Source organism: Xenopus laevis, chromosome 2L (assembly GCF_017654675.1).
Source record: "Xenopus laevis strain J_2021 chromosome 2L, Xenopus_laevis_v10.1, whole genome shotgun sequence".
NCBI classification, from domain to species: Eukaryota; Metazoa; Chordata; class Amphibia; order Anura; family Pipidae; genus Xenopus; species Xenopus laevis.
The window spans coordinates 189,889,509-190,148,640 of NC_054373.1; the positions used below are offsets into that span (position 1 = coordinate 189,889,509).

A 259,132-nucleotide genomic window follows, 5' to 3' on the forward strand; every position below is an offset into this window, starting at 1 on the left:
AAACCTGCGCTCCCTGGCCTTACGGTCATACCACACCTTCTGCCTTTGCTGAGCTGCAGAGAGGTGGTTATGTGCCAGGCTGATCATTTGTTCCAGACGCTGGCGGAATTTTAACACATAGGGGATGACGGGGACCTCTTGGGATTGTGGGGCCCCCTCCCAATATTCACAGAGTAAATCTAAGGGGCCACGGACCCTCCGACCATACAGCAGTTCAAAGGGAGAGAATCCTGTAGATTCATGGGGAACTTCTCGATAGGCAAACAGCAAATGGGGTAAATAACGCTCCCAGTCCTTCTCACCCGATTCCACAAAGGTCCGTAGCATGGACTTTAGTGTCCCATTAAATCTCTCACAAAGACCATTTGTCTGTGGGTGGTATGGGGATGAGTGGATAGGCCTGACCCCACAACGCTGCCACAGGCATTGAAGCAATTGGGATGTAAACTGGGGCCCTTGGTCTGACAAGATTTCACTAGGGAAGCCCACCCGGCTGAAAATCTGGATTAGGGCGTCAGCCACTGTAGGAGCATCAATTTTACGCAGGGCTACCGCTTCTGGGTATCGGGTGGCATAATCAACTACAGTGAGAATATACTGTTTCCCAGAACGGCTTGGCCGGCTGAGGGGCCCAATAAGATCAACTGCCACCCGTTGGAAGGGCTCACTAATGATGGGCAAGGGACAAAGGGGAAACCTGGGTTTGTCATTTGCCCTGCCAGTCCTCTGACAGCTGTCACATGTGCGGCAGTACCGTGTCACTTCCTGAGAGACACCAGGCCAGTAGAAATTTTGGGTTAAACGGTGTCGGGTGCGGGTAACGCCCTGGTGTCCTGCTAGGGGAATCTCATGTGCCATATGAAGAAGCTGGGCGCGGTAACTCTGAGGCACTATAAGTTGGCGGTAACACTTCCATGGCTGGTCAGGGTCCCCCTTCACAATCCTATAGAGTAACCCATGCGCCCACACAATCTGTTCCCCCCGCTCATTAGGGGGTTTTCCTGCCTCACTTCGCATACGCTCTAAAGTAGGGTCAGTGTGTTGATCTTCCCTAAAGGTAGTGGGGTGGAGTAAGTCAAGGGAAGGGGGTCTGTCACAGTCAGCCGCAGGTTCTCTTACCTTTTGTGCTGCATCTGTAGCTTCAAGCCTGGTTCCATTCATATCTCGGGAGAGGCTGCATTGAATATGGCCCACATCATTGCCAAGGAGGATCTTAGCAGGCAGTTGTCGCAATATCCCCACTTGGTGGGTGAATGGTCCATCTCCTAGATCCAAGGTGACTTGTGCTATTGGTATGTCTTGTTTGTGCCCACCAGCCAGAACAATGCGGGCAGCTTTACCAGGAACCACTGCATCTGCAGGGACAATATGGGGCTCCACTAGGGTAATACAAGATCCTGAATCCAGGAATCCTTCTACCTGTCTCCCATTGACCAGGACAGGAAGTACATGCTTTCTTGGCTGGCCATTGTTTCCCCAGCCCATCCCCATGACAATGTATTCCTCTGATACTACCTCTCTTGGGCTGGATGTGGCAACCGCTGTGTCAGTGGTATGCTGTCGCACGGTCTGGATAACCTGCTGGCGGATATTGGGTTCTGGTGAAGAGATAGCAGCAATCGGTCGGGGAGCAGGGAGCTTTCCTGTGGGCCCTGATGGGGTAGGGCGGAGATTCAAAGGGCATGCTGAAAATAAATGGGTCAGAGATCCACAACGAAAACAGGTCCGGGGTGGGGCTGCACGAATAGGTGCTGAGGGGGTACGGTTAGATATAGGGTTGGACCGTGGAGGCTGTGGACGGTCTAGGCCACGGGAGTTAACCAGTGCCCCTGTAGCAAGGTTAAGGGGGCGGGCCTGAATACGGTTTTCCACATACTCATCAGCTAGCTGGGTAGCCTCCTGTAGGGTACGTGGCTTACGGTCACTTACCCACTCCCTCACCTCACTGGGACACCTCTCAAGGAACTGTTCTTTAAGAATGAGCTGGCACAAGTCTTCCAGTGTGAAGGTCTGGTTACCACGTATCCAATAGCGGAATGCCCTTTGCAGCTTACTGCCAAAGTCCTGATAGGTGTCCTGAGTAGTTTTAAGCAGGTTGCGGAAAGTCCTCCGGTAGGAGTCAGGCGTAATGGAGTAGCTGGCTAGAAGAATGCGCTGTACTTCCCCATAATCTGCCCGTTGGGGATATGATATTTCCTGGTAAACTTCATTAGCTTTACCAGTGAGCTTACCAGCCAGCACGAGAACCCACTCATCCTGAGGGACCCGGTGGTCCTCACACAAGGCCTCAAAAGAGCGCAGGAAGCTGTCTATGCTCCGCTTAGACTCATCAAAGGCAGGGAAGGCAGCATGAGTCAGTTTCACAACTGGTTGTCGTGCAATGGTTGGGCCTGCTGTGGGCCCAGAACTCAAGTTCCTAGGCTGATTTCCCTGTATAGTTAGGCGCAATACCTCTAGCCGTTCTGCTGGGGTCAGCCCTGGACCAATAGCAGCAAGGTGTTTTTGAAACAAGGTAACGGTGTTGTCTTCAGGTTCCCCAGCTGCATCTTGGTGCAAATTATAGTTTTCTTCTCCCTCCTCAGGGGTTTCTGGGTCACCCTGGGCATCACCTTCCTGGGTAGGTAGAGCATGGGGTGTGAGAAGTTCTATGAGTTCCTGTCTCCGCTTTCCCACTGTGTCAATACCCCATGTGTGGCAGAGCCTTTGCAGCGTTGGTAGCCTGAGCTCAGTAATCTCCTGAGCTGTAAGGTTTGCAAAGTTCCCTGATGTGCTAGTTTCCATTATCCGCACCGCTTGCCACCAGAAATGTCACGTAACCTGTGACGTATGACCAACTAGCACACACAGGGAAATACCACACCTTTAAGAGGGGTTTACACAGGGGTTTATTTCCGATATACAACAAACAGTAGATCAGGAACACGGCATTAGCATGTGAACTCCCCCAAGTCCCAAAACACTCCTGGTCCGAAATAAAGAGCCTCCCTTGGAGCAATCCACTCCAAGATGCACACGCCCTCCAGGCCAATCCAAATCCAAAGTCAGGGAGTTCCTTTGGGCAATTTCAAAGGGGTAAGGAGCAAAGTGCCTTTGGGTGAATCCACAGAATAACCATACCTCAAGGGGATCCAGGTATAAACAGTCCTCTGGGAGGTAGGGAGATCCAAACTGTTGGAGGGAGTCTTCTTGCCTCAGCTAGGATAAACTCCAAGGAACCGCAGAGGAGGGTGACCTGCCGCAGCCAGGTTACACCCCAGATGAACAACAACCCCTCTCCCCCCTTCCCCCTGGTATTTATACCCTGCATCTGGTGACCCTGCCCTTTTCCCCACCCCCTAGGGTTGATTGGCTGGGAGGCCGGCCCTGCTTCTGGTTAACCCCACCCAAGCAGGTCTGATTGGCAGGGGCCCTGCAACATCATGAGGGGAGGGGGAAATACCTTGGAGGGGGTTGTCCAGCTCTTCTGGAGGGCAATCCTGGGAGCTCCTTTGTTTCAAGCTTTTTGGCGGGAAAGTAGAACAAAGAACCACCATCTTGGATTGTATGTGTACTAGTCAGTAAACTATGGGTAAAATGGCGCCAGTAGAAGGGGGTTTTGGTCACAGTCTGTCATTTCAGGTACTGCAAAATCAACACATTTACATTGTTTTGGGGGGGGGCAAAGGTAGAAAAAAGTGCGTTCACCCCATAAAACCATATATTTTTGGAAAGTACACATTCCTGCGAATCCAAATTGGGTATGCATGTCTTTGTACTCCAAAGTACCAAGTCGCAAGCCTTTCCTAAATTTGGCGATAAAAGCAACTGTTTTTACATTTCTGAAAATCGCCTAAAAATATTGCAATTGCCCGCATTTATCTCACCCAATTTCTTACAGACAATTGTAAAACACCATAAATATTGATGCCAAGGGTCTACTGAACAGTTTGATGCCCAATATGCATAGATATACCAAGGCAGCTGGCATGTGCGGACCCCAAATAAAAATAGTGAATATGAGTTTTCTCCGCTGCCGATTCGCCTTCTGTGAACATAGACCCTTGACTTCATATTATGTGCCTCAAGACCCTCCTAACAGCAATGACCCCCCAAAACCATATATTTCTGGAAAGTACACATTCTGATGAATCCAACAAAGATAAAGACGTCTTTCTACACCAAACTACCAAACTGCAAAGCTTTTCTAAACATATAGGTTTTTACAACATTTCTGAAAATCGCCTAAAAATGTTGCAGTTTGCTGCATTTATCAAACACAATGTTTTACGTACAAAGAAAAATCTCTCTAAATATGGACGTCAGAGGTCTAATAAATAGTTTGATGCCCAATATGCAAAGATTTACCAAAGTATGTGTTGTGTATGGACCCCAAATGAAAAACATGCCTATGAATTTTCACGCTGGCCAACTAAGCTGCAGAAAAGAGAACCCTAACTGTACGTTATGTGCCGTAAGACCCCCAAACTGTAAAAAGACCCCCAGAAACCCATATATTTTTGGAAAGCACATATTTTGGCGGATCAAACTAAGTAAAATCTATCTTTCTATACCAAAGCACCAAACAGCAAAACTATACTAAAGATACATAAGGAACAATAACGCAGGGATAAAATTGCAATAAAACCACAAAAATAGCGTAAATCAATGAAATAACAAAATAATTGTTCTGACAGCGTAATTAGTGGCCGAAATCGATTATCCAATAGTCACGCTGCCAAAATAACACGTTTTTAGGCAAAAAAAAACAAAAGATAACAGTATAATGAATTCGTAAAAAAAACAAAAAACACCTGTTTGTGTATACATATTTGTGCACTAATAAAAGTTATCTGAGTGTGCAAATACATGTAAATAAGTGTAAATAAGTGTAAATAACTGTACAAAAGGGACCAAGTGTGCTAAAATTAAAAAAAAAATTAAAAAAAAATTCCAATCTTTACTAAAATGTATAAATGTACTGTAAGTATGTGTAGGTGCAGGTAAGTGTGTAAAAAAAACGTGCACTTACCGTTTTTGGAGCAGGAGAATCGCTGTCTTCTTTGGAGGAGTCCTGGCAGCGTGTCTGCAGAGTTGCTGCGCAGCAGGAAGTGCGTGGGAGGCTCTGCAGGCAGGAAGAAGGTGAGTGTAGTAGCAGACGCTCCATGCGATGCGTCTGCTACTTTGAAGTCGGATCTGCGACAATCGAGTCGCAGATCCGACTTGACAGCCCCCCAGCCTCGTTGCCTAGGGGGCTGTCTTCTCTCCCCACTCTCTGCGGAGGCGGCAAGCAGAGAGAGAGCTCAACTGCCAAAGAACGTACAATGTACGTTCTTGGCAGCCTGAGCATTTGCCTGCCAGCACGTACGCCGTACGTGCTTGGCAGGCAAAGGGTTAAGACAGTATCAGCAGATAAAATCCTTCTTGTCATTGTTTGGACTATGAACTAGATTTCTTTTTAAAGGGTGTTGTCAGTTGGATGCACCATTAAGTACTTCAGTGTGAGTGGGCCCTGGTGTTTGGAACAACTGTCCATGATTTATTTGATCATCAGGACTTTTGTCTTCAGAATATTCAGGGGAAGTACTACTTTTAATCATTTTAAAGCATCCTGAACCATTAGCCCAATAAGAATTTTTATTACTGTTGTTTACTGGGGGCTGCACCGTCTGTGGAACCAAAAGTTGTGAGATTGTGTAACCCTGTGCCACTCTAAGGTTGCCAATAGGCATATTTAAAATGGCATTTAATTGCTCCTGAGTATCCATATTAAGAACTTGATCTAGGTTTGCTGAGCAAGGAGCAGAGAATAGGTGTAATGTCTCAGCTGAAGTATATGTGAGAAATATCACTTTCTATTGGTTGGCATAAGCCTGCTAGATCTAATGGCGTGTATTGTGTATAGTAAAATATCTGCCCTTACAGATATACTTTATCTGTCACAGCAGACTTTCAAGTTGTGAGAGGAGAGAAAACTATCGCATTCTGGCCAGCGAAACGCAGTCTTTTTCTTCTCCACTGTGACACTTAACAAAGGCTTTGAAACTTACAATGTTTTGGGCACTCAACTAGTATATCTAGGAGGATTATTAGATATGGAAAGTAGTTTTGTTTCAGATCACAAGTAAAACATAATACACTTAAAAAGAATTATCAATCTGACCCATAAAGATAAAAAATAGAAGTAAAGTTAGTTTGAGACAAAAACTATAACAGAGAACATTTAAAGAGATAACACTAATATTCCTGTTATAAAGACAATTGGAGTGTATTAACCTTATTCACGAGAAACCCATTCACAAACAGAAATACACAAGAGAACTAAATAACAAAGAAGACAATGTTAGGATAAGATAAGAATAGTGACATGATAGTCAAAGACAAAATGACAATATTAGTATAATAGTGACAGACACATAGAACAAATATTATATTACAAGTGGTACCTATTAAAACATATAAACATTAAAGAGAACCAAAAACAATATAGCAAATGTATTCATATTACACACACATCAAATTCATATTTCCGTCAAGTCAAGTCCTTTTCTTTGTAACATACACACAAGTATTACATTCCATATATGCTCTAACAGACCTGTAGAAAGACACCTATATAACAATGTAAGGAAGCAAAAAAGCTGAGCAGCGAGTTATTAACATTTGTTTTGTTTATAAAAACAAACAGTGGAGACAAACAGACATATAAACTCCTCGAGTCGCCTGCAGGTAAAAATGATGTTATACTTTCCTCTGTAATTTAGAAGGGTTGGGATTTTAAAATTGGGAATAATTAATATCAGATAATAGACACCCAAAATGAAACTGTGAAGAAAACTTATTAGAAGTTGCAGAAGGTGGACACCTAGATGTTTCTAGGGCTCTCGTTTGTCATCTGCCAATTCAAATGGACAGGAAAGTGATGGACACTTCACACACTACAAGAATTCCCTCTGGAAGATCCTAGATTTCCATTCCCTAGCCTCTGGAGTTGCCTCCTAAAAATGAAACGTAGGGAAAATCCTAAAACACAAACAGACTGAGCCGTGAATTCCCTCATGGACACTTTCATACAGATTATAGTTATTCTAAATCTTATTCACGCACTAGGCTGATGCTGGTTGGTCTCAACCTCATTCATCCAGCTCAAGACACAGGGATTCTTTTTCATTCATCAAGCAACATGCATATGTAGTTTCTATGACAGATTAGTCTAATGCTTCATAATAAGGAACAACATACATGACAAAAATAGTAAGGAAAAAGCATATTCCTATCATGAGTGGCATTTGAACTAATTGACACAACACAATGAGCAAAATAGAACAGGTTGAAAAACATTGATACCCACTCATGGAGTCTGCCGCAGCGGGAGTTACTTGGTACCTCAGCGATAGACCGCTTGCACTACCATCAGTGTATCCTCTTGATAACTGGCACTTGAAGAAATACGACTGGAAAATTTCAGACGTCCAGCGTCCAGAAAATAATCACGTCGGGAGAGTCACCAAATATGTTGATAATTTTATTGCTATGACCTCGTTATATGGAAGGCAAAACATCGAGATAAGGCTATTTCAAATAAAATGAGGTTTATTGAGTTTAACAAAGAATTTTTAATGGTTTTGCCTTGGGAAAATGATCATGTTACACCGAAGTGTCCCACAAGCATTTTGCCAAAGAAAATCCACTTTTCACAAGCTTTTATAGATTAAAATGGGAGTACTACACAATGTAGTACACATACATACTGTCGGATTTATGCTCCTATAGTCCTCCAGGGATATAAGATTCTCAGCCACGATGAGTAAGTCCCTCTTGGATTTAAATAAATACTTACTCAAATCGAGCCTGGCCCCGAAGTTCCCCCTGGGCCTGACTTGAACCAAACAGATTCTCTCAGGAAATTAACCAGACAGATTTATTTGAGGTATACATTAATACAGAGTATTACAATACAGAGTATTAAATAATAGCTCACACATCCTGAAAGCTCGTGAGGATGTTGGGGGACAATAAGCAATACAACAGATGATTATTTAACCATTTCTTCTTCCATGGGGCTGATCCCTTGACATCCAATCATCGTCCTTGGTTTAACATAACTGTGTCACTATTTCCATCTAGGGACAGACTCACAGTCTCAGTACAAAAGCCAAATAAGGTGTAACTACTGTGTCAGCAGAGTGTCCGGAATGGTATCTATGCTGTAGTTTCTGAGACGATGTGTCTTTCTTGTCTTTGCACTATCAATACTTGTGACATGAGACAACAGATGGATTCCTTGTTCTGTGCAAACATTCTACATTCTAATAACAGAATGGCCTTTAACCTTGAGCTTCTTCTACAACACAGCAATTCTGTATTTAGTGTTGTGTTCTATAATCCTTGTTCTTTGATAATAACCACTTATGGCTTAAATGTTAAACTCTGATATCTACACATACGTTATCTAACTTGAACCCTCCCAAAATGTTGGAAGAGGACTGATGTTCTTATCTACAGATATTGCACTGAAAATAGTTTCCCGCTTACAACTGTCTCTCAGCAGTTCTTTATCAGTTAAAATCAGACACAGGGAGGAATCAGCAAGTGAAGAAAACACTTGTGTACAAAGGGGCCTCATCTATTATCTGCTGACACTCTGAATTCTGTCAGTAACTTACAAAGTGGACTCTCATCACTGGGTGTCATTAATAAGAGAAATAATAAATGGGGGAACATCACCCCTCCCTTCACCTTTCCTGCCTTGGGCATTTGGTTATTGTAGCGTCAGAATGATAGGGGCATTTGTTATTAGACTTTATTATTCTTACACTCTGACACATAACCATTTGTCCATCATTGGAATAGGCTGTTCTCATAAAAATGTGCTCATATAAAAATATATTATGAATATTCAGCGCTATTTAAAGGAGAAGTAAAATGATTTTAAATGATAGTGCTCTAGCAGGATTCCCCTAAGCTAAATACAGTATTAAGCATCTGATCCTCATGTCCCTTTATGAAAGGGCTGCCATATTTGTGTAAAAAGAGTCCGATAGCTTTAAAACCAGTTTGAAAAGGGACAGTGAGGTTGGCAGAACAGTCAGGTTTAGGAACTCCAAGTAACAATTACAGATAAAAACCAACATGACCTATAGAGAACTTATAATGTACATTAACCTTTGGAAGAATATTTTTTTTGGTGTCAATTTCACTTTAAGCACAAAACAGACAAAAGTTTTATCATCTTGAAACAGAGACTTTGACCTCCCAAAATAAATAATATGCATATATTAATAAAACAGGGCACATTATTGACACACACCTCTTCCACTAATGGGTTGGGCTTCTGAAAAAATTCTCTCTTAAAAGGAACTTGCAAAATTTGAAGGTGTCACAAACAGATTGAGTTCTGTAGCTTTCCTCCAAGTACCATTGAGACATCACAAACTCCTCACCGTGAGGAAGAAGAAAGATCCACTGAAGGTTACGGACACAGGTAATTGGGAAATGTTCTTTTCTGAAGACTGTGGGAAAGATAAAGGCGCTGGACATTTATTTACAGGTATATAAATCAATTTCCTTCCAATCTCCCACAGTCAAACCAAGTCATCCACAGTCACACATTTCTCTGGCTCCAGTGAGGGAAATTTTTGGAAATGTCTACTTATAAGTTAGAAGTGGAGACTGGCAAAGATCTCTTAGCTACAACCATGGACTACATCTCAATAGTCCTAATTGGTTCTCAGGGAGAAAGCCAGAAGCAAAAACTGGACAATTGGGGGAAAGATTTCCTTCCTGGTGCCGTGAGTATTTTATTGATGAATTACAGTTGATAACAATAAGAACAGCCCCAAGTAGAACAGATTATATGTGAGTACTGTCTCCTGAAATATTCATATCATTCATTGGATTTATTAGCTCATGGCAAAATATAACTAGAACTTACTGGGCCTTGAACCAAACATTCTAGGGGTACCTTACACCCCTAATTTTAGTGAAGATGTTGGTGCCTCAGTTATGAGTGAAAACTGCAATCTGTTGTTACCTGCCTTATGGTAACCATCATTGTCTCATTTTAACCATCAGCAATAACCTGTAGACTCAAGTAATTTCTCTGTGACAGGTGACCATTGCATCAATGTCTCTCCAGTAGGCGGAGTTTTTTTAATGCCAGAGATTGGCCAATAACAGGGGCTACTGAAATGTGGAGAAAATTTCCTATGTGCCACAATCTATCAGTAATATCAAGGTTACAGATATATAGAAACATTGGGGTAACAGTCACCCTGCTATAGTTCCAGGGGTACCCAGGGTACAAATAAGCACTCACCCCAAATCTCCCCCTAACTGACCATCAGACTGGGCCCCCTTAGCTCATAACAAGGTTACAGATATATAGAAACATTGGGGTATCACACTGCTATAGTTCCAGGGGTTCCCAGGATACAAATAAGCACTCATCCAAATCTCCCCCTAACTCACCTTCAGACTGGGCCCCCTTAGCTCATAACAAGGTAACAGATAAATAGAAACATTGGGGTGTCACCCTGCTTTAGTTCCAGGGGTACCCAGGGTACAAATAAGCACTCACCCCAAATCTCCCCCTAACTGACCTTCAGACTGGGCCCCCTTAGCTCATAACAAGGTTACAGATATATAGAAACATTGGGGTGTCATCCTGCTATAGTTCCAGGGGTACCCAGGGTACAAATAAACACTCACCCCAAATCTCCCCCTAACTGACCTTCAGACTGGGCCCCCTTAGCTCATAACAAGGTTACAGATATATAGAAACATTGGGGTGTCATCCTGCTATAGTTCCAGGGGTACCCAGGGTACAAATAAACACTCACCCCAAATCTCCCCCTAACTGACCTTCAGACTGGGCCCCCTTAGCTCATAACAAGGTTACAGATATATAGAAACATTGGGGTAACAGTCACTCTGCTATAGTTCCAGGGGTACCCAGGGTACAAATAAACACTCACCCCAAATCTCCCCCTAACTGACCTTCAGACTGGGCCCCCTTAGCTCATAACAAGGTTACAGATATATAGAAACATTGGGGTAACATAGTTCCAGGGGTACCCAGGTCATTAAATGCACAAGGCTATTCTGCGGGAAAGTTGTACAATTAATACTGTGCAGGGAAATTGCCAATTGTATTGAATACACAGAAAGTGTTGGATTCAGGTTCCAATGACACTTCATATTATAAAAAAAAATGTCCAACTCTTGATTTGGGAGGTTTGTGTTCATGTTACAGAAGGATCATTATGAAGTTAAATCTAAGGAAGATCTTGGGGAGATCCTGGTGGTGCGACTCTACAAAGAATCATTTGGCATTTTCCCGGAGAGCGCCTGGTTCTGCAACTCCATTAAAGTGACCTGCCCAAGTGAAGAAATATATGAATTTCCATTTCATTTGTGGATCTCAGGATATGGAACCTTTGAAATTCCACAGGGAAAGGGTAAGTTCCTTGGACCTTAAAAGGAGCAAGTAAAAAACCCCCATCAATTTACTTGATTTTCAGAAGAGCAACATTTATTTGCAGACAAAATTATATGGGGAACACAATCCTTCCTTGGGTACACAGTAGATTGAGTTTTAGGGGTTCAGGTACTACTGTTGGGGGTTTGTTCCATCTATAACATTGCACAGAAGCCTGAATATAAATGTTGGTCGTCTGTGTCACATCAAGTAAAATTGTGTCCAGTGAGTTCCTTGAATTGGTGCAACTGTTGGAGTAACATACACACTAGAGGGTATAAAAAATGACCTAACAACCAACTGGCACACGTTCCGACCCATGGGTACAGGTACAAACCCACTGTCACAGACTCACAGGGATAGACCAATGGGAGTAAGTACAAGCCAATTGGCACTAGTACAAACCAATGGGCATAAGTTCAGAACAATGGCAGGTGGAGTGGAGTTTAGACTGAAAAGTGGCATAGGGAGGTTGGCAGTCAATAGGAGGCGACATTGGGATGGAACCAATCACGTTGCTAGCTGGCTATGGTGATCCCGTATACTTACTGATTGGATAAAACATCCTAAATATGAATGCATGGGGTCTTCAGAAATGGCTTATGCCCAAAATATGTGGCATGCAGAGACCCCCAAAATGAAAGTATTGTGTATAAAGTGTCATCTTTGTCAATTCAACTCAACACAAGTGGTAAAAGCCATAATAACCACAAACATATTTGGAAAGTACACATCCTTCTCCTCCAAATAACCCCACTACAAAGATTTGATGACGATTTTCAAAAAACGTCTAAAATTTATCTCAAAGTTTGTGTTTTATCACCTTATCTCCCACATATCCCTATGGACAGAGATAGAACATCTTAAATACAAACACTACTTTTTAACGGTTTAATACTATGTAGGCTGTAGAGACAATAAAATTAGTGAACCCTATTTTTTATGGGCAAAAGTAAGTAACACAGAGCAAAGAAGGATAAAATAAAAACAAAAAAAACAAAACAAGCCCACAGCTTTTGCAACAATGAAGGGAGACAATGGGGATCATTTATAAACATTTGGCACATTTGCACCTGGACAGTAACCCAGTTGCAGGCGGAACACTAAAAGCAATTATCTGGTTGCCGTGGGTTACTGGCCAAGTGCAAATTTGTCCAATGTTTATAAATAACCCCCAGTGATTCTTGTGCCAAATGACACTTTATTAACAGAGAGCAGGTGTCAGGGGGCCTATCGGCTCCCAGAGGGAGGAGTCAGGACCAAGGAGGAAGCTTTGGGGTAAAAGTCCAAGTTCGAGGTACAGGCAGGGGTTCAGGAATGAAGCAAAGTTGAAATCCAGGCAGAAGTCAAAAGGCAGGCAGAAAGTATCAATGTCAAAGTCCAGGAATCAGTTAATCAGCAATAATAAAACACCCAGGCAGGAACACTAGAAAACGGAACATATATTCAGGCATTGAACTGGCGTCCTGGGCGCCCGTTTATTTTGAATTTGGCGCCAGTCAGTGTGATATCATCATGCCGGCATCACTGCGCTACCCATGTGGTAGCTATGGGTGCCGCCATCTTGGATTCCGCGCCGAAGAGGAAAGACGATCCGTCAGGAGCTGGAGGAGTTCCTGACAGCAGGAAAGACTTCTAAGTATTCCAGGGTCAGTGGCACAACATAGACCACATTTTTTTTGGGTTATACCCACCCACCACAGGTCTCCTACTGTTTAAGGCTGCCTCAAGGTGTTGCACACAGACTTACCTGGTTCCCTTCACTTATGTTGAGTACCACCTGGGGAACTATTCACACTTAACTTCTTGGTGGAGCCCATGGCTGCTCTTTCTATATACCATGTCTCTTCTAAGAGGGAACTATTACAGGATCTGCTACTCACTGAACCTCATACACGGGGCCCTTTCTTCCCATTATACAGCCTTGTGAAAGGAACACCTCACTCTACTCTTGGGTCTCTGCCAGGACATATGTTACAACTCAAGGCATTTCTTAAACCAACAGGGAAATTAATCCCATTACAACTCCTACATACGTGTTCTTTTCTATGTTACAGGTACAATACTAACAGAGAGTGTCAGTCCCACCATAAAGAAGCAGAGAGAATCAGAACTGAACACAAAGAGACAGACACATGAGTAAGAGATTGTGAAAGAGACTCACAAACAAAACAATTATTTTTAAAAATCAGTTTTCTAGAATGATTATTTTTTCATTTAGGTGGAAAGCATATGCTAAAGGGGCCCCTCACTGTATCAGTGCCGATGCTGTTACTGATCTTTCCCCAAACGATCGATTCTCCCACGAGAAAACAATCAGCTTTGGCTTCAATTTCATTTCGAGGTATGTGTGTAACTTATCTACTAATTTATCTACTAATTTATCTACTAATTTATCTACTAATAAGATAGATCTCCTGTATCCTGAGGGACAGAGGGGTATCAGTTGTATCTCCTGTATAGACTCCAGCAGTGAGTGGGACAGAGGGGTGTCGGTTGTATCTCCTGTATAGACCCCAGCAGTGAGTAGGACAGAGGGGTATCAGTTGTATCTCCTGTATAGACTCCAGCAGTGAGTAGGACAGAGGGGTATCAGTTGTATCTCCTGTATAGACTCCAGCAGTGAGTAGGAAAGAGGGGTATCAGTTGTATCTCCTGTATAGACTCCAGCAGTGAGTAGGACAGAGTAGTATCAGTTGTATCTCCTGTATAGACTCCAGCAGTGAGTAGGACAGAGGGGTATCAGTTGTATCTCCTGTATAGACTCCAGCAGTGAGTAGGACAGAGGGGTATCAGTTGTATCTCCTGTATAGACTCCAGCAGTGAGTAGGACAGAGGGGTATCAGTTGTATCTACTGTATAGACTCCAGCAGTGAGTAGGACAGAGGGGTATCAGTTGTATCTCCTGTATAGACTCCAGCAGTGAGTAGGACAGAGGGGTATCAGTTGTATCTCCTGTATAGACTCCAGCAGTGAGTAGGACAGAGGGGTATCAGTTGTATCTCCTGTATAGACTCCAGCAGTGAGTAGGAAAGAGGGGTATCAGTTGTATCTCCTGTATAGACTCCAGCAGTGAGTAGGACAGAGTAGTATCAGTTGTATCTCCTGTATAGACTCCAGCAGTGAGTAGGACAGAGGGGTATCAGTTGTATCTCCTGTATAGACTCCAGCAGTGAGTAGGACAGAGGGGTATCAGTTGTATCTCCTGTATAGACTCCAGCAGTGAGTAGGAAAGAGGGGTATCAGTTGTATCTCCTGTATAGACTCCAGCAGTGAGTAGGACAGAGTAGTATCAGTTGTATCTCCTGTATAGACTCCAGCAGTGAGCAGGACAGAGTAGTATCAGTTGTATCTCCTGTATCGACTCCAGCAGTGAGTAGGACAGAGTAGTATCAGTTGTATCTCCTGTATAGACTCCAGCAGTGAGTAGGACAGAGGGGTATCAGTTGTATCTCCTGTATAGACTCCAGCAGTGAGTAGGAAAGAGTAGTATCAGTTGTATCTCCTGTATAGACTCCAGCAGTGAGCAGGACAGAGGGGTATCAGTTGTATCTCCTGTATAATTCAGAACATGCAGTAACTTACTTGGGCTTCTCATTATAAATATAAATGTCCTTACCCTCTGTTTCTCTCTCAGTTCACTCGGACCTGTGTTGAAAGGTTTCCTACTGAACTGCAACTCCTGGAAAGATCTCAATGACATCAAGAAAGTCTTTTCTATTCAATGGACAAAAATTTCAGGTTTGCTGCTCATTGTTTTGGAATCAGTGAATAAACAGAATCATGAATCCCCCCCTCTATATATCAGCCCCTGTAGCAGGAATTATCCCCAGTCCAGCAAGATTATCCCCCCAGTCCCACATCTGTCCCTCTTTATCAGTCTGTGAAGCAGGAATTTTATTTGGTTCTTGTGGAGTTTTTATCAGTTGGAAGAACTGTGCTGAATGCAAATATAAGCAAGTCAATGGGGGTCATTTATAAAGTTCGCGCAGCGCATATTTTTCGCAAATGGTTGTATTGCGCATGTTTTTTGCTGAGCGCTAATATATTGCACTGCTCTGCCCGTCTTTCCGGTTTTTGCAAATTCGCAGTGTGAATAAATTTTCGCAAATGGCGCGCAAATGAGACAGGAGTTTGCGCGAGCGCACCCAATGTGCGAGGTTGTTGTGCGCGAAAATAGCGTTAAATTCGCAGTTTGCAAAACTGTTTTGCGAATATTTTATCCGCCACCAAAGTTGTGGCGTAATTGAGTCGCAGAGTGTGCGCATAAAGATTCGCAATTTGCGAATTGTGACATATTTATAAAGCCCCTTTAGACATTCGCATTGTGAATAAAAAATTTGCAATTCTGTATGCACCCTCTTATTCAGCTTTATAAATATAACCATGCGCAGGGCAAATATATTCACTTTGCGAACCAATCTGCCCTGCGCGAAGTTTATAAATGACCCCCAATGTGTTTATAGTTGCTGGGGTCTGTGACCCTGGAATTTCATTTGAAGGCTGGAAAAAACTAGAATAGGCCAGGTAATACTTTTAGAATAGGTCCATCTATAACATAATATAGATTCCCCACAGTGCCTATACTATACATTTATTTTAGTGCAGCACAATCAGTACATTTTATTTCATTACTTTAATATACTGTCATTTTTTGGTGTTACTGTTCCTTTATTTCATCACATTTCCACTTTTTACCACTTCACTCCACCCCTCCATCACTTATTCTATCACTAGTGCAAAATAATTTGCCACTTGCTGATGTACTAATGTCCGAACCTGCATGAGGCCAGATCTTGGGGTAATTAGGCAGAACAGGTACCTGTCTAGTGCCCCCCTAACCATTGTTCCCTAGCACTTGCCTCTTTTGCATACCCCCGGTCCAAAATTAAGTATCTGTTGGTAAATCAGCAGATCCCTTTCTGAAAGGATGTATTCTAGGCTGAAGAATATTGCTGATTTCTCTCTAGATCTGGTGTCTGAGCAGTGGAATGAGGACACTTTCTTTGGGTACCAGTATCTAAATGGGTTAAACCCATTGATGATCCAGAAATGTCTCAGGATTCCTGATAATTTCCCTGTTGATGATGTGACAGTGTCTGCAACTCTAGGGAAATCCACAACCCTCCAGAAGGAACTACAGGTAGGTGCCTCCTACTTACCTTCACTGATCTGATCTGCCTGTCTATGATTATCTGCCCCAACAAGAAATACTAAGGGTCCATTTACTATTGCTAGCTGCAGCCCTAAGTGTGAGCAACTTGCATGGATTCCTACTCGCTCTCCTCTCAACTTGCTCCCTACACTGATCTCCTGGTTGCTTGAACATTGGGGTGCAGTGCCCTCTGGAACAATGGTGATCTGTTCTTACCCCCAGCATCAAAAGAAGAGCAAGTACGGGGCTCCACTTGCACATTGCACCAGCGTATCTTTGATGTTGCACCAGTTGCATTGCATGTGTTTGAGGGCCTTGTTAATGCATGCCTAAATTGCACTAGAGTTGCCTCTGCAGTATCTGCTGAAATTTTTTTGCCTACTATGAGTGCTCTAACCCTATCCCCTAACTTGAGTAGACTCACCCAGACTTGCACTTTGACCCTTTAAGGCTGCACCCACTGGCCATATTCCTGGTGACTCCTCACAGACTGACAGGGTCACTGTTAAGGGACATTTTGTCTTGTGGGGCTTAAAATGTTAACTGGTTGGCTAAAAAATGAAGTACAATCACCATTATACATTTGTAATGCAGTGTAATCCATTTATAAATATAGTCTTCCTGCCCCACACTCTTTATATATATGGGCTAAAGGGATAAATGGGAAAAGTGCTGCTCTCAAGCTGATTTAAATTGGTCTTGTTTGTGCTGATGACATGAAACCAGAGCACAGGGATTATTTCCTAAGCTTTGGGCCAGGTGCAAAGTGCAGAAATAGTCTCAAAAGTGTTATAGTTTTCTCTAAAGTAATAAGTCAAATCAACTGGACTTGTGTATTTTCTTTTTCCTTGAAGACGTTTTGCTGTTTATCGAACAGGTGTCCTTAATTGCATCCGAGAAAGCCAGTCTGATGACTAGTGAAATGTCTTCAAGGAAAAAGAATATACAGCAAGTCCAGATGATTTGACTTATTCCTATAGATATACCATGACCTGGATGAATGAGAACCTTCACAGACATGACATAGTTGTGCACATTTGCATCATTGCAGCCGCCTTGAGTCGCAGACATTTAGCAATAAAGGCAGTTTAAGAAGATCACATGGGATGGTGGTATCTTAATGTTCTCTTTATTTATCAACAGAATGGAAACATCTTCCTGGCAGATTACAAGATCCTTGAGGGAATCCCTACAAATGTTATTAATGGAGAAAGGCAATATATCGCTGCCCCAATGTGTCTGCTCTGGAAATCCCCAAATGATGACATTCTTCCCATTGCAATTCAGGTAAATGCCCACCGCAATATAATGTTTAGCCATAAAATGAAGTGAATATAAAATGACATTTGTTTTATGCCAAGAATGCTCACCCGGCTCTCACTTCCCACCATCAGGTGAAGTAAATGAAAAGTAAATAAAACACATGTGAGACACAAGACATAGTCATGCACTTAATCTGGGAAGCCTCCACTCAGTGACCCCGGGATGCCCACCTGAGCTGGCACATAGGAGTTCACAGGCAGTTGTGCCGCACTAACACTCTCCACAGTGGCATTGGTTACATCCAGGGCATCTTGCAGCTTGGCACTGGCTTGGGGTCTCTCTGTGCAGTTGTAGCTCTAGGCCTTATCTTGTTGCATGAGCTCAGCAGGGACAGAACCCTCCCAGTTCACCTGGACACTTACTTTAGTTGGGAGTAAGTAGGGGATGCTTTATAAGCTGTGGTATCCCTCCCTCCCACCAAAGACACCCTAGGTCCTCCTTCACTTCCAAGAACCCCCATCATCCTTCAAGTGCAACTCTGCCCAGGTATTGGCATAAAGAACATAAAAAAACAACCACCTCCCAGCACATGAGGAACAGAAACAGGGACCTATTGGCATATTGTGCAATAAAAAACCTCAGCTAACAGCATACAGTAAAACTAACCAACTTTATACATATGCTGCAAATAAAACAGACTCCTATCTGAGCAAAATAACAATTGTCTGTTCTACAGAAATACCCACCCATTTCATTCCTTGGTACAACCAGAGCGAGGCGGCTTGTGGGGTGACTGAGGCAGTATCTATATTGAGTTGTTCTGTTTATTACAGCTAAATCAAATCCCAGGGGAGGAGAACCCAATCTTCTTGCCCACTGACCTCGAGTGGGACTGGACTTTGGCCAAGATCTGGGTGCGCAGCTCAGAGTTTCAGGTCCATGAGGTTGTCTCTCATTTACTCTACACTCACCTCTTCGCTGAGATCTTTAACGTCGCTACCACCCGGCACCTCCCAATGGGCCACCCTGTGTATAAGGTAAGAGAAAAGGAGTCTGTAACTAATACAGTCACAAAAAACTCAACTTGGGACTTAAAAGCATCTGTGTCTTCAGTGGGTAGAAGTAGGGGGCACTGTCTATAACAAGTTTGAGCCATAAAAATAGAAATATGCATTTGATAGCTGTTAATGCAGTTGTTGTTAAATTTGCAATTGTCACCTCCAACTTGTCTATAAATAGTTCTTGGTCCGCCTAAATCCCAACTCCCACCACAGTGATCCTCTTGGATCTACTTCCTGGCCTGCCCCATGATGACCTCATCCACCCCCATGACATCACTGCACTGCCTGCTTGGCATCACCCCTGCTTCCTCTCTATTACAAAGGTGCCAACCCGAGATATATTGCATAATGATTTAGAATAGTTAAATTAGGTGACATTATAATGAATTTATTTTATTCACATAAACGTTGCAAAATGTTGGCCATCAACAAATGTGACATTTTCCCAGTTTCACAGAAATGTATCTCTAGATGAATGGAGGCATGGGCTTATCTAAGGGTTTGGGATTATAAATGGAGTTTTTTAGAACATTGGTAGGCGTGCCAAGCAGATTATAAGTAGGTACAGAACTTGGATACAGGGTTCATAGAGGGACAGTGTTTCTGCTTGGGTAGGATTTAAAAATGAGGCTGTTGAAGGGCAACTTTTGGGGGTAGTTGAAGAGTGGGTTAGTGTTTGTCTGGACCAATGAACTGCAGAACAGGCCTAGTAGACAAGGTTATTGGTTTTTGGGCATTTGTTGGTTGAGGGTTGTTTAGATTGGCTGGGTGAGCAGTAGGGTCTAGATCTCAGGGTAGGTTGGAAATGTGAATTTGGAGGCTGTGGTGATTGATGTTTAGAGCTTGCATACAAATAGATAAAGGGAAGAAGAATGGAAGAGGGGGCAATGAGTCATGAAAAGAGAAATTGAGATCACAATGGGATGTGAATGGAATTTAAGAGCAGCCTGGACACAATCTACAGAGATTTTCTGTTTTCTGGCCCACTTGTACCATGATGGTGCCCTGCTTGGAGAGAGGGAGGCAAGTACTGTCCCCTAAAGCAGAAACTCCCAGATATTTAATAAAGGCCTGTGGCTATAAATGGGAGAGGGGGTCTTTCAATTAAATTGATTTTAAAGCTGAGCAACTTTGTATTTGTATTTGAAAGAAATAATTCTTTAGCAAAAGAACATTATCATAAGGGTTCTGAGTGTAAGACACAGGGACCCCTGCCTAAAATCATCCCCTGAGGGCAACAAACTATAATTGCTCTATTCATAAAGACACCAATGATCTCATCTCTATAATGTTTTCTCCTTTTCAGCTCATTCGCCCACATCTCCGTTACACCCTGGAGATCAATACTTTTGCCCGAAAGAATCTTATTGGCCCAAAAGGCCTCTTTGATCAGGTGAGTGGATCCCCCCCACCCATCCAGCTTCTAACCTAGGAAGCACCAGACACAGTTGCACTTTACACTAGATTTTCTATCTATCCAGCAAAAGGGACAGAGCACATCTGAAACCCAGACACAAGTACCTTTTAAATAACCAGGAAAGAGGCTTCTCCTTCCATTAGGTCTCTTGCAGTTGTATCCACTAAATGACTCTCAATGTCTTCAGAAATAAAGTAATAACAAGCCAATACAATGCAGCCAGGTCAGTGAAATGCACAATTTGCCCCTAACTGTCCCTGTGTGAATGTGCCCCAGGCTGTGGTGATTGGGAATGATGGAGTCGCTGTGCTACTTGCAAGAGCCATGGAGAGTCTGACCTACAGCGCCCTCTGTCTCCCGGATGATATTCAGGCAAGAGGAGTTGAGTCCGTTCCCAATTATTTCTACTTCTATGACGGGATGAGGATCTGGGAAGCCATGGAAAGGTACAACATCACTTTATTTGCTTTTGATATGATGAGATTAATGAAGTAATACTGAATATACAGGCTAATATCCAACAGCAGCCAATTAGAAGCTTATTTTATTCACATTAGACCAATACAAGTAATAGTTATGTTTGGAAACAAGCTGTTAGTTGGTTACTATAGGCTTCGGGCAGTACCTGCTGCAGGGTTGCTTGGAGTTGATGGACTGGAGTAAACTTGTAAGGACGGAACGCCCCCCACCCATTAAATTTATTTATGTTGTTTGAAAGGATGAGTGTGGGGCAATTTTGGAATAATAGTAATGGACAGAACCAGAAACTGATACCAGTAGGAAGTATCCACTTCACATTGGGGGTTCCAGGAGAAAAGAGATATTGTGGAGTGGAAGTCTGTATATAACCTGCCTACTCCAAGATGCAATGGGACCAGTCCCTGGATCAACTTGTACTATGAGCTATCTCCCATATCCCTATATTCCCTCACTTATACTATGAGCTATCTCCCATATCCCTGTATTCCCTCACTTGTACTATGAGCTATCTCCCATATCCCTGTATTCCCTCACTTGTACTATGAGCTATCTCCCATATCCCTGTATTCCCTCACTTATACTATGAGCTATCTCCCATATCCCTGTATTCCCTCACTTGTACTATGAGCTATCTCCCATATCCCTGTATTCCCTCACTTGTACTATGAGTTATCTCCCATATCCCTGTATTCCCTCACTTGCCCATGCCCAGTGTCCATGGGGCTGGAAATGGATGAGTCTCAAGAACACGTTGTCATAGATTGTCCAGTTTCGAGCCCATTAAGAGAGAAATTGCAAGACATATGAACTTAAATCTAATAAATAATAAGTCTTTAATGTAATAAAAGTCGGTAACGAAAAAATATTTGCAATGTGAAAAGTTATGCCTCTGTGCGAACAAATTTGCCTTTTGTGCGAATTTAATATACTGTAGCTTTTGCGAACCCGGAAACTGTTTAGCGACCACTTCCGACAGTGGAAGAAGGTTTGCGAATTTTATAGTTAATTCCAGTGCCCAGTGAATGTAATAAAACTTCTTACTGAAAAAGTTTTTCTGTTTGCTCCAAAAAACTTACGACACCTTCAAGCACTTCTTAAAAGTGGGCAATGTGCAATTAAAATTTGCAATGTAAAGTTTAAGTTTAAGGAAGAGTATTACATTGCGAAATTATTTGTGCTAATTGTTTTGCTCTTTGCAACTTTTATTACATTCCCCCATTAGATGTTGCTGAATTTTCATAACTATAGACCTGGAGGAAGAAACAAAGCCACTTTGTACATTATTATAGCGATTCTACGTTCTCACCTGTGGCACACGAGATGTAGAATGACTACAAGTCAGATGGAAATGTCTGTAGAGTCAGTGACAGAGACAATCTGTAGAGATGTCACTTTTATTAAGTCAAAGGAATTTAAAATTTCAGAAACACATAAAAGAATGTGGGAAGGTTTTTGCCATTCTTGTTGAAATTGAATATGAAAAATGTAATATCTGACTGATTGTAACTATTTTTCTTGTTTGATTCATTGTACAGTAAATCTGAATATTTTAAATAAAATTCCATCTTCCTTTTCTATTGCCTCTGTCCCTGGGAAACAAAGTATAGCCACTGATATTTACTGCCCAGTCATGTGACTCATTCAGCCATGTTTCAGCCAATCACATCATATTTTCCCTCCAGCACCAGCAGCTCCAGTTCTCCCATTTTACCAGTCAGACTCGTTGCATTTACAAACATACATTTAATACTGGTCCCATATTGAACATATGACATGTGCTCCTCCCTATCCTTAACCCCCAACCAAATCTTCTCCCCCATTTTCCCTTTCTTTGCCCACTATCTCATCTAACCTGTCTTCCACTGAATCTTTTACTGATCCCTCCCCCCCACACCTAGTTTAAAATCTCCTCCAACCCTCTAGCCATCTTCTCTCCCAAAACAGCTGCCCCATCATCATTGAGGTGCCCCCGTCCCTGGCAAAGAGCCTGTAGCCGACTGAGAAATCAGCCCAGTTCTCCAAAAACCCAAAACCCTCCTCCCTACACCAATCTCTCAGCCCCACATTAATCTCCCTACACTCCCGCTGTCTCCTTAGTGTTGCTCCTGGCTCAGGGAATATCTCGGAGAAAATTACTTTGGGATTCCTCCCCTCAACTTTACATCTAGTTTTTTTTAAAATCATTCTTGAGGACTTCACCACCTCCTCTAACTTTGTCATTGGTACCTATGTGTACCCCAACTCCCAGGTCTTCCCCAGCCCCGCTCAATAATCTGTCCACTCGTTCCACCACATGCAGAACCCTAGCACCAGGCAAGCAGCAGACTGTTCGGAATGTAGGGTCCTTACAGCACATTACCCTATCCAATTGAATTCTATTAATTGAATCCCCTATAACTAAAACCTGCCTTTCCTTCCTTGCACTCCCCCACCACCCGTATTAGAGACACTGCCCCCCAGGGTGCACTAATAGTCAACCTGCTCCATACACACCAGTTCAGAGCTTGCCTCCCCAGTATCTTCATCCAAAATGGTGAATCTGTTGTTTTGGACAAGCTGTGCATAAAAATTGTGGATGACAAGTCTTCGTGTGTGCCACTACCCTCACAGTGCTGGTATAAATATTTATTTCTAACTGTTAACTGCTATAAGCAAAATGTGGGAGAACTGATATGGTGCCACCCTGCCTCCCAGTACCACCCTGAGAAATGACTAATTGTATCACTATTGTTCCTCCCCAGCTTTGCATCTGACATTGTTCATTACTATTACCCGAGTGATGAAACCGTCTCTAGAGATCCAGAGCTCCAGGCTTGGGTGGCAGAGATATTCCAGAAAGGTTTCCTGTCCAATAAAAACTCAGGTATGGCCCAACATTTGGAAAGAACATGAAAGACTTGTGGCAAATAGTCAGCACAACATTCAGTCCAATTCCAAATTCCCCCAATGGCCACTTTCTACTGGCGTGTGGAACTGAATTCAAACTGGAACAGCCCCACCAAATCTCTTGACATCAAATGTGCCAATATTGTGTAGTTATACGGCATTACAGCAACATTTCAGGCTTTACTTGGCCCTTTATCAACCAGAACTGACAATCACCCAACATTTATACCCTCACATGCCACCTAGTGGGTATTCTTTGAAAAATGTTGCGCAAAATAGTGTATCCAACTTTACAACGTAATGATACGTGATACAATATTCATTGAAAATCTCCAAATATGTGTGATCCATAAAGTGCAGGCAAACTCCATATTGTTTCAAAACATCTGTAAAAGATAAAATGATAAAACTACGTACCAGCTAAAAAGGAGGACTCATCTAAAATAGGTCTAAGATTATATTCCTTATTTAGCTATAAGGATGAAATATTTCCAGCTTCTTAATTCAGAAGGTTTCCTAATATAACAAATCTTTTAGCCAATTACCTCCTCATCATTTTGGTTAATTGATCATTGAGACCATTGAGATAATTGAAACCAAAGGACGAGTAGATAATCAGAGTAAGTGAATTTTGTTGCGGCAGGTTCTGTGCCCAAAGCAACGACAACAGTAAAAATCCAAAAGGCAGTAGATACTGATCCTTAAATCCATTTAGTTATCCAAGACCTTCAGTTTAAAATCTGAACTTATTTCAACCCTAAGGCTCATTACCAATGACCAGGACTAACTCTAGGTTCTACTGAGCCAACATTGTAAGATGTCACCAAAAGAGCAGATCTTCACCTGATTGGGCCTCCAATACTCTAGTCTAAGACTACCAGAATATTTAATTCTTACTGGAAATCCTATTCTTTGCCACTTATCATTCATTCCCTTTATATTCAAGACACAAGAATTCTTCTTTGCAGTCTCTGCTTCTGAGCTTTTGTATTTATTTTTATAGCACCACAAACACATTCACAAGCCCCTCCAGTTGTCACACTTTACACCCTGTCTGACCATAAGTTGCCCGGGCACATAGCCCAAGGAGCCGTGATGTCCACATGAATAGAGAACCGCCTGTGTTTAGCAATGTTGTATGTACGAGGCTCAGACTGGGGGAGGTACACAATCCTTGCCTCGCCAGTGCTACACTCTTTACATTTCCACCAAATATTTAATGAGATCAGATTTAAGGCACAGAGAGCAGCAAGACCCCCGACACAAGTGTTCATTGAAATTGCACTAATTAAACTAATTAACCGTAAATGTTTATTTTATTACTTATTCTCTTTGCTCCCCCAGGAATCCCATCATCCTTTGCAACCCGGGTGGAGTTGACCAAATACCTGACCATGGTGATGTTCACATGTTCTGCTAAACATGCGGCTGTTAATGGTGGCCAGGTGAGTGGCACCTACAGGCTCTGGGGATCTGCGAGAGAGAGAGAGAGATAGAGAGAGAGAGAGAGAGAGAGAGAGAGAGAGAGAGAGAGAGAGAGAGAGAGAGAGAGAGAGAGAGAGAGAGAGAGAAGAGAGAGAGAGAGAGAGAGAGAAGAGAGAGAGAGAGAGAGAGAGAGAGAGAGAGAGAGAGAGAGAGAGAGAGAGAGAGAGAGAGAGAGAGAGAGAGAGAGAGAGAGAGAGAGAGAGAGAGAGAGAGAGAGAGAGAGAGAGAGAGAGAGAGAGAGAGAGAGAGAGAGAGAAAAGAGAGGGAGTGGTTGGCTGGTTGCTGCTATAAAATCGAATTATTGTTCCAGACACACTGTTTTGTTTATCTGCTGCAAATCCCAGTAGGGGGAAGACCTACTTTGGGACTTAAACCCTTTGTTTAGTTACATCAAATTTCCTCAATCTGATTTATACACCCGAGTCTCGTTATTAGCATATGACCTATAGTGATATAGCATGGCCTGGGGTGTGACCCTTCCTTCTCTTGTTGCACAGTTTGACTTCTACGCCTGGATGCCCAATGCTCCATCCACCATGAGGAAACCTCCCCCTACTGCTAAGGGCACCACCACCTACCAGAGTATCCTGGAGACTTTACCAGCTATAAACACAACTGCTACAGCCATGGTCACTGTCAACCTCCTCAGTAAGGAGCCACTCGATCAGGTGAGTATTTGGGTTTATCTTTATTGTGTGAGGGAAATGGGAAGCTGGAGTGAGAGGCAAAGGTAGAGCTAAGAACAGACAATTGACTGGACATGTCCTTGCAGAAATATTACAGAGATGATAAGACTTCAGCCTGAATCTAACGCATGAGAACAATCAGAAATCTCGTACTCTTTTTCTCTATATCATCACTGAAAATAGAATATAAACTGACCTTCTGAAAGTATCCCCATAAAATCCATAACAATACTAAAGTCCATAGTTTTCTTGGACTGATAACAAAGTATGGTTATTTTATACCTGATCTTTTCAGAACACCTGGAGCAGGTTACATAAACAGAAGCTCCTTGGTCTCAAGATGTCCTAAAGTCTAACCTGACTCTGTAATGGTTTATTTGGATCTGCTGAACTCTACTGTACATTAGTTTATATTCCTTACACTGAAGTACACTGAACAAAAGGTTATGGTAAATTAGGCTTGAGAATATTATAGTGTTCATTTATAGTTAAACAATCCCAGTTTTAACTGTAGAAGGGGTTAAAATAGCAATGCATTTTGTTTTCTTCTTTTTTATACTTTTAGTTATCTGCAGTGTAGGAATGTGAGGAGGATAGCATACCTGGAGGAGGCAACTCTGCCCAACTGAGGAATTTGCTAAATATTCAGCTGGTGATTTTCCTGATATCTTTCTGTAGAGAAACACCAGCTCAGTTTTAGGGTAGAAAATCTCCATTTAGATGAAGTTTCGGAATGTTTCTTCACATCACTCTGTTCATGGTGTGGTTTTGATCCCTTCAATTCTGCTCATACCCAGTCACCAACATTCCCTGGAGCTGCTGTAACCATACGTTTAAACAGCAAATAGTCAGCACAACATTCAGTCCAATTCCAAATTCCCCCAATGGCCACTTTCTACTGGCGTGTGGAACTGAATTCAAACTGGAACAGCCCCACCAAATCTCTTGACATTAAATGTGCCAATATTGTGTAGTTATACGGCATTACAGCAACATTTCAAGCTTTACTTGGCCTTTTATCAAGCAGAACTGACAATCACCCGACATTTATACCCTCACATGCCACCTAGTGGGTATTCTTTGAAAAATGTTGCACAAAACAGTGTTACCAACTTTACAATGTAACGATATGTGATACAATATTCACTGAAAATCTCCAAATATAAGTGATCCATAAAGTGCAGGCAAAGTGCAGATTATTTCAAAACATCTGTAAAAAGATAAAATGATAAAACTGTGTAAAAGCTAAAAAGTAGGACTCATCTAAAAATAGGTCTAAGATTATATTCCTTATTTAGCTCTAATGGATTAAATGTTTCCAGCTTCCTAATCCAGAAGGTTTCCTAATATAACAAATCTTTTAGCCAATTACCTCCTCATCATTTTGGTTAATTGATAATTGAGACCATTGAGATAATTGAAAGCAAATGACGAGTAGATAATCAGAGTAAGTGAATTTTGTTGCGGCAGGTTCTGTGCCCAAAGCAACGACAACAGTAAAAATCCAAAAGGCAGTAGATACTGATCCTCAAATCCATTTAGTTATCCAAGACCTTCAGTTTAAAATCTGAACTTATTTCAACCCTAAGGCTCATTACCAATGACCAGGACTAACTCTAGGTTCTACTGAGCCAACATTGTAAGATGTCACCAAAAGAGCAGATCTTCACCTGATTGGGCCTCCAATACTCTGGGTAAAACCAGAATAATATGATTATTTGGCCAAGGCAGACCTGCCAGGAGAGGACTCCATCAACGTGCCAATAATACATGGGCTAATACACTGCACCAATCATTCTCTCTATGTAGCCTGTCTCTCTACAACTCTACTACTCTCATTACTGTAATATGGAACATGCCCACCAATGAAACCTCTCTTTATTTATTCCAGAGACCTCTAGGACAATACAAAAACAAGAGCTTTGTTGAAGACGTGCCAAAGAAATACATTGAGCAATTCAAAGAGAAGTTATCTGAAATTTCCCAGCAAATCAAACAAAGGAACAAGACCAAAAAACTAACGTACCATTACCTGGATCCCGAGGCAGTCGAGTGCAGTGTCTCCATTTAGATGAGACCCCTCCAGAGGAGACCAGTCGCTTTTTGCACTTGTTGCATTTTCTTTCCTGGTTTTATAATGTTTTCTAAATAAACATGAGATAAGTGGGGTTATGTATTCTTTGTGTATTTCTTGTTTGATACACACACTCCAGTTGGGGCTTATCGGCAACTTTCAGTGTTAGCCATGGACAGAGTGGGCCCCATGTTTTATTAAGGGACATGGTGAGTTGGGCATTCTGGCCACCACTATTTCCCACGATATTGAATTTGCCCTTATGTTCTAGGCCTATCTGTGCTCCTTGTTTCACTCTCTAACTATAAACCCTTCTGACCCACACCTCCAATTACAAGTAATTACTAAGTGCAAACCTTAATGCAAAATGTGCATCCCTGTCTGTGACAGTCATGTGATATCATATATAGTGAATAAAGTACCCCCTCTTGTAAAATATAAGGATATTATAAGTTACCGAGGAGTTTCATGACCATATAAAAGTACGAGGCCGAAGGCCGAGTGTTTTTATAAAGGTCATGGAACTCCAAGGTAACTTCTAATATCCTCATATTTTACAACTGGGGGTACTTTATTTATTATAATACACAAGTTTCAGAGAGTCATGTGACAGAAATGACATCAGAACTCACAGTTTATAACTGATGACATCAGAACTCACCGTTTATAAGGATGTAATTTACAAGATATTCATGGCTTTTGTGTATTATATAGTGAATAAAGTACCCCCTCTTGTAAAATATAAGGATATTATAAGTTACCGAGGAGTTTCATGACCATATAAAAGTACGAGGCCGAAGGCTGAGTGTTTTTATACAGGTCATGGAACTCCGAGGTAACTTCTAATATCCTCATATTTTACAACTGGGGGTACTTTATTTATTATAATACACAAGTTTCAGTGAGTCATGTGACAGAAATTACATCACTACTCACCGTTTATAACTGATGACATCACTACTCACCGTTTATAAGGATATAATTTACAAGATATTCACGGCTTTTGTGTATTATAAAGAAATATTCTCCAACCCCAGCCACCTAAATAATAATAGTTATTGCCTATCAGGGTTACGTATGACCCAACCTGACCTTGTCATTGTAGAACCACAGGACAATAGCAAGAGATTTGGGTTTAAGCCTCCCTGTCGCTTAGATTAGGAGTTTCCAAGTTCCTTTTTATACCAAGATGAGTGTTTCAACAAAAGGCAATAGTAATTAGAACATTATATTCAATTCATTCTAAACCCAATTCTCAGGTCTCAGATCTAATTCAACATTACATAGTAACTTTGGTTGAAAAAAAAAGCATGTCCATTCAGTTCAACCTTTTAAAGGAGAACTAAAGCCAAACTAAAGAAATGTTGTATGTGATGTTTTATGCTTCCGTACCAGCCCAAGTCATCCACAGCCCTTTAGCAGTAAAGATCTGTGTCTCCAAAGATGCCCCAGTAGCTCCCCATCTTCTTTTCTGCTGATTCACTGATTCACATGCTCTGTGCTGCTGTCACTTACTGAGCTTAGGGAGCCACTCACAATATACAGTACACATAGAATAGAAATGTCACAATATAAGGCTGATTAGTAATTAATACACATAATTACTACATGGCAGCACAGAAACCAGTGCAATTAGCATCAGAATTGAATAATCAGCAAACCTGTAGCATCAGCTTATATAACAGCCAGGGAAGCTCATTTTATGCTGGATAATTAATGACAGATTCCTAATATAAATAATTAAATGTATTGAGTATATCAAAATTGCCTCTGCTGGGCCCATTCTGAGGTTGGATGGAAGGTTGTCCATCCTGGTATTTGACACAACTGAGTTGCTTCTTAGTATTTCAAGATATTGGGGCTGCTAGACCTCCTTGTCTTTTACTAGCCATCATAACAATCCTAGAGATCCAGTGATTGCACCAAATAAATTGGATAAATAGATGTTTGAAGGTCTTGAAGGACAGTTTTGAGGACAGAATCTCAAATAGGAATAGCATTGGCAACATTTAGTACATTGTACATTATATTCAGTAAATACCAGGGGTTTTGATTGTTCTCTATTCTCTGAGATTTATAATCCCCTGGAATTGCCAGAGGAGTTTGATAGTTACCACATGCTCTAGTGAGAGTAGTTGTAAGGAATCTTAATTGACTTCTGTTTGTGGCATAGATGATAGTACAGATATGGGATCCATTATCCAGAAACCCATTATCCAGGAAGCTCCAAATTACAAAAAGGCCATCTCCCATACACTCCATTTATTCAAATAATCCAATTTTTTTTACATTTTTCTCTGTAATAATAAAACAGTAGCTTGTACATGAGATATAATTGAGCCTTATTGGAAGCAAAACCAGCCTATTGGCTTTATTTAATGTTTATATGATTTTCTAGTAGATGTTAGGTACTGTATGAAGATCCAAATTATGGAAAGATCCATTATTTGGAAAACCTCACGTCCTCAGCATTGTGGATAACAGGTCCCATACGTGTAACATTTTTTTGTGGAATTCTTGATAGAGATCAATCTACAATCAAAAGGAGACCTTTAGGGTTAGAGGTTACATTAGTGGTCTCTATGGGAATGGATAAAAGTTATGAGTCCGTCTCTGTGTAATAAGATCACGCACTGTCCATATTGTTCTTGTTCGATGTTTTCTGCTGTTTTATAAAAATAATAATAATAAAACTAAATGAGACTGTCTCTTTTGAAGGTTTACAACTTGATAGAGTTTTGGATATAAATGTGTTGGAGTGTTTGGTTCTGAGAGGCTTTTAATGAAACTCTTGCCATAGACCTATATCTGGCTTAAGCCTATGTACTTCCCTCATGACCATTGATCTTTTATAAAACTATTTAAACCATTAACAATTAAAGCTAACATTTTACCATAATAGTACATGCTACGTCCTTGCACACAGGTTAGACTAGTATAACAGCACCCAAACTCCAACCAGCACCCACAAACTCACACAAACCTGCTGCCACCCCTCTCAAACTTCACACTGACCTGGAGAGAAATCAGGTACTCTAGTAGTGAAAGGATTAAAGGGGACCTGTCACCCTAAGAAATAATTCCAAATTCTTTTCTATCATGTTAGTTGACCAAAATAAACTTTTCTTACAGTATATTATTATTTACATTTTGTTTCCTTTAGCCTTGAAATTACACAATCACAGCACACAGGCAGGAGCCATTTTGTGGACACTGTTCTTAAAGGGATACTGTCATCGGAAAACATGTTTTTTTCAAAACCCATCAGTTAATAGTGCTACTCCAGCAGAATTCTGCACTGAAATCTGTTTCTCAAAAGAGCAAACAGATTTTTTGATATTCAATTTTGAAATCTGACATGGGGCTAGACATTTTGTCAATTTCCCAGCTGCCCCTGGTCATGTGACTTGTGCCTGCACTTTAGGAGAGAAATGCTTTCTGGCAGGCTGCTGTTTTTCCTTCTCAATGTAACTAAAGGAGTCTCGGTGGGAAATGGGTTTTTACTCTTGAGTGTTGTTCTTAGATCTACCAGGCAGCTGTTATCTTGTGTTAGGGAGCTGCTATCTGGTTACCTTCCCATTGTTCTGTTGTTTGGCTGCTGGGGGGGGAAAAGGGAGGGGGGGATATCACTCCAACTTGCAGTACAGCAGTAAAGAGTGATTGAAGTTTATTAGAGCACAAGTCACATGACTTGGGGCAGCTGGGAAATTGACAATATGTCTAGCCCCATGTCAGATTTCAAAATTGAATATCAAAAAATCTGTTTGCTCTTTTGAGAAATGGATTTCAGTGAAGAATTCTGCTGGAGCAGCACTTTTATCTGATTCATTTTGAAAAAAATTTTTTTTCCCATGACAGTATCCCTTTAAGACAAATTGTGTATCACCCCAAAATCTAGTGTTTGCACCAGAATAGGGGGCCTAATATCCATGCACAGTGCCCTACACAATTATATAATGTGAGGAGGGAAGGGGGAAAGTGAGGAGAGCAGTGATATGTAGGAAAGTGCAAAGTGAATGTGAAAGTGAAAGTAATTGACTGCCCCACCTCTATGGCTCAGGCATAGAGGCATGGAAAATAATATTTGATTGACAGCTCAGATATTTAAAGGGATACTGTCATGGGAAAAAAAAAATTCAAAATGAATCCGTTAATAGTGCTGCTCCAGCAGAATTCTGCACTGAAATCCATTTCTCAAAAGAGCAAACAGATTTTTTTTATATTCAATTTTGAAATCTGACATAGGGCTAGACATATTGTCAGTTTCCCCAGCTGCCCCAAGTCATGTGACTTGTGCTCTGATAAACTTCAATCACTCTTTACTGCTGTACTGCAAGTTGGAGTGATATCACCCCCTCCCTTTTCCCTCCCAGCAGCCAAACAAAAGAACAATGGGAAGATATCCAGATAGCAGCTCCCTAACACAAGATAACAGCTGCCTGGTAGATCTAAGAACAACATTCAATAATAAAAATCCAGGTCCCACTGAGACACATTCAGTTACATTGAGAAGGGAAAACAGCAGCATTTCTCTCCTAAAGTGCAGGCACAAGTCACATGACTGGGGGCAGCTGGGAAATTGACAACATGTCTAGCCCCATGTCAGATTTCAAAATTGAATATAAAAAAAATCTGTTTGCTCTTTTGAGAAATGGATTTCAGTGCAGAATTCTGCTGGAGTAGGCCAAAGTAGCAAAGGTGAATTGAAGTAAGGCAGGAGCATCAGCCAAGTTTCTTCAAGGTGATGGTTTTCACAGTCTCCCAGGTGGGTGAGAGTGTTTCAGATTGGTAAGACTAATTGCATAGATGTACAGTAGGCTGGGCTGGAGCCCAAGATCATTAATGTATTGATCATTTTCTTTTATCACCACAATTATAAAAGGGAAACCTCCCCCATATGGAATGTTATGGTCACTTTACACTTGGGTTACTGGTCTTGGCCCCCTCTCTGTATTTAGTGTTACAGAGGATAAGCCATTGAAGATCTGGATTTTATTCCCTTGATGTTCTACTTAACTGGCATCACAAGTCTTAACAATGATGCTCTTTTTGTTTTCCAGTCCAGGTCTGACTTATCTCCACCGTCTTGAGTAGGCCAAAAAATACTGAGTCTTATGTAGTTATAATGACATTGTCCCCACTGGGTCTTTAGGCCTTTTTTTGCCCATGGCTCTGTCCCCTCACTGCTTCAAAGTCACCTGATGGGATATGGAGAGCTAGAGGAGGGTTTAATTGGGTGAATTATCCTCTAGGAACCGGAGCTCCTACAGGTTGTTCCCTGCACACTCCATTGTGTCTATGCACCCCCCTTTCTGAATATTTAGATGGAATCTCCTTTATCAGAATGGATGCCCTTGTGTCTGCTAGAAGGACCTGCTGGTAATTAAAGAATCACAGAGATTATTATATAGTCCCCTTATATATTTATATATAGTGATCATATTTCCCTTATATATTTAAATATAGTGATCATATCCCCTTATATATTTATATATAGTGATCATATCCCCCTTATATATTTATATTAAGTGATCATATCCCGCTTATATATTTATATATAGTGATCATATCCCCTTATATATTTATATATAGTGATCATATCCCCCTTATATATTTATATATAGTGATCATATCCCCTTATATATTTATATATAGCGATCATATCCCCCTTATATATTTATATATAGCGATCATATCCCCCTTAAATGTCTCTTCTCGAGTGTAACCAATCCCATAACTGATCCCTTCCATTCCCTTTATCAGCTTAGTCGCTCTTCTCTGTACTTTCTCTATTTCATGTCCCTTATATATGTATATATAGTGATCATATCCCATTATATATTTATATATAGTGATCATATCCCCCTTATATATTTATATATAGTGATCATATCCCCTTATATATTTATATATAGTGATCATATTCCCTTATATATTTATATATAGTGATCATATCCCCTTATATATTTATATATAGTGATCATATCCCCCTTAAATGTCTCTTCTCCAGTGTAACCAATCCCAACTTGTCTTTCCCCATATCTGATCCCTTCCATTCCCTTTATCAGCTTAAGGTGCCCATACATGGAGAGATCCGCTCGTTTGGCGATGTCGCCAAACGAGCGGATCTCCCTCCGATATGCCCACCTTGAGGTGGGCAATGTCGGCTGATTCGATCGTGGGCCCTAGGGCCCAACGATCGGATCCTAACGATGCCCAAACGGGCAGTTGGATCGTGGGACCGCATCAACGAATAAATGCGGCCGCGATTCAACGGGATTTTCTGTCCCATCCGATCAAGATCTGGCTGACTTTCGGCCAGATCTCGATCGGTGAAGCCCGTCGTGGGGCCCCATACACGGTCCAATAAGCTGCCGACACGGTCTGTCGGCAGCTTTTATCGGCCCGTGTATGGCCACCTTTAGTCGCTCTTCGCTGTACTTTCTCTATTTCATGTCCCTTATATATGTATATATAGTGATCATATCCCCTTATATATTTATATATAGTGATCATATCCCCCTTATATATTTATATATAGTGATCGTATCCCCTTATATATTTATATATAGTGATCATATCCCCCTTATATATTTATATATAGTGATCATATCCCCTTATATATTTATGTATAGTGATCATATCCCCCTTATTTATTTATATATAGTGATCATGTCCCCCTTATATATTTATATATAGGGATCATATCCCCCTTATATATTTATATATAGTGATCATATCCCCTTATATATTTATATATAGTGATCATATCCCCTTATATATTTATATATAGTGATCATATCTCCCTTATATATTTAAATATAGTGATCATATCCCCTTATATATTTATATATAGTGATCATATCCCCTTATATATTCATATATAGTGATCATATCCTCCATATATATTTATATATAGTGATCACATCCCCTTATATATTTATATATAGTGATCATATTCTCTTATATATTTATATATAGGGATCATAGTTCCCTTATATATTTACATATAGTGATCATATCCCCCTTATATATTTATATATAGGAATCATATCCCCCTTATATATTTATATATAGGGATCATATCCCCCTTATATATTTATATATAGTGATCATATCCCCTTATATATTTATATATAGTGATCATATCCCCTTATATATTTATATATAGTGATCATATCTCCCTTATATATTTAAATATAGTGATCATATCCCCTTATATATTTATATATAGTGATCATATCCCCCTTATATATTTATATATAGTGATCATATCCCCTTATATATTTATATATAGTGATCATATCCCCTTATACATTTATATATAGTGATCATATCCCCTTATACATTTATATATAGTGATCATATCCCCTTATATTTTATATATAGTGATCATATCCCCCTTATATATTTATAAAGAGTGATCATATCCCCTTATATATTTATATATAGTGATCATATCCCCCTTATTTATTTATATATAGTGATCATATCCTCCATATATATTTATATATAGTGATCACATCCCCTTATATATTTATATATAGTGATCATATTCCCTTATATATTTATATATAGGGATCATAGCTCCATTATATATTTATATATAGTGATCATATCCCCCTTATATATTTATATATAGGGATCATATCCCCCTTATATATTTATATATAGTGGTCATATCCCCCTTATTTATTTATATATAGTGATCATATCCCCTTATAAATGTATATATAGTGATCACATCCCCTTATATATTTATATATAGGGATTATAGCTCCCTTATATATTAATATATAGTGATCATATCCCCCTTATATATTTATATATAGGGATCATATCCCCCTTATATATTTATATATAGGGATCATATCCCCCTTATATATTTATATATAGTGATCATATCCCCCTTATATATTTATATATTGTTGTCTTATCCCCCTTATTTATTTATATATACAGATGAAGCCACTTTGATTTGTGAGTTAAATGCGTCATGACTCAGGGTTAATTGAATAAACTGTGCTATCTAAAGTCATCTTAACTCATTTAATGCATTTAACCTTTTCATTAGCATACCAAAGCACCATTGTTCACAATGGTGAATGCTTTAATTAGATGGGATGTTGTGATGCAGTTTTCTGTGTTAAATGAGATAAATGGGATATCTGTGTTTAGTTATTCTGTGTCAAACAGACAAACCAAAGTGGCTGCATCTGTACAGTAGTGATCATATACCCCTTATATATTTATATATAGTGATCATATCCCCTTGTATATTTATATATAATGATCATATCCCCTTGAATATTTATATATAGTGATTATTTCCCCCTTATATATTTATATATAGTGATCATATCCCCTTATACATTTATATATAGTGATCATATCCCCTTATATATTTATATATAGTGATCATATCCCCCTTATATATTTATAAAGAGTGATCATATCCCCTTGTATATTTATATATAATGATCATATCCCCTTGTATATTTATATATAGTGATTATTTCCCCCTTATATATTTATATATAGTGATCATATCCCCTTATATATTTATATATAGTGATCATATCCCCTTATACATTTATATATAGTGATCATATCCCCTTATATATTTATATATAGTGATCATATCCCCCTTATATATTTATAAAGAGTGATCATATCCCCTTATATATTTATATATAGTGATCATATCCCCCTTATTTATTTATATATAGTGATCATATCCCCTTATATATTTATATATATAGTGATCATATCCCCTTATATATTTATATATAGTGATCATATCCTCCGTATATATTTATATATAGTGATCACATCCCTTATATATTTATATATAGTGATCATATTCCCTTATATATTTATATATAGGGATCATAGCTCCCTTATATATTTATATATAGTGATCATATCCCCCTTATATATTTATGTATAGGGATCATATCCCCTTATAAATTTATATATAGTGATCATATCCCCCTTATTTATTTATATATAGTGATCATATCCCCTTATATATTTATATATAGTGATCATATCCTCCATATATATATTATATATAGTGATCATATCCCCTTATATATTTATATATAGTGATCATATTCCCTTATATATTTATATATAGTGATCATATCCCCTTATATATTTATATATAGTGATCATATCCCCCTTAAATGTCTCTTCTCCAGTGTAACCAATCCCAACTTGTCTTTCCCCATATCTGATCCCTTCCATTCCCTTTATCAGCTTAAGGTGCCCATACATGGAGAGATCCGCTCGTTTGGCGATGTCGCCAAACGAGCGGATCTCCCTCCGATATGCCCACCTTGAGGTGGGCAATGTCGGCTGATTCGATCGTGGGCCCTAGGGCCCAACGATCGGATCCTAACGATGCCCAAACGGGCAGTTGGATCGTGGGACCGCATCAACGAATAAATGCGGCCGCGATTCAACGGGATTTTCTGTCCCATCCGATCAAGATCTGGCTGACTTTCGGCCAGATCTCGATCGGTGAAGCCCGTCGTGGGGCCCCATACACGGTCCAATAAGCTGCCGACACGGTCTGTCGGCAGCTTTTATCGGCCCGTGTATGGCCACCTTTAGTCGCTCTTTGCTGTACTTTCTCTATTTCATGTCCCTTATATATGTATATATAGTGATCATATCCCCTTATATATTATATATAGTGATCATATCCCCCTTATATATTTATATATAGTGATCGTATCCCCTTATATATTTATATATAGTGATCATATCCCCCTTATATATTTATATATAGTGATCATATCCCCTTATATATTTATATATAGTGATCATATCCCCCTTATATATTTATATATAGTGATCATATCCCCCTTATTTATTTATATATAGTGATCATGTCCCCCTTATATATTTATATATAGGGATCATATCCCCCTTATATATTTATATATAGTGATCATATCCCCTTATATATTTATATATAGTGATCATATCCCCTTATATATTCATATATAGTGATCATATCCTCCATATATATTTATATATAGTGATCACATCCCCTTATATATTTATATATAGTGATCATATTCTCTTATATATTTATATATAGGGATCATAGTTCCCTTATATATTTACATATAGTGATCATATCCCCCTTATATATTTATATATAGGAATCATATCCCCCTTATATATTTATATATAGGGATCATATCCCCCTTATATATTTATATATAGTGATCATATCCCCTTATATATTTATATATAGTGATCATATCCCTTATATATTTATATATAGTGTTCATATCCCCCTTATATATTCATATAGTGATCATATCCCCTTATATATTTAAGAACTTTGGGGGAGTCGGCACTCTCGTCACTAGGTTCAACTTGCCTGGGTGCAGTGTCCAAAATTTTTGAAATAATTATTCAGTAAAGAAGGTCCGCACTCTCAGGACTTAAAAAAATTCAATAATGTTTTATTAACAAAGATTTTGTTAATAAAACATTATTTAATTTTTTTTAAGTCCTGAGAGTTCGGACCTTCTTTACTGAACCCTTATATATTTATATATAGTGATCATATCCCCTCTATTTATACATAGTTATCATATCTCCCCTTAAGCGCCTCTTCTCCAGGGTGAACATCCCCAATTTGGCCAGTCTTTCCTCATAGCTAAGATTTTCCCTTTACCAGCTTAGTTGCCCTTCTCTGTCCCCTCTCTAATACAATAATGTCCTGTTTGAGTGATGGAGACCAAAACTGTAGGGCATATTCTAGATGGGGTCTTACCAGTGCTCTATACAGTGGGACCCCCTCCTCCCGTAACTCTATGCCCCATTTAATACACATATATATGGATTTAACTACCATGGATTCTATTGATTTTGGCAAGAGTGAAAAATTATATTTTCTGCCAGTAAAAGTCAGTTTGTTGGAAAAACTTACAGTTGTGAAACGAACAAGGAACATTTAAAGCTTTGTACAAATTTACATTCTATAAACATAAAACTCAAAGTTCCATGGAAAAATATGACAAACAGTTTGCGTGTATATGAGCCCCAAGGTGAGAGGAGCAGAGACGCCTCCAGCAAGAGCAGTAAATACCCCCCACCCCTCTGAATTAGAAAGTGCTCAGCTCTCTTGTAACAATGAGACATTCCAAACTGAGTCTAAAGATCTCAGAATAAAGTCACGGCAGAGACACTTCAGTAAGAGTTTTCCCAACATGGAAGAGACAGAGCGACATCTCAGTCAGTTAAAGTCACATTACAATAGATTTGCACAAAGACTTTTGTTTGCCAACTACACAAACTGCCAATAATTTAATCATGTGAATAAGTGAGACGACAGTTCTGTGTTGCTGTAAAATATAAATATCAGACTTATCATGAGACCAACTGCAGGCGTCTCCTCACCCTTGTCACATGGTCTGTATACTTGATTGTCACTTCTGTAGAAATAACCTGGTTTGGGGGGGGGGGTGAGCGTGTTCCATGAATTTCTCCTGTATATAAGGCTAATGCCTATTCCTGGGTGACACTTTGAGGGAGCAGCATTTATTGTACTATTTAAATCTCCTCAATCCATTGAATCCAAGGGATGTTTGTGTATAAAATCCAAGTGGTAACCAGAAATGTGAACAGTGCCGGGACCATGGACTCTATCTCAGTCATCCTCATTGGATCTCATGGAGAAAGTGCCAAACACAAACTGGATAATTGGGGACTAGATTTCCAAGACGGGGATGTGAGTATCTTCCTATAGGGAGGGGTGGAAAGTGATGATGATGGGGTTCATATCCTTAGATCATATTGTTTAAGTAATTATATAAGGATGCACTAAAGGTGGTCATACACTGTTCATGAGCAGATCCATTTGTTTGCAGAGGTTGCCAAACGAGTGGATCTCTTCCCTATATGCCCACCTTGAGGGGTGATCTGGTTGTGGGCCCAATGCTCGGGTCACAAGGCCAATAATGTAGGCAGTAGGATCAATGACCCCATCAATGAACCGATCCAGTCCTCTATCCAAAAATAATTTCTGGGTGATTTTATGGCCAGATATCGATGGAAGCCTGTCAGAGGCCCCATAGACTGGCCTCTCAGACGAAGCTTTTCTCAGCCTGTGTTTGTTAAATATTATCAAGTAGAACCGGAACCCAAAACTGCCCGAGGGCTGGAAAACTCCAGTAGGTTCATGGGTACTTGGATAGAGCTGAATCTGGTGAAGGCAGATCTCAATGTCTCTGTATTGTGTACACTTAGGGGAGACTATTTATCATTTATCATGCTATCAAGTAGAGAAAAACATCACCAGTGTTGTTGCCCATAGCAACTATTCAGATATTTGCTTTTGTTTTCTAACTTGTAGGTAAAAATCTAATTGCTGGCTATGGGCAGCATCACTGGTCATGTTTTCCTCCACTTGATCCTCCTCTAGTATCAGAGTCTGGAGACCTCTAGTATCAGAGCCTGTGACTTCTAGTATCAGAGTCTGGAGACCTCTAGTATCAGAGCCTGTGACTTCTAGTATCAGAGTCTGGAGACCTCTAGTATCAGAGCCTTTGACTTCTAGTATCAGAGTCTGGAGACTTCTAGTATCAGAGCCTGTGACTTCTAGTATCAGAGTCTGGAGACCTCTAGTATCAGAGCCTGTGACTTCTAGTATCAGAGTCTGGAGACCTCTAGTCTATCTCTATCAGACATGGTAAAAGTTATGGTAAATGGGGAAGTGGCACTCACTTCCCCATTTACCATAACTTTTACCATGTCTGATACCAGGACTCCAGCCTCTGATACTAAAGGTCTCCAGACTCTGATACTTTGCATCAGTTAGATGAAACTAAATAATGTGAATTTTCTAATAAATGAGACTGTGATTGGTTTACTTGTGTCCCCACATCATTGTAAGCTGATCCAAGGACCACAGGGTTTCCCTGTCTATAATTTCTCTGCTGTTGGTGGTTACATGGAGGCTGTATTTGACCATGAACAGAACAATGGGGCAGGTCAGTAACTGAGTCAATATGGCACAATCATACAGGACACCGCACATTCGCCCATCACTAATCACTGGGTCTGTTTTATTTCATTATTACAGCATCAGGAATAAATGTGTAGGTAAAATATAAGCTTCAATTGTGTTTATTCCCAGATGGATGAGTACACAGTGAGTAGTGAGGAAGACCTGGGAGAGATCCTGCTGGTCCGGATCATTAAGGAACAGTACTTGTTCTTCCCAACAGATACCTGGTTCTGTAGCTACATCTCCGTGACCTGCCCCAAAGGAGAACTCTATCACTTCCCATACTATAAATGGATTAAAGGCTTTGTGACTGTGGATATTCCCCAGGGGAAGGGTAAGAACTGGGAGATCCAAACATGTTCCATGAACTGACTGAATGTCACTAAATAAAGGAACATATTACAGTTTGGGGGGAGCAGTAAGGAATGTATTTAGGGTATGTACCCCAAGCTTTTGTTGATGATTTTGTCATATATTGGGGTTCTGTACAATCCTCCACTCACCAACATCATCAATCTAATTCTGCACTGCAGCTTGGTACCCAGAGTGGGGCTCATTTACTAATTTACAAGATAAATGGCACTTACCCTGGGAACCAGATCTTTGCTTTATTTTGTAAATTCTAGTATCTGATTAAGTTCATTGTTCATTGGTTGCTATTGGTAACTGCTCTGATGCAATTTAGAACCATATTTTGAGATATAAGCCCTGGTTTTCATCCCTGTTGATACAGACCAACAGGGAATCACTGAGCTGTTCTATAATGACCCCCCCCCCAGTCATGTAATATCTAAACTGAACCCACAACCTTCACATGGGCCTGGGGGCAGCACTGCAAGACTAATATACCCAATATATCCAGCCAATCAGATATAAGCACCATTGCCCATGGTGGAGTAACACCTGGAATTCGAGATTCTTACCTCCTTAATGTGGCAGGTAAACATCAAGTTATTACTTTACACAAACTGTACACGTATGCAATGTCCCTTATAATACAAATCCAGTCATCAAATAAACATAGAGTTATAGGGTCAAGTTATGGCTATGTTTACAGTATTCCTGTACGCCAACTAAAGAGTGGAAGATGTTCGAGGATAAATAAATTGAAGGCAAAGACCCTAAGCAACCATGTGGATGGAGTGCTAGTTATGTGTTAATGTTTTGGCAAAAATAAAACCATGGGTACCATGTCTCCCAATATACCTTGCTACGGTTATGAATAAGATAAGTGATCTCTTCCATTTGTCTCACTTCCTCGACTTTCAGTAGCCATTCTCTAATTGTAGGGGCTTCGATGGATTTCCATTTTTGGGGTATTAATGCTTTGGCCGATTGCATGAGGTGCAAGGTAAGTGGATCTTTTATCAGATTTTTATTATCGTGGTGTATATTAAATAAAATGGATTCTGGCCTATCTAACGAAAATCTAGATTGCGTTACAATACTGACAGTCGCTAATACCTCTGTCCAGAATGATTGTAAAACTGGGCATGTCATCCACACATGGGTATGATTCCCTTCAGCCAAATCACACCTCCAACAGAGTCCCGAACTATTAGGATATATTTTTTTCAGTTTCATAGGCGTATAGTGCCAACGAGTAACCAACTTATAAATCGCTTCTCTTGTTTTGACCGCCTTATTTGTCTTGTGTATTACTTTAAGAATGTCGTTCCACATCATATCCGAAAATACAAAATTTAATTCCTTAGTCCACTCCAAACGTTGACGATTTGGGCCTGTGCCTATTGCATCAATCAACAATCTATATGTTTTGGAGAGTGGTTTGGTAATCTCGATTGCTGAGGATGCCAACGATTCCCAGCACGTTCCGGGTCTATTCCAATCTTTAGGTGAGATTGAATGAATAAATACATGTAATTGATTATAATTCCAAACATCCCTGGGGTGGCACCCCCATCTCTTTTGAATTTCAGCCAATGTTGTTATTTTTCCATTTTTTATTAAATCGCATATTTTAGTCGCCTTCGAACCCCAATGTACCGATCTTTGAAAAGCCCTTTTTCCATACTTGGTGGGAATTGGGGATTGAACATCAAGGGCTGTAATATAAAGGGAGTCATAGTTAAGTTGTAAGTGGATTTATTTTTATGCCATTCTCTCAATGTAGCACCTATTAAAGGATGCTGTAGAGCCTCTTTCGGGATATATTGCAAATCAGACCATAGGTTATTGATTAGTGGATATCCCGTTGTCAGGTGTTCTAAAATCCGCCAATCTTTGTTCTTTATTCCCTCTCTCCAATCTAGTATCCTAGTCAAATGGGTAGCAATGTAGTAGAGGTATGAGTCGGGCAGGCCGAGACCTCCCTTTTCTTTAGATGAAATAAGGAGATTATGTTTTAGTCTGGGGTTTTTTCCATTCCAAATGAATCTTGATATCATAGATTTGACGGATTTAAAGAATGCCTGAGGGATTGTAATGGGAAGCACTTGAATAAGATATAAAAGTTTGGGCATAAAGGTCATCTTAATGGCTTGCAGTCTACCTGACCAAGATAATTTAAGTTTCTCCCAATTAAACAATAAGAAGTCAGAAGTGGTAAGAGATTATCTTGGTATAGATGATCCATATCTGCCCTTAAATGTATCCCTAAGTACTTGATAGAGGGCTCTGCCCATTTGAATGGGAAGTTCATTTTTAATTCCTGAACTTTAGAAAGAGGTAAATTTACATTTAAGATCTCAGATTTTGTGTAATTGACCTTAAAATTAGAGTATACTCCAAATTCTCTCATTAGAGCTATTACCTTAGGGAGAGAAAGAACAGGCTTTGTTATGCATAATAGCAGGTCATCTGCGAACGCAATAAATTTGTATTTGTAAAAAATATTTGCTATTATTCCAGAGATATCAGTGTCTTTTTTAATGTGAGATAATAGAATTTCCATAACCCTAATAAAAAGTATTGGTGACAAGGGGCATCCTTGTCTTGTTCCATTGCAAATTGTAACCTTGGGAAGTACCGTTGACTCTTATACTAGCGGTTGGGTTCTGATATAATTCCATAATTTTCTTTACCATTGCAGGACCAAAACCAAAAGTAATCAATGTTTTCTCAAGAAAGACCCAGGATACCCTATCAAATGCCTTTTCAGCATCTGTGGTAAGCAAAATAGTTGGCAGACCTCTTTTTCAGGTATGGTGCATCAGGGATATGATCTAAAAAATATTGTCTTTTCCTTCCCTTTTAGGAGTGAATCTGGCCTGGTCTGTATGAATAAGTTCGGGTGAGTATCTTTTTATTCTGTTACTTATAAGTTTGGCGTATATTTTCATATCAACATTGATCAAAGAAATTGGTCTGTAACTCGGGCATAATTGCGGGTCTTTATTCGGTTTAGGGATTATTGTTATATGGGCTTCTTGTGCTTGAGGGTGAAAGTTCTTAATATCTGATATACCATTGAAATAATTGTACAATTGTGGGGTTATTTCTTCTTTAAATGTTTTGTAAAATGAAGCAATATAGCCATCGGGGGCCGGGCTTTTCCCTGTAGGTAAGGAGTCTATGCATTCCTTGATTTCATCTTGGTCAAATGGGGTGTCCAAGTAATCTCTATCGTCCTGTGAAAGTTTATGTACTGTACACCTGCCTCGTTCAGGAATTGTTCCATTTTGTTTACAATCTCAATTTTTGGAGGTGATGCGTTCAATTTGTATAATGATTGATAATAGTTCTGAAATGCTGCAGCTATTCTCTTAGTATCATAATGTGTGTTATTGTCTTTGTCCTTGATTGACATAATCTGTGTTTGAGGTTGAATCTTTTTAATGGTCCTCGCAAAGTATTTATTACATTTACCTCCAAATTCGTAATACTTTTGTTTGGTTCTTATATAACTCTTCTGTACTCTGTGGTTTAACATGGATCTAAGTTGTAACCTTTTGCTTTCTAAGACAATCAGTGTTTTATGAGCAATAGACTCTTTATGAGATTGTTCCAAAATTGCTATATCTTTCAATAGGTCTAATATGTCTTTTTCTTTTTCTTTCTTTAGGTGACTTCCCATAGCCATTAATTTGCCACGCAGCACACATTTAATGGTTTCCCACAATGTAACTGGAGAAATATCTGGTGTAGCGTTGGTCTGAATTATTGCTTCTATCCAAGACTTTATCTGTTCTTTCCTCTTTTCAGTATGTAATAAAAATTCGTTAAGTCGCCATGTGAATTCTGACCTTAGTGTTTTAGGGATGGAAAATGTAACAGTTACCGGAGAATGGTCTGACAGTAAGAGATTACCTATGTCAGCTTTTGTAAACAGTCTTAACCAATGGTGAGATACAAAAATGTAATCAATTCTCGAATAAACTAAGTGGACCTTAGAGAAGTGTGTGTGGTCTTTTTTGGGCGGGTTCAGTGTTCTCCAAACGTCAATCAATTGCATGTCAGACAAAATCCTTTTTAAGTCTTTCAAACCTTTATACAATATATTTGTTTTCTTAGAGGAAGAGTCTATGAGTGGGTTCAATGTTACATTCTAAGATGACTAGACCCTCCTTGAAGTTTTCCAAGACTTTTAAAAAATGCTTTAAATATGGTATTTGTCCCGAATTGGGTACATAAACGTTAGCAATAGTGAATATTTGATCTACCAGTTTCCCTTTAACTATGACATATCGTCCCTCTTTGTCTGTAATTGTCTCTATCTGTTTAAATGGTAGATCCTTATGTATTAAAGTCATTACTCCCAGGGTTTTTTTATCGGGATTATTACTCTTATAGGGTAATGGTGTAGTATCATCTTGGGTGCATGGTTGTCTTTAAAATGAGTCTATAACTATCTTAGCATTTTGTTTTCTACACTGGTGAAAAACCTGAGATCTTTTAACCGGTTCATTAATACCATTCACATTCAATGAAAATATGATTCCTTCCATGTTAGGTTCGTTAGCCATGATCACTAATCTGAAGATGATGCCAATTAGCATAGAACAGCTTATACTCGGTGTAAACCTACCAGAGGAGAGTAGAAAACCTGGGGGTAAAGTAGGGGGGTAGTAATTTCCTCCCATCATGGAGGGTATGAAAGGAGGTGTTGGGGGTAAGGTTATGCCGCATTAGACTTATCAGGGTAGAGTCCCTGAGCTGTGGTGGAAGGGCTGCGGTTCGGGTGTAAGTAACCAACATGTCGGGGGTGAGTGGTTGAGAGGAGCTGTCAGGGGCCTTGGTATTACTCATGTAAATGCCATCAAACTGCCCCCAGGCCAGCCAACTACAGGTATGTAGTAGTAATGGGGATGTACAATAACAGTTAAATATATATAATAGCAGTAAGAACACGTCAAAGCAACAGAATATCACAAAATGTGCTATAGCAGTTGCCAATAGGAAACAAACAAATAACTTGTTTTTTTGTTTTTTTTTACATATAGAATATCTTCACAAAATGACATTGTCAACTTATCTTAACTTGTAAGTTACGCAGTCTTCTCCTCATATCAGGATCCGAACGAGATGATAATACCTGTGACTCAGATAACAGTTCCAGGAAAAGTGAATAAAGTTTTGTCTTTATATGAAATATAATACTTCTATGGTATACAAGATCACATCACTAAACGATCCAGCAAACAGTATCGTCCTTGTAACGTTGATAGAAGAGGTGATAACAGTTCAGCGAAGATCACATTCTGTCCCTAGGTGTCCTGGGTTTCATGGGCGTTCTCTTTGAGTTGGGGGTATGCGTCCATTCCCCTTGTAGGTCAAAGGACAGCTCGGGAATTGTGTTTCTGTCAGGCAACCATCCTGGTAATTCCATTGTTGGCAAGTGTAATTTTGCCAAGAAGTGGTCAGTGTCCATAGGTCCTCTGATTATTGCAGTTGTCCCATCTTTGGTGGCATTTAGGGAGAAAGGATATCCCCACCTATACTGGATGCTGTGTTCACGTAGCTTGTCAGTGATTGGTCTCAGCAGTTTTCTCTTAAGGAGAGTAGTTCTGGACAAATCTTGAAAGAGTTTGATAGTATTGTCTGCATAGGACAATTGGTTAACTTCTCTAGCCTCGATCAAAATCTCCTCTTTTAGGGAAAAATCATGCAAGCAGCATAGTATGTCCGTTGGAGCGTTTAAAGGGGCCGCTTTAGGTTTAAGAACTCTATGAGCTCGGTCGATTTTGATGACAGTGTCAGGGTCTCTTTTCAGGACGGAGTTAAAAATATGGAGTAGTGTTTCCTTTATCTCTTCGTTTTGGACAGATTCAGGGACACCTCTCACTCTTATATTATTGCGTCTACTCCTGTTTTCCTGATCCTCCAACTGCCGTTGGAGATCCTGAATTATTGCATCTTGCTGATTCACATGTTCTATATGGTTTTCTGTCTATCAATACTCTTGGAAGCATTAGTTTCCAGGCAGTCAGTGCATGCAGCAATAGATAACATGTCTTTTTTAATATCATGTATTTCCTCTCTGATTGCCATGGTAACTTCCTGCAACATTTCTTTAATGTCTGATTTTGAGGGTAATTTAGCGATAAAAGATTGGATATCTACCTCCTCCTCCAGATCGCTTTCTGCCTCAGACATCTCTCTATTAGAATCTGCTTCTTCTTCACACGCAGCTCGTGCGGCCGCCATTTTGGATTCCATGCGGCTTGACTTTTTCTGAAGAAACAGCGGCGCTATGTCTCTGTTGGACTGCTGTGGCTTTTTCCCCGGAGTTTTCTCTTTGTCCGGTTTTGTTTTCTGGTGTTTCCCCATCGTTAGCATTGACGGTTAAGGCTGGCCTGGGAAAGTTCTCACGGAGCCTCAGAGCTATGCTGCCATCACTCTCCGTGTCAGACCACGCCCCCTCCAATATACTTTAATTAAAAAACATGTACCGTTTTTATGCTGTGGATAGGAATTGTCAGACGGTCCCTAACTGCTCTGCAGGGAAACAATCATACTTATGAACATCAGGGGGAGCCCCCGCCTTACTTCCCAGCCATGCAGAACTCAAGCAGCTTTGTTTATGACGATCCCTAAGCAGCCCAGATCACACTGAGCATGTGCACAGTCTTAGTCTTGCAAAGATGTATAACAAAGTTACAAGGTGGTGACCCCCTGTGGCCAACTTTGACAGCATAAATTATTTGTTTGATTAGGCTTGTGGTGCAGTAAGTTCATGTTTATATTTAGTATACAAAATACAGCATTTCTAGCCTTATTCTATTTTACACTTTACATTCCCTTTAATATATGATAAATCGATTAACTGCTGTCTTATTCCCTAATAAGACATAACAGTTGTAATAAAAGACCTTGATCTTAACTAGGGATGCACTGAATCCAGGATTCAGTAAGGGATTTGGCCAGGATTCAGCCAAACCAAATCCGAATCCTAATTTGCATATACAAATTAGGATTTGGTTAGGTTTGGTATTCGGCTGAATCTTTCAAGAAGGATTCGAGGGTTTGGCTGAATCCCAAAATAGTTGATTTCCTAATATTAACATAGAGATTAGAGTTAGAGAAAGATTGGAATCAGGTAGGTTTTGGTCCACCCTATATTTCAACCATTTCCACCAGTTCACCAGAACAGATGTGGTTTCCAACTTTCCCTCCCAGTTTTGCTTGGAGTAATCACCATGATCAAATTCAATGCCAGGAATTTTAATTTTGGGCTGGGCCACTGGGAATACATCCAGGAGACTGAAAGCAATGTCTCCCTTCACTATCCAGAAAGTTTCACAATCATTTGCAGTTAATCAAGGACCCGGAGACCTTTGACTATTTCCTCAGCATACATGCTGCAGTCTCTACCTAGTCCCCAATAGACATGACTACTCTTACATTTTCTGCATAAGTGGAGACCTCCAGGGCCCTCCCAGGAGACAGAGGAGCCCCCTCTTATGCATTGCCCTCTATCCACATAATGAGAGGATCAATGGCAAATACATAAAGCAGAGGGCTCAAAGGACAGTCCTGTCTGACCCCAGAAGGAACCCAAAAACTCTTCCTGGACCAACCAATCACAAGTGGGAAACTCTAGGCCTCTCTGTACAAAACCTTCAACCGATTGACAAAGTAACTCAGAAGACCGTACCGGTCAAGGAGAAACCAGAGATGCTAGTGATTTATTTAAAGCTTTTGACTGATTCAAGTCAGCAGATCCTGCACCGCTCTAGGACCTCCCGGATGTCAAGGACAGTGGAAAAGGTGATGTGGCCTATCACAGTGCAGTGCCAAAATTTTTCTGTCAGACCAGAACATACAAGGGGGGGTCTTCATTTTAGGGCCCCTATATGCCACGTGCTTGGGTACACCTATACATATTGGGCATCAAACTGTTCAGAGGACCCTAGGCTTTCATATTTGGGGTGATTTCTCTTGATACCTAAAAGTATGTGGGTAATACGATGCTGCAGGGTAGATATTTTGAGGTGATTTTTGGAAATGTCACCAAAATCACCAAATTTAGGAATGATTTGCGGCTTGGTACTTTGGTGTAGAAAGACATGCATACCCAATTTGGATTCGTTGGAATGTGTACTTTCCGAAAATATATGGTTTTCTGGGGTGAACTTACTGTTTTCTACTTTTGCCCCCCCCCCCAAAACGATATAAATGTGTTGATTTTGCAGTACCTGAAATGACAGACAATATGGGGGTCTTCCTTTTGGGGCCCCTGTATGCCACGTGCTTGGGTACACCTATACATATTGGGCATCAAACTGTTCAGAGGACCCTAGGCTTTCATATTTGGGGTGATTTCTCTTGATACCTAAAAGTATGTGGGTAATACGATGCTGCAGGGTAGATATTTTGAGGTGATTTTTGGAAATGTCACCAAAATCACCAGATTTAGGAATGATTTGCGGCTTGGTACTTTGGGTACACCTATACATATTGGGCATCAAACTGTTCAGAGGACCCTAGGCTTTCATATTTGGGGTGATTTCTCTTGATACCTAAAAGTATGTGGGTAATACGATGCTGCAGGTAGATATTTTGAGGTGATTTTTGGAAATGTCACATAAATCACCAAATTTAGGAATGGTTTGCGGCTTGGTACTTTGGCGTAGAAAGACATGCATACCCAATTTGGATTCAGGGGAATGTGTACTTTCCAAAAATATATGGTTTTCTGGGGTGAACGTACTTTTTCTATCTTTGCCGCCCCCCAAAACGATGTAAATGTGTTGATTTTGCAGTACCTGAAATGACAGACCATATGGGGGTCTTCCTTTTGGGGCCCCTATATGCCACGTGCTTGGGTAAACCTATATATATTGGGCATCAAACTGTTCAGAGGACCCTCAGCTTTCATATTTGGGGTGATTTCTCTTGATACCTAAAAGTATGTGGGAAATACGATGCTGCAGGGTAGACATTTTTAAGTGATTTTTGGAAATGTCACCAAAATCACCAGATTTAGGAATGATTTGCGGCTTGGTACTTTGGATTACAAAGACATGCATACCCAATTTGGATTCAGGGGAATGTCTACTTTCCAAAAATATATGGTTTTCTAGGCTTTCATATTTGGGGTGATTTCTCTTGATACCTAAAAGTATGTGGGAAATACGATGCTGCAGGGTAGACATTTTTAAGTGATTTTTGGAAATGTCACCAAAATCACCAGATTTAGGAATGGTTTGCGGCATGGTATTTTGGCGTAGAAAGACATGCATACCCAATTTGGATTCAGGGGAATGTGGACTTTCCAAAAATATATGGTTTTCTGGGGTGAACGTACTTTTTCTATCTTTGCCGCCCCCCAAAACGATGTAAATGTGTTGATTTTGCAGTACCGGAAATGACAGACCATATGGGGGTCTTCCTTTTGGGGCCCCTATATGCCACGTGCTTGGGTAAACCTATATATATTGGGCATCAAACTGTTCAGAGGACACTAGGCTTTCATATTTGGGGTGATTTCTCTTGATACTTAAAAGTATGTGGGAAATACGATGCTGCAGGGTAGACATTTTTAAGTGATTTTTGGAAATGTCACCAAAATCACCAGATTTAGGAATGATTTGCGGCTTGGTACTTTGGAGTACAAAGACATGCATACCCAATTTAGATTCGTGGCAATGTGTACTTTCTGAAAATATATGGTTTTCTGGGGTGAACTTACTTTTTTCTACATTTGCCCCCCTCAAAACGATGTAATTGTGTTGATTTTGCAGTACCGGAAATGACAGACCATAGGGGGGTCTTCCTTTTTTGGGCCCCTATATGCCACTTGCTTGGGTACACCTATATATATTGGGCATCAAACTGTTCAGAGGACCCTAGGCTTTCATATTTGGGGTGATTTCTCTTGATACCTAAAAGTATGTGGGAAATACGATGCTGCAGGGTAGACATTTTTAAGTGATTTTTGGAAATGTCACCAAAATCACCAAATTTAGGAATGATTTGCGGCTTGGTACTTTGGAGTACAAAGACATGCATACCCAATTTAGATTCGTGGCAATGTGTACTTTCCGAAAATATATGGTTTTCTGGGGTGAACTTACTTTTTTCTAAATTTGCCCCCCTCAAAACGATGTAAATGTGTTGATTTTGAAGTATCTGAAATGACAGACCATATGGGGGTGTCTTCCTTTTCAGGCCCCTATATGCCACCTGCTTGGGTACACCTATACATATTGGGCATCAAACTGTTCAGAGGACCCTAGGCTTTCATATTTGGGGTGATTTCTCTTGATACCTAAAAGTATGTGGGTAATACGATGCTGCAGGGTAGAAATTTTTAGGTGATTTTTGGAAATGTCGCCAAAATCACCAAATTTAGGAATGGTTTGCGGCTTGGTACTTTGGTGTAGAAAGACATGCATACCCAATTTGGATTCAGGGGAATGTTTACTTTCCAAAAATATATGGTTTTCTGGGGTGAACGTACTTTTTTCTACCTTTGCCGCCCCCCAAAACTATGTAAATGTGTTGATTTTGCAGTATCTGAAATGACAGAATAAACGGGGGGTCTTCCTTTTGGGGCCCCCTATGCCACGTGCTTGGGTACATCTATTCATATTGGGCATCAAACTGTTCAGTGGACCCAGGATTTTATATTTGGGGTGTTTTACATTGATACCTAATGATGTGTGGGAGATATGTTGCTGTAGAGTGGAAGCTTTGAGGTCATTTTTCAAAAAATTCACCAATTTCTATAAAACATTATAACTTTAGGAAACAATTGCAACTTGGTAGTTTGGAGTACAAAGATATTTCTACCCATTTTTGATTCACCAGAATCTGTTCTTTCTAATAATGGGTAGTTTTCTAGGGTAAACCTACTGTTAGCGGAATGTTTGGCCTTGAAATCAAAAGTATGCCGTTTGGGGAGCGTTGCTTTGGAAATTTGGTTGTGTACTGTTTGTAGATTTTGAGCTATACAAGTGAGAAATCTCCATAAAACTATATATATTTGGTATTGTCGCGTTCAGGAGACATAGCCCTTTCTAAATCGGCTGTGTTCTCGTACATAAAATGAATGATATTTCTGATATATGTGATTGTTCTTCGTGAAACATGATTTTTTTCATTTTATTTGACACTTAGAATCCAATATAGAAACCTCTCCTATTGCAAAAGCACCGCAAAATGTGGGTGCCTTGATAAACCAAGGGTGTCATTGCATCTAAATGTGATACTTGTACTTTCTTATATACTGTTCTGCCTTTTCTGTATATGAACTATATGCTGGTGCCACTGTTGATGCAATTACACTGGAATTATTGCAGAAAATTCTGCATTGTGGGTAAAAATGGCAATTTGTATCTATAAGTTAATTTTGCACACAAACTGTTTGTTCAATATGACATCATAGTGTTCTGTTTAGTTATTGATATAATGACAGTTTGCTCCATTAAGGCTTATAGATCTTATTCTCATCTACTTTTTATTTTTCTATCTTTTTCTATCTTTGTTATTGTACTATTTTTGTAAAATCTGTTAAAAAAAAAAAGGCTTTTAGATCATTAAAATAGCAACAATATGTTGATAATTTTATTGCTATGACCTCGTTATATGGAAGGCAAAACATTGAGATAAGGCTATTTCAAATAAAATGAGGTTTATTGAGTTTAACAAAGAATTTTTAATGCTTTCACAAGCTTCTATAGATTAAAATGGGAGTACTACACATACATACATTATATAACTTGAACTCTCCCAAAATGTTGGAAGAGGACTGAATGTTCTTAGCTACAGATATTGCACTGAAAATAGTTTCCCGCTTACAACTGTCCCTCAGCAGTTCTTTATCTGTTAAAATCAGACACAGGGAGGAATCAGTAAATGAAGAAAACACTTGTGTACAAAGGGGCCTCATCTCGTATCTGCTGACACTCTGAATTCTGTCAGTAACTTACAAAGTGGCCTCTCATCACTGGGTGTCATTAATAAGAGAAATAATAAATGGGGGAACATCACCCCTCCCTTCACCTTTCCTGCCTTGGGCATGTGGTTATTGTAGCGTCAGAATGATAGGGGCATTTGTTATTAGACTTTATTATTGTTCTATTTGGAATAGAATGGATTGGAATATAGTGAATAATCTCAACAGCTACTGATGGAGTTTTGCTCAGATCACCAACCTGGAAACAAAGAGACAATGTGACAATATCTGGTGTTCTGCTAATACTGACTTATCTAACGTACTAGCTAAAGAACTCTAATGAAACTACTGTATGAACTGTCAGTAATGAGAAGTGGTTGTACATTTATGATATGAGTGAAGGACGTTTGTTTTCTTGTGGTTAATTCAAATTTAAAAAGTCCACAACAGCTGATAGGATTGTTACAGAGAATTGACAGGAGAGTTGGGAGTAAATCCAACCAAATGCTGCCAGTGATTGTGTTGTTGGAAGTGGGATGGTACAAAGACACAACTCCACTTAATATCAGTGTCTGCAAAATTTGTAACAGAATTGAAAATGTAATTGTGTAAACTGTCAACTACAACCTGTACTGTTTCCTTCTTATAACAAAACAATTCTTTAATTAATCATAAGTAGGAAAAAACATTTAATAACATTTTTATATATTTAGGCCTAATGAGAATGACATAGACCCATTTTAGTAGCATCATTTATTTCTACAAATTTGGTAGTGAAATTACTATTTATCAGATGAAATTAACTATAAATCCATTAAGTCACTTCTGCATTTTCTTACACTTGCAGACGTGTGATACAAGATACACAAGTGCAATAATACTGGAGGTTTTTTCTATAGCAGCGGCACAAGCACATCAGCTGCATTTTTATAAACTGAAACTTATTTAATTAGAAAAAATACAAACAACAATAATACTCCCCTCTTGTACTGCAAATGCAGTCCAATAATAATATATGAAATATTACCTTCATGTTGGTGAAAAGATCCAGATTGAGGAGATACAGAAAAAATACAGATGCATATGAAACGATAAAGTTTAAAAAAAAAATACTAGCTGTAGGTAAAAGATACTGAGTCAGTGAAAAAAGTTAAGCACTTGAAGTAATTAAGCATTGAACTGGTGTTTACGCTTAAGGCATACTCTGGACACATGCCCTGGTTTAAGACAGTACCAGCAGATAAAATCCTTCTTGTCATTGTTTGGACTATGAACTAGATTTCTTTTTAAAGGGTGTTGTCAGTTGGATGCACCATTAAGTACTTCAGTGTGAGTGGGCCCTGGTGTTTGAAACAACTGTCCATGATTTATTTGATCATCAGGACTTTTGTCTTCAGAATATTCAGGGGAAGTACTACTTTTAATCATTTTAAAGCATCCTGAACCATTAGCCCAATAAGAATTTTTATTACTGGGGTTTACTGGGGGCTGCACCGTCTGTGGAAGCAAAAGTTGTGAGATTGTGTAACCCTGTGTCACTCTTAGTGTAAGAAAATTACCTGAGTCGCGGCGGCGTGGACGGCCGCCACGCCGCCGCGCTCCTTCTCCGTCGGCTTCCGGGTCCTAGTGCGCGCGCGGTGCGCATGCCCATTATTTAAAGGCGCAGGCGCGCTGGCGTAATGACGTCAGCGCGCAATGGCGCGAATTTCAAACGGTATTTAAGCCCATTCATTGGTACTGCTGGTTGCCCGTGATAGGATTTATCCTGTGGTTTTTCCTGAAGCCTTGTGCTGTTTGTTCGTGTTTATTCTGCTAGTTATCCGGTTTTTGACCTCTGCCTGTTTCCTGACGACGCTCCCATCTGAATCCTGACCTGTGCCTGTTACCCGACTACTCTATTGCCTGAACCCCTTCTGCTTGATACCCAGTTTTGACCCTTGCCTGCCTGACGATCCTTGCTATCTGCCTGCCTCGACCCAGCCTGTCTGACTATCCTCTCTGCCTCATCCTTGCCTGTAACCGTGATCCTCGGCCCAAAAGACTCTAGATACTTGCCGTGCCCCATTGCCTGCCAGAACTCTAGCCTTGCCCACTCATAAGTCCAGGTGGCACCCCAGTAGGCGGAGGGCCTTCCCGAAGCCCAAAAGTGGTCACACATACTGGTGAAGAGAGCTCTGACCACGGTGCTTGGCTCTAGTTCTGGTATTGGGTGCCGGCCGTGACACTAAGGTTGCCAATAGGCATATTTAAAATGGCATTTAATTGCTCCTGAGTATTAAGAACTTGATCTAGGTTTGCTGAGCAAGGAGCAGAGAATAGGTGTAATGTCTCAGCTGAAGTATATGTGAGAAATATCACTTTCTATTGCTTGGCATAAGCCTGCTAGATCTAATGGCATGTATTGTGTATAGGAAAATAGCTGCCCTTACACTTATCCTTTATCTGTCACAGCAGACTTTCAAGTTGTGAGAGGAGAGAAAACTATCGCCTTCTGGCCAGCGAAACGCAGTCTTTTTCTTCTCCACTGTGACACTTAACAAAGGCTTTGAAACTTACAATGTTTTGGGCACTCAACTAGCATATCTAGGAGGATTATTAGATATGGAAAGTAGTTTTGTTTCAGATCACAAGTAAAACATAATACACTTAAAAAGAATTATCAATCTGACCCATAAAGATAAAAAATAGAAGTAAAGTTAGTTTGAGACAAAAACTATAACAGAGAACATTTAAAGAGATAACACTAATATTCCTGTTATAAAGACAACTGGAGTGTATTAACCTTATTCACGAGAAACCCATTCACAAACAGAAATACACAAGAGAACTAAATAACAAAGAAGACAATGTTAGGATAAGATAAGAATAGTGACATGATAGTCAAAGACAAAATGACAATATTAGTATAATAGTGACAGACACATAGAACAAATATTATATTACAAGTGGTACCTATTAAAACATATAAACATTAAAGAGAACCAAAAACAATATAGCAAATGTATTCATTACACACACATCAAATTCATATTTCCGTCAAGTCAAGTCCTTTTCTTTGTAACATACACACAAGTATTACATTCAATATATGCTCTAACAGACCTGTAGAAAGACACCTATATAACAATGTAAGGAAGCAAAAAAGCTGAGCAGCGAGTTATTAACATTTGTTTTGTTTATAAAAACAAACAGTGGAGACAAACAGACATATAAACTCCTCGAGTCGCCTGCAGGTAAAAATGATGTTATACTTGCATGTTGGGATTTTAAAATTGGGAATAATTAATATCAGATAATAGACACCGAAAATGAAACTGTGAAGAAAACGTATTTGAAGTTGCAGATGGTGGACACCTAGATGTTTCTAGGGCTTTCGTTTGTCATCTGCCAATTCAAATGGACAGGAAAGTGATGGACACTTCACACACTACAAGAATTCCCTCTGGAAGATCCTAGATTTCCATTCCCTATTCTGTGGAGTCGCCTCCTAAACAGGGAACGTAGGGAAAATGCTAAAACACAAACAGACTGAGCCGTGAATTCCCTCATGGACACTTTCATACAGATTATAGTTATTCTAAATCTTATTCACACACTAGGCTGATGCCGGTTGGTCTCAACCTCATTCATCCAGCTCAAGACACAGGGATTCTTTTTCATTCATCAAGCAACATGCATGTGTAGTTTCTATGACAGATTAGTCTAATGCTTCATAATAAGGAACAACATACATGACAAAAATAGTAAGGAAAAAGCATATTCCTATCATGAGTGGCATTTGAACTAATTGACACAACACAATGAGTAAAATAGAACAGGTTGAAAAACATTGATACCCACTCATGGAGTCTGCCGCTGCGGGAGTTACTTGGTACCTCAGCGATAGACCACTTTTACTACCATCAGTTTATCCTCTTGATAACTGGCACTTGAAGAAATACGACTGGAACATTTCAGGCGTCCAGCGTCCAGAAAATTATCACGTCGGGAGAGTCACCAAATATGTTGATAATTTTATTGCTATGACCTCGTTATATGGAAGGCAAAACATCGAGATAAGGCTATTTCAAATAAAATGCGGTTTATTGAGTTTAACAAAGAATTTTTAATGGTTTTGCCTTGGGAAAATGATCATGTTACACCGAAGTGTCCCACAAGCATTTTGCCAAAGACACTCCACTTTTCACAAGCTTTTATAGATTAAAATGGGAGTAATACACATACATACTGTCGGATTTATGCTCCTATAGTCCTCCAGGGATATAAGATTCTCAGCCACGATGAGTAAGTCCCTCTTGGATTTAAATAAATACTTACTCAAATAGAGCCTGGCCCCAAAGTTCCCCCTGGGCCTGACTTGAACCAAACAGATTCTCTCAGGAAATTAACCAGACAGATTTATTTGAGGTATACATTAATACAGAGTATTACAATACAGAGTATTAAATAATAGCTCACATGTCCTGAAAGCTCGTGAGGACGTTGGGGGACAATAAGCAATACAACAGATGACTATTTAACCATTTCTTCTTCCATGGGGCTGATCCCTTGACATCCAATCATCGTCCTTGGTTTAACATAACTGTGTCACTATTTCCATCTAGGGACAGACTCACAGTCTCAGTACAATGGCCAAATAAGGTGCAACTACTGTGTCAGCAGAGTGTCCGGAATGGTATCTATGCTGTCGTTTCTGAGACGATGTGTCTTTCTTGTCTTTGCACTATCAATACTTGTGACATGAGACAACAGATGGATTCCTTGTTCTGTGCAAACATTCTACATTCTAATAACAGAATGGCCTTTAACCTTGAGCTTCTTCTACAACACAGCAATTCTGTATTTAGTGTTGTGTTCTATAATCTTTGTTCTTTGATAATAACCACTTATGGCTTAAATGTTAAACTCTGATATCTACACATACATTATATAACTTGAACCCTCCCAAAATGTTGGAAGAGAACTGAATGTTCTTATCTACAGATATTGCACTGAAAATAGTTTCCCGCTTACAACTGTCCCTCAGCAGTTCTTTATCAGTTAAAATCAGACACAGGGAGGAATCAGCAAATGAAGAAAACACTTGTGTACAAAGGGGCCTCATCTATTATCTGCTGACACTCTGAATTCTGTCAGTAACTTACCAAGTGGCCTCTCATCACTGGGTGTCATTAATAAGAGAAATAATAAATGGGGGAACATCACCCCTCCCTTCACCTTTCCTGCCTTGGGCATGTGGTTATTGTAGCGTCAGAATGATAGGGGCATTTGTTATTAGACTTTATTATTCTTACACTCTGACACATAACCATTTGTCCATCATTGGAATAGGCTGTTCTCATATAAATGTGCTCATATAAAAATATATTATCAATATTCAGCGCTATTTAAAGGAGAAGTAAAATGATTTTAAAATGATAGTGCTCTAGCAGGATTCCCCTAAGCTAAATACAGTATTAAGCATCTGATCCTCATGTCCCTTTATGAAAGGGCTGCCATATTTGTGTAAAAAGAGTCCGATAGCTTTAAAACCAGTTTGAAAAGGGACAGTGAGGTTGGCAGAACAGTCAGGTTTAGGAACTCCAAGTAACAATTACAGATAAAAACCAACATGACCTATAGAGAACTTATAATGTACATTAACCTTTTGAAGAATATTTTTTTAGGTGTCAATTTCACTTTAAGCACAAAACAGACAAAAGTTTTATCATCTTGAAACAGAGACTTTGACCTCCCAAAATAAACAATATGCATATATTAATAAAACAGGGCACATTATTGACACACACCTCTTCCACTAATGGGTTGGGCTTCTGAAAAAATTCTCTCTTAAAAGGAACTTGCAAAATTTGAAGGTGTCACAAACAGATTGAGTTCTGTGGCTTTCCTCCAAGTACCATTGAGACATCACAAACTCCTCTCCGTGAGGAAGAAGAAAGATCCACTGAAGGTTAAGGACACAGGTAATTGGGAAATGTTCTTTTCTGAAGACTGTGGGAAAGATTAAGAGATAAAGGCGCTGGACATTTATTTACAGGTATATAAATCAATTTCCTTCCAATCTCCCACAGTCAAACCAAGTCATCCACAGTCACACATTTCTCTGGCTCCAGTGGGGGAAATTTTTGGAAATGTCTACTTATAAGTTAGAAGTGGAGACCGGCAAAGAACTCTTAGCTGCAACCAGGGACTCCATCTCAATAGTCCTAATTGGTTCTCAGGGAGAAAGCCAGAAGCAAAAACTGGACCATTTGGGGAAAGATTTCCTTCCTGGTGCCGTGAGTATTTTATTGATGAATTACAGTTGATAACAATAAGAACAGCCCCAAGTAGAACAGATTATATGTGAGTACTGTCTCCTGAAATATTCATACCATTCATTGGATTTATTAGCTCATGGCAAAATATAACTAGAACTTACTGGGCCTTGAACCAAACATTCTAGGGGTACCTTACACCCCTAATTTTAGTGAAGATGTTGGTGCCTCAGTTATGAGTGAAAACTGCATCTGTTGTTACCTGCCTTATGGTAACCATCATAGTCTCATTTTAAACATCAGCAATAACCTGTAGACTCAAGTAATTTCTCTGTGACAGGTGACCATTGCATCAATGTCTCTCCAGTATGCGGAGTTTTTTTAATGCCAGAGATTGGCCAATAACAGGGGCTACTGAAATGTGGAGAAAATTTCCTATGTGCCACAATCTATCAGTAATATCAAGGTTACAGATATATAGAAACAATGGGGTAACAGTCACCCTGCTATAGTTCCAGGGGTACCCAGGATACAAATAAGCACTCACCCCAAATCTCCCCCTAACTCACCTTCAGACTGGGCCCCCTTAGCTCATAACAAGGTAACAGATAAATAGAAACATTGGGGTGTCACCCTGCTTTAGTTCCAGGGGTACCCAGGGTACAAATAAGCACTCACCCCAAATCTCCCCCTAACTGACCTTCAGACTGGGCCCCCTTAGCTCATAACAAGGTTACAGATATATAGAAACATTGGGGTGTCACCCTGCTATAGTTCCAGGGGTACCCAGGGTACAAATAAACACTCACCCCAAATCTCCCCCTAACTGACCTTCAGAATGGGCCCCCTTAGCTCATAACAAGGTTACAGATATATAGAAACATTGGGGTAACAGTCACCCTGCTATAGTTCCAGGGGTACCCAGGGTACAAATAAACACTCACCCCAAATCTTCCCCTAACTGACCTTCAGACTGGGCCCCCTTAGCTCATAACAATGTTACAGATATATAGAAACATTGGGGTAACAGTCACCCTGCTATAGTTCCAGGGGTACCCAGGGTACAAATAAACACTCACCCCAAATCTCCCCCTAACTGACCTTCAGACTGGGCCCCCTTAGCTCATAACAATGTTACAGATATATAGAAACATTGGGGTAACATAGTTCCAGGGGTACCCAGGTCATTACATGCACAAGGCTATTCTGCGGGAAAGTTGCACAATTAATACGGTGCAGGGAAATTGCCAATTGTATTGAATACACAGAAAGTGTTTGATTCAGGTTCCAATGACACTTCATATTATAAAAAAAAATGTCCAACTCTTGATTTGGGAGGTTTGTGTTCATGTTACAGAAGGATCATTATAAAGTTAAATCTAAGGAAGATCTTGGGGAGATCCTGGTGGTGCGACTCTACAAAGAATCATTTCGCAGTTTCCCGGAGAGCGCCTGGTTCTGCAACTCCATTAAAGTGACCTGCCCAAGTGAAGAAATATATGAATTTCCATTTCATTTGTGGATCTCAGGATATGGAACCTTTGAAATTCCACAGGGAAAGGGTAAGTTCCACCTTGGACCTTAAAAGGAGCAAGTCACCAACCCCCATCAATTTACTTGATTTTCAGAAGAGCAACATTTATTTGCAGACAAAATTATATGGGGAACACAATCCTTCCTTGGGTACACAGAAGATTGAGTTTTAGGGGTTCAGGTACTACTGTTGGGGGTTTGTTCCATCTATAACATTGCACAGAAGCCTGAATATAAATGTTGGTTGTCTGTGTCACATCAAGTAAAATTGTGTTCAGTGAGTTCCTTGAATTGGTGCAACTGTTGGAGTAACATATACACTAGAGGGTATAAAAAACAACATAACAACCAACTGGCACACGTTCTGACCCATGGGTACAGGTACAAACCCACTGTCACAGACTCACAGGGATAGACCAATGGGAGTAAGTACAAGCCAATTGGCACTAGTACAAACCAATGGGCATAAGTTCAGAACAATGACAGGTGGAGTGGAGTTTAGACTGAAAAGTGGCATAGGGAGGTTGGCAGTCAATAGGAGGCGACATTGGGATGGAACCAATCACGTTGCTAGCTGGCTATGGTGATCCCGTATACTTACTGATTGGTCAGGGTCATCTGGGGTTTGTGGAGTTTTGTTTATGAACATTGTGAAAGTCGGAATAAAACTGACAGTTTACAGTCTCCCACATCCCCTGAGGTGATAAAACATCCAACATTTGAATGCCAGGGATCTTTTGAACAGTTTGATACCAAACATGCATAGGGTAAATAGCGTAAAATAGTCCAAAATGAAAATAGTGCTGGCTGCTTCAAAATCAAGGCATTTGTCTGCATTGTGTGGGAAAAGCCACAAAAAGTAAGTTGACCCCAGAAAATGATGCATATTTTGGAAAATGTTTATAGTTTATATTTTCTTATAATCACTTCAGATGTCCCCTCATTAACTACTAAGATAAAACATCCTAAATATGAATGCATGGGGTCTTCAGAAATGGCTTATGCCCAAAATATGTGGCATGCAGAGACCCCCAAAATGAAAGTATTGTGTATAAAGTGTCATCTTTGTCAATTCAACTCAACACAAGTGGTAAAAGCCATAATAACCACATACATATTTGGAAAGTACACATCCTTCTCCTCCAAATAACCCCACTACAAAGATTTGATGACGATTTTCAAAAAACGTCTAAAATTTATCTCAAAGTTTGTGTTTTATCACCTTATCTCCCACATATCCCTATGGACAGAGACAGAACATCTTAAATACAAGCACTACTTTTTAACGGTTTAATACTATGTAGGCTGTAGAGACAATAAAATTAGTGAACCCTATTTTTTATGGGCAAAAGTAAGTAACACAGAGCAAAGAAGGATAAAATAAAAACAAAAAAAACAAAACAAGCCCACAGCTTTTGCACCAATGATGGGAGACAATGGGGATCATTTATAAACATTTGGCAAATTTGCACCTGGACAGTAACCCAGTTGCAGGCGGAACACTAAAAGCAATTATCTGGTTGCCGTGGGTTACTGCCCAAGTGCAAATTTGTCCAATGTTTATAAATAACCCCCAGTGATTCTTGTGCCAAATGACACTTTATTAACAGAGAGCAGGTGTCAGGGGGCCTATCGGCTCCCAGAGGGAGGAGTCAGGACCAAGGAGGAAGCTTTGGGGTAAAAGTCCAAGTTCGAGGTACAGGCAGGGGTTCAGGAATGAAGCAAAGTTGAAATCCAGGCAGAAGTCAAAAGGCAGGCAGAAAGTATCAATGTCAAAGTCCAGGAATCAGTTAATCAGCAATAATATAACACCCAGGCAGGAACACTAGAAAACGGAACATATATTCAGGCATTGAACTGGCGTCCTGGGCGCCCGTTTATTTTGAATTTGGCGCCAGTCGGTGTGATATCATCATGCCGGCATCACTGCGCTACCCATGTGGTAGCTATGGGTGCCGCCATCTTGGATTCCGCGCTGAAGAGGAAAGACGATCCGTCAGGAGCTGGAGGAGTTCCTGACAGCAGGAAAGACTTCTAAGTATTCCAGGGTCAGTGGCACAACATAGACCACATTTTTTTTGGGTTATACCCACCCACCACAGGTCTCCTACTGTTTAAGGCTGCCTCAAGGTGTTACACACAGACTTACCTGGTTCCCTTCACTTATGGTGAGTACCACCTGGGGAACTATTCACACTTAACTTCTTGGTGGAGCCCATGGCTGCTCTTTCTATATACCATGTCTCTTCTAACAGGGAACTATTACAGGATCTGCTACTCACTGAACCTCATACACGGGGCCCTTTCTTCCCATTATACAGCCTTGTGAAAGGAACACCTCACTCTACTCTTGGGTCTCTGCCAGGACATATGTTACAACTCAAGGCATTTCTTAAACCAACAGGGAAATTAATCCCATTACAACTCCTACATACGTGTTCTTTTCTATGTTACAGGTACAATACTAACAGAGAGTGTCAGTCCCGCCATAAAGAAGCAGAGAGAATCAGAACTGAACACAAAGAGACAGACACATGAGTAAGAGATTGTGAAAGAGACTCACAAACAAAACAATTATTTTTAAAAATCGGTTTTCTAGAATGATTATTTTTTCATTTAGGTGGAAAACATATGCTAAAGGGGCCCCTCACTGTATCAGTGCCGATGCTGTTACTGATCTTTCCCCAAACGATCGATTCTCCCACAAGAAAACAATCAGCTTTGGCTTCAATTTCTTGTCGAGGTATGTGTGTAACTTATCTACTAATTTATCTACTAATTTATCTACTAATTTATCTACTAATAAGATAGATCTCCTGTATCCTGAGGGACAGAGGGGTATCAGTTGTATCTCCTGTATAGACTCCAGCAGTGAGTAGGACAGAAGGGTATCAGTTGTATCTCCTGTATAGACTCCAGCAGTGAGTAGGACAGAGGGGTATCAGTTGTATCTCCTGTATAGACTCCAGCAGTGAGTAGGACAGAGGGGTATCAGTTGTATCTCCTGCATAGACTCCAGCAGTGAGCAGGACAGAGGGGTATCAGTTGTATCTCCTGTATAATTCAGAACATGCAGTAACTTACTTGGGCTTCTCAGTATAAATATAAATGTCCTTACCCTCTGTTTCTCTCTCAGTTCACTCAGACCTGTGTTGAAAGGTTTCCTACAGAACTCCAACTCCTGGAAAGATCTAAATGACATCAAGAAAGTCTTTTCTATTCAATGGACAAAAATTTCAGGTTTGCTGCTCATTGTTTTGGAATCAGTGAATAAACAGAATCATGAATCCTCCCCTCTATATATCAGCCCCTGTAGCAGGAATTATCCCCAGTCCAGCAAGATTACCCCCCAGTCCCACATCTGTCCCTCTTTATCAGTCTGTGAAGCAGGAATTTTATTTGGTTCTTGTTGAGTTTTTATCAGTTGGAAGAACTGTGCTGAATGCAAATATAAGCAAGTCAATGTGTTTATAGTTGCTGGGGTCTGTGACCCTGGAATTTCATTTGAAGGCTGGAAAAAACTAGAATAGGCCAGGTAATACTTTTAGAATAGGTCCATCTATAACATAATATAGATTCCCCACAGTGCCTATACTATACATTTATTTTAGTGCAGCACAATCAGTACATTTTATTTCATTACTTTAATATACTGTCATTTTTTGGTGTTACTGTTCCTTTATTTCATCACATTTCCACTTTTTACCACCTCACTCCACCCCTCCATCGCTTATTCTTTCACTAGTGCAAAATAATTTGCCACTTGCTGATGTACTAATGTCCGAACCTGCATGAGGCCAGATCTTGGGGTAATTAGGCAGAACAGGTACCTGTCTAGTGCCCCCCTAACCATTGTTCCCTAGCACTTGCCTCTTTTGCATACCCTCGGTCCCAAATTAAATATCTGTTGGTAAATCAGCAGATCCCTTTCTGAAAGGATGTATTCTAGGCTGAAGAATATTGCTGATTTCTCTCTAGATCTGGTGTCTGAGCAGTGGAATGAGGACACTTTCTTTGGGTACCAGTATCTAAATGGGTTAAACCCATTGATGATCCAGAAATGTCTCAGGATTCCTGATAATTTCCCTGTTGATGATGTGACAGTGTCTGCAACTCTAGGGAAATCCACAACCCTCCAGAAGGAACTACAGGTAGGTGCCTCCTACTTACCTTCACTGATCTGATCTGCCTGTCTATGATTATCTGCCCCAACAAGAAATACTAAGGGTCCATTTACTATTGCTAGCTGCAGCCCTAAGTGTGAGCAACTTGCATGGATTCCTACTCGCTCTCCTCTCAACTTGCTCCCTACACTGATCTCCTGGTTGCTTGAACATTGGGGTGCAGTGCCGTCTGGTACAATGGTGATCTGTTCTTACCCCCAGCATCAAAAGAAGAGCAAGTACAGGGCTCCACTTGCACATTGCACCAGCGTATCTTTGATGTTGCACCAGTTGCATTGCATGTGTTTGAGGGCCTTGTAAATGGAAGCCCAAATCCCACTAGAGTTGCCTCTGCAGTAGCTGCTGAACATTTTTTTACCTACTATGAGTGCTCTAACCCTATCCCCTAACTTGAGTAGACTCACCCAGACTTGCACTTTGACCCTTTAAGGCTGCACCCACTGGCCATATTCCTGGTGACTCCTCACAGACTGACAGGGTCACTGTTAAAGGACATTTTGTCTTGTGGGGCTTAAAATACCAACTCATTGACCAAAAAATGAAGTACAATCACCATTATACATTTGTAATGCAGTGTAATCCATTTATAAATATAGTCTTCCTGCCCCACACTCTTTATATATATGGGCTAAAGGGATAAATGGGAAAAGTGCTGCTCTCAAGCTGATTTAAAATGGTCTTGTTTGTGCTGATGACATGAAACCAGAGCACAGGGATTATTTCTCAAGCTTTGGGCCAGGTGCAAAGTGCAAAAATAGTCCCAAAAGTGTTACAGTTTTCTCTACAGTAATAAGTCAAATCAACTGGACTTGTGTATTTTCTTTTTCCTTGAAGACGTTTTGCTGTTTATCGAACAGGTTTCCTTAATTGCATCCGAGAAAGCCAGTCTGATGACTAGTGAAATGTCTTCAAGGAAAAAGAATATACAGCAAGTCCAGATGATTTGACTTATTCCTATAGATATACCATGACCTGGATGAATGAGAACCTTCACAGACATGACATCGTTTGGCACATTTGCATCATTCCCTGCAGTCTGCACTTCTGGAATGGACTGCAAAGACCTGTGGCTCTTTCTAAATACAATTCAGCAGAATTCATAGGGGGTTGTGGGTGGGAAGTGGACCATTTGCCACAAGGCTCTACAATTTGCACTAAAGAGTCCATTGCAGCCGCCTTGAGTCGCAGACATTTAGCAATAAAGGCAGTTTAAGAAGATCACATGGGATGGTGGTATCTTAATGTTCTCTTTATTTATCAACAGAATGGAAACATCTTCCTGGCAGATTACAAGATCCTTGAGGGAATCCCTACAAATGTTATTGATGGAGAAAGGCAATATATCGCTGCCCCAATGTGTCTGCTCTGGAAATCCCCAAATGATGACATTCTTCCCATTGCAATTCAGGTAAATGCCCACCGCAATATAATGTTTAGCCATAAAATGAAGTGAATATAAAATGACATTTGTATTATGCCAAGAATGCTCATCCAGCTCTCACTTCCCACCATCAGGTGAAGTAAATGAAAAGTAAATAAAACACATGTGAGACACAAGACATAGTCATGCACTTAATCTGGGAAGCCTCCACTCAGTGACCCCGGGATGCCCACCTGAGCTGGCACATAGGAGTTCACAGGCAGTTGTGCCGCACTAACACTCTCCACAGTGGCATTGGTTACATCCAGGGCATCTTGCAGCTTGGCACTGGCTTGGGGTCTCTCTGTGCAGTTGTAGCTCTAGGCCTTATCTTGTTGCATGAGCTCAGCAGGGACAGAACCCTCCCAGTTCACCTGGACACTTACTTTAGTTGGGAGTAAGTAGGGGATGCTTTATAAGCTGTGGTATCCCTCCCTCCCACCAAAGACACCCTAGGTCCTCCTTCACTTCCAAGAACCCCCATCATCCTTCAAGTGCAACTCTGCCCAGGTATTGGCATAAAGAACATAAATGAAGAACCACCTGGCAGCACATGAGGAACAGAAACAGGGACCTATTGGCATATGGTGCAATAAAAAACCTCAGCTAACAGCATACAGTAAAACTAACCAACTTTATACATATGCTGCAAATAAAACAGACTCCTATCTGAGCAAAATAACAATTGTCTGTTCTACAGAAATACCCACCCATTTCATTCCTTGGTACAACCAGAGCGAGGCGGCTTGTGGGGTGACTGAGACAGTATCTATATTGAGTTGTTCTGTTTATTACAGCTAAATCAAACCCCAGGGGAGGAGAACCCAATCTTCTTGCCCACAGACTCCAAGTGGGACTGGACTTTGGCCAAGATCTGGGTGCGCAGCTCAGAGTTTCAGGTCCATGAGGTTGTCTCTCATTTACTCTACACTCACCTCTTCGCTGAGATCTTTAACGTCGCTACCACCCGGCACCTCCCAATGGGCCACCCTGTGTATAAGGTAAGAGAAAAGGAGTCTGTAACTAATACAGTCACAAAAAACTCAACTTGGGACTTGAAAGCATCTGTGTCTTCAGTGGGTAGAAGTAGGGGGCACTGTCTATAACAAGTTTGAGCCATAAAAATAGAAATATGCATTTGATAGCTGTGATAGCGTTGTCTCCTCAGCAGTTATTTTACCAAACTAAATACTAAGGACAGAGCTGGTATTACAAAGTTACTGTTAATACAGTTGTTGTTAAATTTGCAATTGTCACCTCCAACTTGTCTATAAATATTTCTTGGTCCGCCTAAATCCCAACTCCTACCACAGTGATCCTCTTGGATCTACTTCCTGGCCTGCCCCATGATGATCTCATCCACCCTCATGACATCACTGCACTGCCTGATTGGCATCACCCCTGCTTCCTCTCTATTACAAAGGTGCCAACCCGAGATATATTGCATAATGATTTAGAATAGTTAAATTAGGTGACATTATAATGAATTTATTTTATTCACATAAACGTTGCAAAATGTTGGCCATCAACAAATGTGACATTTTCCCAGTTTCACAGAAATGTATCTCTAGATGAATGGAGGCATGGTCTTATCTAAGGGTTTGGGATTATAAATGGAGTTTTTTTAGAAAATTGGTAGGCGTGCCAAGCAGATTATAAGTAGGTACAGAACTTGGATACAGGGTTCATAGAGGGACAGTGTTTCTGCTTGGGTAGGATTTAAAAATGAGGCTGTTGAAGGGCAACTTTTGGGGGTAGTTGAAGAGTGGGTTAGTGTTTGTCTGGACCAATGAACTGCAGAACAGGCCTAGTAGACAAGGTTATTGGTTTTTGGGCATTTGTTGGTTGAGGGTTGTTTAGATTGGCTGGGTGAGCAGTAGGGGGTAGATCTCAGGGTAGGTTGGAAATGTGAATTTAGAGGCTGTGGTGATTGATGTTTAGAGCTTGCATACAAATAGATAAAGGGAAGAAGAATGGAAGAGGGGGCAATGAGTCATGAAAACAGAAATTGAGATCACAATGGGATGTGAATGGAATTTAAGAGCAGCCTAGAGGCAACCTACAGAGATTTTCTGTTTTCTGACCCACTTGTACCATGATGGTGCCCTGCTTGGAGAGAGGGAGGCAAGTACTGTCCCCTAAAGCAGAAACTCCCAGATATTCAATAAAGGCCTGTGGCTATAAATGGGAGAGGGGGTCTTTCAATTAAATTGATTTTAAAGCTGAGCAACTTTGTATTTGTATTTGAAAGAAATAATTCTTTAGCAAAAGAACATTATCATAAGGGTTCTGAGTGTGAGACACAGGGACCCCTGCCTAAAATCATCCCCTGAGGGCAACAAACTATAATTGCTCTATTCATAAAGACACCAATGATCTCATCTCTATAATGTTTTCTCCTTTTCAGCTCATTCGCCCACATCTCCGTTACACCCTGGAGATCAATACTCTTGCCCGACAGACTCTTATTGGCCCAAAAGGCCTCTTTGATCAGGTGAGTGGATTCCCCCCACCCATCCAGCTTCTAACCTAGGAAGCACCAGACACAGTTGCACTTTACACTAGATTTTCTATCTATCCAGCAAAAGGGACAGAGCACATCTGAAACCCAGACACAAGTACCTTTTAAATAACCAGGAAAGAGGGGGCTTCTCCTTCCATTAGGTCTCTTGCAGTTGTATCCACTAAATGACCCTCAATGTCTTCAGAAATAAAGTAATAACAAGCCAATACAATGCAGCCAGATCAGTGAAATGCACAATTTGCCCCTAACTGTTCCTGTGTGAATGTGCCCCAGGCTGTGGTGATTGGGAATGATGGAGTCGCTGTGCTACTTGCAAAAGCCACGGAGAGTCTGACCTACAGCGCCCTCTGTCTCCCGGATGATATTCAGGCAAGAGGAGTTGAGTCCATTCCCAATTATTTCTACAGAGAAGACGGGATGAGGATCTGGGAAGCCATGGAAAGGTACAACATCACTTTATTTGCTTTGATATGATGAGATTAATGAAGTAATACTGAATATACAGGCTAATATCCAACAGCAGCCAATTAGAAGCTTATTTTATTCACATTAGACCAATACAAGTAATAGTTATGTTTGGAAACAAGCTGTTAGTTGGTTACTATAGGCTTCGGGCAGTACCTGCTGCAGGGTTGCTTGGAGTTGATGGACTGGAGTAAACTTGTAAGGACAGAACGCCCCCCACCCATTAAATTTATTTATGTTGTTTGAAAGGATGAGTGTGGGGCAATTTTGGAATAATAGCAATGGACAGAACCAGAAACTGATACCAGTAGGAAGTATCCACTTCACATTGGGGGTTCCAGGAGAAAAGAGATATTGTGGAGTGGAAGTCTGTATATAACCTGCCTACTCCAAGATGCAATGGGACCAGTCCCTGGATCAACTTGTACTATGAGCTATCTCCCATATCCCTGTATTCCCTCACTTGTACTATGAGTTATCTCCCATATCCCTGTATTCCCTCACTTGCCCATGCCCAGTGTCCATGGGGCTGGAAATGGATGAGTCTCAAGAACACGTTGTCATAGATTGTCCAGTTTCGAGCCCATTAAGAGAGAAATTGCAAGACATATGAACTTAAATCTAATAAATAATAAGTCTTTAATGTAATAAAAGTCGGTAACGAAAAAATATTTGCAATGCGAAAAGTTATGCCTCTGTGCGAACAAATTTGCCTTTTGTGCGAATTTAATATACTGTAGCTTTTGCGAACCCGGAAACTGTTTAGCGACCACTTCCGACAGTGGAAGAAGGTTTGCGAATTTTATAGTTAATTCCAGTGCCCAGTGAATGTAATAAAACTTCTTACTGAAAAAGTTGTTCTGTTCAAGCACTTCTTAAAAGTGGGCAATGTGCAATTAAAATTTGCAATGTAATAACAGTTTAAGAAAGAGTATTACATTGTGAAATTAGCCTTTTATTCTTATTTGTGGTAATTGTTTTGCTCTTTGCAACTTTTATTACATTCCCCATTAGATGTTGCTGAATTTTCATAACTATAGACCTGGAGGAAGAAATACATTATTATAGCGATTCTACGTTCTCACCTGTGGCACACGAGATGTAGAATGACTACAAGTCAGATGAAAATGTCTGTAGAGTCAGTGACAGAGACAATCTGTAGAGATGTTACTTTTATTAAGTCAAAGGAATTTGAAATTTCAGAAACACATAAAAGAATGTGGGAAGGTTTTTGCCATTCTTGTTGAAATTGAATATGAAAAATGTAATATCTGACTGATTGTAACTATTTTTCTTGTTTGATTCATTGTAAATCTGAATATTTTAAATAAAATTCCATCTTCCTTTTCTATTGCCTCTGCCCCTGGGAAACAAAGTATAGCCACTGATATTTACTGCCCAGTCATGTGACTCATTCAGCCATGTTTCAGCCAATCACATCATATTTTCCCACCAGCACCAGCAGCTCCAGTTCTCCCATTTTACCAGTCAGACTCGTTACATTTACAAACATACATTTAATACTGGTCCCATATTGTACATGTGACATGTGCTCCTCCCTATCCTTAACCCCCAGCCAAATCTTCTCCCCCATTTTCCCTTTCTTTGCCCACTATCTCATCTAACCTGTCTTCCACTGAATCTTTTACTGATCCCTCCCCCCCACACCTAGTTTAAAATCTCCTCCAACCCTCTAGCCATCTTCTCTCCCAAAACAGCTGCCCCATCATCATTGAGGTGCCCCCGTCCCTGGCAAAGAGCCTGTAGCCGACTGAGAAATCAGCCCAGTTCTCCAAAAACCCAAAACCCTCCTCCCTACACCAATCTCTCAGCCCCACATTAATCTCCCTACACTCCCGCTGTCTCCTTAGTGTTGCTCCTGGCTCAGGGAATATCTCGGAGAAAATTACTTTGGGATTCCTCCCCTCAACTTTACACCTAGTTTTTTTTAAAATCATTCTTGAGGACTTCACCACCTCCTCTAACTTTGTCATTGGTACCTATGTGTACCCCAACTCCCAGGTCTTCCCCAGCCCCGCTCAATAATCTGTCCACTCATTCCACCACATGCAGAACCCTAGCACCAGGCAAGCAGCAGACTGTTCGGAATGTAGGGTCCTTACAGCACATTACCCTATCCAATTGAATTCTATTAATTGAATCCCCTATAACTAAAACCTGCCTTTCCTTCCTTGCACTCCCCCCCCCCTGTATTAGAGACACTGCCCCCCGGGGTGCACTAATAGTCAACCTGCTCCATACACACCAGTTCAGAGCTTGCCTCCCCAGTATCTTCATCCAAAATGGTGAATCTGTTGTTTTGGACAAGCTGTGCATAAAAATTGTGGATGACAAGTCTTCGTGTGTGCCACTACCCTCACAGTGCTGGTATAAATATTTATTTCTAACTGTTAACTGCTATAAGCAAAATGTGGGAGAACTGATATGGTGCCACCCTGCCTCCCAGTACCACCCTGAGAAATGACTAATTGTATCACTATTGTTCCTCCCCAGATTTGCATCTGACATTGTTCATTACTATTACCCGAGTGATGAAACCGTCTCTAGAGATCCAGAGCTCCAGGCTTGGGTGGCAGAGATATTCCAGAAAGGTTTCCTGTCCAATAAAAACTCAGGTATGGCCCAACATTTGGAAAGAACATGAAAGACTTGTGGCAAATAGTCAGCACAACATTCAGTCCAATTCCAAATTCCCCCAATGGACACTTTCTACTGGCGTGTGGAACTGAATTCAAACTGGAACAGCCCCACCAAATCACTTGACATTAAATGTGCCAATATTGTGTAGTTATACGGCATTACAGCAACATTTCAGGCTTTACTTGGCCCTTTATCAACCAGAACTGACAATCACCCAACATTTATACCCTCACATGCCACCTAGTGGGTATTCTTTGAAAAATGTTGCGCAAAATAGTGTATCCAACTTTACAATGTAACAATAAGTGATACAATATTCATTGAAAATCTCCAAATATAAGTGATCCATAAAGTGCAGGCAAACTCCATATTGTTTCAAAACATCTGTAAAAGATAAAATGATAAAACTACGTACCAGCTAAAAAGGAGGACTCATCTAAAATAGGTCTAAGATTATATTCCTTATTTAGCTATAAGGATGAAATATTTCCAGCTTCTTAATTCAGAAGGTTTCCTAATATAACAAATCTTTTAGCCAATTACCTCCTCATCATTTTGGTTAATTGATAATTGAGACCATTGAGATAATTGAAACCAAAGGACGAGTAGATAATCAGAGTAAGTGAATTTTGTTGCGGCAGGTTCTGTGCCCAAAGCAACAACAGCAGTAAAAATCCAAAAGGCAGTAGATACTGATCCTTAAATCCATTTAGTTATCCAAGACCTTCAGTTTAAAATCTGAACTTATTTCAACCCTAAGGCTCATTACCAATGACCAGGACTAACTCTAGGTTCTACTGAGCCAACATTGTAAGATGTCACCAAAAGAGCAGATCTTCACCTGATTGGGCCTCCAATACTCTAGTCTAAAACTACCAGAATATTTAATTCTTACTGGAAATCCTATTCTTTGCCACTTATCATTCATTCCCTTTATATTCAAGACACAAGAATTCTTCTTTGCAGTCTCTGCTTCTGAGCTTTTGTATTTATTTTTATAGCACCACAAACACATTCACAAGCCCCTCCAGTTGTCACACTTTACACCCTGTCTGACCATAAGTTGCCCGGGCACATAGCCCAAGGAGCCGTGATGTCCACATGAATAGAGAACCGCCTGTGTTTAGCAATGTTGTATGTACGAGGCTCAGACTGGGGGAGGTACACAATCCTTGCCTCGCCAGTGCTACACTCTTTACATTTCCACCAAATACTTAATGAGACCAGATTTAAGGCACAGAGAGCAGCAAGACCCCCGACATAAGTGTTCATTGAAATTGCACTAATTAAACTAATTAACCGTAAATGTTTATTTTATTACTTATTCTCTTTGCTCCCCCAGGAATCCCATCATCCTTTGCAACCCGGGTGGAGTTGACCAAATACCTGACCATGGTGATGTTCACATGTTCTGCTAAACATGCGGCTGTTAATAGTGGCCAGGTGAGTGGCACCTACAGGCTCTGGGGATCTGCGAGAGAAAGAGATAGAGAGAGAGAGAGAGAGAGAGAGAGAGAGAGAGAGAGAGAGAGAGAGAGAGAGAGAGAGAGAGAAAGAGAGAGAGAGAGAGAGAGAGAGAGAGAGAGAGAGAGAGAGAGAGAGAGAGAGAGAGAGAGAGAGAGAAAAGAGAGGGAGTGGTTGGCTGGTTGCTGCTATAAAATCTAATTATTGTTCCAGACACACTGTTTTGTTTATCTGCTGCAAATCCCAGTAGGGGGAAGACCTACTTTGGGACTTAAACCCTTTGTTTAGTTACATCAGATTTCCTCAATCTGATTTATACACCCGAGTCTCGTTATTAGCATGTGACCTATAGTGATCTAGCATGGCCTGGGGTGTGACCCTTCCTTCCTTCTCTTGTTGCACAGTTTGACTTCTACGCCTGGATGCCCAATGCTCCATCCACCATGAGGAAACCTCCCCCTACTGCTAAGGGCACCACCACCTACCAGAGTATCCTGGAGACTTTACCAGCTATAAACACAACTGCTAAGGCCATGGTCACTGTCAACCTCCTCAGTAAGGAGCCATTTGATCGGGTGAGTATTTGGGTTTATCTTTATTGTGTGAGGGAAATGGGAAGCTGGAGTGAGAGGCAAAGGCAGAGCTAAGAACAGCCAATTGACTGGACATGTCCTTGCAGAAATATTACAGAGATGATAAGACTTCAGCCTGAATCTAACGCATGAGAACAATCAGAAATCTCGTACTCTTTTTCTCTATATCATCACTGAAAATAGAATATAAGCTGACCTTCTGAAAGTATCCCCATAAAATCCATAACAATACTAAAGTCCATAGTTTTCTTGGACTGATAACAAAGTATGGTTATTTTATACCTGATCTTTTCAGAACACCTGGAGCAGGTTACATAAACAGAAGCTCCTTGGTCTCAAGATGTCCTAAAGTCTAACCTGACTCTGTAATGGTTTATTTTGATCTGCTGAACTCTACTGTACATTAGTTTATATTCCTTACACTGAAGTACACTGAACAAAAGGTTATGGTAAATTAGGGTTGAGAAAATTGTAGCGTTCGTTTATAGTTAAACAATCCCAGTTTTAACTGTAGAAGGGGTTAAAATAGCAATGCATTTTTTTTATACTTTTAGTTATCTGCAGTGTAGGAATGTTAGGAGGATAGCAGACCTGGAGGAGGCAACTCTGCCCAACTGAGGAATTTGCTAAATATTCAGCTGGTGATTTTCCTGATATCTTTCTGTAGAGAAACACCAGCTCAGTTTCAGGGTAGAAAATCTCCATTTAGATGAAGTTTCGGAATGTTCTTCACATCACTCTGTTCGCGGTGTGGCTGACAGCAAATAGTCAGCACAACATTCAGTCCAATTCCAAATTCCCCCAATGGCCACTTTCTACTGGCGTGTGGAACTGAATTCAAACTGGAACAGCCCCACCAAATCACTTGACATTAAATGTGCCAATATTGTGTAGTTATATGGCATTACAGCAACATTTCAGGCTTTACTTGGCCCTTTATCAACCAGAACTGACAATCACCCAACATTTATACCCTCACATGCCACCTAGTGGGTATTCTTTGAAAAATGTTGCACAAAACAGTGTATCCAACTTTACAATGTAACAATATGTGAAACAATATTCATTGAAAATCTCCAAATATGTGTGATCCATAAAGTGCAGTCAAAGTGCAGATTATTTCAAAATATCTGTAAAAGATAAAATGATAAAACTGTGTAAAAGCTAACAAGTAGGACTCATCTAAAAATAGGTCTAAGATTATATTCCTTATTTAGCTCTAATGGATTAAATGTTTCCAGCTTCTTAATTCAGAAGGTTTCCTAATATAACAAGTCTTTTAGCCAATTACCTCCTCATCATTTGGGCTGATTGATCATTGAGACCATTGAGATAATTGAAACCATTGAGATAATTGAAACCAAAGGACGAGTAGATAATCAGAGTAAGTGAATTTTGTTGCAGCAGGTTCTGTGCCCAAAGCAACAACAACAGTAAAAATCCAAAAGGCAGTAGATACTGATCCTCAAATCCATTTAGTTATCCAAGACCTTCAGTTTAAAATCTGAACTTATTTCAACCCTAAGGCTCATTACCAATGACCAGGACTAACTCTAGGTTCTACTGAGCCAACATTGTAAGATGTCACCAAAAGAGCAGATCTTCACCTGATTGGGCCTCCAATACTCTGGGTAAAACCAGGATAATATGATTATTTGGCCAAGGCAGACCTGCCAGGAGAGGACTCCATCAACGTGCCAATAATACATGGGCTAATAAGCTACACCAATCATTCTCTCTATGTAGCCTGTCTCTCTACAACTCTACTACTCTCATTACTGTAATATGGAACATGCTCACCAATGAAACCTCTCTTTCCAGAGACCTCTAGGACGATACAAAAACAAGAGCTTTGTTGAAGGAGTGCCAAAGAAATACATTGAGCAATTCAAAGAGAAGTTATCTGAAATTTCCCAGCAAATCAAACAAAGGAACAAGACCAAAAAACTAACTTACCATTACCTGGATCCCAAGGCAGTCGAGTGCAGTGTCTCCATTTAGATGAGACCCCTCCAGAGGAGACCAGTCGCTTTTTGCACTTGTTGCATTTTCTTTCCTGGTTTTATAATGTTTTCTGAGAAGATAGGATGAAACTCCAGATAATAGCTTAAAAATTGAACATTTTATTAATCCATATTAAAAACACGCTGCATGGTAGCTTGATACATTTCAGGCACAGCTGCCCTTAATCATAAGCACAAAGAGGTAACGGTAAGAACATCAATTTAAATAGTCAAATCCCACAGTGACCTCCTATGGCAGAGTTTGGTATTAAGTTACAACATAGATGTTAAAGGGATCCTGTCATCGGAAAACATGTTTTTTTCAAAACACATCAGTTAATAGTGCTACTCCAGCAGAATTCTGCACTGAAATCCATTTCTCAAAAGAGCAAACAGATTTTTTTATATTCAATTTTGAAATCTGACATGGGGCTAGACATTTTGTCAATTTCCCAGCTGCCCCTGGTCATGTGACTTGTGCCTGCACTTTAAGAGAGAAATGCCTTCTGGCAGGCTGCTGTTTTTCCTTCTCAATGTAACTGAATGTGTCTCAGTTGGACATGGGTTTTTACTATTGAGTGTTGTTCTTAGATCTACCAGGCAGCTGTTATCTTGTGTTAGGGAGCTGCTATCTGATTACCTTCCCATTGTTCTTTTGTTTTGCTGCTGGGGGGAAAAGGGAGGGGGTGATATCACTCCAACTTGCAGTACAGCAGTAAAGAGTGATTGAAGTTTATCAGAGCACAAGTCACATGACTTGGGGCAGCTGGGAAATTGACAATATGTCTAGCCCCATGTCAGATTTCAAAATTGAATATAAAAAAATCTGTTTGCTCTTTTGAGAAATGGATTTCAGTGCAGAATTCTGCTGGAGCAGCACTATTAACTGATTCATTTTGAAAAAAATGTTTTTTCCCATGACAGTATCCCTTTAAATGTATCAACCTGCTAAGAGGAAAATGCAACCAGACACAATTAAATACAATGTCAGTATTAGCTCATATTGACAATAAAATAGTGGGACATGTTAAATTACAGATCATTAAAAATGAAATACCAAAAAATGTATTCATTTGAAATGTGAGGTGTCAAATCTGGTGTTTAAAGTCAAGAAACAAAGATACCGGCACACAAGGCTTGCTTGCAGGGAAACCCTTGCTTTAATTCAAAAGTAAGCAAGGGTTTCCCTGCAAGCAAGCAAGCCTTGTGTGCCGGTATCATTGTTTCTTGACTCAATTTGGAGGTTGCCGTACCCTCTATTACTGAGCACCAGGCGTTATCTTCAGGAGGTTGCCATGGGTGTGCGCCTGCTCTATCTTGTTCCAGTAAATTTGGTGTTTAAACCATGTGGGTTGCGTGTATGCAAAGTCAATATCCAAAATGCCTCACGGGTATTCAAAAGGTGCAATGGAATATGTACTCATTCAATAATTTTAACCCCTAAATCTAGGGTACCTCATTTACCACAAGTTTTAAAATGCTTGCCAATTGGAGATTTTTCAACACCTTTATCAATGGCGTTTGAATGCTCCCGTATCCTATCTTTTAAGGGTTGTGCATCCAAAATATTGTTTTAAACAAGACCTGCACTCTAGTCAGTATATTACCTGATTACTGCAACAGTTATTGTACGTATGGTTCTTAAACACTTTGCCAGTGACATTAGACTTCAATTCAGAACTTATAGAAATAAACTTACATGTTTTGCAGGAATATTTGCCACATTTATAAGTGAATTATAAGTGCCGTGGACAACCAGACAGCTGGAGAAGAAATATGACTCGAAACCATGCTGGGCGATCATTTATTCCCCAAACCTTCTAGAAATTAATTTTAATTGACTCTAAGTCAGTATATTCTTCATTAAGGGATCATTATGCAGTACAGGGAGATGTTTACAGATATTTCTACAGATTTCATTGAATTCTATATGCTGTACTGAAATAAATTGGAGTTTTATTAGTGTCCCCAGTGTCTCTTTTGGTTGCACCGTCATTGTTTTTATCCTTAGATTTGGTCTTTAAAAGTAAACTATTTCTATCATGTGCACATGCTTTAAAATCTGCAGATTCGACTATATCTACAGAATATCCTCTATTAATGCGCTTCTGCTTTAGAGTAATAGATTGCTCATCAAAATATTCCAATGTGGAGCAATTACGTCTATATCGAAGAAACCGGCTAAAAGGGACACTGGTCTTTGTGTGACGAGGGTGATAACTGTCTGCCCTCAAAATGGTGTTGCCAGCTGAAGGTTTGGTATAAAGTTTGGTCTCTATTTTAACCATATGTTGTCTGCCTATGAGCATGGCATCAACAAATTCAATACAGTCAGGATTATGACTCAAAGTAAAAGTCAGGTTGAAGGCATTGGTATTAATGTATTGCAAAAATGTTTCTAGATTAGCCAATGACCCCACCAGATGAATATAAGACCATCAATGTAGCGACTGTACCATAAGATATGGTCACTACAAGGATTATCATCTCCAAAGACGAGGATTCGTTCCCACCAACTCATATACAGGTTGTGTAGGAAGGTGAAAAGGCAACACCCATTGCTGCTTCAGGTCTTTGGAGATAATATGATCCATCAAAATAAAAATGTTTTCTAAATAAACATTGTTTTTTGTTTATTTTTTGTTTGACACAAACTCCAATTGGTGTTATCGGCACCACCAGTGTTAGCCATGGACCGAGTGGGCCCCATATTTTATTAAGGGACATGGTGACAAGTGAGTTGGGCATTCTGGCCACCAATATTTCCCACAATATTGAATTGTCCCTTATGTTCTAGGCCTATTTGTGCTCCTTGTTTCACTCTCTAACTATAAACCCTTCTGACCCACACTGGTCCCTTAATTGTCTCCACTAGAGATGGAGACGTTTCTCAAAAGTGAGTCTGTGGAATTGCTTAGTGGCACTGGACCAACCCCAGCCACCTAAATAATAATAGTTATTGCCTATCAGGGTTACATATGACCCAACCTGACCTTGTCATTGTAGAACCACAGGACAATAGCGAGAGATTTGGGTTTAAGCCTCCCTGCTGTTTAGAGTGGGGGTTTCTGTGATCCCTTTTCTACAAAGACAAGTCTTTCAACAAAAGGCAATAGTAATTAGAACATTATACACAATTAATTCTAAACCCAATTCTCAGGTCTCAGATCTGATTCAACATTACATAGTAACTTTGGTTGAAAAAAGAAACAGTTACATAGTTACATAGTTACATAGTTACATAGTTAAGTCCATCAAGTCCAACCCCTCCAAATGAAAACCCAGCCCCATACACACACCCCTCCCTACTGTCACATAAATGATATATACCCATATCTATACTAACTATAGAGTTTAGTATCACAATAGCCTTTGTATTATGTCTGTCCAAGAAATCATCCAAGTCCCTCTTATAGTCATTAACTGAATCATCACCCGGCAGTGCATTCCCCAACCTCACTGTCCTCACTGTGATGAACCCCCTACTCTGTTCCTTTAAATGAAACTTCTTTTCCTCTAGTCTGAAGGGGAGGCCTCTGGTACGTGATTCTCTTTATGGGTAAAAAGGTCCCCTGCTATTTGTCTATAATGTCCTCTAATGTACTTGTAAAGTCTAATCATGTCCCCTCACAAGCGCCTTTTTTCCCCCAGAGAAAACAACCCCAACCTTGTCAGTCTCCCCTCATAATTTAACTCTTCCCTCCCTCTAACCAGTTTAGTTGCACTTAGTCTCTGCACTCTCTCCAGCTCATTTATATCCCTCTTAAGGACTGGAGTCCAAAACTGCCCCCATACTCCAGATGAGGCCTCACCAGGGACCTATAAAGAGACACAATTATGTTTCATCCCTTGAGTTAATGCCCTTTTTTATACAAGAACTTTATTTGCTTTAGTAGCCACAGAATGACACTGCCCAGAATTAGACAACTTGTTATCTACAAAGACCCCAAGATCCTTCTCATTTAAGGAAACTCCCAACACACTGCCATTTAGTGTAGAACTTGCATTTATATTATTTTTGCCAAAGTGCATAACCTGCATTTATCAACATTGAACCTCATTTTCCAGTTTGCTGCCCAGTTTTCCAGTTTAGACAAATCACTTTGCAAAGTGGCAGCATCCTGCATGGAACCTATAGTTCTGCACAATTTAGTCTCATCTGCACAAATAGAAACAGTACTTTCAATGGCCACCTCCAGGTCATTAATAAACAAGTTGAAAAGCAAGGGACCTAGTACAGAGCCCTGCGGTACTCCACTAACAACACTGGTCCAATTAGAAAATGTTCCATTTACCACCACTCTTTGTAGTCTATCTTTTAGCCAGTTCTCTATCCAGGTACAAATACTATGTTCCAGGCCAACATTCCTTCATTTAACCAGTAACCTTCTGTGTGACACTGTATCAAATGCTTTAGCAAAGTCTTAGTAAATCACATCCACTGCCATCCCAGAATCAAGGTCCCTGCTCACCTTCTCATAAAAAGAAATTAAGTTAGTCTGGCAAGATCTATTACACATAAAACCATGCTGGCACACACTCATAGTATTATGATTTTCTATGAAGTCCAGTCCCTTAATACCCCTTCCAGAAGTTTTCTGGTACCTACCTCACTTCCTGAACGTTATTTCATCAGCTGGTACCTACCTCAGCAACACCTCCTCCAGGAAATAGGGATGAAAATAGGCCAATCACATTTTGACTTTCCCTTTTTTAACTCGGGAAATCGGACACTCTCTGGTCACTGAAGTGCCAAGAAAATTATCACAATAGAGAATCATCTCCACTTCTCAACTTTAAAGCAGGCCCAAGTCTTAACTGACCATAGCTTCCTGGAGACCTACCTGAAATAAAGGCTGACACCTTTATTGTGTGCACATCACTCACTGACTAGTATGGCAGCTCAATGTAACTCATTGCTGTTGTCTACAATACCCTGAGAAACTGATAGATACTAGATATACCATGATCTGGATGAATGAAAATCTTCATAGTCAGGTAGGTACTACAGTCAGTTTTATATTATTTTATATTATTTCCCCTCTAATGTGTAAGGTCAGTGCTAGTGGAGATACGTCTGACATTATGAGTCAGAGCCTCCAATATGGGGAAGCCATTTCCATATGCTGATAACCACAGTCAGCATTGGCATTGTAGCATGATTAAAATCTTGATGTTCTACCTGTTGTAAAGACAAGAAAAAAATGTGTCTCTATCCACAGGTAAAAGCTCCAAATGTGAAATAAATAACCGAAGCTCATCCGGCATAGAACTTGACCTGGTGTGTGGCCCCAGGTTCGTCTCTTAAGGGTTCAGCGTTCTCAGCAATATGATATTTGAACAATACAAGTTTAGTTTGCACTCACCAATGAAAGAAGGTGGCCCGGGTGCAGCGCCTTGAACCCGTAGCTTGGGGTGAGATGCAAGCTAACGCGTTTTCTATCTAGAGATACACATTAGGAGTCTTTAAACGTAAGGAGTAAAGAACGAAATTTTATTCAACTTGGTATGTCACAGGAGTGTGTACTCATTCTACTTTTTCCTACCTGTTGTAGCCCAAGGTGCAGTTACTACAATGGCAAAGAGGAGGTGGGGAATGTTGGCTTTTTGGCTTGGAGGATATAGACTTGTAGCACAGGTTCAGGTATGAACAACGTCCTGAGACAGAAACAATACATTTCAATAATATGGTTCAAAATGATTCCTTTCAATTTGTCATTTACACTTACCTATAGAATTCTACATATAATTCTTACAGATTTGTTTATAACAGGTATTTTAGAAAACAGTTAATAACCTGCCACTGCCAATCACCCTAAACAAATCCATAAGGGACAGTTCCCTGGGAATCTCTTCCACAGAAAGTGAATTCAAGGCCCAGGAATCTGAACTTTATGGCAGAATTAAATGCTGTACATTTACATAAGACAAATCAATACCTGCCTTGTCTGCCAGTCTAGGGACAATCTCTTGTATTCCAAACACAAGTACAGAACCCGGATAAGAAAAGCTGAGATGAGATTTGTATCAATATATAGTCCCCAAAATAAACAAGTAAGTGTGATCATTACATTCGGGTATATTATGATCGGAGCTGACAACTGGTCAGTTGATCAATGAAGGACTGAGGTTTTCCTACAGGAGAAGTAAAGAATTAAAGACATGTTGGTCTCAAGCCATTGTAAAGCTGGAAATAAGTCCAAATATTATAAAAATCCCAGTACCTTTCAATGTGGCAACTGTAAATAGTGTCAGGGGGTTTACTGAGGTTAAAGGGATACTGTCATGGGGAAAAACCGTTTTTTTCAAAATGAATCAGTTAATAGTGCTGCTCCAGCAGAATTCTGCACTGAAATCCATTTCTCAAAAGAGCAAACAGATTTTTTTATATTCAATTTTGAAATCTGACATGGGGCTAGACATTTTGTCAATTTCCCAGCTGCCCCCAGTCATGTGACTTGTGCTCTGATAAACTTCAGTCACTCTTTACTGCTGTACTGCAAGTTGGAGTGATATCCCCCCCTCCCCCAGCAGCCAAACAACAGAACAATGGGAAGGTAACCAGATAACAGCTCCCTAATACAAGATAACAGCTGCCTGGTAGATCTAAGAACAACACTCAATAGTAAAATCCAGGTCCCACTGAGACACATTCAGTTACATTGAGAAGGAAAAACAGCAGCCTGCCAGAAGGCATTTCTCTCTTAAAGTGCAGGCACAAGTCACATGACCAGGGGCAGCTGGGAAATTGACAAAATGTCTAGCCCCATGTCAGATTTCAAAATTGAATATAAAAAAATCTGTTTGCTCTTTTGAGAAATGGATTTCAGTGCAGAATTCTGCTGGAGCAGCACTATTAACTGGTTCATTTTGAAAAAAAAATTTTCCCATGACAGTATCCCTTTAAATGTTTACCAGCTCTTATTTGAGAGGGTCTGTGTAGAAGGCTCTAATGAGCTATTTATAAAAAATGGGTCCTGCTCAATTGTGATTGGTTTTAAAAATGGGTGGGTACATGTATATATATATATATATATTATATATATATATATATATATATATATATATATATATATATATATATATGTGTAGTGCTATAATAAACAGACTTTATGGAAGTCTGTTTTAGCTACTTTCTGTGTGGGTTAATACCACCCATAAGACTCTTTTCTCAGGGATGGAGGCAGGGTGTAGTGCAACTGTAATTGTGTGCAATGCACAAGAGATTGGGCACCAGTAGTTTTATTTTGCTTAAACCATAAACTGAGTTTATTAACCAAAACCAGAGTTCACAATGGAGTATGGAACACAGAGTAACACATAGATCAACCAATATATAGTGGATAATGTACCCCCTACTGTAATTTATAAAGATATTATGTTACCGAGGAGTTATGTGACCATATAAAAGCACGAGGCCGCAGGCCGAGTGCTTTTATACAGGTCACATAACTCCGAGGTGACTATTAATATCTTTATAAATTTTAAGTGGGGGGTACATTATCTATTATAATCTACAGTTTCTGGGTTCGGTTTTACTTTTAACTTTTTTTGAAGTGTCTCTACAAGTTGATTTTTATCTTTAACTGCAGCTCTTTTAGGTACCTGTATTTTATTCTTGCTTTCTAAATGGCACACGTCTCCTGCAGCTGCCTCCCTGGTCTCGCTCTTTTCCTCACAGGATTCCTCTACATTTTCACTCCCCCTCCCGTCCACTATCTAAAGAATCGCTCCCCCTCTGTGTCACATCATTTTCTTTTACCGGTCATGCAGGGAAGGAGGGGGAGCGAGTGGACGGGAGGCAGAGCGAGACTTTGATAGTGTAAGGGAGGCAGAGCGAGATTTAGGCAGTGTAAGGGAGGCGGAGCAAGACTTCAGACACTGGACGGGAGGGGGAGTGAAAATGGAGCCGAATCCTGTGAGGAAAGCGACACCAGGGAGGCAGCTGCAGGAGACTTGTGACAGGAGTGAGAGATGCGATGAAGGAAAGAGAAGCCCTTCATCGCATAAAACGGGTAAATCCGTTGTGGGAAGTGAGGAAATGTGGAGCCCGAAAGCTATAGCGGTGGGAAGCAAGGCAGCAGCTGCGAGTGCTGTCTCTTTAAGCTTATAATCGGCGCGTTCTGACGAAAGAACGCGCCGTTTATAAGGATATAATTTACAGTCTGGTCCCATAGGGAAATGACCAGACTGTAGATTATAACAAGATATACTCACTGTACCAAACATAGAATGACTCTCTGCAAAGTGGAGAATACACATAGAGAGTTAGGCAGCTTGTCAGAAGGTGTTTCTGCAATATTCAGGATTACCTTAGGTGGAACTCCAAAGACTATGTACTCCCCTGAGTCTAACACTTAGGCCCTACTATGGGGTCAGTAATACCCGAGATCTTAATCCCTCTAATATCCTCGTCGGAGCTTTGAGCTGCTCAACTACATACCCTATCTATCACTCCTAGAGGGATCTATTAAACGGTATAACTATCACTTCACTATACTATAGGCTGAGTTCCACCACCCCTAACCTCTGCAACATAACAGAGGAAAGGTTCAGCAGCAATGGACACTGACCTCATGGTTTGCAAGCCTTTTATATTATGCCACAGTGCCATCTAGCATCCACTGTGAGAACTGCAGGAATAACATAAGCACAAAGCCCCCATAAGGACCCACTTAGGCGTCCATATCACTAAGGATGTGCCTGTCAATAAAGGGTAAGGGTGTCTAAATTTTCACATCCCTACATATGTATGGAGATGTGTTCTATTTAGGATTGCTTAAGACTGAGTGCTAGGTAAGCATGAAACGTGTTAGGCTCCATGTGGGGTTTTTTTTGTAATTTTATTATGATGTAATAACACTTTTTTAAAAAAGCATGGATATAGAGACATTTTTTGAATTTGTAGCTTTACCTCTGTTTGGTCACTAGAGGTCTCTATCATGCTATAGTATCTACTATATATTTACTGAGTTCTGTGATCTAGCCTTTTTTTGTGAATCAAGTAAGAGTTCAGCCTGATTTACAGTTGTGAGGGGGAGATTTTGGGTTAACGTATTTTCGAGGCAGTTCAGAAACAAAACAGAGGGTGTCAGGGTGCACAAGTTCAAGGGGAATCCATCATCTGAACCTATTTGTTCAGTATCAACTTTTCTGGAGACCCTCCAGAAATGTTGATATTGAACAAATAGGTCTCCACCTCTCTTAGCCAACCCCCTGATACCAATCACAGCTCATACTGTGGGCCAATGGGGTTCCATTTGGTTTGTGTGTAGGATCCAGATGGTAAACAGGGGGACGGGGGGGGGGGGTAACTGTGTATTGGGAGGACTATTAAACATTAGAGGTCAGTTATCTGGAGAGTTGGGTAAATACAGACAGGCTACAGTTACACAGAAGGGAATATATGTCTGTACCACTTGTACCACATTTATATTGGAATAAAAGAGAGAACAATTAAAATGTTGATTTATTATACTGTAGATTACTCTAAATTATAGAGTATTTGGGTTAATATCATTTGCAGCCATAAAAGACAAGTGGAGCAGTTTAAAGCAAGGCCTAAGGTATAATATCTGCATGGAGGGGAAGTATTAGCTCTTGGGGTTTGTGTCTAAAATCCAGAGAGAACTTGATTGTGTTCCTCATCTTGTTCATCCATTCCAATGAATTATCCAGCAGGTCCCAAGTGGAACGATAGGGTCGAGTTCAAGTGATCCTCAGAGTTTCTAGTCTGACCATTAAACATGGTTTCCTTTAATATTCATTCATTTACCCTCTACTATGACATCTGCAATATATTTTATATTATAGTGTGGCCAGAACTGCAGATCTGAGATTTTTGTGAGCTGGGATTGCACCATAGCGGGGTATACCCTGAACATTGTTGTTGTGGTCTGGGGTAGAATTGGAGTGTTGTTTGTCAGGCCTGCCCTGTTGCTTTCATTAGAGAGGAGGCTTTAATTGTATACTTGGTACCACCAGGGGCGATCCTGGCCCCTCCACCGCCTGAGGCAGCAGCAGTTACTGCTGCCCCCCCTCCCCCGGGAATTCGCTCTTAAATTACCAGGAGCACCATTTTTGCTGCCCCTGGGACCTAGTGGGGCGCTGCCACCTGAGGCGAAAGACTCAACTCACCTTATTGGCGAAGCACCCCTGGGTACCACTATACAGCAGGTACGGATCAGCATAGGGATCCTAACAATTGTGCCTCTGCAGACTTGTGTATCTTCAGATTGGTTGAATGTTACGTTCCACAAATGTTGAAAGGTTAATATGGATCAAAACTGCCAAATATTTAAATGTTTCCACCCACTGAAGGCCATGTTTTAGTTGTGGGTGGGTTAGGTGGCACGGCATGAATAGGTAGGACTGATTTGGCCCAGCTGATCTTCAGAACAGTGTAGTTTGTATGAGTGCTAATAATATTCAGTTTGGATTGGGTAAGTAGAAAAGAATATCATGCCTGTTTTCAACCCCCCCCCATATTCTGTAAAAATGTTAAGCTACAGGCCACTGGTTTTATACCAATCACAAACAGCAGGGGGGACAGGGACATCCCTGTCTAGTTCCACTGCTGATTGGGAGGGACTCTAATAGGTTTGTGTTATTACGAATCCTGGCTGCTGGAAGGTGATATAGTGCCTGCACCAAGTCAATATATGTTGAATGTAGTCCTACACTATTCATTGTGGCCTATAGGTATTCCCACTCCACTGAATCAGAAACCTTTTCTTTATCTAAGGAGGCAACCAACCTGCTACCCAGATGTATTATAGAAATGTAAGTAAATGGTTTCCTATTGTTAATGTTTGTGGTCTGTTTGTTCAGGAAAAATTTATTGTACACAGGTGCCATCACTTTCGCTAAAATGTTGGTATCCACATTGATAAGTGAGATCAGCCTACATGAGGAGTATTTGAGAGGGTGTCTAGTATAATTAAGTCAAAGGCAACTCAACATTTAGGGGGGAATTCACAAAAGTATTGGCAATGAAAAATTGTCTTTTAAATGTTGTAGAAAGTATCTGTAAACAGACGACAAATTCACAGAGCATTTTCCCAGCAATTTTCCAACGTGTATGACAGTTCAGAGTCATTAAAAGTAGGCGTGGCTTATTCTGCACCACTTTTCCCGACATTTTTATGAATTGCACTTTTTGTGAATTCCCCACTTAGAGTTTTTCTAGAAATGTGTAATTATTGGAAAAGATGAAGCCACTCGGATGAGGGGTAAAATGTTTTCATGGAAAACTGAAGATGTCCAGTTGCCTTTGACTGAATTCTATTAGATACTGTATATCATGACCTGGATCCATGAGAATCTTCATGTTTATAAATCTTGTCAGATTTGATGATCAGTTTTACATGGGTCTCTCTCAATGAATCAGATCAATGTCTCACTTTTAGCCCATTATATGGTATTGCCCTCTGATATCAGATGTGCTTTCTTGTAAGCTGAGACTTCTTTGCTGAAAAAGCAGGGGGTTTGGGCTGTTACCCCCACAGCTGTGGACCCTGTGATGCAGCACAATACGGCCCCACCACTGAGGTCCTTTTCTGTGGACCTCACAAAGCCCCCAGCATACCATCTTCTTTGCCTGGTCAGAGTGGGTCAAAGACTGGGTGAAGTTTAGAACATGCTGGATGCAGGGCACCTGAGAGAAACTGTCTGGATCTGTGGCCCAAGGCCTCACCCAGAAATTCTTTTCATATTTTGCACATGGCTGTGCGTTTTGTTGGAGCCAAGCTGCTCACTAAATACACTGCCTCTAACTGTTCCTAGAGCGACTATTACACCAACTGCATCAGACATTCGTTTTCTACATCTATATATATTCATTAAAATACATGTAGAGACCCTGAGGTTTGAGTGTTCTGCTGCTGAGCTTGCACATTATTTTCAGGCTGAGAGAAGCAGATCTGGCCCAGCTCCACAACATGGAGTCACACGCAGCAGAATGGAGCGAAAATACCTGCTGGAGCATATTTGGGCCGACCCAAAAGCACACGAGACACAGCATGGAGTGGGTCTACTTCTCTGAATGGGGAAGGATGTTGGGGTGAATGGGGGAGGATGTTGGGGTGAATGTGGGAATTTGGGGTGAATGTGGGAGGATGTTGGGGTGAATGGGGGAGGATGTTGGGGTGAAAGGGGGAATTTAGGGTAAATGGGGGAATTTGGGGTGAATGGGGGAATTTGGGGTGAATTGGGGAGGATATTGGGGTGAATGGGGGAATTTGGGGTGAATGGGGGAGGAGGTTGGGGTGAATAGGGGAGGATGTTGGGTGAATGAGGGAATTTGGGGTGAATAGGGGAAGATGTTGGGGTGAATGGGGGAGAAAGTTGGGGTGAATGGGATAATTTGGGGTGAATGGGGGAGGATGTTGGGGTGAATGGGGAAATTTGGGGTGAATGGGGGAAGATGTTGGGGTGAATGTGGGAGGAAGTTGGGGTGAATTGGAGAATTTGGGGTGAATGGGGGAGGATGTTGGGGTGAATGGGGGAGGATTTTGTGGTGAATGGGGGAGGATGTTGGGGTGAATGGAGGAATTTGGGGTGAATGTGGGAGGATGTCAGGGTGAATGGGAGAATTTTGGGTGAATGGGGTAGGATGTTGGGGTGAATGTGGGAGGAAGTTTGTGTGAATGGGGGAGGATGTTGGGATGAAAGGGGGGGTCAATGGGAGAGGATGTTTGGGTGAATGGGGAGGATGTGGGGTGAATGGGGGAGGATTTTGTGGTGAATGGGGAGGATGTTGGGGTGAATGGGGGAGGATTTTGGTGTGAATGGGGAGGATGTTGTGGTGAATGGGGGAATTTGGGGTGAATGGGGGAGGATGTTGGGGTGAATGGGGAGGATGTGGGGTCAATGAGGGAGGATTTTGGGGTGAAAGGGGAGGATGTTGGGTGAATGGGGGAGGATTTTGGGGTGAATGGGGGAGGATATTGGGGTGAATGGGGGAATTTGGGGTGAATGGGGGAAGATGTTGGGGTGAATGGGGGAGGATGTTGGGGTGAATGGGGGAGGATTTTGGGGTGAATCTGGGAGGATGTTGGGGTGAATGGGGGAATTTGGGGTGAATGGGGGAAGATGCTGGGGTGAATTGAGAAATTTGGGTGAATGGGTCAAGATGTTGGGGTGAATGTGGGAGGAAGTTGGGGGTGAATGGGGGAGGATGTTGGGGTGAATGGGGGAGGATGTTGGGGTGAGTGGGGGAGGATTTTGGGTTGAATGGGGGAGGATTTTGGGGTGAATGGGAGAGTAGGTTGGGTTGAATGAGGGAATTTAGGGTGAAGAGGGGAAGATGTTGGGGTGAATTTGGGAGGAAGTTGGGGTGAATATGAGAATTTGGGGTGAATGGGGGAGGATGTTTGGGTGAATGGGGAGGATGTTGGGGTGAATGGGGGAAGATGTTGGGGTGAATGGGGGAGGATCTTGGGGTGAATGGGGGAATTTGGGGTGAATGGGGGAAGATGTTGGGGTGAATGGGAGAATTCTGGGTGAATGGGGTAGGATGTTGGGGTGAATGGTGGAATTTGGGGTGAATGGGGGAGGATGATGGGGTGAATTGGGGAAGTTGGGGTGAATGGGGATTCGGGGTGAATGGGGAGGATGTTGGGGTGAAGGGGGGAATTATGGGTGAATGGTGGAGGATGTTGGGGTGAATGGAGGAATTTGGGGTGAATGTGGGAGGATGTCAGGGTGAATGGGAGAATTTTGGGTGAATGGGGTAGGATGTTGGGGTGAATGTGGGAGGAAGTTTGTGTGAATGGGGGAGGATGTTGGGATGAAGGGGGGGTCAATGGGAGAGGATGTTTGGGTGAATGGGGAGGATGTGGGGTGAATGGGGGAGGATTTTGTGGTGAATGGGGAGGATGTTGGGGTGAATGGGGGAGGATTTTGGTGTGAATGGGGAGGATGTTGTGGTGAATGGGGGAATTTGGGGTGAATGGGGGAGGATGTTGGGGTGAATGGGGAGGATGTGGGGTCAATGAGGGAGGATTTTGGGGTGAAAGGGGAGGATGTTGGGTGAATGGGGGAGGATTTTGGGGTGAATGGGGGAGGATATTGGGGTGAATGGGGGAATTTGGGGTGAATGGGGGAAGATGTTGGGGTGAATGGGGGAGGAAGTTGGGGTGAATGGGAAAATTTGGGGTGAATGGGTCAGGATGTTGGGGTGAATGGGGGAGGATTTTTGGGTGAATGGGGGAGGATGTTGGGGTGAATGGGGGAATTTGGGGTGAATGGGGGAGGATGTTGGGGTGAATGGTGGAATTTGGGGTGAATGGGGGAGGATGTTGGGGTGAATGGGGAGGATGTGGGGTGAATGGGGGAAGATTTTGGGGTGAATGGGGGAGGATGTTGGGGTGAAAGGGGGAATTATGGGTGAATGGTGGAGGATGTTGGGGTGAATGGGGGAATTTGGGGTGAATGTGGGAGGATGTCGGGGTAAATGGGAGAATTTTGGGTGAATGGGGTAGGATGTTGGGGTGAATGGGGGAATTTGGGGTGAATGGGGGAGGATGTTTGGGTGAATGGGGAGGATGTGGGGTGAATGGGGGAGAATTTTGGGTGAATGGGGAGGATGTTGGGGTGAATGGGGGAGGATTTTGGGGTGAATGGGGGAGGATGTTGGGGTGAATGGGGGAATTTGGGGTGAATGGGGGAGGATGTTGGGGTGAATGGGGGAATTTGGGGTGAATGGGGGAAGATGTTGCGGTGAATGGGGGAGGAAGTTGAGGTGAATGGGAAAATTTGGGTTGAATGGGGGAAGATGTTGTGGTGGATAGGGGAAATTGGCGTAAATGCAGGGTGAATGGGGGAATTTGGGGTGAATGCGGTGGGATATTGGGGTGAATGGGGTAGGATTTTGGGGTGAATGGGGAAATCTGGGGTGAATGGGGGAGGATGTTGGGGTGAATGGGGGAATTTGAGGTGAATGGGGGAATTTGAGGTGAATGGGGGAGGATGATGGGGTGAATTGGGGAAGTTGGGGTGAATGGGGATTCGGGGTGAATGGGGAGGATGTTGGGGTGAAGGGGGGAATTATGGGTGAATGGTGGAGGATGTTGGGGTGAATGGTGGAGGATTTTGGGGTGAATGGGGGAGGATGTTGGGGTGAATGGGGGAATTTGTCGTGAATGGGGGAGGATGTTGGGGTGAATGGGGGAATTTGGGGAGAATGGGGAAGATGTTGGGGTGAATGGGGGAGGAAGTTGGGGTGAATATGAGAATTTGGGGTGAATGGGGGAGGATGTTTGGGTGAATGGGGAGGATGTTGGGGTGAATGGGGGAATTTGGGGTGAATGTGGGAGGATGTCGGGGTGAATGGGAGAATTTTGGGTGAATGGGGGAGGATGTTGGGGTGAAAGGGGGAATTATGGGTGAATGGTGGAGGATGTTGGGGTGAATGGGGGAATTTGGGGTGAATGTGGGAGGATGTCGGGGTGAATGGGAGAATTTTGGGTGAATGGGGTAGGATGTTGGGGTGAATGGGGGAATTTGGGGTGAATGGGGGAGGATGTTTGGGTGAATGGGGAGGGTGTGGGGTGAATGGGGGAGGATTTTGGGGTGAATGGGGAGGATGTTGGGGTGAATGGGGGAGGATTTTGGGGTGAATGGGGGAGGAAGTTGGGGTGAATGGGAAAATTTGGGGTGAATGGGGGAAGATGTTGTGGTGGATAGGGGAAATTGGCGTAAATGCGGGGTGAATGGGGCAATTTGGGGTGAATGCGGCGGGATGTTGGGGTGAATGGGGTAGGATTTTGGGGTGAATGGGGGAATTTGGGGTGAATGGGGGAGGATGTTGGGGTGAATGGGGGAATTTGAGGTGAATGGGGGAGGATGATGGGGTGAATTGGGGAAGTTGGGGTGAATGGGGATCGTGGTGAATGGGGAGGATGTTGGGGTGAAGGGGGGAATTATGGGTGAATGGTGGAGGATGTTGGGCTGAATGGTGGAGGATTTTGGGGTGAATGGGGGAGGATGTTGGGGTGAATGGGGGAATTTGTCGTGAATGGGGGAGGATGTTGGGGTGAATGGGGGAATTTGGGGTGAATGGGGGAAGATGTTGGGGTGAATGGGGGAGGAAGTTGGGGTGAATGGGAAAATTTGGGGTGAATGGGGGAAGATGTTGTGGTGGATAGGGGAAATTGGCGTAAATGCGGGGTGAATGGGGCAATTTGGGGTGAATGCGGTGGGATGTTGGGGTGAATGGGGTAGGATTTTGGGGTGAATGGGGGAATTTGGGGTGAATGGGGGAGGATGTTGGGGTGAATGGGGGAATTTGAGGTGAATGGGGGAGGATGATGGGGTGAATTGGGGAAGTTGGGGTGAATGGGGATCGTGGTGAATGGGGAGGATGTTGGGGTGAAGGGGGGAATTATGGGTGAATGGTGGAGGATGTTGGGCTGAATGGGGGAATTTGGGGTGAATGTGGAAGGATGTCGGGGTGAATGGGATAATTGTGGGTGAATGGGGTAGGATGTTGGGGTGAATGGGGGAGGATGTTGGGGTGAATGGGGGAGGTTGTTGGAGTGAATGGGGGGATTTGGGGTTAATGGGGGAGGATGTTGGGGTGAATGGGGAAATTTGGGGTGAATGTGGGAAGATGTTGGGGTGAATGTGGGAGGAAGTTGGGGTGAATGGGGGAGGATGTTGGGGTGAATGGGGGAATTTGGGGTGAATGGGGGAAGATGCTGGGGTGAATTGGGAAATTTGGGTGAATGGGTCAAGATGTTGGGGTGAATGTGGGAGGAAGTTGGGGTGAATGGAAGAATTTGGGGTGAATGGGGGAGGATGTTGGGGTGAATGGGGGAGGATGTTGTGGTGAATGGGGGAGGATTTTGGGGTGAATCTGGGAGGATGTTGGGGTAAATGGGGGAATTTGGGGTGAATGGGGAATTTGGGGTGAATGGGGGAGGAGGTTGGGGTGAATGGGGAATTTGGGGTTAATGGGGGAGGATGTAGGGGTGCATTGGGGAAGTTAGGGTGAATGTGGGATGCGAGGTGAACAGGGAGGATGTCTGGGTAAATGGGGAAATTTGTGGTGAATGGGGGAATTTGAAGTGAATGGGGAAAGGTTGGGGTTAATGGGGGAGGATGCTGGGGTGAATGGGAGAATTTGGGGTGAATGGGGGAAGATGTTGGGGTGAATGGGGGAGGAAGTTGGGATGAATGGGAGAATTTGGGGTGAATGGGGGATGGATGTTGTGGTGAATGAGTGAATTTGGGGGTGGATGGTTGAGGGGATTGGGGTGAAGGGGGGAGGATGTTGGGGTGAAAGCGGGAGGATATAGGGGTGAATGGGAGAATTTAGTGGGAATGTGGAAGGATGTTGGGGTGAATGGTGAATTTGGGGTGAATGGGGGAGGATGTTGTGGTGAATGGGGGATTTGAGGTTAATGGAGAATTTGGGGTGAATAAGGGTGGATGTAGGGGTGTAATGGGGATTTTGGGGTGAATGGGGGCATTTGGGGTGAATGGGGAAATTTGCGTTTACTGGGGGAAGTTGTTGGGGTGAATGGGGGAGGATGTTGGGGTGAATGAGGGAATTTGGGGTGAATGGGGGAGGATGTTGGGGTGAATGGGGGAGTATTTTGGGGTGAAAGGAGGAGGAGGTTGGGTTGAATGAGGGAATTTAGGGTGAATAGGGGAAGATGTTGGGGTGAATTTGGGAGGAAGTTGGGGTGAATATGAGAATTTGGGGTGAATGGGGGAGGATGTTGGGGGAGGATGTTGGGGGAGGATGTTGGGGTGAGTTGGGGTGGATTTTGGGGTGAATGGGGGAATTTGGGGTGAATGGGGGAGGATGTTGGGGTGAATGGGGAGGATTTGGGGTGAATGGGGAGGATGTTGGGGTGAATGGGGAGGATGTTGGGGTGAATGGGGAGGATGTGGGGTGAATGGGGGAGGATTTGGGGGTGAATGGGGAGGATGTTGGGGTGAATGGGGGAGGATTTGGGGGTGAATGGAGAAGGATGTTGGGGTGAATGGGGGAAGATGTTGGGGTGAATGGGGGAGGAAGTTGGGGTGAATGGGAAAATTTGGGGTGAATGGGGGAGGATGTTGTGGTGGATAGGGGAAATTGGCGTGAATGCGGGGATGTGGGGTGAATGGGGGAATTTGGGGTGAATGGGGGAGGATGTTGGGGTGAATTTGGGAGGATGTTGAAGTGAATGCGGGAGGATGTTGGAATTTGGGGTGAATGGGGTAAGATGTTCAGGTGAATGGGGAAATTTGTGGTGAATGGGGGAGGATGGTGGGGTGATTGGGGGACTTTGGGGTGAATGGGGGAGGATGTTGGGGTTTATGGGGGGAGTTGGGTGAATGGGGACATTTTGGGTGAATGGGGGTGTGGGGTGAATGGGGGAATTTCGGGTGAATGGCGGAGGAGGATGGGGTGAATGGGGAAGGATGTTGGGGTGAATGGGGGAGGATGTTGGGGTGAGTGGGAGAATTTGGGGTGAATATCGAAGGATATTTGGGTGAGTGGTAAATTTGGGGTGAATGGGGGAGGATGTTGGGTTGAATGGGGGAGGATCTTGGGGTGAATGGTTGAGGATGTTGGGTTGAATTGGGAAATTTGGGGTGAATGTAGGGTGAATGGAGAAGGATGTTGGGGTGAATTTGGGAAGATGTTGGGGTGAATGAGGGAGGATGTTGGAGTGAATGGGGGAATTTGGGGTGAATTGGGTACGATGTTAGGGTGAATGGGAGAATTTGGGGTGAATGGGGAGGATGTTCAGGTGAATGGAGAAATTTGGGGTGAATGGGGGGTGTGGGGTGAATGGGGGAGGATGTTGGGGTGAATTTGGGAGGATGTTGGGGTGAATGGGGGAGGATTTTGGAGTGAATGGGGGAATTTGGGGTAAATGGGGTAAGATGTTGGGGTGAATGGGAGAATTTGGTGTGAATGGGGGAGGGTGTTCAGGTGAATGGGGAAATTTGGGGTAAATGGGGGAAGATGTTGGGGTGAATGGGGGAGTTAGTTGGGTTGAATGGGAGAATGTGGGGTGAATGGGGGGGAGGATGTTGGTGTGAATGTGGGTAGGATGTTGGGGTGAATGGTGGAATTTGGGGTGAATATGGGAAGATGTTGGGGTGAATGTGGGAGGAATTTGGGGTTAATGGGACAATTTGGGGTGAATGGGGGAGGATGTTGGGGTGAATGGGGGAGAATGCTGGGGTGAATGGGGGAGGATTTTGGGGTGAATGGGGGAGGATGTTGGGGTGAATGGGGGAATTTGGGGTGAATGGGGAAAGATGCGGGGGTGAATTGGGAAATTTGGGTGAATGGGTCAAGATGTTGGGGTGAATGTGGGAGGAAGTTGGGGTGAATGGAAGAATTTGGGGTGAATGGGGGAGGATGTTGGGGTGAATGGGGGAGGATTTTGGGGTGAATGGGGGAGGATTTTGGGGTGAATCTGGGAGGATGTTGGGGTGAATGGGGGAATTTGGGTTGAATGGGGGAAGATGCTGGGGTGAATTGAGAAATTTGGGTGAATGGGTCAAGATGTTGGGGTGAATGTGGGAGGAAGTTGCGGGTGAATGGGGGAATTTGGGGTGAATGGAGGAAGATGTTGGGGTGAATGGGGGAATTTGGGGTGAATGGGGGAATTTGGGTGAATGGGGGAGGATGTTGGGGTGAATGGGGGAATTTCGGTGAATGTAGGAATTTGTGGTGAATGGGGGAGGAGGTTGGGGTGAATGAGGGAAGAGGTTCGGGTGAATGAGGGAATTTGGGGTGAATAGGGGAAGATGCTGGGGTGAATGGTGAAATTTGGGGTGAATGGGGGAAGATGCTGGGCTGAATGTGGGAAGATGTTGGGGTGAATGTGGGAGGAAGTTGGGGTAAATGGAAGAATTTGGGGTGAATGGGGGAGGATGTTGGGGTGAATAGGGGAGGATGTTGGGGTGAACTGGGGAGGATTTGCAACGTTTTCAAGGTTTTCAAAGTTTGATTTTTCAAAGTTTTCAAAGTTTCATTTTTCATTTTTCAGTTTCATTTTTCCACAGTGCCGCTGGAAAGTCAAGAAGCTGAAAAGTGCTGCTGTTCATCGCCTACGGCCATACCACCCTGAAAGTGCCTGATCTTGTCTGATCTCAGAAGCCATACAGGGTCAGGCCTGGTTAGTACCTGGATGGGAGACCGCCTGGGAATACCATGTGTCATAGGCTTTGCCAATTTTTCAAAGTTTTCAACTTTATTTTGCCACAGCATCGCCGACAAGTCATGGAGCCAAAAGGTGCTGCTGTTCATCGCCTATGGCCACACCACCCTGAAAGTGCCTGTTCTCGTCTGATATCTGAAGCGATACAGGGTCGGGCCTCGGTAGTACCTGGATGGGAGAACGCCTGAGAAGTTTTCAAAGCTTCTTGTTTTCAACTTTTTCAAAGTTTGATTTTTCAAAGTTTTCAACGTTTTCAAAGTTTGAGTTTTCAAAGTTTTCAAAGTTTGATTTTTCAAAGTTTTCAAAGTTTAATTTTTCAAAGTTTTCAAATTTTAACTTTTTTCAAAGTTTTCAATGTTTTCAAAGTTTGATTTTTCAAAGTTTTCAAAGTTTAATTTTTTCAACGTTTTCAATGTTTTCAAGGTTTGATTTTTCAAAGTTTTCAAAGTTTAATTTTTCAGTTTTCAGTTTCATTTTTCCACAGTGCCGCTGACAAGTCAAGAAGCCTAAAAGTGCTGCTGTTCATCACCTACGGCCACACCACCCTGAAAGTGCCTGATCTCCCAAGCGATACAGGGTCGCGCCTTGTTAGTACCTGGATGGGAGACCACCTGAGAATACCAGGTGTCGTAGGCTTTGCCAAGTTTTCAATTTATTTTTGCCACAGCATCGCCGACAAGTCATGGAGTCAAAAGGTGCTGCTATGGCCACACCACCCTGAAAGCGCCTGCTCTTGTCTGATATCTGAAGCGATACAGGGTCAGTTCTGGGTAGTACTTCAATGGGACAGCCTGAGAAGTTTTCAAAGCTTCATTTTTTCAAGGTTTGATTTTTCAAAGTTTTCAAAGTTTTCAAAGTTTAAGTTTTCAAAGTTTGAGTTTTCAAAGTTTTCAAAGTTTCATTTTTCAAAGTTTTCAAATTTTAATTTTTTCAAAGTTTTCAACGTTTTCAAAATTTGATTATTAAAAGTTTTCAAAGTTGAATTTTTCAAAGTTTTCAAAGTTTAATTTTTTCAAAGTTTTCAACGTTTTCAAAGTTTATTTTTCAAAGTTTTCAAAATTTCATTTTTTCAAAGTTTTCAACGTTTTCAAGGTTTGATTTTTCAAAGTTTTCAAAGTTTCATTTTTCCACAGTGCCGCTGACAAGTCAAGAAGCCGAAAAGTGCTGCTGTTCATCGCCTATGGCCACACCACCCTGAAAGCGCCTGGTCTCTTCAGATAGCTGAAGTGGTACAGGGTCGGGCCTGGGTAGTACCTGGATGGGAGACAGTCTGAGAAGTTTTCAAAGCTTCATGTTTTCAACTTTTTCAAGGTTTGATTTTTCAAAGTTTTCAAAGTTTTCAAAGTTTTCAAAGTTTGAGTTTTCAAAGTTTTCAAAGTTTAATTTTTCAAAGTTTTCAAATTTTAATGTTTTCAAAGTTTTCAAAGTTTTCAAAATTTGATTTTTAAAAGTTTTCAAAGTTTGATTTTTCAAAGTTTTTCAAAGTTTAATTTTTTCAACGTTTTCAAAGTTTTCAAAGTTTGATTTTTCAAAGTTTTCAAAGTTTCATTTTTTCAACGTTTTCAACGTTTTCAAGGTTTGATTTTTCAAAGTTTTCAAAGTTTCCTTTTTCATTTTTCAGTTTCATTTTTCCACAGTGCCGCTGACAAGTCAAGAAGCCGAAAAGTGCTGCTGTTCATCGCCTACGGCCACAACCCCCTGAAAGTGTCTGATCTCAGAAGTGATACAGGGTTGGGCCTGGTTAGTACCTGGATGGGAGACCGCCTGGGAATACCAGGTGTCATAGGCTTTGCAAAGTTTTCAACTTTATTTTGCCACAGCATCGCCGAAAAGTCATGTAGCCAAAATGGTGCTGCTGTTCATCGCCTATGGCCACACCACCCTGAAAGCGCCTGCTCTCATCTGATATCTGAAGCAATACAGGGTTGGACCTGGGTAGTACCTGGATGTGAGACAGCCTGAGAAGTTTTCAAAGCTTCATTTTTTCAACCTTTTCAAGGTTTGATTTTTCGAAGTTTTCAACATTTTCAAAGTTTGAGTTTTCAAAGTTTTCAAAGTTTAATTTTTCAAAGTTTTCAACGTTTAATTTTTTCAACGTTTTCAACGTTTTCAAAGTTTGATTTTTCAAAGTTTTCAAAGTTTCATTTTTCATTTTTCAGTTTCATTTTTCCACAGTGCCGCTGACAAGTCAAGAAGCCGAAAAGTGCTGCTGTTCATCGCCTACGGCCACACCACCCTGAAAGTGTCTGATCTCAAAAGTGATACAGGGTCGGGCCTAGTTAGTACCTGCATGGGAGACCGCCTGGGAATACCAGGTGTCGTAGGCTTTGCCAATTTTTCAAAGTTTTCAACTTTATTTTGCCACAGCATCGCCGACAAGTCATGGAGCCAAAAGGTGCTGTTGTTCATCGCCTATGGCCACACTACCCTGAAAGCGCCTGCTCTCGTCTGATATCTGAAGCGATACAGGGTCCTGCCTGGGTAGTACCTGGATATGAGACAGTCTGAGAAGTTTCGGTTTTCAAATTTTAATTTTTTCAAAGTTTTCAAAATTTGATTTTTAAAAGTTTTCAAAGTTTAATTTTTTCAAGGGTTTCAACGTTTTCAAAGTTTGATTTTTCAAAGTTTTCAAAGTTTCATTTTTTCAACGTTTTCAACGTTTTCAAGGTTTGATTTTTCAAAGTTTTCAAAGTTTCATTTTTCAGTTTCATTTCTCCACAGTGCCGCTGACAAGTCAAGAAGCCGAAAAGTGCTGCTGTTCGTCGCTTATGGCCACACCACCCTGAAAGCGCCTGCTCTCGTCAGATAGCTGAAGCGGTACAGGGTCGGGCCTGCGTAGTACCTGGATGGGAGACAGCCTGAGAAGTTTTCAAAGCTTCATTTTTTCAAGGTTTGATTTTTCAAAGTTTTCAAAGTTTGAGTTTTCAAAGTTTTCAAAGTTTGAGTTTTCAAAGTTTTCAAAGTTTGAGTTTTCAAAGTTTTCAAAGTTTAAGTTTTCAAAATTTTCAAAGTTTCATTTTTCAAAGTTTTCAAATTTTAATTTTTTCAAAGTTTTCAACGTTTTCAAAATTTGATTTTTAAACGTTTTCAAAGTTTAATTTTTCAAAGTTTTCAACGTTTAATTTTTTCAACGTTTTCAACGTTTTCAAAGTTTGATTTTTCAAAGTTTTCAAAGTTTCATTTTTCATTTTTCAGTTTCATTTTTCCACAGTGCCGCTGACAAGTCAAGAAGCCGAAAAGTGCTGCTGTTCATCGCCTATGGCCACACCACCCTGAAAGTGCCTGATCTCCGAAGCGATACAGGGTCGCGCCTTGTTAGTACCTGGATGGGAGACCACCTGAGAATACCAGGTGTCGTAGGCTTTGCCAATTTTTCAAAGTTTTCAATTTATTTTTGCCACATCATCGCCGACAAGTCATGGAGCCAAAAGGTGCTGCTGTTCATCGCCTACGGCCACACCACCCTGAAAGTGCCTGATCTCGTCTGATCTCAGAAGTGATACAGGGTCGGGCCTGGTTAGTACCTGGATGGTAGACCGCCTGGGAATACCAGGTGTCGTAGGCTTTGCCAATTTTTCAAAGTTTTCAACTTTATTTTGCCACAGCATCACCGACAAGTCATGGAGCCAAAAGGTGCTGTTGTTCATCGCCTATGGCCACACCACCCTAAAAGCGCTTGCTCTAGTCTGATATCTGAAGCGATACAGGGTCAGGCCTGGGTAGTACTTGAATGGGAGACAGCCTGAGAAGTTTTCAAAGCTTCGTTTTTTCAACTTTTTCAACGTTTGATGTTTCAAAGTTTTCAAATTTAAATTTTTCAAAGTTTTCAAATTTTAATGTTTTTCAAAGTTTTCAACGTTTTCAAAATTAGATTTTTCAAAGTTTTTAAAGTTTCAGTTTTTCAGTTTTCAAAGTTAAATTTTTCCACAGTGCCGCTGACAAGTGATACAGGGTCGGGCTTGGGTAGTACCTGGATGGGAGACAGCCTGAAAAGTTTTCAAAGCTTCATGTTTTCAACGTTTTCAAAGTTTGAGTTTTCAAAGTTTTCAAAGTTTGAGTTTTTAAAGTTTTCAAAGTTTAATTTTTCAAAGCTTTCAAAATTTGATTTTTAAAAGTTATCAAAGTTTAATTTTTTAAAGTTTTCAAAGTTTAATTTTTTCAACGTTTTCAACGTTTTCAACGTTTTCAACGTTTTCAAATTTTTATGTTTTTCAAAGTTTTCAACGTTTTCAAGGTTTGATTTTTCAAAGTTTTCAAAGTTTAATTTTTCAGTTTTCAGTTTCATTTTTCCACAGTGCCGCTGACAATTCAAGAAGCCGAAAAGTGCTGCTGTTCATCGCCTACGGCCACACCCCCCTGAAAGTGCCTGATCTTGTCTGATCTCAGAAGCGATACAGGGTCGGGCCTGGTTAGTAGGCTTTGCCAATTTTTCAAAGTTTTCAACTTTATTTGGCCACAGCATCGCCGACAAGTCATGGAGCCAAAAGGTGCTGCTGTTCATTGCCTATGGCCACAACACTCTGAAAGCACCTGCTCTCGTCTGATATCTGAAGCGATACAAGGGTCGGGCCTGGGTAGTACCTGGATGGGAGACAGCCTGAGAAGTTTTCGAAGCTTCATTTTTTCAAGGTTTGATTTTTCAAAGTTTTCAACGTTTTCAAAGTTTGAGTTTTCAAAGTTTAATTTTTCAAAGTTTTCAAATTTTAATTTTTCAAAGTTTTCTCAAGTTTAATTTTTTCAAAGTATTCAACGTTTGATTTTTCAAAGTTTTCAAAGTTTAATTTTTTCAACGTTTTCAACATTTTCAAGGTTTGATTTTTCAAAGTTTTCAAAGTTTAATTTTTCAGTTTTCAGTTTCATTTTTCCACAGTGCCGCTGACAAGTCAAGAAGCCGAAAAGTGCTGCTGTTCATTTCCTACTGCCACACCACCCTGAAAGTGCCTGATCTCGTCTGATCTCAGAAGCGATACAGGGTCGGGCCTGGTTAGTACCTGGATGGGAGACTGCCTGGGAATACAAGGTGTCGTAGGCTTTGCCAATTTTTCAAAGTTTTCAATTTTTTTTTTGCCACATCATCGCCGACAAGTTATGGAGCCAAAAGGTGCTGCTGTTCATCGCCTACGGCCACACCACCCTGAAAGTGCCTGATCTCAGAAGCAATACAGGGTCGGGCCTGGTTAGTACCTGGATGGGAGACCGCCTGGGAATACAAGGTGTTGTAGGCTTTGCCAATTTTTCAAAGTTTTCAATTTATTTTTGCCACAGCATCGCCGACAAGTCATGGAGCCAAAAGGTGCTGCTGTTCATCGCCTATGGCCACACTACCCTGAAAGCGCCTGCTCTTGTCTGATATCTGAAGCAATACAGGGTCAGGCCTGGGTAGTACTTGAATGGGACACAGCCTGAGAAGTTTTCAAAGCTTCCTTTTTTCAACTTTTTCAAGGTTTGATTTTTCAAAGTTTTCAACGTTTTCAAAGTTTAAGTTTTCAAAGTTTGAGTTTTCAAAGTTTTCAAAGTTTCATTTTTCAGTTTTCAGTTTCATTTTTCCACAGTGCCGCTGACAAGTCAAGAAGCTGAAAAGTGCTGCTGTTCATCGCCTACGGCCACACCACCCTGAAAGCGGTAGAGGGTCGGGCCTGGGTAGTACATGGATGGGAGACAGCCTGAGAAGTTTTCAAAGTTTCATGTTTTCAACTTTTTCAAGGTTTTCAAAGTTTTCAAAGTTTGAGTTTTCAAAGTTTTCAAAGTTTAATTTTTCAAAGTTTTCAAATTTAAATTTTTTCAAAGTTTTCAGTTTTCAAAATTTGATTTTTAAAAGTTTTCAAAGTTTAATTTTTCAAAGTTTTCAAAGTTTAATTTTTTCAAAGTCTTTAACGTTTTCAAAGTTTGATTTTTCAAAGTTTGATTTTTTCAACGTTTTCAAGGTCTTCAAGATTTGATTTTTCAAAGTTTTCAAAGTTTCATTTTCCAGTTTTCAGTTTTCAGTATAATTTTTCCACAGTGCCACTGACAAGTCAAGAAGCCGAAAAGTGCTGCTGTTCATCGCTTACGGCCACACCACCCTGAAAATATCTGATCTCAGAAGTGATACAGGGTCGGGCCTGGTTAGTACCTGGATGGTAGACCGCCTGGGAATACCAGGTGTCGTAGGCTTTGCCAATTTTTCAAAGTTTTCAACTTTATTTTGCCACAGCATCGCCGACAAGTCATGGAGCCAAAAGGTGCTGCTGTTCATCGCCTATGGCCACACCACCCTGAAAGTGCCTGATCTCAGGTGTCGTAGGCTTTGCCAATTTTTCAAAGTTTTCAACTTTATTTTGCCACAGCATCGCCGACAAGTCATGGAGCCAAAAGGTGCTGTTGTTCATCGCCTATGGCCACACCACCCTAAAAGCGCTTGCTCTAGTCTGATATCTGAAGTGATACAGGGTCAGGCCTGGGTAGTACTTGAATGGGAGACAGCCTGAGAAGTTTTCAAAGCTTCGTTTTTTCAACTTTTTCAACGTTTGATGTTTCAAAGTTTTCAAATTTAAATTTTTCAAAGTTTTCAAATTTAAATTTTTCAAAGTTTTCAAATTTTAATGTTTTTCAAAGTTTTCAACGTTTTCAAAATTAGATTTTTCAAAGTTTTTAAAGTTTCAGTTTTTCAGTTTTCAAAGTTAAATTTTTCCACAGTGCCGCTGACAAGTGATACAGGGTCGTGCTTGGGTAGTACCTGGATGGGAGACAGCCTGAAAAGTTTTCAAAGCTTCATGTTTTCAACGTTTTCAAAGTTTGAGATTTCAAAGTTTTCAAAGTTTGAGTTTTTAAAGTTTTCAAAGTTTAATTTTTCAAAGCTTTCAAAATTTGATTTTTAAAAGTTATCAAAGTTTAATTTTTTAAAGTTTTCAAAGTTTAATTTTTTCAACGTTTTCAACGTTTTCAAATTTTTATGTTTTTCAACGTTTTCAACGTTTTCAAGGTTTGATTTTTCAAAGTTTTCAAAGTTTAATTTTTCAGTTTTCAGTTTCATTTTTCCACAGTGCCGCTGACAATTCAAGAAGCCGAAAAGTGCTGCTGTTCATCGCCTACGGCCACACCCCCCTGAAAGTGCCTGATCTTGTCTGATCTCAGAAGCGATACAGGGTCGGGCCTGGTTAGTAGGCTTTGCCAATTTTTCAAAGTTTTCAACTTTATTTGGCCACAGCATCGCCGACAAGTCATGGAGCCAAAAGGTGCTGCTGTTCATTGCCTATGGCCACAACACTCTGAAAGCACCTGCTCTCGTCTGATATCTGAAGCGATACAGGGTCGGACCTGGGTAGTACCTGGATGGGAGACAGCCTGAGAAGTTTTCGAAGCTTCATTTTTTCAAGGTTTGATTTTTCAAAGTTTTCAACGTTTTCAAAGTTTGAGTTTTCAAAGTTTTCAACGTTTTCAAAGTTTGAGTTTTCAAAGTTTAATTTTTCAAAGTTTTCAAATTTTAATTTTTCAAAGAGTTTTCTCAAGTTTAATTTTTTCAAAGTATTCAACGTTTTCAAAGTTTGATTTTTCAAAGTTTTCAAAGTTTAATTTTTTCAACGTTTTCAACATATTCAAGGTTTGATTTTTCAAAGTTTTCAAAGTTTAATTTTTCAGTTTTCAGTTTCATTTTTCCACAGTGCCGCTGACAAGTCAAGAAGCCGAAAAGTGCTGCTGTTCATTTCCTACGGCCACACCACCCTGAAAGTGCCTGATCTCGTCTGATCTCAGAAGCGATACAGGGTCGGGCCTGGTTAGTACCTGGATGGGAGACTGCCTGGGAATACAAGGTGTCGTAGGCTTTGCCAATTTTTCAAAGTTTTCAATTTATTTTTGCCACATCATCGCCGACAAGTCATGGAGCCAAAAGGTGCTGCTGTTCATCGCCTACGGCCACACCACCCTGAAAGTGCCTGATCTCAGAAGCAATACATGGTCGGGCCTGGTTAGTACCTGGATGGGAGACCGCCTGGGAATACAAGGTGTCGTAGGCTTTGCCAATTTTTCAAAGTTTTCAATTTATTTTTGCCACAGCATCGCCGACAAGTCATGGAGCCAAAAGATGCTGCTGTTCATCGCCTATGGCCACACTACCCTGAAAGCGCCTGCTCTTGTCTGATATCTGAAGCAATACAGGGTCAGGCCTGGGTAGTACTTGAATGGGACACAGCCTGAGAAGTTTTCAAAGCTTCCTTTTTTCAACTTTTTCAAGGTTTGATTTTTCAAAGTTTTCAACGTTTTCAAAGTTTAAGTTTTCAAAGTTTGAGTTTTCAAAGTTTTCAAAGTTTCATTTTTCAGTTTTCAGTTTCATTTTTCCACAGTGCCGCTGACAAGTCAAGAAGCTGAAAAGTGCTGCTGTTCATCGCCTACGGCCACACCACCCTGAAAGCGGTAGAGGGTCGGGCCTGGGTAGTACATGGATGGGAGACAGCCTGAGAAGTTTTCAAAGTTTCATGTTTTCAACTTTTTCAAGGTTTTCAAAGTTTTCAAAGTTTTCAAAGTTTGAGTTTTCAAAGTTTTCAAAGTTTAATTTTTCAAAGTTTTCAAATTTAAATTTTTTCAAAGTTTTCAAAGTTTTCAAAGTTTAATTTTTCAAAGTTTTCAAAGTTTAATTTTTTCAAAGTCTTTAACGTTTTCAAAGTTTGATTTTTCAAAGTTTCATTTTTTCAACGTTTTCAAGGTCTTCAAGATTTGATTTTTTCAAAGTTTTCAAAGTTTCATTTTTCAGTTTTCAGTTTTCAGTTTAATTTTTCCACAGTGCCACTGACAAGTCAAGAAGCCGAAAAGTGCTGCTGTTCATCGCTTACGGCCACACCACCCTTAAAATATCTGATCTCAGAAGTGATACAGGGTCGGGCCTGGTTAGTACCTGGATGGTAGACCGCCTGGGAATACCAGGTGTCGTAGGCTTTGCCAATTTTTCAAAGTTTTCAACTTTATTTTGCCACAGCATCGCCGACAAGTCATGGAGCCAAAAGGTGCTGTTGTTCGTCGCCTATGGCCACACCACCCTAAAAGCGCTTGCTCTAGTCTGATATCTGAAGCGATACAGGGTCAGGCCTGGGTAGTACTTGAATGGGAGACAGCCTGAGAAGTTTTCAAAGCTTCGTTTTTTCAACTTTTTCAACGTTTGATGTTTCAAAGTTTTCAAATTTAAATTTTTCAAAGTTTTCAAATTTTAATGTTTTTCAAAGTTTTCAACGTTTTCAAAATTAGATTTTTCAAAGTTTTTAAAGTTTCAGTTTTTCAGTTTTCAAAGTTAAATTTTTCCACAGTGCCGCTGACAAGTGATACAGGGTCGGGCTTGGGTAGTACCTGGATGGGAGACAGCCTGAAAAGTTTTCAAAGCTTCATGTTTTCAACGTTTTCAAAGTTTGAGTTTTCAAAGTTTTCAAAGTTTGAGTTTTTAAAGTTTTCAAAGTTTAATTTTTCAAAGCTTTCAAAATTTGATTTTTAAAAGTTATCAAAGTTTAATTTTTTAAAGTTTTCAAAGTTTAATTTTTTCAACGTTTTCAACGTTTTCAAATTTTTATGTTTTTCAAAGTTTTCAACGTTTTCAAGGTTTGATTTTTCAAAGTTTTCAAAGTTTAATTTTTCAGTTTTCAGTTTCATTTTTCCACAGTGCCGCTGACAATTCAAGAAGCCGAAAAGTGCTGCTGTTCATCGCCTACGGCCACACCCCCCCTGAAAGTGCCTGATCTTGTCTGATCTCAGAAGCGATACAGGGTCGGGCCTGGTTAGTAGGATTTGCCAATTTTTCAAAGTTTTCAACTTTATTTGGCCACCGCATCGCCGACAAGTCATGGAGCCAAAAGGTGCTGCTGTTCATTGCCTATGGCCACAACACTCTGAAAGCACCTGCTCTTGTCTGATGTCTGAAGCGATACAAGGGTCGGGCCTGGGTAGTACCTGGATGGGAGACAGCCTGAGAAGTTTTCGAAGCATCATTTTTTCAAGGTTTGATTTTTCAAAGTTTTCAACGTTTTCAAAGTTTGAGTTTTCAAAGTTTAATTTTTCAAAGTTTTCAAATTTTAATTTTTCAAAGTTTTCAAAGTTTAATTTTTCAGTTTTCAGTTTCATTTTTCCACAGTGCCGTTGACAAGTCAAGAAGCCGAAAAGTGCTGCTGTTCATTTCCTACGGCCACACCACCCTGAAAGTGCCTGATCTCGTCTGATCTCAGAAGCGATACAGGGTCGGGCCTGGTTAGTACCTGGATGGGAGACTGCCTGGGAATACAAGGTGTCGTAGGCTTTGCCAATTTTTCAATTTATTTTTGCCACATCATCGCCGACAAGTCATGGAGCCAAAAGGTGCTGCTGTTCATCGCCTACGGCCACACCACCCTGAAAGTGTCTGATCTCAGAAGCAATACAGGGTCGGGCCTGGTTAGTACCTGGATGGGAGACCGCCTGGGAATACAAGGTGTCGTAGGCTTTGCCAATTTTTCAAAGTTTTCAATTTATTTTTGCCACAGCATCGCCGACAAGTCATGGAGCCAAAAGGTGCTGCTGTTCATCGCCTATGGCCACACTACCCTGAAAGCGCCTGCTCTTGTCTGATATCTGAAGCAATACAGGGTCAGGCCTGGGTAGTACTTGAATGGGACACAGCCTGAGAAGTTTTCAAAGTTTCCTTTTTTCAACTTTTTCAAGGTTTGATTTTTCAAAGTTTTCAACGTTTTCAAAGTTTAAGTTTTCAAAGTTTGAGTTTTCAAAGTTTTCAAAGTTTAATTTTTCAAAGTTTTCAAAGTTTCATTTTTCAGTTTTCAGTTTCATTTTTCCACAGTGCCGCTGACAAGTCAAGAAGCTGAAAAGTGCTGCTGTTCATCGCCTACGGCCACACCACCCTGAAAGCGGTAGAGGGTCGGGCCTGGGTAGTACATGGATGGGAGACAGCCTGAGAAGTTTTCAAAGTTTCATGTTTTCAACTTTTTCAAGGTTTTCAAAGTTTTCAAAGTTTTCAAAGTTTTCAAAGTTTTCAAAGTTTTCAAAGTTTGAGTTTTCAAAGTTTTCAAAGTTTAATTTTTTCAAAGTCTTTAACGATTTCAAAGTTTGATTTTTCAAAGTTTAATTTTTTCAATGTTTTCAAGGTCTTCAAGATTTGATTTTTCAAAGTTTTCAAAGTTTCATTTTTCAGTTTTCAGTTTTCAGTTTAATTTTTCCACAGTGCCACTGACAAGTCAAGAAGCCGAAAAGTGCTGCTGTTCATCGCTTACGGCCACACCACCCTGAAAATATCTGATATCAGAAGTGATACAGGGTCGGGCCTGGTTAGTACCTGGATGGTAGACCGCCTGGGAATACCAGGTGTTGTAGGCTTTGCCAATTTTTCAAAGTTTTCAACTTTATTTTGCCACAGCATCGCCGACAAGTCATGGAGCCAAAAGGTGCTGTTGTTCATCGCCTATGGCCACACCACCCTAAAAGCGCTTGCTCTAGTCTGATATCTGAAGCGATACAGGGTCAGGTCTGGGTAGTACTTGAATGGGAGACAGCTTGAGAAGTTTTCAAAGCTTAGTTTTTTCAACTTTTTCAACGTTTGATGTTTCAAAGTTTTCAAATTTTAATTTTTCAAAGTTTTCAAATTTTAATGTTTTTCAAAGTTTTCAACGTTTTCAAAATTAGATTTTTCAAAGTTGTAAAAGTTTCAGTTTTTCAGTTTTCAAAGTTAAATTTTTCCACAGTGCCGCTGACAAGTGATACAGGGTCGGGCTTGGGTAGTACCTGGATGGGAGACAGCCTGAAAAGTTTTCAAAGCTTCATGTTTTCAACGTTTTCAAAGTTTGAGTTTTCAAAGTTTTCAAAGTTTGAGTTTTTAAAGTTTTCAAAGTTTAATTTTTCAAAGCTTTCAAAATTTGATTTTTAAAAGTTATCAAAGTTTAATTTTTTAAAGTTTTCAAAGTTTAATTTTTTCAACGTTTTCAACGTTTTCAAATTTTTATGTTTTTCAACGTTTTCAAGGTTTGATTTTTCAAAGTTTTCAAAGTTTAATTTTTCAGTTTTCAGTTTCATTTTTCCACAGTGCCGCTGACAATTCAAGAAGCCGAAAAGTGCTGCTGTTCATCGCCTACGGCCACACCCCCCTGAAAGTGCCTGATCTTGTCTGATCTCAGAAGCGATACAGGGTCGGGCCTGGTTAGTAGGCTTTGCCAATTTTTCAAAGTTTTCAACTTTATTTGGCCACAGCATCGCCGACAAGTCATGGAGCCAAAAGGTGCTGCTGTTCATTGCCTATGGCCACAACACTCTGAAAGCACCTGCTCTCGTCTGATATCTGAAGCGATACAGGGTCGGGCCTCGGTAGTACCTGGATGGGAGACAGCCTGAGAAGTTTTCGAAGCTTCATTTTTTCAAGGTTTGATTTTTCAAAGTTTTCAACGTTTTCAAAGTTTGAGTTTTCAAAGTTTAATTTTTCAAAGTTTTCAAATTTTAATTTTTCAAAGAGTTTTCTCAAGTTTAATTTTTTTCAAAGTATTCAACGTTTTCAAAGTTTGATTTTTCAAAGTTTTCAAAGTTTAATTTTTTCAACGTTTTCAACATTTTCAAGGTTTGATTTTTCAAAGTTTTCAAAGTTTAATTTTTCAGTTTTCAGTTCATTTTTCCACAGTGCCGCTGACAAGTCAAGAAGCCGAAAAGTGCTGCTGTTCATTTCCTACGGCCACACCACCCTGAAAGTGCCTGATCTCGTCTGATCTCAGAAGCGATACAGGGACGGGCCTGGTTAGTACCTGGATGGGAGACTGCCTGGGAATACAAGGTGTCGTAGGCTTTGCCAATTTTTCAAAGTTTTCAATTTATTTTTGCCACATCATCGCCGACAAGTCATGGAGCCAAAAGGTGCTGCTTATCATCGCTTACGGCCACACCACCCTGAAAGTGCCTGATCTCGTCTGATCTCAGAAGCAATACAGGGTCGGGCCTGGTTAGTACCTGGATGGGAGACTGCCTGGGAATACAAGGTGTCGTAGGCTTTGCCAATTTTTCAAAGTTTTCAATTTATTTTTGCCACAGCATCGCCGACAAGTCATGGAGCCAAAAGGTGCTGCTGTTCATCGCCTACGGCCACACCACCCTGAAAGTGCCTGATCTCGTCTGATCTCAGAAGCAATACAGGGTTGGGCCTGGTTAGTACCTGGATGGGAGACCGCCTGGGAATACAAGGTGTCATAGGCTTTGCCAATTTTTCAACGTTTTCAATTTATTTTTGCCACAGCATCGCCGACAAGTCATGGAGCCAAAAGGTGCTGCTGTTCATCGCCTATGGCCACACTACCCTGAAAGCGCCTGCTCTTGTCTGATATCTGAAGCAATACAGGGTCAGGCCTGGGTAGTACTTGAATGGGACACAGCCTGAGAAGTTTTCAAAGCTTCCTTTTTTCAACTTTTTCAAGGTTTGATTTTTTAAAGTTTTCAACGTTTTCAAAGTTTAAGTTTTCAAAGTTTGAGTTTTCAAAGTTTTCAAAGTTTCATTTTTCAGTTTTCAGTTTCATTTTTCCACAGTGCCGCTGACAAGTCAAGAAGCTGAAAAGTGCTGCTGTTCATCGCCTATGGCCACACCACCCTGAAAGCGGTAGAGGGTCGGGCCTGGGTAGTACATGGATGGGAGACAGCCTGAGAAGTTTTCAAAGTTTCATGTATTCAACTTTTTCAAGGTTTTCAAAGTTTTCAAAGTTTGAGTTTTCAAAGTTTTCAAAGTTTAATTTTTCAAAGTTTTCAAATTTAAATTTTTTCAAAGTTTTCAAAGTTTTCAAAATTTGATTTTTAAAAGTTTTCAAAGTTTAATTTTTTCAAAGTCTTTAACGTTTTCAAAGTTTGATTTTTCAAAGTTTCATTTTTTCAACGTTTTCAAGGTCTTCAAGATTTGATTTTTCAAAGTTTTCAAAGTTTCATTTTTCAGTTTTCAGTTTTCAGTTTAATTTTTCCACAGTGCCACTGACAAGTCAAGAAGCCAAAACGTGCTGCTGTTCATCGCTTACGGCCACACCACCCTGAAAATATCTGATCTCAGAAGTGATACAGGGTCGGGCCTGGTTAGTACCTGGATGGTAGACCGCCTGGGAATACCAGGTGTTGTAGGTTTTTCAAAGTTTTCAACTTTATTTTGCCACAGCATCGCCGACAAGTCATGGAGCCAAAAGGTGCTGTTGTTCATCGTCTATGGCCACACCACCCTAAAAGCGCTTGCTCTAGTCTGATATCTGAAGCGATACAGGGTCAGGCCTGGGTAGTACTTGAATGGGAGACAGCCTGAGAAGTTTTCAAAGCTTTGTTTTTTCAACGTTTGATGTTTCAAAGTTTTCAAATTTTAATTTTTCAAAGTTTTCAAATTTTAATGTTTTTCAAAGTTTTCAACGTTTTCAAAATTAGATTTTTCAAAGTTTTTAAAGTTTCAGTTTTTCAGTTTTCAAAGTTAAATTTTTCCACAGTGCCGCTGACAAGTGATACAGGGTCGGGCTTGGGTAGTACCTGGATGGGAGACAGCCTGAAAAGTTTTCAAAGCTTCCTTTTTTCAACTTTTTCAAGGTTTGATTTTTCAAAGTTTTCAACGTTTTCAAAGTTTAAGTTTTCAAAGTTTGAGTTTTCAAAGTTTTCAAAGTTTAATTTTTCAAAGTTTTCAAAGTTTCATTTTTCAGTTTTCAGTTTCATTTTTCCACAGTGCCGCTGACAAGTCAAGAAGCTGAAAAGTGCTGCTGTTCATCGCCTACGGCCACACCACCCTGAAAGCGGTAGAGGGTCGGGCCTGGGTAGTACATGGATGGGAGACAGCCTGAGAAGTTTTCAAAGTTTCATGTTTTCAACTTTTTCAAGGTTTTCAAAGTTTTCAAAGTTTTCAAAGTTTTCAAAGTTTTCAAAGTTTTCAAAGTTTTCAAAGTTTTCAAAGTTTTCAAAGTTTGAGTTTTCAAAGTTTTCAAAGTTTAATTTTTCAGTTTTCAAATTTAAATTTTTTCAAAGTTTTCAAAGTTTTCAAAATTTGATTTTTAAAAGTTTTCAAAGTTTAATTTTTCAAAGTTTTCAAAGTTTAATTTTTTCAAAGTCTTTAACGTTTTCAAAGTTTGATTTTTCAAAGTTTAATTTTTTCAACATTTTCAAGGTCTTCAAGATTTGATTTTTCAAAGTTTTCAAAGTTTCATTTTTCAGTTTTCAGTTTAATTTTTCCACAGTGCCACTGACAAGTCAAGAAGCCGAAAAGTGCTGCTGTTCATCGCTTACGGCCACACCACCCTGAAAATATCTGATCTCAGAAGTGATACAGGGTCGGGCCTGGTTAGTACCTGGATGGTAGACCGCCTGGGAATACAAGGTGTCGTAGGCTTTGCCAATTTTTCAAAGTTTTCAATTTATTTTTGCCACAGCATCGCCGACAAGTCATGGAGCCAAAAGGTGCTGCTGTTCATCGCCTACGGCCACACCACCCTGAAAGTGCCTGATCTCGTCTGATCTCAGAAGCAATACAGGGTTGGGCCTGGTTAGTACCTGGATGGGAGACCGCCTGGGAATACAAGGTGTCATAGGCTTTGCTAATTTTTCAACGTTTTCAATTTATTTTTGCCACAGCATCGCCGACAAGTCATGGAGCCAAAAGGTGCTGCTGTTCATCGCCTATGGCCACACTACCCTGAAAGCGCCTGCTCTTGTCTGATATCTGAAGCAATACAGGGTCAGGCCTGGGTAGTACTTGAATGGGACACAGCCTGAGAAGTTTTCAAAGCTTCCTTTTTTCAACTTTTTCAAGGTTTGATTTTTTAAAGTTTTCAACGTTTTCAAAGTTTAAGTTTTCAAAGTTTGAGTTTTCAAAGTTTTCAAAGTTTCATTTTTCAGTTTTCAGTTTCATTTTTCCACAGTGCCGCTGACAAGTCAAGAAGCTGAAAAGTGCTGCTGTTCATCGCCTATGGCCACACCACCCTGAAAGCGGTAGAGGGTCGGGCCTGGGTAGTACATGGATGGGAGACAGCCTGAGAAGTTTTCAAAGTTTCATGTTTTCAACTTTTCAAGGTTTTCAAAGTTTTCAAAGTTTGAGTTTTCAAAGTTTTCAAAGTTTCATTTTTCAGTTTTCAGTTTCATTTTTCCACAGTGCCACTGACAAGTCAAGAAGCCGAAAAGTGCTGCTGTTCATCGCTTACGGCCACACCACCCTGAAAATATCTGATCTCAGAAGTGATACAGGGTCGGGCCTGGTTAGTACCTGGATGGTAGACCGCCTGGGAATACCAGGTGTCGTAGGCTTTGCCAATTTTTCAAAGTTTTCAACTTTATTTTGCCACAGCATCGCCGACAAGTCATGGAGCCAAAAGGTGCTGTTGTTCGTCGCCTATGGCCACACCACCCTAAAAGCGCTTGCTCTAGTCTGATATCTGAAGCGATACAGGGTCAGGCCTGGGTAGTACTTGAATGGGAGACAGCCTGAGAAGTTTTCAAAGCTTCGTTTTTTTCAACTTTTTCAACGTTTGATGTTTCAAAGTTTTCAAATTTAAATTTTTCAAAGTTTTCAAATTTTAATGTTTTTCAAAGTTTTCAACGTTTTCAAAATTAGATTTTTCAAAGTTTTTAAAGTTTCAGTTTTTCAGTTTTCAAAGTTAAATTTTTCCACAGTGCCGCTGACAAGTGATACAGGGTCGGGCTTGGGTAGTACCTGGATGGGAGACAGCCTGAAAAGTTTTCAAAGCTTCATGTTTTCAACGTTTTCAAAGTTTGAGTTTTCAAAGTTTTCAAAGTTTGAGTTTTTAAAGTTTTCAAAGTTTAATTTTTCAAAGCTTTCAAAATTTGATTTTTAAAAGTTATCAAAGTTTAATTTTTTAAAGTTTTCAAAGTTTAATTTTTTCAACGTTTTCAACGTTTTCAAATTTTTATGTTTTTCAAAGTTTTCAACGTTTTCAAGGTTTGATTTTTCAAAGTTTTCAAAGTTTAATTTTTCAGTTTTCAGTTTCATTTTTCCACAGTGCCGCTGACAATTCAAGAAGCCGAAAAGTGCTGCTGTTCATCGCCTACGGCCACACCCCCCCTGAAAGTGCCTGATCTTGTCTGATCTCAGAAGCGATACAGGGTCGGGCCTGGTTAGTAGGATTTGCCAATTTTTCAAAGTTTTCAACTTTATTTGGCCACCGCATCGCCGACAAGTCATGGAGCCAAAAGGTGCTGCTGTTCATTGCCTATGGCCACAACACTCTGAAAGCACCTGCTCTTGTCTGATGTCTGAAGCGATACAAGGGTCGGGCCTGGGTAGTACCTGGATGGGAGACAGCCTGAGAAGTTTTCGAAGCATCATTTTTTCAAGGTTTGATTTTTCAAAGTTTTCAACGTTTTCAAAGTTTGAGTTTTCAAAGTTTAATTTTTCAAAGTTTTCAAATTTTAATTTTTCAAAGTTTTCAAAGTTTAATTTTTCAGTTTTCAGTTTCATTTTTCCACAGTGCCGTTGACAAGTCAAGAAGCCGAAAAGTGCTGCTGTTCATTTCCTACGGCCACACCACCCTGAAAGTGCCTGATCTCGTCTGATCTCAGAAGCGATACAGGGTCGGGCCTGGTTAGTACCTGGATGGGAGACTGCCTGGGAATACAAGGTGTCGTAGGCTTTGCCAATTTTTCAATTTATTTTTGCCACATCATCGCCGACAAGTCATGGAGCCAAAAGGTGCTGCTGTTCATCGCCTACGGCCACACCACCCTGAAAGTGTCTGATCTCAAAAGCAATACAGGGTCGGGCCTGGTTAGTACCTGGATGGGAGACCGCCTGGGAATACAAGGTGTCGTAGGCTTTGCCAATTTTTCAAAGTTTTCAATTTATTTTTGCCACAGCATCGCCGACAAGTCATGGAGCCAAAAGGTGCTGCTGTTCATCGCCTATGGCCACACTACCCTGAAAGCGCCTGCTCTTGTCTGATATCTGAAGCAATACAGGGTCAGGCCTGGGTAGTACTTGAATGGGACACAGCCTGAGAAGTTTTCAAAGTTTCCTTTTTTCAACTTTTTCAAGGTTTGATTTTTCAAAGTTTTCAACGTTTTCAAAGTTTAAGTTTTCAAAGTTTGAGTTTTCAAAGTTTTCAAAGTTTAATTTTTCAAAGTTTTCAAAGTTTCATTTTTCAGTTTTCAGTTTCATTTTTCCACAGTGCCGCTGACAAGTCAAGAAGCTGAAAAGTGCTGCTGTTCATCGCCTACGGCCACACCACCCTGAAAGCGGTAGAGGGTCGGGCCTGGGTAGTACATGGATGGGAGACAGCCTGAGAAGTTTTCAAAGTTTCATGTTTTCAACTTTTTCAAGGTTTTCAAAGTTTTCAAAGTTTTCAAAGTTTTCAAAGTTTTCAAAGTTTTCAAAGTTTGAGTTTTCAAAGTTTTCAAAGTTTAATTTTTTCAAAGTCTTTAACGATTTCAAAGTTTGATTTTTCAAAGTTTAATTTTTTCAATGTTTTCAAGGTCTTCAAGATTTGATTTTTCAAAGTTTTCAAAGTTTCATTTTTCAGTTTTCAGTTTTCAGTTTAATTTTTCCACAGTGCCACTGACAAGTCAAGAAGCCGAAAAGTGCTGCTGTTCATCGCTTACAGCCACACCACCCTGAAAATATCTGATATCAGAAGTGATACAGGGTCGGGCCTGGTTAGTACCTGGATGGTAGACCGCCTGGGAATACCAGGTGTTGTAGGCTTTGCCAATTTTTCAAAGTTTTCAACTTTATTTTGCCACAGCATCGCCGACAAGTCATGGAGCCAAAAGGTGCTGTTGTTCATCGCCTATGGCCACACCACCCTAAAAGCGCTTGCTCTAGTCTGATATCTGAAGCGATACAGGGTCAGGTCTGGGTAGTACTTGAATGGGAGACAGCTTGAGAAGTTTTCAAAGCTTAGTTTTTTCAACTTTTTCAACGTTTGATGTTTCAAAGTTTTCAAATTTTAATTTTTCAAAGTTTTCAAATTTTAATGTTTTTCAAAGTTTTCAACGTTTTCAAAATTAGATTTTTCAAAGTTGTAAAAGTTTCAGTTTTTCAGTTTTCAAAGTTAAATTTTTCCACAGTGCCGCTGACAAGTGATACAGGGTCGGGCTTGGGTAGTACCTGGATGGGAGACAGCCTGAAAAGTTTTCAAAGCTTCATGTTTTCAACGTTTTCAAAGTTTGAGTTTTCAAAGTTTTCAAAGTTTGAGTTTTTAAAGTTTTCAAAGTTTAATTTTTCAAAGCTTTCAAAATTTGATTTTTAAAAGTTATCAAAGTTTAATTTTTTAAAGTTTTCAAAGTTTAATTTTTTCAACGTTTTCAACGTTTTCAAATTTTTATGTTTTTCAACGTTTTCAAGGTTTGATTTTTCAAAGTTTTCAAAGTTTAATTTTTCAGTTTTCAGTTTCATTTTTCCACAGTGCCGCTGACAATTCAAGAAGCCGAAAAGTGCTGCTGTTCATCGCCTACGGCCACACCCCCCTGAAAGTGCCTGATCTTGTCTGATCTCAGAAGCGATACAGGGTCGGGCCTGGTTAGTAGGCTTTGCCAATTTTTCAAAGTTTTCAACTTTATTTGGCCACAGCATCGCCGACAAGTCATGGAGCCAAAAGGTGCTGCTGTTCATTGCCTATGGCCACAACACTCTGAAAGCACCTGCTCTCGTCTGATATCTGAAGCGATACAGGGTCGGGCCTCGGTAGTACCTGGATGGGAGACAGCCTGAGAAGTTTTCGAAGCTTCATTTTTTCAAGGTTTGATTTTTCAAAGTTTTCAACGTTTTCAAAGTTTGAGTTTTCAAAGTTTAATTTTTCAAAGTTTTCAAATTTTAATTTTTCAAAGAGTTTTCTCAAGTTTAATTTTTTTCAAAGTATTCAACGTTTTCAAAGTTTGATTTTTCAAAGTTTTCAAAGTTTAATTTTTTCAACGTTTTCAACATTTTCAAGGTTTGATTTTTCAAAGTTTTCAAAGTTTAATTTTTCAGTTTTCAGTTCATTTTTCCACAGTGCCGCTGACAAGTCAAGAAGCCGAAAAGTGCTGCTGTTCATTTCCTACGGCCACACCACCCTGAAAGTGCCTGATCTCGTCTGATCTCAGAAGCGATACAGGGACGGGCCTGGTTAGTACCTGGATGGGAGACTGCCTGGGAATACAAGGTGTCGTAGGCTTTGCCAATTTTTCAAAGTTTTCAATTTATTTTTGCCACATCATCGCCGACAAGTCATGGAGCCAAAAGGTGCTGCTTATCATCGCTTACGGCCACACCACCCTGAAAGTGCCTGATCTCGTCTGATCTCAGAAGCAATACAGGGTCGGGCCTGGTTAGTACCTGGATGGGAGACTGCCTGGGAATACAAGGTGTCGTAGGCTTTGCCAATTTTTCAAAGTTTTCAATTTATTTTTGCCACAGCATCGCCGACAAGTCATGGAGCCAAAAGGTGCTGCTGTTCATTGCCTACGGCCACACCACCCTGAAAGTGCCTGATCTCGTCTGATCTCAGAAGCAATACAGGGTTGGGCCTGGTTAGTACCTGGATGGGAGACCGCCTGGGAATACAAGGTGTCATAGGCTTTGCCAATTTTTCAACGTTTTCAATTTATTTTTGCCACAGCATCGCCGACAAGTCATGGAGCCAAAAGGTGCTGCTGTTCATCGCCTATGGCCACACTACCCTGAAAGCGCCTGCTCTTGTCTGATCTCAGAAGCAATACAGGGTCGGGCCTGGTTAGTACCTGGATGGGAGACTGCCTGGGAATACAAGGTGTCGTAGGCTTTGCCAATTTTTCAAAGTTTTCAATTTATTTTTGCCACAGCATCGCCGACAAGTCATGGAGCCAAAAGGTGCTGCTGTTCATCGCCTACGGCCACACCACCCTGAAAGTGCCTGATCTCGTCTGATCTCAGAAGCAATACAGGGTTGGGCCTGGTTAGTACCTGGATGGGAGACCGCCTGGGAATACAAGGTGTCATAGGCTTTGCCAATTTTTCAACGTTTTCAATTTATTTTTGCCACAGCATCGCCGACAAGTCATGGAGCCAAAAGGTGCTGCTGTTCATCGCCTATGGCCACACTACCCTGAAAGCGCCTGCTCTTGTCTGATATCTGAAGCAATACAGGGTCAGGCCTGGGTAGTACTTGAATGGGACACAGCCTGAGAAGTTTTCAAAGCTTCCTTTTTTCAACTTTTTCAAGGTTTGATTTTTTAAAGTTTTCAACGTTTTCAAAGTTTAAGTTTTCAAAGTTTGAGTTTTCAAAGTTTTCAAAGTTTCATTTTTCAGTTTTCAGTTTCATTTTTCCACAGTGCCGCTGACAAGTCAAGAAGCTGAAAAGTGCTGCTGTTCATCGCCTATGGCCACACCACCCTGAAAGCGGTAGAGGGTCGGGCCTGGGTAGTACATGGATGGGAGACAGCCTGAGAAGTTTTCAAAGTTTCATGTATTCAACTTTTTCAAGGTTTTCAAAGTTTTCAAAGTTTGAGTTTTCAAAGTTTTCAAAGTTTAATTTTTCAAAGTTTTCAAATTTAAATTTTTTCAAAGTTTTCAAAGTTTTCAAAATTTGATTTTTAAAAGTTTTCAAAGTTTAATTTTTTCAAAGTCTTTAACGTTTTCAAAGTTTGATTTTTCAAAGTTTCATTTTTTCAACGTTTTCAAGGTCTTCAAGATTTGATTTTTCAAAGTTTTCAAAGTTTCATTTTTCAGTTTTCAGTTTTCAGTTTAATTTTTCCACAGTGCCACTGACAAGTCAAGAAGCCGAAACGTGCTGCTGTTCATCGCTTACGGCCACACCACCCTGAAAATATCTGATCTCAGAAGTGATACAGGGTCGGGCCTGGTTAGTACCTGGATGGTAGACCGCCTGGGAATACCAGGTGTTGTAGGCTTTGCCAATTTTTCAAAGTTTTCAACTTTATTTTGCCACAGCATCGCCGACAAGTCATGGAGCCAAAAGGTGCTGTTGTTCATCGTCTATGGCCACACCACCCTAAAAGCGCTTGCTCTAGTCTGATATCTGAAGCGATACAGGGTCAGGCCTGGGTAGTACTTGAATGGGAGACAGCCTGAGAAGTTTTCAAAGCTTTGTTTTTTCAACGTTTGATGTTTCAAAGTTTTCAAATTTTAATTTTTCAAAGTTTTCAAATTTTAATGTTTTTCAAAGTTTTCAACGTTTTCAAAATTAGATTTTTCAAAGTTTTTAAAGTTTCAGTTTTTCAGTTTTCAAAGTTAAATTTTTCCACAGTGCCGCTGACAAGTGATACAGGGTCGGGCTTGGGTAGTACCTGGATGGGAGACAGCCTGAAAAGTTTTCAAAGCTTCCTTTTTTCAACTTTTTCAAGGTTTGATTTTTCAAAGTTTTCAACGTTTTCAAAGTTTAAGTTTTCAAAGTTTGAGTTTTCAAAGTTTTCAAAGTTTAATTTTTCAAAGTTTTCAAAGTTTCATTTTTCAGTTTTCAGTTTCATTTTTCCACAGTGCCGCTGACAAGTCAAGAAGCTGAAAAGTGCTGCTGTTCATCGCCTACGGCCACACCACCCTGAAAGCGGTAGAGGGTCGGGCCTGGGTAGTACATGGATGGGAGACAGCCTGAGAAGTTTTCAAAGTTTCATGTTTTCAACTTTTTCAAGGTTTTCAAAGTTTTCAAAGTTTTCAAAGTTTTCAAAGTTTTCAAAGTTTTCAAAGTTTGAGTTTTCAAAGTTTTCAAAGTTTAATTTTTCAGTTTTCAAATTTAAATTTTTTCAAAGTTTTCAAAGTTTTCAAAATTTGATTTTTAAAAGTTTTCAAAGTTTAATTTTTCAAAGTTTTCAAAGTTTAATTTTTTCAAAGTCTTTAACGTTTTCAAAGTTTGATTTTTCAAAGTTTAATTTTTTCAACATTTTCAAGGTCTTCAAGATTTGATTTTTCAAAGTTTTCAAAGTTTCATTTTTCAGTTTTCAGTTTTCAGTTTAATTTTTCCACAGTGCCACTGACAAGTCAAGAAGCCGAAAAGTGCTGCTGTTCATCGCTTACGGCCACACCACCCTGAAAATATCTGATCTCAGAAGTGATACAGGGTCGGGCCTGGTTAGTACCTGGATGGTAGACCGCCTGGGAATACAAGGTGTCGTAGGCTTTGCCAATTTTTCAAAGTTTTCAATTTATTTTTGCCACAGCATCGCCGACAAGTCATGGAGCCAAAAGGTGCTGCTGTTCATCGCCTACGGCCACACCACCCTGAAAGTGCCTGATCTCGTCTGATCTCAGAAGCAATACAGGGTTGGGCCTGGTTAGTACCTGGATGGGAGACCGCCTGGGAATACAAGGTGTCATAGGCTTTGCCAATTTTTCAACGTTTTCAATTTATTTTTGCCACAGCATCGCCGACAAGTCATGGAGCCAAAAGGTGCTGCTGTTCATCGCCTATGGCCACACTACCCTGAAAGCGCCTGCTCTTGTCTGATATCTGAAGCAATACAGGGTCAGGCCTGGGTAGTACTTGAATGGGACACAGCCTGAGAAGTTTTCAAAGCTTCCTTTTTTCAACTTTTTCAAGGTTTGATTTTTTAAAGTTTTCAACGTTTTCAAAGTTTAAGTTTTCAAAGTTTGAGTTTTCAAAGTTTTCAAAGTTTCATTTTTCAGTTTTCAGTTTCATTTTTCCACAGTGCCGCTGACAAGTCAAGAAGCTGAAAAGTGCTGCTGTTCATCGCCTATGGCCACACCACCCTGAAAGCGGTAGAGGGTCGGGCCTGGGTAGTACATGGATGGGAGACAGCCTGAGAAGTTTTCAAAGTTTCATGTTTTCAACTTTTTCAAGGTTTTCAAAGTTTTCAAAGTTTGAGTTTTCAAAGTTTTCAAAGTTTCATTTTTCAGTTTTCAGTTTCATTTTTCCACAGTGCCACTGACAAGTCAAGAAGCCGAAAAGTGCTGCTGTTCATCGCTTACGGCCACACCACCCTGAAAATATCTGATCTCAGAAGTGATACAGGGTCGGGCCTGGTTAGTACCTGGATGGTAGACCGCCTGGGAATACCAGGTGTCGTAGGCTTTGCCAATTTTTCAAAGTTTTCAACTTTATTTTGCCACAGCATCGCCGACAAGTCATGGAGCCAAAAGGTGCTGTTGTTCATCGCCTATGGCCACACTACCCTAAAAGCGCTTGCTCTAGTCTGATATCTGAAGCGATACAGGGTCAGGCCTGGGTAGTACTTGAATGGGAGACAGCCTGAGAAGTTTTCAAAGCTTTGTTTTTTCAACGTTTGATGTTTCAAAGTTTTCAAATTTTAATTTTTCAAAGTTTTCAAATTTTAATGTTTTTCAAAGTTTTCAACGTTTTCAAAATTAGATTTTTCAAAGTTTTTAAAGTTTCAGTTTTTCAGTTTTCAAAGTTAAATTTTTCCACAGTGCTGCTGACAAGTGATACAGGGTCGGGCTTGGGTAGTACCTGGATGGGAGACAGCCTGAAAAGTTTTCAAAGCTTCATGTTTTCAACGTTTTCAAAGTTTTCAAAGTTTGAGTTTTTAAAGTTTTCAAAGTTTAATTTTTCAAAGCTTTCAAAATTTGATTTTTAAAAGTTATCAAAGTTTAATTTTTTAAAGTTTTCAAAGTTTAATTTTTTCAATGTTTTCAACGTTTTCAATGTTTTCAAATTTTTATGTTTTTCAAAGTTTTCAAGGTTTGATTTTTCAAAGTTTTCAAAGTTTTCAGTTTCATTTTTCCACAGTACCGCTGACAATTCAAGAAGCCGAAAAGTGCTGCTGTTCATCGCCTACGGCCACACCCCCTGAAAGTGCCTGATCTTGTCTGATCTCAGAAGCGATACAGGGTCGGGCCTGGTTAGTAGGCTTTGCCAATTTTTCAAAGTTTTCAACTTTATTTGGCCACAGCATCGCCGACAAGTCATGGAGCCAAAAGGTGCTGCTGTTCATTGCCTATGGCCACAACACTCTGAAAGCACCTGCTCTCGTCTGATATCTGAAGCGATACAGGGTCGGGCCTGGGTAGTACCTGGATGGGAGACAGCCTGAAAAGTTTTCGAAGCTTCATTTTTTCAAGGTTTGATTTTTCAAAGTTTTCAACGTTTTCAAAGTTTGAGTTTTCAAAGTTTAATTTTTCAAAGTTTTCAAATTTTAATTTTTCAAAGAGTTTTCTCAAGTTTAATTTTTTCAAAGTATTCAACGTTTTCAAAGTTTGATTTTTCAAAGTTTTCAAAGTTTAATTTTTTCAACGTTTTCAACATTTTCAAGGTTTGATTTTTCAAAGTTTTCAAAGTTTAATTTTTCAGTTTTCAGTTTCATTTTTCCACAGTGCCGCTGACAAGTCAAGAAGCCGAAAAGTGCTGCTGTTCAGTTCCTACGGCCACACCACCCTGAAAGTGCCTGATCTCGTCTGATCTCAGAAGCGATACAGGGTCGGGCCTGGTTAGTACCTGGATGGGAGACTGCCTGTGAATACAAGGTGTCGTAGGCTTTGCCAATTTTTCAAAGTTTTCAATTTATTTTTGCCACATCATCGCCGACAAGTCATGGAGCCAAAAGGTGCTGCTGTTCATCGCCTACGGCCACACCACCCTGAAAGTGCCTGATCTCGTCTGATCTCAGAAGCAATACAGGGCCGGGCCTGGTTAGTACCTGGATGGGAGACCGCCTGGGAATACAAGGTGTCATAGGCTTTGCCAATTTTTCAAAGTTTTCAATTTATTTTTGCCACAGCATCGCCGACAAGTCATGGAGCCAAAAGGTGCTGCTGTTCATCGCCTATGGCCACACTACCCTGAAAGCGCCTGCTCTTGTCTGATATCTGAAGCAATACAGGGTCAGGCCTGGGTAGTACTTGAATGGGACACAGCCTGAGAAGTTTTCAAAGCTTCCTTTTTTCAACTTTTTCAAGGTTTGATTATTCAAAGTTTTCAACGTTTTCAAAGTTTAAGTTTTCAAAGTTTGAGTTTTCAAAGTTTTCAAAGTTTAATTTTTCAAAGTTTTCAAAGTTTCATTTTTCAGTTTTCAGTTTCATTTTTCCACAGTGCCCTGACAAGTCAAGAAGCTGAAAAGTGCTGCTGTTCATCGCCTACGGCCACACCACCCTGAAAGCGGTAGAGGGTCGGGCCTGGGTAGTACATGGATGGGAGACAGCCTGAGAAGTTTTCAAAGTTTCATGTTTTCAACTTTTTCAAGGTTTTCAAAGTTTTCAGTTTTCAAAGTTTTCAAAGTTTTCAAAGTTTAATTTTTCAAAGTTTTCAAATTTAAATTTTTTCAGTTTTCAAAGTTTTCAAAATTTGATTTTTAAAAGTTTTCAAAGTTTTCAAAGTTTTCAAAGTTTTCAAAGTTTAATTTTTCAAAGTTTTCAAAGTTTAATTTTTTCAAAGTCTTTAACGTTTTCAAAGTTTGATTTTTCAAAGTTTAATTTTTTCAACGTTTTCAAGGTCTTCAAGATTTGATTTTTCAAAGTTTTCAAAGTTTCATTTTTCAGTTTTCAGTTTAATTTTTCCACAGTGCCACTGACAAGTCAAGAAGCCGAAAAGTGCTGCTGTTCATCGCTTACGGCCACACCACCCTGAAAATATCTGATCTCAGAAGTGATACAGGGTCGGGCCTGGTTAGTACCTGGATGGTAGACCGCCTGGGAATACCAGGTGTCGTAGGCTTTGCCAATTTTTCAAAGTTTTCAACTTTATTTTGCCACAGCATCGCCGACAAGTCATGGAGCCAAAAGGTGCTGTTGTTCATCGCCTATGGCCACACCACCCTAAAAGTGCTTGCTCTAGTCTGATATCTGAAGCGATACAGGGTCAGGCCTGGGTAGTACTTGAATGGGAGACAGCCTGAGAAGTTTTCAAAGCTTTGTTTTTTCAACGTTTGATGTTTCAAAGTTTTCAAATTTTAATTTTTCAAAGTTTTCAAATTTTAATGTTTTTCAAAGTTTTCAACGTTTTCAAAATTAGATTTTTCAAAGTTTTTAAAGTTTCAGTTTTTCAGTTTTCAAAGTTAAATTTTTCCACAGTGCCGCTTACAAGTGATACAGGGTCGGGCTTGGGTAGTACCTGGATGGGAGACAGCCTGAAAAGTTTTCAAAGCTTCATGTTTTCAACGTTTTCAAAGTTTGAGTTTTCAAAGTTTTCAAAGTTTGAGTTTTTAAAGTTTTCAAAGTTTAATTTTTCAAAGCTTTCAAAATTTGATTTTTAAAGGTTATCAAAGTTTAATTTTTTAAAGTTTTCAAAGTTTAATTTTTTCAACGTTTTCAACGTTTTCAATGTTTTCAAATTTTTATGTTTTTCAACGTTTTCAAGGTTTGATTTTTCAAAGTTTTCAAAGTTTAATTTTTCAGTTTTCAGTTTCATTTTTCCACAGTGCCGCTGACAATTCAAGAAGCCGAAAAGTGCTGCTGTTCATCGCCTACGGCCACACCCCCCTGAAAGTGCCTGATCTTGTCTGATCTCAGAAGCGATACAGGGTCGGGCCTGGTTAGTAGGCTTTGCCAATTTTTCAAAGTTTTCAACTTTATTTGGCCACAGCATCGCCGACAAGTCATGGAGCCAAAAGGTGCTGCTGTTCATTGCCTATGGCCACAACACTCTGAAAGCACCTGCTCTCGTCTGATATCTGAAGCGAAACAGGGTCGGGCCTGGGTAGTACCTGGATGGGAGACAGCCTGAAAAGTTTTCGAAGCTAAATTTTTTCAAGGTTTGATTTTTCAAAGTTTTCAACGTTTTCAAAGTTTGAGTTTTCAAAGTTTTCAAAGTTTAATTTTTCAAAGTTTTCAAAGTTTAATTTTTCAGTTTTCAGTTTCATTTTTCCACAGTGCCGCTGACAATTCAAGAAGCCGAAAAGTGCTGCTGTTCATCGCCTACGGCCACACCCCCCTGAAAGTGCCTGATCTTGTCTGATCTCAGAAGCGATACAGGGTCGGGCCTGGTTAGTAGGCTTTGCCAATTTTTCAAAGTTTTCAACTTTATTTGGCCACAGCATCGCCGACAAGTCATGGAGCCAAAAGGTGCTGCTGTTCATTGCCTATGGCCATAACACTCTGAAAGCACCTGCTCTCGTCTGATATCTGAAGCGATACAGGGTCGGGCCTGGGTAGTACCTGGATGGGAGACAGCCTGAAAAGTTTTCGAAGCTAAATTTTTTCAAGGTTTGATTTTTCAAAGTTTTCAACGTTTTCAAAGTTTGAGTTTTCAAAGTTTAATTTTTCAAAGTTTTCAAATTTTAATTTTTCAAAGAGTTTTCTCAAGTTTAATTTTTTCAAAGTATTCAACGTTTTCAAAGTTTGATTTTTCAAAGTTTTCAAAGTTTAATTTTTTCAACGTTTTCAACATTTTCAAGGTTTGATTTTTCAAAGTTTTCAAAGTTTAATTTTTCAGTTTTCAGTTTCATTTTTCCACAGTGCCGCTGACAAGTCAAGAAGCCGAAAAGTGCTGCTGTTCTTTTCCTACGGCCACACCACCCTGAAAGTGCCTGATCTCGTCTGATCTCAGAAGCGATACAGGGTCGGGCCTGGTTAGTACCTGGATGGGAGACTGCCTGGGAATACAAGGTGTCGTAGGCTTTGCCAATTTTTCAAAGTTTTCAATTTATTTTTGCCACATCATCGCCGACAAGTCATGGAGCCAAAAGGTGCTGCTGTTCATCGCCTACGGCCACACCACCCTGAAAGTGCCTGATCTCGTCTGATCTCAGAAGCAATACAGGGTCGGGCCTGGTTAGTACCTGGATGGGAGACCGCCTGGGAATACAAGTTGTCATAGGCTTTGCCAATTTTTCAACGTTTTCAATTTATTTTTGCCACAGCATCGCCGACAAGTCATGGAGCCAAAAGGTGCTGCTGTTCATCGCCTATGGCCACACTACCCTGAAAGCGCCTGCTCTTGTCTGATATCTGAAGCAATACAGGGTCAGGCCTGGGTAGTACTTGAATGGGACACAGCCTGAGAAGTTTTCAAAGCTTCCTTTTTTCAACTTTTTCAAGGTTTGATTATTCAAAGTTTTCAACGTTTTCAAAGTTTAAGTTTTCAAAGTTTGAGTTTTCAAAGTTTTCAAAGTTTAATTTTTCAAAGTTTTCAAAGTTTCATTTTTCAGTTTTCAGTTTCATTTTTCCACAGTGCCGCTGACAAGTCAAGAAGCTGAAAAGTGCTGCTGTTCATCGCCTACGGCCACACCACCCTGAAAGCGGTAGAGGGTCGGGCCTGGGTAGTACATGGATGGGAGACAGCCTGAGAAGTTTTCGAAGCTTCATTTTTTCAAGGTTTGATTTTTCAAAGTTTTCAACGTTTTCAAAGTTTGAGTTTTCAAAGTTTAATTTTTCAAAGTTTTCAAATTTTAATTTTTCAAAGAGTTTTCTCAAGTTTAATTTTTTCAAAGTATTCAACGTTTTCAAAGTTTGATTTTTCAAAGTTTTCAAAGTTTAATTTTTTCAACGTTTTCAACATTTTCAAGGTTTGATTTTTCAAAGTTTTCAAAGTTTAATTTTTCAGTTTTCAGTTTCATTTTTCCACAGTGCCGCTGACAAGTCAAGAAGCCGAAAAGTGCTGCTGTTCATTTCCTACGGCCACACCACCCTGAAAGTGTCTGATCTCAGAAGCGATACAGGGTCGGGCCTGGTTAGTACCTGGATGGGAGACTGCCTGGGAATACAAGGTGTCGTAGGCTTTGCCAATTTTTCAAAGTTTTCAATTTATTTTTGCCACATCATCGCCGACAAGTCATGGAGCCAAAAGGTGCTGCTGTTCATCGCCTACGGCCACACCACCCTGAAAGTGCCTGATCTCGTCTGATCGCAGAAGCAATACAGGGTTGGGCCTGGTTAGTACCTGGATGGGAGACCGCCTGGGAATACAAGGTGTCATAGGCTTTGCCAATTTTTCAAAGTTTTCAATTTATTTTTGCCACAGCATCGCCGACAAGTCATGGAGCCAAAAGGTGCTGCTGTTCATCGCCTATGGCCACACTACCCTGAAAGCGCCTGCTCCTGTCTGATATCTGAAGCAATACAGGGTCAGGCCTGGGTAGTACTTGAATGGGACACAGCCTGAGAAGTTTTCAAAGCTTCCTTTTTTCAACTTTTTCAAGGTTTGATTATTCAAAGTTTTCAACGTTTTCAAAGTTTAAGTTTTCAAAGTTTGAGTTTTCAAAGTTTTCAAAGTTTAATTTTTCAAAGTTTTCAAAGTTTCATTTTTCAGTTTTCAGTTTCATTTTTCCACAGTGCCGCTGACAAGTCAAGAAGCTGAAAAGTGCTGCTGTTCATCGCCTACGGCCACACCACCCTGAAAGCGGTAGAGGGTCGGGCCTGGGTAGTACATGGATGGGAGACAGCCTGAGAAGTTTTCAAAGTTTCATGTTTTCAACTTTTTCAAGGTTTTCAAAGTTTTCAAAGTTTTCAAAGTTTTCAAAGTTTGAGTTTTCAAAGTTTTCAAAGTTTAATTTTTCAAAGTTTTCAAAGTTTCATTTTTCAGTTTTCAGTTTCATTTTTCCACAGTGCCGCTGACAAGTCAAGAAGCTGAAAAGTGCTGCTGTTCATCGCCTACGGCCACACCACCCTGAAAGCGGTAGAGGGTCGGGCCTGGGTAGTACATGGGTGGGAGACAGCCTGAGAAGTTTTCAAAGTTTCATGTTTTCAACTTTTTCAAGGTTTTCAAAGTTTTCAAAGTTTTCAAAGTTTTCAAAGTTTTCAAAGTTTGAGTTTTCAAAGTTTTCAAAGTTTAATTTTTCAAAGTTTTCAAATTTAAATTTTTTTCAAAGTTTTCAAAGTTTTCAAAATTTGATTTTTAAAAGTTTTCAAAGTTTAATTTTTCAAAGTTTTCAAAGTTTAATTTTTTCAAAGTCTTTAACGTTTTCAAAGTTTGATTTTTCAAAGTTTCATTTTTTCAACGTTTTCAAGGTCTTCAAGATTTGATTTTTCAAAGTTTTCAAAGTTTCATTTTTCAGTTTTCAGTTTAATTTTTCCACAGTGCCACTGACAAGTCAAGAAGCCGAAACGTGCTGCTGTTCATCGCTTACGGCCACACCACCCTGAAAATATCTGATTTCAGAAGTGATACAGGGTCGGGCCTGGTTAGTACCTGGATGGTAGACCGCCTGGGAATACCAGGTGTCGTAGGCTTTGCCAATTTTTCAAAGTTTTCAACTTTATTTTGCCACAGCATCGCCGACAAGTCATGGAGCCAAAAGGTGCTGTTGTTCATCGCCTATGGCCACACCACCCTAAAAGCGCTTGCTCTAGTCTGATATCTGAAGCGATACAGGGTCAGGCCTGGGTAGTACTTGAATGGGAGACAGCCTGAGAAGTTTTCAAAGCTTCGTTTTTTCAACTTTTTCAACGTTTGATGTTTCAAAGTTTTCAAATTTTAATTTTTCAAAGTTTTCAAATTTTAATGTTTTTCAAAGTTTTCAACGTTTTCAAAATTAGATGTTTCAAAGTTTTTAAAGTTTCAGTTTTTCAGTTTTCAAAGTTAAATTTTTCCACAGTGCCGCTGACAAGTGATACAGGGTCGGGCTTGGGTAGTACCTGGATGGGAGACAGCCTGAAAAGTTTTCAAAGCTTCCTTTTTTCAACTTTTTCAAGGTTTGATTTTTCAAAGTTTTCAACGTTTTCAACGTTTTCAAAGTTTAAGTTTTCAACGTTTGAGTTTTCAAAGTTTTCAAAGTTTAATTTTTCAAAGTTTTCAAAGTTTCATTTTTCAGTTTTCAGTTTCATTTTTCCACAGTGCCGCTGACAAGTCAAGAAGCTGAAAAGTGCTGCTGTTCATCGCCTACGGCCACACCACCCTGAAAGCGGTAGAGGGTCGGGCCTGGGTAGTACATGGATGGGAGACAGCCTGAGAAGTTTTCAAAGTTTCATGTTTTCAACTTTTTCAAGGTTTTCAAAGTTTTCAAAGTTTTCAAAGTTTGAGTTTTCAAAGTTTTCAAAGTTTAATTTTTCAGTTTTCAAATTTAAATTTTTTCAAAGTTTTCAAAGTTTTCAAAATTTGATTTTTAAAAGTTTTCAAAGTTTAATTTTTCAAAGTTTTCAAAGTTTAATTTTTTCAAAGTCTTTAACGTTTTCAAAGTTTGATTTTTCAAAGTTTAATTTTTTCAACGTTTTCAAGGTCTTCAAGATTTGATTTTTCAAAGTTTTCAAAGTTTCATTTTTCAGTTTTCAGTTTTCAGTTTAATTTTTCCACAGTGCCACTGACAAGTCAAGAAGCCGAAAACTGCTGCTGTTCATCGCTTACGGCCACACCACCCTGAAAATATCTGATCTCAGAAGTGATACAGGGTCAGGCCTGGTTAGTACCTGGATGGTAGACCCCCTGGGAATACCAGGTGTCGTAGGCTTTGCCAATTTTTCAAAGTTTTCAACTTTATTTTGCCACAGCATCGCCGACAAGTCATTGAGCCAAAAGGTGCTGTTGTTCATCGCCTATGGCCACACCACCCTAAAAGCGCTTGCTCTAGTCTGATATCTGAAGTGATACAGGGTCAGGCCTGGGTAGTACTTGAATGGGAGACAGCCTGAGAAGTTTTCAAAGCTTTGTTTTTTCAACGTTTGATGTTTCAAAGTTTTCAAATTTTAATTTTTCAAAGTTTTCAAATTTTAATGTTTTTCAAAGTTTTCAACGTTTTCAAAATTAGATTTTTCAAAGTTTTTAAAGTTTCAGTTTTTCAGTTTTCAAAGTTAAATTTTTCCACAGTGCTGCTGACAAGTGATACAGGGTCGGGCTTGGGTAGTACCTGGATGGGAGACAGCCTGAAAAGTTTTCAAAGCTTCATGTTTTCAACGTTTTCAAAGTTTTCAAAGTTTGAGTTTTTAAAGTTTTCAAAGTTTAATTTTTCAAAGCTTTCAAAATTTGATTTTTAAAAGTTATCAAAGTTTAATTTTTTAAAGTTTTCAAAGTTTAATTTTTTCAACGTTTTCAACGTTTTCAATGTTTTCAAATTTTTATGTTTTTCAAAGTTTTCAACGTTTTCAAGGTTTGATTTTTCAAAGTTTTCAAAGTTTTCAGTTTCATTTTCCACAGTACCGCTGACAATTCAAGAAGCCGAAAAGTGCTGCTGTTCATCGCCTACGGCCACACCCCCTGAAAGTGCCTGATCTTGTCTGATCTCAGAAGCGATACAGGGTCGGGCCTGGTTAGTAGGCTTTGCCAATTTTTCAAAGTTTTCAACTTTATTTGGCCACAGCATCGCCGACAAGTCATGGAGCCAAAAGGTGCTGCTGCTCATTGCCTATGGCCACAACACTCTGAAAGCACCTGCTCTCGTCTGATATCTGAAGCGATACAGGGTCGGGCCTGGGTAGTACCTGGATGGGAGACAGCCTGAAAAGTTTTCGAAGCTTCATTTTTTCAAGGTTTGATTTTTCAAAGTTTTCAACGTTTTCAAAGTTTGAGTTTTCAAAGTTTAATTTTTCAAAGTTTTCAAATTTTAATTTTTCAAAGAGTTTTCTCAAGTTTAATTTTTTCAAAGTATTCAACGTTTTCAAAGTTTGATTTTTCAAAGTTTTCAAAGTTTAATTTTTTCAACGTTTTCAACATTTTCAAGGTTTGATTTTTCAAAGTTTTCAAAGTTTAATTTTTCAGTTTTCAGTTTCATTTTTCCACAGTGCCGCTGACAAGTCAAGAAGCCGAAAAGTGCTGCTGTTCATTTCTTACGGCCACACCACCCTGAAAGTGCCTGATCTCGTCTGATCTCAGAAGCGATACAGGGTCGGGCCTGGTTAGTACCTGGATGGGAGACTGCCTGGGAATACAAGGTGTCGTAGGCTTTGCCAATTTTTCAAAGTTTTCAATTTATTTTTGCCACATCATCGCCGACAAGTCATGGAGCCAAAAGGTGCTGCTGTTCATCGCCTACGGCCACACCACCCTGAAAGTGCCTGATCTCGTCTGATCTCAGAAGCAATACAGGGTCGGGCCTGGTTAGTACCTGGATGGGAGACCGCCTGGGAATACAAGGTGTCATAGGCTTTGCCAATTTTTCAAAGTTTTCAATTTATTTTTGCCACAGCATCGCCGACAAGTCATGGAGCCAAAAGGTGCTGCTGTTCATCACCTATGGCCACACTACCCTGAAAGCGCCTGCTCTTGTCTGATATCTGAAGCAATACAGGGTCAGGCCTGGGTAGTACTTGAATGGGACACAGCCTGAGAAGTTTTCAAAGCTTCCTTTTTTCAACTTTTTCAAGGTTTGATTATTCAAAGTTTTCAACGTTTTCAAAGTTTAAGTTTTCAAAGTTTGAGTTTTCAAAGTTTTCAAAGTTTAATTTTTCAAAGTTTTCAAAGTTTCATTTTTCAGTTTTCAGTTTCATTTTTCCACAGTGCCGCTGACAAGTCAAGAAGCTGAAAAGTGCTGCTGTTCATCGCTTACGGCCACACCACCCTGAAAGCGGTAGAGGGTCGGGCCTGGGTAGTACATGGATGGGAGACAGCCTGAGAAGTTTTCGAAGCTTCATTTTTTCAAGGTTTGATTTTTCAAAGTTTTCAACGTTTTCAAAGTTTGAGTTTTCAAAGTTTAATTTTTCAAAGTTTTCAAATTTTAATTTTTCAAAGAGTTTTCTCAAGTTTAATTTTTTCAAAGTATTCAACGTTTTCAAAGTTTGATTTTTCAAAGTTTTCAAAGTTTAATTTTTTCAACGTTTTCAAAATTTTCAAGGTTTGATTTTTTCAAAGTTTTCAAAGTTTAATTTTTCAGTTTTCAGTTTCATTTTTCCACAGTGCCGCTGACAAGTCAAGAAGCCGAAAAGTGCTGCTGTTCATTTCCTACGGCCACACCACCCTGAAAGTGCCTGATCTCGTCTGATCTCAGAAGCGATACAGGGTCGGGCCTGGTTAGTACCTGGATGGGAGACTGCCTGGGAATACAAGGTGTCGTAGGCTTTGCCAATTTTTCAAAGTTTTCAATTTATTTTTGCCACATCATCGCCGACAAGTCATGGAGCCAAAAGGTGCTGCTGTTCATCGCCTACGGCCACACCACCCTGAAAGTGCCTGATCTCGTCTGATCTCAGAAGCAATACAGGGTCGGGCCTGGTTAGTACCTGGATGGGAGACCGCCTGGGAATACAAGGTGTCATAGGCTTTGCCAATTTTTCAAAGTTTTCAATTTATTTTTGCCACAGCATCGCCGACAAGTCATGGAGCCAAAAGGTGCTGCTGTTCATCGCCTATGGCCACACTACCCTGAAAGCGCCTGCTCTTGTCTGATATCTGAAGCAATACAGGGTCAGGCCTGGGTAGTACTTGAATGGGACACAGCCTGAGAAGTTTTCAAAGCTTCCTTTTTTCAACTTTTTCAAGGTTTGATTATTCAAAGTTTTCAACGTTTTCAAAGTTTAAGTTTTCAAAGTTTGAGTTTTCAAAGTTTTCAAAGTTTAATTTTTCAAAGTTTTCAAAGTTTCATTTTTCAGTTTTCAGTTTCATTTTTCCACAGTGCCGCTGACAAGTCAAGAAGCTGAAAGTGCTGCTGTTCATCGCCTATGGCCACACCACCCTGAAAGCGGTAGAGGGTCTGGCCTGGGTAGTACATGGATGGGAGACAGCCTGAGAAGTTTTCAAAGTTTCATGTTTTCAACTTTTTCAAGGTTTTCAAAGTTTTCAAAGTTTAATTTTTCAAAGTTTTCAAATTTAAATTTTTTCAAAGTTTTCAAAGTTTTCAAAATTTGATTTTTAAAAGTTTTCAAAGTTTAATTTTTCAAAGTTTTCAAAGTTTAATTTTTTCAAAGTCTTTAACGTTTTCAAAGTTTGATTTTTCAAAGTTTCATTTTTTCAACGTTTTCAAGGTCTTCAAGATTTGATTTTTCAAAGTTTTCAAAGTTTCATTTTTCAGTTTTCAGTTTTCAGTTTAATTTTTCCACAGTGCCACTGACAAGTCAAGAAGCCGAAACGTGCTGCTGTTCATCGCTTACGGCCACACCACCCTGAAAATATCTGATCTCAGAAGTGATACAGGGTCGGGCCTGGTTAGTACCTGGATGGTAGACCGCCTGGGAATACCAGGTGTTGTAGGCTTTGCCAATTTTTCAAAGTTTTCAACTTTATTTTGCCACAGCATCGCCGACAAGTCATGGAGCCAAAAGGTGCTGTTGTTCATCGCCTATGGCCACACCACCCTAAAAGCGCTTGCTCTAGTCTGATATCTGAAGCGATACAGGGTCAGGCCTGGGTAGTACTTGAATGGGAGACAGCCTGAGAAGTTTTCAAAGCTTTGTTTTTTCAACTTTTTCAACGTTTGATGTTTCAAAGTTTTCAAATTTTAATTTTTCAAAGTTTTCAAATTTTAATGTTTTTCAAAGTTTTCAACGTTTTCAAAATTAGATGTTTCAAAGTTTTTAAAGTTTCAGTTTTTCAGTTTTCAAAGTTAAATTTTTCCACAGTGCCGCTGACAAGTGATACAGGGTCGGGCTTGGGTAGTACCTGGATGGGAGACAGCCTGAAAAGTTTTCAAAGCTTCCTTTTTTCAACTTTTTCAAGGTTTGATTTTTCAAAGTTTTCAACGTTTTCAACGTTTTCAAAGTTTAAGTTTTCAACGTTTGAGTTTTCAAAGTTTTCAAAGTTTAATTTTTCAAAGTTTTCAAAGTTTCATTTTTCAGTTTTCAGTTTCATTTTTCCACAGTGCCGCTGACAAGTCAAGAAGCTGAAAAGTGCTGCTGTTCATCGCCTACGGCCACACCACCCTGAAAGCGGTAGAGGGTCGGGCCTGGGTAGTACATGGATGGGAGACAGCCTGAGAAGTTTTCAAAGTTTCATGTTTTCAACTTTTTCAAGGTTTTCAAAGTTTTCAAAGTTTTCAAAGTTTTCAAAGTTTTCAAAGTTTGAGTTTTCAAAGTTTTCAAAGTTTAATTTTTCAGTTTTCAAATTTAAATTTTTTCAAAGTTTTCAAAGTTTTCAAAATTTGATTTTTAAAAGTTTTCAAAGTTTAATTTTTCAAAGTTTTCAAAGTTTAATTTTTTCAAAGTCTTTAACGTTTTCAAAGTTTGATTTTTCAAAGTTTAATTTTTTCAACGTTTTCAAGGTCTTCAAGATTTGATTTTTCAAAGTTTTTAAAGTTTCATTTTTCAGTTTTCAGTTTTCAGTTTAATTTTTCCACAGTGCCACTGACAAGTCAAGAAGCCGAAAACTGCTGCTGTTCATCGCTTACGGCCACACCACCCTGAAAATATCTGATCTCAGAAGTGATACAGGGTCAGGCCTGGTTAGTACCTGGATGGTAGACCGCCTGGGAATACCAGGTGTCGTAGGCTTTGCCAATTTTTCAAAGTTTTCAACTTTATTTTGCCACAGCATCGCCGACAAGTCATTGAGCCAAAAGGTGCTGTTGTTCATCGCCTATGGCCACACCACCCTAAAAGCGCTTGCTCTAGTCTGATATCTGAAGTGATTCAGGGTCAGGCCTGGGTAGTACTTGAATGGGAGACAGCCTGAGAAGTTTTCAAAGCTTTGTTTTTTCAACGTTTGATGTTTCAAAGTTTTCAAATTTTAATTTTTCAAAGTTTTCAACGTTTTCAAAATTAGATTTTTCAAAGTTTTTAAAGTTTCAGTTTTTCAGTTTTCAAAGTTAAATTTTTCCACAGTGCTGCTGACAAGTGATACAGGGTCGGGCTTGGGTAGTACCTGGATGGGAGACAGCCTGAAAAGTTTTCAAAGCTTCATGTTTTCAACGTTTTCAAAGTTTTCAAAGTTTGAGTTTTTAAAGTTTTCAAAGTTTAATTTTTCAAAGCTTTCAAAATTTGATTTTTAAAAGTTATCAAAGTTTAATTTTTTAAAGTTTTCAAAGTTTAATTTTTTCAACGTTTTCAACGTTTTCAATGTTTTCAAATTTTTATGTTTTTCAAAGTTTTCAACGTTTTCAAGGTTTGATTTTTCAAAGTTTTCAAAGTTTTCAGTTTCATTTTTCCACAGTACCGCTGACAATTCAAGAAGCCGAAAAGTGCTGCTGTTCATCGCCTACGGCCACACCCCCTGAAAGTGCCTGATCTTGTCTGATCTCAGAAGCGATACAGGGTCGGGCCTGGTTAGTAGGCTTTGCCAATTTTTCAAAGTTTTCAACTTTATTTGGCCACAGCATCGCCGACAAGTCATGGAGCCAAAAGGTGCTGCTGCTCATTGCCTATGGCCACAACACTCTGAAAGCACCTGCTCTCGTCTGATATCTGAAGCGATACAGGGTCGGGCCTGGGTAGTACCTGGATGGGAGACAGCCTGAAAAGTTTTCGAAGCTTCATTTTTTCAAGGTTTGATTTTTCAAAGTTTTCAACGTTTTCAAAGTTTGAGTTTTCAAAGTTTAATTTTTCAAAGTTTTCAAATTTTAATTTTTCAAAGAGTTTTCTCAAGTTTAATTTTTCAAAGTATTCAACGTTTTCAAAGTTTGATTTTTCAAAGTTTTCAAAGTTTAATTTTTTCAACGTTTTCAACATTTTCAAGGTTTGATTTTTCAAAGTTTTCAAAGTTTAATTTTTCAGTTTTCAGTTTCATTTTTCCACAGTGCCGCTGACAAGTCAAGAAGCCGAAAAGTGCTGCTGTTCATTTCTTACGGCCACACCACCCTGAAAGTGCCTGATCTCGTCTGATCTCAGAAGCGATACAGGGTCGGGCCTGGTTAGTACCTGGATGGGAGACTGCCTGGGAATACAAGGTGTCGTAGGCTTTGCCAATTTTTCAAAGTTTTCAATTTATTTTTGCCACATCATCGCCGACAAGTCATGGAGCCAAAAGGTGCTGCTGTTCATCGCCTACGGCCACACCACCCTGAAAGTGCCTGATCTCGTCTGATCTCAGAAGCAATACAGGGTCGGGCCTGGTTAGTACCTGGATGGGAGACCGCCTGGGAATACAAGGTGTCATAGGCTTTGCCAATTTTTCAAAGTTTTCAATTTATTTTTGCCACAGCATCGCCGACAAGTCATGGAGCCAAAAGGTGCTGCTGTTCATCACCTATGGCCACACTACCCTGAAAGCGCCTGCTCTTGTCTGATATCTGAAGCAATACAGGGTCAGGCCTGGGTAGTACTTGAATGGGACACAGCCTGAGAAGTTTTCAAAGCTTCCTTTTTTCAACTTTTTCAAGGTTTGATTATTCAAAGTTTTCAACGTTTTCAAAGTTTAAGTTTTCAAAGTTTGAGTTTTCAAAGTTTTCAAAGTTTAATTTTTCAAAGTTTTCAAAGTTTCATTTTTCAGTTTTCAGTTTCATTTTTCCACAGTGCCGCTGACAAGTCAAGAAGCTGAAAAGTGCTGCTGTTCATCGCTTACGGCCACACCACCCTGAAAGCGGTAGAGGGTCGGGCCTGGGTAGTACATGGATGGGAGACAGCCTGAGAAGTTTTCGAAGCTTCATTTTTTCAAGGTTTGATTTTTCAAAGTTTTCAACGTTTTCAAAGTTTGAGTTTTCAAAGTTTAATTTTTCAAAGTTTTCAAATTTTAATTTTTCAAAGAGTTTTCTCAAGTTTAATTTTTTCAAAGTATTCAACGTTTTCAAAGTTTGATTTTTCAAAGTTTTCAAAGTTTAATTTTTTCAACGTTTTCAAAATTTTCAAGGTTTGATTTTTCAAAGTTTTCAAAGTTTAATTTTTCAGTTTTCAGTTTCATTTTTCCACAGTGCCGCTGACAAGTCAAGAAGCCGAAAAGTGCTGCTGTTCATTTCCTACGGCCACACCACCCTGAAAGTGCCTGATCTCGTCTGATCTCAGAAGCGATACAGGGTCGGGCCTGGTTAGTACCTGGATGGGAGACTGCCTGGGAATACAAGGTGTCGTAGGCTTTGCCAATTTTTCAAAGTTTTCAATTTATTTTTGCCACATCATCGCCGACAAGTCATGGAGCCAAAAGGTGCTGCTGTTCATCGCCTACGGCCACACCACCCTGAAAGTGCCTGATCTCGTCTGATCTCAGAAGCAATACAGGGTCGGGCCTGGTTAGTACCTGGATGGGAGACCGCCTGGGAATACAAGGTGTCATAGGCTTTGCCAATTTTTCAAAGTTTTCAATTTATTTTTGCCACAGCATCGCCGACAAGTCATGGAGCCAAAAGGTGCTGCTGTTCATCGCCTATGGCCACACTACCCTGAAAGCGCCTGCTCTTGTCTGATATCTGAAGCAATACAGGGTCAGGCCTGGGTAGTACTTGAATGGGACACAGCCTGAGAAGTTTTCAAAGCTTCCTTTTTTCAAGGTTTGATTATTCAAAGTTTTCAACGTTTTCAAAGTTTAAGTTTTCAAAGTTTGAGTTTTCAAAGTTTTCAAAGTTTAATTTTTCAAAGTTTTCAAAGTTTCATTTTTCAGTTTTCAGTTTCATTTTTCCACAGTGCCGCTGACAAGTCAAGAAGCTGAAAAGTGCTGCTGTTCATCGCCTACGGCCACACCACCCTGAAAGCGGTAGAGGGTCGGGCCTGGGTAGTACATGGATGGGAGACAGCCTGGGAAGTTTTCAAAGTTTCATGTTTTCAACTTTTTCAAGGTTTTCAAAGTTTTCAAAGTTTTCAAAGTTTTCAAAGTTTGAGTTTTCAAAGTTTTCAAAGTTTAATTTTTCAAAGTTTTCAAATTTAAATTTTTTCAGTTTTCAAAGTTTTCAAAATTTGATTTTTAAAAGTTTTCAAAGTTTTCAAAGTTTTCAAAGTTTTCAAACTTTTCAAAGTTTTCAAAGTTTTCAAAGTTTGAGTTTTCAAAGTTTTCAAAGTTTAATTTTTCAGTTTTCAAATTTAAATTTTTTCAAAGTTTTCAAAGTTTTCAAAATTTGATTTTTAAAAGTTTTCAAAGTTTAATTTTTCAAAGTTTTCAAAGTTTAATTTTTTCAAAGTCTTTAACGTTTTCAAAGTTTGATTTTTCAAAGTTTAATTTTTTCAACGTTTTCAAGGTCTTCAAGATTTGATTTTTCAAAGTTTTCAAAGTTTCATTTTTCAGTTTTCAGTTTTCAGTTTAATTTTTCCACAGTGCCACTGACAAGTCCAGAAGCCGAAAAGTGCTGCTGTTCATCGCTTACGGCCACACCACCCTGAAAATATCTGATCTCAGAAGTGATACAGGGTCGGGCCTGGTTAGTACCTGGATGGTAGACCGCCTGGGAATACCAGGTGTCGTAGTCTTTGCCAATTTTTCAAAGTTTTCAACTTTATTTTGCCACAGCATCGCCGACAAGTCATGGAGCCAAAAGGTGCTGTTGTTCATCGCCTATGGCCACACCACCCTAAAAGCGCTTGCTCTAGTCTGATATCTGAAGTGATACAGGGTCAGGCCTGGGTAGTACTTGAATGGGAGACAGCCTGAGAAGTTTTCAAAGCTTTGTTTTTTCAACGTTTGATGTTTCAAAGTTTTCAAATTTTAATTTTTCAAAGTTTTCAAATTTTAATGTTTTTCAAAGTTTTCAACGTTTTCAAAATTAGATTTTTCAAAGTTTTTAAAGTTTCAGTTTTTCAGTTTTCAAAGTTAAATTTTTCCACAGTGCTGCTGACAAGTGATACAGGGTCGGGCTTGGGTAGTACCTGGATGGGAGACAGCCTGAAAAGTTTTCAAAGCTTCATGTTTTCAACGTTTTCAAAGTTTTCAAAGTTTGAGTTTTTAAAGTTTTCAAAGTTTAATTTTTCAAAGCTTTCAAAATTTGATTTTTAAAAGTTATCAAAGTTTAATTTTTTAAAGTTTTCAAAGTTTAATTTTTTCAACGTTTTCAACGTTTTCAATGTTTTCAAATTTTTATGTTTTTCAAAGTTTTCAACGTTTTCAAGGTTTGATTTTTCAAAGTTTTCAGTTTCATTTTTCCACAGTGCCGCTGACAATTCAAGAAGCCGAAAAGTGCTTCTGTTCATCGCCTACGGCCACACCCCCTGAAAGTGCCTGATCTTGTCTGATCTCAGAAGCGATACAGGGTCGGGCCTGGTTAGTAGGCTTTGCCAATTTTTCAAAGTTTTCAACTTTATTTGGCCACAGCATCGCCGACAAGTCATGGAGCCAAAAGGTGCTGTTGTTCATTGCCTATGGCCACAACACTCTGAAAGCACCTGCTCTCGTCTGATATCTGAAGCAATACAGGGTCGGGCCTGGGTAGTACCTGGATGGGAGACAGCCTGAAAAGTTTTCGAAGCTTCATTTTTTCAAGGTTTGATTTTTCAAAGTTTTCAACGTTTTCAAAGTTTGAGTTTTCAAAGTTTAATTTTTCAAAGTTTTCAAATTTTAATTTTTCAAAGAGTTTTCTCAAGTTTAATTTTTTCAAAGTATTCAACGTTTTCAAAGTTTGATTTTTCAAAGTTTTCAAAGTTTAATTTTTTCAACGTTTTCAACATTTTCAAGGTTTGATTTTTCAAAGTTTTCAAAGTTTAATTTTTCAGTTTTCAGTTTCATTTTTCCACAGTGCCGCTGACAAGTCAAGAAGCCGAAAAGTGCTGCTGTTCATTTCCTACGGCCACACCACCCTGAAAGTGCCTGATCTCGTCTGATCTCAGAAGCGATACAGGGTCGGGTCTGGTTAGTACCTGGATGGGAGACTGCCTGGGAATACAAGGTGTCGTAGGCTTTTCAAAGTTTTCAATTTATTTTTGCCACATCATCGCCGACAAGTCATGGAGCCAAAAGGTGCTGCTGTTCATCGCCTACGGCCACACCACCCTGAAAGTGCCTGATCTCGTCTGATCTCAGAAGCAATACAGGGTCGGGCCTGGTTAGTACCTGGATGGGAGACCGCCTGGGAATACAAGGTGTCGTAGGCTTTGCCAATTTTTCAAAGTTTTCAATTTATTTTTGCCACAGCATCGCCGACAAGTCATGGAGCCAAAAGGTGCTGCTGTTCATCGCCTATGGCCACACTACCCTGAAAGCGCCTGCTCTTGTCTGATATCTGAAGCAATACAGGGTCAGGCCTGGGTAGTACTTGAATGGGACACAGCCTGAGAAGTTTTCAAAGCTTCCTTTTTTCAACTTTTTCAAGGTTTGATTTTTCAAAGTTTTCAACGTTTTCAAAGTTTAAGTTTTCAAAGTTTGAGTTTTCAAAGTTTTCAAAGTTTAATTTTTCAAAGTTTTCAAAGTTTCATTTTTCAGTTTTCAGTTTCATTTTTCCACAGTGCCGCTGACAAGTCAAGAAGCTGAAAAGTGCTGCTGTTCATCGCCTACGGCCACACCACCCTGAAAGCGGTAGAGGGTCGGGCCTGGGTAGTACATGGATGGGAGACAGCCTGAGAAGTTTTCAAAGTTTCATGTTTTCAACTTTTTCAAGGTTTTCAAAGTTTTCAAAGTTTTCAAAGTTTTCAAAGTTTTCAAAGTTTGAGTTTTCAAAGTTTTCAAAGTTTAATTTTTCAAAGTTTTCAAATTTAAATTTTTTTCAAAGTTTTCAAAGTTTTCAAAATTTGATTTTTAAAAGTTTTCAAAGTTTAATTTTTCAAAGTTTTCAAAGTTTAATTTTTTCAAAGTCTTTAACTTTTTCAAAGTTTCATTTTTCAAAGTTTCATTTTTTCAACGTTTTCAAGGTCTTCAAGATTTGATTTTTCAAAGTTTTCAAAGTTTCATTTTTCAGTTTTCAGTTTTCAGTTTAATTTTTCCACAGTGCCACTGACAAGTCAAGAAGCCGAAAAGTGCTGCTGTTCATCGCTTACGGCCACACCACCACCAATATCTGATCTCAGAAGTGATACAGGGTCGGGCCTGGTTAGTACCTGGATGGTAGACCGCCTGGGAATACCAGGTGTCGTAGGCTTTTCAAAGTTTTCAACTTTATTTTGCCACAGCATCGCCGACAAGTCATGGAGCCAAAAGGTGCTGTTGTTCATCGCCTATGGCCACACCACCCTAAAAGCGCTTGCTCTAGTCTGATATCTGAAGCGATACAGGGTCAGGCCTGGGTAGTACTTGAATGGGAGACAGCCTGAGAAGTTTTCAAAGCTTCATTTTTTCAACTTTTTCAACGTTTGATGTTTCAAAGTTTTCAAATTTTAATTTTTCAAAGTTTTCAAATTTTAATGTTTTTCAAAGTTTTCAACGTTTTCAAAATTAGATTTTTCAAAGTTTTTAAAGTTTCAGTTTTTCAGTTTTCAAAGTTAAATTTTTCCACAGTGCCGCTGACAAGTGATACAGGGTCGGGCTTGGGTAGTACCTGGATGGGAGACAGCCTGAAAAGTTTTCAAAGCTTCATGTTTTCAACGTTTTCAAAGTTTGAGTTTTTAAAGTTTTCAAAGTTTGAGTTTTTAAAGTTTTCAAAGTTTAATTTTTCAAAGCTTTCAAAATTTGATTTTTAAAAGTTTTCAAAGTTAAATTTTTTCAACGTTTTCAACGTTTTCAAAGTTTTCAAATTTTTATGTTTTTCAAAGTTTTCAACGTTTTCAAGGTTTGATTTTTCAAAGTTTTCAAAGTTTAATTTTTCAGTTTTCAGTTTCATTTTTCCACAGTGCCGCTGACAATTCAAGAAGCCGAAAAGTGCTGCTGTTCATCGCCTACGGCCACACCCCCCTGAAAGTGCCTGATCTTGTCTGATCTCAGAAGCGATACAGGGTCGGGCCTGGTTAGTAGGCTTTGCCAATTTTTCAAAGTTTTCAACTTTATTTGGCCACAGCATCGCCGACAAGTCATGGAGCCAAAAGGTGCTGCTGTTCATTGCCTATGGCCACAACACTCTGAAAGCACCTGCTCTCGTCTGATATCTGAAGCGATACAGGGTTGGGCCTGGGTAGTACCTGGATGGGAGACAGCCTGAGAAGTTTTCGAAGCTTCATTTTTTCAAGGTTTGATTTTTCAAAGTTTTCAACGTTTTCAAAGTTTGAGTTTTCAAAGTTTAATTTTTCAAAGTTTTCAAATTTTAATTTTTCAAAGTTTTCTCAAGTTTAATTTTTTCAAAGTATTCAACGTTTTCAAAGTTTGATTTTTTCAACGTTTTCAACATTTTCAAGGTTTGATTTTTCAAAGTTTTCAAAGTTTAATTTTTCAGTTTTCAGTTTCATTTTTCCACAGTGCCGCTGACAAGTCAAGAAGCCGAAAAGTGCTGCTGTTCATTTCCTACGGCCACACCACCCTGAAAGTGCCTGATCTCGTCTGATCTCAGAAGCGATACAGGGTCGGGCCTGGTTAGTACCTGGATGGGAGACTGCCTGGGAATACAAGGTGTCGTAGGCTTTTCAAAGTTTTCAATTTATTTTTGCCACATCATCGCCGACAAGTCATGGAGCCAAAAGGTGCAGCTGTTCATCGCATACGGCCACACCACCCTGAAAGTGCCTGATCTCGTCTGATCTCAGAAGCAATACAGGGTCGGGCCTGGTTAGTACCTGGATGGTAGACCGCCTGGGAATACCAGGTGTCGTAGGCTTTGCCAATTTTTCAAAGTTTTCAACTTTATTTTGCCACAGCATCGCCGACAAGTCATGGAGCCAAAAGGTGCTGTTGTTCATCGCCTATGGCCACACCACCCTAAAAGCGCTTGCTCTAGTCTGATATCTGAAGCGATACAGGGTCAGGCCTGGGTAGTACTTGAATGGGAGACAGCCTGAGAAGTTTTCAAAGCTTCGTTTTTTCAACTTTTTCAACGTTTGATGTTTCAAAGTTTTCAAATTTTAATTTTTCAAAGTTTTCAAATTTTAATGTTTTTCAAAGTTTTCAACGTTTTCAAAATTAGATTTTTCAAAGTTTTTAAAGTTTCAGTTTTTCAGTTTTCAAAGTTAAATTTTTCCACAGTGCCGCTGACAAGTGATACAGGGTCGGGCTTGGGTAGTACCTGGATGGGAGACAGCCTGAAAAGTTTTCAAAGCTTCATGTTTTCAACGTTTTCAAAGTTTGAGTTTTCAAAGTTTTCAAAGTTTGAGTTTTTAAAGTTTTCAAAGTTTAATTTTTCAAAGCTTTCAAAATTTGATTTTTAAAAGTTATCAAAGTTTAATTTTTTAAAGTTTTCAAAGTTTAATTTTTTCAACGTTTTCAACGTTTTCAATGTTTTCAAATTTTTATGTTTTTCAACGTTTTCAACGTTTTCAAGGTTTGATTTTTCAAAGTTTTCAAAGTTTTCAGTTTCATTTTTCCACAGTACCGCTGACAATTCAAGAAGCCGAAAAGTGCTGCTGTTCATCGCCTACGGCCACACCCCCTGAAAGTGCCTGATCTTGTCTGATCTCAGAAGCGATACAGGGTCGGGCCTGGTTAGTAGGCTTTGCCAATTTTTCAAAGTTTTCAACTTTATTTGGCCACAGCATCGCCGACAAGTCATGGAGCCAAAAGGTGCTGCTGCTCATTGCCTATGGCCACAACACTCTGAAAGCACCTGCTCTCGTCTGATATCTGAAGCGATACAGGGTCGGGCCTGGGTAGTACCTGGATGGGAGACAGCCTGAAAAGTTTTCGAAGCTTCATTTTTTCAAGGTTTGATTTTTCAAAGTTTTCAACGTTTTCAAAGTTTGAGTTTTCAAAGTTTAATTTTTCAAAGTTTTCAAATTTTAATTTTTCAAAGAGTTTTCTCAAGTTTAATTTTTTCAAAGTATTCAACGTTTTCAAAGTTTGATTTTTCAAAGTTTTCAAAGTTTAATTTTTTCAACGTTTTCAACATTTTCAAGGTTTGATTTTTCAAAGTTTTCAAAGTTTAATTTTTCAGTTTTCAGTTTCATTTTTCCACAGTGCCGCTGACAAGTCAAGAAGCCGAAAAGTGCTGCTGTTCATTTCCTACGGCCACACCACCCTGAAAGTGCCTGATCTCGTCTGATCTCAGAAGCGATACAGGGTCGGGCCTGGTTAGTACCTGGATGGGAGACTGCCTGGGAATACAAGGTGTCGTAGGCTTTGCCAATTTTTCAAAGTTTTCAATTTATTTTTGCCACATCATCGCCGACAAGTCATGGAGCCAAAAGGTGCTGCTGTTCATCGCCTACGGCCACACCACCCTGAAAGTGCCTGATCTCGTCTGATCTCAGAAGCAATACAGGGCCGGGCCTGGTTAGTACCTGGATGGGAGACCGCCTGGGAATACAAGGTGTCATAGGCTTTGCCAATTTTTCAAAGTTTTCAATTTATTTTTGCCACAGCATCGCCGACAAGTCATGGAGCCAAAAGGTGCTGCTGTTCATCGCCTATGGCCACACTACCCTGAAAGCGCCTGCTCTTGTCTGATATCTGAAGCAATACAGGGTCAGGCCTGGGTAGTACTTGAATGGGACACAGCCTGAGAAGTTTTCAAAGCTTCCTTTTTTCAACTTTTTCAAGGTTTGATTATTCAAAGTTTTCAACGTTTTCAAAGTTTAAGTTTTCAAAGTTTGAGTTTTCAAAGTTTTCAAAGTTTAATTTTTCAAAGTTTTCAAAGTTTCATTTTTCAGTTTTCAGTTTCATTTTTCCACAGTGCCGCTGACAAGTCAAGAAGCTGAAAAGTGCTGCTGTTCATCGCCTACGGCCACACCACCCTGAAAGCGGTAGAGGGTCGGGCCTGGGTAGTACATGGATGGGAGACAGCCTGAGAAGTTTTCAAAGTTTCCTTTTTTCAACTTTTTCAAGGTTTGATTTTTCAAAGTTTTCAAAGTTTTCAAAGTTTTCAAAGTTTTCAAAGTTTGAGTTTTCAAAGTTTTCAAAGTTTAATTTTTCAAAGTTTTCAAATTTAAATTTTTTCAGTTTTCAAAGTTTTCAAAATTTGATTTTTAAAAGTTTTCAAAGTTTTCAAAGTTTAATTTTTCAGTTTTCAAATTTAAATTTTTTCAAAGTTTTCAAAGTTTTCAAAATTTGATTTTTAAAAGTTTTCAAAGTTTAATTTTTCAAAGTTTTCAAAGTTTAATTTTTTCAAAGTCTTTAACGTTTTCAAAGTTTGATTTTTCAAAGTTTAATTTTTTTCAACGTTTTCAAGGTCTTCAAGATTTGATTTTTCAAAGTTTTCAAAGTTTCATTTTTCAGTTTTCAGTTTAATTTTTCCACAGTGCCACTGACAAGTCAAGAAGCCGAAAAGTGCTGCTGTTCATCGCTTACGGCCACACCACCCTGAAAATATCTGATCTCAGAAGTGATACAGGGTCGGGCCTGGTTAGTACCTGGATGGTAGACCGCCTGGGAATACCAGGTGTCGTAGGCTTTGCCAATTTTTCAAAGTTTTCAACTTTATTTTGCCACAGCATCGCCGACAAGTCATGGAGCCAAAAGGTGCTGTTGTTCATCGCCTATGGCCACACCACCCTAAAAGCGCTTGCTCTAGTCTGATATCTGAAGTGATACAGGGTCAGGCCTGGGTAGTACTTGAATGGGAGACAGCCTGAGAAGTTTTCAAAGCTTTGTTTTTTCAACGTTTGATGTTTCAAAGTTTTCAAATTTTAATTTTTCAAAGTTTTCAAATTTTAATGTTTTTCAAAGTTTTCAACGTTTTCAAAATTAGATTTTTCAAAGTTTTTAAAGTTTCAGTTTTTCAGTTTTCAAAGTTAAATTTTTCCACAGTGCTGCTGACAAGTGATACAGGGTCGGGCTTGGGTAGTACCTGGATGGGAGACAGCCTGAAAAGTTTTCAAAGCTTCATGTTTTCAACGTTTTCAAAGTTTTCAAAGTTTGAGTTTTTAAAGTTTTCAAAGTTTAATTTTTCAAAGCTTTCAAAATTTGATTTTTAAAAGTTATCAAAGTTTAATTTTTTAAAGTTTTCAAAGTTTAATTTTTTCAACGTTTTCAACGTTTTCAATGTTTTCAAATTTTTATGTTTTCAAAGTTTTCAACGTTTTCAAGGTTTGATTTTTCAAAGTTTTCAAAGTTTTCAGTTTCATTTTTCCACAGTGCCGCTGACAATTCAAGAAGCCGAAAAGTGCTGCTGTTCATCGCCTACGGCCACACCCCCTGAAAGTGCCTGATCTTGTCTGATCTCAGAAGCGATACAGGGTCGGGCCTGGTTAGTAGGCTTTCCCAATTTTTCAAAGTTTTCAACTTTATTTGGCCACAGCATCGCCGACAAGTCATGGAGCCAAAAGGTGCTGCTGTTCATTGCCTATGGCCACAACACTCTGAAAGCACCTGCTCTCGTCTGATATCTGAAGCGATACAGGGTCGGGCCTGGGTAGTACCTGGATGGGAGACAGCCTGAAAAGTTTTCGAAGCTTCATTTTTTCAAGGTTTGATTTTTCAAAGTTTTCAACGTTTTCAAAGTTTGAGTTTTCAAAGTTTAATTTTTCAAAGTTTTCAAATTTTAATTTTTCAAAGAGTTTTCTCAAGTTTAATTTTTTCAAAGTATTCAACGTTTTCAAAGTTTGATTTTTCAAAGTTTTCAAAGTTTAATTTTTTCAACGTTTTCAACATTTTCAAGGTTTGATTTTTCAAAGTTTTCAAAGTTTAATTTTTCAGTTTTCAGTTTCATTTTTCCACAGTGCCGCTGACAAGTCAAGAAGCCGAAAAGTGCTGCTGTTCATTTCCTACGGCCACACCACCCTGAAAGTGCCTGATCTCGTCTGATCTCAGAAGCGATACAGGGTCGGGCCTGGTTAGTACCTGGATGGGAGACTGCCTGGGAATACAAGGTGTCGTAGGCTTTGCCAATTTTTCAAAGTTTTCAATTTATTTTTGCCACATCATCGCCGACAAGTCATGGAGCCAAAAGGTGCTGCTGTTCATCGCCTACGGCCACACCACCCTGAAAGTGCCTGATCTCGTCTGATCTCAGAAGCAATACAGGGTCGGGCCTGGTTAGTACCTGGATGGGAGACCGCCTGGGAATACAAGGTGTCATAGGCTTTGCCAATTTTTCAAAGTTTTCAATTTATTTTTGCCACAGCATCGCCGACAAGTCATGGAGCCAAAAGGTGCTGCTGTTCATCACCTATGGCCACACTACCCTGAAAGCGCCTGCTCTTGTCTGATATCTGAAGCAATACAGGGTCAGGCCTGGGTAGTACTTGAATGGGACACAGCCTGAGAAGTTTTCAAAGCTTCCTTTTTTCAACTTTTTCAAGGTTTGATTATTCAAAGTTTTCAACGTTTTCAAAGTTTAAGTTTTCAAAGTTTGAGTTTTCAAAGTTTTCAAAGTTTAATTTTTCAAAGTTTTCAAAGTTTCATTTTTCAGTTTTCAGTTTCATTTTTCCACAGTGCCGCTGACAAGTCAAGAAGCTGAAAAGTGCTGCTGTTCATCGCTTACGGCCACACCACCCTGAAAGCGGTAGAGGGTCGGGCCTGGGTAGTACATGGATGGGAGACAGCCTGAGAAGTTTTCGAAGCTTCATTTTTTCAAGGTTTGATTTTTCAAAGTTTTCAACGTTTTCAAAGTTTGAGTTTTCAAAGTTTAATTTTTCAAAGTTTTCAAATTTTAATTTTTCAAAGAGTTTTCTCAAGTTTAATTTTTTCAAAGTATTCAACGTTTTCAAAGTTTGATTTTTCAAAGTTTTCAAAGTTTAATTTTTTCAACGTTTTCAAAATTTTCAAGGTTTGATTTTTCAAAGTTTTCAAAGTTTAATTTTTCAGTTTTCAGTTTCATTTTTCCACAGTGCCGCTGACAAGTCAAGAAGCCGAAAAGTGCTGCTGTTCATTTCCTACGGCCACACCACCCTGAAAGTGCCTGATCTCGTCTGATCTCAGAAGCGATACAGGGTCGGGCCTGGTTAGTACCTGGATGGGAGACTGCCTGGGAATACAAGGTGTCGTAGGCTTTGCCAATTTTTCAAAGTTTTCAATTTATTTTTGCCACATCATCACCGACAAGTCATGGAGCCAAAAGGTGCTGCTGTTCATCGCCTACGGCCACACCACCCTGAAAGTGCCTGATCTCGTCTGATCTCAGAAGCAATACAGGGTCGGGCCTGGTTAGTACCTGGATGGGAGACCGCCTGGGAATACAAGGTGTCATAGGCTTTGCCAATTTTTCAAAGTTTTCAATTTATTTTTGCCACAGCATCGCCGACAAGTCATGGAGCCAAAAGGTGCTGCTGTTCATCGCCTATGGCCACACTACCCTGAAAGCGCCTGCTCTTGTCTGATATCTGAAGCAATACAGGGTCAGGCCTGGGTAGTACTTGAATGGGACACAGCCTGAGAAGTTTTCAAAGCTTCCTTTTTTCAACTTTTTCAAGGTTTGATTATTCAAAGTTTTCAACGTTTTCAAAGTTTAAGTTTTCAAAGTTTGAGTTTTCAAAGTTTTCAAAGTTTAATTTTTCAAAGTTTTCAAAGTTTCATTTTTCAGTTTTCAGTTTCATTTTTCCACAGTGCCGCTGACAAGTCAAGAAGCTGAAAAGTGCTGCTGTTCATCGCCTACGGCCACACCACCCTGAAAGCGGTAGAGGGTCGGGCCTGGGTAGTACATGGATGGGAGACAGCCTGGGAAGTTTTCAAAGTTTCATGTTTTCAACTTTTTCAAGGTTTTCAAAGTTTTCAAAGTTTTCAAAGTTTTCAAAGTTTGAGTTTTCAAAGTTTTCAAAGTTTAATTTTTCAAAGTTTTCAAATTTAAATTTTTTCAGTTTTCAAAGTTTTCAAAATTTGATTTTTAAAAGTTTTCAAAGTTTTCAAAGTTTTCAAAGTTTTCAAACTTTTCAAAGTTTTCAAAGTTTTCAAAGTTTGAGTTTTCAAAGTTTTCAAAGTTTAATTTTTCAGTTTTCAAATTTAAATTTTTTCAAAGTTTTCAAAGTTTTCAAAATTTGATTTTTAAAAGTTTTCAAAGTTTAATTTTTCAAAGTTTTCAAAGTTTAATTTTTTCAAAGTCTTTAACGTTTTCAAAGTTTGATTTTTCAAAGTTTAATTTTTTCAACGTTTTCAAGGTCTTCAAGATTTGATTTTTCAAAGTTTTCAAAGTTTCATTTTTCAGTTTTCAGTTTTCAGTTTAATTTTTCCACAGTGCCACTGACAAGTCCAGAAGCCGAAAAGTGCTGCTGTTCATCGCTTACGGCCACACCACCCTGAAAATATCTGATCTCAGAAGTGATACAGGGTCGGGCCTGGTTAGTACCTGGATGGTAGACCGCCTGGGAATACCAGGTGTCGTAGTCTTTGCCAATTTTTCAAAGTTTTCAACTTTATTTTGCCACAGCATCGCCGACAAGTCATGGAGCCAAAAGGTGCTGTTGTTCATCGCCTATGGCCACACCACCCTAAAAGCGCTTGCTCTAGTCTGATATCTGAAGTGATACAGGGTCAGGCCTGGGTAGTACTTGAATGGGAGACAGCCTGAGAAGTTTTCAAAGCTTTGTTTTTTCAACGTTTGATGTTTCAAAGTTTTCAAATTTTAATTTTTCAAAGTTTTCAAATTTTAATGTTTTTCAAAGTTTTCAACGTTTTCAAAATTAGATTTTTCAAAGTTTTTAAAGTTTCAGTTTTTCAGTTTTCAAAGTTAAATTTTTCCACAGTGCTGCTGACAAGTGATACAGGGTCGGGCTTGGGTAGTACCTGGATGGGAGACAGCCTGAAAAGTTTTCAAAGCTTCATGTTTTCAACGTTTTCAAAGTTTTCAAAGTTTGAGTTTTTAAAGTTTTCAAAGTTTAATTTTTCAAAGCTTTCAAAATTTGATTTTTAAAAGTTATCAAAGTTTAATTTTTTAAAGTTTTCAAAGTTTAATTTTTTCAACGTTTTCAACGTTTTCAATGTTTTCAAATTTTTATGTTTTTCAAAGTTTTCAACGTTTTCAAGGTTTGATTTTTCAAAGTTTTCAGTTTCATTTTTCCACAGTGCCGCTGACAATTCAAGAAGCCGAAAAGTGCTTCTGTTCATCGCCTACGGCCACACCCCCTGAAAGTGCCTGATCTTGTCTGATCTCAGAAGCGATACAGGGTCGGGCCTGGTTAGTAGGCTTTGCCAATTTTTCAAAGTTTTCAACTTTATTTGGCCACAGCATCGCCGACAAGTCATGGAGCCAAAAGGTGCTGTTGTTCATTGCCTATGGCCACAACACTCTGAAAGCACCTGCTCTCGTCTGATATCTGAAGCGATACAGGGTCGGGCCTGGGTAGTACCTGGATGGGAGACAGCCTGAAAAGTTTTCGAAGCTTCATTTTTTCAAGGTTTGATTTTTCAAAGTTTTCAACGTTTTCAAAGTTTGAGTTTTCAAAGTTTAATTTTTCAAAGTTTTCAAATTTTAATTTTTCAAAGAGTTTTCTCAAGTTTAATTTTTTCAAAGTATTCAACGTTTTCAAAGTTTGATTTTTCAAAGTTTTCAAAGTTTAATTTTTTCAACGTTTTCAACATTTTCAAGGTTTGATTTTTCAAAGTTTTCAAAGTTTAATTTTTCAGTTTTCAGTTTCATTTTTCCACAGTGCCGCTGACAAGTCAAGAAGCCGAAAAGTGCTGCTGTTCATTTCCTACGGCCACACCACCCTGAAAGTGCCTGATCTCGTCTGATCTCAGAAGCGATACAGGGTCGGGTCTGGTTAGTACCTGGATGGGAGACTGCCTGGGAATACAAGGTGTCGTAGGCTTTTCAAAGTTTTCAATTTATTTTTGCCACATCATCGCCGACAAGTCATGGAGCCAAAAGGTGCTGCTGTTCATCGCCTACGGCCACACCACCCTGAAAGTGCCTGATCTCGTCTGATCTCAGAAGCAATACAGGGTCGGGCCTGGTTAGTACCTGGATGGGAGACCGCCTGGGAATACAAGGTGTCGTAGGCTTTGCCAATTTTTCAAAGTTTTCAATTTATTTTTGCCACAGCATCGCCGACAAGTCATGGAGCCAAAAGGTGCTGCTGTTCATCGCCTATGGCCACACTACCCTGAAAGCGCCTGCTCTTGTCTGATATCTGAAGCAATACAGGGTCAGGCCTGGGTAGTACTTGAATGGGACACAGCCTGAGAAGTTTTCAAAGCTTCCTTTTTTCAACTTTTTCAAGGTTTGATTTTTCAAAGTTTTCAACGTTTTCAAAGTTTAAGTTTTCAAAGTTTGAGTTTTCAAAGTTTTCAAAGTTTAATTTTTCAAAGTTTTCAAAGTTTCATTTTTCAGTTTTCAGTTTCATTTTTCCACAGTGCCGCTGACAAGTCAAGAAGCTGAAAAGTGCTGCTGTTCATCGCCTACGGCCACACCACCCTGAAAGCGGTAGAGGGTCGGGCCTGGGTAGTACATGGATGGGAGACAGCCTGAGAAGTTTTCAAAGTTTCATGTTTTCAACTTTTTCAAGGTTTTCAAAGTTTTCAAAGTTTTCAAAGTTTTCAAAGTTTTCAAAGTTTGAGTTTTCAAAGTTTTCAAAGTTTAATTTTTCAAAGTTTTCAAATTTAAATTTTTTTCAAAGTTTTCAAAGTTTTCAAAATTTGATTTTTAAAAGTTTTCAAAGTTTAATTTTTCAAAGTTTTCAAAGTTTAATTTTTTCAAAGTCTTTAACGTTTTCAAAGTTTGATTTTTCAAAGTTTCATTTTTTCAACGTTTTCAAGGTCTTCAAGATTTGATTTTTCAAAGTTTTCAAAGTTTCATTTTTCAGTTTTCAGTTTTCAGTTTAATTTTTCCACAGTGCCACTGACAAGTCAAGAAGCCGAAAAGTGCTGCTGTTCATCGCTTACGGCCACACCACCCTGAAAATATCTGATCTCAGAAGTGATACAGGGTCGGGCCTGGTTAGTACCTGGATGGTAGACCGCCTGGGAATACCAGGTGTCGTAGGCTTTTCAAAGTTTTCAACTTTATTTTGCCACAGCATCGCCGACAAGTCATGGAGCCAAAAGGTGCTGTTGTTCATCGCCTATGGCCACACCACCCTAAAAGCGCTTGCTCTAGTCTGATATCTGAAGCGATACAGGGTCAGGCCTGGGTAGTACTTGAATGGGAGACAGCCTGAGAAGTTTTCAAAGCTTCATTTTTTCAACTTTTTCAACGTTTGATGTTTCAAAGTTTTCAAATTTTAATTTTTCAAAGTTTTCAAATTTTAATGTTTTTCAAAGTTTTCAACGTTTTCAAAATTAGATTTTTCAAAGTTTTTAAAGTTTCAGTTTTTCAGTTTTCAAAGTTAAATTTTTCCACAGTGCCGCTGACAAGTGATACAGGGTCGGGCTTGGGTAGTACCTGGATGGGAGACAGCCTGAAAAGTTTTCAAAGCTTCATGTTTTCAACGTTTTCAAAGTTTGAGTTTTTAAAGTTTTCAAAGTTTGAGTTTTTAAAGTTTTCAAAGTTTAATTTTTCAAAGCTTTCAAAATTTGATTTTTAAAAGTTTTCAAAGTTAAATTTTTTCAACGTTTTCAACGTTTTCAAAGTTTTCAAATTTTTATGTTTTTCAAAGTTTTCAACGTTTTCAAGGTTTGATTTTTCAAAGTTTTCAAAGTTTAATTTTTCAGTTTTCAGTTTCATTTTTCCACAGTGCCGCTGACAATTCAAGAAGCCGAAAAGTGCTGCTGTTCATCGCCTACGGCCACACCCCCTGAAAGTGCCTGATCTTGTCTGATCTCAGAAGCGATACAGGGTCGGGCCTGGTTAGTAGGCTTTGCCAATTTTTCAAAGTTTTCAACTTTATTTGGCCACAGCATCGCCGACAAGTCATGGAGCCAAAAGGTGCTGCTGTTCATTGCCTATGGCCACAACACTCTGAAAGCACCTGCTCTCGTCTGATATCTGAAGCGATACAGGGTTGGGCCTGGGTAGTACCTGGATGGGAGACAGCCTGAGAAGTTTTCGAAGCTTCATTTTTTCAAGGTTTGATTTTTCAAAGTTTTCAACGTTTTCAAAGTTTGAGTTTTCAAAGTTTAATTTTTCAAAGTTTTCAAATTTTAATTTTTCAAAGTTTTCTCAAGTTTAATTTTTTCAAAGTATTCAACGTTTTCAAAGTTTGATTTTTTCAACGTTTTCAACATTTTCAAGGTTTGATTTTTCAAAGTTTTCAAAGTTTAATTTTTCAGTTTTCAGTTTCATTTTTCCACAGTGCCGCTGACAAGTCAAGAAGCCGAAAAGTGCTGCTGTTCATTTCCTACGGCCATACCACCCTGAAAGTGCCTGATCTCGTCTGATCTCAGAAGCGATACAGGGTCGGGCCTGGTTAGTACCTGGATGGGAGACTGCCTGGGAATACAAGGTGTCGTAGGCTTTTCAAAGTTTTCAATTTATTTTTGCCACATCATCGCCGACAAGTCATGGAGCCAAAATGTGCAGCTGTTCATCGCATACGGCCACACCACCCTGAAAGTGCCTGATCTCGTCTGATCTCAGAAGCAATACAGGGTCGGGCCTGGTTAGTACCTGGATGGGAGACCGCCTGGGAATACAAGGTGTCGTAGGCTTTGTCAAAGTTTTCAATTTATTTTTGCCACAGCATCGCCGACAAGTCATGGAGCCAAAAGGTGCTGCTGTTCATCGCCTATGGCCACACTACCCTGAAAGCGCCTGCTCTTGTCTGATATCTGAAGCAATACAGGGTCAGGCCTGGGTAGTACTTGAATGGGACACATCCTGAGAAGTTTTCAAAGCTTCCTTTTTTCAACTTTTTCAAGGTTTGATTTTTCAAAGTTTTCAACGTTTTCAAAGTTTAAGTTTTCAAAGTTTGAGTTTTCAAAGTTTTCAAAGTTTAATTTTTCAAAGTTTTCAAAGTTTCATTTTTCAGTTTTCAGTTTCATTTTTCCACAGTGCCGCTGACAAGTCAAGAATCTGAAAAGTGCTGCTGTTCATCGCCTACGGCCACACCACCCTGAAAGCGGTAGAGGGTCGGGCCTGGTTAGTACATGGATGGGAGACAGCCTGAGAAGTTTTCAAAGTTTCATGTTTTCAACTTTTTCAAGGTTTTCAAAGTTTTCAAAGTTTTCAAAGTTTTCAAAGTTTTCAAAGTTTGAGTTTTCAAAGTTTTCAAAGTTTAATTTTTCAAAGTTTTCAAATTTAAATTTTTTCAAAGTTTTCAAAGTTTTCAAAATTTGATTTTTAAAAGTTTTCAAAGTTTAATTTTTCAAAGTTTTCAAAGTTTAATTTTTTCAAAGTCTTTAACGTTTTCAAAGTTTGATTTTTCAAAGTTTGATTTTTTCAACGTTTTCAAGGTCTTCAAGATTTGATTTTTCAAAGTTTTCAAAGTTTCATTTTTCAGTTTTCAGTTTTCAGTTTAATTTTTCCACAGTGCCACTGACAAGTCAAGAAGCCGAAAAGTGCTGCTGTTCATCGCTTACGGCCACACCACCCTGAAAATATCTGATCTCAGAAGTGATACAGGGTCGGGCCTGGTTAGTACCTGGATGGTAGACCGCCTGGGAATACCAGGTGTCGTAGGCTTTGCCAATTTTTCAAAGTTTTCAACTTTATTTTGCCACAGCATCGCCGACAAGTCATGGAGCCAAAAGGTGCTGTTGTTCATCGCCTATGGCCACACCACCCTAAAAGCGCTTGCTCTAGTCTGATATCTGAAGCGATACAGGGTCAGGCCTGGGTAGTACTTGAATGGGAGACAGCCTGAGAAGTTTTCAAAGCTTCGTTTTTTCAACTTTTTCAACGTTTGATGTTTCAAAGTTTTCAAATTTTAATTTTTCAAAGTTTTCAAATTTTAATGTTTTTCAAAGTTTTCAACGTTTTCAAAATTAGATTTTTCAAAGTTTTTAAAGTTTCAGTTTTTCAGTTTTCAAAGTTAAATTTTTCCACAGTGCTGCTGACAAGTGATACAGGGTCGGGCTTGGGTAGTACCTGGATGGGAGACAGCCTGAAAAGTTTTGAAAGCTTCATGTTTTCAACGTTTTCAAAGTTTGAGTTTTCAAAGTTTTCAAAGTTTGAGTTTTTAAAGTTTTCAAAGTTTAATTTTTCAAAGCTTTCAAAATTTGATTTTTAAAAGTTATCAAAGTTTAATTTTTTAAAGTTTTCAAAGTTTAATTTTTTCAACGTTTTCAACGTTTTCAAAGTTTTCAAATTTTTATGTTTTTCAAAGTTTTCAACGTTTCAAGGTTTGATTTTCAAAGTTTTCAAAGTTTAATTTTTCAGTTTTCAGTTTCATTTTTCCACAGTGCCGCTGACAATTCAAGAAGCCGAAAAGTGCTGCTGTTCATCGCCTACGGCCATACCCCCCTGAAAGTGCCTGATCTTGTCTGATCTCAGAAGCGATACAGGGTCGGGCCTGGTTAGTAGGCTTTGCCAATTTTTCAAAGTTTTCAACTTTATTTGGCCACAGCATCGCCGACAAGTCATGGAGCCAAAAGGTGCTGCTGTTCATTGCCTATGGCCACAACACTCTGAAAGCACCTGCTCTCGTCTGATATCTGAAGCGATACAGGGTCGGGCCTGGGTAGTACCTGGATGGGAGACAGCCTGAGAAGTTTTCGAAGCTTCATTTTTTCAAGGTTTGATTTTTCAAAGTTTTCAACGTTTTCAAAGTTTGAGTTTTCAAAGTTTAATTTTTCAAAGTTTTCAAATTTTAATTTTTCAAAGTTTTCTCAAGTTTAATTTTTTCAAAGTATTCAACGTTTTCAAAGTTTGATTTTTTCAACGTTTTCAACATTTTCAAGGTTTGATTTTTCAAAGTTTAATTTTTCAGTTTTCAGTTTCATTTTTCCACAGTGCCGCTGACAAGTCAAGAAGCCGAAAAGTGCTGCTGTTCATTTCCTACGGCCACACCACCCTGAAAGTGCCTGATCTTGTCTGATCTCAGAAGCGATACAGGGTCGGGCCTGGTTAGTACCTGGATGGGAGACTGCCTGGGAATACAAGGTGTCGTAGGCTTTTCAAAGTTTTCAATTTATTTTTGCCACATCATCGCCGACAAGTCATGGAGCCAAAAGGTGCAGCTGTTCATCGCATACGGCCACACCACCCTGAAAGTGCCTGATCTCGTCTGATCTCAGAAGCAATACAGGGTCGGGCCTGGTTAGTACCTGGATGGGAGACCGCCTGGGAATACAAGGTGTCGTAGGCTTTGTCAAAGTTTTCAATTTATTTTTGCCACAGCATCGCCGACAAGTCATGGAGCCAAAAGGTGCTGCTGTTCATCGCCTATGGCCACACTACCCTGAAAGCGCCTGCTCTTGTCTGATATCTGAAGCAATACAGGGTCAGGCCTGGGTAGTACTTGAATGGGACACATCCTGAGAAGTTTTCAAAGCTTCCTTTTTTCAACTTTTTCAAGGTTTGATTTTTCAAAGTTTTCAACGTTTTCAAAGTTTAAGTTTTCAAAGTTTGAGTTTTCAAAGTTTTCAAAGTTTAATTTTTCAAAGTTTTCAAAGTTTCATTTTTCAGTTTTCAGTTTCATTTTTCCACAGTGCCGCTGACAAGTCAAGAAGCTGAAAAGTGCTGCTGTTCATCGCCTACGGCCACACCACCCTGAAAGCGGTAGAGGGTCGGACCTGGTTAGTACATGGATGGGAGACAGCCTGAGAAGTTTTCAACGTTTTCAAAGTTTTCAAAGTTTGAGTTTTCAAAGTTTTCAAAGTTTAATTTTTCAAAGTTTTCAAATTTAAATTTTTTCAAAGTTTTCAAAGTTTTCAAAATTTGATTTTTAAAAGTTTTCAAAGTTTCATGTTTTTCAACGTTTTCAACGTTTTCAAGGTTTGATTTTTCAAAGTTTTCAAAGTTTCACTTTTCAGTTTTCAGTTTCATTTTTCCACAGTGCCGCTGACAAGTCAAGAAGCCGAAAAGTGCGGCTGTTTATCGCCTGCGGCCACACCGCCCTGAAAGTGTCTGCTCTCGTCTGATCTCAGAAGTGATACAGGGTTGGGCCTGGATGGGAGACCGCCTGGGAATGCCAGGTGTCGTAGGCTTTGCCAATTTTTCAAAGTTTTCAACTTTATTTTGCCACAGCATCGCCGACAAGTCATGTAGCCAAAATGGTGCTGCTGTTCATCGCCTATGGCCACACCACCCTGAAAGCGCCTGCTCTCATGTGATATCTGAAGCGATACAGGTTTGGACCTGGGTAGTACCTGGATGGGAGACAGCCTGAGAAGTTTTCAAAGCTTCATTTTTTCAACTTTTTCAAGGTTTGATTTTTCAAAGTTTTCAACGTTTTCAAAGTTTTCAAAGTTTTCAAAATTTGATTTTTAAAAGTTTTCCAAGTTTCATGTTTTTCAACGTTTTCAACGTTTTCAAGGTTTGATTTTTCAAAGTTTTCAAAGTTTCATTTTTCAGTTTTCAGTTTCATTTTTCCACAGTGCCGCTGACAAGTCAAGAAGCCGAAAAGTGCGGCTGTTCATCGCCTGCGGCCACACCGCCCTGAAAGTGTCTGCTCTCGTCTGATCTCAGAAGCAATACAGGGTCGGGCCTGGTTAGTACCTGGATGGGAGACCGCCTGGGAATACAAGGTGTCGTAGGCTTTGCCAATTTTTCAAAGTTTTCAATTTATTTTTGCCACAGCATCGCCGACAAGTCATGGAGCCAAATTGGTGCTGCTGTTCATCGCCTATGGCCACACCACCCTGAAAGCGCCTGCTCTCATCTGATATCTGAAGCGATACAGGTTTGGACCTGGGTAGTACCTGGATGGGAGACAGCCTGAGAAGTTTTCAAAGCTTCGTTTTTTCAACTTTTTCAAGGTTTGATTTTTCAAAGTTTTCAACGTTTTCAAAGTTTTCAAAGTTTGTTTTCAAAGTTTTCAAAGTTTTCAAAGTTTAATTTTTCAAAGTTTTCAAATTTTAATTTTTTCAAAGTTTTCAACGTTTCCAAAGTTTGATTTTTCAAATTTTTCAAAGTTTAATTTTTTCAACGTTTTCAATGTTTTCAAGGTTTGATTTTTCAAAGTTTTCAAAGTTTAATTTTTCAGTTTCCAGTTTCATTTTTCCACAGGGCCGCTGACAAGTCAAGAAGCTGAAAAGTGTTGCTGTTCATCACCTACGGCCACACCACCCTGAATGTGCCTGATCTGCGAAGCGATACAGGGTCGGGTCTTGTTAGTACCTGGATGGGAGACCGCCTGGGAATACCAGGTGTCGTAGGCTTTTCAAAGTTTTCAATTTATTTTTGCCACAGCATCGCCGACAAGTCATGGAGCCAAAAGGTGCTGCTGTTCATCGCCTATGGCCACACCACCCTGAAAGCGCCTGCTCTTGTCTGATATCTGAAGCGATACAGCGTCAGGCCTGGGTAGTACCTGAATGGGAGACAGCCTGAGAAGTTTTCAAAGCTTAATTTTTTCAACTTTTTCAAGGTTTGATCTTTCAAAGTTTTCAACGTTTTCAAAGTTTAAGTTTTCAAAGTTTGAGTTTTCAAAGTTTGAGTTTTCAAAGTTTTCAAAGTTTAATTTTTCAAAGTTTTCAAATTTAAATTTTTTCAAAGTTTTCAAAGTTTTCAAAATTTGATTTTTAAAAGTTTTCAAAGTTTCATGTTTTTCAACGTTTTCAACGTTTTCAAGGTTTGATTTTTCAAAGTTTTCAAAGTTTCACTTTTCAGTTTTCAGTTTCATTTTTCCACAGTGCCGCTGACAAGTCAAGAAGCCGAAAAGTGCGGCTGTTTATCGCCTGCGGCCACACCGCCCTGAAAGTGTCTGCTTTCGTCTGATCTCAGAAGTGATACAGGGTTGGGCCTGGATGGGAGACCGCCTGGGAATGCCAGGTGTCGTAGGCTTTGCCAATTTTTCAAAGTTTTCAACTTTATTTTGCCACAGCATCGCCGACAAGTCATGTAGCCAAAATGGTGCTGCTGTTCATCGCCTATGGCCACACCACCCTGAAAGCGCCTGCTCTCATGTGATATCTGAAGCGATACAGGTTTGGACCTGGGTAGTACCTGGATGGGAGACAGCCTGAGAAGTTTTCAAAGCTTCATTTTTTCAACTTTTTCAAGGTTTGATTTTTCAAAGTTTTCAACGTTTTCAAAGTTTTCAAAGTTTTCAAAATTTGATTTTTAAAAGTTTTCAAAGTTTCATGTTTTTCAACGTTTTCAACGTTTTCAAGGTTTGATTTTTCAAAGTTTTCAAAGTTTCATTTTTCAGTTTTCAGTTTCATTTTTCCACAGTGCCGCTGACAAGTCAAGAAGCCGAAAAGTGCGGCTGTTCATCGCCTGCGGCCACACCGCCCTGAAAGTGTCTGCTCTCGTCTGATCTCAGAAGCAATACAGGGTCGGGCCTGGTTAGTACCTGGATGGGAGACCGCCTGGGAATACAAGGTGTCGTAGGCTTTGCCAATTTTTCAAAGTTTTCAATTTATTTTTGCCACAGCATCGCCGACAAGTCATGGAGCCAAATTGGTGCTGCTGTTCATCGCCTATGGCCACACCACCCTGAAAGTGCCTGCTCTCATCTGATATCTGAAGCGATACAGGTTTGGACCTGGGTAGTACCTGGATGGGAGACAGCCTGAGAAGTTTTCAAAGCTTCGTTTTTTCAACTTTTTCAAGGTTTGATTTTTCAAAGTTTTCAACGTTTTCAAAGTTTTCAAAGTTTGTTTTCAAAGTTTTCAAAGTTTTCAAAGTTTAATTTTTCAAAGTTTTCAAATTTTAATTTTTTCAAAGTTTTCAACGTTTCCAAAGTTTGATTTTTCAAATTTTTCAAAGTTTAATTTTTTCAACGTTTTCAATGTTTTCAAGGTTTGATTTTTCAAAGTTTTCAAAGTTTAATTTTTCAGTTTCCAGTTTCATTTTTCCACAGTGCCGCTGACAAGTCAAGAAGCTGAAAAGCGTTGCTGTTCATCACCTACGGCCACACCACCCTGAAAGTGCCTGATCTGCGAAGCGATACAGGGTCGGGTCTTGTTAGTACCTGGATGGGAGACCGCCTGGGAATACCAGGTGTCGTAGGCTTTTCAAAGTTTTCAATTTATTTTTGCCACAGCATCGCCGACAAGTCATGGAGCCAAAAGGTGCTGCTGTTCATCGCCTATGGCCACACCACCCTGAAAGCGCCTGCTCTTGTCTGATATCTGAAGCGATACAGCGTCAGGCCTGGGTAGTACCTGAATGGGAGACAGCCTGAGAAGTTTTCAAAGCTTAATTTTTTCAACTTTTTCAAGGTTTGATCTTTCAAAGTTTTCAACGTTTTCAAAGTTTAAGTTTTCAAAGTTTGAGTTTTCAAAGTTTGAGTTTTCAAAGTTTTCAAAGTTTAATTTTTCAAAGTTTTCAAATTTAAATTTTTTCAGTTTTCAACGTTTTCAAAATTTGATTTTTAAAAGTTTTCAAAGTTTAATTTTTCAAAGTTTTAAAAGTTTAATTTTTTCAAAGTTTTCAAAGTTTTCAAAGCTTGATTTTTCAAAGTTTTCAAAGTTTCATTTTTTCAACGTTTTCAAAGTTTTCAAGGTTTGATTTTTCAAAGTTTTCAAAGTTTCATTTTTCAGTTTTCAGTTTCATTTTTCCACAGTGCCGATGACAAGTCAAGAAGCCGAAAAGTGCTGCTGTTCATTGCCTATGACCACACCACCCTGAAAGTGCCTGATCTCGTCGGGCCTGGTTAGTACCTGGATGGGAGATTGCCTGGGAATACCAGGTGTCGTAGGCTTTTCAAAGTTTTCAACTTTATTTTGCCACAGCATCGCCGACAAGTCATGGAGCCAAAAGGTGCTGCTGTTCATTGCCTATGACCACACCACCCTGAAAGCGCCTGCTCTCGTCTGATATCTGAAGCTATACAGTGTGGCGCCTGGTTAGTACCTGGATGGGAGACAGCCTGAGAAGTTTTCAAAGCTTCAGTTTTTTCAACGTTTTCAAAGTTTGAGTTTTCAAAGTTTTCAAAGTTTGAGTTTTCAAAATTTTCAAAGTTTAATTTTTCAAAGTTTTCAAATTTAAATTTTTTCAAAGTTTTCAAAGTTTTCAAAATTTGATTTTTAAAAGTTTTCGAAGTTTAATTTTTCAAAGTTTTCAAAGTTTAATTTTTTCAAAGTTTTCAACGTTTTCAAAGTTTGATTTTTCAAAGTTTTCAAAGTTTCATTTTTTCAACGTTTTCAACGTTTTCAAGGTTTGATTTTTCAAAGTTTTCAAAGTTTCATTTTTCAGTTTCATTTTTCCACAGTGCCGCTGACAAGTCAAGAAACCGAAAAGTGCAGCTGTTTATCGCTTACGGCCACACCACCCTGAAAGTGCCTGATCTCGTCTGATCTCAGAAGCAATACAGGGTCGGGCCTGGTTAGTACCTGGATGGGAGAACGCCTGGGAATACCAGGTGTCGTAGGCTTTGCCAATTTTTCAAAGTTTTCAACTTTATTTTGCCACAGCATCGCCGACAAGTCATGGAGCCAAAAGGTGCTGCTGTTCATTGCCTATGGCCACACTACCCTGAAAGCGCCTGCTCTCGTCTGATATCTGAAGCGATACAGGGTCGGGCCTGGGTAGTACCTGGATATGAGACAGCCTGAGAAGTTTTCAATGCTTCATTTTTTCAACGTTTTCAACTTTTTCAAGGTTTGATTTTTCAAAGTTTTCAAAGTTTTCAAAGTTTTCAAAGTTTTCAAGTTTTTCAACGTTTTCAAATTTTAATTTTTTCAAAGTTTTCAACGTTTTCAAAATTTGATTTTTCAAAGTTTTCAAAGTTAAATTTTTCAAAGTTTCCAAAGTTTAATTTTTTCAAAGTTTTCAACGTTTTCAAAGTTTGATTTTTCAAAGTTTTCAAAGTTTCATTTTTTCAAGGTTTTCAAGGTTTGATTTTTCAAAGTTTTCAAAGTTTAATTTTTCAGTTTTCAGTTTAATTTTTCCACAGTGCCGCTGACAAGTCAAGAACCCGAAAAGTGCTGCTGTTCATCGCCTATGGCCACACCACCCTGAAAGCGCCTGCTCTCGTCAGATATCTGAAGCGATACAGGGTCGGGCCTGGGTAGTACCTGGATGGGAGACAGCCTGAAAAGTTTTCAACATTTTCAAGGTTTTCAAGGTTTGATTTTTCAAAGTTTTCAAAGTTTAATCTTTCAGTTTTCAGTTTCATTTTTCCCCAGTGCCGCTGACAAGTCAAGAAGCCGAAAAGTGCTGCTGTTCATCGCCTATGGCCACACCCCCCTGAAAGTGCCTGATCTCGTCTGATCTCAGAAGCGATACAGGGTCGTGGGAGGATGTTGGGGTGAATGGGGGAATTTTGGGTGAATGGGGGAGGAAGTTGGGGTGAATGGGGAAATTTGGGGTGAATGGGGGAAGATGTTGGGGTGAATGTGGGAGGAAGTTGGAGTGAATGGGAGAATTTGGGTTGAACGGTGGAGGATGTTGGGGTGAAAGGGGGAGTTTGGGGTGAATGGGGGAGGATGTAGGGGTGAATGGGGGAGGCGGTTGGGGTGAATGGGGGAGGAGGTTGGGGTGAATGAGGGAATTTGGGGGTGAATAGGGGAAGATGTTGGGGTGAATTTTGGAGGAAGTTGGGGTGAATGGGGGAGGATGTTGTGGTAAATGGGGGAGGAAGTTGGGGTGAATGGGGGAGGATTTTGGGGTGAATGGGGGAGGATGTTGGGGTGTATGGGGAATTTGGGGTGAATGGGGAAGGATGTTGGGGTGAATGGGTGAGGATTTTGTGATGAATGGGGGAATTTGAGGTGAATGGGGAATTTGGGTTAAATGGGGGTGGATGTAGGGGTGAATTGGGGAAGTTTGGGTGAACGGGGGATGCGGGGTGAATGGGGAGGATGTTGGGGTGAATGGGGGAATTTCGGGTGAATGGGGGAATTTCGGGTGAATTTGGGAGGAGGTTGGGGTGAATGGGGGAATTTGAGGTGAATGGGGAATTTGGAGTGAATGGGGGAGGATGTAGGGGTGAATTGGGGAAGTTAGGGTGCATGGGGGATGCAGGGTGAACGGGGAGGATGTTTGGGTAAATGGGGAAATTTGGGGTGAATGGGGGAATTTGGGTTGATTGGGGGAGGAGGTTGGGGTTAATGGGGGAGTATGTTGGGGTTAATGGGGGAATTTGGGGTGAATAGGGGAAAATGTTGGGGTGAATGGGGGAGGATGTTGGGGTGAATGGGGAAGGATGTTGGGGTGAATGGGGGAATTTGGGGTGAATGCGGGGATGTGGGGTGAATGGGGGAATTTGGGGTGAACGAGGGAATTTGGGGTGAAACGGGAGGATATTTGGGTGAAAGGGGGATGATGTTGGGGTGAATTGTGGAATTTGGGGTGAATAGGGGAGGATGTTGTGGTGAATGGGGGAATTTTGGGTGAATGGGGAAGGATGTTGTGTTGAATGGGGGAATTTGGGGTGAATGGGGAAAGATGTTGGGTTAATGGAGGAATTTGGGGTGAATGGGGAAGGATGTTGGTGTGAATGGGGGAATTTGGGGTGTATGGGGAAGGATGTTGGGGTGAATGGGGGAATTTGGGGTGATTGCGGGGATGTGGGGTGAATGGGGGAATTTGGGGTGAACGACGGAATTTGGGGTGAAAGGGGAGGATGTTTGGGTAAAAGGGGGAGGATGTTGGGGTGAATGGGGGAAGTTGGGGTGAATTAGGGAGGATGTTGAGGTGAATTGGGGAATTTTGAGTGAAAGGGGAAGGATGTTGTGTTGAATGGGGGAATTTCGGGTGAATGGGAAAATATGGGGTGAATGGGGGGAGGATGTTGGGGGAATGGGGGAATTTGGGGTGAAAGGGGAGGATGTTTGGGTGAAAGGAGAAGGATGTTGGGGTGAATGGGGGAATTTGGGGTGAATGGGGGAGGATGTTGTGGTGAATGTGGGGTGAATTGGGAGGATGTTGGTGTGAATGGGAAGATGTGTGGTGAATGGGAGGGATGTTTGGGGTGAACGTTTGGATGAGGGGGTGAATGGGGGGGATGTTGGGTGAATGTGTAGGATGTTGTGGTGAATGGGGAATGTGGGGTGAATTGGGAGGATGTTGGGTTGAATGGTGGAATTTGGGGTGATTGGTGGGATGAGGGGGTGAATGGTTGAATTTGGGGTGAATGGGGGAGGAAGTTGGGTGAATGGGGAATGTGGGGTGAATCTGGAGGATGTTGGTGTGAATGGTGGGATGTGGGGTGAATAGTGGGATGAGGGGGTGAATGGTTGAATTTGGGTTGAATGGGGGAGGAAATTGGGTAGAATGGAAAATGTGGGATGAATTGGGTGGATGTGGGTGTGAATGGGGGTTTGTGTACGGTGAATGGGTTCTGTGGTTGTGCTTGGGGAAACAAAATGTTGTTGTACGGGGCCCCAAGATTTCTGATGGCCCTGACTCTTTCTGTTTTTTCTGTTTCCTCTTCTTTCCAACCTTCTTATTCTGCTTGGGTTTTACTCTCTGTTAGGGTAAGGCCAGATGAGGAGATTCGGGGAGATTTTGTCGCCTGGCTACAGCGTAAAAACGCATCGCCGCGTGTGCATTAGTGCAGGCGATTTTGCGCTGTAGCCTATGGGGTAAAGATGCTGAGGCAGTTCGGGGAGATAGTCGCGCAAAAGACGTGGCAATAAGTCGCCAGGCGACAAAATCTCCCCGAATCTCCTCGTCTGGCCTTACCCTTAAATGTGCTCTGTGTTATCCATGAGTAACCTAAGATACAGCCTGTACATGGAGAGACTGGGGCTAAAGAATGTTATGTGGCCAGTGACAGTCTGACTATTGAATATGATACCATCATTAAAGGGTTAAATGAACTGTTTAGAGAGTAAACATTGTACTCTGGATAAGGCCATTGATCTGCTCATTAGGGACCTGAAACTTCTGAAAGGACAGAGAAGGACTGACACTATCAGGGAACTGACCCACCTGAATAAGAACTTGGAGGAGACTGAGGCTCATATTAAATCTCTCCTGACTGTGTTGGAGCCATGGAAAGAACTGTATGAGAACAAAAAGCCCATGAGGTAGAAGAACAGTGTGTTGGTTTTTCAAATCAATATCATTTGGTGTATAATGTTCAATTATTAATTATTAATAGTGATGGGCGAATCTCTCCCGTTTCGCTAAAAAATTTGCGAATTTCCCGCAAAATTTGAGAAATGGCGAAAAATTTGTGAAAAATCGTGGATACGGAAAGTTCACAAACAATTTATGAAATTCGGCTGTTTTCACTAAAAATTCGTGAAATTCAGACGTTTTCACAAAACATTCGTGAAATTCGGATGTTTTCATGCAAAATCGAACAATTCGAAGCTTTTCACACAAAAAATGGTGAAAATCGGAAATTGCCGCGGGCGAATTTTCACCAGGAAATTTTCGCGAGAGATGTGTGAATTTATTCGCCGCCGCGAAACACGGGAATTTGCTGCAAATTTGTACCTGGCGAATTTATTCGGCCATCACTAATTATTAATTATTAATAGACTACAGCCGCTGTGAGATGATATGAGAGTTATGTGAAGTAGCAAGAAGCCAATGAGAGTGTTGGGGCCCTTTATGTGTAGTGAGCAGCCCCCCCAGCTACGGACTTTGTTAAAGTGATTATTGTTTGTTTAAACAACCAGACAGAGAGCTAAGAATTCCCCATTTGTATAAAACAAGAAGAACCTGCTACAGAAAACAAAGAGATTCTCATGTACAACAGCAACAACATTAAGGTGGAATTCCCTGAGCGAAGTGTCTGTGAGAAATGAAGATATGGAAGGTCCCAAGTCAAAATATAAGGAGAAAACTGCCTCTGTCTCATTACACAAAGGTGATTAAAGGAACAGTTCAGTGTAAAAATAAAAACTGGGTAAATAAATAGGCTGTGCAAAATAAAACATATTTATAATATAGTTAGTTAGCCAAATATGTAATGTATAAAGGCTGGAGTGATTGGATGTGTAACATGTCAGTTTCAGGTCTCTTGGTTTACACTGACTGGTTACCCTGGTTACCAGGCAGTAACCAATCAGAGGCCACATGGGTCATATCTGTTTCTTTTGAATCTGAGCTGAATGCTGAGGATCAATTACAAACTCACTGAACAGTTATGTCCCATGTGGCCCCCCTTATAGTCACTGACTAACTCAGAGTTAGAGAGCTGAAAAGCAGGAAGTAGTGTTCTGGCTATTATGTTACACATCCACTCACTCCAGCCTTTATACATTACATTTTTGCCTAACTGACTATATTAGAAACATTTTTTATTTTGCACAGCCTATTTATTCACCCAGTTTTTATTTTCACACTGAACTGTTCCTTTAAATAGTTGTAAGTGAAGCAGATAAAGGGTTCGGCTGGCTGTGTAACAAATAGTGAAGCTGAGAGGCAATTGTTGGATACAAATCCTGACCAGAGATGATGTAGAGATCCAACAAGAGAATAAACAGGGTCCTTGGTAGAAGAAGGAATAAAACGTGTATAATAATAATAAAAATATTACGGCCAAAGAGTTTCTCATTTTAGAGACTTTAATATTCCACCACTTACTAAAGGTTCATAAAGGAGGTAATTCCCCCGTCGTTAGACTTATACGTGCGGGAATGGGGGAATAGCGAATGGAAACTGACCTTATTGACAACTACAACCTCTTGTGATATATATATATATATATATATATATATATACGAGATTTAGATTTTATATTGATTTTCTATTGGCAGCAATACTATTTTCCATGTATTGGTTGGAGGAGATCCGTGTTTATTTCGGTATATTACATTTGATGGCAGGTTTAATGGTGACTCTTTATATCGTCAGGGTCAGAAGTGCAGTTTATACAAACGGACGATCAATTGTCAAATTGTGATTTCAAGTTACAGTTTAAGTGTCATTTTAATCAGCAAACAATCGACTGCCCAGACAACAAGCACATCACATAAGAGAGAATATTCTGCCAATTGACTTTTGGGACAGATTCAGCACAAGATTTCTGAGGCACCACAAAGGGGCAATTCGTAAGGGAAAGAGAATATTCATTGACGCAGCGACGTTTATTTGACAAGTTGGGATCTATGTGATTAGGTAAATGGGTTACACTAACTGAGCCCCTAGACCAGTGATCCCCAACCAGTAGCTCGTGAGCAACATGTTACTCTCCAACCCTTTGGATGTTGCTCCCAGTGGCCTCAAAGCAGGGGCTTATTTTTAAATTCCAGGCTTGGAGACAAGTTTTGGTTAAAATGAAAAAACACCGGTGCTAATCACACGCGGCGGTTCATTTGGGCGACTTCGGAAAATGAAGCGCCACGTGTTATTAGCGCCGGCGTTTTTTCATTTTAGCCTGCGCAGAGTGAGGGAAGGCGTTTGGGTCGATTAGTCACTGCAACGACGCCAAGCGACCAAATCTCCCCAAAACGCCCAGTGTGGCCTTACTCTTAGTTCCAGGCTTCCTCGAAGCATTATGTAAATATAGAGAGCGTTTGTTGAGAGAATTATACCTCAGATTAGATACAGGTAAATTGAGATAATCAGAGGAAAAAGTAGAAAATAAAGTCAACACAGCCATTTACTGATACATTTGTGCCGCACAAACTTTATAAATGACCCACATTCTCATCAAGTATATTCCTTACAAAACCTAAGAAAACCGATTAACCGTAAACATTTTTTTCTAGAGGCGGAGGGTCACACGGTATTCCGTGTGGAGTTGTAACGGAAAGGAATTTACTAACTCAGTTACTGGTCACATTTATGTATTGGACATTAGAAACGATTTCTTTCACTGATAATCCTTTCATTGAATGCTACTCACAGGGACGAATCTGTGTTTGTTCCATTATCTGGGTTATGTGTAGTACACTTTATGTTGTAGTACACTTTATGTTGTAGTACACTTTATGTTGTAGCACACTTTATGTTGTAGTACACTTTATGTTGTAGCACACTTTATGTTGTAGTACACTTTATGTTGTAGTACACTTTATGTTGTAGCACACTTTATGTTGTAGTACACTTTATGTTGTAGTACACTTTATGTTGAAGCACACTTTATGTTGTAGTACACTTTATGTTGTAGTACACTTTATGTTGTAGTACACTTTATGTTGTAGTACACTTTATGTTGTAGCACACTTTATGTTGTAGTACACTTTATGTTGTAGCACACTTTATGTTGTAGTACACTTTATGTTGTAGTACACTTTATGTTGAAGCACACTTTATGTTGTAGTACACTTTATGTTGTAGTACACTTTATGTTGTAGCACACTTTATGTTGTAGTACACTTTATGTTGTAGTACACTTTATGTTGTAGCACACTTTATGTTGTAGCACACTTTATGTTGTAGTACACTATATGTTGTAGTACACTTTATGTTGTAGCACACTTTATGTTGTAGCACACTTTATGTTGTAGCACACTTTATGTTGTAGTACACTTTATGTTGTAGCACACTTTATGTTGTAGTACACTTTATGTTGTAGTACACTTTATGTTGTAGTACACTTTATGTTGTAGCACACTTTATGTTGTAGCACACTTTATGTTTTAGTACACTTTATGTTGTAGTACACTTTATGTTGTAGCACACTTTATGTTGTAGCACACTTTATGTTTTATTACACTTTATGTTGTAGTACACTTTATGTTGTAGCACACTTTATGTTGTAGTACACTTTATGTTGTAGTACACTTTATGTTGTAGCACACTTTATGTTGTAGTACACTTTATGTTGTAGTACACTTTATGTTGTAGCACACTTTATGTTGTAGCACACTTTATGTTGTAGCACACTTTATGTTTTAGCACACTTTATGTTGTAGTACACTTTATGTTGTAGTACACTTTATGTTGTAGCACACTTTATGTTGTAGTACACTTTATGTTGTAGTACACTTTATGTTGTAGCACACTTTATGTTGTAGCACACTTTATGTTTTAGTACACTTTATGTTGTAGTACACTTTATGTTGTAGCACACTTTATGTTGTAGTACACTTTATGTTGTAGCACACTTTATGTTGTAGCACACTTTATGTTGTAGCACACTTTATGTTGTAGCACACTTTATGTTGTAGCACACTTTATGTTTTACAATTTCTGTAAAAGTTGTGGACAAAACAGGCTCAAAACCACAGAATCTTTGCTGCAAGGTTTATTAAACAAAACATGTTTCGAGCATTGTGGCTCTTTGTCAAGTGTTCACAGGTGCACATCGTACAAAAACTTTAAATACATTAAACTCCTCCCCTCCACCGTCATTGGTAGATAAATTAACTTCACCCAATAGTTAAAAAGTGTATTTACTAGAAACTAACCTGCCAAATAACCTGATATATTTTCTGCTAGATTGCCTTACTATGGTTCTGAAAAAGAACTATTTTAGGTTTAAGGGGGAGTACTATTGGCAGACCCAGGGGACATCGATGGGTGCGGCGGTTGCTCCAGCGTTCGCCAATTTATTTGTACACCATCTCGAAAATAAATTCTTTTTGCAGCATAGATATAAAAAACACATTGTAACATACCAAAGATATGTGGATGATATCCTGGTAGTTTGGGAAGGAGACATAGAAAAATTCCTCACCATGGTGGAAGAAGCAAATCAAAGCCACCCCACAATTAAGTTTACTAAAGAGGTGGCAGTAAAATCCCTTAATTTCTTAGATGTCCAATTAACATTAAAGAACGATAAAATCTGCACAGATCTGTATAGGAAAAGCACAGACCGTAATAATCTCTTGAATGCATCAAGTTTCCACAATCCTAAATGCATTAATGCCATACCAAAAGGCCAATTTATGCGAGCCAGGAGAATTGCTTCAGAGGAAGGTGGGTATCAGACTGCCGCAGTAGAATTGATTGAACGTTTCACAGAGAAAGGGTATAAGAGAGAAAGATTGACCTCTGTTGCAAAAGAGGTGGAAAAAATACCTAGAGAAACATTATGAACTGAGAACCAAATTAAAAAGGAAAATAGTAGAATCCCTTTGGTGAGCCTTTACGGTAGACATAGCAAGAAAGTGGAGAAAATCGTTAAGAAATTTTGGCCTATTTTACAGAATGACAAAACCCTAAGTAAAACCACCACAGATATACCACTATTCTGTTATAAACGAGGCCATACAGTCAGAGATATACTATGCCCTGCAGAACCAAAAATAAGCAGAATGCGGAAACTGTTTAAAGGTAAACCCATTAAAGGCACCTTTCCTTGTCTAAGCTGTGTATGTTGCCCATCCATTATAAAAGGGGATAAAGTACAACACCCGACAAAGGGAAGTAACATCCAGCTACACAGTTATGCAACGTGTGAATCGGAACATGTGGTCTACATGTTAAAATGCCCGTGTGGCATAGTATACGTGGGACAAACAAGTCGCAAGGTTAAAGAGAGGATAAAGGAGCATAAAGGAGACATCCGTAACTTTAAAAATGGTATGGCAAATGACACCCCTGTTTCACGTCACTTTAACATAAATAAACATCATGTGTCCCAGCTAAAATGGTTGGTGTTAGAGGTGGTAGAGCCACCTCAAAGAGGAGGTGATGTTAAAAAAGTATTATTACAGAGGGAAGCAGTTTGGATAAAGAAACTGAACAGTTTAGCCCCAGCAGGTATGAATGACCAATGGAGTGTGGCAAGTTTTCTGTAAGTTTTTAGCTCAAATGTGTATACTATGTTGCTATCCCTGTGTACTAATATAACTTTGTATCCCTTCTAGAGATATGCGGCTGCCCTTAGATACAGAGTAGAATAGAAACAAGAATCGACAGTTACAACACTACAGAGTGGTAAGAGAAACTGGGCAGTGTCGCTATAGAGGCAGGTAAATTTAATTGAAAACAAATATTAAATATTATGTATTGTTGCTCAGATTACAGTATACAAAATGAATGATCACATATGTGAATACTTGAAGCAATTTTGGACTCTTTCTTGTAGGCTGTATTGCAGTACAAGGGGGTAAAGTGTAACAATCTGGATTTTAATTGGACACTTTAATATGGACTTTTAATAATGGACACTGGGCACAGATGGAGGGAACACCAATTTGACACAAAAAGGATTGGATCGATGGAGGTTAGGCGGAGAAAAAATCCCCCGATGCAGTAACCTCTGATGACCTTGTCTTTTAACCATTTTTTAACTATTGGGTGAAGTTAATTTATCTACCAATGACGGTGGAGGGGAGGAGTTTAATGTATTTAAAGTTTTTGTACGATGTGCACCTGTGAACACTTGACAAAGAACCACAATGCTCGAAACATGTTGTGTTTAATAAACCTTGCAGCAAAGATTCTGCGGTTTTGAGCCTGTTTTGTCCACAACTTTTACAGAAATTGCAGATATTTGGCTTCTAAGTGGGACAGAATCTGTGGCACAGGCAGGTAATGGTGTAATTGGTATCAACCCACTTTATTTCACTTTATGTTGTAGTACACTTTATGTTGTAGTACACTTTATGTTGTAGCACACTTTATGTTGTAGTACACTTTATGTTGTAGCACACTTTATGTTGTAGCACACTTTATGTTGTAGCACACTTTATGTTGTAGTACACTTTATGTTGTAGTACACTTTATGTTGTAGTACACTTTATGTTGTAGTACACTTTATGTTGTAGCACACTTTATGTTGTAGTACACTTTACTTCTCCTTTTTTTACCTCAAAAGTCTCTCCGGACCCAACACTAGGAGAAGGCAGAAGAGGCACCTGCCTAGAGCGCTACACTGAAGGGGTGCCATGCCTGTTGTAACTACTTCTGCCTTCCCCTAGTCCTGGTTTCCGTGTTCCCTGGTTTGGTAAACTCTGCTCTTTACTGCACATCCCCCAATCTGTATGTGAGGCACACAAGGTGCTGGCTGGGTTGCCTAAGATGCCCAATCAGCTTGGCCCGGCCCCGGCTAGTGGTGCTGAGATCCAGAGTGCAGCCACAGGTGTATGAGCAGAACCCTGGCATAAAAACAGATTATAAGTGGCACACAGGGCAGCAATTTATTCCTTGGGCAGTTGGAAGCTCCAAGCAGGTGGCACAAAATCACCCCTAGATTTCAGTAATGGCAATAATCACCTACTGTAACTGAGATTTCTAGCATTTTGTCTCCTTCCCAACATGCGATATATATATATATATGTCAGACAGACAAAACACTTAAAATTGCCATTGCCCTAGTACAGAATCCATTTTATTTGCAACTATTTGTAGGTAGTCTTAAAGGGGCTGTTCACCTTTAAATGAACTGTTAGTAGGATGTAGAGAGGGATAGTCTGAGTCAATTTGCAATTGGTTTTCATTTCTTATTATTTATGGTTTTTGTGCTACATAGCATGCAATTTCGGCAGTCTGGTTACTAGGGTCCAAGTTACCCTAGCAACCATGCACTGATATGAATAAGAGACTGGAATATGAATAGGAGAGGCCTGAATAGAAAGATGAGGAATAAAAAGTAACAATAACAATATATTTGTAGCCTTACAGAGCATTTGTTTTTTTAGATGGAAAAAGTCAGAAGGCAAAGAATTCTAAAAATACATAAGGAAGATCAAATAAAAAGTTGTTTTGAATTGGCCATTCTACCATTACAGCATCAAACACAACTCACCGCGTGTCATCAAACAAAATCGATTGTCATGGTCTGGATGTCATTGTCTTTGTGGACTTTGCCAAAACGACAACCTCCCCACTGCGGCTTACGCACAAGCTCCATCTGCGCGGTTAAAGGACAAGGAAAGGTAAAAAACATAAAATCCCATTTTTACTTTCTTTAATGAAAAAGAAACCTATCTCCAATATAATTGAATTAAAAAAGGTGTACCGTTTTTATAAGAAACCTGACTGTATGCAGTGAAATTCTCCCTTCATTTACTGCTGTGGATAGGAATTGTCAGACGGTCCCTAACTACTCTGCAGGGAAACAATCATACTTATGTACAGCAGGGGGAGCCCCCGCCTTACTTCCCAGCCATGCAGAACTCAAGCAGCTTTGTTTATGACGATCCCTAAGCCGCCCAGACCACACTGAGCATGTGCACAGTCTTGGTCTTGCAAAGATGTATAACAAAGTTACAAGATGGTGACCCCCTGTGGCCAACTTTGAAAGCATAAATCATTTGTTTGATTAGACTTGTGGTGCAGTAAGTTCATGTTTATGTTTAGTATACAAAATACAGCATTTCTAGCCTTATTCTATTTTACACTTTCCTTGTCCTTTAATCCAGTATTAAAGCAATGGCTACGACACTTACTCATTAACAAGTCAGCAACTAGGGAAATACTTTGACAGATGAAACCGCTCCACTGTGTGAGAAACTGTAAAACACACGTTTTTGTAAATATATGTAACACATTAAGGGGCCGATTCACTAAGGGTCGAATATCGAGGGTTAATTAACCCTCGATATTCGACTAGGAATTAAAATCCTTCGACTTCGAATATCGAAGTCAAAGGATTTAGCGCAGATAGTTCGATCGAACGATCGAAGGATAATTCCTTCGAATCGAATGATTCAAAGGATTTAAATCCAATGATCGAAGGAATATCCTTCGATCAAAAAAAGTTAGAAAAGCCTATGCGGACCTTCCCCATAGGCTAACATTGAGTTCGGTAGCTTTTAGATGGCGAACTAGGGGGTCGAAGTTTTTTTAAAGAGACAGTACTATCGAATGGTCGAATAGTCGTACGATTTTTACTTTGAATCCTTCGATTCGAAGTCGTGGTCGAAGTAGCCCCAAAAAAAACTTCGAAATTCGAAGTTTTTTAACTTCGAATCCTTCACTCGAAGTTAGTGAATCGGCCCCTTACTGAATTGATTGATTGAACTGGAGATGAAATTATTCAAGTCAATCCCATAACTGCACTCATAGGGGCAGATTCACTAAAGGGTAAAGTAAGAGTCACTAGTGAAAATTCGCTAGAAATCCAATTGGCAGCGACATCCCCCTTCACTAACAGGCGCAGATGACAATTCGCTAGTGGAAGAGACCATCACTAGCGTTCATTCGCGCTCTATCGCCAGGCGACTTTTCACTATGGCGAATGGTTGTTGCTCCACAAATTCCCCAAATTGTGGATTTTACTGAACGTTACGTCTTTTGTCAGAGTTTCCTTCACCTCCTCAGACCAGGCCAAGTGCTGAAAGGAATCGACATCTTCCTCAGTCTTATGTCAGTGACATCATATCCTGTAATGGAATTAAGGAAACAGTCGGCACAATCACTTGACTCCTTTCTTTGTCGTAGTGCAGGTTCTCCCAGTGGCACTGCCTCCCACAATAGCTTCCCACATCCTCACCCCAAAATAATTGGACATGGACTTAACTGCTCTTGTCTGAATATCACCTGGGAGACCGGGGGCGCTCTAGGTCCGACTCTGACACTTCTGAGAAAAGGGAATTATAAAGTGAACGAGATTATTTCAACATTATTCCTGGAGATTCTCAGTCTGAAGGATGGAAGGTAAAGTCAGTCTTTATATTCTAAGAGCCAACAATATGGGAAGAGTGAAGTTGTAGAACTTTGTATTAGAGAGAGAAGTAAAATCAATAAAAGAGTGTAGCGCTATAGTAAATTGAGTGCACCTTACTCTACTACGGGCTTCACTCCTAGTACATATGCTCCGGATGAGACCTTAAATCTTAGGGAGTGAGCCTTCGCATCGAGGTGGAAGCAGGGTGTAGTGCAACTGTAACAGTAATCAAGGTGCAAAGAATTGGGCGCCAGTGGTTCTTATAACTTAACCAAATAACAGATTTATTGAGCACAATATACAATCCTCAGTGGAGTGTACATAAATCAGAACATTGCAGGTTCATACAATACATTGAATAGGCAGTACTCACAACACCTTTGGTCAGTATGATTCTCCTCAGAGATAGGAACAATACATGCAGCTTTGAGGAGGTACACCCAACTTTCAGCCTTTTCTCTAAGTGGAACCTGAGGGGAATCTATCTACCCTAGGTCTGTACACTTAGTCCCTACTTCTGGGCAATGAGTACCCTGGGATCTTAATCCCACTACAATCCTCGTAGGAGCCTCAGACTGCTCAGCTAAATAAACTGACTGACTATCACTCCTAGAGTGATCTATAAGTGTGAGTAACCTATTCTTATTAGACCTGACCTGTCTAGGTTCCACTCGAGCTCTGCCTCCTGCACAGGCTAGAGCCAGCACAAGATGGACACTGAAATCTGCCTTCAGAGCCTTTTATACTCTAGCCCAGCCCTCTGCTGGTCACTATGGGCAACAGCAAGAGTCAACAGTACCCCTCCCAACTGTATTTTAGGACCCATTTAGGTGTCCATAAACATGGAGGGACTGCCTGCACAAAATACTAGGGGTGGCTATTCTACACATCCCTACATTCTCCCCCTGGTGAATTCCTTACGTCCCGGCAAGGAACATATTCAATCACAAGGCAAGAATACATTACAACAATACCACATGTATTGCATTTACTGTACGGTTAACATTTCCATAGTAGCCTCTCCATAGGCCTACTGGGAACCATGGTTAACCTGAAAAGAAAGCAGTTTAGGCACATCTTGCTAGAAACCATTTTGAGAAATATATCTCTATCATAGGACAGTGGACTAAGTCTTCTCACTACTGGAGACTTAGTACATTCATATCAAACACTTTACCAAAAAGTGACATTTAGCCATTACCTTATAACCTCTTCGGGGTCACTCTCCTGAGTGTACCCAGGTAACAATGGCATACCTGAAAGAGAACAACAGCATAGAAAAACATTGGACTGTCACTGAACTGTGCCTTTATTAGTGTCACATTTCATATCATTATAGCAACACCACTCTTGAGTACTATCCAGGTACCCTGGGTCAATAACTCCCTGAAAAGAAAGGCACAAGTTAGATATACTGTTTTTCCTCAAATACTTTAGCATTCCAGTCCATAAAAGAACCTGAACCCATAGTCCTTTTGTATATGCACTTAGGAGGGTAAAGGGGAAATGGAATGAACCTACAAACGTGTAGGTGTTAACTAAAACAGTCCTTGGACCTAACTCCAAGAGGAGCAAAAGAAGAAAAATCCTTCCCTTGAGAAAGTCAAGTCACTTTAAAGGGACAGGTGTGGACAGTTCAATCAAACTGCAAATCACTCCCAGTGGAGTATTATCAGTGGAAAACAAACCACCACCCACCAGTAGACTCAAATCATGTGAAGAAACCTGGCCTTGGTGTCTTCATAGGGAATGTAATATTTGGGATGGGGTTTGTCCACCCATTGGCCATCTCCTTCATAGACCTCCAAGGAGAAATATTTGGTGGGGTTGTATTTCCCACAACTCTTCACGGCATTTTTCAAAATGGTACGGCCGTACCACCACTCTCTCTCAATAGAACGCAGGTACTCCCAATCCTGCTTGCGCCGCACTTCATTTGGGTTGGTGAGACAACTGTGGTGCATTTTCTCTTTCCTCAGGATCTCGTCGATGAGCCAATCCTCATAGGAAGCAGCCACTTTCTCATACACCCACATAGGAGCATAAGGCATAAAATAGCCCTATTTTCGGTAAACTCGAAAGTTTATCACTCGTTGCACTCGGGAAACAGAACTAAAAACATTGGGGTCGGCTTGCCCAGGCAGAACCCAGAAATCTTTCTCTTCCTCTGGGCCTATCCTGGGAGGTGCAATGAAGCTGCGAGACATAAACTCTTTGGGAGCAGGTTGATCATCCAACTCTGGCCCTTCCTCATCATATTCCTCCCATCCTGGAGCAGTCGCCATGGTGGGATCCACTTTAGGTTTAGGGATATTCGCCACCCAGTCTTTTTCACCGGCCAACGATATCTTTCCCCACTCAACGTGATAAAGTTCAGATACATGGGTGCTTTCCCCTGGCTCACTAGGGGTTACATGCACCATCACTTTGGGGTTGTAAGACTGTACTGGTTCACTAACCACTGATCTTTGACACTTGCACCGAATTTGTGCAGCATTCTCTGACACTGACTTCCAGTCATCATCCTCATCTTGGAGGGAAGTCAGCTCTTTCTCCACTTGACTCTCAGACAGTGGAGGATCTCTGAATGTTGGGGTCACTGGCAACACGGACCCAATTCGCCCAAATGAGAACTTTCGCCAATCAATAGCTTGAGTTAGGACGGGAGCACAGGTCGGTGTGTTAAGAGCAGTGTACGTGGTAAGGGTTACATCCACCCAAGGTCCCGAATTCCTCAACCGCAACTCACTGGTTGAAAGGCTCTCTTTGAGCCCTATCATGGAGATATCTTCCCGGTCATCCTCTGGGCTTTTCTCCTCTGGGACTCTATCCACATCAACTGCAACAGGCACTTCAGGCGGCAGGGTTTCCACCTCGGGAACTACAGCATTAGCTTCAAGTCTGAAGTCTGCAGTAGGCTCTGACACATTTTCGCCATTTGCGTCTCCCCCTGGTGCAATCGGCACCGTCGCCACTGAAGGCATGGGCATTGGCGACGCCATAACTTCACCCACACTCTCGGACTCTTCTGGGACAGGGGCAACGCCCGTATCATCTGTCCAGCCGGACGGGGTCATCTCACTAACCACAGCTGCGGTCTCTAGGGCCTCACCTTCAATCGAAGCCACTTTGGAGGGGAATGCACATTCCTCGTTACAGCAGGCCTCACTATGGGGAATAGGTACATGGGATTCCGGTGCGGGAGCCGCAGCCACTGACACCCCCGGGGCCTCCTCTATCTCTTCATAAATTAGTATAGAGTTGCCGCTCACCTCATCCTTGGTCATCCCCACCAATGGAGGCAGGTCTGCCCAAACAAAAGGTCCCATCCATAGTTGAGAGCCGCATTGCACGCAGGCTCCACCGGGATCCTCTAGGGCGTTTGGTGCTTCCAGGTCACATAGGCCGCATACTGGAACCATTCCCCGGGCACTGGGTGAGAAAGTCCATTGATACACATACTGCCGCTCATGCTCCGCAAGAGTAGGAGCGCACGGCACTGGCTTTTCTTCAAGCACTCGAACCTCTGGTTCAGCAACAGGCTCCGCCATCTGCTTTTTCGCATCCGCTAACTTCAGCAGGGTTGAAGCAAGATACAAAATGGCTGCGGTACTGTCTTCTACACTGGGACGCCACGCCATGACCCTAGAGGCACCTCCTCTGTTGGGTCTGACACGCCTCCTTTGTCTCTTTCGCGCGCTCCCCAACTTAACCCTCACTGAGCAGGGTATTGAGGGGGACTGTGACGCAGTACAAATTTCCACAGCAGTAACTTCTTCGGAAGCTCCCCCTGGTGGATCACTCTCAGCAGGGGCACATTCGGGCATCACATTAACACAGGCCACTTCTATGGCAGGAGAGTTGTCCAAATTCACTGCACACAACTCCGTCGTTAATAAAGTAATATTTGAATCCACTTCCAAAATTGGGGACACATTAACACTGGGCCCAGACTCTTCCTGGGACAAGGCCATCACTCGCATCTTCCTTGTCACTGAGAGCGAGGGAAATTGCAATTATTGGAGGGCTTTCTTCTAGCAAAAGCACTACTGGGCCCTCTGGCTCACACGGCCGCTCAGTAGCAAAGGCCTCCTCAGTTGAACAGTCCCCTCTATCAGTAGATTCAATTAGTCCCATACACTCCCTTGATTCTACCGGCCCTCCGGCTCAGGCGGTAGTACGTCAGTGGGGACCCCAGACTCCTCCGGGTAATCTACTCTGTCAATGGACCCAGTAACCCTTACACTCTCTTCATCTTCAGAAGGCGGGTTACAAAGTGCAGCAGCACGGGCCCCACTAAGGATGTGTGGTGCAAAATAGTCCTGATAAACACACGGGCAACCTTCTGCAGGGGCGCCTATAGGATACACTCTGGAGGGCCAAGTTTCCTGGTAAGGCTCATCAGGGACCCAGTATAAGAACCTGACCTTTCCTTTTTCCATGGAAGGCCCTTTAGTAACATATTCAAGCCCATCGAATAACGGGTTATCCATAAGAGCGTGATGCACACTATCTGGAGGGCAACACTCGGGTATGCCGTCAACTACAACAGCCTGACACGTCTCCACTTTCTCTAAAAGAGCCCACAGATACACAGCAGAAGGGGTTATCACCGTTTTCTCATTTTTGTGGGACTGTGCTGGCAGGCTTGCATAAACACAGGGACAACCATCCGGCAATCCATGAGGGAAAATCATAGAGGGCCCCTCACCATCATTAGGGAGCTCATTTTCTACTTGCCACAATAGCCGCACAGTGTCCTGAATCTCTGAAGGAGCACGGCCTATGAATCGGTACCCCACAAATCTTGGGAACATACTTAAAGGCCATGCAGCTAAGTAAACAGGAGTGAGTGGGTGAACTCCATCTATCACCACCGCTCGCCGAGGGTTTACACCTTCCTCAATAGCCCAGGCATACACTGCGTCAGAAGTTATCAAGCCTGGGATAACTGAGGGGAAATGACCCTCCATTTCTTTGGGCAGTATAGTAGGCATTTTCACTATGGCTCAATACTATACTGTGACTGCGCCAGAATATTTAAGCGGGAGAGAAGAACCACAGAAGTCTCCCGCCTCTTTCCTGGCCTTTTTCCTATTGAGTCCGCACCTGCAGCACCTGTCACACTAGGCTGCAGTGCGGTGTTACAGTTTAACCCTTCTCGGGCCCCACGTGCTGGGCGCCAAAATGTAGTGCTATAGTAAATTGAGTGCACCTAACTCTACTATGGGCTTCACTCCTAGTACATATGCTCCGGATGAGACCTTAAATCTTAGGCAGTGAGCCTTCGCATCGAGGTGGAAGCAGGGTGTAGTGCAACTGTAACTGTAATCAAGGTGCAAAGAATTGGGCGCCAGTGGTTCTTATAACTTAACCAAATAACAGATTTATTGAGCACAATATACAATCCTCAGTGGAGTGTACATAAATCAGAACATTGCAGGTTCATACAGTACATTGAATAGGCAGTACTCACAACACCTTTGGTCAGTATGATTCTCCTCAGAGATAGGAACAATACATGCAGCTTTGAGGAGGTACACCCAACTTTCAGCCTTTTCCTTAAGTGGAACCTGAGGGGAATCTATCTACCCTAGGTCTGTACACTTAGTCCCTACTTCTGGGCAATGAGTACCCTGGGATCTTAATCCCACTACAATCCTCGTAGGAGCCTCAGACTGCTCAGCTACATAAACTGACTGACTATCACTCCTAGAGTGATCTATAAGTGTGAGTAACCTATTCTTACTAGACCTGACCTGTCTAGGTTCCACTCAAGCTCTGCCTCCTGCACAGGCTAGAGCCAGCACAAGATGGACACTGAAATCTGCCTTCAGAGCCTTTTATACCCTAGCCCAGCCCTCTGCTGGTCACTATGGGCAACAGCAAGAGTCAACAGTACCCCTCCCAACTGTATTTTAGGACCCATTTAGGTGTCCATAAACATGGAGGGACTGCCTGCACAAAAATACTAGGGGTGGCTATTCTACACATCCCTACAAGAGGAATAAATCAATAATAAATATATAACATAAAAGAGAATATTGCCGTTAGTAGTATATATTGTAATAACAGTAATATTTGCTGGTTAATAACCAGTATCAGAGGCAGAACTGTAGGGGGTACAGGGTTGCAACTACACCAGGTCCAATCCCCATGGGGCTCTACAGTGGGGGCTGCTGGGTGCCATAAACAGTTACTGGTGAGGAGAATGTGGTACAAACTGGGGGGTCCTGGTACAAAGTTTACACTGGTCACATATGAATTGTATTTTGTATTTTGGTCCCAGTAACAAAGAAAACTCTGCTCAACAGTTTTGGTTATAACCCACTTCTGAGTCGTGGCCTTTGCAGGGGGCACTTGTTTGTGGGGCAATAGATTGAACAATTTCTATAAAGAAAACTGGAAAACTCCCCTGCCAAATACCATGAGACACAGGGTGACCCAGTTAAGGAGGAGCAGGTTTAGTTCTATTTGAGAAATGTTCATCTGCTGAAATACCTGTAGAACCTGTCGGATCTCATTATTTGCTTATAATTCACTTCATGGCCAATTGTCAGTGGGGTCTGAGCTGCTCAAGTCACGTGAATAGAATATTTGCATAAGGACAAAACATATGAGTGGATCATATAACATTATTGCCAAACTGACAGTTAGATGAGAGTCAGCAGTTGAGCCATGAGGGGAGGCCCATAAGGAGTCAGTTACTGTAGGGCAGGGAGCCCAGTGTATAAAATGGGTCCAACCCACTAAGCTTTTTGCACCCTGTCCTGTAACTAAAACAATTGCTTTGTGTGTCCCATGAATACAGAGTCACCTGCACTTGCCTGTTGTGTATTCATGAACGGCTGCTAAATACAAGTTAGGGGCCCAATGGGTGCAGGCCACAGTGGAGCTCTGTGTTTATATAGTAACATAGTGTACAGGGCTGGATTTGGATTGCGGGTGACCCTAGGTTGTCCGTGGCCTGACCACACGGTCCTACTGCCCGCCACTTGCACCACCCGCGCAGTGCTCCTCAGCAAGCGGCCGGGCAACATGCCACCCTTAATAGTTTGCCACCCTAGTTCTGGGCCTGTGTGGCCTCACCACAAATCCGGGCCTGATAGTGTAACATGATTTACAGGCCAATGGGTAAATAAAAAGCTAATATACATTTGACTCTAATACTTAAGTGAAAGAAATGAAAATGTGGTGTAGTGCAACTACAACTCCCACAGGCTACTGTGCACAGACTGAATAAAGAAGAGGGCACTAGGAGGTTCTTGCAAATCAAACAGAAGAGAATATTTTATTTGTCAGAGACAAAGGATCCACAGGTACATACAGAGCATAAGGACAGTGCAGAATATATTTACAGGCTAGGACAGTATATCAGAGCCAACTGTTTATGAATCCCCTGAGGATGTAGTGTAGTCAGTGCAGCACCTCCAGGCAGAAATATCTCACACGTGGTCTGGATCTCACCCAGTGGAGGGGTCGGGGAGGAGAAGCTAAAGCCTCACACAATATCCACTGTGTCCCTTCACTGTAGGCAAATCTTATAGCCTGGGAAGCTCCTCCCTGTTCCACCTCCTTGATGGAGCACACAGTTGGACACTAGAGGTTCAGGTCTCTCTAGGGCAAATTGGCTTTACTGGGCCTTGTTGTACCCAGGCTCCCTGGAAACATCCGGATGGGTCAGACACCAGGAGCCAAAGAGGAAGACCCACCCCTTTCCAAGCACTATATTAAAGTATGACAGGAAGTGGTTACAACACCTCTTGGCCAATAATACAGCTATGCAAATTATAACTAGATACATGGGTATCTGCCCAGCAACTAGGGAGATCAGGAAATGTAGGGATTTAAAGTCATAGGGTCACATTAACCCTAAGGGCCCCTACAATAGTAACATAGTAAATTAATGTAGGGCCCTATAGGGTTAATAGGCCTGTAGCAGAATAATCTTTAGCATTATTCGCTGAGAGGTGTAATGACACTCCCCTGCTACACTCCTATATAGTGAGTGTAAGGAGTGGCCTCTTCCTCTTTGGCCTGTGGATGGTGATCCAGCTGGGTGAGCTCAGGGGAGCCTGGGTACAGCTAGGCCCAGAAAGGCCCATGTGCTTTGGAGAAGAAGTCAGGGACCAGGAAACCCCATGAATGAGGAATAGATATACTAGGGCAGACTTGTCATAGTCTCTCTAGGAGAGAAAGACAGAGAGGTGAGAGAGAAAGAGCAGCTGAAGCTCCAACAAGGATTTGCAGTAAGGGAGTAGCTTCTAAAGAGCTTCTTGCAGAAGACAATCGCAAAGTCCTTGAACACTACGGGCAAAGACTGAAAATCCGCTGCAGCAAGGGACACCCAATGAATGTACTTAGAAGGTAAACAGTTCTTCTGGCAGTAAGGTTCTCCAATGAATGAGATATCTGGTTGGCAGACCAGTCAATAGAAGGATTATGCAGATGGAGCCAGGGTAGACCCAACACTACAGGAGCTGCGGGACAGTCTATTAAAAGAAAAGACAGTTCTCCTGATATAGGGAATATACCATCAGTGGAAGTTCTCCTGTTGTCTCAGAGATTATCTCTGAAGTTAGTGGTCGATCATCAATCGCCAATCGCCAAAACCCTCAGGGGATTAAATAGAAGAAATAGGGGAATTCTCAGGAACTTGGCAAAAGCGTCATCCATGAAATTTCTTGCAGCCCTGGAATCAAGAAAAGTGGATACATCAATAGTCTTATCAGGTAGGCAAATCTGTAAAGGCAACAGAAATCTATGAGTCCTTTTGGGATGCAGGCTCGATCCACCCAGGTAAAATTCCCCAGTTCTACCTGAGCTAGGAGATCCTCCCAACTTCAGGGGACAATGATTGGCAAAATGGGCTTTTCCGCCATAATGTAGACATGGTCCAGCCAAACGTCTCGAGAATTTTTTTTCTTTAGAGAGACGCATCTGACCAATCTGCATAGGCTCCTCCAAGGGAGTGACAGGAGAAGAAGTGACAGGATTGGGAAGGAGGGGTCTCTGAAAGCGTTGTGCCAGGCCAGGAAGGAATCTTTTGCTTTGCTCTTTATTGAACTGCTGCTTCTTGAGACGGGTGTCTACTTTGATGGCGAGAGCAATAAGGTCTTCCAAAAGTTCAGGATGATCCCTAGAGACTAAGTCATCTTTGAGTCTAGTTGACAAGCCTTGATAGAACACCGCTCCCTAAGCCTTGTTGTTCCAGTTAGTTTCCATCAAAGTTCTGAAATCAATGGAACTGTGCTTCCCTTGCCAGATCTGTAGAATCTGTAGATCTGTAGAAGCCAGGACAAGGCTCTGAAGAATTTATTGAGAAAAACCCCAGGCCAGGGCAATTTTTTGCTAACAGGATCACTACCCCAAGGTATCAGGTATCAGACTTGATAAACGTTGCCCTTTCCTGTATGTACATGGGCTAAATAAAACACCAAACACTTTTTCACAAATTGCAGTGATCTACTGGATCTTTTCCTATGCCCCAGGGTATCATGTAAGTGAATATAATCATGGGAGGGGGGGCACATTTGGCTCCTTTAACTTGGTTGGTTCATGGGATGGGAAGTCTGATAAGTTCAATGACAAATCTAATCATTCATCCAATCAATTTGAACACAATAATGTCAGGCCAATCTGTAAATGTACATTCATACCCCACCAACTAGTTCAGGACATTATCTGATTGTTCTGTAATTGGTAGTTTCAGAGTAAAAAAATCCGCCAGTGTTGGCCGCCTTAAAGGATAAAAATAAAAACTAGGTAAATAGACAGGCTGCGAAAATAAAAAAAGTAGCCAGAACACTACTTCCTGCTTTTCAGCTCTCTAACCAGTGTCGGACTGGCCCGGCGGGACACCGGGAAAATACCTAGTGGGCCCCGACCCTAGTTGGCCCCTGCCGGGCCAGACCACCTCTCCCAAACAGTTTTTTTTTTTTAAAAAAAAAAAAAATAATTTTTCTTGGCCCCCCAGTCTGCCCCTGTGTCTAACTCTGAGTTAGTCAGTGACTATAAGGGGGCCCACATGGGACAAAACGGGTCAGTGAGTTTGTAATTGATCCTCAGCATTCAGCTCAGATTCAAAAGCAACAGTTATGTCCCATGTGACTAGGGTTTCCACCTTTCCTCCTGACTAACTCCAGGTGGGGAGGCGGGACTGTGATGTTGTGGGGGCAGGAAGTGATGTAAAAGGGTGGGATGTGATGTCATAGGTGGAGCTACGATGTGGTTATTGGCAATTAATCGATCATTGCTTCAATCGCAGGGAATCCTGTCCAGTTTTCATAATTTGGAAAACCAGGCAGGCATTTTTGACCTGGACAGCCCAGTTTTTCAAAGGTAGACAGGTACAACCATACACTTCTGCCTCTGCTACATCACCGTTCCACCTCCCGGCCTGGAGTAAGGGTGTCTATACACTATTAGATGTGCTCGTTTGACGTGGCCACCGATCTTAACCCAATATGCCCACTAATGTCAGGGTGATATCGGGTTAATCTGAACATTCTGCCCTAATGCTGAACGATCGGATTACAACAAAGTGAATGGGCGATGACGGGTCGTAGGGCCACATCTACTAGCTGATATAATCCTCAATTGAAGTGCAAAGCAAACCTGCCCGATCAACATCTGCCTGATCTTTCCCCAGTGTTTCTAAACCAGTGTGGATGTGGTTGGGTAGCATGTCCCCCCTAAAATCCTGCCACCTTAGGCCCGGGCCTTGGTATCACTCAATGTTTAACTCAATGTTTCATTTTAAAAAAAGAGTTTTTATTTTTTGCTGTGGAATGGGCGTTTGGCATAGATGCTGTGACTTTTGATAATGGCACAACATATAATCATGTGGCGGCCATATTAGAGTGCAACATCTGGCCAAGATGGTTCATTCATGTGTAATACTGTGTTGTACATCTAAAATATAGACTTCTGTCATTCTGAATTATAAATAAAACCAGCTGCCGTCTTTCTCCCCACAACTCCAGCTCTGGTGTCTGTGATTTATCACTTTTATTTATGTATTATTTGCTACATTCAGGTATTTAGTATTTATCTTCTTTCAGTAATACAAATACACACCTGACACTCCCACGACCTCTGATGTATAAATGAATTGCACAAACTCACAGAGCTTATGTACATGGGAAAATGTAGCAGAAATTCACATATAAATACAGTTATGGGATCTGTTATATGGAAACCTGTTATATAGAAAGCTCAGAATTATGACTCCATTAAAATGAAATAATGCAAATATTTAAAAAAAAAAATCCTTTTTCTGTGTAATAATAAAACAGCAGCTTGTACTTGATCCCAACTAAAATATAATTAATCCTTATTGGAAGCAGAACCAGCATATTGGGTTTATTTCATGTTTATATGATTTTCTAGTAGACTCTCTTGTATGAAGATCCAAATTACAGAAAGATCCTTTATCCGGAATACCCCAGGGCCCAAGCATTCTGGATAACAGGTCCTATACCTGAATGTGAAATATTTCTCAGATTGTTTGTAGTTTTTTCTTTTAAGAAACAAAAAGAATTTCGTTCGTGTTTTCCACACACAAAAAAGATAAAGAACTTTCCCCCAAAACGTCACAATTACAAATGTTATTAGAGAAGATTATTTCAAAGATTTTGTACAACAACAAATAAGAATCATCACAACACCAAAGCTGAAACAGGCAGTATGTCTTGGGAGGGACAGCGGGGGGCTCTTCTGTAATGACTGCGGGTTTCCTGGGATTCCCACCCATAAAGTCTCCCATCACTTCTGCCGTAACTTCCACTTCTGTGAGTTTGAGCAGAATCCTGTTGATTTTGGTTATTATCAGTTGCTTTTCCATGTTTTCTTTTCATGTCAAGACGTGTTGCTTTCTTGTTTTGTTCTAATTAAAGACAAAAGTAAATTTTGATAAAAAATTGTAAAATAATATAAATGTGTGACCATGAACATTCCTGTTAGACTTCATTCTACCCCCACCAGTTATTATAGTCAATTAACTTTTCTTTATATGTCAATAACACTTAGTTGGTGTCTCTTCCTCAGATTTAGGTCTGACCAGTGCTTTTTCAGTTGATCGCAGCAACCCAAATTTACTGTTGAGACCTTCAACAACCTTCCTTAAATGTCATCTTTTGTGCTATTAGCCTGATGGGATATCTCTGTTCTACACAGTCATCACTATGTCCCTCCTTCTCTTTTGCTCCATAACCACAAGATTCAGACTGGCGCCAGAAACCATCAATGTGACGTCAAGTTGACTCACAAACAAACATTTCTCCCTATCACCAAAACAACCAGAATGTACATTGTCTAGTGGTTTTCACTTATTTGGCTTTAAAAAAAACCCAAACATTATAAAATGTATAAAACTGGACTTTTATATGTTCAGATTTAATGACCTTTTAACATATACTTTGTGTATCCCTACCATGTTGTATCTCTATTTTCGTTTACTGTACTGCTTATATATATATATATATATATATATATATATATATATATATATATATATATATATATATATATATATATAAAACTGAGATCTTCAAATGACCTTCCAGTTGGCAGAAACCTCAACGGTGCAAATAAACTTTGTTCTGCTGAGACTGATTTTCTCATCACTGGATCTTGTTTTTGACAAGTAGACCCAATAACCGAAACAAGATTCATACACATCATTAGATCATTCTTAAGATCATCAGGATCATGGGTTTGTAAGGTCCGTATGAGACAAAGTTTCTCTCTTTAAACGTCTTTGTTTCCTCCAACAAGAACATTTCTCTTCTTCTTCTTTTTTTTCGGAAGTGCTGTTGCCAATGCTGTTCCAAGTGCTGCTCTGTATTTGCCATTCATATATACTGGACCCAAAAACCAGAAATAAAATCTATTTTTCAAAATAGAAAACAAAGAGACTTTGTGCACACGATCAGTTGGAGAACATTCATTTGTATGAACATGTAGGGTTCATACATATTGGCTCAACATCAGCTGCTCCCATATGTATGTCCCTTCACTGGCTCCCAATTTCTTCTAGAATCAAATTCAAATTACTAACACTCACATTCAAGGCCCTTAATAATGAAACCCCTCCCCTTTAATCTCTGATCTCCAAATACTCTCCTTCATGCAACCTTCTCTCTGCTTCTGATCTTCTTCTCGCTTCTCCTCTCATCACTTCTGCCCATTCTCACCTACAATACTTCTCTCGGGCTTCTGCTTTTCTCTGGAACTCTCTGCCACAAGCTGTCAGACTTTCTCCTTCTTTCCAAACTTTCAAGTGCTCCTTAAAGACCCACCTGTATAAAGAAGCTTATTGAATGTACCTTAATTAATCAATCATTGTTGTATCACAAATCACAAATTGTTTCTAAAATCCTAATGTCTCAATTGTACCCCAACATTTAGTTTTTAAACTAATTTGTAGGGCCCTCTAATCCTATTGTACTCTGTAACCCTTGTTTGTTATCCATTATGTATTCCCTGTTGTTATAACTAAGGTAAAGCACTGCGTATCTTGTCGGCGCTATATAAATACATGATGATGATGATGATGATGTAGGGGGTTATTTACTAAAATGCCAGCTTATATCATTTTTATTAAAATAAACTGGACCTAAATCCCATCCACAAGTTTAACTCAATTATCAATTTTGACACCCAAATCGTTAAAATTTTTTCAAGTTGTTGTCCAACTAGGGTCTGCCTCCTCTATAGTTACGCAGCTGTATCGTATGAAACTCAGCACACAGCACGACATCTTCCAATTGTAAAAGGGACATCTGCCATTAACTTCTGCCATTTGAATTTTTAGCAGCTTTGGGGTATAATAAATCTCTAAAATTTTGAGGTTTTATTTTTCCATGAAAAATTCAAATGTTCTCCATAAAAACCTTGACCAGATAAAAATGGGCCCCTTCATATCCGTTTAAACAAGATTGAAAGTTTTGCTTACGCTGCTACAATTTACAGGACATAACATTCGTACTATATATGTATGTCAAATAATGTCCAGAATGTTGTCCAACTTGTTATTTCTCTGACTTTAATTCAACAATTTGAATCTGAATGTTAGTTTTAGATTATTGCTTTTAAAGGTAACACTTTGTGAACTGTACAGGGCATTTTGCTTTTAGCCCATTTTGGAGTGCAGAGAATATACTGTAATGTGTTTATGGCACCAAAAGTTGGGGGTAATTAAATATGTTGTTTGAGTTTTAGCTTGAATATATGCCCCCCCCAAAGCCATGCTAATTACTGTATATAACACCACATAATACCATAACAAACCTTCAGATAAGATATAACTTGTGCACCACAGATGTCAGACTTACTGGCATATAATTGCCAGGCTGAGACTATTTTTCTTAAATACTGGAATTAATCAACTTTCTTCCAATCCATGTTCTGAAGCATCGGGTGATATTGCAGTGATTTCAATTACATTATTCCTCCCACTAAAGAGAAGGTTTGAAATGAATAATCAAACTCAGCTGATGTGTCATAGAAATATATTAATATTATTATTAGTGATGAGCAAATCGGCAAAAAAGCTAACTTTTTTTTTACACTCAACAATTTTTTAAGCGAGTGAAAATTTTTCTTGCTCCAAATACATTAAAATCAATGGGCGTTTTTCCTTATGTCGACTTTTTTTGTTGCGGCAAATCCATGGCTGGCGAAAAAATTCACTCATCACTAATTTTTAGACATAATAGACCATATTTCCCAGATTTTCTAAAATGTGGGATTTATGCCCATTATTATGTAAGTTATTCTTTCAGATTTTTTGATATCTTCTGTTTCCATCCAACATTCCATGAGAAGGGTGGGTGACTCAACTGGCTTTCCCTTTGAGGGAGTTATTGATTTTGCAGTTGTAGGGAGCAGATCATAGAGATCTTGGATGAAGTGTTTTACTAGTGGCAGAACTACTAAGGAAGCAGACTCAGTAGTAAGTGTGGTAGGGGATTGCCGGTCAACTGCAATTATGTGCAGATCGGCCGAGAAAAACTTTTAGAAGGGAGGGCTGGGTCCCCAAAGTTAGACCCCTGTGTTTTAGGTTTTTGAAAAAGTTTCCCAGGTTCTCAGTTGACCTTCTGTCTTTTTGCTTGAAAGTTCAAGGTGGCACAGATTTGATCTGATCCACAAAGTCTTCTCATTCTACAGCACGAGATTGTGTGGAGTCCTATAAAATCTGTTCCCAGCGGATGTAATGAGATCAGACACAGTCAGAGTTGTTTTCCTGTATTTCTGTCCTACAGTCAATGGATTTCACAGAGAAGAAAAAGTCTCTAACAACAAAGACAGATATTAAGTTGTTGGATGAAATTTCTCAGAAAGGTAAAAAAAATCAATGTGTTTGATTTTTGGACAGTTTAACATCACCAAGATGGTGTTGACACATAGGGATTATTTACTCAAATTCAAGTTTATCTCAGTTTTTTATTAAAACAAAGTTGACCTAACTCCCATCCCTGAATTGAAAAAATGATGCAACAAAATCAAGTGTCAATTTGAACCGTATGATTGTTGCTGTGAAAACCTGACTTGTTGACCACAAAAAATGACTTTATTGAATCGCAATTTCAAGAAACAACTTCAGGGACATCTGCCCTTTGACTTCTATATGACATCGACCGGTTTGAGATGGAGTTTTTTCAGATTCAGATTATTAACAGCTTTGGGGGTATAATAAAGCTCTAAGTTTTTTAGGGTTTTTTCCTCTACAAATTTGAGTTTTACCCCTTTAAAAACTTGACCAGATAAATTTGAATTTTAATAAATGGGCCCCATAAGTTCTGGCATTTCCATTTTGAGCAAATGAAGAGTGTATATCAACTTTATAATTGTCATTATGATATTTCCATGTAATTAGAAATCCATTTAATTAAAGCTGCTTTTTTTGCTCTAATACTCACCAACACCCCCATTTCTTCTCCCCCCGCCCTTTATTTCAGCCTGGACACATTTCAGAATTGCTGCTCTTCAGTGTTGGGCTGGGGAGGAAACAAAACCTGCCCAATCAGAGCCATCAATGAATGGCTCTGATTGGGCAGAGCAACTCCATTGTTTGAATCCTGCAGAGGATCAAATTCTTCGATAAAGTAAATGTGTATCAGCCTTTTTATTAAGTGTTGTTTTACTATTTAACAACCTCAGTCAGCACATTACCCCCAATGCAAGATCTGAGTCGTAGACACAATGGGACAAGCAGAAATCTATAGAAATCATTGCCGCTAATCTTTATTAAACTTCAATACCATTTGTAAAGTACGAATTCTCTCATCACAATTGAAACCCTGAGCTTCCCATGATGCACTGCAATATTTAATGGAAAAGAGGTACCAGGGGTTTAGATAGTGACCGTTAGGCTCTGGAAGAGGAAAGACTTAATAGATATCTGGGACATGTGACTGACTGTGAGAAATGAGCCAATTAATTCTTAGGCACCAGAACGAGGCTTGGTGGGGTTTAACAAGGGCTCGAGCTTGGGAATGAATCAGTAATTCCTTTTTTTTAAAAAAAGAGGCATTGGAAAATAGATAATTATCATATAAAACAGTTAGATCACTGCAGAAAACAGGTGTTGAGCATAATATCCCCAGAAATGCTAAAAAGATCACTGCAGAAAATGGGGCACAAAACCACAGACATGGAAGTGCTTCTCATTTACTATGGGTATCTGGGAGTTTCTCTCCTCTGGTGGAGGGGGCAGTATTAGGGTTATGTAACTCCCAAATGGTTGCTCTTTTCATTGGCCACCACTGGGATCACATGACTGAAGCTGGGAATGATTGGAGCTACAACATGAAACTGGTTCCTCCTCCTGTATAAACTAGAGGGAAGTATTTTCTCACCACAAAACAACCCAAAAGCAACGAGGATATAAACTCAAAAATGCATACAAAGAAAGACAAGACAAGAAATCCTCTGTGTTTTCACTTTCATTCTTCTGTGGCTTTTCTGAGGACGTTCTATCTCTCCTGCCTCCTTGGTTTTACCTGTACAAGCCATGGAATATTTTACCAAATTCTTCAGTTTATGGACTCAGGCCGGTGTACAGTTCACTTTCATGACTTTACTATTCATAGTGATAGAGGAGTTGGTCGAGAAGCAGTTCAAGTGCCCAGAGGGGAAGACATTACAAATTCTTATCTCACTCCCTATTTTTGTGTCCGTTCCAGCTGTTCTCTTTACTCTTTATTGTCCTTGGTTTTCTGGAGAGAGATGTAACACCCCCAACAAGAAGAAAATTTTTCTTTATAAATGTTTTCTACCTTCAATTATGTGGATTGTTATTGTTTTGATTGATGGAAGATATTTCGATTGTATGTTCCATTCATATACCTATCCAGTACCTACAAAATCTGTAGCTACAGAGCCAACATGGAATTCTGCATTATCTCAGGTAAGTAACACTAGGACCCTTCAGAGGCCACTGCAACAAAACTGCATGATTGTGGAACCTCAACACTCACCTTGTTGTACAATAACTATCTTATACACAACCATCGTTCCATGTCCCATTCAAACGTATGTGCAACTTCAGTATTGTATAATAGGAAAGGATACGGCTAAAGGCAGAATAACTGCAATGTGCATTTATTGAGACAACATGTTTCGGGTATAATGTGTAGGGATAGAAAAAGCCAGTGATGAGGATACCAACAAGCTAGAGCCATTGCACAGGTGAGAGAGTACAGATGCCCACAGGGGTCATTTCTGCCTATAAGTTAAACAATAGCAAAATGCAGGTATCAGTCGGCACCATATTAAGCTAAAAGTAACATGACACAGTCAGTTTATCTGGCTGATCTCTTTTATGTTCTGTCATATGAATCCCAAAACCCTGTTGTAAGCAGGCCCCGACTGGCAATCTGTCTGGGCATTCTCCCGACGGGCCGCTCTATATTTATTTTAAGTTTAAATGGGCCGCTCCTCACCTGGAGCGCAGCACTGATTGCCTCAGGAGCTCTTTGAATGCATCCAATGGGCTCTAGGACTGCTCCTCCGTCCTATCTCCCACGTGGCTCTGCCCCTCCCACTCCTCTCACGCTGCTGCTGCCGCCGCGCTGTGTGGTCCCTGCAGCCCATCATGGAGTAGTGTGTGGTGTAAGTAAGGCCCCGCAATGGGAGGGTCATACTGAGGGCTGTCCCCCTTTCATTCTCATTATATTTGGGATTGTTTAGTCTTCTTGGGCTGGTCTTATAATACCCCATAATAAAATGATTTATGCTTAATTAAGATCTATTTCTGTCTTGTTATTACAGAAAAAATGAGGTATTTTTATGCAAAGGTTTATGCAAAAAACGAAGGAAGGACAGATCTTTAGGAATGGCAACTATTATTGTTTGTGCCCTGGTGAACATTGCTTGTACCTGCTTATATGTGATTCAGTGTTCTGCTCATTAATATAAAGAAAATAACACCCTCCTAATCCTTACTAATTCCTTTCTATACATCTTCAACTGTGATGCTTGGGGTGGGGACTGAATGGATGAACCTGAGGGACAGGTGTATTTCTCCTGCAAATGTTATATGAAGGGAGTGTGACTGTGGGATAGCAGGTATAGTAGGGAGAGATGGTGTCTATAGTAACAGTGGATAATAGTCTCTGGGAAGGGAGTGTGACTGTGGGATAGCAGGTATAGTAGGGAGAGATGTGTCTATAGTAACAGTGGATAATAGTCTCTGGGAAGGGAGTGTGACTGTGGGATAGCAGGTATAGTAGGGAGAGATGGTGTCTATAGTAACAGTGGATAATAGTCTCTGGGAAGGAAGTGTGACTGTAGGATAGCAGGTATAGTAGGGAGAGATGGTGCCTATAGTAACAGTGGATAATAGTCTCTGGGAAGGGAGTGTGACTGTGGGATAGCAGGTATAGTAGGGAGAGATGGTGCCTATAGTAACAGTGGGATAATAGTCTCTGGGAAGGAAGTGTGACTGTAGGATAGCAGGTATAGTAGGGAGAGATGTGTCTATAGTAACAGTGGATAATAGTCTCTGGGAAGGGAGTGTGACTGTGGGATAGCAGGTATAGTAGGGAGAGATGTGTCTATAGTAACAGTGGGATAATAGTCTCTGGGAAGGGAGTGTGACTGTGGGATAGCAGGTATAGTAGGGAGAGATGTGTCTATAGTAACAGTGGATAATAGTCTCTGGGAAGGTAGTGTGACTATGGGATAGCAGGTATAGTAGGGAGAGATGGTGTCTATAGTAACAGTGGATAATAGTCTCTGGGAAGGGAGTGTGACTGTGGGATAGCAGGTATAGTAGGGAGAGATGGTGTCTATAGTAACAGTGGGATAATAGTCTCTGGGAAGGGAGTGTGACTGTGGGATAGCAGGTATAGTAGGGAGAGATGTGTCTATAGTAACAGTGGATAATAGTCTCTGGGAAGGAAGTGTGACCGTGGGATAGCAGGTATAGTAGGGAGAGATGGTGCCTATAGTAACAGTGGGATAATAGTCTCTGGGAAGGGAGTGTGACTGTGGGATAGCAGGTATAGTAGGGAGAGATGTGTCTATAGTAACAGTGGATAATAGTCTCTGGGAAGGGAGTGTGACTGTGGGATAGCAGGTATAGTAGGGAGAGATGGTGCCTATAGTAACAGTGGATAATAGTCTCTGGGAAGGGAGTGTGACTGTGGGATAGCTGGTATAGTAGGGAGAGATGGTACCTATAGTAACAGTGGGATAATCATCTCTGGGAAGGGAGTGTGACTGTGGGATAGCAGGTATAGTAGGGAGAGATGGTGCCTATAGTAACAGTGGATAATAGTCTCTGGGAAGGGAGTGTGACTGTGGGATAGCAGGTATAGTAGGGAGAGATGTGTCTATAGTAACAGTGGGATAATAGTCTCTGGGAAGGGAGTGTGACTGTGGGATAGCAGGTATAGTAGGGAGAGATGGTGCCTATAGTAACAGTGGATAATAGTCTCTGGGAAGGGAGTGTGACTGTGGGATAGCAGGTATAGTAGGGAGAGATGGTGCCTATAGTAACAGTGGATAATAGTCTCTGGGAAGGGAGTGTGACTGTGGGATAGCAGGTATAGTAGGGAGAGATGTGTCTATAGTAACAGTGGATAATAGTCTCTGGGAAGGGAGTGTGACTGTGGGATAGCAGGTATAGTAGGGAGAGATGGTGTCTATAGTAACAGTGGATAATAGTCTCTGGGAAGGGAGTGTGACTGTGGGATAGCAGGTATAGTAGGGAGAGATGGTGTCTATAGTAACAGTGGATAATAGTCTCTGGGAAGGGAGTGTGACTGTGGGATAGCAGGTATAGTAGGGAGAGATGGTGCCTATAGTAACAGTGGATAATAGTCTCTGGGAAGGGAGTGTGACTGTGGGATAGCAGGTATAGTAGGGAGAGATGGTGTCTATAGTAACAGTGGGATAATAGTCTCTGGGAAGGGAGTGTGACTGTGGGATAGCAGGTATAGTAGGGAGAGATGGTGCCTATAGTAACCCTATACCCTACTGTAAATGATAAGGATATTAGAAGTCACTGAGGGGTTGTTCTGTGACCATATAAAGGCACAAGGCTGCAGGCTGAGTTATACAGGGAACTCTGAGTATCACTCATGTATTATAAGGGATAATGTACCCCCTACTGTAAATGATAAGGATATTAGAAGTCACTGAGGGGTTGTTCTGTGACCATATAAAGACACAATGCTGCAGGCTGAGTTATACAGGGAACTCTGAGTATCACTCATGTATTATAAGGGATAATGTACCCCCTACTGTAAATGATAAGGATATTAGAAGTCACTGAGGGGTTGTTCTGTGACCATATAAAGGCACAAGGCTGCAGGCTGAGTTATACAGGGAACTCTGAGTATCACTCATGTATTATAAGGGATAATGTACCCCCTACTGTAAATGATAAGGATATCAGAAGTCACTGAGGGGTTGTTCTGTGACCATATAAAGGCACAAGGCTGCAGGCTGAGTTATACAGGGAACTCTGAGTATCACTCATGTATTATAAGGGATAATGTACCCCCTACTGTAAATGATAAGGATATTAGAAGTCACTGAGGGGTTGTTCTGTGACCATATAAAGGCACAAGGCTGCAGGCTGAGTTATACAGGGAACTCTGAGTATCACTCATGTATTATAAGGGATAATGTACCCCCTACTGTAAATGATAAGGATATTAGAAGTCACTGAGGGGTTGTTCTGTGACCATATAAAGACACAAGGCTGCAGAATCTTTAACATATTTTACATGAATTACACTTAAGAAATAAAGGCAGCTCTATATGCACAAAATTTTTTGCAGTTTTACCCCTATATATAAGTGGATGAGTACAAGATCATCACACGCTTACATGTGGGCTGCTTTGATTTTTTTTGCCTGGGCTGCTTTTTACCCCCAGTCCGGCCCTGGTTGTAAATTTCATGTAACATGAAAATATGTATGGGAGCAATGAGCATATACATATATTAGTTTGCCTGGGTGCACAATAAATATAATATCTCCATCCATCCAAAGAAGATCAGCCTTCTCAGGGCTTAAAAATATGAAAAAGTTTTTATTGAAAATAACACAGCATAGGACTAACTGTCATTTGAGTAGTTCAGCAACAGACTTGGCTCAGATACTAATCAAGTGATACCACTACAGCTGTTGTTTTGTCCGCCAGTTAGTAGTTATAATGTACATTAATAGATTCAGCACTTTGAGAAAGGCCCTGGACTGGGCCGAAACGTTAGACCTATGCTGTGTTATTTTCAATAAAACCTTTTTCATATTTTTAAGCCCTGAGAGTGCTGATCTTCTTTGGATTGATGTGTATATATATATATATAAAATACACAAAAGCCATGAATATCCTGTAAATTATATCCTTATAAACGGTGAGTTCTGATGTCATTTCTGTCACATGCCTCATTGAAATTTGTGTATTATAATAAATAAAGTACCCCCAGTTGTAAGGAGATCCATGACCTGTATATGGCCTTCGGTCTCGTACTTTTATATGGTCATGAAACTCCTCGGTAACTTAAAATATCCTTATATTTTACAAGAGGGGGTACTTTATTCACTATATATATATATATATATATATATATATATATATATATATATATATATATATATATATATATATGTGTGTGTGTGTGTGAAGGGAGATATATTTCCCCTAGGTTCATGTCTTACTCCCATATGTACAGCAGATGTGAGTGGGTTAATTCCCCTAGAAAGTCTCACCTGGGGAATAATTAGGAGGCTAGATCAGCTAGAGAGGGTTGGGGCTCAGAGTGAGAGATTGAGACACACACTGAGGAGAGCTGGGAGCTGAGTGTGGCCATTGGAAGCGGCTGTTTATGTTTCCCCAAAGGGAAAGGACTTTACAAAGGTTCTGTGACTCTGGGGTGTTGGACTGTTTGTGTTGGAAATCCCAGTAGGGGATCGATAGTAGAGGGGGAAACTACTCTGTATATTAGTTAGAGCCCAAGGGGCAAATTCACTAATGCCGAAGCGCCTAACGCTAGCGTGAATTACTTCGCCGATTCATTAACGGACGTTGGCATAACTTCGCTAGTGTTACTTCGCACCCTTACGCCTGGCGAATTTGCGCAACGGACGTAACTACGCAAATTCACTAATGTGCGGATTTTTCTGAACGCTACCTTTTACGCTAGACTACCTTCGCCACCTCAGACCAGGCGAAGCGCAATAGAGTAGATAGGGATTGCTTCAAAAAAAGTTCACATTTTTTCTAAGTCCCTAAAAACGCTGGCGTGTTTTCTACATTATGGGTGATAGGCTGAAAAAGATGGAAACATTTTTTGGGGCTCCCCTCTTCCCCCCTACATTTCCTAACTCATGGCAACTTAACTATACAGTGGGCACATGTGTAGGGCAAAATAAACATTTTATTTGCTGTTTTGAAGGTTTCCCAGGCTTGTGTAGTGCTGATACGTATTCCTCCATTGTAACTTCAATTTGGCGCCGTATGCAAATTAACCATCGCTAGCGTAACTTCGCTTTGCTTGGCAAATTAACGCTAGCGCAACTTTGCAACCTTATGCTACCCCTGAGCACAACTACGATCCTTAGTGAATGTCCCACCAAGTGTGGCAAGGATTTTGTTTTGTTTTATTTTGCTCACAAAATCTTTATTTCCTGGTCCTTCACATGGCAGTGGGCACTAACGGGTTAACCCCCTCGTCATGTGAAGGACAGGAAATGACCTCATCAATAAAGACTCCCCTGCCCCTGATACGTCCTCTTAATTTTTTCCTTTCCTCGTCGTATGGCTCACCCACGGAGCCGCTGGATCCTGGGCTCTATCCACTGAAGCTGCGGGACCATGCGTAATGCCTTTGTGGGTCCTTGCAGAGCCCCCCTCCAGGGCCATGGCCTTTCGTTGCCGGCTGGCGCCATAAGCCGCTATGGGTCGCATGCGCAGTAAGACGCCAGGTCATTTGGAGCACAGTCCAAGGCGGATGTGCAGATTACGTCACCTCCATGGGAAATTAAAAAAAACTGGCGGGTCCCCCCACAAAAGGAACCTGTTACTGCGGACAAAACAACAGGGAACAGCAGCAATAGCCTCCAGTCTGGGACTAAGCCACTGCAGTAACTACATCCCTAGGGAAATCATGCGGTGAGTGAAGTTTTTTCTATCTTACCAGCCTGAGGATAATTTTTACTTTATTCCCTAAACAGCAATGAGCTCTGGGATGCGATCACACTCAAGTTCAAGGGGGTGAGAGGACAGCGAAAATGAGCCCAAAGAAAGTTTTTTTTAATATATGCTTCTCTAGGAAAGAGTGTCTCTCCTGCAATAAACCAGCACTGTTAAACAAAAATTTGTGCCAAGAATGTTTGGATCAAGTAGCAGGTCCATCTATCTCACAAGAGGTCTCATCTTTCATGGAATGGATGAAATCAACAGTAGATCAAACAATGCAAGACATGGTGAATAAATTTACTGAGAACATTTTGTCAAAAGTTTCCACACACGCATTGGAACGAAGATCGATGGCTACAACAAGTCAGAATGTGTCCTTGTCGGATTCTCCTATCTCAAGTGATTCCGATTTTTCCCAAAATGAACCACCAGAAGACAGGGAAGCTCTTTTCTTCAACTTTGACCTTGTAGAACCCCCTAATCATAGCCATGAGGGAAACATTAAAGCTGGATACATCAACACAGATGGCTGAAGACAAAGATTTAATGTTTCATACAGCCTCAAAAAAATCCGTTGTATTCCCAGTTCACAAAGTGATAGATGAAATGATAAAGGAAGAATGGAACGCTCCAGACAAAAAAATTTACCTTTACAAAAGGATAAAGAAAATGTACCCATTCAAAGAAGAAGAAGTGAAAGACTGGAACACAGCCACAAAAGTCGATGCAGCAATATCAAGGGTTGCTAGGAAATCTCTCCCAGTAGATGGAGGCGTATCGCTACATGACGCAATGGAAAGAAGACAGGATTACTTGGTTGCAGGTGCGTCCTGTAAGCCTTCCATTGCTATTACATCTCTGGCTAGAGCCAACAATATTTGGATTCGAGAGATAGAAGAAGCCTTAAAATATAAAAGCAACAGAGAAGAAATCTTAAAAATGCTGGATAAAGTCAAAGCAGTAAACGACTTTGTTCCCGAGGCCTTTTTAGATAGAGTTATGCTGGCAGCAAGGGGTATGAGCCTGGCAGTTGCAGCTAGAAGGTCCTTGTGGTTAAGATATTGGATGGCAGACACACCATCAAAACAGAACCTTTGCTCTCTCCCCTTTGAAGGAAAACTTTTGTTCGGACAAAAGCTAGACAGCATCATTTCAAAAGCCTAGGCAGGGAAATCCTCTTTGTTACCACAGAATAGAAGAGGACAGGGAGACAAAAGACAATCATCACGGCCATCAAGTTGGGCATTCAAACAAGCAAGAACATACAGAGCAGGAAAAATTACTGGAAAGGGAAAAGTCAGTTTTTTCAGCGTAAAGAAAGAAAAAAGGAAAAAACAAAACTAATGAAGGTTTGCGAGCTCTACATGGCCAGGTTGGCGGAAGACTCCTCAACTTTCATACTGTCTGGGCTCACACAATTTCAGGCGAATGGGTAATGCAGATCATTTCGAATGGTTACTGCCTAGAGTTCATAAATATCCCTCCTTCAAAATTCAAAAATTCAAGATAAACAAAAGATCAAGAGGCAAAAATAGCCCTGAAATCGAGCATTCTCCTATTACTGGAAGAAAAGGTAATTGTTCCAGTTCCAAGACAAGAAAAGGGACAAGGCATTTATTCACCAATTTTCCTTAGGAAAAAACATCAGGAGACTTCAGAATCATACTGAATTTAAAAGAATTAAACAAATTCCTACAAGTAAAGAAATTCCGCATGTAGACGACTTCTTCAATATCTCAGATGTTAAAACCAAGAGATTGGATGGTAAGGAGAGACCTAAAGGATGCTTACTTACACATTCCAGTGTTTCCAGCTCATCAGAGATTCCTCAGGTTCTGTATACTGGGAAAACATAACCAATAAGCAGCACTCCCATTCGGACTAGCCACCGCGCCAAGGAATTTTACAAAAATTATTGCTCCACTATTGGCACACATCAGAACATTGGGAATAGAGATTTTTGCCTACTTGGACGACATCATGATCAAGGCTTCATGCCCTCAGATTCTAAGGGGCACATTTACTTAGCTCGAGTGAATGAATAGAAGGAAAAATACTTTGAATATCGAAAGTTTTTTTTGGCTACTTCGACCTTCGACTACGACTTCGAATCGAACGATTCAAACTAAAAATCGTTTGATTATTCGACCATTCAACCATTCGATAGTCGAAGTACTGTCTCTTAAAAAAAAACTTCGACCCCCTACTTTGCCAACTAAAACCTACCGAACATCAATGTTAGCCTATGGGGAAGGTCCCTATAGGCTTTCTAACAAATTTCTGATTTAAGGAAAATCGTTCGATCAATGGATTAAAATCCTTCGAATTGTTAGAACGATTGTTAGAACGATTATTCCTTCGATCGGTTGATCGAACGAATTGCGCTAAATCCTTCGACTTCGATATTCGAAGTCGAAGTATTTAACTTCGACAGTTGAATATCCAGGGTTAATTAACCCTCGATATTCGACCCTAAGGAAATGTGCCCCTAAGTCATCACACAAAAATCGTAACAAAGATCCTTCACGATCATGGATGGATCCTGGAACTGGGAAATCTTGCCTAAACCCAACTCAAAAATTAAGATATCTAAGCTTTTATCTAGATTTTATGTAGAGCTTCAAGATTTTTCTTCCTGCAGAGAAAGCAGATGAAATTCATCATCTAGTAACCAAAAAAAAAAAAAGTAAAGTGGGCTCTATACCATATAAGACCCCTATACCATATAAGACCATCTGTTCGTATGATCCTGCTCACAATATATGTATAGAGAGAGATTAAGGGGCACATGTGGTGCAATACACAAATACTCGTGTCAGTGTTGCAAGGAGAATGGCCGGTATGTGGAAAGAGTAGGGCAAACAGGTAACAGCACTACCACATCATCTTCATCTATTTTCCAAAACAGACAGTAAGACCCAGGTAGATAAGAAAGATATGGGAATCCTGGGCTGCAGTTGCTGACTGGAAAAAATCAACAATAAATCAGGAATAGGTAAAAGATTTTCAGTCAAAGATGGCAGCACCAGTGTAGACCCCCTGTCTCAGTGTTAAACAGCTTTCAGCAGGTGCAGAGGGGCACCCCTATGGATGTCTATGTATTTATGTCCATTATATAATGGTGCACCTTGGCCTAATGCAAACTGTCATTTTTTTCAACTTCACAGCAATGGCTCACAGTCTCATTTCACATTCCATGACATGAAGCGTCACTCAGTGGGTTCATGTTCATGTTCTTGGGGGGTTGAGGCTGATGCAACAGAAGAAACAAACAGACTTATTGTGAATAGTTAATCTGCACAGTTGGGACAAACATGACATTAGACTCCAGGACTGTATAATATAAAATATTTCCATTAACTTCAGATACAGGGTCCCTTTTCATTGGTTAGGAATGGCCTGGTTAGAAATGTTACTTTCTGGATGGAATAGATGGTGTAAAGGCCTCAGTAGAAGGAGAAATGTAAGGTGATAGGGTTTGCTCCTTCTAGGAGTGACAGATAGGATTAAGCAAGAAGTCTCAGTCGGAGAAGAAGATCAGTAAGGCAGGACTAGCTAATATGAGGGTTGATCTTCTTCTACAGGATTAGGCAGGAGGTCTCAGTAGGAGGATTAGGCAGGAGGTCTCGGTAGTAGAAGAAGATCAGTAAGGTAGGACTAGCTAATGTGAGGGCTAGCTCCTGTAATAACTCACTCTAGGAGTGACATATAGGATTATGCAGGAGGTCTCAGTAGGAAAAGAAGATCAGTATGGTAGGTCTAGCTAATGTGAGTGTTGTCTCCTGAAATAACTCACTCTAAGACTGACAGATAGGACAAGGCAGGAGGTCTCAGTTGTAGAAGAAGATCAGTAAGGTAGGACTAGTTAATGTGAGGGCTAGCTCCAGAAATAACTCACTCTAGGAGTGACAGATAGGATTAGACAGGAGGTCTAGCTAATATGAGGTCTGATCCTCTTCTACAGGATTAGGCAGGAGGTCTCAGTAGTAGAAGAAGATCAGTAAGGTAGGACTATCTAATGTGAGGGCTGGCTCCTGGCTCCTGTAATAACTCACTCTAGGAGTGACAGGATAAAGCAGATTATATATAACAAATTGGTGATTTATGATACATTAAAATCTGATTGATCGAGATACATTGAATAAACTTCATTAAACAGCTGGGTCTTTAGGGAGTGTTTGGATATAAGGGGAAAGTCTTATGGCGCGAGGCACAGTATTTTGAGATCTGAAATATAGAGACTTTTATAAATCTCTGCTCTGCACTGTAGAATTTTCCTGTGCACATTTCTGTTGTGGCCGCCATCTTTACAGAGACCACGTCATCAACATGAAGAAGTCTGATGCACTCACAGTGGGGTTCATATATATATGAGTGATCCTGCTGGCAATAGAGAAGGACACACACAGATCATATTGTCTGACAATGCACCAATTTGGAAAACTATGCATTTTGCGGTGAGATAAATGAATGAGTCTGGCAGCAGCGTTTAGAACAGAGTTGAGTTGGGAAAGATGATGTGTTGGAATGTCCACAAGGAGTTGCAGTAGTTCATGTGGGGAATAATAAGAGAGTCTTTCAGTTGTATCTGAGCTGCAAAAATGTTGTTCAGTTGAACTACTACTTTTGAGGTACTAAGTTAAGAATGTGCCAGGGTTGGGGGTTTAGCTGGTCGAAAGCTACGGGTGTTGGAAGGAACAAGGGAGTCGAGAGCTGTAGAAAGATCATCGATATAGAGTGAAGATGTCATATTGAGACAGGAGAGGTTGTTAATATGAGAGGTGGGTTGTGCTGCTACTGCTGGTAATTACTGTGAGTCAACGGTGTTGAGGTGTGTGTACGTGTGGGTGGAGAGAGATTGTTGTCAGTCAGATAGGGAGTGTGGAGAGTTAGTAAGGTTGGATGGGTGGCACTAATGGAAGAATATAAATCAAGAGCATGATCCTCTATGTGAGTAGGAGAGTCGGTCCATTGAGAGAGGCCAAATGAAGTTATAAGAGAGAGGAGTTTAGAGGTGGCAGGAGAAGCAGAGTTGTCAATGGGAATATTGAAGTCTCCTAAAATGAGAGCAGGTGTCTTGCTGGAGAGAAAGTATGGAAGCCAAGCAGCAAAGTGATCCAAGACAGTAGAGTAGGGACTAGGCAGACGACCTAGTGACATGTTTAGAGATTGCAGGGCCAGCGTCAGGGGGGCACAGAGCAGACAGTCGTTCTGGGAGCAGCAGAATTTACGTTTAACGGAGAGCTTGGCTGTGCTGCACATTCTGGATTAGCTGGACTCCCCTTAAGAGTGTGGATGACGCAGAAGATCCAAAGTGGAAGACCTGAAGCAGAAGACCTGAAACCGAAGACCCGAAGCCAAAGACCTGAAGCTACGAATGGAGCTGAATAACCGAAGCCGTGAAAAGATGTCAAAGAAAACCGAAGATGCTGCCATCGCTGAGGACAAGGAAGAAGAACCTAAGGTAAGTTCCACTGAACTCCAATGGTTATTTGTATTAAACCCCTGGTCACCAAGGTTTTATTTTTTACATTTTTTTGGGGGGCCCTGGCACCTTAATTTGTAAGGGGCACCCCTGGCCACCAATGTTTTTTTAACTTGTAAGGTGGTGTCTTGGTGACCTATGTTTTTTAACTTACAAGGTGGGGGCCCTTGCAACCAATTTTATTTTTACCTTGTGGGGGGGAGGCTGAGAGATTTGGATATAAAAGATCATGGAGGGAACATGAGAAAGGCAGAGAGGGTGAGGGATTTATGTGAATGCTACTTCTGTTCAACTCTGTCAACTATGTTGTATGTAGGGGTAATGGCTTTAAATCCCTACATTTCCTGATCTATCTGATGTATCTAGTTATAATTTACATACCACTGTTATTGGCCAAGAGGTCTTGTAACCACTTCCTGTTACACGTTGGTATAGTGAGTGAGAAGGGGTGGAGCTTCCTCTTTGGCTTCTGGTTGCTGATCCAACTGGATGTTTCCAGGGAGTCTGGGTACAACAAGGCCCAGTAAAGCCAGTTTGCTCTAGAGGGAACTGAACTTGTAGTGTGGAAGTCGGGGAGCAGGGACCCCATGAATGAGGCCAGAGAGTGTCAGGAATATAATGTTATAGAGTCTCTAGGAGAGTGAGACAGTGAGTGTCAGGAATATAATGTTATAGAGTCTCTAGGAGAGTGAGACAGTGAATGTCAGGAATATAATGTTATAGAGTCTCTAGGGGAATGAGACAGTGAGTGTCAGGAATGTTATGTTATAAAGTCTCTAGGAGAGTGAGACAGTGAGTGTCAGGAATATAATGTTATAAAGTGTCTAGGAGAGTGAGACAGTGAGTGTCGGGAATATAATGTTATAGAGTCTGTAGGAGAGTGAGACAGTGAGTGTCGGGAATATAATGTTATAGAGTCTCTAGGAGAGTGAGACAGTGAGTGTCAGGAATATAATGTGATAGAGTCTCTAGGAGAGTGAGACAGTGAGTGTCAGGAATATAATGTTATAGAGTCTCTAGGGGAATGAGACAGTGAGTGTCAGGAATATAATGTTATAAAGTCTCTAGGAGAGTGAGACAGTGAGTGTCAGGAATATAATGTTATAGAGTCTCTAGGAGAGTGAGACAGTGAGTGTCGGGAATATAATGTTATAGAGTCTCTAGGAGAGTGAGACAGAGTGTCAGGAATATAATGTGATAGAGTCTCTAGGAGAGTGAGACAGTGAGTGTCAGGAATATAATGTTATAGAGTCTCTAGGAGAGTGAGACAGAGTGTCAGGAATATAATGTGATAGAGTCTCTAGGAGAGTGAGACAGTGAGTGTCAGGAATATAATGTTATAGAGTCTCTAGGAGAGTGAGACAGTGAGTGTCAGGAATATAATGTTATAGAGTCTCTAGGAGAGTGAGACAGAGTGTCAGGAATATAATGTGATAGAGTCTCTAGGAGAGTGAGACAGTGAGTGTCAGGAATATAATGTTATAGAGTATCTAGGAGAGTGAGACAGTGAGTGTCAGGAATATAATGTTACAGAGTCTGTAGGAGAGTGAGACAGTGAGTGTCAGGAATATAAAGTTATAGAGTCTCTAGGAGAGTGAGACAGTGAGTGTCGGGAAAATAATGTTATAGAGTCTCTAGGAGAGCGAGACAGTGATTGTCAGGAATATAATTTTATAGAGTCTCTAGGAGAGACAGTGAGTGTCAGGAATATAATGTTATAAAGTCTCTAGGAGAGTGAGACAGTGAGTGTCAGGAATATAAAGTTATAGAGTCTCTAGGAGAGTGAGACAGTGAGTGTCAGGAATATAATGTGATAGAGTCTCTAGGAGAGTGAGACAGTGAGTGTCAGGAATAAAATGTGATAGAGTCTCTAGGAGAGTGAGACAGTGAGTGTCAGGAATATAAAGTTATAAAGTCTCTAGGAGAGTGAGACAGTGAGTGTCAGGAATATAATGTTATAAAGTCTCTAGGAGAGTGAGACAGTGAGTGTCAGGAATATAATGTGATAGAGTCTCTAGGAGAGTGAGACAGTGAGTGTCAGGAATATAAATTTATAGAGTCTCTAGGAGAGTGAGACAGTGAGTGTCGGGAAAATAAGGTTATAGAGTCTCTAGGAGAGCGAGACAGTGAGTGTCAGGAATATAATTTTATAGAGTCTCTAGGAGAGACAGTGAGTGTCAGGAATATAATGTTATAAAGTCTCTAGGAGAGTGAGACCATGAGTGTCAGGAATATAATGTGATAGAGTCTCTAGGAGAGTGAGACAGTGAGTGTCGGGAATATAATGTTATAGAGTCTCTAGGAGAGTGAGACAGTGAGTGTCAGGAATATAATGTTATAGAGTCTCTAGGAGAGTGAGACAGTGAGTGTCAGGAATATAATGTTATAGAATCTCTAGGAGAGTGAGACAGTGAGTGTCAGGAATATAATGTGATAGAGTCTCTAGGAGAGGGAGACAGTGAGTGTTGGGAATATAATGTTATAGAGTCTCTAGGAGAGTGAGACAGTGAGTGTCGGGAATATAAAGTTATAGAGTCTCTAGGAGAGTGAGACAGTGAGTGACAGGAATATAATGTTATAGAGTCTCTAGGAGAGTGAGACAGTGAGTGTCAGGAATATAATGTGATAGAGTCTCTAGGAGAGTGAGACAGCGAGTGTCGAGAATATAATGTTATAGAGTCTCTAGGAGAGTGAGACAGTGAGTGTCAGGAATATAATGTTATAGAGTCTCTAGGAGAGTGAGACAGTGAGTGTCTGGAATATAATGTTATAGAGTCTCTAGGAGAGTGAGACAGAGTGTCAGGAATATAATGTGATAGAGTCTCTAGGAGAGTGAGACAGTGAGTGTCAGGAATATAATGTGATAGAGTCTCTAGGAGAGTGAGACAGTGAGTGTCAGGAATATAATGTGATAGAGTCTCTAGGAGAGTGAGACAGTGAGTGTCAGGAATATAATGTTACAGAGTCTGTAGGAGAGTGAGACAGTGAGTGTTGGGAATATAAAGTTATAGAGTCTCTAGGAGAGTGAGACAGTGAGTGTCAGGAATATAATGTGGTAGAGTCTCTAGGAGAGTGAGACAGTGAGTGTCAGGAATATAATGTGATAGAGTCTCTAGGAGAGTGAGACAGTGAGTGTCAGGAATATAAAGTTATAGAGTCTCTAGGAGAGTGAGACAGTGAGTGTCGGGAAAATTATATTATAGAGTCTCTAGGAGAGCGAGACAGTGAGTGTCAGGAATATAATTTTATAGAGTCTCTAGGAGAGACAGTGAGTGTCAGGAATATAATGTTATAAAGTCTCTAGGAGAGTGAGACCGTGAGTGTCAGGAATATAATGTGATAGAGTCTATAGGAGAGTGAGACAGTGAGTGTCGGGAATATAATGTTATAAAGTCTCTAGGAGAGTGAGACAGTGAGTGTCAGGAATATAATGTTATAAAGTCTCTAGGAGAGTGAGACAGCGAGTGTCAGGAACATAATGTGATAAAGTCTCTAGGAGAGTGAGACAGTGAGTGTCAGGAATATAATGTTATTGAGTCTCTAGGAGAGTGAGACAGTGAGTGTCAGGAATATAATGTTATAGAGTCTCTAGGAGAGTGAGACAGTGAGTGTCAGGAATATAATGTTATAGAGTCTCTAGGAGAGTGAGACAGTGAGTGTCAGGAATATAATGTTATAGAGTCTCTAGGAGAGTGAGACAGTGAGTGTCAGGAATATAATGTGATAGAGTCTCTAGGAGAGTGAGACAGTGAGTGTCGGGAATATAATGTTATAGAGTCTCTAGGAGAGTGAGACAGTGAGTGTCGAGAATATAAAGTTATAGAGTCTCTAGGAGAGTGAGACAGTGAGTGTCAGGAATATAATGTTATAGAGTCTCTAGGAGAGTGAGACAGTGAGTGTCAGGAATATAATGTGATAGAGTCTCTAGGAGAGTGAGACAGCGAGTGTCGGGAATATAATGTTAGAGTCTCTAGGAGAGTGAGACAGTGAGTGTCAGGAATATAATTTTATAGAGTCTCTAGGAGAGTGAGACAGTGAGTGTCAGGAATATAAAGTTATAGAGTCTCTAGGAGAGTGAGACAGTGAGTGTCAGGAATATAATGTTACAGAGTCTGTAGGAGAGTGAGACAGTGAGTGTTGGGAATATAAAGTTATAGAGTCTCTAGGAGAGTGAGACAGTGAGTGTCAGGAATATAATGTGATAGAGTCTCTAGGAGAGTGAGACAGTGAGTGTCAGGAATATAATGTGATAGAGTCTCTAGGAGAGTGAGACAGTGAGTGTCAGGAATATAAAGTTATAGAGTCTCTAGGAGAGTGAGACAGTGAGTGTCGGGAAAATAATGTTATAGAGTCTCTAGGAGAGCGAGACAGTAAGTGTCAGGAATATAATTTTATAGAGTCTCTAGGAGAGACAGTGAGTGTCAGGAATATAATGTTATAAAGTCTCTAGGAGAGTGAGACCGTGAGTGTCAGGAATATAATGTGATAGAGTCTATAGGAGAGTGAGACAGTGAGTGTCGGGAATATAATGTTATAAAGTCTCTAGGAGAGTGAGACAGTGAGTGTCAGGAATATAATGTTATAAAGTCTCTAGGAGAGTGAGACAGCGTGTGTCAGGAATATAATGTGATAAAGTCTCTAGGAGAGTGAGACAGTGAGTGTCGGGAATATAATGTTATAGAGTCTCTAGGAGAGTGAGACAGTGAGTGTCAGGAATATAATGTTATAGAGTCTCTAAGAGAGTGAGACAGTGATTGTCAGGAATATAATGTTATAGAGTCTCTAGGAGAGTGAGACAGTGAGTGTCAGGAATATAATGTTATAGAGTCTCTAGGAGAGTGAGACAGTGAGTGTCAGGAATATAATGTTATAGAGTCTCTAGGAGACTGAGACAGTGAGTGTCGGGAATATAAAGTTATTGAGTCTCTAGGAGAGTGAGACAGTGAGTGTCAGGAATATAATGTTATAGAGTCTCTAGGAGAGTGAGACAGTGAGTGTCAGGAATATAATGTGATAGAGTCTCTAGGAGAGTGAGACAGCGAGTGTCGGGAATATAATGTTATAGAGTCTCTAGGAGAGTGAGACAGTCAGTGTCAGGAATATAATTTTATAGAGTCTCTAGGAGAGTGAGACAGTGAGTGTCAGGAATATAATTTTATAGAGTCTCTAGGAGAGTGAGACAGTGAGTGTCAGGAATATAATTTTATAGAGTCTCTAGGAGAGACAGTGAGTGTCAGGAATATATTGTTATAAAGTCTCTAGGAGAGTGAGACAGTGAGTGTCAGGAATATAATGTGATAGAGTCTCTAGGAGAGTGAGACAGTGAGTGTCGGGAATATAATGTTATAAAGTCTCTAGGAGAGTGAGACAGTGAGTGTCAGGAATATAATGTTATAGAGTCTGTAGGAGAGTGAGACAGTGAGTGTCAGGAATATAATTTTATAGAGTCTGTAGGAGAGTGAGACAGTGAGTGTCGGGAATATAAAGTTATAGATTCTCTAGGAGAGTGAGACAGTGAGTGTCGGGAATATAATGTGATAGAGTCTCTAGGAGAGTGAGACAGTGAGTGTCAGGAATATAATGTTATAGAGTCTCTAGGAGAGTGAGACAGCGAGTGTCGGGAATATAAAGTTATAGAGTTTCTAGGAGAGTGAGACAGTGAGTGTCAGGAATATAATGTGATAGAGTCTCTAGGAGAGTGAGACAGTGAGTGTCAGGAATATAATGTTATAGAGTCTCTAGGAGAGTGAGACAGTGAGTGTCAGGAATATAATGTTATAGAGTCTCTAGGAGAGTGAGACAGTGAGTGTCAGGAATATAATGTTATAGAGTCTCTAGGAGAGTGAGACAGTGAGTGTCAGGAATATAATGTTATAGAGTCTGTAGGAGAGTGAGACAGTGAGTGTCGGGAATATAATGTTATAAAGTCTCTAGGAGAGTGAGACAGCGAGTGTTAGGAATATAATGTGATAGAGTCTCTAGGAGAGTGAGACAGTGAGTGTCAGGAATATAATGTTATAGAGTCTCTAGGAGAGTGAGACAGCGAGTGTCAGGAATATAATGTGATAGAGTCTCTAGGAGAGTGAGACAGTGAGTGTCAGTAATATAATGTTATAAAGTCTCTAGGAGAGTGAGACAGCGAGTGTCAGAAATATAATGTGATAGAGTCTCTAGGAGAGTGAGACAGTGAGTGTCGGGAATATAATGTTATAAAGTCTCTAGGAGAGTGAGACAGCGAGTGTTAGGAATATAATGTGATAGAGTCTCTAGGAGAGTGAGACAGTGAGTGTCAGGAATATAATGTTATAGAGTCTCTAGGAGAGTGAGACAGCGAGTGTCAGGAATATAATGTTATAGAGTCTCTAGGAGAGTGAGACAGTGAGTGTCAAGAATATAATGTTATAGAGTCTGTAGGAGAGTGAGACAGCGAGTGTCAGGAATATAATGTTATAGAGTCTCTAGGAGAGTGAGACAGCGAGTGTCAGGAATATAATGTTATAGAGTCTGTAGGAGAGTGAGACAGTGAGTGTCAGGAATATAATGTTATAAAGTCTCTAGGAGAGTGAGACAGCGAGTGTCAGGAATATAATGTTATAAAGTCTCTAGGAGAGTGAGACAGTGAGTGTCAGGAATATAATGTTATAAAGTCTCTAGGAGAGTGAGACAGTAAGTGTCAGGAATATAATGTTATAGAGTCTGTAGGAGAGTGAGACAGTGAGTGTCAGGAATATAATGTTATAGAGTCTCTAGGAGTGTGAGACAGTGAGTGTCGGGAATATAAAGTTATAGTGTCTCTAGGAGAGTGAGACAGTGAGTGTCAGGAATATAATGTGATAGAGTCTCTAGGAGAGTGAGACAGTGAGTGTCAGGAATATAATGTTATAGAGTCTGTAGGAGAGTGAGACAGTGAGTGTCAGGAATATAATGTTATAGAGTCTCTAGGAGAGTGAGACAGTGAGTGTCGGTAATATAAAGTTATAGATTCTCTAGGAGAGTGAGACAGTGAGTGTCGGGAATATAATGTTATAGAGTCTCTTGGAGAGTGAGACAGAGTGTCAGGAATATAATGTTATAAAGTCTCTAGGAGAGTGAGACAGTGAGTGTCAGGAATATAATGTTATAGAGTCTCTAGGAGAGTGAGACAGCGAGTGTCGGGAATATAATGTTATAGAGTCTCTTGGAGAGTGAGACAGAGTGTCAGGAATATAATGTTATAGAGTCTCTAGGAGAGTGAGACAGTGAGTGTCAGGATATATGTTATAGAGTCTCTAGGAGAGTGAGACAGTGTGTCAGGAATATAATGTTATAGAGTCTCTAGGAGAGTGAGACAGTGAGTGTCAGGAATATAATGTTATAGAGTCTCTAGGAGAGTGAGACAGTGAGTGTCAGGAATATAATGAGAGTCTCTAGGAGAGTGAGACAGTGAGTGTCAGGAATATAGTGTTATAGAGTCTCTAGGAGAGTGAGACAGTGAGTGTCAGGAATATAATGTTATAGAGTCTCTAGGAGAGTGAGACAGTGAGTGTCAGGAATATAATGTTATAGAGTCTCTAGGAGAGTGAGACAGTGAGTTTCAGGAATATAATGTTATATTGTCTCTGACAAATAAACTTATTTTGTTCTGTTTGACTTGCAAGAACCTCCTGGCACCCATTTCTTTATTGGTTAAACACAGTAGCTTGTGGGAGTTGTAGTTGCACTACACCGCACCTTTATTTCTTCCACTTTGCAAAGGCCCTGCCTTAAGTGTTAGAGTCCAGTGTAATCTATGCTCTGGTTGACTAGCTGGTGATTAACCCCTTTGTTTTAAATAGTCTAAAATAGTGTTACATGTACTTTAACTTTCTGTTCTATTTAGCCTCTTTGTTCTCAATGAAATAGGGAATGGCCATGAAATAGGCCAAATGTTTATCAGTATGAGGGGCCACTGACACCTGGACCCCCCGGGAGTTTTCCTGGTATCCCTGTGGGCCGGTCTGACACTGCCCCTCACAAACAGGCTCATTAGGTAAAAGAAAGAAATGGTATTGGTTCATGTCTAGTGATTAGCACATTTTTTGCCGGTTTCATGGGAAATTCATGAATTTCTAAGCGAAGCGAAATGGGTGGAAAATTCACGAAACACGAATTTGGACACCGGGGTCAATTCACAGGCGTCAGAATTGTCGGCGACGACAGAAAAACTTTGCACAGCTGAATTTTCATGGCAAATTCGCAAATTTATTCACCGGCGGCGAAACGCAGAAATTCCAGAGGAATATTGGGGTGCACCGGTTGTATTGCCAAGACCCCCTGTGAGATATAAAGGTTTAGGCTGACATTGCCTTCATCACATTTCACTAATATTATGTTAAACGTTACTTGTATCCAATGTGTAACACAAACACACAAACATCTTTAATTAATTGTGTTTTGTTTTGTTGTAGATGATAGGAACGGGACTGTTTCTCTTGATTCTGATCACCTATTGCATGTGTAAGTGTTTCACTAAAGTTTGCTGTAAGGGCTGCTGTGAGAAGGATTACACACTACAGGACAAAATGCTTGAAGAAATAAAAAACCAAATCTGGGAAATGGCAAAGGAAAAAAACAGCAATTCTGCAAGGATATTTTTGGAAAAGTATATTGTTCAGGGGAGTGGAGACATTGACAATCTCATCAGTCAGACAGATGTTCTCACAGATCAAGATGTTGAGTCATTTGTATCTCAAGCTGAATCCGGGATATATAAAGCATTTGTAGAAAAACAAAAACCACCCGACATCAGGACTGCGTTCAGAGTCTCACAGGGGGGTTCAAGTGAACAACGTGCAGTAGCCACAGAGCCCCCAGATGCGTCTGGGACAGATACTGAGTGTGGGGGGCGAACAACAGCCGTTCATGTCTGATAATGAAGCTGAAACCAATTCTTGAAACCTGGTTTGACCTTGACAGTTTGATTTTTACCTGGGCCTCTGGTTCAAAAGTGACTGTTTGAGCTTCAGAACTCGTAAACCTCTGCAAAAATCTGCCAATCCTCTCCCCCCACATCATTGCCCCAACCCCTAATGTCATTGATCTCCCCCCTTTAACGTCATCACCCAAACTTGTACATTCATTTATCTCTACCAGATGGGACTGTCACTTTAATTCCCTGTATAAGTGATTGAATGTTTTACATCTCATTTGCATTTCTCTCATTCTATATAAAGTTTATTACTGCTACAAATCTCTGTGTATGTGTAAGGAATATTACTAACCCTGGTGGTCTAGTGGTGCGGCGGCGCGCACTTCCGGGGTCAGTAGGCGCATGCGCGCTGGCATGATGACGTCAGCGCGCAATGGCGCGAAATTTGAAAGTTTAAAAGGGACCTTCCTGCTTTTTCTTGCTTTTTTCTTACTGATAGGATTGTTATCCTGGTGCTCGTAGCCTTGTGCTTTCTGTTGCCTGAACCTACATCTGTTTGATTAATCCGTGTGTGACCCTGCCTGTATTCTGAATACTCTGAACTCTGTATATTGACCCAGCCTGAACTTTGACTACTCTTTGCCAGATCCCTTTTGCCTGATTGATACCCGATTTTGACCCTTGCCTGCCTCGACTCAGCCTGTCTGACCATCCGCTTGCCCTGACCTCTGTACCGTGACCTTCGGCCCAAAAGACTCTGCTAACTGCTGTGCCCCTTTGCCAGCCAGAACATCTCGCCTTGTACCCCTCGTTAAGTCCAGGTGGCGCCGAAGTAAGCTGAGGGCTCCTCCCGAAGCCCAACGGTGGTCACACTACTGGTGAAGCCGAGCCGAGACCAGGGTCCTTGGCATTTGTTCTGGTATTGGGTGCCGGCCGTGACAGTATGTTATTACTTAGTGCAGTGCTGTCCAATTTCTATGGTACAGAGGGCCAGAATTTTTCGAATCTACATGGTGGAGGGCCGATAACGGAAGCTAGTGTTAGCCACTCCATGTTTTTAGACCACACCCACTTTAAACCACACCCATGTTACCTCAAGACCATGTCCATATTAACAGCACACCAAAAAACCAAAAGGTTGGTGCTCACTGCAGGGATCAGGGCCGGAACTAGGGGCAGGCGGCTGTCTAGGGCGCCATCATTGAGGGGCGCACTTTTAAGGGGATTTTTGTTTCATTTTTTAATCTTTCAGTTTTTTTTCAAGCGTCTATTTAATAATTAGTTTCAGTAATCATGGTCACCCAGTTGGGTGGAATCCATCTCCTTCCCCTTCTCCCTCTTGCAGGCAAGTAATAGCTCCTTCTGTGCGGTGCAGCGTGATGTGCGTATACGAGTCAATGACATCACTGATATGTTGGGGGACAGAGAGAGGCAGAGAGCTGGGGGCTGCTTGGTGTGGCTCTCGCTGCTCTCACACTTGCACAGTTACACTGAACTGAAGACTTTCTCTCTATTAGTGTAAAGTGTGAAGCTTCCTGCTGGCACAGCCATGTACAGATTTGGGGCCCATATATTTGCTGCTGGGCTGGGCGCTGGCACAGGTACATAAATACTTGGGGGCAATATGATGGGATCAGGTTTATTTTTGGCTGCTGCTGACACAGGTAAAGATTGGGGGCAATATGATGGCTGCAGGAGGGCTGTATAATGGAGGGCTGCTGAGCTTGCTGGTACAGGGAGCAGTAATATAAATGAAAGTGTTGTACATTTCTTGCTCTTTTTATTTAAAACCCATCATGGTAAGGAGGGAAATTGTAATGCAGGACAGGGGGGCACTGAGTGAAGCTCTTGCCTAGGGGCCAAACTACCTTGTGCCTGTCCTGCAGGGATGTCACTCATATGTGGAAAAAGTGGGGAAGGTCCCCATTGGCTTCCTAGCAATTTTCTGATCGAAGGATATTCCTTCGATCGATGGATTAAAATCCTTAGAATCGTTCGATTCGAAGGATTTAATCTTTCAATTGAACGATTATTCCTTCGATTGAACGAATTGCGATAAATCCTTCGACTTCGATATTCGAAGTCGAAGCATTTAAATTCGACCCTAGGTAAATTTGCCCCTATATATCAGGTTATAATATCTTTATGTAACGGTCTCTTCTCCAGTGTAACCAATCCCAACTTGTCTTTCCCCATAACTGATTCCTTCCATTCCCTTTATCAGCTTAATCGCTCTTCTCTGTACTTTCTCTATTTCATTACTGTCCCCCCTTATATATTTATATATAGTGATGGGCGAATTTGTGCCGTTTCGTTTCGCAGAAAAATTCGTGAATTTCATGCGAAATAAAATTGACGAAACGGCGCTGGCATCTCGTTTTTCGAATTTTTGCCGCAAATTTTCGTGGGCATTTCGCGAATTTATTCGCTAGCGGTGAATCGCGCAAATTCGCCCATCACTATTTATATATAGTGATCATTTATATTTATATATAGTGATAATATTCCCCTTATATATTTATATATAGTGATCATATCCCTTATATATTTATATATAGTGATCATATCCCCTTATATATTTATATATAGTGATCATATCCCCTTATATATTTATATATAGTGATCATATCCCCTTATATATTTATATAGTGATCATATCCCCTTTATTTATAGTTATCATAACCCCTTATATAATTATATATATATATTTATATATAGTGATCATATCCCCCTTAGATATTATTAACTGTCTAAGAAGAAGTGAAGCAGATACACAGGGGGGGGGCAGAGGGATAGAGGGGTCCTGATGTTGTAGCCCAGTGGGCCCTGACCCCTCAGTCTGACCCTGCAGATGAGAGGTTGGGAACGTTGGCTTTTTGGCTTGGAGGATTTTGTAGCTCAGGTTCACACTTAATATCTTCCTTGTACAGCAAAGTACTGAGACAGACCCACTACATTTCACTCAATTGTTGGAAACAAATCCTTTCAATTTGTCATTTACATTTTCTCATACTAGAAAGAAGCCAGAATTCTTATTTGTTTAGAACTGAATAGTTCAGGTTGTCTTAACACCAAGTTATTCAGAAAACAGTTAATTACCTGCCATTGCCAATCACCCTAAAATAATTCATAAGGGACAGTTCCCCGGGAATCTCTTCCACAGAAAGTGAATTCAAGGCCCAGGAATCTGAACTTTATGGCAGAATTAAATGCTGTACATTTACATAAGACAAATCAATACCTGCCTTGTCTGCCAGTCTAGGGACAATCTCTTATATTCCAAACACAAGTACAGAACCCGGATGTAGTACTGAATTTTGGATATTCAACAATAAGCCCATACACGCAATGGGTTAACAGATATCTGCCTTTCCATCAATGGCAACTGTGAAGGTTCAAGCCTGGACAACAGCCATCCTGCCATAAAGCAATCCTTGCAGCTACAGTAATGTCCAAACCAAAGAGATGCAAATAACTGGACATATTGGGGTGGGTGCAGGGATAGCAAGAGTTCCCAAGGGAATGACACTCAACAAAGGGACACCTGGAGCATTGGATTATGGGATTTCTTTCACAGTGCATCCTAACTTGATTTCACTCCCTTGTCTATCTAAGAAGAGATGAACCAACTTCAAGAACAGCAAACATCGACCTGGGACTGTCTTTTGGGTGTGGTTGTCCTGGGAAAAGTGTAATATGTTTGTTTGAATGGTCTTCCTTATGTTTATATAAAGAGCATTGTAAATACTTTGTTAGTTACTTTCCACTCCCTTCCATTGTAACTTTCCCTTTCTACCTCCCTCCAGTTAGTTCCCTTTTTATGTTATACCTTTTAGCTCCTTTGTAAATAAATCCCACTTATTTAAAGATCAGTCTGTCTCAAGTCATTAGCCTGGCACCCCAAAATAGAGCAGATCCAACACCGGATAAATAATAATAATAAAATCTGACATGAGATTGTTATTTACTAGTGAAAGGCAAAAATTTGCCGGTGTCCAAAAAAAGGGATGCCAGTGTCAAAAGCCGCGTTTCGCAAATTTTTCGGCAAAGCCAAACGGGACAAATTCACCCATCACTATTATTCACATACAGTTCCCAAAATAAACAAATACGTGTGATCATTACATTGAGGTGTATTATGATTGGAGTTGATAAATGAGGAATTGAGATTTTCCTACAGGAGAAGTAAAAGAATTAAAGACATTGTTGGTCTCAAGCCAATAGAAATATGGAAACAGCTCAAAATATTGTAAAAATCCAGGATCTTTCTACAGTAAAACTGTCGCTGAGGCTTTGGCGGTGGCATTTGATAGAGAAGTCGTCTCTGTATGAAATAGTGACAACATGAAGCTGTGAGACAGATGTTGGTGCCAATTCCTATTCTCTCAGTCAGGAGATTAATGGAGATTCCATAGTAATCAGGGAGGGATGTGCACACAATGCCGGTGTAGGGGGTAAACGTTCTGCCAATCTTTATTTCCGGTTGGTCTCCAGAAACAGTTGGGCCTGATTTACAGTTGGGAGGGGGACATTTTGCGTTAAAGTATTTTTTAAGGCAGTTCAAAAAAAACGGGGAGCACCATGTGAACCCATTTGTTCAGTTATTAGCAGATCAACTTTTCTGGACGGGGGGTTGACACTTTCTTAGCCACCCCCCTATAACATGTTAATGGCTGAATAAATCATGTGACTGCTGCTGACTGGATTATGGGGTTCATCTGTGGGGGTTAGTCCCTGTCCTAACTACAATGGCAGCTTCCAGATGGGACCAATCACATGACATTCTAGATCATTGGAACCAATGGGAACTGTAATAATACCAATCACAGCTCATACTGCTGGACCAATGGGCTGCCACATGGTGAGCATGCCCAGTTTAGTTCATGTGTAGGATCCAGACAGTGCACAGCTCTTACAGGGGGACGGGGGGTAACTGTGTATTGGGAGGACTATTAAACATTAGGGGGCAAATTTACTTATAGTCGAATATCGAGGGTTAATTAACCCTCGGAATTCAACTGTCGAGGTTAAATCCTTCGACTTTGAATATCGAAGTCGAAGGATTTACCGCAATTCATTTGATTAAATCCTTCGAATAGTTTGAATCGAAGGATTTTAATCCATCGATCAAATGATTTTTCTTCAACCAAAAAAAAGCCTATGGGGACCTTCCCCATATAGGTTATAGGTGGCGAACTAGGGGGTTGAAGTTTTTTTTTTAAAGAGAGAGTACTTTGACTATCAAATGGTCGAATAGTCGAACGATTTTTAGTTTGAATTGTTTGATTCGAAGTCGAAGTCGTAGTCGAAGGACGAAGTAGCCAAAAAAACCATTCGAAATTCAAAGTTTTTTTTACTCTATTCCTTCACTCGAGCTAAGTAAATGGGCCCCTAGAAGTCAGTTATCTGGAGAGGTAGTGTACATACAGACGGGCCACAGTTACATAGAAATAAATGTTAGAATGTCTGTACCACTTGCACCACATTTATGTTGGAATAAAAGAGAGAACAATTAAAGTTGTTAAAAGTTGTTTTATAATACTATAGATCACTCTAAATTATAGAGTAGACTTATTTGGCTTAATATCATTTGGGGCCATAATAGACAAGTGGAGCAGTTTAAACAAGGCCTAAGTTATAATATCTGCACGGTGGGGAAGTATTAGCTCTTGAGGTTTGACTGAGATTCAGGGAGAACTTGATTGTGTTCCTCACCGTGTCCATCCATTCCAATGAATTATCCAGCATGTCCCAAGGGGAACAGTAGGGTAGAGTTCAAGTGATCCTCGGGGTTTCCAGACCATTTCTGCATCAACTTGTCGTAAACAATGATGGAAAATGTTCAACCTTAAACATAGTTTCCTTTAATATTTTTTATTAACAATTCTTTTATTTCTTTAAATTAAGCAACTGAAAAGAAAAGTTATGTTACATAAATTCTGTTGAAACATTTGTTGTCAAGTTGCAGTTAAGTGTAAAGAACAAATAAAAAACAGTGGTGTCTTTATTTCTAATAAATGGTCACAAGAGGGCAGTGTTATTCCCTTATTTTACACTGCTTTCCAGTATAACCCAGGAGCAACAGTAGAAGAACAATCATCTAGGCTGATCCCACCTCAGGGTCCATGTCTCTCTAACTCCCACACTTTATTCATCTTCTATGGACATCCCCTTTCATATATGTAAGTTTATAAAGAGGTATAGATTATAGATCATCTGTTCCCAGGAATGTATGGTTGGTCTACATCTAGAGTCACTTCCAGTGCATCGCTCTCATTTTCTTGGCTCACACACACAATACAAAGTTCAATGTACACTGAGCTCATATTGGTGATATTTCCTCCAGCTCATTGAGCAATAGTTCACCAGGATCAGTAGAGAAATGTCAGTTTTTACTTGAAGCAACTGGGCCACCTTCTTCCTAAAGGACTGGACCATGGGGCATTTCCATGCCATGTGAATAAAGTCACCTGGGGCATTCCTGACTTAGGGTACGGTTCATTTTATGTAGCCTTTGTGGGGTTAAGTCCACCTGATGGAGGTAGTTAAGTTGTGTCATTCTGTCTTTGATACAAACAAAACATCAAAGATTCAGGTAAGAATGTATTCCCAGTGCTCTGCTGTAATCTGAGGGAGGTCTTGTTTCCATCTTGCATACAGATTATTTAGTGCAGCTCCTCCTACTTCAAGTGGGCATAGGATTGGCACAGAGGCTTTTAAAGGAGAAGGAAAGCTACTGAGGCATTTTATTGCCAATAGATTAGCTGCAATAGTACAAGCTAGAATGCTATATTTACTGTATTCTGTAGAATGTTTTACCATACCTGAGTAAAAAGCTCTAGAAACTCTCTGTTTGTTTAGGATAGCAGCTGCCATATTATCTTGGTGTGACATCACTTCCTGCCTGAGTCTCTCCCTGCTCTGGGCTCAGATTACAGTAGAGAAGGGAGGGGGCGGGGAAGAGGAGCAAACTGAGCATGTTCTTGCCCAGGGCAATGAGGTTTAAGCGGAAAACAGTTAGCCTGATACAGAAGCCCATGAGTACACAATAGAAGGAAAGACATGCAGTGTTTCTTTTGACAGGGGACTCAGAGCAGCATTACTTTGGGGGTTTACTGGTATATTTAGATGGACCTTTCTGATAAGGCTTACTTAGTTTTAACCTTTCCTTCTCCTTTAAAGGGGTAAAATAAAAGAATTAATTGTATTAATGTAAATAGTTAAGCTATGCTGTGGTGCAGCAGGTGGTGCTAATTCCACTCCTGAGCCTACATAAGACTGGACCTTGCTGGGGCACTTCCTCTTTTGGCCTGTAACATCTAGAAGCAGCATCAGACCAACATGGCCAGACCCTGGGGGAGCATGGTACGTTAGGGCTAGTTAGTGAACACTAGTGGCAAGTGAGTTGACTTCAGGAGTAAAAGTTAGAGAGGGCTAGTGCATGGACAGCCTGTTGTCCCAACAAGAAGTAATAGTTTGGGCTAGAGCCCTGAGGTGATTGTGCACCAGAGTAAGGGAATTGAGCATTTGGTTTCCCTTGTCTGCCCAGAACTCTCTCCTTGGTCCTCTCACTATAAGACCTGGGGGCATCCAAGTAGCAGAGGGCTCCTCCTGAAGCCAAAGCAGCTGTTATAATTAGAAGTATGAGCCAAGGCTGGGACCCTGGGGTTTGTTCTGGGTTTAGGATACCTTATGGTACATTATGTTGGGCCAGACGTGGACACTGAAGGAGCAGCTGCTTCCCCAGTCACCACAGAAGCAATCCTGACCTTCTCCAGCGACTCGGGGAACAAGAATCCAAACAGGACCAGATAATCCAGTGTCTCCAGAGATTGTCGGCAAGGTTGGACACAATTCGAGCAGGCTACTATCAGCACCCCTAGTAAATACCATGGTAGAACCCAAGCTTCCATTCACTGAAAGGTTTTTCACTTTTCTGGAAGCCTGCAAGTGGCATTTTGGGTACCTTCCCCACTCCTTCCCCACAAAGGAGTCCTGTCTAAATTATAGCAATCACCCTGCTCCAAGGGGATCCTCAGCTTTAGGTATTTAGCCTATTCCTTGTGGATTCAACCCGGCTCTCTCTTGAGGCCTTCTTTAAGGTTATGGCAATCATTAATTACAATCCGTCTGTGCAGCTTCTATCAATGCAGATATCCGTAATCTCAGGGTAAATGGCAGGTCGAGGATTATTGTACAGAATTCTGCTGATGGGCGGTAGAGACAGGTTGGAATGATGATGCTTTATGTAGCCAGTACAGGGTTCAGTTCAGGACAGCTTTGTGAACTTTCCTGCTCCGTCCTCCCTTGACTCGCTTATGATCTCGCCATTCAAATAGATAGGAAGATACCCCTACAGTAGCCCCTCTAATATTTTGTCATGGTTGGCACCCAAACCTCTTCTCTCTGCCCCCAGACCCTCTGAGGAACCTATATAGTTGGGGTCTACCTGCTTGTCCCTTGAGGAAAAGAGTCATAGGTGGACTAATGGTTTATGCTTTTACTGTGGGGATAAAGGGCATTTTGCAATACCTGTCCCAAAAGGCTGGGAAGCAGCAGAAACTAAACAGGTCTGGGAAGTCCTGTTTGGGTCATGTCGTTTCTACTCCCCAATAATTCTCTTCTCAAATACTAATCCCGGTCTTCTTAAATTGGGATAAGGGTTGCCTTCTTATATTCTGGGGCAGCTGGGAATTTCCTAGATATCAACAACTGTATAGACATGGAAAACTCATTAAACCCCTTGTTCCATCAATCAAGTTATTGGCTATTGATGGTAGTTCCCTAGGGTGTGGGTTAGTGTGGGTTAAGTCCAACAGTCTCACCATGTCTGTGGGAAATCTCTCTGAAAAAATGGATTTTTATGTTATCAACTGTCCTCATACTCCGGTAATTCTAGACCTTCCCTGGTTGCAGAAACACAATCTCCAAGTAGATTGGATCACAGGCATATTATTGCATTGGGGTACAGGCTGTGAGCCTTCATGTTTTAAATCCTCCCATGTGATTGCTGAAACTTCTCTTGAAGGGTTACCTTCTTGTTACACTTCTTTCTTTGATGTCTTCTCTAAAATAGCTGCCGAGATACTTCCGACCACACAGGCCCTATGACTGTGCTATTGATTTGGCTCCAGGTTCCTCTCCTCTTATGCTCTTTCCCTTCCAGAGTCCCAGGCCATGGAGGAGTATATTAAGGAAAACCTGGAGAGGGGGTTCAAAAGGCCTTCCTCTTCCCCTGTGGGTGCCAGTTTCTTTTTTGTTGTGAAGAAAGATGGGGGGCTGAGGCCATGCATAGATTATAGAAGTCTCAATAAAATCATGGTCAAGAATCGTTACCCCCTTCCCTTGATCTCTGAACTCCTCAATAGAGTTAAAGACACCACAATCTCTTCTCAGTCTAAGGGGATGAGTGGAAGACGGCCTTTAACACTTGGGATGGGCATAATAAATATTTAGTAATGCACTTTGGCTTATGTAACGCCCCAGTTGTCTTCCAAGAATTGATAAACAATGTCTTCTCCTAGGTGGGTATTTTGTAGTCTACCTTGATGACATATTAATCTATTCCTATAATCGAACTGAGCATCGTGCCCATATTCAGGAGGTTAAGGCAGAGTCAGCTCTATGCCAAACTCAAAAAGTCAAAAAGTGTGTTTTTGAAGTGTCCTCCATACATTTTCTATGTATATTTCATTTCTCAAAAGGGTTTAGAGATGGAGCCAACCAATGTTCAAGTCATTTTAGAGTGGGTGCAACCCCTTTCGCTGTGAGCAGTTCAAAGGTTCTTAGGATTCACCAATTATTATAGGCAATTTATCAAGAACTTTTGATGTTATCAAGGGAAAGTTGTGTTCACCACTAATTATAAAACCATTAGGCGGGGTGCAATGAGGCTGTGACCACAAAATACATATAGTCAAATACAAGAGTCCTCTGCACTCAACCCATTATCAATATATTTAAGACAGAGACATTTTGTGCTACTGCTACTGAAAAATGCCTTACCCTTTAAACAACACAGGCATTGTTTGTCCATATATTGCAATATATTTAAGCTGAACAACTACGTCACACTCATCCCATATCTGGCCAGTCCTATGCTCAATTTTCATTTGATTCATTAAGAATTCTATTGCTTCATTATACATTTTACACAGGGACTAAGTTTTACCTGCAACTTACTTGCTGCTTTCAAAGTAAAAACTTGTAGTTGTTCAGCTTAAATATATTGCAATATATGGACAAACAATCCCTGTTTTGTTTAAAGGGTAAGGCATTTTTCAGTAGCAGTAGCACAAAATGTCTCTGTCTTAAATATATTGATAATGGGCTGAATGCAGAGGACTCTTGTATTTGTTATCACGATAGGGGCAGACCATAGTATTTGGCCTGTAGAGGCAGTAGAAGCCTATTGAAAAAGGCATTTATTTCAGTCTATGGGAGGTGTTGGGGGGAACTATTTACAAAAATGGTGATATTGAGACAATAAAATGCTCCATCTGCCCTTGGTCTTAGGTGTTGTCTTCTGTTAAAGGGAAAGTAACACCATCTAGCAAATCTTTAGTTTAGTTTAGTTGCATGAGTCATCCATCCCATCCCCAACCAAATCACATGCACCTGCACAACTGAACTGTGTCCCATTGTACATCCAGAACTTCAGGGCAACACCACCATGTTTGGCCATGTGACTTCCATTCCCATCATGCATCTCAACAAGGAACATGGACAGGAGCCCAAGATGCCAAATAAGCTGCCATTGTTTAGTCTGATTAGCAAGATGCCTGCTGGAAGCAGAAGTGACATAGATAAATGTGGGACCAACACTGCTGGGCAGCTCTGTAGTTCTGGGCATGATGGGGAGTGGCCTGTGAACTGGTACAACAATTAACATTACTAATGTGTCCCCTTCTAGATCTAGAAGATATATTCACTCAATATGTCAACATTGCCTCATTCATTAAATATGCAAAGGTGGATTTTTTTTTTTTTTATGTTGGCTATAAAAATATTAAAAAAAAACATATATAAAAAAAGTAATTATATATATATATATATATCCATAAAATGTTATCAATTTTTTTCTTGATTATAAACCTATAAATGACGATTATGATGCTGGTGACAATTTCGGCACCATTTGTCGCACAATAAAGTTAATGGGCGTCCGTTTAATTGTCGCCGGCATCAAAAAAGTTGATGCTGGCGGTGAAATGCGGAAATTCGTTGCGAATTCGCCCATCACTAGTTATACAGAAAACAGGGCTTGTACCCTGACAATAGACTACAAATCCCCATGAATATGATAATTAGCCCTTAATACGTCATACTGTACCTTAAAGTGGGGGGAATAGAGATTGGTTGAAACAATGCAGAACTGAGGGCAGAGGGAAAACTTACACTGAGATTTACTCCATTTTAAAAATGTTGGGAGAAAATGTTGTTTTTCTTCTCCTTTTTTGTGATTTGAACAACATATTCACAAAAGTGTCTGTAACTGTTCTTTCTTTTACCAAAAAATAAAAAGTGGCGGATGAGTGGGTATTTTTACTGATTTCTGTTCTGTGAATATGGTGATTGTTTTTACACCAGTTTTACTCCAAAAAATACTTCCTCCACTTTTGTGAATTCCCCACTTGTTGTTGCTTTTGGATGTGAAAAGTTATACAACTATTTTTATAGCTGAACCAGATCACTTGGTGCTGCTTCTCATCAGGCAGAAAGAACTATGGAAACTCCTCCATTTATTCAACATTTGTATCTGAAATGACAGAATTCTGAACACAAAGTAGAATTTACACCAGGTCGGTTCCTGACAAAATGTGGCAATAAAAGTGTCTAAAACAACCCCTCATAGACTGATATAGATTAATTGTGCCCTCAAATACCGGCACCAGCACTTGCCAACCCCAAGGATACCCCCCCATGTCTATTCCCAGGGCAACTGTCACCAGTAACATGTGGGACTTTGTATTAATTGTTACTGGAACCTGCTCCTGGGACTCCTGTTAGAGGAAACTCCTCTCCCTTTGTTCTTACTGGAATTTACTTTAATGTTAATTATAAACTTGTGTTTCTATTAATGATCATTATTTCCTTGTGTTCAACGTCACTGATATTATAACTGCACTTGAACTCACACAAGTCACCTTCTCCTGCCTTATCATTGCACTTAAATATCATTGTATTTATATATCATATTTAATTAACATTGTATTTATATATCACTGTATTTATATATATCATATTTAATTATCATTGTATTTATATATCACTGTATTTATATATCATATTTAATTATCATTGCTCTTAAATATCATTGTATTTATATATCATATTTAATTATCATTGTATTTATATATCATTGTATTTATATATCATATTTAATTATCATTGTATTTATATATCACTGTATTTCTATATCATATTTAATTATCATTGCTCTTAAATATCATTGTATTTATATATCATATTTAATTATCATTGTATTTATATATCACTGTATTTATATATCATATTTAATTATCATTGTATTTATATATACTGCATAGAAAGACTTCATGTTTGCATCTTTTTACACAAACAAAGTTGGGGGACAAACTCTAGTCTTTAACCCCTTTACATTAGGGCCACAGAGCTTTGTTATGTAGAGTCTGGAATAAAGACCAGGCAGTGCTGCTTCTCTATATTGTTTATTACAGACACTGATATTGTTGGACTCAGTAGAGAATTACACTTTGCAGAGTGTGGGAGCGGCAGCCCCATTATTTACATAAAGTAACACAGACACTAAATTATCTATTGCCCCACATAAAGGGGAAGTATAAGGGGAGTCATCACTTCTCCCCATTATTCTGCTTATGTCTATCACTCACATGTGTATAACACTAATTTGGTTACTGTCTCTTTGAATAGCAATTTACCCTTGGCAATCCCGGGGCCCTGAGTTCCTTCTGCATATGGGAACTGGGAATTACAGCGCAGTGCCTCCACCTAGTGAACACTGAGGAACACACATCAATCACATTATCATTAAATGCTAGTTCCACTACCTCTTTAATATTATCCTGTATAGTAATCAAAGGGTCACTAGACAATAGACAATACACTGTTTCATCTGCCAGTTGGGTATTGATCTCATTGATATAATGACCTTTATCAAGTATAAACAATGATCCCTCTTTATCCACAGGTTTAAATATCACATCTTTATGTTTTAATAACTCAGACAAATCTTTTCTTTCACTGGCCATCAGTTGGACATCGGGTTAGACTTTAATTTAGACTTAAGTTTTTGTACATCAGATTTCACCAATTTAATATATGTCTCCACTACTGGAACTGCAGTAGATTATTATTTTTATTTTACGTAGCCCCACATTCCTTAGATCTAATTTAGAATCCCCAGTGTCTACATGGACTATTGTATCGGACCCCATGGAATTAACCTGTGAAAAATAAGATTTCAATCTTAAATTACAGAAACATCTCTCTATCTCTATCTCTATCCAGCTGAAATGTATCACAGTTACTTAATGGGCAAAAAGAGAGACGTTTACTTTTAGCTAGCCCAGCTATGCGGAAAATGTGGCCCAGCTTCTATTACATGGAGGGGCTTCACAATATTACTATGGATGACTTCAATTATCCAGACATTGACTGGGGTAATGGGGTTGCTAAGACACAAAAAGCTAGTAGGTTTGTAAATATGCTGAATGACAACTTTTTATTCCAGCTCGTTCAAGAACCTACTAGGAATAACTCTCTTTTGTACCTGTAATAACTAATAATACTGAACTCATGTCTAACATTTGTGTGGGTGAGGGGCATTTAGGGAATAGTGATCATAACATGGTCTCCTTTGAGATTCTGTTGCAGAAGCAATTCTATAAGGAAGTAACTACTTAATGTGCAAACTTTACCCGTATCAGGACATCTCTGCAATATATTAACTGGGAAAGTCACAGGGTAAACACTGAAAGGAATGTCTACATTGGGTTCATGGTTCCTGATCAGACCTTCCTTTCCATTGAATAAAGTCCAAAGAACAACCACTGGAAACCTCCCCTAGACTAAAGATAACCCATAGCAGCCCTACACCAATGGCTCCTCAAAGGCACAGGTTCCACTCACTCAATGGGGGCATTTACATTCCCAATGCTGCCTGCTGATTAACCCTTTAAGTGCCAGCAGAATTTCACATTTTGGTTACGCGAAATGCCAGCCGTTTTTGAAACATTTTGTGCTCTCTCACTTTAGGGGCATTTTCTGAGGGGAAACCTATAGTTTACCTAGGAAAACTATACATTGTTTTTTTCGGTAGAAACTGAGCTTTCTAAATCTGCCTGAGTTTTCATGTATTTCCACCTGTGCAAAAAAATTTATAGTGCTAAATACCAAAAAAAAATGAAAAATTACCATTTTTCATCGTATATCAATTTATACCAGAAAAATATTTCATTTTACGGATGAAAATCCAACTGATTTGGAAAGCCTTATGTCTCTCGAACGTGCCAATACCAGATATGTATAGTTTTAGGGAGATTTAGGATTTCTGTACAGCAAAAACTCCCGGCAGTATATTACCGAATTTTGAAAGCACTAAGGCAGAAAACGGCATGCTTTAGATTCCAAGGCAAAAAATCCTGAAACTGTAGGTTTACCCCAGAAAACCATACATTTTTGAAAAGTACACATTCTGCCGATTATAAAATGGGTAACTATGTCTCTCTACTCCCAACTACCAAACATAAAAGCTTGTCTGAACATAGCGGTTTTTCAACAAAAAATTCAAAATTCTGAAAAATCATTTCAAAGGTTTTATTTTGCTGCTCCGCATATCCCAAACTATATTAGGTACCAAGAAAAAGCACCTGAAATATGATTGCCAGGGGTCCACTGAACAGTTTGATCCCCATTATGCATAGGTTTACCAAAGTATCTGGCATTTAGAGACACCAATATGAAGTTAGCACATCCAAATTGTTCAGGACTTTACTTCAGCTACTGAGAAATCAACACATTGACTGCATTTTTTGTGGGGTAAAAACACAGAAATATATGTTTACCCCCCAAACCCATATATTTTTGGAAAGTACACATTCTACTGAATCTAAAATGGGTACCCATGCCTTTCTGCTCCAAACTACTGAGTCGCAAGGCTTTCCCAGAATTGTCGGTTTTGGTGAAATATCTGAAAATTGCCTCAAACCTTCAACTTCCCAGCACCATATCGCCCATGTATCATTACGTACTAAGAAAAAGCACCCTAAATATGATTGCCAGGGTTCCTCTGAACATTTTGGTGGCCATTGTTCATAAGTTTACCAAAGTATCTGGCATTTAGAGGCCCCAAAATGAAGTTAGCGCATACAAATAGTCCTGTTGGTAACTTCAGCTAATGAAAGATCAACACACAGGAGAAAGCTCTCTGTTTAGTGCTGAATTAAGCATTGAAATTCCTGTTTGAGACAGGATTTTTTGTTATCACTTGGTGTGTGAATGTGTTGTCCACTTGGTGGGTGAAATTTGGGAAGTTTTGAGTTGATTTTCTTTACTAAAAATTGATTTTTCTTTTGACCCTGAAGGTGAGTGATTCCTAGCCCAGTTCCTTTCACTTGCTCTGGGCTACAAACTCACTGTTAGATCCCCTACCCCTCCCCCGCACCTGGGTGTCAGTTTCATTTGCATTTTTCTCTTGTTTCAGCACAAATTGTTTAATTTTTGTACAGATTGAGTGGATATTTTGATTTTGCACTCAGTTCTGTGAGGAGAGAAAGCTAAAGGGAGAAGGATTTAATATAAATATAAATATAAAATCTTTTCCAGCAGCAACAGTGCAGCTCCCAGGCACCTGCTCACATTAACCCTCTCCCTGCCACAGCTTCTCAACTTAAAACTTACTTTTTTGTTAATCAATAGTATAAAGCTTTCTTTTTGTGTGGTGTTGTGTAAAATAATGGGAGGGAATAAAAAGGAAAGTTATAAAAAAACATCTCTTGGTTCTAAAGCAAAAGGACCTGAAAAACCCAGCTGTAGCTCTGCAAGGAAACACCAGTCAGAGCCCATGTCAAAAAGCCCCATTGCCTCTACTTCTGCTGCTGCAGCCAATGTGACCCCTGCTAAAACATTTGCACACGCGGTAGCTACTGGCAGCAACCCTGGCCAAGTCACTGCTGGGGTAGAGAAGCTTACAAGGAAGCATGGGGTCAGATGCCTAATGTCAAGCACTCATGGCATAGAGGCTTATATAAAGGCTGCAGCTGAAGTGGGGGGCCACTCTGCAGTAGTGGCAGCAAGTAAAATGTATGGGAAAGCCATAATCTTTGCCCGTACTCTAACTGCAGTGCATACTCTGGTACAGAGGGGTATCACAGTGGGAGGGAGTTATGTCCCTGTAGAACCCCTAGAAGGATTGGGCACAAGGGTGGTTTTATCTAATGTGCCCCCCTTCCTGCAAGACCACTTATTGTACCCCCACCTGCAAGCCCTTGGGGAGTTAAAATCAAATATGTCTAGAATTCCCCTGGGATGTAAGGAGAGCAGACTGAGGCACGTCCTTTCCTTTAAAAGGCAGGTGCAACTACTTTTACCTCGGGGGCAAGACACTATTGAGGGGTCTTTCGGGGTTCCATTTGAAGGGGTGCTGTATAAAAATTTTTACAGCACAGAGGAAGTGAGGTGCTTCCTTTGCAAGAACCTGGGGCACACTCGCCAGAGTTGCCCCAAAGGGCAAATTAAGACCACAGCCCCTGTTCCTGCTCCCAGTGCCTCAAATAAAACATCTTATCCTGCTGGGACTATTTCAGCAGGGTCCTCAAAGGGGATATCTCCTTCACTAAAGAACCTCAAGGTGGCTGTTACACAACCCACCTCTACAACATCCAAACCTCCTCCTTCTTCACTGAAGACATCTAAGGCTGCAGCATGTCTTACAATTGCGGCAAAAGAGAAGGGGGGAAAACATGTCAAAGCTTCCCCCAGGGTCACAGTTGTTCCTACCACAAAAAAGTGTACCCCTGTTATGGGCACCCCTGAAGGTGTGGGGGTACCCATGATTGCAACACCTGTTGGGGTTGGGGCAGATAGTGGCCTTTCCTCTTCAGATGCCAAGAAAAAGAGGAAATTTAAATCAAACTGGCTGGTACCTGAGGAATGGGCATCAGTGGTTAATGATGGGGCACCCCCATCCAAGGGTAAAAAGGGTAGCAAAACTTCTGCTCCTCATGTGGTGACATTGTCTGGCCCAACTGTTGGTCACGATCAACCGGTGTCAGACCATGCACTCTTGCCTCCAGACCAGGTGGGGAATAATGAGGTTAATGGTCTGCCTGGCCGTGAACATGGCAGTGTTAGTTTCCCCACAGAGTCAGGGGTGCAGTATCTGCCTCAAAATCATTTGGAAGATCTTCCCTTGGAGTGTAAAGAGACACCTAATGAGACTCCTGCAGAGTGGGCAGTCAGTGTTCCTGAGGTGCTGAGATTTGGCAACTGCAACCAGCCTCAGTTTTTAGTGCCTCAGGGTATTTCACTCCAGGAGGGGGAGAATATTGGGCTAACCCCCATACAGGACCCTGCAGATAAAACTGCTGGGAAGGATGGTGAGGGTGGAGTTGTAAATACGGTGGAGGGTAGCCAGACAACCTCTACTGTTCATGCTAAAATCTCTCCTCCCTTGTCTTCAACTGACCCAAATGTTATTGCCATCCAGAAAGCACAGGAGGTAGTAGAGAGGGCAGAGGCTAACCATCGAGCCTCCAAAGCTCTACCTGTTGCTGGGGAGCTAATTAGTTCTGTTGCTCCTGTGTCAAACACTTCCAAATGTGTTTCAAGTGAAGTTGAGGGAACACCTGAGCCATTGCAGGGTCTCCAGAAAAGTGATTCTGATACTTTTCCTGTAACAACTTGTGGAGAGATTCTCAAAGCTCTAGTGGAGAGGGGAGATTATCAATCCCTTAGCCAGGAAGAGCTCATGGATGAGGGGAACATCGAAGAGGAGGTTGACATAGGAGTGGCAAATCCTTCTACCCCAATCATCCCTGCTGAGGAACTCAAAAAGTTTCTTGAGAGCACCCTTGGTGTTAAATTAGAGAAGAAGATGCACATGGCTCTGGAGAAGTGGCATGATTTGCCTTTAGTTATCAATTCTGTGAGACAAAACATTAAGGTCATAAAAGAGGCCAAGAACTATGGAACAGCGGAATATCTCCGTATAATGAAGTTTCACAAAAAATGTTTGTCTCATCAGACCTTGATGAAGGTTAAAGCACTTCCTAAGACTCAGTAATGGCCTTGAGTATAAGCACACTTAATACTAATGGCTGTCGGAATCCTTTCCGAATGTTTCAGGTACTCTCCTTTCTTCGTCAAGGAGGGTACTCTGTGAGTTTCCTCCAAGAGACCCACACCACTCCAGAGCTTGAAGCAAGCTGGAATCTGGAGTGGAAGGGAAGGGTCTTTTTTAATCACCTCACTTGGACATCATGCGGGGTGGTGACCCTTTTCTCAGATTCCTTCCAGCCAGAGGTCCTGAATGCTACCTCTGTCATCCCTGGCCGTCTGTTGCATCTTCGGGTCCGGGAGTCAGGTAGAACATATAATCTAATGAATGTGTATGCTCCTACTACCGGACCAGAGAGGGCACGGTTCTTTGAAAGTTTGTCAGCCTACATGGAGACAATTGACTCTGATGAAGCCTTGATTATAGGGGGTGATTTTAATTACACCCTTGATGCTCGAGATCGCAATGTACCCAAGAAAAGAGACTCGTCTGAGTCCGTTTTGCGAGAACTAATTGCTCATTTCTCCTTGGTTGATGTCTGGAGAGAACAGAACCCAGAGACGGTTGCTTTTACCTATGTCAGGGTGAGAGATGGTCATGTTTCTCAATCCCGGATTGATAAGATATATATATCGAGCCATCTCATGTCACGAGCCCAGTCGAGCACCATTAGATTGGCACCATTCTCAGACCACAATTGTGTATCCCTGAGAATGTCAATCGCACCATCTCTGCCAAAAGCTGCTTACTGGCACTTTAACAACAGTTTATTAGAAGATGAGGGTTTTGCAAAGTCACTCCGGGATACATGGAGAGGCTGGAGGGCCTTTCAGGATGAATTTGCCACATTGAACCAGTGGTGGGATGTAGGCAAGGTTCACCTAAAGCTCTTGTGTCAAGAGTATACCAAAAGTGTGAGCGGGCAGTGCAATGCAGAGATTGAGGCACTGAATGGGGAGGTGCTTGATCTTGAGCAAAGGCTATCAGGCTCTGAAGACCAAGCCCTTCAGTGTGAATATCTAGAAAGGAAAGAAGCGCTGCGTAACATGGAACAACGACAGGCTCGTGGTGCCTTTGTGCGAAGCCGGATGCAGTTACTTTGTGATATGGATCGTGGTTCCCGATTCTTCTATGCTCTGGAGAGGAAGAAGGGGAACCGAAAACAAATCACATGCCTTTTTGTGGAGGATGGAACCCCCCTTGAGGATCCGGAGGCTATCCGGGACAGAGCCCGGTCCTTCTATCAAAACCTTTTTTCTCCAGATCCCATCTCTCCAGATGCCTGTGAGGAGCTATGGGATGGGCTTCCAGTGGTCAGTGAGAGGAGAAAAGAGAGGTTGGAAACACCAATCACTCTAGATGAACTCTCTCAAGCACTCCGTTTAATGCCCCACAATAAATCTCCTGGGCTTGACGGACTGACCATAGAGTTCTTCCAGTTCTTTTGGGATACTCTGGGCCCTGATTTCCATAGGGTCCTAACTGAGGCCTTCAAGAAAGGTGAGTTGGCACTTTCGTGTCGTCGAGCAGTGTTATCACTACTTCCTAAGAAGGGGGATCTCCGTCTTATTAAGAACTGGAGACCAGTCTCACTGCTTAGCACAGACTATAAGATCGTGGCCAAAGCTATCTCACTTAGGCTCAAATCTGTGCTGGCAGAGGTGATTCATCCTGACCAGTCCTATACAGTCCCCGGTCGGACAATTTTTGATAATGTCTTTTTAATCCGAGACTTACTACATTTTGCGAGAAGGACTGGTCTATCTCTTGCTTTTCTCTCTCTGGATCAAGAGAAGGCATTTGACAGGGTGGATCACCAATATCTTATAGGCACTCTGCAAGCCTATAGCTTTGGCCCACAGTTTGTGGGCTACCTGAAAACAATGTATGCCTCTGCAGAGTGTTTAGTTAAAATCAACTGGTCTCTGACTGCTAGGGATGTCGCGGACTGTTCGCCGGCGAACTTGTTAGAGCGAACATCGGCTGTTCGCGTCCGCCGCAAGTTCGCGAACGTCGCGCGACGTTCGCCAATAGGCGTTCGCGTCAAAATCGTTCGACCATTCGACCATTCGATCGCTAAAATCGAAGGATTTTCGTTCGAATCGAACGATCGAAGCCATTGGATTGAATGAAATCATTCGATCGAATGGCTTCAATCATTCGATTCGAATGAAAATCGTTCGATCGAACGATTAAAATCCTTCGATCGTTCGAATCGATCGATTTTCGGATGTTCGAAGTTCGCAAACTGTTCGCGAACTGTTCGCATTTTTTGCCGGTGTTCGCGAACACATTATCGGCGGTTCGCTACATCCCTACTGACTGCACCTCTGGCCTTTGGACGAGGAGTTCGGCAAGGATGCCCCTTGTCGGGACAACTGTACTCGCTGGCCATTGAGCCCTTCCTGTGTCTCTTAAGGAAAAGGCTCACGGGACTGGTGCTCAAAGAACCTGACATGAGGGTGGTTCTCTCAGCCTACGCTGATGATGTAATTCTTGTGGCCCAGGACCTAGTTGATCTTGAGCGGGCACAAGAGTGTCAAGAAGTCTACGCTGCTGCCTCATCTGCCCGGATCAACTGGTCCAAGAGCTCAGGCCTTCTGGAGGGTTCTCTAAAGGTAGATTTCCTGCCTCCTGCTTTTCGTGACATCTCTTGGGAGAGTAAAATCATTAAATATTTAGGCGTCTACCTATCAGCTGAGGAGTATCCTGTCTCACAGAATTTCATTGAACTTGAGGAGTGTGTTCTAACGCACCTTGGAAAGTGGAAGGGTTTTGCTAAAGTACTTTCTATGAGGGGGAGAGCTTTGGTGATTAATCAGCTGGTGGCCTCTCAGATCTGGTACCGGCTGATATGTCTTAGCCCAACCCAAGAATTCATTGCTAAGATCCAGAGATAGGAAAGCATTGGGTTTCTGCAGGTGTCTCAAGCCTCCCGTTGAAAGAGGGAGGGCAGGGAGTCGTGTGTATACGTTCTCAAGTGCACACCTTCCGTCTCCAGCAAATACAGAGATACTTGTATGCAGATCCTTCTCCACAGTGGTGTACTCTAGCATCGAGTTTTTATCGCCAGGTACGAAATATGGGATATGACCGGCAATTTTTTATAATTGAACCTGAGGGTTTCCTAAGAAACCTTTCAACCCTGCCGGCTTACTACCAAGACACGCTAAAAACCTGGAGCATGGTATCCGTGTTAAGGCAAGGAGCCATTGAAGGGGAAGACATTCTAAATGAGCCCCTACTTTACAATCCATCTTTTAAGACTAGGATGTTAGAATCCATCAGCATCCGACGTCGCCTTTGCCAGGCTCGGTTAACCAGAGTTGGAGATCTCCTGGATTTTGAGAAATCAGATTGGGTGGACTCTCAAGCAGTTATGCAACGCATGGGATTCCTCACCACTAGGGTTCCACACCGTCTTCTCAAGGAAATCAAGGACACAATCTCTCCTGATTCTCACACCTTCATTGATGGGGTTTTACATGCTGGAGAGCCACGTCCACCTTGGAACTCCTCACCTCCAGACATAATAATAGCACCTAAAACCCGTCAATCCCCCCAAGCACCTCCTTCCCCCAACTTGAGCCAGTTGGAGAATTTTCCATTGACACGCTTTCATGATATAACAAGAAAGCTGTTGTACTCTCTAATGCTTCACACTGTACACTTCCTTGCGCTCATCTCCCGATATGATACCATCTGGAGACGTGTGCTTAATGAGGGTGAAGGACCTCAGTGGCAAGCTCTTTATTCCAGTTTGGTGCCTAGACCAACTGGAGACTTGAGTTGGAAAGTGCTGCATGGTGCATTGAGCACGGGAGAGTATTTAGCTCGTTTTACAGACTCCCCAGCTGCTTGTCCATTCTGTGGCAAAGGAGAGTCTGTGTTTCATGCTTATTTTACGTGTGCCAGACTACAACCTCTATTGGCTCTTTTGAGGAAGCTTTACCTGCAGTTCTGGTTACACTTTTCCCCTCATGTTTATATTTTTGGACGCCCAGTATCCCGGGACAATAAAGAGAAAGACCTTCTCTCCAACTTGCTCCTTCCTGGCTTTAGCTAAATTAGTCATCCATAAATCTAGAAAGCAATGTTTGGAAGGTGGGAATCCTCTGCCAGCAGAGGTCTTGTTCCGAGTGCTGGTGCGTTCCCGCATCCGAGCAGAGTACACCCAAGCAGTGTTTACTGGTCGGTTGAAAGAATTTGCTGACCAGTGGGCAATAGATGGGGTACTTTGCTCAGTATCCCCAGACCTGGTTTCTGTTCAGACAATTCTCACACTCCATATTTAAGTGCACTTTAATTTAAGTGACAGTTGTATTTTAATCAGTTAATTATCTCCTTTGAGATGTGATTAACTTTGGTGAGCAATCACTCACCTGCAATTTGAATAATATATCAGCTAATGAAAGATCAACACATTGACTGCATTTTTGTGGGGTAAAAACACAGAAATATATGTTTACCCCCCAAAACCCATATATTTTTGGAAAGTACACATTCTACCGAATCTAAAATGGGTACCCATGCCTTTCTGCTCCAAACTACTGAGTCGCAAGGCTTTCCCACAATTGTCGGTTTTGGTGAAATATCTGAAAATTGCCTCAAAGCTTCAACTTCACAGCACCATATCACCCATGTATCGTTACGCACCAAGAAAAAGCACCCTAAATATGATTGCCAGGGTTCCTCCGAACAGTTTGGTGGCCATTGTTCATAGGTTTACCAAAGTATCTGGCATTTAGAGGCCCCAAAATGAAGTTAGTGCATACAAATAGTCCTGTGGGTAACTTCAGCTAATGAAAGATCAACACATTGACTGCATTTTTGTGGGGTAAAAACACAGAAATATATGTTTACCCCCCAAACCCATATATTTTTGGAAAGTACACATTCTACTGAATCTAAAATGGGTACCCATGCCTTTCTGCTCCAAACTACTGAGTCGCAAGGCTTTCCCAAAGTTGTCGGTTTTGGTGAAATATCTGAAAATTGCCTCAAAGCTTCAACTTCCCAGCACCATATCGCCCATGTGTCATTACGTACTAAGAAAAAGCACCCTAAATATGATTGCCAGGGTTCCTCTGAACATTTTGGTGGCCGTTGTTCATAAGTTTACCAAAGTATCTGGCATTTAGAGGCCCCAAAATGAAGTTAGCGCATACAAACAGTCCCGTGGGTAACTTCAGCTAATGAAAAATCAACACATTGACTGCATTTTTGTGGGGTAAAAACACAGAAATATATGGTTACCCCCCAAACCCATACATTTTTGGAAAGGACACATTCTACAGAATCTAAAATGGGTACCCATGCCTTATTGCTCCAAACTACTGAGTCGCAAGGCTTTCCCAAAGTTGTCGGTTTTGGTGAAATATCTGAAAATTGCCTCAAAGCTTCAACTTCCCAGCACTATATCACCCATGTGTCATTATGCACCAAGAAAAAGCACCCTAAATATGATTGCCAGGGTTCCTCTGAACATTTTGGTGGCCATTGTTCATAAGTTTACCAAAGTATCTGGCATTTAGAGGCCCCAAAATGAAGTTAGTGCATACAAATAGTCCTGTGGGTAACTTCAGCTAATGAAAGTTCAGCACATTGACTACTGCAAACTGCCAAACTGCAAAGCAATGCTGAAAGTAACGGTTTTTATCAAATTTCTGAAAATCGTCACAAAGCTTGAATTTTACCCCATTATATGCCCCACATTTCATAACGTATCAGCATAAAACATCCTAAATATGAACGCCAGGGGTCTACTGAACACTTTGATGCCCAATATTCATAGATATACCAAACTATGTGGCGCACAGAGACCCCCAAATGACAATAGTGTATATACATTTTCACGGCTGGCGCGCTGGCTGCTGCAATATGAGCACCTGGTGTGTGTATTATGCAACATTAGACCCCCCCTAACAGTACAGAGACCCCAGAAAACCATATATTTTTAGAAAGTACATATTCTGACGAATCCAATATGGGTAAATAAGTGTTTCTAATGCAAACTGCCAAACTGCAAAGCAATGCTGAACATAACGGTTTTTATCAAATTTCTGAAAATCGTCACAAAGCTTGAATTTTACCCCATTATATGCCCCACAGTTTGTAACGTATGAGCATAAAACATCCTAAATATGAAGGCCAGGGGTCTACTGAACACTTTGATGCCCAATAAGCATAGATATACCAAACTATGTGGCGCACAGAGACCCCCAAATGACAATAGTGTATATACATTTTCATGGCTGACGCGCTGGCTGCTGCAATATAAGCACCTGATGTGTGTATTATGCGACATTAGACCCCCCTAACAGTACAGAGACCCCAGAAAACCATATATTTTCAGAAAGTACACATTCTGACGAATCCAATATGGGTAAATATGTGTTTCTACTGCAAACTGCCAAACTGCAAAGTACTGCTGAACGTAACGGTTTTTATCAAATTTCTGAAAATCGTCACGAAGCTTGAATTTTACCCCATTATATGCCCCACATTTCGTAAAGTATCCGCATAAACCATCCTAAATATGAACGACAGGTGTCTACTGAACACTTTCATGCCCAATATTCACAGATTTACCAAACTATGTGGCGCACAGAGACGCCCAATTGGATATATAGTAGATAAAATTTACAAGACATAACAAAATAATACAGAAAGTGTGAAATTCAAATAAAATTACTAAAATCCAATAAAACCACAAAAATCTATGCTTTTTTTTTTCAGACTAGTGTAATCAGACATCAGAATTACAGTTTGAATATTATAGCTTGGCAAAATAGGTTTTACGGACAGAATAAAGCAAGCAACAGTTATGCAGCGCTGAAAATGCAATAAAATGGCTAACAATGCACCAAAATCCCTAAAATTTCCAAATAATCACCGAAATAACATGCAAAAGGTATTGCACAGTACGGTTAGCGAATACGCTATTCGCAAAGGCAATAAAACATTTTTTGAGCCAAAAACACAACGATGCAATATAAAAAAAAAAAAAAAGCTACACAACAGTGTATGTGTGTGCGCATGTGTACAATTGGTAAATTGCATGTTATGTGCATGTGTTTGTGTGTGCAAGTGTATGTACCCCCCCCAAGTGTGTGTGACCCCCCTGATCCCCCAAAAAATGTATGTGAATGTGTGTAAGTGTAAATCTAACCATGTATTAGTGTATAAAGTGTGTGTAAGTGTATTTTGTGTGTGTTACACTAACCTGGGGTGTGTAGCTGCAGATCTGTGTCCATGATGGCAGGAGGAGTGGAGAAGCAGGAGGGAGTCGCCAGATCCATTGATCCGATGCGTGGGCGTCGCTGGAGGGACCCGGAAGTGCAGGCAGCAGCAGCAGCGCGCAGCCACGTGCGTCTGTTGCGTTTGTGGGGCCCCTGGATGATCGCGCCCCAGGAGCCCCTTTCCCACCCGCTCCGCTCGTTGCCTAGGGGGTTCTGAGCGAGCGGGGAAGGAGCGAGCAGCATTTAAAGCCGCTCCTGAGTTCCCCGCAAGCTTATGCTGCAGAACGTAGAATCTACGTTCTGTGGCATTTCAAGATACTTTTCCACAGAACGTAGATTCTACGTTCTGTGGCACTTAAAGGGTTAACAGACCAAAATCATCAACAACATCATCTTTAACATGTATTTATATAGCATCAACATATTGCATAGCACTGTAACGTAAATGTGATTATACAACTAAATCACATGAATTACATACATAGAACATATGGAGTTACATACATCACAATCAATACCGGTACAAAAGGTGAGGAATGGCCTGTGCAAAAGAGCTTACACTCTAAAGTAGGGATGCACCGAATCCAGGATTCGGTTTGGGATTCGGCCTTTTTCAGCAGGATTCGGATTCGGCCGAATCCTTCTGCCAGGCCGAACCGAATCTGAACCCTAATTTGCATATGCAAATTAGGGGCGGGAGGGAAATCCTGTGACCTTTTGTCATAAAACAAGGAAATAAAAAATGTTTTCCCCTTCCCACCCCTAATTTGCATATGCGGATCGGTATTTATCCCGAATCTTTCGCGAAGGATTCGGGGGTTAGGCCGAAGCCAAAGTAGTGGATTTGGTGCATCCCTACTCTAAAGGGAAGGGAATAAGACACAAGGTGTGGAAGTGGCAAGATGAGAATTAAGTGGGTGAGAAATGTGGCACTGTATTTGGTATTGTATTTGGTAGCTAAGCAGAGTGAGGGGAGGCTTCTCGAAAGAAGAGATTTCTTGAAAGCGGAAAGGTTGGGAGAAAGTGGGACAGACCGTGGGAGAGAGTTCCAGAGGAGGGGAGCAGCCCTTGCAAAGTCTTGAATGTGAGCATGTGAGACCTGACTCTTATTATATGGGTTCCAATCAGCAATACAATGTTATTTACACTTAACTAAAAATATATAAATGAATAGTAAGAAGTCGCTTTTTTATTGATTGTGTTTTGTGTTGAGTTCCCCTTTAAGGAATGGTTTCAGAAACACAGGGACAGTCTCTTCTGGTTGAATTGAAAATAATGAAACAATTGTGGCTCCATGAGGGTCAAGTAACATGTTTTGGGCCCTTTTACAATTTATTTCTATAAATAACTAACAAGGAAACAGCTTCGGCCCTTTGCTTGTAATTTACCATTTATTTTCTGTAAATAAATAACAAGGAAAGACTTAAAGGGACGCTGTCATGGGAAAACATGTTTTTTCCAAAACACATCAGTTAATAGTGCTGCTCCAGCAGAATTCTGCACTGAAATCCATTTTTTAAAAAAGCAAACAGATTTCTTTTATATTCAATTTTGAAATCTGTCATGGGGCTAGACATATTGTCAGTTTCCCAGGTGACCCCAGTCATGTGACTTGTGCCTGCACTTTAGAATGGAACTGCTTTCTGGCAGGCTGCTGTTTTTCCTTCTCAATGTAACTGAATGTGTCTCAGTGGGACATGGGTTTTTACTATTGAGTGTTGTACTTAGATCTACCAGGCAGCTGTTATCTTGTGTTAGAGAGCTGCTATCTGGTTACCTTCCCATTGTTCTGTTGTTAGGCTGCTGGGGGGGAAGGGAGGGAGGTGACATCACTCCAATGTGCAGTACAGCAGTAAAGAGTGATTGAAGTTTATCAGAGCACAAGTCACATGACTGGAGGCAGCTGGGAAATTGACAATATGTCTAGCCCCATGTCAGATTTCAAATTTGAATATAAAAAAATCTGTTTGCTCTTTTGAGAAATGGATTTCAGTGCAGAATTCTGCTGGAGCAGCACTATTAACTGATTCATTTTGACAGTATCCCTTTAAGAAAAACAACATAACTGCATAGAAAGTGTCCAGGAAGAAACAGCTTTTTGAAGTTCTTGAGCCACATAATAAGTTATTACAAAAAAGAGGTTCCTTAAAGAGATGAACAAAGAAGTATCAATGTCTTCTACTGTATCATGAAATAAAATACGGAAGTAAAATATACCAAGCAGATGCCATGTTTCAATGGGCAAAGAATGTGCTCTGGCTACACAACATGAAAAACGCTTAGAGTAAAGGAGCTAAGGTTATCATATAAATATACAGTATATAAATTCCATTTGTTGGAGCAGTTCGGAGCAACTAAGCAATAACATAATAGTTGACATTTTCCCCTCTAGATTAAAAGTTGTTTTATCACATTCAGAGACTGATAGTGTTGCTCAATGTGCCAACACTCAAACACTCAGTTGCTGCCATAGATTGGAAGAGCCACTGTGTTATCCTTCATAAGTCAAGAAATCAATAGAATATTTACTGTCATTATTAGAACTTGGCTAAAGTGTCTCTGGATTTAGAAGAAGATAAGGTTCTAAAATGAATGATTCCTACAGATCTGAACTGTGAGCAATTGCGATGCTCTAACCGACCTCCCCTACCTCTAGTGAAAGTGAAAGTTACATTCCGTAGTTAATAGAGAAAAGATAAAGGTCGGCATTAGCACAATGACGTTATTTGTGATGGAGCAATAATAGCAAGTGGTGTCATTCATGGGGTATAAAAACCTTTACTCAGCAGCTGGAAAAGAACTTGTAGAGAATTGCAGGCAATAAGTGTGTCCACTTTGTCCAGTTTCCAAAAGTTTCCAAGCCACTTACCTCCAGAAATGGTCGTTTATAAAATCTATGTGACTACAGGTAAAGCAGCTTGTGGTGGGACCCACGACTCCATCTCTATTGTCCTCATTGGAGAAGCTGGAGAAAGTGAGAAGCATCAACTGGACAACATGGGGAAGGAATTCTGCCCTGGAACAGTGAGTAGCACCTGGGCTTGCATTAAAGGAATCAATTTAAGGTTAACTTTTTGTATGTTATAGCATGGCTTAATCTAAGCAACTTTTCAATTGGTCATCATTATATATTTATGATAGTTTTTCAATTATTTGCCTTCATCTTCTGCACTGACCCCATCTAAACATCAAATCCTCTATAAGGCTACAAATGTATTGTTATTGTTACTTTTTATTCCTCATCTTTCTATTCAGGCCTCTCCTATTCATATTCCAGTCTCTTATTCAAATCAGTGCACAGTTGCTAGGGGAATTTGGACCCCAGCAACCAGATTACTAAAATTGCAAACTGGAGAGCTGCTGAATAAAAAGCGAAATAACTCAAAAACCACAAATAATAAAAAATGAAAAACAATTGCGAATTTTTTACACTGTTCACATGTATGAAGGGAGGTGTTTTCAATTTTGTATGCTAATTATTTTAATTGGTCACCCTTTATATTGTCTGCACTTTGGTCATTTTGTATACTTGATAAAGGGACTCGCCCCGAAACATTGCATGTTCGCACAAAAATAAATAGCAAGGGGTAACCCCTGCGTTTTACTTGCCCTGAGTGCCTGTGTATTTCTATCCTACAGATTTATTGGGGGTCGCCATACTCTCCACTCTGTGCACCAGGCTTTCACACTGAAGCAAATTTAGGAGTGTGCTCTGCCTCACCTTGTTCCAGTGTATTACGCCCTATCACATTCCATACAATCTAAGGTCCCCAACCTAATGCCATCAGTCCCTGACCCAGTGAGCTTACAATCTAAGGTCCCCAACCCAATGCCATCAGTCCCTGACCCAGTGAGCTTACAACCTAAGGTCCCCATCACATTTCCATCAGTCCCTGACCCAGTGAGCTTACAAACTAAGGTCCCCATCCCATTACCATAGTCCCTGTGCTAGTGGAGCTTCCAGTCCAAGATCCATATACAATTCCCATCAGTCCCTGCACCAGTGGAGCTTACAGTCCAAGGTCCATATACAATTCCCATCTGCCCCGGCACCAGTGGAGCTTATATAATGTGGTGTGACCATAAAGGGGTGATGGGCGTCTATTTAAGGTACCTCAAACTGACAACCTGTAATACAGGTTTTGTAGATACAAAACATGGAATATCCAGTTTTCTGTCTATGAATAGAACTGAACTGTGTTCTTTGTATTTCTGTACCTATGTCCTTAGGTGAATAAGTTTAAGGTTCACTGTAAGAAGGATCTAGGAAAGATATTGATTGTGAGACTCTATAAGGAACCATATCTGTTCTTCCATGAGGACCCCTGGCTCTGCAACCATCTAACTGTGAAGTGCCCCAATGACCAGTGCTACCAGTTCCCTTATTATCAGTGGATCTCAGACTATGTCACTGTGGAAATACCAGAAAGGACGGGTGAGATTTGATGGTTCTTGGTTACTATGGACAGAAACTTTTAGCCAATTCCTCAAGTAGAAACAATTAAGAGGGGATGATAATGTGTCTAGTGACAATCTCCACCTAGATATTTACCTGATATTTACTTAAGGACAGTAGTAGTCTCTCACTATCAGTACATAATAACATAGATACATAGTTACACAGTTAAGTTGGGTTGAAAAAAAAGACCAAATTCCATCAACTTCAACCCCTCCAAATGATACATACACACACTTACACCAACCCCTTCATACACTCACATAAAATATATACAAACCAATATCTATATCAATTGTAGGTTGTAGGGCCGGTGGTTACAGTGATCTGCTGCTTAAGACTAATATTCATTGGTAAGGGGTGAGGCATTGCAAGTTATTGCTGGACATTCGTATTCTGGGAACTATACATTTGATTTTATTCCCCACCCCAAATTCTCCCTCTTTTCAGGTATTATATTGGCCAATGATGTCCATCCCATTATCAGGGATCAGAGGAGATCAGAGTTGGAGAAGAAGAAACAAACACACCAGTGAGTAAAATCTGATCATGGTGAAGGGCAAAAAAATGTTGTATTTGTTTATTCATTTTCTGAGTCCATTCTACCAAGTTTAGTAGGTAAACTGCATTATTTCCATGGATGGGCACTGCCAAAATACAACTTATAATAGTCACATTTATTTATTTGCAACAAGTTACAGTATATAGTTAATTTAGGTTGAAAAAAAGACAAAGGTTCCTCAATGTAACCCCCTGCAAATAAACCCCAGTGCACATATATACACATACTTATACAATCCTATGTATATTCTTATTCACAAGCGCCTTTTATCCAGAGAAAACAACCCCAACCTTGTCAGTCTCCCCTCATAATTTAACTCTTCCCTCCCTCTAACCAGTTTAGTTGCACTTAGTCTCTGCACTCTCTCCAGCTCATTTATATCCCTCTTAAGGACTGGAGTCCAAAACTGCCCCCATACTCCAGATGAGGCCTCACCAGGGACCTATAAAGAGACACAATTATGTTTCATCCCTTGAGTTAATGCCCTTTTTTATACAAGAACTTTATTTGCTTTAGTAGCCACAGAATGACACTGCCCAGAATTAGACAACTTGTTATCTACAAAGACCCCAAGATCCTTCTCATTTAAGGAAACTCCCAACACACTGCCATTTAGTGTAGAACTTGCATTTATATTATTTTTGCCAAAGTGCATAACCTGCATTTATCAACATTGAACCTCATTTTCCAGTTTGCTGCCCAGTTTTCCAGTTTAGACAAATCACTGTGCAAAGTGGCAGCATCCTGCATGGAACCTATAGTTCTGCACAATTTAGTCTCATCTGCACAAATAGAAACAGTACTTTCAATGGCCACCTCCAGGTCATTAATAAACAAGTTGAAAAGCAAGGGACCTAGTACAGAGCCCTGCGGTACTCCACTAACAACACTGGTCCAATTAGAAAATGTTCCATTTACCACCACTCTTTGTAGTCTATCTTTTAGCCAGTTCTCTATCCAGGTACAAATACTATGTTCCAAGCCAATATTCCTTTAAATAGATCACATCCACTGCCATCCTAGAGTCAAGATTCCTGCTCACCTTCTTATAGAAGGCAATTAAATTAGTCTGGCAAGATAGATTATGCATTATGGCACAGACTAATATTATTGTGATTTTTTTATATATTTAATAGTGATGGGTGAATTTGGGAAACGGTGGAAAATTCATGAATGCGCCGGTGAATTTTCGCTTCAATTTCGCAAATTTATTCCAGAGCTGCTTTACAAGGTGAAAAGTGACACTTTACACTTCAATATTAGAAAAACGGTCACACATAGAAGATAGAAAGTCATTGAAAAAAGTCGTTATTTCTGGTGATCTATCTGTGATCTATCTGAAAACAACTAGTTGTTTGAAGGTGAACAACCCCTTTCAGATATAACACAAACCATAGAGTTTTCCTGTTTATTGGCAGAAAGTATATGTTCAATACAATCCCTATTCATTGCACTCATGTTGTACAAGGGGGATACTGACACTTTATTCTGAGACAGGACTTCGGTTATAACCCGGTCTGTTTGTTTCTCTCTCTCACTTGTAGGTGGAAAACAGATGCCCCCGGTACCCCCAGCCATATAAATTTTGAGTCTGATGATGATCTATCGCCCAACGACAAATTTTCCTTAACAAAGAGGACGAGCTTTGGCTTTCATTTAATTTCCATGTAGGTATTTCATGTAATATTAATATCCGGTTTTACACACAGAGAGAACGTCATTCATGCACCAATGAGCTGAAAAGTACAAAAGGCAAAACAACAATTCCCTTTACTAAAAAAAATGCATTCCCTTTAAAACAATCTTCTTCCTCCTCTTTTAGTTCATTGACCTTCATACTGCTGATTTGTCCTTTCTTTTATTCTTTTATTTGCATTGAGTTACATTTTCTTTCTCTCCTCTACTTGCCTCTAACACATATTGACTACTGCAACCAGGCCCGGACTAGAACTGGGGAGCCACCATGTTCATGGGCGCTAGGACCTGGTGGCCTAGGGGCCGGCGCATGCGCTCTCAGGGGGGTTTGTGGCTACGTGGGTTCCCAGTGGACACTAGGACCTAGGGGCGCCAAAAAAAGGAAATCCGGCCCTGACTGCAACTCTCCATTAACTGGCCTTCCCCTTCAGAGATTATCTCCCCTTTATTTAGTGCCAGGCCTACACAGGAGGGCACCCAATGCATGCCCCTCCCCCCCTCCCCCATTTACCAACCCTGCCCAGTCCGTAATATATGATGCTGCCAGGCTCATACCCCTTGGAACCAGCTTCTCCTCCTCTTGCCATTCCCTACACTAGTTTTCTCTATATTTCAGGAGAAACTAAAGACCCTGATACTCAAAGCTGTGCATAACTCTTTCACTCCCTACATTTTTCAAATTATCTCAAGGTATATATGGATACTCTTTATATATGAGTGTTAAGCCTCTAGATTGTACATAACACCATGTTAAGTTTCTACACCTCATTCCACACATTTCAGGATGAGGCCCATTCCCGCTGAGACAGAAATGTTCTGATATTCCACTGACTATTTGCTGGTTAAGGGCCACCTCTAAAAAGCCAAGAATAATGCAATTTTAATTCAGTTGTAGAAATTACACTGAGATCTTTATTCGACTTTTTGTTAGACTTTTTATAAAGTGTTGATCATTAATAAAGATCCAACGGAATACCTTTATATCCAGCCCCATGATACGGTTCACTAACACAACAAAAGAACCATGGCCACCCAAAATGGTAATTAAAACATAAAGGACAACAAGTGCAACTAAGTGCAGTTAGATGTGTTACATGGTTGTAGTTACTGGTTGTACATTTTATAAATGAGAGCAACACGGTCCAATTTCTCTTCTGTTCTTTTGACAGAGGATTTGATAATCTTCTAACAGGACTTTCCAATTGCACCAGTTCCTGGAATCATTTTGATGATATTAAGAGGCTCCTTCACTTTGAAAGGACACATAACTCAGGTTAGTGCTCAGGAACCCTCCCTCTTGTAGTCTGTATTAATAATAATAATAATAATAATAATACAAAAATCCAGGGGATATGATATATATGTGTTCCTGCCCTGGTTCTTGGGTTTTTATCCAATTCATTTTCTGCCAGTTGTGGAAAAAGACTCTAATGATTATTTTGTTATTGATTGGAATTCAAGGAAAAGACTTTCACTGCAGCAGAGACAAAACAGAAAACTGCAGCAAAGACAATTTCATATATGATGAACATGTGATATTTACTGTATATAGACTGCAATGCAGTGTTGTGGGTCAAGGGTATATATTTACCTTCTACTCTGCTGTATAATAACCTTGGGACGAGTTACAAGCTGCCTCTGGAATAATTTCACCAGGTTTCCATAGTGTTATTGTTCCATTGTGTTATGGGTTTTGATTGGCCAGTAGCCACACCCAAGCTATAACCACGTGTGATGCCAAATGTTGGCCGGAGTAGAGTAAATGTCAGTATTACTACAAATGGAATATTGGGATTTATCCCCCTTCACTTCCCATCTGGCACCAAAATTTTAGAATAGAACCAGTAACTTCCTTTGTTCCATCCATTCATTAAACATTGAATCTAGGATAGGAAGGTAAAGGTTTTATTCATCTTTATTTAAATAATCCCCATGCGGGTTAATCCACTTTAGGACTGTGCCTGTCCAGAGTGGGGATGATTGAGGTTCAGTTCAAGGTATCCCTGGTAATTCCTTATTTGTTAGGGGTGTCAGGTGTCCCTAGTCTTTAAAAAGGGGGCTCACTTTGTGTGTCTTTGGTGTTTACTTAATGAAAGAGATGATGGTGTTGGAGAGCCGGAGGTAGAGGTAGATCTCATCAGGAGTAACTAGTAAAAGGGAAGATGCAGTAATAGCTCAACCTCTGCAAGTGACAGTCAGGCTGAGGGCAGTTAGTAGAGCATCAAAAGCTTTAACAAGGATACCAGAAGGGTTATTCTCCCCATATGTGTGTGGGTTTCCTCTGGGTACTCCCGTTTCCTCCAACACCCCCAATATACATAGGCAGGTTCACTGACTCCTTATACAACAAATCCAAGTGTGTGTGAATAGGAAAGTGCTCCACATACAATGGCTCCTTTATAACACAACTCATGAGCTCCCTCTGCATTTTAACTTAGATCTGGTCCCTCATATCTGGAAAGAGGACACATTCTTTGGGTACCAGTATTTAAATGGAGTTAACCCAGTCATGATCCAGAAGTGCACCAAGATACCTGGGAATTTCCCAGTGAATCACAACCTGGTGTCGGCGTCTCTAGGGAGTAAAAGGAATCTAGAGAAAGAATTGCAGGTGGGTGACACTCTAGTGACTGTGAGACTCTCTTAATTAAATGCCACTAGAACTTCTTAGTTCCACGCATGGACCCATCCATTATTCTTATTTCTGTTCTAGAGTGGAAACATCTTCCTGGCTGATTATAAGATTCTGCACGGAATTCCTGCCAATGTGATTAATGATAAGAAACAATTTATTGCTGCCCCTATTTGCCTTCTGTGGAAAACCCCCCAGGATAACATTGTCCCCATCGCCATACAGGTAAATACCAGACTAAGGGCATAGGGGTTTTTTATGGAAAGCCATTGAACACTGGGTGCTTTAATACTGGGAGAAGAGATGTCAAGTTCAACTGTGGGGGCAGATAAAATGCTGCTATCAGTGAAATCATTACTTATTATTATATTAATTTCTCATTGGTACAATTGTAATTACTCACAAACAAACATGCCTGATTTACATCTTTTCCTTTACAGTCCACCCTAAACTCCCAAATAGCTCTCGTCATTGTAATATTATCCTGTGTGTTAATGACAACCTGCTGATTGGCTGAAATCTCCTCCAATCAGGAACTTTTCTTGAGAGGAAACGTGACTTTAGATTCTAATTTTTATAAAATACCTCTCCCAACTCTCCCAAACTGATGGATGATATGAGATATAATATGAGGGATGGGTAAGGGCAAAAATGATTTTGGAGGAACATTTTGGGACAATAGGACAACCTGATAGTAATGAGAATAATGAGAATATGGAAAAGAGATTAGGTTACTGCACATAAATAAAGATCCAGGAAAAGATCATTAAACTCACCCCAGTCAAGCAATTAGGGGCACGTTACTAGTCACTCATTAAGCGATTTGCAATTGGTTTTCATTTTTAATTTGTGGCTTTTGAGTTATTTTGCTTTTTATTCAGCATCTTTCCAGTCTGCAAATTTAGTTATCTGGTTGCTAGGGTCCTAATTGCATAAGAGACTGGAATATGAATAGGAGACGCCCGAATAGAAAGAGGAGTAATAAAAAGTTGCAATATTAATACATTTGTAGCCTTACAGAGAGTTTGTTTTTTTTAGATGGGGTCAGTGACCCCCATTTGAAAACTGGAAAGGGTCAGAAGAAGAAGGCAAATAATTAAAAACAAAACTATACAAAATAAATAGTGAAGACCAATTGAAAAGTTGCTTAGAATTGGCCATTCTATAATATATTAAAAGTGAACTTCAAGTTGAACCGCCCCATTAAAATCAATGGTTTGCCTTAGGCATGTTGAAAATAAGGGTCAGATGATCCTCTCTGGTGCATTCAGCCAATGCCCCTAGTATTTTATATATTTATATTACAGCTAAATCAAACCCCAGGGGAGGAGAACCCAATCTTCTTGCCCACTGACCCCGAGTGGGACTGGACTTTGGCGAAGATCTGGGTGCGAAACTCAGAGTTTCAGGTCCATGAGGTTGTCTCTCACTTACTTCACACTCACCTCTTCGCTGAGATCTTTAACATCGCTACCACCCGGCACCTCCCATTGGGCCACCCTGTGTATAAGGTAAGAGGGGACCATGACAATGTGTCTGCCCATTGTATCACTGGCTAAATATAGAGGGAGTATATTCCAGGGCTGCAGGGGGTTGGGTGGATGGTGGGTAGGGGGGCCATGGAGTTGATGGAGGGGTAGGTTGGGGCTTGAGGGGAACGGGCACCTTATTTGGTAGCCCCCCCAGTCAGACATTGACACTGCTGCCTACTTTCTTTACTACTGTTTTCTCTAGGAGTGGACATAGATGTCCCCTCTCCTCCCCCCCCCAACTCCCTTATTTGTACATCATGCAGATACACTACATAAGGGTGGTTGGATTGTGGCTATTACGGAGATATAGATGGTGGGTTAACCTCAAAAAAGGGATTAAATGTGTCTCTTGTACAATTACTACAATTGCCTTCAATGCTTAGTATGAATTACAATATTACAGAGCAGTTGTTGGAAACTATTCTCAGCACAAGGTGTAATTACTGGACTGATGATAAATAAGAGTATATATTGCTTCTTTAATGCTGTCCTTTCTTTCAGCTTCTTATCCCACATCTGCGTTTCACCCTGGAGATCAATGTCCATGCCAGGAAAGACCTAGTTGGGCCTGAAGGACTTTTTGATAAGGTGAGAATTTGTGATCAGGATTGATTTGAATTTGGGTGCAGAATGAACACAACGACTAACCTCTATGAATCTTTCCCATGAACAATGTGCTGCTGAATTTGGTGGGATACAAACATGAGTGAGGGACTGCAGGAGGCATGTAGATACCCTTGTAGGATCATCATTTAGTTGCACAAAGTAGGGAACCCTTGAGGCATAGGAGCTAGATCTAGGGAGAGGTGTATATAAAATAAATACAGAGCTCCTTTGTGTCTGAGGGTGCTGCTCTCTCCACCTTACAGGGTGCAAGTGCTCAGTAGATGGGTACTAAGGGGGGCAATTTTAAACCCACTAGGACTCTTGCACTTGTGTCATTAGTATCAGTATATGAGCCCTTGCATCTCCATGATGGTATTTCTCAGATGGGCAAGTGGTTAAACAAATAAACCCTGTTCCATATGGGTTGGAAGTCATCAGACTGTGTTGACCACTACACTTGACCACAGTTCCTTGGGTTACCCTATCCCTTTATATTTGCTCTCCATTATTCCCTGCACTTACTGTAGGAAGCAATGAATGAACCATATCACAGGTCTGTCAAATTTTCCTACCCAGGAATGTGAATGTTCTTGGGATTGGAAACACATTCCATGAGGTTTATTTACAACTGGCAGAACACTTATCACCATTATATCACCCACAACATAGCATTTCAACCCAGAATTCCAATGGCACTGCCCACAAACTAGTGTCTGTATTGTTAAACTGCAGCACCAGATGCATGAGATTCCCTTGGCGCATGTACAGGTGCAATGATGTAGCATTTATTAGTGTTTTATTATGTCCTTTACCTTCTTGCAACTGTATGTCATTAATCAGAACATGGGCATCAGCTCCAGCTTATTTCAGGTTTCTTTTCTATATTTGGTTTCTGGTCAGGCTGTGGTCACGGGAAGTGGTGGTGTTCCTTTATTAATTGCAAAAGCCATGAAGAGTCTGACCTACAGCACCCTGTGTCTCCCTGATGATATTCAGACAAGAGGAGTCAAGTCCATCCCCAATTATTTCTACAGAGATGATGGGATGCTGGTCTGGCAGGCGGTGGAGAAGTAAGAAGATAAGTTGCACTTTTGCTTCCATTTAATATAAATGTCACTAACATGAGCTGTGTCTTAATGAACAGACCTATCATCATCAGTGAAGAGATCTACTAAATGCAGATCTGAAAGCAAAATGTGTTTCCCCTAGTTAAGGCCAATTAGGGTACGACTTAGGGTGTTAAGCAGGAACAGTCCTATAGTTTAACATAGCCTGTACAGAGAGATCCCATAAAACGATGACTGCATAGGTATTCCCTGTACTAAGCACAATTCAGCAGGAACAGTCCCCTAAGTTTGCTCATAGTCTGTACAGAGAGATCCCATAAAACTATGTCAGCATAGGTATCCCCTGTACTAAGCACAATTCAGCAGGAACAGTCCCCTAAGTTTGCTCATAGTCTACAGCAGTGATCCCCAACCAGTAGCTCGCGAGCAACATGTTGCTCTCCAACCCCTTGGATGTTGCTCTCAGTGTCCTCAAAGCAGGTGCTTATTTTTGAATTCTAGGCTTGAAGACAAGTTTTAATTGCATAAAAACAAAGTATAGTGCCAAGTAGAGCATCTTGTAGACTTTCAGTCCACATAAGGGCTACCCAATAGCCAATCACAGCCCTTATTTGGCACCCCAAGGGACTTTCCCATGCTTGTGTTGCTCCCCAACTCTTTTCACATTTGAATGTGGCTCACGGGTAAAAAAGGTTGGGGACCCCTGGTCTACAGAGAGATCCCATAAAACTATGGCAGCATAGGTATTCCCTGTACTAAGCACAATTCAGCAGGAACAGTCCCCTGAGTTTGCTCATAGTCTGTACAGAGAGATCCCATAAAACTATGGTACATAGGTATTCCCTGTACTATGCACAATTCAGCAGGAACAGTCCCCTAAGTTTGCTCATAGTCTGTACAGAGAGATCCCATAAAACTATGGCAGTATAGGTATTCCCTGTACTAAGCACAATTCAGCAGGAACAGTCCCTAAGTTTGCTCAGTCTGTACAGAGAGATCCCATAAAGCTATGGCAGCATAGGTATTCCCTGTACTAAGCACAATTCAGCAGGAACAGTCCCCTAAGTTTGCTCATATTATGTACAGAGAGATCCCATATAACTATGGCAGCATAGGTATTCCCTGTACTAAGCACAATTCAGCAGGAACAGCCATAAGTTTGCTCATAGTCTGTACAGAGAGATCCCATAAAACTATGGCAGCATAGGTATTCCCTGTACTAAGCACAATTCAGCAGGAACAGTCCCTAAGTTTGCTCATAGTCTGTACAGAGAGATCCCATAAAACTATGGTACATAGGTATTCCTTGTACTAAGCACAATTCAGCAGGAACAGTCCCCTGAGTTTGCTCATAGTCTGTACAGAGAGATCCCATAAAACTATGACAGCATAGGTATTCCCTGTACTAAGCACAATTCAGCAGGAACAGTCCCCTAAGTTTGCTCATAGTCTGTACAGAGAGATCCCATAAAACTATGGTACATAGGTATTCCCTGTACTAAGCACAATTCAGCAGGAACAGTCCCTAAGTTTGCTCATAGTCTGTACAGAGAGATCCCATAAAACTACTGTATGGTACATAGGTATCCCCTGTACTAAGCACAATTCAGCAGGAACAGTCCCTAAGTTTGCTCATAGTCTGTACAGAGAGATCCCATAAAACTATGGTACATAGGTATCCCCTGTACTAAGCACAATTCAGCAGGAACAGTCCCTAAGTTTGCTCATAGTCTGTACAGAGAGATCCCATAAAACTATGGCCACATAGATAAACAAAGTACAATCCAGCAGGAAAATCACCCAAAAGCCTTGCCTCCAGCTTATAAACAAATATCTCATAAACATGCATGTTATTTGCCTTTAAAATAATATATTTGTTATTTTCTCTCCCAGTTTTGTGTCGGATATTGTTAATTACTATTACAAAAGTAATAATGATGTTGCTAATGACCCTGAACTCCAGGCTTGGGTGGCAGAGATTTTCCATGAAGGATTTCTGTCCAACAGATCCTCAGGTAAGAACCAGAATAAGTGCAATATGATTTTACAATGTTGTGCACTTACTGTATCTGGGTGCTCTGATTATTAGTCCTGTTATTCAATAACCTCACAGATCCAATAACTCAATGAGAGGTAGAACTCCAGTCAAAGGCCAATCCAAATGGGACCCCTGTTCTGAGTAGAAACAAAACATAGGGATCTTTATTCCGATCCCTGAAAGCTGCGCAGGTCTTTCTTGTCACATGGCAGTTGGGAAGTTGATTGGAGCAGCTCCTAAAATGAATTAATTTATTGTACCCCCCACACTTATCAGAGGAAAACATTCAGGTTGGTTTGCACTAGGAATAAGTTAACTGGCGAAAAAATGAATTTTTGACACAAAAAAACCATGTTGTCATTTAAAGACCCCCATGTTTGTGCAACACCCACCAACAATCAGGGTGAAGGAAAAAGGAAAAATATTCTAAAACTCAACTTTATTATATGTCCCATTAAAAGATTTATTATCAGAATACTTTTATTAGCATGAATCTATGAATCAAAAATTAGGGGACATCAGGCCAACATCAAAAATATATTGGAAAATCCAAAAATGGATTAAAATAGGAACAACTGCCTATCTATCAATTAAAGGACATTTACATACCATGCCTTGATGGAGCAATAGGATCCCCTCCTTTGAGTTAGAATTAAGCTTATTGGTTCCTTGGTCAAACCCCAGAATGATCCCCGGGGAAGTCCAAATTATGGAATAGTAATATTAGTTATTATTATATATAGTTATTATTTATTATTTTTTTCTGATCTTTTCTGGGCTATTTTACTCTCTTGTCTGGCATGTCCCCAGTTAATAGCTGGAATCTGGGGTGGCAGATATATCCTTTTCTCCTGTGGTTTGAACTGGATTGTCTGCCTTCCCCTTTGGCTTTGTTGCTGGATTTCCATACAAATAAAGTATATGAGTGAAAATGTCATGGCAAAGAGAAAAAACTGTGAATTAAAAAATTCAGGTTGGATAGGAGTGAGGGGACAGATATGGTCTCATCCAACCTCTGTTTGCTCCCTTAGGAATCCCATCATCCTTTGCAACCCGGGCAGAGCTAATCAAATACCTGACCATGGTGATCTACACGTGTTCCGCTCAGCACTCGGCTGTCAATGGTGGCCAGGTGAGTTGCACGTTCAAGACCTACAGAGATTTTTATACAGTAGAGCGGGTGACATGGAGATAAATCCAGAATAGGGCACAAAGCACTATGTATTATGCACATAATGCCCCTCATTCCCATGAAGTTTTAGCCACTGCAGATGTTTAAATCCAATTCCAGACTTTCAAAAATGTGCATGTCACAGTGAATGGCACTCAAGTAGGCATAACTTCCATCCATAATATAAAGGGTTGTAATGTCTATTCTGGCTCAATAACTGCCTTCCCAGACTAGTACCAGTAGAACACGGCTTACACTGGTCTCTCTCATCCAGAATGAGCCTTCACAAAGAGTAAGAAAGAGGTGAGGGTACTGTACAACTACAACTCTCTCTGCCAGGCACGGACTGGCAATCTGTGGGTTCTGGCAAATGCCAGAGGGGCTGCTATAAGGTCCCATAGAAAGTCTCTCTATGTGGGCTCTATGTGGGCTGATTGGGCCTCTGTGTACCTGAAATGCCAGGGCCTATTTTGATTCTCAGTCCAGACCTGCTCTCTGCTATACAGAAAAATATAGACAGAGGGTGCCAGAGGTTCTTACAAACAGCAAAACATAAAGTGTTTATAGAACATCCACAGAGTTTACTCATAGCAGTTTCTCAGAGGCAAGTGGTAGAGGCAACATCACAAACAGAGTGTAACACAGGCTGACACTACTCTGGGATAGACTTGACTTGGCCCCCAAAAGTTAATATAGAAGTTACACCAGTATTAGTTAATGCCTTAAAATGAATGAAACCAAGAATCACAGTTAAGGGAGACTCGAATCATCTGTGCCCCATTTTAAAAAAGTGGTCTATTAATCACATATAACAGTGCATAGATGTGGAATGGCCAGTGGCACATGGAGGAGACTGGAGATTTTGTTGACCTTACAAAAGTGACATTACTATAAGGATTGGTTGATGGTAACCTGTAACAACCAAGCAGCTGTTTAATTTATAAAGGCTACCAGCAAATGGTACCAGCTGCTAGGACTGACAGATAGGATAAGGCAGGAGGTCTCAGTAGAAGAAGATCAGTAAGGTAGGACTAGGTAATGTGAGGACTAGCTCCAGTAATCACTCACTCTAGGAGTGGCAGATAGAATTAGGCAGAAGGCCTCAGTAGGAGAAGAAAAGGAAGGAAGGACTAGCTAATGTGAGGGCTAGCTCTTGTAATAACTCACTCTAGAAGTGACAGATAGGATTTGGCAGGATACCTCAGTAAGAGAAGAACATCAGTAAGGTAGGACTAGCTCATGTGAGGGCTAGCTCTTGTAATAACTCACTCTAGGAGTGACAGGATTAGGCAGGAGGTCTCAGTAGAAGAAGAAGATCAGTAAGGTAGGACTAGCTAATGTGAGGGCTAGCTCTTGTAATAACTCACTCTAGGAGTGACAGATAGGATTAGGCAGGAGGCATCAGCAGGAGAAGAAGATCAGTAAGGTAGGACTAACTCATTTGAGGCCTTGCTCCTGTAATAACTCACTCTAGGAGTGATAGATAGGATCAGGCAGGAGGCCTCAGTAGGAGAAGATCAGTAAGGTAGGACTAGCTAATGTGAGGAGTAGCTCTTGTAATAACTCACTCTAGGAGTGACAGATAGGATTAGGCAGGAGGTCTCACTAGGAGAAGAAGATCAGTAAGGTAGGACTAGCTATTGTGAGGAGTATCCCCTGTAATAACTTACTCTAGAAGTGACAGATATGATTAGGCAGGAGATCTCAGTAGGAGAAGAAGACCAATGAGGTAGGACTATCTAATGTGAGGGCTAGCTCTAGTAATAACTCACTCTAGGAGTGTCAGATAGAATTAGGCAGGAGTTCTCAATAGGCATGGTCAGACTGGGTGGGCAGGACACCGGGAAAATATTTGGTGGGCCCTGGCCCTTTTGGGCCACTGCCAGCCCAAACCTGCTCCCCTGGCTGATCAGCTGATGTGCGGTGTGGTGGTAGATCTAGCAGCTGTGTGCTTCACCCATTTGTTCACTCATTAGATTATAGGAACCAATTGGGGCCTGATTTGTAATAATACCAATCACAGCTCATAATGGGAGAGTAATTAACTGGCAAATAAATAAATTATTTTTCATACTTTAGATTACTCTAAATTGTACACTATTTAGGTTAATAGTATTTGGGGCCATAATTAGACCAGTTTAAAGCAAGGCCTAAAGTATGATATCTGCACAGGGAAAGCTTTAGGTATGGGGTTTGTGACTAAGATAATTTTTAATGTATTTTCATGAAATTGTTAATTTTGTATTATTATTTCTCACTAGCTGCTTGCTGTTCCCTGGTCAATATATTTCTCTCTCATAGCGCTGTCTAGTTTGTCACCAGATGTGCATCCCCACCATTATTATTCTTTTTCCTACTTAAGCATTTAACTTCACTCATTTTTTACAGTTAACCACAATGTTATACATGAACAGCACATGTCAGCTGTCGGTATACCATGATGGGTGGGTGAAGTAATTCATAGTTACAAAGCTATTGAGGTTGAGAAAGACACATACATCAATTTTCATCTGTCTGGTTTTATTCTCACCTCAATTGGAGATACGTCTATGGGAGGTGCTGCTACACTCGCTGCAGAGATAATGATATTGTTCTTGTATATTTATTGTATTGTATGTGTCTTTACATGGATCTGTTTTTAATCATCCATGAGCCATCAGTTATCTCTACCACTATCTGTTGTGTTCCCATGCGCTGCAGTATGACTTCTACTCTTGGATGCCCAATGGTCCCTCCACCATGAGGAAACCACCGTCTACTGCTAAGGGCACTGCAACCCTCCAGAGTGTCCTGGATACATTACCGGCCATAAACACAACTGTCACCGCCATCGCCACCGTTAGACTCCTCAGTATTGAGCCACTCGATCGGGTGAGTGATCTAAACAAACACATGAACTCACATGTCAAAGAACATATTATGCATTACTATGTTATTGACTCTCTATCAGTCTTCCTCTCTGTCTATAATTGTTGAGACAAAAGAACAGAATGGCTTCCTAGTTGTCACTACATATACAATTATATAGCACGACCCTTGAGGATATATCTATATTTCTCTTTTTCTTTGCAGCGCCCATTGGGACATTATCCAGATGAACATTTTATTGAGGACAAGCCAAAGAGGTCCATTAAGGATTTCAAGGAAAAGTTGGCTAGAATTTCTCGAATTATCTCAGATCGGAAAAGTAAAAAGAAACTGTGGTACCAGTACCTGAACCCTAAGAATATTGAGAACAGCATTTCCATTTAATCTGGTCACCTGGGAAGGTAGAGGTGCTAAATGTGTTGTTATGGTTTAAACTTGGTATTTTTGCTTTAGCCTCACTAGGAATCTCTAATTCTATTACGCAATGCAACCGCTTGGATTTCCTGTATTTTTTCCCAGGGACTGAGATCTGAGTGCTCTGGGGGAACCCCTATACAGACATAGGCCCCCTTGTCCCCAATGCTCCCCTGTGACCACTGTAGTACCTCTGTGCTCCACCTAGTACCCAGATACAGAGCTCTGATTGTACTGTTGTACTCACATCTGTGCTACTCTCTTTCCCAAAGTCAGGCAGGAACTGCCCATAAGCTCCTCCACTACTTACCCAGGTACAGTATTCTGATTACCTGTATTTCCAGGCCAAGTAGAATCCTTCTACTGCTTAAATAAATCTAACCCATCCCCAAACAATGTACAAAATTCCTTCCTGACTATGAGAGCATCAGATAAATAAGAGCTCTGTGCCTGCATATCTACAGGGATGGAGCACACATTCAATAATCCAGGGGGTGAGAATGCTAATGGAGCTAATGCATGTGGGCCCAGTCTAATTCTTGGACACAGTGAGAGTGCTGGAAACATAGCTACATAGTTGAAACAAGTTGAAAACGTCCAACAAGTTGAATGCACACATATATAAATACAGGTATAGGATCCCTTATCCGGAAACCCGATATCCAGAAAGCTCCGAATTATGGAATGGCTGTCTGCCATAGACTCCATTTTATCCAAATAATCCCAATTTTTAAAAATTATTTCCTTTTTCTGTGTAATGATAAAACAGTAGCTTGTATTTAATCCCAGCTAAAATATAATTAATCCTTATTGGAAGCAAAACCAGCCTATTGGGTTTATTTAATGTTTAAATTAATTTCTAGTAGACTTAAGGCATGAAGACCCAAATTACAGAAAGATCCGTTATCCGGAAAACCCCAGGTCCTGAGCATTCTGGATAACAGGTCCCATACCTGTACTGTATATTCACATACCTATAAAGTCCTGTATAAACATACTCACACATTAAAGCTTTATATATACCAATATCTATACTAATTGTAGATGTTAGTATCACAATAGCCTTGGATATTCTATTGAGTGATCTTAGTGTAATGGCTTGGAAACAACAATTGTGTGTAATGTGACAGTTGTTGAAAGTTGTTAAGCCATATGCTGGAATACACATTTTTATTGTGAAAAAAATGTTTTGTCATTGTTACATTTTATAATTGTTCTATGATATTTGAGGGACGCGTCTATATTCACAATCTTATGTACCTTTTCATACTGACCTTTGTTACTTATGGATATTAAAAATTATATCCTGGAATGTAAACAGAAGGAATTCTCCTGTGAAACATAAAAGAATACTTCAAGAACTAAAAAAATGAAAGCAGATATTGCTCTCCTACAAGAGACCCATCTAAATGACCATTTTAACTAAAAGTTACGCTATTCGTGGGTCAAAAATAAAGGGGGAGTTTCTATATTATGTAACCCCTTCTTGGCCACCCCTTGTGCCATAGGTTATACATTATTACCTTCTTATCACTTCCAGGTCCTGAGTCCCCTTTGTAAGTGAAAGGTACTGGGAATTACCTCTCATGGCAGTGCCTCCACCTAATGGGATCCGGGAACACACCTTCGGGTGGCTCCATTAGGAAACACATATAAAACACACAATATATAACAGGTTACATAACATAGAATAATTATTATCAGCAAGACTGATCTTGTGTTGTCATGTGGTTTTATAGTTTTGTATTGTTTCATAAAACTTTTCTCAGCTCTCCAAAGCAAGTGGCTCTGTTAATATCCATAATAATCCTCCAATGAGAATTCCAGCTCATTTGTGTGAATCTGACTGCATGTTCTTTGTTCCTGCAATTAAAGTTGAGAGAAGTTGGCAAAAAATTACAGCACTAAACAAGTCTGTCCTTTATCCCCTTGTCTGATTCCAGTGTCATGTAATGAAGCCGAAAATTATGTCATTATCTCTGTATGTAAGATAATAGCAAGATGGATGACACAGTGCTGGGAATTAGCATTCTTTTTGGTCATTTCTCTTGCATCTATAATTATTTCTTCAACTAGAGAATAATACTGTAAGGATAATAATACTGTAAGGATTTCTATAAATGATTCTGCCTGTGTGTATCATGTGTTCTGCATGTGTATCATGTAATCAGGTACATGTACATTTATTCTAGCATAGGACTAAACTACTTTTATTCAGATTTTCTATTGAAGCTCTGGTGTGCTTCATAACCCAAGAGCCCGTGTCACACAAAGTGCACACACAAGTGCAAGGGTGCAAATGGGCCTTGAAAAAGACAAACCCCCCAAAACTCTGAGTTATCCGGCCAGCAGGCACAGGGGTAAAAAAAAGAGTTCTTCAAAACCACCTTCGCCCAAGGGCTATGGTGGAACAAAAGGCATAGGCGGGGGGGGCAAGGGTCTTCAGATCCTCTAAGCTGCAAGGCTAGGAGGATCCCTTTTCCCAATCCCCTGCGGCCAAAGATTTAGGGAGAGGGAATGCCAATGGAGATTAAACTACACTTTTATTGAAAAAATATACTTTATTACATCAAGATACAATTCTGGACAACAATAAAGCTTACGGGGAAGGGGAAATGGATTGGGAAGGGTGAGTGGGGTGGGGATAGTGGAGTTGGTTTGACCAAAGCTTTATTTTCCACTTAAACTGATGGGAGGAGGAGGATGGGGAGAAGGAGAGGGTATTTAGTCCTCTTCTTCTTCAAGGCTGACGTGGATGTTGTAGTCACACAGAAGAATCAGTCTTGGATGCTTGTCCTCTCCCTCTTTAGAATGAGGATGTTCCTAGAAAACCACATAACGTCCTTAAGAGTTTTTAAGGTGCCAGGCTTCCAGAATTGCCCCTTCTGTATGGGTGCCCTGAAACAATCTGTACAACATTGCGTGTTGAGTAAGGAAGTTCCTTGATACAGAGTTCATGTTCCAGGATATCAAGCAGGGCCTGTGTAAATCCGTAATCCCAGAAGACGTGCATAGATGTTTCTTCATGAATGTTGCACAGTGGGCAGTGGTGGTACCTCCACAGGTTACAGACGTGCATGAAGGTCCTGAGGGGCAGCCCCACCTGAATAGCCATCCATGCAAAGTCCTTGTGCTTGTTGGTCAGTCTGTCTGAAGAGACATTCTCCCAGAGAGTCTTAACGGTGTCCGCAGGGAGCCCTGGAATATACTCCATCACATCCTTGGCTCTGATCAACTTGTGAATCG

At 40.7% G+C, this 259,132-nt stretch overlaps 5 protein-coding genes, 1 long non-coding RNA gene, 1 other non-coding gene and 73 pseudogenes across 7 annotated transcripts; 79 read left to right on the forward strand and 1 right to left on the reverse strand.

Moving 5' to 3' along the window:
• The first annotated feature begins 9,368 nt into the window (after positions 1-9,368).
• Positions 9,369-28,056, forward strand: LOC108708795 (hydroperoxide isomerase ALOXE3). The gene is made up of 15 exons (XM_041582875.1): positions 9,369-9,460; positions 9,561-9,767; positions 11,231-11,435; positions 13,513-13,594; positions 13,677-13,799; positions 15,093-15,196; positions 16,426-16,598; positions 17,754-17,897; positions 18,707-18,910; positions 20,241-20,327; positions 20,628-20,797; positions 23,573-23,694; positions 25,062-25,162; positions 25,700-25,870; positions 27,780-28,056. The coding sequence occupies exons 2-15, from the start codon at positions 9,621-9,623 to the stop codon at positions 27,957-27,959; spliced, it is 2,013 nt and encodes a 670-aa protein (XP_041438809.1). The 5' UTR covers positions 9,369-9,460; positions 9,561-9,620; the 3' UTR covers positions 27,960-28,056.
• Positions 17,721-18,710, reverse strand: LOC121400094. The gene is made up of 2 exons (XR_005965557.1): positions 18,569-18,710; positions 17,721-18,510 (listed from the first exon to the last, which is right to left on the reverse strand). It is a non-coding gene; the product is annotated as an uncharacterized LOC121400094 (long non-coding RNA).
• Positions 28,057-39,443: 11,387 nt separating the features above from the next.
• LOC121400095 (arachidonate 12-lipoxygenase, 12R-type-like) lies at positions 39,444-45,589 on the forward strand. The gene is made up of 6 exons (XM_041582879.1): positions 39,444-39,717; positions 41,125-41,329; positions 42,285-42,346; positions 44,048-44,124; positions 44,213-44,248; positions 45,020-45,589. Exons 1-4 carry the CDS (start codon positions 39,571-39,573, stop codon positions 44,063-44,065), a joined length of 432 nt encoding a protein of 143 aa, XP_041438813.1. The 5' UTR covers positions 39,444-39,570; the 3' UTR covers positions 44,066-44,124; positions 44,213-44,248; positions 45,020-45,589.
• Positions 45,590-59,133: 13,544 nt separating this feature from the next.
• LOC108708797 (hydroperoxide isomerase ALOXE3-like) lies at positions 59,134-76,746 on the forward strand. Its single transcript, XM_041582878.1, has 15 exons — positions 59,134-59,259; positions 59,368-59,574; positions 60,911-61,115; positions 63,543-63,624; positions 63,707-63,829; positions 64,223-64,326; positions 65,065-65,237; positions 66,535-66,678; positions 67,488-67,691; positions 69,098-69,184; positions 69,488-69,657; positions 72,194-72,315; positions 73,683-73,783; positions 74,209-74,379; positions 76,219-76,746. Exons 2-15 carry the CDS (start codon positions 59,428-59,430, stop codon positions 76,396-76,398), a joined length of 2,013 nt encoding a protein of 670 aa, XP_041438812.1. The 5' UTR covers positions 59,134-59,259; positions 59,368-59,427; the 3' UTR covers positions 76,399-76,746.
• A 19,716-nt stretch (positions 76,747-96,462) lies between these two features.
• LOC121400288 lies at positions 96,463-96,581 on the forward strand (annotated as a pseudogene).
• A 1,673-nt stretch (positions 96,582-98,254) lies between these two features.
• LOC121400124 lies at positions 98,255-98,363 on the forward strand (annotated as a pseudogene).
• A 429-nt stretch (positions 98,364-98,792) lies between these two features.
• On the forward strand, positions 98,793-98,901 carry LOC121400123 (annotated as a pseudogene).
• A 1,119-nt stretch (positions 98,902-100,020) lies between these two features.
• Positions 100,021-100,139, forward strand: LOC121400098. Its single transcript, XR_005965558.1, has one exon. It is a non-coding gene; the product is annotated as a 5S ribosomal RNA (ribosomal RNA).
• Positions 100,140-101,487: 1,348 nt separating this feature from the next.
• On the forward strand, positions 101,488-101,606 carry LOC121400291 (annotated as a pseudogene).
• An 84-nt stretch (positions 101,607-101,690) lies between these two features.
• Positions 101,691-101,799, forward strand: LOC121400108 (annotated as a pseudogene).
• Positions 101,800-102,618: 819 nt separating this feature from the next.
• On the forward strand, positions 102,619-102,727 carry LOC121400295 (annotated as a pseudogene).
• A 1,530-nt stretch (positions 102,728-104,257) lies between these two features.
• LOC121400258 lies at positions 104,258-104,376 on the forward strand (annotated as a pseudogene).
• An 83-nt stretch (positions 104,377-104,459) lies between these two features.
• On the forward strand, positions 104,460-104,568 carry LOC121400120 (annotated as a pseudogene).
• An 807-nt stretch (positions 104,569-105,375) lies between these two features.
• LOC121400109 lies at positions 105,376-105,484 on the forward strand (annotated as a pseudogene).
• Positions 105,485-106,707: 1,223 nt separating this feature from the next.
• Positions 106,708-106,826, forward strand: LOC121400267 (annotated as a pseudogene).
• A 74-nt stretch (positions 106,827-106,900) lies between these two features.
• On the forward strand, positions 106,901-107,009 carry LOC121400116 (annotated as a pseudogene).
• A 775-nt stretch (positions 107,010-107,784) lies between these two features.
• Positions 107,785-107,893, forward strand: LOC121400114 (annotated as a pseudogene).
• A 1,331-nt stretch (positions 107,894-109,224) lies between these two features.
• Positions 109,225-109,343, forward strand: LOC121400281 (annotated as a pseudogene).
• Positions 109,344-109,426: 83 nt separating this feature from the next.
• Positions 109,427-109,545, forward strand: LOC121400214 (annotated as a pseudogene).
• An 83-nt stretch (positions 109,546-109,628) lies between these two features.
• LOC121400115 lies at positions 109,629-109,747 on the forward strand (annotated as a pseudogene).
• A 797-nt stretch (positions 109,748-110,544) lies between these two features.
• Positions 110,545-110,653, forward strand: LOC121400112 (annotated as a pseudogene).
• A 1,125-nt stretch (positions 110,654-111,778) lies between these two features.
• Positions 111,779-111,887, forward strand: LOC121400121 (annotated as a pseudogene).
• An 83-nt stretch (positions 111,888-111,970) lies between these two features.
• Positions 111,971-112,089, forward strand: LOC121400126 (annotated as a pseudogene).
• A 600-nt stretch (positions 112,090-112,689) lies between these two features.
• On the forward strand, positions 112,690-112,798 carry LOC121400099 (annotated as a pseudogene).
• Positions 112,799-114,022: 1,224 nt separating this feature from the next.
• LOC121400269 lies at positions 114,023-114,141 on the forward strand (annotated as a pseudogene).
• Positions 114,142-114,215: 74 nt separating this feature from the next.
• On the forward strand, positions 114,216-114,324 carry LOC121400125 (annotated as a pseudogene).
• Positions 114,325-115,099: 775 nt separating this feature from the next.
• Positions 115,100-115,208, forward strand: LOC121400117 (annotated as a pseudogene).
• Positions 115,209-116,539: 1,331 nt separating this feature from the next.
• Positions 116,540-116,658, forward strand: LOC121400282 (annotated as a pseudogene).
• An 83-nt stretch (positions 116,659-116,741) lies between these two features.
• LOC121400225 lies at positions 116,742-116,860 on the forward strand (annotated as a pseudogene).
• An 83-nt stretch (positions 116,861-116,943) lies between these two features.
• LOC121400127 lies at positions 116,944-117,062 on the forward strand (annotated as a pseudogene).
• An 83-nt stretch (positions 117,063-117,145) lies between these two features.
• Positions 117,146-117,264, forward strand: LOC121400294 (annotated as a pseudogene).
• An 83-nt stretch (positions 117,265-117,347) lies between these two features.
• LOC121400128 lies at positions 117,348-117,466 on the forward strand (annotated as a pseudogene).
• Positions 117,467-118,263: 797 nt separating this feature from the next.
• LOC121400106 lies at positions 118,264-118,372 on the forward strand (annotated as a pseudogene).
• A 1,114-nt stretch (positions 118,373-119,486) lies between these two features.
• Positions 119,487-119,595, forward strand: LOC121400122 (annotated as a pseudogene).
• An 83-nt stretch (positions 119,596-119,678) lies between these two features.
• Positions 119,679-119,797, forward strand: LOC121400129 (annotated as a pseudogene).
• Positions 119,798-120,398: 601 nt separating this feature from the next.
• LOC121400100 lies at positions 120,399-120,507 on the forward strand (annotated as a pseudogene).
• A 1,302-nt stretch (positions 120,508-121,809) lies between these two features.
• Positions 121,810-121,928, forward strand: LOC121400287 (annotated as a pseudogene).
• Positions 121,929-122,011: 83 nt separating this feature from the next.
• Positions 122,012-122,130, forward strand: LOC121400236 (annotated as a pseudogene).
• Positions 122,131-122,993: 863 nt separating this feature from the next.
• Positions 122,994-123,102, forward strand: LOC121400101 (annotated as a pseudogene).
• A 1,782-nt stretch (positions 123,103-124,884) lies between these two features.
• Positions 124,885-125,003, forward strand: LOC121400270 (annotated as a pseudogene).
• An 83-nt stretch (positions 125,004-125,086) lies between these two features.
• Positions 125,087-125,205, forward strand: LOC121400283 (annotated as a pseudogene).
• A 981-nt stretch (positions 125,206-126,186) lies between these two features.
• Positions 126,187-126,305, forward strand: LOC121400284 (annotated as a pseudogene).
• A 1,139-nt stretch (positions 126,306-127,444) lies between these two features.
• Positions 127,445-127,553, forward strand: LOC121400113 (annotated as a pseudogene).
• A 1,105-nt stretch (positions 127,554-128,658) lies between these two features.
• On the forward strand, positions 128,659-128,767 carry LOC121400119 (annotated as a pseudogene).
• A 1,310-nt stretch (positions 128,768-130,077) lies between these two features.
• On the forward strand, positions 130,078-130,196 carry LOC121400278 (annotated as a pseudogene).
• Positions 130,197-130,279: 83 nt separating this feature from the next.
• LOC121400147 lies at positions 130,280-130,398 on the forward strand (annotated as a pseudogene).
• Positions 130,399-131,188: 790 nt separating this feature from the next.
• On the forward strand, positions 131,189-131,307 carry LOC121400271 (annotated as a pseudogene).
• Positions 131,308-131,390: 83 nt separating this feature from the next.
• Positions 131,391-131,509, forward strand: LOC121400158 (annotated as a pseudogene).
• Positions 131,510-132,329: 820 nt separating this feature from the next.
• LOC121400107 lies at positions 132,330-132,438 on the forward strand (annotated as a pseudogene).
• A 1,123-nt stretch (positions 132,439-133,561) lies between these two features.
• LOC121400118 lies at positions 133,562-133,670 on the forward strand (annotated as a pseudogene).
• Positions 133,671-134,954: 1,284 nt separating this feature from the next.
• On the forward strand, positions 134,955-135,073 carry LOC121400280 (annotated as a pseudogene).
• Positions 135,074-135,156: 83 nt separating this feature from the next.
• On the forward strand, positions 135,157-135,275 carry LOC121400170 (annotated as a pseudogene).
• Positions 135,276-136,064: 789 nt separating this feature from the next.
• LOC121400272 lies at positions 136,065-136,183 on the forward strand (annotated as a pseudogene).
• An 83-nt stretch (positions 136,184-136,266) lies between these two features.
• LOC121400181 lies at positions 136,267-136,385 on the forward strand (annotated as a pseudogene).
• A 1,010-nt stretch (positions 136,386-137,395) lies between these two features.
• LOC121400110 lies at positions 137,396-137,504 on the forward strand (annotated as a pseudogene).
• Positions 137,505-138,806: 1,302 nt separating this feature from the next.
• On the forward strand, positions 138,807-138,925 carry LOC121400285 (annotated as a pseudogene).
• Positions 138,926-138,999: 74 nt separating this feature from the next.
• Positions 139,000-139,118, forward strand: LOC121400164 (annotated as a pseudogene).
• Positions 139,119-141,388: 2,270 nt separating this feature from the next.
• Positions 141,389-141,507, forward strand: LOC121400273 (annotated as a pseudogene).
• Positions 141,508-141,581: 74 nt separating this feature from the next.
• On the forward strand, positions 141,582-141,700 carry LOC121400279 (annotated as a pseudogene).
• Positions 141,701-143,035: 1,335 nt separating this feature from the next.
• LOC121400274 lies at positions 143,036-143,154 on the forward strand (annotated as a pseudogene).
• Positions 143,155-143,237: 83 nt separating this feature from the next.
• On the forward strand, positions 143,238-143,356 carry LOC121400247 (annotated as a pseudogene).
• A 959-nt stretch (positions 143,357-144,315) lies between these two features.
• Positions 144,316-144,424, forward strand: LOC121400102 (annotated as a pseudogene).
• Positions 144,425-145,734: 1,310 nt separating this feature from the next.
• On the forward strand, positions 145,735-145,853 carry LOC121400275 (annotated as a pseudogene).
• An 83-nt stretch (positions 145,854-145,936) lies between these two features.
• On the forward strand, positions 145,937-146,055 carry LOC121400192 (annotated as a pseudogene).
• A 789-nt stretch (positions 146,056-146,844) lies between these two features.
• LOC121400276 lies at positions 146,845-146,963 on the forward strand (annotated as a pseudogene).
• An 83-nt stretch (positions 146,964-147,046) lies between these two features.
• LOC121400203 lies at positions 147,047-147,165 on the forward strand (annotated as a pseudogene).
• A 1,019-nt stretch (positions 147,166-148,184) lies between these two features.
• On the forward strand, positions 148,185-148,293 carry LOC121400111 (annotated as a pseudogene).
• Positions 148,294-149,595: 1,302 nt separating this feature from the next.
• On the forward strand, positions 149,596-149,714 carry LOC121400286 (annotated as a pseudogene).
• A 74-nt stretch (positions 149,715-149,788) lies between these two features.
• On the forward strand, positions 149,789-149,907 carry LOC121400268 (annotated as a pseudogene).
• An 873-nt stretch (positions 149,908-150,780) lies between these two features.
• Positions 150,781-150,889, forward strand: LOC121400103 (annotated as a pseudogene).
• A 1,289-nt stretch (positions 150,890-152,178) lies between these two features.
• On the forward strand, positions 152,179-152,297 carry LOC121400104 (annotated as a pseudogene).
• Positions 152,298-152,371: 74 nt separating this feature from the next.
• LOC121400130 lies at positions 152,372-152,490 on the forward strand (annotated as a pseudogene).
• Positions 152,491-153,354: 864 nt separating this feature from the next.
• LOC121400105 lies at positions 153,355-153,463 on the forward strand (annotated as a pseudogene).
• A 1,312-nt stretch (positions 153,464-154,775) lies between these two features.
• On the forward strand, positions 154,776-154,894 carry LOC121400289 (annotated as a pseudogene).
• Positions 154,895-154,968: 74 nt separating this feature from the next.
• On the forward strand, positions 154,969-155,087 carry LOC121400136 (annotated as a pseudogene).
• Positions 155,088-156,361: 1,274 nt separating this feature from the next.
• Positions 156,362-156,480, forward strand: LOC121400292 (annotated as a pseudogene).
• Positions 156,481-158,159: 1,679 nt separating this feature from the next.
• On the forward strand, positions 158,160-158,278 carry LOC121400293 (annotated as a pseudogene).
• A 1,865-nt stretch (positions 158,279-160,143) lies between these two features.
• Positions 160,144-160,262, forward strand: LOC121400290 (annotated as a pseudogene).
• Positions 160,263-170,017: 9,755 nt separating this feature from the next.
• Positions 170,018-211,641, forward strand: LOC121400096. The gene is made up of 3 exons (XM_041582880.1): positions 170,018-170,218; positions 171,328-171,564; positions 210,867-211,641. Exons 2-3 carry the CDS (start codon positions 171,328-171,330, stop codon positions 211,326-211,328), a joined length of 699 nt encoding a protein of 232 aa, XP_041438814.1. The 5' UTR covers positions 170,018-170,218; the 3' UTR covers positions 211,329-211,641.
• A 27,871-nt stretch (positions 211,642-239,512) lies between these two features.
• Positions 239,513-256,562, forward strand: alox15b.L (arachidonate 15-lipoxygenase, type B L homeolog). The gene is made up of 14 exons (XM_041582881.1): positions 239,513-239,869; positions 241,076-241,280; positions 241,752-241,833; positions 243,408-243,530; positions 244,728-244,831; positions 245,997-246,169; positions 246,272-246,415; positions 247,498-247,701; positions 248,224-248,310; positions 249,229-249,398; positions 251,289-251,410; positions 252,465-252,565; positions 255,305-255,475; positions 255,677-256,562. Exons 1-14 carry the CDS (start codon positions 239,723-239,725, stop codon positions 255,854-255,856), a joined length of 2,013 nt encoding a protein of 670 aa, XP_041438815.1. The 5' UTR covers positions 239,513-239,722; the 3' UTR covers positions 255,857-256,562.
• The last annotated feature ends 2,570 nt before the right edge of the window (positions 256,563-259,132 follow it).

What these genes read in the sequence shown, in the direction of transcription:
- LOC121400095 (XM_041582879.1), top strand. Translation starts at nt 39,571, where the DNA reads ATGTTTGTGTATAAAATCCAAGTGGTAACCAGAAATGTGAACAGTGCC. An exon ending in TAGATTTCCAAGACGGGGAT is followed by an intron (nt 39,718 to 41,124) that starts GTGAGTATCTTC and finishes GTTTATTCCCAG; the next exon opens with ATGGATGAGTACACAGTGAG. An exon ending in GGATATTCCCCAGGGGAAGG is followed by an intron (nt 41,330 to 42,284) that starts GTAAGAACTGGG and finishes CTCTAATTGTAG; the next exon opens with GGGCTTCGATGGATTTCCAT.
- alox15b.L (XM_041582881.1), top strand. Translation starts at nt 239,723, where the DNA reads ATGGTCGTTTATAAAATCTATGTGACTACAGGTAAAGCAGCTTGTGGT. An exon ending in TGAAAGGACACATAACTCAG is followed by an intron (nt 244,832 to 245,996) that starts GTTAGTGCTCAG and finishes ATTTTAACTTAG; the next exon opens with ATCTGGTCCCTCATATCTGG. An exon ending in GTATTGAGCCACTCGATCGG is followed by an intron (nt 255,476 to 255,676) that starts GTGAGTGATCTA and finishes TTTTCTTTGCAG; the next exon opens with CGCCCATTGGGACATTATCC.
- LOC108708795 (XM_041582875.1), top strand. Translation starts at nt 9,621, where the DNA reads ATGTCTACTTATAAGTTAGAAGTGGAGACTGGCAAAGATCTCTTAGCT. An exon ending in AAGATTTCCTTCCTGGTGCC is followed by an intron (nt 9,768 to 11,230) that starts GTGAGTATTTTA and finishes TTCATGTTACAG; the next exon opens with AAGGATCATTATGAAGTTAA. An exon ending in CAAAAGGCCTCTTTGATCAG is followed by an intron (nt 20,328 to 20,627) that starts GTGAGTGGATCC and finishes AATGTGCCCCAG; the next exon opens with GCTGTGGTGATTGGGAATGA.
- LOC121400096 (XM_041582880.1), top strand. Translation starts at nt 171,328, where the DNA reads ATGGAAAAAGTCAGAAGGCAAAGAATTCTAAAAATACATAAGGAAGAT. An exon ending in CGGTTAAAGGACAAGGAAAG is followed by an intron (nt 171,565 to 210,866) that starts GTAAAAAACATA and finishes GTTTTGTTGTAG; the next exon opens with ATGATAGGAACGGGACTGTT.
- LOC108708797 (XM_041582878.1), top strand. Translation starts at nt 59,428, where the DNA reads ATGTCTACTTATAAGTTAGAAGTGGAGACCGGCAAAGAACTCTTAGCT. An exon ending in CCCTCCAGAAGGAACTACAG is followed by an intron (nt 65,238 to 66,534) that starts GTAGGTGCCTCC and finishes ATTTATCAACAG; the next exon opens with AATGGAAACATCTTCCTGGC. An exon ending in CAAAAGGCCTCTTTGATCAG is followed by an intron (nt 69,185 to 69,487) that starts GTGAGTGGATTC and finishes AATGTGCCCCAG; the next exon opens with GCTGTGGTGATTGGGAATGA.